This window comes from Oncorhynchus nerka, linkage group LG26 (genome assembly GCF_034236695.1).
Source record: "Oncorhynchus nerka isolate Pitt River linkage group LG26, Oner_Uvic_2.0, whole genome shotgun sequence".
NCBI classification, from domain to species: Eukaryota; Metazoa; Chordata; class Actinopteri; order Salmoniformes; family Salmonidae; genus Oncorhynchus; species Oncorhynchus nerka.
The window spans coordinates 12,677,453-12,965,810 of NC_088421.1; the positions used below are offsets into that span (position 1 = coordinate 12,677,453).

Sequence of the window (288,358 nt, forward strand, 5' to 3'; positions counted from 1 at the left end):
CGGGGTAGGCCGTCATTGTAAACAAGAATTTCTTCTTAACTGACTTGCCTAGTTAAATAAAGGAAAAAACAAAACATGTCACTTCCAATATTTATGACTTCCAAGATCATTTTATGGTGGCCAGGCTGGAGAAACTAGATCTTGACTAGCTGCAGAGACTCTCTCCTGTCCATGAAGGTTTACTACAGTAATGATGCAATGTGCTTGTGTGCATTATTACTCAATTGGAAAGAGTTGTCAGCGATTGAAGCTATTGAAGTGACTGGTTTACTGCTCATTTATTGTGTACTATGACCTGATTAGGCCGTGGATTGATCAAAGACAGTGGCAGACTCTCCCATTCCTCTGCAGCAGCCACCTCCCCAAAGGAAACGACCCAAGCGCAGTAAACAGACAGGACAACAAGCTGTGCTGTCTGCTACACCCCACCGCTTTAAAGCTTTAGCAATTCCATGTTGGAATTGTCCCCAGACACAGTGCATTCCTCAGACACTCTGTCCACATGCGTTGGTCAGGATTCAAGACTGGAGTCTGTTACAACTATAGGACCTGGGCCTGTATTCATAATTTAGCTGACCTAGGAACAGGTCCCCCCTTGTCCATATAAGCAGATGATCTAAAAGACTTAAGTGATCCTAGATAAGCACTCCTACTCTTAGATGCTTTATGAATAGGGGCCCAGGACCCTGCAGAACACTGACTCTCTGACTGCCCAGTGGACACAAAACTGTTTGTTTGTCAGAGACGGTTCAAATGCAACCGATCTTCTTTCATCATCCCACATAATGGAAATGACTCTACAATTGTGGCACAGTTAACCATGTCGTGCAACCTCCATTTTAGTTTTATACAAATGAGTGGTGCAGGCATGATCTATTCATGAAGTCACAAGCAAACAGATGGTGAGAGAGATGATGAAACCATATGGCTGCAACAATGCTCTATGTGAAGTGTTATCTGGTTCATCATACTGACTTCACAATTTACAAAAACAGTGTGGGTTTTGACCGTATCAAGGGCGTTGAGTGAGACGCTAAGCAGATACATTTTGTGCGATTCTAACTGGAACAGACATGGTTTTATGATTGCAATAGTGGAATAAAGGCATATTTAGTTTTTTGGATTCCCGGATCCCAGGGCATAATTTATGTCACAGTGAACAGACGGGTCATAGTACTGCTGCCAGAGCAACAAGCTGCTATGGAAACCGGGGGATTGTGTGTTGTGTGGCTGCTTGTGTCAGAGATCTGCCTTATTGTTCTGCCATCCCCTCTTTAATGACGGCACACTTTCCCTGGAGGTTTTCACATACAACATCTGTCCTGTGCAGGCCCCTCCTCCCCCACCACTGATCCGCCCCCTCTAGGAAAGGTCAGAGAGGGCACCTCTCTCAATAAAGCCTGGCCACACACACCTGCTGAGAGGGTTAGGGGTTGCCGACCAAGGCATGCACACATTACCCACAACACAGCAGGACTCCAGCCTTTTGTCAACCAATGGAAGGCCTGGGGTTTCCCTCTCTCCCAATGTTCAGGAGAAAGTCACACCCTCTCTCTAGTTCCTGAATGTGCCTTTTACAGTGAATGTAAAATCTTATGGATTATCAACCAATGAAGTCATATGTCAATTTGTTCAATCGATCAATCAATTTTATTTTTAAAGCCCTTTTTACATCAGCCGAGGTCACAAAGTGCTATACAGAAACCCAGCCTAAAACCCCAAACAGTAAGCAATGCAGATGTAGAAGCACGGTGGCTAGGAAAAACTACCTAGAAAGGCAGGAACCTAGGAAGAAACCTAGAGAGGAACCTGACTCTTTATTATCGGCTAAGGTTCCAGAAAGGTTCATTCACAACAAAAAAAAACACAGATCAAAACCATGTTCCACAGAGAATGACTGTGCACTGCTGGAAAGATCTGTTGTCGGGCATTAACAGGGTTTATAGCAAGGAATTCACTTTGAAACTTATGATGGTTTCAACCATTCTACATGTAAGAGGATTAATTCTCTTAAAGTACTTTCATCTATCAACTTTGAGAAATTGCTACATTTCAATGGGTATTACAAACTACATTTACAAACCGCAAAGCATCTGATTAATCTCTTGTGGTATGTCCACAATGTTCCACTGAAGTGAAAAATGACCATAGAGAGCACTGATAACCTTGGTTTTATGTAGGCTAACTTCACATTGACTTAAAAAAGCACATTCCCTCTATATTTACAGAACACAGAAAGCCCTGCTGCTGAATCCTCCTGTGATTGGTGGATGTGTGTGTGTGGACAGGGACAGGGAGAGGGAGGGAGCCAGGGGGTGCTCCTTGTGGTGTGCCCTGTGGTGTTCCCCGTGAGGTGCTCTGTGGTGTGCCCTGTGCATGGTGTTCTCTCTGTGCTGTCTGCTGCCTCGGAGGACCCTGAAGGAATCAACCTCATCAATCTGGCCCCACATTCCACAATGACTGACAATGGGACTCCACTCTCTCCATGGCAGATGGCTTGCCTTGGGCTGTCCACGCCAAGCTCCCATTGTTTACCCCTGGGTTTAAAGCTGCTTGCCGGGACCTTCACTCCTCCCACTTCAGCGCCAAAGAAGGGACATTTAAATGTAGAAGATGAAATATAGGAGTTATGTATAGTAACTCTAACTCTAATATAGTCTTCTCTAACAACCCGGTTACATGTTTAGTGATATGACTTACTTTTTTAGATGAGAAATACTTTTTCAAGTGAAGGAAACGATTGACACAACGCAGGGAGTGTTGTTTTGTGTGGTTTGATTGACATTGTGGAATAGGCTGCATTGCATTTCACTGTGTGGAAGAAGCTCATGCTAAGCCTTTGCTCCAACAACCTCACTTACACTCACAACCTGAAAATGGAGGGAAGAGACAGCTCCTCTTTGCTTTGTGTCATGGGAGTCCTCGGACGTGCTCACCAAAGGCATCAGAGATGAACCAGCTTTGAGCAACTCTATTCAGCAATTAGCATAAAGCTGCCCCTCTTAAAGGACGCAGAAGTCCCCCTTCTGAACTCTTGTCAGAGGGTTCACTGTGTTTAACACATCTGTTGTGTCCCATGTCTGTGCAGCCCATGGACAGGTCTGTCTAAAGCACACCCTTTATTCTGCTGTGAAAAGAGCTATATGGGCCCCTGATAGATTGCCTTCATTTCAATGAAAATGGCAGCCCCCAGTGAAAGAGAATAATGGAGAACCACCACTTCAGCCCCCCCCCCCCCCCACACACAGCTTAAGGCCCCAAAGCTCCCTTTAAAACGCTCCTCTTAAACAGTCTGATACGGAGCATAATCACGTAGAGAAAAGAAACCATGTCTGACCAAGTTTTATGTTCTCCCTCTAAAAACTGCCCCTTATTTTGCGTTAACGTGTCAGCAACTTCAAAGACAACCGTTATGGCGTAGGACATGGGTATCTAAACCCAAACTACGCAATAGACAGCGATAACACTAAACAAGAAAAACATGTCAAATGTAAGTGTTAACAAAGCATAAATATATACATTTAATGCCAAAGTTGGTTGTTTGGAGGATGGGGTTTATTTGTAAAACACAATAATCGATAAGTGCCAGTTGCAATCAGTTGCTTCAAGCGGTCCCACCAGGAAAGTAGCCAAACAAAACCAAACCATGAAACAGTCCAGCACTGTAAACTTTTCTTTAAGTTTTTCCCAAACACATCCAATCATGTGGACTACTATTGTCCATGGTTACGCTCAAACATGTTAACAAATATTGCTATTTATATTTCACTACACATCAGATAGAATTAGCTCTAGTCATAATCCCAGCTACAACTTTCAGATTTATTTTCATACGACAAAGAAGACACTAGTTTGACCGTTCATTTGACCATATCTTCATGATGAAATGCCCATTGAGACAAAAGGACTCTCATCATCGTGCCTGGCCATGCAGTCTTGGGTGAACAGGGAGTACAGGAGGGGACTAAGCACGCACCCCTGGGGAGCTCCCGTGTTGAGGATCAGTGTGGCAGATGTGTTGCTACCTACACTCACCACCTGGGGGCGGCCCGTCAGGAAGTCCAGGATCCAGTTGCAGAGGGAGGCGTTTAGTTCCAGGATCCTTAGCTTAGTGTTGAGCTTTGAGGGTACTATGGTGTTGAACGCTGAGCTGTAGTCAATGAATAGCATTCTCACATAAGTGTTCCTTTTGTCCAGGTGGGAAAGGGCCATGTGGAGTACAATAGAGATTGCATCATCTGTGGATCTGTTTGGGCGGTATGCAAATTGAATGGTTCTAGGGTTTCTGGGATAATGGTGTTGATGTGAGCCATTACTAACCTTTCAAAGCACTTTATGGCTATGGACCTGAGCGCTACGGGTTGCCTTTGTGTTCTTGGGCACAGGGACTATGGTGGTCTGCTTGAAACATGTTGGTATTACAGACTCAATCAGGGACATGTTGAAAATGTCAGTGAAGACACCTGCCAATTGGTCAGCACATGCCCGGAGCACACGTTCTGGTAATCTGTCTGGCCCCACAGCCTTGTGTATGTTGACCTGTTTAAAGGTCTTACTCACGTCAGCTACGGAGAGCGTGATCACACAGCTGATGCCCTCATGCATGCCTCAGTGTTGCTTGCCTCGAAGCGAGCATAGAAGTGATTTAGCTTGTCTGGAAGGTTCATGTCACTGGGCAGCTCGCGGCTGTGCTTCTCTTTGTAGTCTGTAATAGTTTGCAAGCCCTGCCACATAAAACGAGCGTTGGAGCCGGTGTAGTATGATTCAATCTTAGCCTTGTATTGACGCTTTGCCTGATGGTTCATCGCAGGGCATAGCAGGATTTCTGGTAAGCTTCCGGGTTATAGTCCTGCACCTTGAAAGCGGTAGCTCTACCCTTTAGCTCACTGCGAATGTTGCCTGTAATCCATGGCTTCTGGTTGGGGTATGTACGTACAGTCACTGTGGGGACGACGTCCTCGATGCACTTATTGATGAAGCCAGTGACTGATGTGGTGTACTCCTCAATGCCATCGGACGAATTATTTATTTATTTTTTTTATTTATTTTTTTATTTATTTCACCTTTATTTAACCAGGTAAGCAAGTTGAGAACAAGTTCTCATTTACAATTGCGACCTGGCCAAGATAAAGCAAAGCAGTTCGACACATACAACGACACAGAGTTACACATGGAGTAAAACAAACATACAGTCAATAATACAGTTAAAAAAAAAAAAAAAAAAAAAAAAAAAAACAAGTCTATATACAATGTGAGCAAATTAGGTGAGAAGGGAGGTAAAGGCAAAAAAGGCCATGGTGGCAAAGTAAATACAATATAGCAAGTAAAACACTGGAATGGTAGTATTGCAATGGAAGAATGTGCAAAGTAGAAATAAAAATAATGGGGTGCAAAGGAGCAAAATAAATAAATAAATTAAATACAGTTAGGAAAGAGGTAGTTGTTTGGGCTAAATTATAGGTGGGCTATGTACAGGTGCAGTAATCTGTAAGATGCTCTAACAGTTGGTGTTTAAAGCTAGTGAGGGAGATAAGTGTTTCCAATTTAAGAAATTTTTGTAGTTCGTTCCAGTCATTGGCAGCAGAGAACTGGAAGGAGAGGCGGCCAAAGAAAGAATTGGTTTTGGGGTGACTAGAGAGATATACCTGCTGGAGCGTGTGCTACAGGTGGGAGATGCTATGGTGACCAGCGAGCTGAGATAAGGGGGACTTTACCTAGCAGGGTCTTGTAGATGACATGGAGCCAGTGGGTTTGGCGACGAGTATGAAGCGAGGGCCAGCCAACGAGAGCGTACAGGTCGCAATGGTGGGTAGTATATGGGGCTTTGGTGACAAAACGGATAGCACTGTGATAGACTGCATCCAATTTGTGAGTAGGGTATTGGAGGCTATTTTGTAAATGACATCGCCAAAGTCGAGGATTGGTAGGATGGTCAATTTTACAAGGGTATGTTTGGCAGCATGAGTGAAGGATGCTTTGTTGCGAAATAGGAAGCCAATTCTAGATTTAACTTTGGATTGAGATGTTTGATATGGGTCTGGAAGGAGAGTTTACAGTCTAACCAGACACCTAAGTATTTGTAGTTGTCCACGTATTCTAAGTCAGAGCCGTCCAGAGTAGTGATGTTGGACAGGCGGGTAGGTGCAGGTAGCGATCGGTTGAAGAGCATGCATTTAGTTTTACTTGTATTTAAGAGCAATTGAGGCCACGGAAGGAGAGTTGTATGGCATTGAAGCTTGCCTGGAGGGTTGTTAACACAGTGTCCAAAGAAGGGCCGGAAGTATACAGAATGGTGTCGTCTGCGTAGAGGTGGATCAGAGACTCACCAGCAGCAAGAGCAACATCATTGATGTATACAGAGAAGAGAGTCGGTCCAAGAATTGAACCCTGTGGCACCCCCATAGAGACTGCCAGAGGTCCGGACAGCAGACCCTCCGATTTGACACACTGAACTCTATCAGAGAAGTAGTTGGTGAACCAGGCGAGGCAATCATTTGAGAAACCAAGGCTGTCGAGTCTGCCGATGAGGATGTGGTGGTTGACAGAGTCGAAAGCCTTGGCCAGATCAATGAATACGGCTGCACAGTAATGTTTTTATCGATGGCGGTTAAGATATCGTTTAGGACCTTGAGCGTGGCTGAGGTGCACCCATGACCAGCTCTGAAACCAGATTGCATAGCAGAGAAGGTATGGTGAGATTCGAAATGGTCGGTAATCTGTTTGTTGACTTGGCTTTCAAGACCTTAGAAAGGCATGGTAGGATAGATATAGGTCTGTAGCAGTTTGGGTCAAGAGTGTCCCCCTTTGAAGAGGGGATGACCGCAGCTGCTTTCCAATCTTTGGGAATCTCAGATGACACGAAAGAGAGGTTGAACAGGCTAGTAATAGGGGTGGCAACAATTTCGGCAGATAATTTTAGAAAGAAAGGGTCCAGATTGTCTAGCCCGGCTGATTTGTAGGGGTCCAGATTTTTCAGCTCTTTCAGAACTTCAGCTGAATGGATTTGGGAGAAGGAGAAATGGGGAAGGCTTGGGCGAGTTGCTGTTGGGGGTGCAGTGCTGTTGACCGGGGTAGGAGTTGCCAGGTGGAAAGCATGGCCAGCCGTAGAAAAATGCTTATTGAAATTCTCAATTATGGTGGATTTATCAGTGGTGACAGTGTTTCCTATCTTCAGTGCAGTGGGCAGCTGGGAGGAGGTGTTCTTATTCTCCATGGACTTTACAGTGTCCCAGAACTTTTTAGAGTTAGTGTTGCAGGAAGCAAATTTCTGCTTGAAAAAGCTAGCCTTGGCTTTTCTAACTGCCTGTGTATAACGGTTTCTAGCTTCCCTGAACAGCTGCATATCACGGGGCTGTTCGATGCTAATGCAGAACGCCATAGGATGTTTTTGTGTTGGTTAAGGGCAGTCAGGTCTGGGGAGAACCAAGGGCTATATCTGTTCCTGGTTCTAATTTTCTTGAATGGGGCATGTTTATTTAACATTGTTAGGAAGGCATTTTTAAAAATATCCAGGCATCCTCTACTGACGGGATGAGATCAATATCCTTCCAGGACACCCGGCCAGGTCGATTAGAAAGGCCTGCTCGCTGAAGTGTTTCAGGGAGCGTTTTACAGTGATGAGTGGAGGTCGTTTGACCGCTGACCCATTACGGATGCAGGCAATGAGGCAGTGATCGCTAAGATCTTGGTTGAAGACAGCAGAGGTGTATTTAGAGGGGAAGTTGGTTAGGATGATATCTATGAGGGTGCCCGTGTTTAAGGCTTTGGGGGTACCTGGTAGGTTCATTGATAATTTGTGTGAGATTGAGGGCATCAAGTTTAGATTGTAGGATGGCTGGGGTGTTAAGCATGTTCCAGTTTAGGTCGCCTAGCAGCACGAGCTCTGAAGATAGATGGGGGCAATCAGTTCACATATGGTGTCCAGAGCACAGCTGGGAGCAGAGGGTGGTCTATAGCAGGCGGCAACGGTGAGAGACTTGTTTTTAGAGAGGTGGATTTTTAAAAGTAGAAGTTCAAATTGTTTGGGTACAGACCTGGATAGTAGGACAGAACTCTGCAGGCTATCTTTGCAGTAGATTGCAACACCGCCCCCTTTAGCAGTTCTATCTTGTCTGAAAATGTTGTAGTTTGGAATTAAAATTTCTGAATTTTTGGTGGTCTTCCTAAGCCAGGATTCAGACACAGCTAGAACATCCGGGTTGGCAGAGTGTGCTAAAGCAGTGAAAAGAACAAACTTAGGGGAGGCTTCTAATGTTAACATGCATGAAACCAAGGCTATTACGGTTACAGAAGTCATCAAAAGAGAGCGCCTGGGGAATAGGAGTGGAGCTAGGCACTGCAGGGCCTGGATTCACCTCTACATCGCCAGAGGAACATAGGAGGAGAAGAATAAGGTACGGCTAAAAGCAATAAGAATTGGTCGTCTAGAACGTCTGGAACAGAGAGTAAAAGGAGGTTTCTGGGGGCGATAAAATAGCATCAAGGTATAATGTACAGACAAAGGTATGGTAGGATGTGAGTACAGTGGAGGTAAACCTAGGTATTGAGTGATGAAGAGAGAGATATTGTCTCTAGAAACATCATTGAAACCAGGAGATGTCATTGCATGTGTGGGTGGTGGAACTAATAAGTTGGATAAGGTATAGTGAGCAGGACTAGAGGCTCTACAGTGAAATAAGCCAATAAACACTAACCAGAACAGCAATGGACAAGACATATTGACATTAAGGAGAGGCATCCTTAGTCGAGTGATCAAAAGGGTCCAGGGAGTGGAGAGGTTGGTTTGGGGGTCACGGCGATTTAGACAGCTAGCCAGGACATCGGTAGCAAGCTAGCATAGGATGGAGGTCTGTTGTTAGCCACCTCTTGCGTTCCGTCAGTAGATTAGTGGAGTTCCGTGTTGTAGAGGGAATTAGTCCAAATCACACAACAACAAAAAATAAAAACAATAGATATAGTTATAGAGGCCCAAGAAGAAACATGTTAATAATAAAAATAAATAAATTGCCCGATTGTCTATTCTGAGAGCATCCGGTAAGACAGCTAACGGTTAGCAGGCCGCAGATGGGCATTCAGGTAACGTCGCGACGGAGGAGCCAGCCGGATCTCCTTCGGGTAGATAACGTCGGCAGTCCAGTTGTGAGGGCCCGGAGGGGCTCCGTGTAGGCAGTAAAACGGGTCCGGATAGGTGACTGCAGCCCAGGAGTGATTGACGGAGCTCAGGAGTGGTTGACGGAGCTCGCTAGCTCCCCGGAGTAATTGATGTTTGCTCCGGAATCGACGAAAGCAGATAGACACACGGATAGCAGCCAGCTAGCTGTGAGATCCGGGAGTGAATGTCCAGAGAGCAGTTGAAATCCAGGGACATGGAGAGAAAAATCGGTCCGGTATGTTCCGTTCCGAGCAGCGCTGGCGTGCGTACAAAACTGGCGATAGATTTTCGAGTTAAAGGATAGCTAATGACCACAAACCGTGGTTAGCTGAATACGAACGAGTTGCCAGTAAAGAAGCTAACTAGCTTCTGATTAGCTTCTGGCTAGCTTCTTGGAGGATTGCAGATTTGATTGCAGATTTGAGGTAAATAATACGTATTTATACATATCAATTGGTGAGGCAGGTTGCAGGAGAGTGTATTGAAGATGAGTTGATGGAAAATAAAAATAAAATGTATGTGAAAAAAGTTGTAAATATATATATATACACGACACGACAAGACGAGGACAAAAGACGTCTGAACTGCTATGCCATCTTGGAAGAAAGATTCCGGAACATATTCCAGTCTTTTACGGTTGCAGGATCATTATGTACAAATAACATGAAAAACCCCCACATAATAGCACAATTAGTTGGGCACCCGTAAAACTGCTGCCATTTCTTTCGGCGCCATTTTGTAGAGAAGAACATGTCAGTGGTAATAGGTCAGTTAGATCGGTTCACAGGATGTTTACCAGAGAATGGCAGAGATGTATTAATGGCGAGGACAGTACCAGGATGGGAACACAATGGACAAAACATCTTTATTTATTTGTATGGGTTAGTGCCATTAATAAACCAACTTAAGTTATGGGTCAAACAACATGAGATAAGGCTTTAGCAAAACAGTAGAACGTTAACATTTATATTCAATTGATTTTAAGGCTCCTACATTCTGTAAGCATGTCTTTGCTAGTCTGGATTAAAGACTAATTCAAAAGAGTGTTTAACTGTGAGCGTTTCTTCTCTTCTTTTGTTGTAGGGTAACCTGAGCGTTCCACTCTTGCTAGAGACAGTGTATACCTACTGCTATCAAAGAGGAAACCCAGGCCGGAATCCTGTCCTGTCTCCCCCCACATCCATTTGTCACAGTTAGCCCTTGTTGTGACATTCACTTGAGCCCGTTACATCAGTTCTCGTAGAATCCATCTTGTCACAGCAACAACACACTGAATAAAGGACCCCCTTCAATAAGACGAGACACCAGTCAATGATCTGCTGATATGGTTACATTTACATTTACATTTAAGTCATTTAGCAGACGCTCTTATCCAGAGCGACTTACAAATTACTTTATTACAGATAGCTTCAGAAAGCATCATTACTGCATATTAGACAATAATAACTTTTGTTCTTCTGAGTGACAATTTCTTCCAGAAAAAAATATTGTCATTCATAATGTTCCCTATACAAACATTAAAAAAGAAGGATATGAGTCATTTGACATAACAAATAAAAACATTTAAACAGAGAGGTCTTTTGATTCTCTCATGTTGTGAAGTCCAATAGTGTACTGGTGTATTGAGGACAAATATAGCTCATCTGTATTGTCTATCTGCTGGAAAGAGCCCCTCTAAATCAAAATGGACAGTTCTGCACCAAGACAATGGGTGCTATTGTTTCCTGCTGAAAGGAGAGCATGTGCTTTGCTTAATGCCGCACTTGCAGCAGCCAACCTCCGGGACAACTTCTACATTCAGTCTTTGATTAAGGAGCACAGTTAGCCATGGATGACTTCCTCCAAGGTGCCTGGAGGTTGTGGGAAAGGCCCAGTGAGCGAGTGTGGCCTCGATTGGGGCTGGCACTGGTCACAGTGAATGGCTCTGCGGAGGTTAACGATATTGGGGGGTGTCCAACAGAACCAATGGATTCAGTGTGGGGAGATTACATGATTACAGTCTCAGTCACAACTTGTCTTGGGGACAAAAGCGATGGTGTGTGTGGGTTACTGTGGTTGCGTGTGTGTTTACTAATGAGGCCTTAGTGGGGGAGCTTTAGCGATCGTTCCCTCCCCACCACATCATCAGGTCATATGAGCACAGATGCTCCATGGTCTCTCACTCTCTCCTTGGTCCCCAGGCAGAGCTGCCTTGAAAAAAATATGCATTGAAGGGAAAATGACAATGTTTGACGGGATATTTTACTTTGACAAACTTAAGCCGATATAGTTAAATGTTCTGTCAAAAAGGAAGAACCAAAATGTGGGGGGATTGACACTTGAAGATACAGAGGTATGAATGCAGTAGGCCTATATCCCAGTGAAGGCAAAGCCTGCTCCCCATGATCCATGCTAGGGTGTTTAGGCTAACCAGGCTTTACAGTCTAGTCCATTCCCAGACTTCTGGGCTGGCCTGAGCCGGGGTGTTTTTGTTCAGTCTGATCTCAGGCACATCTGTGTTGGGCCGTGTGGCTGGCAGGCTGGGCTGTGACTGTGATTAGCATGGCGCCCGTATGGAGCAGTCTGAGGGGTGAGGGGGCCGCTGCCTTGTGAAGGAGATTACTACACGAGCATAGGCAGGGAGGAGCACCTGCTGCTCTTCTACTCTACAGACTAGCCTACCAGAGACACGGGCTCTCAGAAAAACACCCGGCATCTCCATAAAGTAACACTATCTAATCTGTCTTTGGGACTGTTGTCACCCCATGCAATGCTGCAAGTCTGGCTCACATACTATTTCATCACAATATACATGCCATCTAATTACCTGCAAGAAATTCTTAGTTGACAATTGTGCAATGTCATAGTATAACAAACGTATATATTATAACATTGTTGTGATGGTAGTCTGTGGTTATTAGTGTTTATTCTAGAGAAATTATTTGACAAATTTTACTCATTTGACTGACCTGCTCCATGGGATCTTTGCTTATAGGTAATTTGATCCGTTCTGTCCAGTCATATAATGGACCATATAGTTGCACCAGGATCTTAACCGAACCTGGTCCTCATTCATGCTCCCTGAGGGAAATCAAAATGCTTGGAACTTGCAATAATCCTACAGTTTCCCACGGTTACTATGAGGGCTTAGCTGAAGTCTGATTAAACACAGGGGTCAGATATGCAGTATGTTTTCCTAATACCACGTAGGTAATAAGTCGGAACCATAGCCAAATGTAAAAGCACAAAATACAAAAACAATACAACGATTCATAATCGATTTACTACTTTCAATTAATAAAAGGAATATTGCATATAATATGAATCATATATGTTACTTTTATATTTGTCTTTATGTTATTTATAAAGGGTAAACTTAGATAAGCCCCCTGTTGCATTCAGTCAATTTGACAGTTAAACAAAATTGTACATTTACATTTCAGTCATTTAGAAGACACTCTTATCCAGAGAGACTTACAGTTAGATCATTCATCTTAATATAGCTAGGGACAATCACATATCACAGTCATAGTAAGTCCATTTGTCTTCAATAAAGTAGTCATCAGCAAAGTCAGTAAACTTAGACGTGCCCCTGTTGTATTCATTAAAGGCTGACAGTTAAACAAGGCCTTGGATAATCCACTTATTATGAGAGGATCAGCTCTGTTAGACCCTCCACAAGGGGTAGACTGCTGCCTTGTGTGATGGCGACATGGTGGTGCTATTGTTTTCCCTCGATGGAGCTGTGCCAGGAATGAACCTCCCTCAGCAGCAAATAGAGCAGAAGATTCCCTCAGCTGACTAGGATGAACAGTCTGGGGAGCAGAAGGCTGTGAGTGTGTGTCTGTCTCTCTGTGTTTGTGTGTTTTTTTGGTCTTACTATCCTTGCGGGGACCAGAAATCCTCACTGGGATAGTAAAACATGGTCCCCAAGAGGACAAAGGTTATATTAGGCTTAGAGGTTAGGTTTAGGTTTTGGGTTACAATTAGGGTTATCGTTAGAATTGGGATTAGGATTAGGGTTTAGATTTAGGATTAGGTTTAGGGTTATGGAAAAGGGAAAATAGAATTTTGAATGGAAATAAATTGTAGGTCCCCACAAGGATAGTAAAACATATGCTTGTGTATGTGTTTGTGTGTGTGTGTGGGTGTATGTGTGTCGGTGTGTTCACTTGAGTGCAGACGTGTGTGTGGGGGGACACCTCATTATCATTCTGCTCTGCTGATATTCCAGACTGAGAGACAGACTGGCATTTCTGCCGAGCAGGTTGTATCCTCAGCATGTAGCATGTGGCCAGGCCGGCTCTACCCCAATCATACAGACACCCAAGCATGATTGCAGTAAGCCTTTTTAACGTGTGGTCCTTGGTTGTTAAATTATTAATGGACAATGGCTAATCAGTATTGAGCCATATGCATGTCTTGCAGTAAATTATGCATCACAAGATGGCAGTGGAATAAACACAGTTTAGTATAACAACAATCACAAATATGTATGTGATTATGTTGGACTCAATTTGCTAATGGAGGAGCCAAGAAGTGGTATGTGTAATTTATCACAAAAGGAGAAATGGGAGTAACTTGACATAAATTCTATGTGGGTTCCAACAGGAAATGCAGTCTTAGCATCCCATGTCAGTTCAATTACCAGTTAGTCTTTAGTAATTGGCTAGTCCTCTTTGTGTCGTCTCTCACTGGTTTTCACAAGGCAGTAAAGTAGTTTAACAACCTTACAATCACATCTGATTTACATTGTCTGGTGGTAATTCCCATGGCCTCCCATGGTGCTATCCATTAAACCCTGCTCTCTGCTCAGCGTCTCTGCTTTTGTTTACCCTGGCTAAAAGCTAGGACATGATAGAGGGATGCTACTCTCCAGATTGGGCTCCCGAGTGGCGCAGCGGTCTAAGGCACTGCATCTCAGTGCTAGAGGTGTCACTACAGACCCTGATTCCAGGCTGTATCACATCCGGCCGTGATTGGGAGTCCCACAGGGCGGCGCACATTTGGCCCGGCGTTGTCTGGGTTAGAGTTTGGCTGGGGTAGACTGTCATTGTAAATAAGAATTTGTTCTTAACTGACTTGTCTAGTAAAATGAAATAAAAATACCTTTCAAGACACAAGCCAGAAGGTTATCAATCAGGAACTGCTTGATAAACACAAACAATGAAATAATATGAATCTTGACATTTTAGTCATTTAGCAGATGCTCTTATCCATAGTGATTTACAAGTTAGTGCATTCATCACAGTCAAGTACATTTATCCTCGATAAAGTAGTTATCAGCAAAGGCAGTGCTAGTAGGAAAAGGCAAGTGCGAGTGTTGCTGTTTTTTGTATGAAATTAACAATATTATTTTAAAGACTGAGTATAATGAAAAATTAAGTAGACTCCCAAAATGACAAGTGTGTAACTGACACTGTGGAGATGCTTTAAAAGTAGTTGTGAAGCTCTAAATACAGTACAGATGTAGTATAATATCACTGATTGTGGTGATAATTAACCCAGAGAGCCTGGCCCATCCGTCATTGTTCTCTGTGGCGTATTATGAAGGACACAATGATAGAGCTCTGGCAGGGCGAAGGCCCTCGGCATCACACACGTTACAGGCAGGGCCACCTTTGATGTAGACCGTGTCTCCCCTCTGTCTGTTGGGAGCCCCTGGGCCCCTGAGGGTAGGGAAGTTAGGGGCTCACACAGAGTTGGTCATTTCCAAACAGATCATGTATCAGTCCGTTCTGAAGTGTGAGACTCGAGGGCTGATTTAAAAAAAAAACTGTGGTCGGAAGGAGACTGGTAGGAAGACAAGTTACACGGTTCAACGAAGAGAAACTGTTGATGAGGGAAGTCAGGGGAGGGGGGCCTCGGTAGCCCATCAAGTTTCATGGCTAGTCTGAACCGAAACCACCTCAGATAAGTTGTTGATACTAATCCAATGTGTAATTGTTCCCATTTCATTTAACATTTACAATCATTTCCAGAGTGACTTACAGTTAGCGCATTCATCTTAAGGTAGGTAGGTGGGTAGGTGGGTACGTAGGTAGGTGGGTAGGTGGGTAGGTAGGTGGGTAGGTAGGTAGGTGGGTAGGTGGGTGGGTAGGTGGGTGGGTAGGTGGGTGGGTAGGTGGGTAGGTGGGTAGGTAGGTAGGTAGGTGGGTGGGTAGGTAGGTGGGTAGGTGGGTGGGCAGGTAGGTGGGTGGGTAGGTAGGTGGGTAGGTGGGCAGGGTGGGTGGGTAGGTGGGTAGGTGGGTGGGTAGGTAGGTGGGTGGGTAGGTAGGTGGGTGGGCAGGTGGGCAGGTGGGTGGGCAGGCAGGTGGGTGGCAGGCAGGTGGGTAGGTGGGTGGGTAGGTGGGGGCAGGTGGGCAGGTAGGCAGGTGGGCAGGTGGGCAGGCAGGCAGGTGGGCAGGTGGGCAGGCAGGGGCAGGCAGGTGCGCAGGCAGGCAGGCAGGTGGGGTGGGCAGGTGGGTGGGCAGGCAGGCAGGTGGGCAGGCAGGTGGGCAGGTGGGCAGGCAGGCAGGCAGGCAGGTAGGTGGGTAGGTGGGTGGGTAGGTAGGTGGGTAGGTAGGTAGGTAGGTGGGTAGGTAGGTGGGTAGGTGGGTAGGTAGGTAGGTGGGTAGGTGGGTGGGTGGGTAGGTAGGTGGGTAGGTAGGTGGGTGGGTGGGTGGGTGGGTGGGTGGGTGGGTAGGTGGGTGGGTGGGTAGGTGGGTAGGTAGGTGGGTAGGTGAAACAACCAGATATTACAGTCACAGTTAGCAAATGTTTCCTCAATGAAGCAGCTATCAACATAGTCAGTGACTGCAAGAAAGGCAAGGGTGTTAGTGTTTTTATAGATTTCACCCACATAACCCACACCGAACCTCAGCTGAGGCTAACCTCAGCAGTTTCCCATCTGAATCTCTCCCAGGCCAGCTCAGCAGTCAGTCCTGTGAGATTCTCACACATTGGCATGCCTGGTCATTTATACAGTATCAGTTCCCAGAGCTCCATTCTTCCACCATAATACGCAGACAGACTGGGTCCCCAGCCTGCATCTCTTCAGATTGCACATCATACAAAACACAAAGCCCTCCCAGGAACATGGGTGACAATTGAAAACAATCAAAACAAATTCAAAACTTGCCTCTCAGTGTCCGCCCTAGCATCCATAATTAGAACTGTGCAACCAAAGACAGTTGAAGTTCTCACTATTTTCCTATGTCCCTCCCCCATAACCCTATAGTCTTATGAGGGTAGACTAGATCTCTCCCAGTGTAACCTGTCAATCAGCAGTGGTTCCCAGGACAACATGGGGGTAGACAAAGGGGAAGTTATGGGAAGCGTTAGTTAGGTTGAAAGAGTGGAAGTAGGGTAGGGACGGGGGGAGAACAGTGGGAGTCTGAACAGTTATGCAAATGGACTGTGCAGCTCTATAGTTGTGGAAGAGAACACTATGCTCACTCTATATAATATACCGGGGACAGGAATTGTATTTTTATTTAACTAGGCAAGTCAGTTAAGAACAAATTATTATTTACAATGATGGCTTAGGAACAGTGGGTTAACTGCCTTGTTCAGGGGCAGAAAAACTTTTTTTTATCTTGTCAGTTCAGGGATTCAATCTAGCAACATTACAGTTACTGGTCCAACGCTCTAACCACTAGGCTACCTGCCATCTTGGAAGCCAGACTTGCTCTGCGGCTGCTCCGATATTAGGACCAGCTGGGGGTCCTGGGTGGACACAGCTCCTGATTTCACCCCTTGAAAAGATGTAGATACTAACTTCAAAGCATCGATACAGTGCTTTTTATCTTGTTGACGTGTTTTACACAAGCAATCGTAGACCACGCCTATTACAATCACCATACTAAAGAGACAACCTAGGATGGTCATAATATAGTGGGTAGCTGTTGCATGGTTCTGTAACCGCTAACCACTTCAAGAGAATAGCATACAAGTATAATTCACTCTAAGAGCATTCCTTATGGAAGTGACACAGTATGTGTAGTCAGTGTGTGGTTTCAGGTTTTTAAGTTCAATGTCCTCCTGAAGTTTGAGCTTCTGAATATCAGTGTAAAAGCTGTTATTGTAGAGACCCAGGCTGTACATCCTCTTGAAGTGATGAGGGATCTGAACAGTGATGGTGTGAACATGTTTCAGAGACTTGCCTCAGCCTCATACTGGGCCAATCAAGGAGTCTGGACTCGGGTGGTGTTTTCAGGAGGCACAGGTCTGTACCGTGTCACATAGGAGTCTGTACACACAGTGGAGAGCATATGGAGTGGCATTTGTGGCATTTGTGGAAGTGTGGGTGAGCTCTGTGAAGCAGCTTCAATGGTAAACTTGACCCCGCCCTTAAAAGTCTAAATCAAATATTACAGGCGGAGGTGTATCACGTTATTCACTTAGCCTACCACAAAGATGAGAGAGGAGAAGCATTTCCCCACGCTTTTTAAGGATAGGTGATACACACACACCACAGCACACCCTGTCTATTATATAGGGACATAAAACTAAAAGTGAGGTTGCTAAAGTTTGAAGTGAAGGTCTCGAGATCCTCCCTTGTCTCACACACATCACTCTAGCGCAGCCCCCCTCATTCCAGACACTGTCTGCGATCCAGTAACCTTTTCTAAGACCAATTAACGGTTGAAATTCCCCAAAACAAAAATGTATTTTAAAAAAACACACACATTTATGGTTCAATTTGATTTGAATAGACCGGTTTTCATGTTTTTAACAGTTATTTTGATCAATCTCATCCATTTCAACTTCTAATGAAGATGTTTCGGTAATTCATTTCAAGGAAGAGTAATTGACAATTGAGCTAATCTGACATAGCCACTTGCAGGGTCATGGACAGACGTGTGGAGCGACAGGTGCTAAAATAAAAAGGGACTCGCATGACCACTGCATGACCACTGCATGACCACTGCATGCAGGTCAGATGACTGTGCACTCGGGGTGGGGGGTATTTTCTGAGATTGGAGAGCTCATGAAATTAGCTAGATTGATGTGCAATTCGTTACATTAAAAATAAAACAAAAAAACGCAAAGGGACTCAAAATAGAATTACTAAATAATTCATAAAATTACTCAAATCCACCGAGCTGAGAGGGCGCTTTTTCAAAGGAGCGCACAAGGGCAGGTTCTCAGGCACTGGTTGAGCCCTATCTGTGCACGTGCCTGGCCTACTGGTATGACCTAAGATGGCTGCTGTTATTGGAGATTTGGCTACCAGTGCCATAATCTAACTTTGAACTCAGTTTCAATTGCTTCATCTGATTTTACCAGGCAAGTCAGTTAAGAACAAATTCTTATTTACAATGATGGCCGAGGAACTGTGGGTTAACTGCCTGTTCAGGGGCAGAACGACAGATTTGTACCTTGTCAGCTCGGGAATTTGAAATTGCAACCTTTCAGTTACTAGTCCAACGCTCTAACCACTAGGCTACCCTGCCTAGGTACATTCTCAACATGGTATAGAGAAATTGATCAAATGTTGTATTTATAAGGGTAAATATGTGTTTGTATTTTTCAGTTATAGTGGCAAACTATGGGTACTATAATTTGACAAAGAAAGTGCCCAATATAGGGCACAAGTTGAAGTATTTTAATCGAGGTGTCTCTTGAGAAATACAGTCTATCCTCTAGGGCAGGATAATTAAAATCTTACCCTACGAGGTCCAGACTACTGACTACAGACTACTGGTTTTCTGTTCTACCTGATAAGTGTGTCCCAGTTATAAATCAGTCCTTGATTAGGGGGAGAGAATGAAAAAAAGCCGTGGAACTGGCTTCAAGGTCTATATTTGAATTTGAGTGCTCTAGGGGTTTAGTGAAACCTCTACTACATAGACATCTCCTTTAGAAGGGATGCCAGAGTACTGTTGGTGCCTGAGGGCTAATGAATGCAATGACAGTGGGCTACGACAATGTAAAAAAATCTAGCTATCGGAGTCAGATTTACTCTATAGCTAGATTTCGCTCTCTCCATAAATCTATCTCTGTGACATATTTGGTGCCTTTCTCTCAAAACAGTCCTCCTGAATTGTCCAACAATGTTACCATAGAAAAATGGCTGCCTAGGGCCCCAGGGGCCAAATCTGGGGTGGCTCTTTATTTTTTCAGGTTACATACCTCTGTGACAAATTTGGTGTTATTAACACAAAGTTCACGATTGACTCAAATTGTTCAGCTTATATTTAATTCCTCCATATTTACACAGAAATCATAGCAAATTCTGAGGGTTTTGTTGGTAACTACTTGCTTGACAAAGTCCTAACATTTTAGAAGGATCAAATGAAATGCTTTTAAAATGATGATGTTTTTAAGTTGGCACTTTTATGGTTAAAGAGATAGTTCACCCAAATGACAAAATTACACATTTGGTTTCCTTACCCTGTAACCTGTCTATGGACAAGGTATGACAGCAAAATTATATATTGGTTTCCTTACCCTGTGAGCTGACTATGGACAAGATATGACAGCAAAATGACATATTGGTTTCCTTACCCTGTAACCTGTCTATGGACAAGGTATGATAGCAAAATGACATATTGGTTTCCTTACCCTGTAACCTGATTTTGTCATTTCATGTCCAGTAAAAGGCCAGAGCTCATCAGTAAGCGGAGGGCTACTGGTGAGCGCTACTACTCAGGTCTCTCCTTCAAGATCCTGTACTACCTTGTCGGTCCATCTACGCTGGACCGGTTTGGCAGCTTCCTGCAGTGCCTTGATAGACTCTGGGGCGGAGGGCTGTTTTATGGACGAAGCCTGGGCTCGGGAACATGACATTCCTCTCAGACAGTTAGGGGAGCCCACGGCCATGTTCGCCTTGGATGGTAAGTCCTCTCCCCAGGATTCAGCGTGAAACGCTACCTTTAACCCTCACTGTCTCTGGTAATCATAGCGAAACCATTTCTTTTTTGATTTTTCGTTCACCTTTTACACCTGTTGTTTTGGGCCATCCCTGGCTAGTGTGTCATAATCCTTCTATTAATTGGTCTAGTAACTCTATCCTCTCCTGGAACGTCTCTTGTCATGTGAAGTGTTTAATGTCTGCTATTCCACCTGTTTCTTCTGCCCCCTCTTCACAGGAGGAGCCTGGTGATTTGACAGGGGTGCCGGAGGAATATCATGATCTGCGCACGGTCTTCAGTCGGTCCAGAGCCACCTCCCTTCCTCCTCACCGGTGGTATGATTGTAGTATCTCCTTCCGGGTACCACTCCTCCCCGGGGTAGACTATACTCTCTGTCGGCTCCCGAACGTAAGGCTCTCGAAGATTATTTGTCTGTAGCTCTCGACGCCGGTACCGTAGTCCCTTCCTCCTCTCCCGCCGGAGCGGGGTTTTTTTTTGTTAAGAAAAAGGACGGGACCCTGCGCCCCTGCGTGGATTATCGAGGGCTGAATGACATAACGGTTAAGAATCGTTATCCGCTTCCCCTTATGTCTTCAGCCTTCGAGATCCTGCAGGGAGCCAGGTTTTGCACTAAGTTGGACCTTCGTAACGCTTACCATCTCGTGCGCATCAGGGAGGGGGACGAGTGGAAAACGGCGTTTAACACTCCGTTAGGGCACTTTGAATACCGGGTTCTGCCGTTCGGTCTCGCTAACGCTCCAGCTGTCTTTCAGGCATTAGTGAATGATGTACTGAGAGACATGCTGAACAACTTTGTTTTCGTTTACCTTGACGATATCCTGATTTTTTCACCGTCACTCCAGATTCATGTTCAGCACGTTCGACGTGTCCTCCAGCGCCTTTTAGAGAATTGTCTTTATGTGAAGGCTGAGAAGTGCGCTTTTCATGTCTCCTCCGTCACATTTCTCGGGTCTGTTATTTCCGCTGAAGGCATTCAGATGGATCCCGCTAAGGTCCAAGCTGTCAGCGATTGGCCCGTCCCTAAGTCACGTGTCGAGCTGCAGCAGCTTTCTCGGTTTCGCGAATTTCTATCGTCGTTTCATTCGTAATTTCGGTCAGGTGGCAGCTCCTCTCACAGCCCTTACTTCTGTCAAGACGTGCTTTAAGTGGTCCGTTTCCGCCCAGGGAGCTTTTGATCTCCTCAAGAAGCGTTTTACATCCGCTCCTATCCTTGTTACACCTGACGTCTCTAGACAGTTCATTGTCGAGGTTGACGTGTCAGAGGTGGGCGTGGGAGCCATTCTGTCCCAGCGCTCCCATTCTGACGATAAGGTCCACCCTTGCGCGTATTTTTCTCATCGCCTGTCGCCGTCAGAACGTAACTATGATGTGGGAAACCGCGAACTGCTCGCCATCCGCTTAGACCTAGGCGAATGGCGACAGTGGTTGGAGGGGGCGACCATTCCTTTTGTCGTTTGGACTGACCATAAGAACCTTGAGTACATCCGTTCTGCCAAACGACTTAATGCGCGTCAGGCTCGTTGGGCGCTGTTTTTCGCTCGTTTCGAGTTCGTTATTTCTTATCGTCCGGGCTCTAAGAACACCAAGCCTGATGCTTTATCCCGTCTCTTCAGTTCTTCAGTAGCCTCCACCGACCCCGAGGGGATTCTCCCTGAGGGGCGTGTTGTCGGGTTGACTGTCTGGGGAATTGAGAGGCAGGTAAAGCAAGCACTCACTCACACTCCGTCGCCGCGCTTGTCCTAGGAACCTTCTTTTCGTTCCCGTTCCTACTCGTCTGGCCGTTCTTCAGTGGGCTCACTCTGCCAAGTTAGCCGGCCACCCCGGCGTTCGGGGTACGCTTGCTTCTATTCGCCAGCGTTTTTGGTGGCCCACTCAGGAGCGTGACACGCGTCGTTTCGTGGCTGCTTGTTCGGACTGCGCGCAGACTAAGTCCGGTAACTCTCCTCCTGCCGGCCGTCTCAGATCGCTTTCCATTCCCTCTCGACCGTGGTCTCACATCGCCTTAGACTTTATTACCGGTCTGCCTTCGTCAGCGGGGAAGACTGTTATTCTAACGGTTGTCGATAGGTTCTCTAAGGCGGCTCATTTTATTCCCCTCGCTAAGCTTCCTTCTGCTAAAGAGACGGCACAAATCATCATTGAGAATGTTTTCAGAATTCATGGCCTTCCGTCAGACGCCGTTTCGGACAGGGGTCCGCAATTCACGTCTCAATTTTGGAGGGAGTTTTGCCGTTTGATTGGGGCTTCCGTCAGTCTCTCTTCCGGTTTTCACCCCCAGTCTAACGGTCAAGCAGAACGGGCCAATCAGACTATTGGTCGCATCTTACGCAGTCTTTCCTTTCGAAACCCTGCGTCTTGGGCAGAACAGCTCCCCTGGGCAGAATACGCTTCCTTCGTCTGCGACCGGGCTATCTCCTTTTCAGAGTAGCCTCGGGTACCAGCCTCCTCTGTTCTCGTCCCAGCTCGCCGAGTCCAGCGTCCCCTCCGCTCAGGCTTTTGTCCAACGTTGTGAGCGCACCTGGAAGAGGGTCAGGTCTGCACTTTGCCGTTATAGGGCGCAGACTGTGAGAGCCGCTAATAAGCGTAGGACTAAGAGTCCTAGGTATTGTCGCGGTCAGAGAGTATGGCTCTCCACTTGTAACCTTCCCCTTATGACAGCTTCTCGCAAATTGACCCCGCGGTTCATTGGTCCGTTCCGTATTTCTCAGGTCGTTAAATCTGTCGCAGTGCGACTTCTTCTTCCGCGACATCTTCGTCGCGTCCACCCGGTCTTCCATGTCTCCTGTGTCAAGCCTTTTCTTCGCGCCCCCGTTCGTCTCCCCCCCCCGTCCTTGTCGAGGGCGCACCTATCTACAGGGTCCGGAAGATTATGGACATGCGTCCTCGGGGCCGTGGTCATCAGTACCTAGTGGATTGGGAGGGGTACGGTCCTGAGGAAAGGAGTTGGGTTCAATCTCGGGACGTGCTGGACCGTTCGCTGATCGATGATTTCCTCCTTTGCCGCCAGGTTTCCTCCTCGAGTGCGCCAGGAGGCGCTCGTTGAGTGGGGGGGTACTGTCATGTATTGTCATGTTATGTCTTGTCCCTGTGCTTTCTCTTCTCTTCGTTTCCCCCTGCTGGTCGTATTAGGTTACTTTCTCTCTCTCTATCTCTCTCTCTCTCTATCGTTCCGTTCCTGCTCCCAGCTGTTCCTCATTCTCCTAACGACCTCGTTTACTCTCTCACACCTGTCCCCTCTTTTGCCCTCTGATTAAGTCTCTATTTCTCTCTCTGTTTCTGCTTCTGTCCTTGTCGGATTCTTGTTTGCTTTGCCCTTGTCCCGTCCTGTCGTAATCTGCCTCTTCATCAGATGCTGCGTGTGAGCAGGTGTCTCTGTCCTCTACGGCCCGCGCCTACCCGGAGGGACCAGCAGTCTGTTGCCGCTAGCCTTGCTATTCTCCTCTACTACTAGAAGGGGGACTCTCCTGTAAAGATAGAGGATTTATGTTTTCCCTGTTTGGACATTAAAATACTTTTGGGTCGCTTTTGGGTCCTCACTCACCTGCATAACATCCTTACCCTGTGAGCTGACTATGGACAAGATATGACAGCAAAATGACATATTGGTTTCCTTACCCTGTAACCTGTCTATGGACAAGGTATGACAGCAAAATTATATATTGGTTTCCTTACCCTGTAACCTGTCTATGGACAAGGTATGACAGCAAAATTATATATTGGTTTCCTTACCCTGTAACCTGTCTATGGACAAGGTATGACAGCAAAATTATATATTGGTTTCCTTACCCTGTAACCTGTCTATGGACAAGGTATGACAGCAAAATTATATATTGGTTTCCTTACCCTGTAACCTGTCTATGGACAAGGTATGACAGCAAAATGATATATTGGTTTCCTTACCCTGTAACCTGTCTATGGACAAGGTATGACAGCAAAATGATATATTGGTTTCCTTACCCTGTAACCTGTCTATGGACAAGGTATGACAGCAAAATGATATATTGGTTTCCTTACCCTGTGAGCTGACTATGGACAAGGTATGACAGCAAAATTATATATTGGTTTCCTTACCCTGTAACCTGTCTATGGACAAGGTATGATAGCAATCCATATTTTGGTTTTGTTTACTTGGCCACCATTTCTAATGCTAACTTTTTACTCATACTTTATAGTGTGGATCAGAGTACCAAATGCTCCAGGATCGGATCACCCTGGGCCTCCTGAGTGGCGCAGTGGTCTAAGGCACTGCATCGCAATGCTAGCTGTGCCACTAGAGATTCTGGTTCGAGTCCAGGCTTTGCCGCAGCCAGCGGAGACCCATGGCCCAGCGTCGTCCAGGTTAGGGGAGGATTTGGACCATTGCACACTAGCGACCCCTGTGGTGGGGCAGGTGCAGTGCACGCTGACATGGTCACCTGGTGTATGGTGATTTCTCTGACAGATTGGTGCGGCTGGCTTTGGGGTTAAGCAGGCATTGTCTCAAGAAGCAGTGCGGCTTGGCTGAGTTGTGTGGCTCTCGACCTTCGCCTCTCCCGAGCCCGTATGAGAGTTGCAGCGATGGGACAAGACTGTAACTACCAATTGGATACCACGAAAAAGGGGTAAAGATATATGTATAGCGCCCTAAATGGGTCACCGTGTCTGTCCGTGAAGTACTGAATATCATGGTGTTTTGATAAACCACTGTTTCTTACAACAAAGTCTTTCAAGTGGCTTGGAGAGTTGTTGAAAAGCTTCCAAATAGGGCTCCGCGACAGTGAGAATGATCATTAAGTTGTCTAATGTTAGATCATCAATGTAAATACTTTTGATTATCTATTAAATGTTTGAAGACATAAAGCACCCCAGGATTACAACATGGCTGTAATAGATCAGACTGGGAAAACCATCCACCCAAAAAATATGTATATATTTTTTCTTCTAAACTCGACAGTCTAAACACACGTATACAGTAGCTGGCTCTGGTTCCCACATAGGCATGCAGCATTGGGTCATTTGAATGAGAATAGGCCTGATGAGAGCACTGGGCAGTAACGCTTGAGTACTTAATGGAATCCAGTCATCACAGTGACATGTTGCATTATCCTCTGGATCTCCCATTGTGAAGACCCAGCAAGGTAGCTAGTGGCCGGCTGGGGACAAAATGACACTGTACAGGTTGAAGAAAAGCCATTCATTCCAACAGAGACCACTTGTCTTCAGGCCCTGGCTGCCACAGCCAGCACCCACACAGTTCAAATGAATCCTTTCCAACGTTCTCATCACTTATAGTTCCATGAGAATAAAATATAAATTACATTTGTCAATGGGTATTAGAAGTTCTGACGATTACAGAACAATTAAAATTACGGATGCTGTAATAAATCTCTTTATTCTCACTTTTCTCCCTCTTTCTAACTATTTCCAAATATCACAATAATTGTAGCAGTAATGCAGCAGTAACTTCGGGATGAGAGGCTGTTTGGGGTGTAATTGAGTCATCAAAATGTTTTCACTCTGCCCAACATGGGTACCATAGCAATATGTTAGTGTTGCAAGCCGAATGGAAGAGTTTAACCCAGGCCTTTATGGCAGAACAGGATGGAGTCAGTTGAACATGCCTGGACATGTCAGAGTGTAACCTGACCTGGAGCTGTATTCGATTGGTCATCAAATCCACTGTCATAGTACTGTAATCAATTAGATTAGCTGGAAATAAAGCACAAGCCGCCCACAACAACTGCAACTGGCAACCACACATGGCACCCACGGCCAACGCATGCAGAAAATGACTTCCAAAAATCTAGAAATATTCTGGCATGTCCAAAGAATTTAATGTGTAAGTCAAACTTGTTTTAAAACAAAAATAATTCACATCTGCCTAATAGCCTGCATGCAAGTTTAAGTGTTGAACATTGAGAAAGTGGTAGATAGACAGTATATACAAAAGTTCAAATTAGTGGATTTGGCTATTTCAGCCACACCCGTTGCTGACAGGTGTATCAAATCGAGCAGACAGCCATGCAATCTCCATAGACAGACATTGGCAGTAGAATAGCCTTACTGAAGAGCTCAGAGACTTTCAACATGGCACCGTCATAGGATGCCACCTTTCAAACAAGTCAGTTTGTCCAATTTCTGCCCTACTAGAGCTTCCCCGGTCAAATGTAAGTGCTGTTATTGTGAAGTGGAAACATTTGGTCTGTCCTCAGTTGCAACACTCACTATCGAGTTCTAAACTGCCTCTGGAAGCAACATCAGCACAATAACTGTTCATCAGGAGCTACATGAAATGGGTTTCCATGGCCGAGCAGCCTAAGATACCAATGAGCAATACCAAGCGTTGGCTGGGGTGTTGTAAAACTCGCCACCATTGGATTCTGGATCAGTGGAAACACGTTCTCTGGAGTGATGAATCATGCTTCACCATCTGGGTTTGGCAGATCCTAGGAGAACGCTACCTGCCCGAATACATAGGACCAAGTCTAGGACAAAAAGGCTTCTCAACAGTTTTTACCCCCAAGCCATAAGACTTCTGAACACGTAACCAATGGTTACATTGTGTGCCACCCCCAACCCCTCTTTTACGCTGCTGCTACTCTCTGTTTATCTTATATGCATAGTCACTTTAACTATACATCCATGTACATACTACCTCAATTGGCCCGACCAACCAGTGCTCACGCACATTGGCTAACTGGGCTATCTGCATTGTGTCCCACCACCCACCAACCCCTCCTTTTACGCTAATGCTACTCTCTGTTCATCATATATGCATAGTCACTTTAACAATACACACACACGCACGCACGCACGCACGCACGCACACACACACACACACACACACACATACCTTTTTTTCACACTATTGGTTAGAGCCTGCAAGTAAGCATTTCACTATAAGGTCTACACCTGTTGTATTCGGCGCACGTGACAAATAAACTTTGATTTGATTTGAACTGTAATGGTCTGGGGCTGTTTTTCATGGTTCGAGCTAGTCCCCTTAGTTCCAGTGAAGGGAAATCTTAACTCTACAGCATACAATGACATTCTAGATGATTCTGTGCTTCCAACTTTGTGGCAACAGTTTGGGGAAGGCCCTTTCATGTTTCAGCATGACAATGCCTCCGTGCACAAAGCGAGGTCCATATAGAAATGGTTTGTCGAGATCGGTGTGGAAGAACTTGACTGGCCTGCACAGAGTCCTGATCTCAACCCCATCGAACACCTTTGGGAGGAATTGGAACGCCGACTGCGAGCCAGGCCTAATCACTCAACATCAGTGCCAGACCTCACTAATGCTCTTGTAGCTGAATGGAAGCAAGTCCTCGCAGCAATGTTCCAACATCTAGTGGAAAGTCTTCCCAGAAGAGTGGAGGCTGTTATAGCAGCAAAGGGGGGACCAACTCCATATTAATGTCCATGATTTTGGAATGAGATGATCAACGAGCAAGTGTCCGCATACTTTGGTCATATAGTGTATCTTAGACTTATAACTGCAAAAAAGTAAATATGCTGTATTTTTTCTTTTTTTCTATTGTGTTATTGACTGTATGCTTGTTTATTCCCTGTGTTGTTTATTCCAATGAGTCAACACGTCCCAGCATCCCTGTGGAATGCTTTTGACACCTTGTAGAGTCCATGCCCCAACAAATTGAGGCTGTTCTGAGGGCAAAATGTGGTGCAATGCAACATTAGGAAGGTGTTCCTAATGTTTAGTACACTCAGTGTAGTATGCCTATAAAATATGTGACAGCGAATGTTTGTTTCTCTCTCTCAGAGAAGGCCTGTGGGCAGAGAACCAGTAAATGAGAAACGGGCAGCAGGAGAAGCCCCTGCCTCTGCTTATTCTCCCAGCATGGACACACAAGCACTGATAGGATTACAGGTCACACCAGAAGTGAGAGCCAGGGGACTGGTCGGCCCCTCAGAAGTGGGTTTCAATTTCCTTGCCCCCATGCAACATTAGAGGATGCTCTCCGCAGGATCATAAGAGGCAGAATGGCTCACTGCTTGACAGACAAATAAATAGAGCCTGTTTTTCTATATCGGTCCACAATACACAGATAGAGTTTCCATTAAGTTGAATAGAACCGCTCCAAAGAGACATACATGGGTAGATTTCTCTGTAAAGTAGGCCATAAGTCAGGTCTGGGTCTGGGACACTCCCTCTGTGGGATAGTAGTGTTTTCCTGATCACCCAGCAGAGAACAGAAAGACACTCTATCAGCAGGGTGTATGAGCAGGTCTGTGTCAAGAAACAATGAATCAAAGGCAGGAAAATAAGGCTTTTATCACTGCGGCTACTTGCAAAATATGTCGACTAATCCATTTTTCAAAGAGACCGAAAGAGAGAAGAAGACAAGAAGACAGAGGAGTGGTTTGAGAAGGTCTTCCTTTCAGACTCAGAGCTGTGTGATCATTTCTGCTTATTGGTACCATATTCAGGAACAACAGCATGACCGTGACTCAAGGCTTACAGGAGGCTTAAACATTTTCCAGACCTCACAGAGAATCCAGAGGTACAGAGAGCTCATAAAATACTTCAAATAAATACAGCACACAATTCATTCAATAAAAGGCAGGGATGCATTCAATTGTGGTCAACTAGAACACTGGTATAGTTATATTCACACAATTATACTTTCCAAGACATATTCAGTTTTCAGTTCTTTTCGAAGTGTGCAATTCCTTTGACAATAAGTCGAAGTCTATGGCCAAGTCTAAGCATGTGATTGATTGATGATCTCCTCAGAGACCTTGAATTTTTCCACATTTTGTTACGTTACAGCCTTATTCCAAAATTGATTAAATAAATAAAAATCCTCAGCAGTCTACACACAATATCCCATAAAGACAAAGCAAAAACAGGTTGTTAGGATTTTTAGCAAATTTAAAAACAGAAATACCTTATTTACAGAAGTATTCTAACCCTTAGCTATGAGACTTGAAATTGAGCACAGGTGCATCCTGTTTCCATTGATCATCCTTGACATGTTTCTACAACTTGATTGGATTCTATCTGTGGTAAATTCAATTGATTGGACATGATTTGGAAAGACACACCTGTCTATATAACATCCCACAGTTGACAGTGCATGTCAGAGTAAAAAACAAACAATAAGGTCGAAGGAATTGTTCATAGAGTTCCGAGAAAGGATTGTGTCGAGGCACAGATCTTGAGAAGGGTACCTAAAAATGTATGCAGCATTGAAGGTCCCCAAGAACATAGTGGCCTCCATCATTATTAAATGGAAGAAGTTTGGAACCACCAAGACTCTTCCTAGATCTGTCCGCCCAGTCAAACTGAGCAACCGGGGGAGAAGGGCCTTGGTCACGGAGGTGACCAAGAACCCAATGGTCACTCTGACAGAGCTCTAGAGGTCCTCTGTGGAGATGGGAGAACCTTCCAGAAGGACAACCATCTCTGCAGCACACCATCAATCGGGCCTTTATGGTAGAGTGGTCAGACGGAAGCCACTCCTCAGTAAAAGGCACATGACAGCCTGCTTGGAATTTGTCAAAAGGCACCTAAAGACTCTCAGACCATGAGAAACAAGATTTTCTGGTCTGATGAAACCAAGATTTAACTCTTTGGCCTGAATGCTAAGCGTCACGTCTGGAAGAAACCTGGCACCATCCCTACAGTGAAGCATGGTGGTTGTAGCATCATGCTGTGGGGATGATTTTCAGCAGCAGGGACTGGGAGACTAGTCACGATCGAGGGAAATATGAACAGAGCAAAGTACAGAGAGATCCTTAAAAACTTCTTGCGTCGAGCCATCCCGGATCCGGGATCGTGACTACAGCCTCAAGCCCATTACCATAACGCAACGTTAACTATTTATGAAAATCGCAAATGAAATGAAATCAATATGCTAGCTCTCAAGCTTAGCCTTTTGTTAACAACACTGTCATCTCAGATTTTAAAAATATGCTTCTCAACCATAGCAAAACAAGCATTTGTGTAACAGTATTGATAGCTATTGCAGGCTAGCGTAGCATTTAGCATTAGCATTCAGCAGGCAACATTTTCACAAAAACCAGAAAACCATTCAAATAAAATCATTTACCTTTGAAGAACTTCGGATGTTTTCAATGAGGAGACTCTCAGTTAGATAGCAAATGTTCAGTTTTTCCTGAAAGATTATTTGTGCAGGAGAAATCGCTCCGTTTTCTGCGTCATGTTTGGCTACCAAAAAAACCCGAAAATTCAGTCATCATAACGCCAAACTTTTTTCCAAATTAACTCCATAATATCGACTGAAACATGGTAAACGTTGTTTAGAATCAATCCTCAAGGTGTTTTTCACATATCTCTTCATGATATATCATTCGTGGAAGCATCCTCTCTCCTCTCAATCACTGGATGACTGCGTGCAGCTTGTAGATTACGCAGCAATTTCAACAAAGGACACCGGGCGGACAGCTGGTAAATGTAGTCTCTTATGGCCAATCTTCCAATGATATGCCTACAAATACGTCACAATGCTGCAGACACCTTGGAGAACTGATAGAAAGGGCAGGCTCATTCCCGGCGCATTCACAGCCATATAAGGAGACAATGGAAAACAGAGCCTCAAATTCTGCTCATTTCCTGTTTGAAGTTTGATCTTGGTTTCACCTGTAGCATCAGTTCTGGGGCACTCACAGATAATATCTTTGCAGTTTTGGAAACGTCAGAGTTTTGTCTTTCCAAAGCTGTCAATTATATGCATAGTCGAGCATCTTTTTGTGACAAAATATTCAGCTTAAAACGAGCACGTTTTTTTTAATCCAATAATGAAATAGCGCCCCCATAGCTTCAAGAGGTTAAAACCTCTAAAATCTGCTCCAGAGTGCTCAGACTGGGGTGAAGGTTTACCTTCCAACAGGACAATGACCCTAAGCACACAGCTGAGACAATGCAGGAGTGGCTTCGGGACAAGTCTCTGAATGTCCGTGAGTGGCCCAGCCAGAACCCAGACTTGAACCCAAATTAACATCTCTGGAGAGACCTGAAAATAGCTGTGCAGCAACACTCCCCTTCCAACCTGACAGAGCTTGAGAGGATCTGCAGAGAAGAATGGGAGAAACTCCCCAAATACAGGTGTGCCAAGCTTGTAGCGTCATACCCAAGAAGACTCGATGCTGTAATCGCTGCCAAAGTTGCTTCAACATAGTACTGAGTAAAGGGTCTGAATACTTACATAAATGTAATATTTCAGTTTTTTATTTTTATAAATTTGCAAAAATGTCTAAAACCCAGTTTTCGCTTTGTCATTATGGGGTATTGTGTCTAGTTTGATGAGGAATTTAAAAAATAATAATTTTAGAATAAGGCTGTAATGTAACAAAGTGTGGGAAAAGTAAAGGGGTCTGAATACTTTTCGAAGGCACTGTACGTGTCTGTTTATAGTCAAGAGCATCACATTTTGTCAAATGCTGGAGGGGATGAGAAGCGAAGATGTAAATTAAATAAATAGAAAATATATGTGTACAGGATTTTCCCAGAGCGATATGCAACCTCTTTACCATGTACAGATGCTTCCTATGGACGTACAGAGCAAGGTGAAACTGTATGTAGTCAGTCTCAAAAGTGAGTGTGCAATCTTTCAGCACTGAGTCGATGTGTTTTGTAAGTTTCAGTGATGAGAACAAGGCCTTAACAATAAGTGGTCTGACAGAGACATTTTTGTGGCTAGACACAAACAATAAAAAACAACAGTAATATTTCTCAAACTGACCTCATAACTGACAGGAATGCTTAACCTCCCCGTTGTGCATAGATCCTACAGTGAATGAGGAATATAAATAGCACCCTTCTAATCATAACCACCCCACTCAGGCCCCCCAGGCCCTCTCTATTCAGATCCCCAGAGATGTTCAGAGAGAGAGATCAAGCGCTATTGTGTTTATTGGTGGGTCTGTGGGCACTCTTTGGTGGAAGTGGGATACTCTTTACAAAGGGGATTTCAATTCATTGAAATTCAGCGGTAACATCGTTAGAAGGGCTCAGGGTGGGATGGAATGGGGTACTGTATGGTGTGGTGGAGCCGTTTAAGGGGAAAAGAAGGTTTTATGTTTTTCTTGTTGCTGTCAGTGGAGGGAAGACAGGAGCAAAAAGAGGGGGTGGCTGGTATGAAGCTGGTATAGAAGCAGGACGTTCACTGAGTACATTTCACCCGCCATTTTAACAACTGTCATTGTCCCAGGAGTCCAAGGAGCTGTCTGACCAAAGCCTTTAGAGGTGGGACGAATCTCTTGCAGAACCAGGAGAAAGAGCCTGTTGATCCAAGAAGAATGAGGGCCAGGGAGACAACCCCCTCTCCCTGGTTTCTTATACTTGTTTTTTAGCTGCCTTTTTGTGAGCAGTTTTAAAAGATGCACAAAAGGACTTGTCGGCAGGAACAATTTGAAGTGAAAGGATTACTTCTCAGTAACATTTTGTGATTTTTGTTTGATTAAAAGCCCACATTTCAGTTTGTTTTAAAGGGACATTTAAGGAGAAAGGCTTACTGGTTTTTCTCCTCCATCTCACAGTGTGTTCTCTTACTGGTTCTTCTCCTCCATCTCACAGTGTGTTCTCTTACTGGTTCTTCTCCTCAATCTCACAGTGTGTTATCTTACTGGTTCTTCTCCTCAATCTCACAATGTGTTCTCTTACTGGTTCTTCTCCTCCATCTCACAGTGTGTTCTCTTACTGGTTCTTCTCTTCCATCTCACAATGTGTTCTCTTACTGGTTATTCTCCTCCATCTCACAGTGTGTTCTCTTACTGGTTCTTCTCCTCCATCTCACAGTGTGTTCTCTTACTGGTTCTTCTCCTCCATCTCACAGTGTGTTCTCTTACTGGTTCTTCTCCTCCATCTCACAGTGTGTTCTCTTACTGGTTCTTCTCCTCCATCTCACAGTGTGTTCTCTTACTGGTTCTTCTCCTCCATCTCACAGTGTGTTCTCTTACTGGTTCTTCTCCTCCATCTCACAGTGTGTTCTCTTACTGGTTCTTCTCCTCCATCTCACAGTGTGTTCTCTTACTGGTTCTTCTCCTCCATCTCACAATGTGTCCTCTTTTAGCTCAACCAGTCCTTGGGATGTCGGTTAAAAAAGAGGACTAGAAGTATACAGGTTGTATCCATACCAATTTACTCTGGTTTACTTAGCTCAACAATAGAAGGCTTTAGCTAGATGACGGCAAATAAGGATAGTCAGTGTTAGAATATTCTTAATATGACTTCAAAGCTAACCCCTATAACCAAAAGATGATTTCACACGATTCACATGCTTTTTCACATCAAACTGTTTTTTAAATTTAGTAACATGAGATTATAATTTTCATCCAATAGTTTGCTTGGTCCATTGGCCATTATCTGGTCTGAGACTGAGACTGGTGGGAGTGAGTGTGGGTATTCAGACCTGTCACTGCCAGCTGCATGGCAGTCGGTCTGCTGGAACTCATGTCAAGTCTAGGGGTCAGCCACCCCACTGGTTGAGAGACAGAATTTAAATAACAAGGGCTGAGGAATTGCCAACTGTTTAAAGCCCTTACAAGGTCAATGCAGAATAATTGCATTTGCTTGGCTGGCGAACAAGCTGTCCACACTTGGCAGAATTTGAATGAGTTCACAAAGAATTTCAATGAGGAGTCCAACTTTTTTATATCTGAGAGACATTTGTAAGACGTTGAACGTAGCCAAATGTTACAGAATCCACCGGTCCTAAATGGAAGTTTCCAATGGTAGGCCTAATCAATCATTGTAAACTCCTAATCCTGCTCTGTAACCAAACTAAAGAAATGTTTCATTCACAAGGATGTTTGTATAAGTGGTCTAAATATAGTCCAGATGTGTTCAGTTAGGCACCATCTCTTGTAGATTGTGAGGCTCAGATGTTCTTCCCACAAACGGGCCAACTAAAGCCAGATAGGTTTGTTAATTATTCAAGCCTAGTTGAAAAATGCTTACTCTTCACCATCACCAGCTGCAGACAAGGTGCTAACTGAAAACATGAACAATGTCCACCTGCTGCTTTCTTAGAGTAAATATTTCCCTTATCTGTAACTGTCATGGGACTTCCCTGATAAGGAAAACCTTAGGATCTGATGCCATTTTTCTTTTTTCTTTTTCCTTTATTTAACTAGGCAAGTCAGTTAAGAACAAATTCTTATTTTCAATGACGGCCTAGGAACAGTGGGTTAACTGCCTGTTCAGGGTTCAGGGGCAGAACGACAGATTTATAACTTGTCAGCTCGGGGATTTGAACTTGCAACCTTTTTATCCTCCAGATAATAATACTTCTTTATTCAAATGTATATGTCACATGCTCACACAGCATCATATTTGATGTTCTATTTACCAAATTACTATAAAGGCCAACTTATAGTAGATTCAAGAACAAGCAAAGTGCCTATAGAAAATAGCTGTAGGCTAAGCAGAATGTGAAAACTTTGGCGGGCAAGGAATTCAAAAGTAACAAGGGGCTTAAAATAATTTATTTCTCTCACACACACGCGCGCGCGCACACACACACACACGCACACAAACGCCTCATATCGTGGGCGTGTCTACGATTTAGATCTGCCCGGGGGAGAGTCTTTTCTCAGCGTCCCCACAATATAGCGCAATGGCACATTACAGACCGCCCAAGAGGCGTGGCTAGCTTGAAGGATAGGTTATAAAGTTGAGCTAGGACAAAATTGCATTGTATTACAATAATGCAGACGCACGGGACGGCTGTTTGATTTCTTTGTTCTATCTGGAGAGAATTACTATATGGACTTTCAATTTAGGTTATTCTCAGTATACAACTACATATTGTAGTTTTGAAATATATCAACATGTCGAAAAGTTATGGTAAGAAAACGGTTGTTTCTATAACCAGTGGCCTATTCACCTGTCTTATGTTGCTCTTGGTAGTCGCGCAGCATCAAAGAGTTCAGGTAGATGAGGTTCCAAACCAGAGAGAGATGGGGACGCGCTCACTCCAGAGCATGGACACCTTGGCTACGGACGGAGTGAAGGCTGTTCAGCAACAGGTCAACTCGGAGGCGCAGACGAAAAAAGGATTCTCTGCGTATTTTTCCAAGTTGACCCGGGGACGGAGAGAGGCAGACAAGCCTGCAGGGTCCGCTCAGTCAGCGACAGATGCGTCCCCAGCAGAGGACATCAGTGCAGATGACATCTTCATTGCTGTCAAGACCACAAAGAAGTTCCATCAGTCTCGACTGAATCTCCTTCTGGATACCTGGATCTCTAGAAACATGCAGCAGGTAAGCCAACAATACTACATCATTATCAGAAGAATATGGTTCATTTGAAATCTTCCATGGACATAACCTAGAGTAAAACAATCACATATTTCCACTAGGTTTCTTTTAGTAGGCTTAGGCTAGGCAATTTACCACAATGCTTTTACAAAAAACCTAATATTCTCCCATAAAATATGCTTTACAACAAGCCACCAATGAGAGTTAAGTGTTATGGCTGACCCACTCAAACATATTTTCCACTCATGTCAGGTGAAATGGGTGATAACTGTTTGATCCTGAACTGTCCATATTACCCTCTAAGTTGTGTAGAGTTCCTTAGGCTCTGTCACTTTTTATTCTGCCTTGAGTGATGCCCCTGAGAACATAGGGAGCAGTTTCAAGCCTTTGCACCCCCCTCATTTCCCCTCTCTTTCACCCCCTCTTTTGGGAGACCCTGTGAATGCCCTGGTGCAATGCATGTCTCACAGCAGCAGCCCCAGTGCTGTCCCCTTTCCAGGGCTAACAAAGCGTCTTTCTGAGGGGGAAGAAAAGCTTTCCCAGCCCCCTTGTCTCAGCCGACCCCATGGAAACGTGGAGCTGAGTCTGGGTCCAGCAGCCAAGGGATGGGAAAACGAAGCCCCCCCCAGTTAAGGGGATGCTTGGGACAAAGGGGTGCATCTATAGGGAAGTTTGTGCTGGGAGTAGCACGCTGAGTATGAAAATGCAGCCCTGAGAACCAAGCTGTTTTCGACTGGTGCACAAAGGCACTCACAGCCATAGTCAAGAGGAAACAGAGGCTAGTCATAGTGATTTTATCCACTACCCAGAGTTGTCACGCATATTTTTCAAAAGTAAATTAAATTCTCCTCGGGCACAATCACACATTCTTTATCCACCTTCTTTTGATAACTCTTCTCTCCATCCCAAGCCAAACCCCACTCTGTTTGGGGTGTTTTGAAGGTTAGTCATGGCAACACTGTCTCTCTTTGTATGCAGAGGAAGTGGGGTGAGAAAATGGAACTTTGAACACATAAGATGCATCACATGATCAAATACAGTAGCCCATTCAAAAAACTCCTTCCAAAACTCCCTCCATTCCATAATGGTCTGTGGTGAGTTTACTACATCCGATATAGGGGAAAGATACAGGGTAAGTCTATCTGACATCTGTCCTAGCTCCCCCCCCCCCCCCCCCCTTACTTCAGGACAGGTTTATGCTCAGTAAGATGGGCTGTCAATAGAGTTTGGGGAGTAGCAGTTTACATGGACATTGAGAGTGTTGTGCTTACTGTAGTGGATGATGTAAGTCAACTCTCTCTCTCTCTCTCTCTCTCTCTCTCTCTGAGATGGGTTAACTGCAGGGTTTAATCAGGCAGCTGGTGGGATACAGTGCAGGCATAAAGGACAGCCTGGGCCCACAATACAAATGGGAGTTCCTGGAGGAAGCCTGACAGGTGGCCAGAAGTTAGAGAACAAAGGATGGTTCTAATGCCAGTCATAGGAATCAGGTCATTCCCAGCACATATGGACATCTGCACCCAGGCTATATGATAATGCTCAATTGATGAACACCTGTGGAGCTCAGCTGACTGAATCCAGTTGATCATGTCTGTAGCTGGTAGAGATATCATGGCATTCTGCCAGCAGGTGAGGCCTGACGAGAACTGTAAACTGGGCAGATCAGAGCCCTGATTTGTATTTCCAGCACAGGAGATACACTTTTTCTGTTTGCTTAATTCCTTAAGCCAACGGACGTGCTATCAGATAATGTTTACATGTAAATAGAGGGTAGATCCAATCTGTGATTACCATGATAGAATTGTGCCTGTGGCTTACTGTGTCTGGCAGAATAATATATCCGATTTAGTATTATGGTCAGAAGTTTGTTTTTTATTACATCAAATGAAATAAATTATTGGGGGGATGATTTGGTTCAAAGAAAAGTTGGTGTAGTGAAAGGCCCATTTTTTTGTGAGTCATAAGTTAGTGAGTAAGCAAAAGTACTGTGACATAATATGATAAATACCTTTTTTTTTTTTTTTTTTTTTTTTTTACAACTTGTTATTATGCATGGGTTGTTCAAATAGTAAGCCGTTGTTTCCGGTGTTTCAGCAGATTTCCCCCCTGGAACAATGCAGCTTCCCTCGTGAGTGAGCCTCACAACAATGAGAGAACAAACTGTGCAGCAACAGCGTTTTCTGGCTTGTAGTACTCTGGGCTCTGCAGTACATAACTAGCTACAAAACACAGGTTGAAATCTAGCTCTAAACTACACATCAATGGGCATTATAAGGGTATTGACTTTGGTTGTGTCTGGACATAACAGCTGGTAGCCTGGCACTGGCAGTGACATCATAATGGTTTGATATGCATTCCATTTTTAATTGAAATTATACTAATTCGCCAGCACTCCCAAAATGAGCGTCTGTACGTCTGGCAGTTCTGAAGAAGACTTGGCTCCATTGTTGAGTTAATCAAAAAGCCTTTCACAGTATGAAGGAATGAGTCTGAATATCCAGCTGGTCAGAGAGTGGGAAAGTGTCATTGTGTGTCTGTAGGTGGCCTGTTCTCTGTCCTGTACTGTAATCCACACTCCAGTGACTTTAGTGCTGTGCTAAAGGCTAAAGGGAAGGGAGAACGCGACATGGTTGAGTGAGGGGGGCGGAGTACGTGGTTGTTGATGGAGGGAGATGTGTGGAGGGGAGTGCAGTCCGTGCCCTTCCTTCCCGGGGATCTTGAGCCAGCCAGCCAGGCACCATGCTCTGCTCAGACTGGGCTGTGCCAGGCCTTTCTTTGGTGGGGAGGAATGCAGCCCCCCCCCCCCATAAAAAAAACAACGGGTTATTCTCCTCACGGGGCAGGACTTGTTATTTATGAAATTATGGGGGTGAATGAATTAGTATTCCAGTGACTTCTTTAATGTTTCAGTTAAGACAAAAGTCATTTAGCCCTTTGGAGACTTCTCTTTCGTTAACTGCTGCAGCTGTATGCAAATACCAGCAAACATAGTTAGAATTTACCCAGTGGAGGACTTTACCCAGCATGAAAACACCCGGCATTGTTCTATTGAAGAGGTACAGTGTATGGGGTGGTGAGAGAGGGGGTGAACGGGGGATGGGTAGAAGCTTGAAGTGGGGGTGAATGACCACACAGATTTGCATTTACTAATCAGCAATGAGACCCCCCTTCCATCAGCCCCACTCGACCCCTGTCTGTCAGTACCCAGTTCGCGCTGGCAGCTGCCTCAGTGATTAGGCTGGCCATTCAGCGGGACTTAAAGCAAACAGCGCCAGCCTCTGATCCCTTTATCAGTGAAACCACCACCCTTCCTTAAACAAACACAGGCCCAGGGCCTTGCAGCATCCATCGCACAACATCTGCTCCCTGTTTGTTGTGCAAACCAATCAGATAAATCTTTGGCACCGATGGCAGATCGTACTGAACTGTAGAAATGGGAGGGGAGTTATTAGAAAAGTGAATATCTTTGCCTTATCACCCTCTGGCATGAACTTAGCCAGCCCCACTGTTAAGATACAGATCTCAGATGGCTGTTGCTGCTCAACAGTCAGTGGCAGAAAGCAATTAGTGGAAATGTGGGGTTGGTTCAGTTGTCATAAACTGTTGGGAGGTCGCGAGCAGCGAGAAAGGGAAGGAGGGAGTGGGGCTGAGTGCGCGCTGCTACCTGGCGTGTTGGGGCACGCTGCGGAGATAAGGCAGGTGCTGTCTCACAAGAGGGGAAGAGTAAACGGGCAACTGCAGACACACACACACACACACACAAACAGGCAACGGCAGACACACACACACACACACACACAAACAGGCAACGGCAGACACACACACACACACACACACAAACAGGCAACGGCAGACGCAAACAGGCCATGGGGGCCCTTTCATCAGCCCTGTCTGACTGGGGGAGGGCTGCCTAGCACCTGCTAAGCCCTACCCACCATAAAACAACCCCTAATCCCTACCTGCTCTTTTAAGTGTGCCACTGAGGCTGCCTTTTGTTGTCAACTAAACACCAGCCTGCAGCGTTCTAACCTTGACAGCTTTATTCTTTGGCTGCTAAGACCTTACTGTGTGTCACACAGGTGGTGCTGAAATGATCATATCTGAAAGATGGCCATCGATTTCTATTTCTAGTCAACATGTTGGAGCTAGGGAGTGGGTACAGATCCAGAATGGTGTTGGGGGTCAGTGGTGTCGAGATGGTTGCCTCCCTCTTTGTTCTATGTCTGGGATACTTTTGGGGGACCTGCACAGTTGCCATGGAGAGAGGGGAACCTTGCACAAGAGGCCTTTATTAGAGTGGAGCTTGTTTAACTCCATGTGTTCTCCACATGCATATACGACTGCTGATAGATGGTCATCACACTGAATTCGATGTATGGTGAACAAGGACATCTGTAGTTTGGACTCCAGTTGATTCTTGTGCCACCACTTGTTCTGTAAGGGGCTTTGATTTCATGGATTTCCACTCCCACAACGTGATCTGATGTACTTTCCCTCCTTTTCAGATATACATCTTCACAGACGGAGAAGATGAGGAGCTGAAGAAGAAAGTTGGTGAGTTTGGGATTTTTTTAGAAGAATTTTAGTTATTTTATATTTATCTTAACCTGAACAGTAGCTGGAATTAGTTTATCAGTAAACGTCCAGATTTGATAGTGAGAAACCAAGCCCCTATTTTAATCCCCATGGAATGTGTTGCTTTGAGCTCCTGGGGCATGTAGTCTTAGTGGCAGATGACGTTAAGGCTCTAACAGCGCTATAGTTACAATTACTTGCATTAACTAGCTAGTAAGGTACTAGTTTGTAACTCACCATCTCCTCCCTCATTGTTCCTACAGGGAGTCACGCCATCAACACCAACTGTTCAGCAGCACACAGCCGCCAAGCTCTATCCTGCAAGATGGCTGTGGAGTACGACAAGTTCATTGAGTCTGGGAAAAAGTAAGTGTCTATTGAAAGTGATGAATTTACCCAGGCTGTATGTCATTCTAGATTTGATAGTAATTGTAACGCTTTAACAATGTTTTCCCCTCTTAGGTGGTTTTGTCACGTGGATGATGATAACTACGTTAACATGAGGACTCTGGTGAAGCTGCTGTCCCACTACCCCCACACCCAGGACATGTACATTGGCAAGCCCAGCCTGGACCGGCCCATCGAGGCCACAGAGAGGCTAGGAGACAACAAGATGGTAGGTGCACTTAGCCCCCCCTGGCCTATGACAACTTTTCAATTGGTTATTAAAAGTTTGAGATGCTTCAGAAAGGTTGCATAACAACAACTTAACATGCTCGCTGTCTTTTTTCTTCTTCTTCCAGAGACCAGTAAACTTCTGGTTTGCTACTGGGGGAGCCGGCTTCTGTGTGAGTCGAGGCCTGGCTTTGAAGATGAGCCCATGGGCCAGTGGCGGCCATTTTATGAACACCGCAGAGAAGATTCGTCTGCCTGACGACTGCACCATCGGCTACATCATTGAGTCGGTGCTGGGGGTGCCTCTGACCCGCAGTAACTTCTTCCACTCCCATCTGGAGAACCTGCAACAGGTGTCCAGATCTGAACTTCACAAACAGGTGAGATGTGAACGTGTGTCCGTCCGTCGTTTCACTGTGAGAATAGAGTTGAATTATTTATCAGAACTTATTGGGAAGGGTTGCTTATTTCTTTCTCGTATTTGCTTATTCCAGATCACATTGAGTTATGGAATGTTTGAGAACAAGAGGAACATCATCAATATGAAAGGGGCTTTCCCTGTGGAGGAAGACCCATCAAGGTAAGACATTACACTCTGCATGACTACTAATACACAAATGGCGATCCTACTCTACTTGAACTATCTTGACTGTAAAGAGGGGACATCTTTTTTTCTCTGTTAATCTAACCTCATGTCTCTTTCTCTCTCTCCTTGTGTTCCAGGTTTAAGTCTGTGCACTGTTTGCTGTACCCAGACACCCCTTGGTGTCCGCTTCAGGTTGCCTACTAGGTGACCGGCTCCTTTGGTATCCTCGTCCCCGCCGTGCCTCGGTATCTGAAAGGCTGGTGGGGACCCGTGTTTGGTATCGGACTGTGATGTCACTGTATTTTTGTTTCAGTGGCACGCGGACTCTGATAGTTTTACTGGGCTGCTGTGCGGCCCGCCTTGGGACATTTCCTTCCTGTGTGGTGTCTTGGTTCCTTGCCTGGCATAGGGGCAGAGGAGCCAGGCAGGCACTTAGTGGGAAGGAGCTTAAAGCATTATGGCTTTACAGGCAATCAGTGCGTTGTGTTTTAAATGTTGCTTGTAATTGTATTTGCAATTCTTATAGAATGTACTACTTATATATCCAAGCCTTTTGCCAGCTTTACGTGATTCATTTGTTGAATTTCCGTTGAATTGTTTGCTTTATTGTTCAATTTCTTTTAGTTTCTTCTGGGTTTTGGAAGCCATTCAAGGTGACCCTTTTAGGTTCTATAGAAATAATCAGACTGTCAGAATGTCTGAGATTGTGGAGGAAATGGTTTTCATTTTGGGATTTTTGGTTGTGGTTTATTTTTTTTTGTTAATTTCAGAAGACTCCGGACAAAAACAATAATCTGAAGATATTTTGGTGCTTTTTGTTAATGATTTGTCAGTGTTATTACTAATATGATTTGAGCTGGCAGAAGGCAGTTTTCCAAATATGCCGTCAGGTTATAAAATCTGAGGTATATCAGGAATAAGCACTTTTCCCCTTATTGATAGTTTTAAATGAATGAGTTGACAGAATTGACGTCCTTAGGTATGTTTCACAGCTGTGTCAAAACCAACGGATGTAATGACCCCAAAAAGATCAATATCTCTAGATTTTATTGTATTTAATAACATTCCTTGCATTTGATAGAATCAGGGAAAATAATATATAGCAAAGATATTGATTTTTTTTTTCTTTGTTTACAATCAACTGTTGATTTGTTTTGAAGATGGTCTTGTTTAAAAATTGCACAGCTGAGTTTGAAATGAACTTTTGCTTGCTCTTGTGAAGTAGCTAAATGACCTCCAACTCTTCCACTGAGTTTATATTGACCTTCTTTAGATGACCTTCAACACATGTAATACTCTCTGATACGTTTTGCACAAAATGGATTGATGGAGAGCCATGTACACTAGTCTAGCTTATTCCTCAGTGAGTATGCGGGTTGGTTTTGTATTGAGCTTTGCAAGAGCAACACCAGTGTTTACACACACAGAGGTGTTCTTCCTCTGTAAACAACCCATATTGGGTAGGATTGTACATGTTAATTATAAAGCAGTATTTGTGTACTGTGCCTTTTTAGTTGAAATGCTAAATGTGTATATTGAGGATTAGAATGTAAATGATTTTGACGACCTGGACATGTTTTTTACTGCTTGTTGTAACTGCGCTAAAGGGCTGTTATTTATCCTCCAGTGTCTGGATGGTTCTGTTTGCTTCTCAGGGATTTTGATCAAATCCTGATGTTATTACCATAGGAACCCGTGTGGTGCCTGAACATGACGCTTTGAAATAAAGTTGGATAACCGCTGAGAAACAATCTTTGTTTTGTGTTTTTTTTCTATTCCATTCCATTCATAGCATGAGATTACAGATCTCCTTCTACATACAGGAATAAACCATCCTTGTATTTTACAGATGGTGTTTGTGTGTGAACAAAATATCAGCTTATTCAATCGCGTCGTTATTTAGAAGGGATGACATAGGGTGTCATAACTTGCCATGATTTGATATGTAACTGTCAGAGGGCACACCCAGGCATGATGATTCAAAACTATCATTGTGAACTCTGTCATCTCTCACAACCATGCCAAAAAAGGGTGAAATGGTAATGCCCAAATGCTTATGTACTCTGTCTAAAGCTCTGTGCTTGTCTTACTAAAGCATTTAAGGCAAACATCCTCTCCCAGTGAGTCTGAATGTTGGCTGAGGCCCAGGGTGTAAATTATAATGCTAATTGGAAGCACTTAAAAGCCACAACTCCGACTTTATTTATTAGTCTACAACACTGGGTATGGGAAAGGACATTGTTGCAATCGAAAGGATTGCGAGAAAATAAACAAACCGCAGTTCTCCATGTGTCACAATCCTAATTCTACTGAAGTTGTGATCAGATGTGACATTTCTGTGTCTGACAGACCGAGCCACTGCTTTTCTTCAGACATGAGAATTCTATGCCAAGATGGAGGAAATCATTCATCCTACAGTGATGGAAAGCCTTGGGAAAACAGTTTGGCGATGATGAATTGTGGGTAAAGCATTGTGTATCCCATATTGTACCCCTCTTACTGTAAATAAACAGTAGCCCTGCCTGATCTGAAGGATACTAGACCCAACAACGTCCATCACTCAACCAATGCAGTCTCACCTGTAGCAAAGTGCAGAAAAGCTCAGAAGTTTTCATCCCTCTAGGTTTTGAAACGACAGACCAAGGTAATGTTTCTGTAACCCTGTGAGTCAGACCAGACTTTAGAGCCAAAGCTGTAGGAGATGACATTACTCTTCAATTGAGGATTTGTTATTAATATAAAAACCTTTGTTTTTCTAAGTGAAATATCAAACTGCTCTCGGCGCCGAAGAAGACGTGTTATTACGAGGACACATCCGTGACTTACCACTTAATTGTACAGGAGTTTATGTACTTTAGCCATTTTTATGCTGTTCACATGGGTCCAGTGCCAGTCAAGAAACCCTTCCTCTGGGTTAGTCAGGATACAGTTCTACCCAACCAATAGCCGCTGGTTAAATGGATATGGTTACTTGAGTGATGGCTTTAACACGCCTGTGTCATATAATACATTTCACCCTCAGTTCAAACCTCCATAAAGATTGGAGGGTCAGTTATCATTTCATATGTCACTGGAGAGGAGAGAACAGAGAGAGAGAGAGAGAGCTTGATGACAGATGTCTGTTTGAAACTGAGCTTCAGGCACATTAAGGGCCTATAACTTTTCCCACTCCATATCACCAAGCCAAGCTATGATTATGGCTTTGTGGTCTGGTTGTTTTCTCTGGTAATTTGTCTCACATGCTCAGCTTCACTGACGGGTCCTTCATCCCTTCACATGAAATGTTTTCAAAATTGACAAATGACTGTAAATGTAAAGTGGGTGAGTCAAAAGATTAAAATATGCTTTGAGAGATAAGCTACAGTCCCACTGAATGGAAGTCCTGAGTGTATGAGACAGACAACCTTAGACGTGTAGTTACAGACACAACAGCAGGTGACAGATGACAAACAGGAAGACATGTAACTGGTGAGAGGGTTATCAGAGAGCAACAGCAGGATGCTACAACCCTGTAACCTCATCTCTTCTGGTGACTAGACACAATGTTGAAACAGAACCGGGGGGGGGTATGTCTGCCCTCACCCTCGCCGTACTTGTGGCTTTAACCCTGGGCGTCAGTAATCAGGAATAGCTGATGTATCTAGACTCTGTCTGTCTGCTCTGCCACCCTTTTAATGACAGTTCTGAGAACTCCCATGTGGCAGTTGACATGAATTCAGAAGTACTTTAAACACACGGACTTAAAGGTTTTCTATTTGTTTTGACTGGTTCCCCTCCACTTCAGACGCTACAGACTGTCTGAGTTCCGCCTTTTCCCAGACGGTCCATTTAATGGGTGCTTCCTGTCTAAAAAAGCTCCCAACCTACTTGAGAACGTGTAGGCCGATAATAGAGCGAGTAGGATTCCAAACATTACAACTATAACTATATTTAAATCATGAAATCCCCCCCCCAACATGTGCAATGTAAACACCAGAACAACTGGTGCCTTGATAATGAAACATGAAAGCAAACCTGTTAAACACTCCTGAGGTAAGATAGTTGCATTGTGACTCACTCTGACTCATTTGGTGGACACATTCAACAGTTGATCCAACGATCATTTTATCTACAGAGAAGTGTCAGAGATGGCTACAGACGGTGATGATCTGGAACTGTCTGTATCCTGCTGATAAGACACTTTAACACCTCGGAGAATCTATAGCCTCATAGGTGTTACATCTCGCACCTCACTGCTTGCTGTTGGTTCAGATGTGTCAAAGTACACACGAAAAGTCTGTCTTATTAGGGAGGTCTGCCTTGTTTTCATTCAGACCCACTGGGCACACACTGGTTGAGTCAATGCAGTTTCCACATTTCAATTCAATTTTTAAAATATTTGTTTTATTTAACCTTTATTTAACTAGGCAAGTCTGTTAAGAACAAATTCTTATTTACAATGACTGCCTACACCGTCCAAACCCGGACGACGCTGGGACAATTGTGCGCCGCCCTATGGGACTCCCAATCACGGCCGGTTGTGTTACAGCCTCGGAATTACATTCAACCAATGTGGAATAGACGATGAATTGACGTCTGTACCCAGTGGGTATTATCTACATTTATGTGTCAATGAATAAATGACTGTCTGACAATGGAATGGCATTGGGGCAGTGGTGGTGTGGATTAGGAAACTCCTGCAGTGATGTTCATGGTGAATCCTGGCATAAGGCTCAAATCTGGCGAGGTATGGAAGGCGTCGTTGGAACAACTGCCAGGAGACAAACATTCCACAGCGCGCCGGGGATTGCGGAGACGCTGGTGACTCGCACGCCGTCACCGTGGCTTTCCCCTGCAGATCACCCACCCAGCCAGTCTCCAATTAACAGCCCACGGTGTCTGTAGGATTAGGAGTGGCTGGAGTGGCAGGACGGTTCTGTATAGCCCCACTGGGAGGTAGCACTCACAGCAACTAGCTGGGGGCTTAATCCGCTTTCTCAACATTTACTCAAAAGCTGGGAAGGCTGTCTTTACCATAATCCAGGTGTCAACTATCTCTAGAAGTGAAAGCTCGCTTGAAATACAGAGTGGCTATTATTTGTGAAGACAGTGTCCTTGAACAGACTATAGTGAAGATCCAGCCTTAAGAGGAGTGCTGCAGACTCCACCCGGACCGATCCATCTATATACCGTAGCCTCTTGAAAGGTCCATTGGGTAAGATAAGGGACCTTCTACAGTGTCCCACAGCAGGTAAAACAGTTCCTGTGTGTTCAGCCAATAGCTTGATCTCCCCCATCCGTTCCACACCGACTCAGAAAGGCTGTGCCTGTAACTCATGATTATAGAATTATTTGATCTGAGTGCTGGGAAATTAATTCCTGTTGGCACAAGCTGTAATTGAATTATCCATCAACAGACTTATAGTGACAATGATAATGTACTCAAACACTTTCCATGACATTGAATCATTTGAATTATCTGAAAACATCCACTTATTTCAAGACATGAAAGGCTGTCCTGCCTATTCCTCACTCATATACCATCGCTGCCCTAGGCCCAAAGTACTTTCCTACACTTAAAGAAACATACACTGAGCATATATACATTAGGAACATTTCCTCTTTCCATGGCATAGACTGACCAGGTGAATCCAGGTGTAAGCTACAATCCCTTATTGATGTCATTTGTTAAATCCACTTCAATCAGTGTAGATGAAGGGGAGGAGACAGGTTAAAGAAGGATTGTGCCATTCAGAGAGTGAAATTTCAAGACAAAAGATTTAAGTGCCATAGAATGGGGAATGGTAGTAGATACCAAGAACTGCAACGCTGCTGGGTTTTTACCACACTCAACATGTGTATTTCCCGTGTGTGTCATGAATGGTCCACCAACCAAAGGACATCCAGCAAACTTGACACAACTGTGGGAAGCATTGGAGTCAACATGGGCCAGCGTCCGAGGGAGAAACGCTAACTGCATTATACTTGGGGAACAAGGATTAGCTCATGAAGTCAGTACTTTATGCCCTGGGGTTTAACTCTTCCCACTCCAGTGTTCTACAGTGATAACATTGGCACCTGCAGGGCTGTTGAGTGACACTTGGGCTCACACCCTCTGTGTTAACATCATAACAGTAATAGCAGAGGAGATCAGTATTTCAAACCATGCTACTCTCAGATATGCAAATATCACCGTCAGCTCTTGCACCCCAGGTTGTGTCGCGTAAAAGACATGCTAGATGTTGGGGAGATGAAGACTGACCATCTTTACCAGCTGAACACTAGGTTGACACGCCTATAATAATTTGACCCCCATTACAACACATTCTGAAATGTACACAAGGAAGGAGGCCTGTTCTTACTGTATAACACCAAAGAGATCTTCAGCAGAGATACGCAAGAAAGGTTGATTTGATAGTGGAGGCAACAAAATAGAACATTTCCTTTCCACATGTAGGGAAACAGTCCTAACTTAGGGACTCGAGCACACATTGAACTGAAGAAGTCTGGTTTCTTGTGTAAGTGTCTTAGGGGTGTGCGAGACACAAGCTTTTGCATGGAATGCAAATCTGGATGCAAATGAATTCTCTGGACAGACAGCACCTTCCCCAGGCCTCTCCCCCGGCAGACACTCAAGAGAGATATATGACTCCAAGCTACGAGTGTTGACTGAAGCTTGATTACTGCCATGGTTGCCTCATGAGATTTTCAGTTTAAATACAGTATATTACAGCTATTGCGTAATGCTGTTTATTCAAAACCTATACCAAATCCCACTAATACATCTGTGATCTAGGATTACTGTTATAGGTGTGCTACACTTCAAATGGGGCTCAGTTCAATCATTCCATATATTAGGCCTAAGAGCCAACCAGCAACCAACCAGCAACAAGACAATCGTCACCACAGAAGACGACCTGTTCTTTGTAGCGATACAGAAGTCTCCCTGCTTTCTAACACAATAGCTCGTTCTGTAAATGCCATTTCCAGCTATTGTTGCTTCTACAGGTGGATTGTGGCCACATTCACGGCAAGTGTGGCAAACTAATGTGAAAATGTACCTTGTTAAACCAGAGGTGGTGGAAAAACATTGGTTCAAGGCATTCGTTTTGCCCAGGAGGCAAGACGCCCCTCAAAGCCTAGGAATGAAAAGGGATACGGTTTAGATCAATGTTAAAAGTAGGAGAGGAGAGGAGGGGATTTGCTCGAGAAGTTAACTACCCTGCACCAATACCAATGATTGCTTTTGAAATGACTGGGTTTCCACACAGCCAAAGAATAAAAGGTTAGGGAGTGGGTAACAGAGTAGCTCCAGCGATCCCTCATTCCCCCCTCCTGGTGTGTGTGGGATGTGAGTAACACAGACACCCCCCCCCCCCCCCTAGGATACAGCTGCCCCTCTCTTTTGAGTCCAGCCACAAAGGAGGGACAAGCAACACGCCCTGTCTCCTTGACTCCCAGGCCCTCCCATGACTCCAACTACAATGTGCCTGGTAGGACGTCCCTCCAGTCAGATGCCTGGGACCTGCATTCACTGCTCTCTGCCTGGCTCAGTCCCACAGGACACTACTGCACATTGTGTTAAAAAAGGGTGGCTCAGAATACACTGAGACATTCTCTAGAATTAGACTTTTCTAATTCTAGCTAAAAGGGATGACAACTTAGAGAGGCATCTACACTAATAGTCTTCTTCCGTCTGGTCTGTCACGCAGCTGCTCTGAGTCCTAGAGAGATAGCTGGGGTTAGAATCCTCCAGAGGAGAGAGAGCTGTGCTAGTGTAGGAGCATCTGGCTGTGCGCCCAGGCCCGACTCAGGAAGTGTCTGTTGGGGGTCAGAGGGCCCTGGCACCATCTCGCCCGCTCCGCTATTCAGCCCTCCACCTCAATGCATTAGCAATGCATTCCTCCAATCCAACAATGGGGAGTAATTCAATTTCCTCAAGAGTAAGGCTGTGTGAAATTTCATTAGCGCGCTCCTTCTCGCTGAATACATTTCCGGTGCATTTGTGAAAAACTTGGCTGCCTCTTCAGGAGAAACAAGACTATTTAAACACCGTTCTGCTTAGTTTCTTTACTTCTCAGTCAAACTGAAACTTTGAGAAGCAGGGAAGGAAGGAGGTAGATATTCAGACAAGAATATTGAATTAGAAAAGTTTTTTTGTTTAATTCAGCGAATATCGTAAGCATCATAAACCATTTACACGGAAGACCAAATAATATCATCTGATAGGCATTGTTGTCTCCATGCATACTTAATGTATATCCTAAAGGGTTACCAAAAAGTTCACATCTGGTGTGAGATACTAAATGGACCTTCCAAACTGATGACAGTGCAGTGAGTGGCCAGAAGGACAGCTGCTGAGTTTATCTCCTTCTCCAGCTGTTCACTTATCATCATCCTACGATCCAGGAAGAAGTGTTGACCAGTTTTCTTTGTTCATACTATGTTGGAAGAACACATGACAAAACCAATTTGATTTAAAAGGATTTGTTGGACATTTGTCATGTTTGTGAAATTCATGTATCGTAAAGGCTGAGTTCCTAACATTACATTTGGTTGTAAAATGGGATGAACAAAATACTAGGATTAAAGTACTTTGGCAAATGATCTTTCAGGATCGAGGGACCATTCACTCATCCATCCACGTTCCCATCCCTCCAACCCCCCTTAGACTAGACAGGACGCCAGTCTTGGAGAGACAGCAGCTGCCTGACGTTCTGCCCTACAGGAAGGAGACAATGCTGGACGTTTGTCCTGTTTGTGACACTGGCCTCTCGCCTGCCGTCGGCCCAGAGAGGTTACACAGACAACACAGCCTTTCTCCTCCAGTCCTATAGCCGTTCAATCCGCACACTATAGAGAACAATAGCACATCCCAGAAATACATTTGAGCTATATTACTGCCTGAAACAAAGCCTGATGTGTTGAATATCAAAATACTTGTACAACCATCACCTCAGGGTACTATAGCACAGATACATTTACTGAGACACTGTGTAGTTCTGCTGCTACCTAGTGCTACTAGTCACAATGTCAGCCAAGTGGAGCAAACAATCTGTTATCTTTGTTCACCATTGATAGCCTACATTATTTTACAGTGGACGCCTTTGTGCAGCGAAGTAAAAATCTAACTCTCGTATAAATCATGCATTTCTGTCCATTTGAAAACAGTTATGATCAACATTGTCTATTCCTTACTACATGTAAAGACAAGTCAGGGTTCAACAGTTACGGTTGGTTTAATTTCAAAACACTGAGTTCAAGCTCAATAAAACCACAGGTTTAACATGTACAATATTTTAGTAATTGCTTTAAAATAATATAAAAACAAATGAGTAAATCTACAGGGAAATGTTGTCAAAACAAAGCAATGAAAGACAAATGATATCGTATTCACATAAAAGAAACAAACATTTTCTGCTTGCTACACATCGTAATATATGCAATGAACACTAAAAAGAATCAATGGTAAATTACTTTTTTTTGTATGAAGCAAAAAGATTTCATCACAATGACAAAGGAAATGTCAACTTCACCAGCTCATTTAGCAAACATGTTTTAAAGGGACATTGTCAATTAAGGCCCGTTATCTACTTCTCCAGAGTCAGGTGAACTCGTGGATACCATTTTTATGTCTCTGTGTACAGTTTGAAGGAAGTTGCTAACTAGCGTCAGCGCATTTGCTAGTAGATACCACACACTTCCACTCATTCAGCTATCGCTAGTTAGCATTGGCTCGCAGATCTAACTCATACTGGATGCAGAGACGGTGGTCTATTAGACCATCAGACGCTGGGGAAGTAGATAAAGGGCTTAATAGCCAAAATCCTGAAGTATCCCTTTAAAGTCTGTACATTGGTCTAGCATTACAATATTAACAAAGATAATAAGACTACTCTAAAACGGTAAAAATGCATCGTTACTATAATAAATGGTCTTTCACACAGAGAATAAAAGAACAAGACATTTTCAGTTCAAAATGTAGGGCTCATTTTCCTAATTTGGTTGCTCAGGCAACCACAGTGCTGTGAACTGTACAAACAGGCCTACGTGAGACATTTAAAAAGATCCTAGTAAAGGTAAGGTGTTGTGTTTGGTTATTGGCACAGACTGAAGAAAGAACCACACCTCTCATATTGATTACAATGCAGAACGAAGGGGCGCCAAGAGAAGCGTCGGTAGCAACAACGTACAACAATATTTCACTCTACGTTTGAAGGGGCACCATGCTTTAGGAGTCCACAGAGAAGTAGGATGCTCTTGCTGAAAAGGTAAATAGTACAAATGAACCCGTGTCACTACAGCATTTCTTCAATTTACCCATTGTGAAACAACTCCTGCAGTTTCATTTATTTCTCTCCAAAATAGTTCTTTACGCCAAAACACATCTTTGTGACAATGAAATGCTGGCGCATTAAGGATGTCCAGTTCTCTTGGCTGTTGTAACATGCATTATTGTACACTAGAATACATGAATTCTACACCTCTTTAGAAGAAATACATACTAATTCATGTACACAGCCTCCAGACACTGGATGTAACTCGGACTATATCCATAGGGTTCAGCAGAGGAGAACTGTGCGAGGCGGTCAGAGATCTGTTGGGAGGACAGGAGACTGGCAAGCAAACACACCGACCACTGTACGCAGACGAACACCAACACCAGCACAAGATACCTGGCTAACAGAAGAGCACTGCAAATGATCTATTAAATGAGTCTTGTAATGGTGGAGGAAAACTCCTCTTTTGTTTGGTCTCTCAGCAACCTGGAACCAGTCCTCATATGTCTGTTGAAAAAAAAAGAAGCTTGTGCTTCCGTTCGTTTCGCAAGGTTTCCTTTCCTCGTCTGAATAGTCTTCCGTTTGAGAACAAAACCTTCCCATAGAAGTGTGAACATTTTGTTGAGCATATCCTCAATTGACCAAACTCTTCAATGTAATGAGAATTACAGTTCTGATAACAGCGGCCTGTGGTATTGATGAGAAGACAGCGGGTCCCACCGTTCACAGCTCCTCGTCTTCAGTGAGCTTCATCCGTCTTTTCAGTTCACATCATCCGAAAGCAGACGCTGGAATCGAAAATAAACTAGTTTTTCACAGCAAAACTCTCCAGTTCAAAATCCATGTAGCTTCAGTCATTTTCCAGGAATAGTGGCATAATGTATCACTCCCCCTGGGGGAGGGGGACAACAGCCACAAACATGCAGGTCAGGACTAATATAAGAGTTAAGAGATCCCAGTCTTTTCCAGTCATAGACCTACTACTATAAGACATGGTGAAATAAGATAACTGGTCCCACTCACAGTCTGTTTGTACAGACAAATGCAATAACAAGCTGATGGCTACATAGATGAGTAATCAGTAGTCTCTCAGCTTGTTAGACAGTAGTAATGATATGTCAATGTGATCTCGTCAGACACATGGATTGAGAGACCGGATAATACAACTGATGTTAATGCCCTTTCCTCGATCTGGCGTTCTACTGGTCGTGTTGCAAGTCCTCCAGATAACAGGATTACATGAGGAACTGAGATGTTCCACTATTATGAAGAACACTCACACGGAATGCTTGAGAAACACTGGTGTTTGTCTTTCAGACATATCATGGCCATAGTATTGTAGAGGTACATCCAACCTTTGGAGGAACCGTGCATGGATCCCAACTTGCCATGACAGAGGCCTAGTTCTGTAAAAGGGTATGAGGGAACAGCAGTTTCTAGGCCTTTCCACAGCTCTCTGTGTAAGGTATTGCTCAACATCTCCTCCAGCAATGAGAGAGTACAGTACATAGCAACATATTGAACAAAATCACTATCAATAGTTATCAGTGCTAGATATTCCCATAACTGTCTCAGTCCTCACCAAAGCAATGGCAGTTTAGTTTCATTATCTCATCAGGTGTTCTCTCCTTCACAGCACCATAACCAGTGGTTTTTGCAGTGGTTAACACGGAGACCATTTGATTGTGGATATCTCCTTCATACAATATCAAATACAGGGTGACCCCAAAAGTGGCAGACAAATAAGACCAAAATATGCTGTTTGAGCAACATATCCTCACATAAGCCATTATCACTCCGTTCAAGATGATATTTGGTGGACTGAGCAGAGGAGGAGGAAAAGGAGCAGAGATCGTTTATGAAGAGCTGGAGGCCAGTTGCCTCATTAGTCTGTATTGTCCCTGGACCACGAGGTTGGCCCAGCATTGAGGCGAGGCGGTGGTAGCAGGGGAACAAGGGCCACCAACTCAGTCAGTCCACTAGCAGCCCATGAAGCAGATGACAGCGATCCCACGATGCTGGAAATAACCTCCCACTGGCCCTCACCCTGCACTGGCTATCTGCTCTGCTGTGGCCCAGCCCAGACGGGCCATCTGGAAACATCATGAAAGGGCCTACGGAAAACATTGTAATGACGACAGAACTATTTACACGATGCGTCTGCCTTGCGCGTTCTTTCTTTGCTCTGCCATCAAGCACACTTCAAAAGACATATTTTGGCTCAGATGTTTGAAGTTGTTGCTGGGGGAGAGGGCTAGTAAGAGTGAAGAGGAAAGGAGATGGGGACTGTAGCCTGGATGAGGATGGCGATGACGTCACAGAGATGTTGAGGGGCATTGGAGAAGAAGTTCTAGAGGCTAGGTGGTTCCACAGTGGTGTGGTGGGTCACACCCCCGGTGTTGTCTAGAGCTGCGCCGCTGGGTGATGTGGTGGGCGGTGTGGAGTGTGCTGTCGTGAGTGGTGTGCAGAGTCGTGTTCTTGGTGCTGTGGAGGAACGGGGGTGGAGGTACTGGGACCCGGTCCGCTGTTGGCCAGGTACTTGGCCCTCATGCTGGAGGTGTACTGTTAAGAGAAAAGGAAGGCGTAACAAAACAGCATGGCATGACCCGTGTATTCACAGATAAAACATTTTCATCCAATAAAAAACTGTAAAAAAAATGGAAAAGTCATGAAAGGGCCTCAGTAAAACATTGTAATGAAGGCCGTAGTCTTTACATGTTGCCTCTGCCTCAGGGGTGTATATTTGATATTTTCTATGTTTGAAAGTGCAGGTCTTTGCCCTGACATCAAAAAAAAAGCATGACTAATGTAACACGCTGAGAACAACAGGTCACCTTAACAAATCAGTAGAGAGGGTTTGGTTTTGAGGGCTGGAGAATGAACAAGCTCCACACATCACAACACCAACAGAGAAAACATTCAGGGTCCCCCATTTTGACGCTGCAAAACAAATGCATGTGGGATAGAGCACTGGGGTTTTGCCTTGGGGGAATGTCACCCTGGGAGTCATTTGGACAGCCTATTGTGAACACCTAGGATCAGCAGTATGTTCACAATATCTCAGATTCCCCTACCCTCAGATTTGGCTCTGAACAGTGTGTGTGTGAGATCAGAAATGTAACTGCCTGGTGCATAAAATCAAGCTTCAGTCTGCATTTTGGTTGGAAATGGAAATAATTAATTGCATGCTCAGTCTGTGATGTAAACCTGAAATATAGATAATTTTGTCCCTTAACTGCTTTACCTGTATACCATTTGGAATTCTACCACAGAGATAGAGACAGGCTTCACTACAGACTATCTGTAGTATCTACCAATAGTATCTACCTACAGTATCTACAGTATCTACCTACAGTATCTACAGATCTATTTACAGTATCTATCTGCAGAATCTACAGTATCTACCTTATAGTATCTACTTATAGTACGTATAGTATCTACTTATAGTATCTACTTGCGGTACCTGCCCCGGTATCTACTTGCGGTACCTGCCCGCGGTATCTACTTGCGGTACCTGCCCCCGGTATCTACTTGCGGTACCTGCCCCGGTATCTACTTGCGGTACCTGCCCCGGTATCTACTTGCGGTACCTGCCCCGGTATCTACTTGCGGTACCTGCCCCGGTATCTACTTGCGGTACCTGCCCGCGGTATCTACTTGCGGTACCTGCCCCCGGTATCTACTTGCGGTACCTGCCCCCGGTATCTACTTGCGGTACCTGCCCCCGGTATCTACTTGCGGTACCTGCCCCCGGTATCTACTTGCGGTACCTGCCCGCGGTATCTACTTGCGGTACCTGCCCGCGGTATCTACTTGCGGTACCTGCCCGCGGTATCTACTTGCGGTACCTGCCCGCGGTATCTACTTGCGGTACCTGCCCGCGGTATCTACTTGCGGTACCTGCCCGCGGTATCTACTTGCGGTACCTGCCCGCGGTATCTACTTGCGGTACCTGCCCCGGTATCTACTTGCGGTACCTGCCCCGGTATCTACTTGCGGTACCTGCCCGCGGTATCTACTTGCGGTACCTGCCCCGGTATCTACTTGCGGTACCTGCCCGCGGTATCTACTTGCGGTACCTGCCCCGGTATCTACTTGCGGTACCTGCCCCGGTATCTACTTGCGGTACCTGCCCGCGGTATCTACTTGCGGTACCTGCCCGCGGTATCTACTTGCGGTACCTGCCCCGGTATCTACTTGCGGTACCTGCCCGCGGTATCTACTTACGGTACCTGCCCGCGGTATCTACTTACAGTACCTGCCCGCAGTATCTATCTATAGCATCTACAGTATCTATCTATAGTTCTATCTGCAGTATCAACAGTATTTACCTATAGTATCTGAAGTTGAAAAACAAGTTAATGACTCCAACCTAAGTGTATGTAAAATTCCGACTTCAATACGATCGATAGATACAGTATAGATCCATCTACCGTATCCATCTACCGTATCTATGGTATCCATCTACCGTATCTACCGTATCTATGGTATCCATCTACCGTATCTATTGTATCCATCTACCGTATCTATTGTATCCATCTACCGTATCTATTGTATCCATCTACCGTATCTATTGTATCCATCTACCGTATCTATGGTATCCATCTACCGTATCTATGGTATCCATCTACCGTATCTATGGTATCCATCTACCGTATCTACCGTATCTATGGTATCCATCTACCGTATCTACCGTATCTATTGTATCCATCTACCGTATCTATTGTATCCATCTACCGTATCTATTGTATCCATCTACCGTATCTATGGTATCCATCTACCGTATCTACCGTACCTGCCTATGGTATCCATCTACAGTACCTACCGTATCTATTATATCCATCTACCGTATCTATCTATAGTTCCATCTACAGTATCTATTTATCCATCTAGTATCTATTGAAAATCCATCTACCCAACCTAAGTGTATCCATCTCTTCACGATCGTATCTACGGTATCCATCTACCGTATCGATAGTATCCATCTATCCATCTACCGTATCCATCTACCGTATCTATTGTATCCATCTACCGTATCTACTGTATCCATCTACCGTATCTACTGTATCCATCTACCATATCTACTGTATCCATCTACCGTATCTACTGTATCCATCTACCGTATCTACTGTATCAATCTACCGTATCCATCTACCGTATCTACCGTATCTATGGTATCCATCTACCGTATCTATGGTATCCATCTACCGTATCTATTGTATCCATCTACCGTATCTATTGTATCCATCTACCGTATCTATTGTATCCATCTACCGTATCTATTGTATCCATCTACCGTATCTATTGTATCCATCTACCGTATCTATTGTATCCATCTACCGTATCTACCGTATCTATGGTATCCATCTACCGTATCTATTGTATCCATCTACCGTATCTATTGTATCCATCTATCGTATCCATCTACCGTATCTATTGTATCCATCTACCGTATCTATGGTATCCATCTACCGTATCTATGGTATCCATCTACCGTATCTACGGTATCCATCTACCGTATCTACCGTATCTATTGTATCCATCTACCGTATCTATTGTATCCATCTACCGTATCTATTGTATCCATCTACCGTATCTATTGTATCCATCTACTACTGTATCTACTGTATCCATCTACCGTATCTATGGTATCCATCTACCGTATCTATGGTATCCATCTACCGTATCTATTGTATCCATCTACCGTATCTATTGTATCCATCTACCGTATCTATTGTATCCATCTACCGTATCTATTGTATCCATCTATCGTATCTATTGTATCCATCTACCGTATCTACCGTATCTATGGTATCCATCTACCGTATCTATTGTATCCATCTACCGTATCTACCGTATCTATGGTATCCATCTACCGTATCTACCGACCGTATCCATTGCATCTACCATATCAACAATATATATCCATCCATCCCTTTATCCAGTGTATATATAGTATGTATCTACATGGGAAAGTAAGGGCTTATCATACTGTACTTAGAGATAATAAACCACACTAGAATTGGGTTGTCACATCTGTGTACATTACAATGTATTTATTGCAAAGGAAGGAGCAGACACAACCAGGTGCACTTGCAGTACATACTCTGTGAAAGGATGTGACAGGTTTACAGAACTAACAGGACTTATTCCACTTGCCTATAGCTCCTATATAATATACATGCCATTTAGTTTTTATCCAAAGTGACTTGCAGTCATGTGTGCACCCAGGATCATCAGTGTTGCCAGCGCCATGCTCGGCCAACTGGATAGAACCAGACGTTATATCCTGCACACGGTTTTACTGAAAAGTGGCCTTGCCAGATCAACGTGACTTTCAATGGGAGTCTCTTAGACTTAGAGGTAAAGTGAAGTGGAGATCATCCCACTCCACACTCAGTAGCCATTCTACCCTTTATAGTGTTCATCTATGAGCTCTGAAGGCCAGGAGAGAGACGGAGACATAGGTGGAACAACCTGACAGTAGCAGAAAGATGTTCTGGCTCACAGAAGAAGTCAAGACTTCCAAAATGAACCAGTACAAGTCCTGGACCAGGGGTATCTCCTGGCAACAAACTGGATAAAGTTGTTCTCTTCTACAGTAATTGAATTGTTCATTTTTCAAAACCGTCAAACCCTAAAAAAGTCCACTCAGATGTCATCCAGTGTCCACTCCTTTCCAGACCCTCCCTGGTTCCGGTGGAAAGGGGAATGCAACAGTCTGAAGGGCTCAGCAGACTGCAACGCAGTTACGTGAATGTCCTTTTCTGTTGGATGTCGGCTTAAATGTTCATGAAAGAAAGGCCACGATGAGCCTGAAGACAGGACAAGAACGTGGCGTGTACCACCTAAAACAGCTGCAGTGCTGGGGGATAGGAAGGCATGCTGCCCAAGGCCACAGTCAGGGGACACGCGTTAGGTGAGGGGTCACACTAGCAAGACACAGGAGGGCAGTGGGGTGGCAGGTAACTCTGGTTACGGCGTGGGTGGTTGGGGTGGGAGACTTGGTTTGGGGGAACACAGGCCAGTAAGTGAAGGTGGGGGGATGGGGGGGGGGGCATTGTCTGTACCTGTTAGCATAGCGGAGGAGGTTACCAAAACGATCTCTCACTCGCCGAGGGCTTTAACTGCCAGCTGTTGCGGCTGTAACTGTCCATGTCGGCAGTCAAATACAACTGTGTGGGTTTGCAGGAAAGAAAACAACAGCGACAAGACAGTATAGAGAAGATACACAGCGCAGAGTCTAGGCCCAAGCAGACACACGGACACCAAGGAGGGGCTCAGCCTCCAGGACAGGAGGGCGACCGGCCAGGGAGGACCAGGGACCACTGACGGAGGGATTCAGGTTGACTTACAACACACAACCTGTGAAGACTGGTAGCTTGGATCGTCATGTTGACTCTAGCCCTTACTGTGAGCCAAACTCACTTGAATATGTCAAAATAAGAGGCAAAAACAATGCACTTACTACACAGACATCATTTCCAAAGCCAGGCCCCGTTGGCAGACTGTTTACTTTAAAACAAGATCTCATCGGAAGATCTTTCATTATCATCATCATCATTATTATCGTGTCCTACACAACGGCTGCCAAATGACCCAGTCAGTGGAGGTGTTCTGCCAATCAGTGTATAACGTAGACATTGGGACACTTACCGAGGGAGGAGGGGACTCTCTCTCTATCAGTGGGGTGTTCTCACACCGCGGGTTCTGGAAGGCATTGGCATTCTGGGTCCTGTGTAACAGAACAAACACACACACCAAGGTTAAACACAGGCGGAGATGGAACTACAGCTGCAGAACCTGCGCGCACACACACACACACACACACACACACACACACACACACACAGAAACAGGTGCAAACACGTACATGACTTACTGACCCTCAAAATATACTTTCCATGCCACAGAAGCACGTACACCCACATATACAAATAGTTCATGATACCATTTAAACCCCTACAGGCACCACAGACACAGAACCCCACAGAACATCCATGGCTGTACTGTGCTGTACAATCCACCAAAACCAGAAGTACCAACAAATCCCCTCCCCCAGCCCCCATCCTAAGAGGTCCATTCATAAGGCTGTTGGCCTTGGGTTTCAAAGGGCCACAGCTGGAGAGCAACAGCTGCATCGCTCGTGGCCGCCAGAATGTGACCCTCTATGGGAGAGCAGAGCACCGCTCCTCTCGTTCTCTGTGCTAGCACAGCCCTGGGTCACATGGTATCTCACATTCCTCAATCCTCACCACCACAGCCTGCTTTGAACCTTTCAACACTGAGAAAGTGGAGGGGAAGTGCACCCACTGTTCCCCAGTGATTCTCTTTGAGACGAGTGTTCCACGGGACTGGTGTTACTGTACTCACATGTACTCTGTGACAGGGGCGTTGCTGACGGTGTGGGCTGCAGCAGGGATGCTGGTCTCGCTGCCGTAGCTGCTGCCACAGCTGTACAGGCTGGGCATGTGGACGCGGTACAGGTTGTCATGGTTCTGCAGTCTGCCTCCGTGGGCCATGGACTCCTCCTCGCTGTCCGCCTCGTTCCTATAGAGACAGAGAAAGAGAGAGAGACACTGCTGAGTCACAGGTCCACCAGGACACATACGACCAGGGTTGGAGTCAATTCCATTTCAATTCAGGAAGAAAACAGAAATTACAATTAGACTTCACTTTCTCATAGAAAATCATTGAGGAAAAGGCAACAGAAAACATGTCATACCCTAAGAAGGATGCAGCGGCCCCTGCTTGGACCAAATTAGATATTACATGTGACAAACACATATCAGTTAATTACTATAGCTCCTGCCTTGGGCAAATCAGTGTCATTTTGTAAATGTCAGATCTCTATGGAAAGACGCACCATTCACCCAAGTTTAGTCAAAATCGGGCCAGCATTGTCTGAGGTATTGCGTGTGACAAACGTACAAGGACACATCCACAGTCCCATTCTCAATTTCATCATGGGGGACAAAAATTGGAATGACAGTTATTTCCAAACTGAAATGGATTTGACTACAACCCCGCAGAGTGACAAACGGCCACAAGAGGGAGCCCCTCTCCCACTAATGGGGAGAGCAGCAGCGGCACAAAAACAGGCACATTCAGTCACGTTTTGCATTCATCCACGGCCACGTTTCTATTCAATTTCTTCACTGCCCAAGGGGAGACGAAAGAAGTCTTCTCTTTGAAAAAGGGATAGCAGCAAATCCCCACTGAGCTTAAGGAATAAAACCACGCTCCACTAAGATATAAATGTATTCAGTTTCCACACAAATATTACAGATTGATCTGCTACAATACAGATTGGTTCACTTCGCCATTTCTGTTCAAACATGAGCTGTGATCGTGACTACCGCAAGGGAACCACTGAAAGCCCACATTGTCACATTTAAAAAAAAACGAAATACATTTCCCCCTGTAGCACAACGGTCAAGATATAAAACATGGACAACAAAAGACGACTAAAACAGCCCTTGTGGCGCTGCAGTGAATAGCGCTGATGATGATGACACGGTCATGGTGACTTGTCTCCCTCTAGTGTTCAACACACCACCCACAGCGTTCTCCTCCACACAGCTAATTAATGACATCATCCCATTCAGGGCAGCACGCATTCACCCATACAGAACATTACGAAGACAGAGTATGTACTGGGGGGGGCGTAACTAATTTCCAACATTGCCGTGTTCATATATACAACATATCAATGGGATGGCTTATGGCATTAAAAGCAGTAAAGCTTAATGTTGGGTTATTAAGAACTACATGCATCATTACAACAATGAGCTATTACTCAAACAACTATATGTCATTTAGAAGATGCATTCCTATAAAAAAATTAAAAAAACCTTTGCTGTGTAACAGGAACAGCGAGCTGAGATAAAACTGCAGAACATAACATATCCACCAGTATCCTCAGAACTCTGCTAATTACATAGTGGAGTTAAACTGGAGGCGTGGCTTGGGACAGCTAACTCTCATCTCTCTTACAAGGCATTATGATTCATCCTATCCATCTGCTGCTGATAGGGGCACCCAGCGGAGGGAAATCAGATGGATTTCATAAAGTACAACGTCAACCTCCAAAATTACACCACTCCATGCAATGGTTGCAATAGATTTAGGCAAAGCTTTGCACGATTAGGGAGAGGGGGATAACAGGAAGTGATACTTGGGGAAGCAGCTGGGCCCTCCTGGCCAGGTCCCATGGAACACGCTGCCAGTGTTCTACACACTAGCAACGGAAGACTTAAAGCAGCTAACACAGGGGTTTAGTCAGGGGTTTAGAAACTCTTCAGGAAGAAAAATGATTAAATTCTATAATAGTATTGTCTCTGTCTGTCTACAGGCAAATCATTATCATTTGAGTCATTTCCGTGTAATGTAAAATGGGCCTCCGAGGCTACAGTCTGTGGTTCAGGCAAAAGCTCTATTAACTAATGTATGAGTTCTATTGGAAGCAATTCTAAATGGTTTCTCAAACCCTGAAATACCTAAAACATTGTTAATTTTCTGAACCATTTTGCTCATAGATATGGAGCACTAACATAAAAACAGAAATAGCATTGAGGTCCAATTGGACGGACTGTATGTGGTACTGGAGGATAGTAGTGTGTAAGGGAGAAGGGTTCTGACCTCTTGTTGTTCCAGGTGTGAGGTAGGCTGCAGACGATGGAGCTGAACATGAGAGCCGTGACGAAGGAGAAGAACACCAGGTAGATCAGGCCCTCCAGTCCATCATAACACAACCCTGTTATACCCTGGACATAGTCCTGGAACACAACACAGTTAATAACACAACCCTGTTATACCCTGGACATAGTCCTGGAACACAACACAGTTAATAACACAACCCTGTTATACCCTGGACCACAACACAGTTAATAACACAACCCTGTTATACCCTGGACATAATCCTCCAGGGAACACAACACAGTTAGGCTAATCCTAACACAACACAGTTAATAACAACCCTGTTATACCCTGGACATAATCCTGGAACACAACACAGTTAACACAACCCTGTTATACCCTGGACATAATCCTGGAACACAACACAGTTAATAAACACACCCTGGACATAATCCTGGAACACAACACAGTTAATAACACAACCCTGTTATACCCTGGACATAGTCCTGGAACACAACACAGTTAATAACACAACCCTGTTATACCCTGGACATAGTCCTGGAACACAACACCGTTAATAACACAACCCTGTTATACCCTGGACATAATCCTGGAACACAACACAGTTAATAACACAACCCTGTTATACCCTGGACATAATCCTGGAACACAACACAGTTAATGACGTTAGATCATTAGTAGATGTCATCCATCCCATCCATCCATCCATGTACAGTAGGCCTGTACGACAGAACATTGATGCAATTGTGCAAGAGCAAATGAGAAGTTTTGCAATGCCTGGACACAATACCACTAACATGGTCACAGATCTGTCTGCACATAGTATACTCCACTGTCTAGTAGGGCGATACTTAGGTGCCAAGACGATGTATTGGGAACCTCACAATTGTAATCTGTACTGCGATTCGATACTGTGACTTTATTGCGAGGCGATCATTCAAAAACATTGCTGCTGCAGAGGGACAAGATAGAGCCATGGAAAAAGAAGTGCTGAAAACAAATGGGCTTCCTATTTAAAACTATGAAGGACAAATAGTGGCGTTTTGGTGCAGGTACAGACAACTAGCGCACAGATAATACTGTGATACTGTCAAAACTATGCGCTATCTTTTCAAAAATAATACCCCGATATGTAACTGCATGGATCTTTCCTCCCATCACTACTGTCTGGTTCGTTGCCATGTATCTATGACAACTAGTGCACAGATTAGAGGTTCACATCACGTCATAGAAATACAACTAACCTACCAAACAGATGCTACATTTTGCCTGCCTGCTACACAGGGTTACTGTACACAGCGCCCTATCTGACACACATACTGGGGGGAGGGAGGTTAGACATGACTATTTAATGATACATGGCGTGGAGGAGTGAGAAAGCAGACCAAGACGGTGCTTTTCCAGCGCCTTGCTTCAGAGCCAAGCAAATTACAGTCATTATCGAGAGGAAGTAGCTTGACGACATGCGCAATACCCGGGAGTGCTATTCAACATGACCAAAGCAGAGTAAGTTGGGAATAATATTGTCCAGCTTTTAAAGAAAACATTTCATGACGACCGCTTCGGCTTCCTGCATTTGCACTGAGAGACGTCTTGGTTGTTCCCTCTAGGTACAGCATGTTTACATGTGATGTAGAGGCAGGCGCATTACCCCATCCTCCTGGGTCACGCTCAGCACAATGTTTAGAAAGAAATATACGATGCAGAACAAACATCCCTCTCTGTAGAAGAACAAACCACGTCAGCTCTATTCACGTCATGACATTCTATCTGCTACTGAAAGTGGCCTTGGTTTCGGCTGAATGTGAGCTCCTGGGCTACTGCTTGATTGGCTCAGGTTCTCCTGCCCTCCGCTGTGAGGGCTGTGAGTGGTGGGGATGAGAGTGGGAGTGACAGTAGGAACAGTGAGACCCAGGCAGGGTTCTGACAGTGTGACAGTGGGCACCGGCCACATAGGGGTTAACAGAGGAGGACGTGAAGAGTTGTCAGGTAGGGCTGCTACTACAGATCAGAGAGATATGCAGCTCAGCCCAGGGCGGCGGATGCACTGCAGGCAGAGAGGAGCAGGTCTGAATACAGGGTTGAACCAAGAGCAGTGGAGCAGAGTTGAGCTCAGATGAGCGGAGCACAGACGCACGTGCACAGGAGTGTGAACTGTGAACATGGTCCTCTCCATCACACAGGCAGAGGGAAAGCCAACTGCGGGTCACACAACGACTCACTGGACCGTTTAGACACAGCTTGCAAACACATCTGCCAACATCATCGGACTGGACATGCACCAAATGTACCGTACATACTAACAACCACATCCCAGAGAGGGATATGTACACATGTAGACCGTGACCACGCAACACAGAGACCATACGACATCCCCTGTGGAGTAAGGATGTTATCCATGGTCCCCCTGGTGTCCCAGGCAGGAAGGCAGCTCACCATGTGCAGGCTTCGGCAGTCCACCAGGGCAGTGAGCTGATGCAGGCCGATCTCTGTGGTGTTCAGCACCCCCTGGATCTGTTCTAGATTCCCCTGCAAGACACAAACACACAAACACTTTAAAAACAGGGCCAGGTCTACATTTAACACAGCAAATTAGGCCAGACCACTGTCTCAGTGAGCGTGTGTGTGTGTGTGTGTGTGTGTGTGTGTATGAGAGAGATACTGGCAGTACTTAATTTTTCGTGTCCTACTTACACTAGCAAAGAAGGTTGGTATGACGTCAACAAAAGTAGAGAGTCGGCAAAACTTTGAGAAAACTCCCAAACCAGAAGAGAGTCAGCAACCCTGACGCCTCGTGCAGACAGACTCCATGTTTTTAATGGTGCGCACCACATCCCATTGAAATGAAGGTACTTCCTCACAAACCTCAAACTTAGGCTATACCGCCGTCTGTCTGCACGAGGTATAATAACAAACCACGTCCGGATTCTCCTATGGGCTGTAACAGCCGGCAGAGAACAGCGTCTGTCCAGAGGTCTATTTTAAATGACTAATTGGGACATGAGGGCTGATGAGTGTTGATGGAGTTCTACATCTCTGGTAGCCCAATAGAACGTGAAATGTTCCTGTGAACTCAGCATTTTCTCTCTCTTTTTTTGTTGTTGTTGAATTTTTACCCCCTTTTTCTCCCCAATTTCGTGGTGTCCAATTGTTGTAGTAGCTACTATCTTGTCTCATCGCTACAACTCCCGTACGGGCTCGGGAGAGACAAAGGTTGAAAGTCATGCGTCCTCCGATACACAACCCAACCAGGCCGCACTGCTTCTTAACACAGCGCGCATCCAACCCGGAAGCCAGCCGCACCAATGTGTCGGAGGAAACACCGTGCACCTGGCAACCTTGGCTAGCGCGCACTGCGCCCGGCCCGCCACAGGAGTCGCTGGTGCGTGATGAGGCAAGGATATCGCTACTGACCAAACCCTCCCTAACCCGGACGATGCTAGGCCAATTGTGCGTCGCCCCATGGACCTCCCGGTCGCGGCCGGTTACGAGAGAGCCTGGGCGCGAACCCAGAGTCTCTGATGGCACAGCTGGCGCTGCAGTACAGCGCCCTTAACCACCCGGGAGGCCCCAGCATTTTCTCTCTTCACTGTCCCACTGAAGTATGCTCTGTGCACACAGTGGAAAGAGTAGCGCTGGACAATACAACACAGGGCTGTACAGAGGAGGCCAGTGAAAGTAACAGGAGCATAACACAAAGGTGACGTGGCAGCAGACTCTTGTGACCAGGTGCACTCGTCTCCTCTCTCTCTGCCTCTTGGTCCACTGGTTCCATTCAGTGCACCGTGCAACCCGTAGAACTGCTACAATAGTACAGTGTGTCCAGACCAGGGGGAAGGCAGGGTGTGTTTAGCATCAGTACTCTGGCAGGTGGCATTCACAGCAGGAAGTAAAGTGACAGATGTCAGGAGGCTCACCTTAGTTTGGGGGTACTCTCTGGTGGCCGAGCGGAGCAGCTCAGACACGTCGTCCTGCATCTCCACTAAGGCTTTGTGGCTCCCAGACAACTTCTACAACACAAGAGGGGAAACACGACCGCCTGTATCAGACATGGCACTGAGTACTGCACTACTTGTTCAATGTCTTCGTGACAAACCTCCTGACCCTAACACAGAATATATATACATATATATTTTAAACCATGCTAGCAAACTCTAGTCCTTTCTGATGGTCAAATATGTCCCTTTACACTCAACCCAATGTCGGCACATTGACACCTGGTACCTGTGAGATATATTACATATATATCAACCCTTTTTCTTAACAGATGTTGCTGTGATAGCTAGCCTGGGCTTGTGCTGCACTGAGAAGAGGGGGGAATAAAATACTACAGTCCATTAAAAGCAAGTCACGGATAGGGTGTTATGGTAGGGTCTTCAAATCACATTAATACACTGGCAATGGCCTTAGTGGCCGTTTCACAGTTCTACATTTACACCTCCGGGGAAAAGCTGACATTTGGCCTAAAAGATGAAAGGCACAGGGAGTGTGCACTCTGTTCTGTCTTACCCAGCAAGACCACTCCTCTCTAGGTGGACTGGTACAGAGTGTACGTCACAATATGCTTTTTGTGACCCAAAAACAGTCTTGCAGCCTTGACCCGTATTCTTTGAACAAAAAGCTTTTCTGGGAGATATGTTTTGTCAGTAAACATCTACTGTACATCAATGTTTTGCGACACCTTAATTAGTCAATTAAAAGCTACAAAGTCTAAGTGAAAAGATGATATTTTCCCTCTGAAGTAGCTGTGGTTGACTAGTCATACTCCTCTTAATAAGACTCAGGTTCTTGCCAGCAGGCAGAACGTGTTCTAACGATGTCATTTACACCAACTTCACCCGCTGGGTTAAAGCTGCTGCTTTTAAGGCCGAGGCGTTGGTGTGAAATGTTCATCTGAGACGGCAGTCCACAGATGAATCTATAAAGGCCGCATATGATCATCGTCGCCCTTCCTTTCGTCCAATGGGATCATCTCATTGACACGCAGAGGTCATTCGGAGGTCATAGATGAGAGAAGATATGTGCATACTTTATACAGTATGCAAGGTAGCGAGACGCATTAGCTAGATGAGACATCTCACTGTTCAGCCTCAATAGATCAGATAAATTATAACCCGCATCAAAGTTACACGTTAGCCTGATTCACGCATACACTGAAAAAGATATGAATACTAAACATGTTAGAAAACCAACACATCCCTGCTGCCTGTGAGGCCTATATCAAAGCGCTTTGCTAAAATATGATGGCCAGTAAAAGTCTGTTTGAAGTAGCCTACCTGTTGGAATGGGTTGGTTTGGCCCACACTGCATGTCATGTAGTACTGCAAAATGTCTGTGGAAAAACACACACAACAGGCCTGGATCAGATGATGTGAGCAGTACCGCAGACAACCTCAGTCTAGTTAGTTCTAGTAGTACAGTAACACTACTAGAAGGTGAATTGCATTACCACACTCTCACAGAGGACATCATGTTTTCTCCAACCATTTCCCCTGTGAAAGCAGGTCCTCTCATTCACTACCATGGTGACTTACTGGATGGTATTTCTATTCCCTGACCTTGATATCCCATAGCCTTTATATGCCACTGCCTGAAGCAGTGCCCAGCCTACTGAATGTCAGCTGGGAACTCCATAACTTACAGTGATGTGGTATCATCTCAGGTCAGCTTCCCCAGAGACAGACAGACTAAGGATATTTTTGGGGTTGCTTTACTGAAGAGGGTGAATAATGATCTTTGGGAGGGCCTGCAGAGTAATCAATGGCTGCCGATTAGCTGGGGGCTTGTGAGAGGAGAGGAGACTGGGGGCTTGTGAGGAGGGGAGACTGGGGGCTTGTGAGGAGGGGAGACTGGGGGCTTGTGAGGAGGGGAGACTGGGGGCTTGTAAGGAGGGGAGACTGGGGTCTTGTGAGGAGGGGAGACTGGGGTTGCGTCTCTAATTGGCACCCTACCTTACACCCTGGTCAATAGTAGTGCGTTATATAGGGAATAGGGTGCCATTTGGGACAGAACCTGGGTCGATGGTGACAGTTCAGAGCTCCGTAAACAATGCTAATGGGTTAGCTAGCAGCACGGTCAGGCACACTGTACCAGTAGGATTAACAGTATCCTGCTTTAGGGAACTCAATCTGGGACAGTGTGAGAAGGAGACATGTATTCTCACCCACACTGTGTGGGCCACACACTCATGCAATTGAATAAATAATGATATTTGGGAGTTCGTGACTCAAACATAGCGCAGGTTTGAATCAGAGTGGCTCTACTTCTGGTCCCCAGTATTAATCATAGAGAATATCACCAGCACCACCAACATAACACATGGCATCCTATTTCTGATGTGACACTGGTCTGTGACGTTCACTGATTACCACACAGTCAAATGGGTTCCGGATATACTGCACCGCACCCACGCACAGACACACACAGAGTGGTAGAGAGAAGAGCAAGTCTGCTCTGGTTATGGATGGGCCAGTTCACATCTGCTGTAGCTCCTCTAAACTGAGCTCCCCCCCTGTGAGTCTCATAAACAGTGGAATTATGGCACTGACAAGGGAAATTAACTGCTCATTCAATGATATCCTTGGATGGCCATATACAACAGGCTGAATAGAAGACCTCTCATTTACTGCTTGTAATAGTGTTTAAAGCAGCCAGTCAGAGACGACAGACTCATAACTTATCTTTGTGGAAGATTCAATCATTCGGTTCAGGATTTTACTACCACAATGGCAGAGTGATGTAAAAGAGAAACAATGGCCGAAACATTAAGCAGAAAGCGGGAGAATAGAACAGCCTTTCTGTTGGGGCTCGGACAGGGCAGTAAAGATAGACACATTACAGCCAGCGAGGAACAACAGATAACATGAAGAATGGAACCAGAGCTGTTGAAATGATTCCCAGAGACCTCAGTTGCTGCAGAGTGAGGTACAGTGGGGAGAACAAGTATTTGATACACTGCCGATTTTGCAGGTTTTCCCTCTTACAAAGCATGTAGAGGTCTGTAAATGTTATCATAGGTACACTTCAACTGTGAGAGACGGAATCTAAAACAAAAATCCAGAAAATCTACTTGTTCTCCCCACTGTATAGCCTGTAGCGTTCGTTTACCAGGGCAAGATAAACAGGAAATCGTGTGCAGCAATAAAACCAATGGCTTGTCCAGGGCGGCCATTTCTCCTGATGCCGAGTGACAGGTATGAAATAAGGATAGAACGGAATAAAGGTAATGAAAATGGTGACATTTTGCAGATTGAGAACAACAACCTTAGGGGTGGAAGGCAAGGTCATTCTTAGGGGTCACAAACATGTACTGGACACCATGTTGAAGAGAAAGAGACTCTTGCAGAGTCATATCACCAATAGCGTACCCATTTAAAATCAAGGCTTGCAATGCCACAATTGTTCAGCTCGCTTTGAAGTCTAAAACCACCTTACATTCGTTTGCAATCATTTCCAGTTCTGCTTTTAAACACACAGGCATGTTAACACGCAGGAAAAACAGAACACAGTAACACCACTGAATGCCCAGGTCCAGCCTCAAGGCAGTGTGTGAAGATACTGTACTGAACAGAGATGAGGTGATGCACATACAGTTGAAGTCGGAAGTTTACATACACCTTAGCCAAATACATTTAAACTCAGTTTATGACAATTCCTGACATTTAATCCTAGTAAAAATAGGTCTTAGGTCAGTTAGGATCACCACTTTACTTTAAGAATGTGAAATGTCAGAATAATAGTAGAGAGAATTATTTATTTCAGCTTTTATTTCTTTCATCACATTCCCAGTGGGTCAGAAGTTTCCATACACTCAATTAGTATTTGGTACCATTGCCTTTAAATTGTTTAACTCGGGTCAAACTTTTCAGGTAGCCTTCCACAAGCTTCCCACAATAAGTTGGGTGAATTTTGGCCCATTCCTCCTGACGGAGCTGGTGTAACTGAGTTAGGTTTTGTCTGGCTTTGTGACGGCCACTCTAATAGCTTGACTTTGTTGTCCTTAAGCCATTTTGAAAGTATGCTTGGGGTCATTGTCCATTTGGAAGACCCATTTGCAACCAAGCTTTAACATCCTGACTGATGTCTTGAGATATGATGGCTTCAATATATCCACATAATTTTCCTCCCTCATGCCATCTATTTTATGAAGTGCACCAGACCCTCCTGTAGCAAAGCACCCCCACAACATGATGCTGCCACCCCCTGTGCTTCACGGTTGGGATGGTGTTCTTTGGCTTGCAAGCCTCCCCCTTCTTCCTTCAAACATAACGAGGGTCATTATGGCCAAACAGTTCTATTTGTGTTTCATCAGACCAGAGGACATTTCTCCAAAAAGTACAATCTCTGTCCCCATGTGCAGTTGCAAACCGTAGTCTGGGTTTTTCATGGTGGTTTTGAAGCAGTGGCTTCTTCCTTGCCGAGTGGCCTTTTAAGGTTATGTCGATATAGGACTCGTTTTTACTGTGGATATATATATACTTTTTTACCTGTTTCCTCCAGCATCTTCACAAGGTCCTTTGCTGTTGTTCTGGGATTGATTTGCACTTTTCGCCCCAAAGTACATTCATGTCTAGGAGACAGAACGCGTCTCCTTCCTGAGCAGTATGACGGCTGTGTGGTCCCATGGTGTTGAGATTTGCATAATATTGTTTGTACAGATGAACGTGGCACCTTCAGGCATTTGGAAATTACTCATAAGGAAGAACCAGACTTCTGGAGGTCTACAATTTTTTTTCTGAAGTCTTGGCTGATTTCTCTGGATTTCCCATGATGTCAAGCAAAGAGGCACTGAGTTTGAAGGTAGGCCTTGAAATACATCCACAGGTACACCTCCAATTGACTCAAATTATGTCAATTAGCCTATCAGAAGCTTCTAAAGCCATGACATCCTTTTCTGCAATTTTCCAAGCTGTTTAAAGGCACAGTCAACTTAGTGTATGTAAACGTCTGACCCACTGGAATTGTGATACAGTGAATTATAAGTGAAATAATCTGTCTGTAAACAATAGTTGGAAAAATGACTTGTGTCATGCACAAAGTAGATGTCCTAACCGACTTGCCAAAACTATATTTTGTTAACAAGAAATTTGTGGAGTGGTTGAAAATCGAGTTTTAATGACTCCCGACCTAAGTGTATGTAAACTTCCGACTTCAACTGTAGGTCTTAACAACAGTTCCACTAGCCAGGATCTACAGTTAATGTAGGCTTTCCTTACTGGAGCGCCTCCTCTAGTATTCCTAAAGAGAATAGACAGAGAGGCATTCACAATGACAGGGTAGAGAGCTCTATTCTCTCCAGCAATGACTTGACAATGGAGAGGGAAAGCTGGAGTGGTGATTTAGAAAAAGGATGACACTAACTGGGCACTATTGATGGGGGAAAAATATTGTTAAATCGATACAGTTACATAGTGTTATTTCTGACGATATATCGTATCGTTTTGACAATATTGCAATAAAGGTGTTTTTACTTCATAGCTTATTTTGTGAAATATGGAGCCAATTTGTTTTCAGCACTTTTATTTCCATGACTGATCAAAACTTGTTGTTTTCTCGTGGCTCCCTTGTGAGATGTGAGAATCGGAAGGCACCTAAGTATCGTGATTATATCGTCCCTGGCAATTCCCAGCCCTACTGGTGACTGTGTCAAATGATGCAGTACTTTCAACTGTAGTAGGAACAAACACCCACCCACCCACTCTGCCTGCTTCACCATAACATCTCTCCTCACCCCCCTCCTGCACTGGTCTTATCTCAGTCACACACACACACACTACTTCACACACCCCTGGCTCCATCTCTCTCCTCATCATGGGACCAGTTTGGCCAATTACGCCACAGGTCGCATTAGGCACTTAAAATTCAGCGCAGCCAGTCACCCCTGGCTTGTCTGCCCGGCCACAGATGCTCTGGGGGTAATTTATTGAATCCTATTACAGGTTTGAGGAGGTAGCTCATGCACCCCAGCCCTGGTCCATAAATCTGAAAGCAATACATTTCACCGCTGGCCAGAGAAAAGAAAAAGGTTTATCTCTCTCCCCAGGGTGGGATGGGGAATTGATTGAGCATCAAAGTGATTGGGCTTGTCTGGCAAATATTAAAGCACTTTTGGCATTTGTGTCGTTGTTCTGTCATTATTTCTGCACCATATCCCAGCGTGCATGCTATTGAAGAGAATTAATCCAATCATTTGTCAGAGCTATCAAAAACATCCTCCAGATGAGTACCACGACAAAAGAAACACTCGTTTTATCAAACAAACAAACAGACTGTGTTAAAGCCACACTTTTCATTGGTGTTATGCATTTCCCCCTACAACGATTTTCGACAACTGTTGTAGTATTCTGTCAAGTTGAAGAGAGAACGCAATTCATAGTCAGCAGACGGTTCTCCTCCAAAACAAACAGGATATGAAAGCTTACGTGACTGAGAAATCGAACAAAAACCTGCCTTTCGGCGTTCTTACACAAAACAACTTAAAAGTAGAGTTAGATGTGAATCTCACAGAGAGCAGTGTCTGGATTTCACTTTATGATCGATCTCTCAATAAACGTGACAAATCTAAGACACTGACGATTCCTCTTAATGAATCTTCACCTTTATTGAGCACTCCATACTGTTCGGTCATTTGGGTGACGAACATGTCTGGAGCAACGCAGAAGTCACTGGAGGTCTGCAGAGACGGAGTAAAACACAGTCACACGCTGGGAAAAAACAAACAGTCAGAAAGCACAACGGGACATTTCCCAACAACACAGTAGTTAGAATAATGAGAATGTTTAGTCTGCAGGATAATCAGTCTCACTAGAGGATTCCATCAGGAGATAATAAAGATCACATGCATCATCGTGTCACGGAAGGAAGACGAGGCAGGGGGGGGGGGTCATCTCTGAATCATACGCAGGGGAGGGCATTATCCATTTGAAATGGTGTGGGAGGGGGATTTGCATGAAGACAGATCCCACTGGGTCCTAAATATTTGATAAAGGCATGCTGCGCACAATGAACGGCACACTGTACCAGCTATAAATTGTAGTAGCTAGTCTGCCTTGCAATTGTCCCTAGATAAACTTGGCAAGTGTTAACAACCCTAACTTCATGAATCATACTGATAATAGTACCTCATGCCAAACATTCTATTTTGTTCAGTGTCAGCTGGCCCACTGCAGTGATTCAGGTAAAAGGTTGTACAGGTTCTAACTCCCACACTACTTGGACTGAGCTCTGGGTTCCAAGCCTCAACATAGAGATATAGAGCCATGTTCCCATGGAGACACTCACGGCAGACACAGCCAACTCCAGGCCCAGGGAGGCCCAGCTAATAACCAGAGCCAGGATGCCCAGAAGACACACTCTGCGGAAGGAGAGAGAGAGAGAGAGAGCGAGGACAGAGGTTAGAACAGTACTGCCACCCAGAAGAAATATCAGCCCGCACAGAGACGCACGAGATTGAACTTCACTCAAGTTTACTATAGATTCACCCCATTAGTTTACACTAGCAACGTTTCCCTCTACTGTGGGAATTGTGATCGAATCAACATAATTTGTCCCTTTCAAAGCAACATACCAGGGGGAAAAAACGTCTGAGATTTTGTTATAGGCAGAGCGCATCGGAGGAGGATTCTATTGCATTGACAGGCACGGGTGACGGCGAGTAGATGCACTTGTTTTGAGATCAAAGTGAAGAACCGCATGTATCTGCGTGCACATTTTAGGGCTGACCCCATTTAGTAGACTGGTTGATTGTTTGGTCGACCGAGATTTTTTATTTATTTTATTTGTTTACAAGACATCTTTCTGATTGGCACCTGTCTGAGTGGACTAATCCATTGTGGAGGCCGTGTGGATGGCACAGTCCATCACTAAGAAGTGCTACTGAAATTGTATATGGTTATATTACATAACAACAAAGGTGCAACACTAATAAAAATAATATTACTTTATAACAAATGATCTCTCTCCTGAGTTGGATAGAGGTCGCTGTCCGTGGTTCTGAAATGTCAGTACGCTATTGAATTGGTGCTTTTCCTAAACCATGTTGTTATGTGCATAATAACAAAGTAAAGCAACATATGTGGGAGGCAGCAGCAGAGTTTGGAGACGAGAAAACAGCCCTTGCCTTAATTGTCTAAGAAAAGTGAGGAGAGAGGAAACGCCATCTTAATTAGGTCTGTAATCAATAGCCCTAAATGTTATATGGGATCGGCTTTATAAATCATCCATATATATCGAACAGAAATAAGACAGATCCTGCTTCTGTTGCCTGTTTGAGTGGTTGCTTAATAGCCTACTGATTCCGTAAGCACCAAGCCTCACGCAACCACAACAAGTCGGATAAACAATTTCACAAATTGGGCTGTTTTTAATCTACGCTATGCTGTAATAAAGTTTTTACATATTTTTTTTGTTAGAATAGCCTCTGGTATTATTTATCATTTATTTAGTGTTTACACGGTTCCAAATTGTCAGAAAAATTATATTTACAATAATAATAATGAAAAATAATAATAATAACAACCCTCCTTTTTCTTGATCTCATTGTTATTATTACTAGTATGATCATCATTATAATAATAATAAGTAATGTCATTATCATTAGTAGGCTTAGTATGGCAGTATTGTATAACCACCATCGAGCTGTTGGCCTTCCTGTTTGGTCTTAATACCGTAACTCACTGAGGACTAGATTTCAATAGTTATATAGGCTACAGCAGTGTATCAATCATTCAGCTGTTCATGTCATCATATAGCATACGAGTCATTAATGATTTGAAATGCAAATCAAGCATTTTAGTTCAATAAAATAAGGCACTCGGTGCTTGCTCCTTACCTTCTTTTTCTTGATCTCCAGTATTTTCCATAACTACTGAAATTTATTCCACACGCTTGACTACCCCTTTACCTCCTGAGCAACCAGTCAACATTCCGGTTTCAAGTTTATTTGTCACGTCCTCTGCATCCCTTTTGCTGCCATGTGTTACGGTGTTCAGAGTTTGTTATAACTAATTGATTGATGTAATTATGATATGCTATAGGTCAGGCCTTATTGGTCATGTGCATGCGATGCATACATGCGTCACGTTAAGAGCAAGGGTCAAGGGAATGTTTTTCCTAAACAAATAAGGGATTTAGGTAACAGAACTTTTTATTTTGTAAAGTGGCCTCAACACAATACAACAACACTTCCAGTCACCTCCTTGTCTGAAGGACAAGTGGCTAAACAGGTTAATGTCAGGCCCTGCATGTTTTCAAAAGTCTCATGGGATGTAGGCCTGTATCATAGAACAGTTATTTCAATAGTTATTTCCATGCTAAAATGTTATGGGATGCATTTTCTCCTTTGTTTTTTTTTTTACGGTAGGCCACTCAGGTAGAACGACATTATGATCACTTGTCATCTCCCACTTGGCCACTGTTAAAACTAACAAAAAAAAAACTGGGTACAGCCTCAGATCACACACTAAACACACACTGGAATTTTCATAACGTTCAAGTTTGCTCTCAGCAGACAAAAATGTTCTCAATGCCACAAAAAAATTGAGGGAACATTGCCTTGGACTGGGAGTTGCTTAGCCTTAACACCAAACGATGGCTATTACACATTATGACTGATCTAAATACAATGCTGGAGGGTTTAATGTTGAGCTATGAAAAGGGAGACCTTGATTTCAACCCTAAACACCCACAGGGATAATGTTTCCCTCATCTCACAAGGAGAGTTAGGGTTAATTATGTTAGAGGAAGTACCCCTTCATTGGTCCCTGGGCAGGGCTTGAGGATGACCTGGGTCTGATTCACTGAGGATGCGTGAGATGAAAGGACATAGGAGGGATAGGAGAGCAGGACCTGGGGGAACCATAAAGCCCAACACTCTGGAACTGACCAACATGATAATGAGCCTCCCAAACTGACCCCGCTGTATCCACAGTCACAGATCATTAAATTAAATAGAAGGGGAGGGACTGAAGAGGACAGGCAGTGATGAGCCTGTGTCCTTGAAGCCTTTAAAAAAAGGATTTAACATACTTTCCTGCAGAGTTATCAAGAGTTGAGACAGAGGAATTTTCTGAGAGATTAGTTTTAATGCACGTGCCAAATGGACTGTGACTGGCTGACACTTTAGGAAGCGTGAATTCGTCTCACATAATCGCAATGACAAGGCTGTTCAGTGTACAGTCAAAAGTAATTTGCAACGGGCGAACAAAGTGATACTTGAGATAAAACTTCTGACACGTAAGTCAAACGACACCGCTGGTTCTGCTCACACTGCCCTACCCTGTGCTCTGACCTCTTTCTCCCCTCTCTCTCCAGATGAAATCTCGCGTCTTGTTGGGCGGCCGGCCGTCACAACCTGCCCGCTTGACCCTATCCCCTCCTCTCTTCTCCAGACCATTTCCGGAGACCTTTCTCCCTTACCTCACCTCGCTCATCAACTCATCCCTGACCGCTGGCTACGTCCCTTCCGTCTTCAAGAGAGCGAGAGTTGCACCCCTTCTGAAAAAACCTACACTCGATCCCTCCGATGTCAACAACTACAGACCAGTATCCCTTCTTTCTTTTCTCTCCAAAACCCTTGAACGTGCCGTCCTTGGCCAGCTCTCCCGCTATCTCTCTCAGAATGACCTTCTTGATCCAAATCAGTCAGGTTTCAAGACTAGTCATTCAACTAAGACTGCTCTTCTCTGTATCACGGAGGCGCTCCGCACTGCTAAAGCTAACTCTCTCTCCTCTGCTCTCATCCTTCTAGACCTATCGGCTGCCTTCGATACTGTGAACCATCAGATCCTCCTCTCCACCCTCTCCGATTTGGGCATCTCCGGCGCGGCCCACGCTTGGATTGCGTCCTACCTGACAGGTCGCTCCTACCAGGTGGCGTGGCGAGAATCCGTCTCCTCACCACGTGCTCTCACCACTGGAGTCCCCCAGGGCTCTGTTCTAGGCCCTCTCCTATTCTCGCTATACACCAAGTCACTTGGCTCTGTCATAACCTCACATGGTCTCTCCTATCATTGCTATGCAGACGACACACAATTAATCTTCTCCTTTCCCCCTTCTGATGACCAGGTGGCGAATCGCATCTCTGCATGTCTGGCAGACATATCAGTGTGGATGACGGATCACCACCTCAAGCTGAACCTCGGCAAGACGGAGCTGCTCTTCCTCCCGGGGAAGGACTGCCCGTTCCATGATCTCACCATCACGGTTGACAACTCCACTGTGTCCTCCTCCCAGAGCGCTAAGAACCTTGGCGTGATCCTGGACAACACCCTGTCGTTCTCAACTAACATCAAGGCGGTGGCCCGTTCCTGTAGGTTCATGCTCTACAACATCCGCAGAGTACGACCCTGCCTCACACAGGAAGCGGCGCAGGTCCTAATCCAGGCACTTGTCATCTCCCGTCTGGATTACTGCAACTCGCTGTTGGCTGGGCTCCCTGCCTGTGCCATTAAACCCCTACAACTCATCCAGAACGCCGCAGCCCGTCTGGTGTTCAACCTTCCCAAGTTCTCTCACGTCACCCCGCTCCTCCGCTCTCTCCACTGGCTTCCAGTTGAAGCTCGCATCCGCTACAAGACCATGGTGCTTGCCTACGGAGCTGTGAGGGGAACGGCACCTCAGTACCTCCAGGCTCTGATCAGGCCCTACACCCAAACAAGGGCACTGCGTTCATCCACCTCTGGCCTGCTCGCCTCCCTACCACTGAGGAAGTACAGTTCCCGCTCAGCCCAGTCAAAACTGTTCGCTGCTCTGGCCCCCCAATGGTGGAACAAACTCCCTCACGACGCCAGGACAGCGGAGTCAATCACCACCTTCCGGAGACACCTGAAACCCCACCTCTTTAAGGAATAACTAGGATAGGATAAAGTAATCCTTCTCACCCCCCTTAAAAGATTTAGATGCACTATTGTAAAGTGGCTGCTCCACTGGATGTCATAAGGTGAATGCACCAATTTGTAAGTCACTCTGGATAAGAGCGTCTGCTAAATGACTTAAATGTAATGATGTAATGGAGGCTTTCATTTTGTTTAAATAATTCAATAGCATGACAATTGCTATAAATATATGGCCCAGCAGAATATGGTCCCCCTCCCCACAGTTCTTTTTGGTTCACTCCCTCACATGGTAGGACTTACCCAATAAGTGTTCCCTTGGAGTTGCGAATGAGGCCAAACAGCACCAGCAGGCAGATGAGGATGTTGAAAAGCAGCAGGCCTAAGTAGCCCAGCCACCTGAAGTGGAAAACAACAATAACAACAGTCACAAACAACCACAAACACAACAGAACTATAGACCAACTGACTGAAGAAACCCCAACACCTGCTGACAAACGCAGCACAGTACAGCAAGAAGGAGAAGTTTTCTATGACCACTGTACAAATCACATTGGTACTGCTAAAGAAATCAAAAAGATACAAACATGGGGATGGCTTCAAACATACAGCAAACAAGAAGGAGACGTGATTTGAAGTCCACTTCCCCTGCGAGATGCTGAGGGAGGAAGTGTTTGAGATGTCGAGAGGAAGTAGCAGGGAGGGTCGGCTGCTGAATCAGACTGATTAAACTGTAAAGGCCTTTCCACTGTTGACTGCAGTCATCTCTGTTAACGACTTTCACATTCATACAGAGCCAACTGAATATCACTGACTGGCTGGCTGGACGGTCTCACCAGGAGACCAACTATCCAACTGTGAAATGTACTGAGGATATATAAACTTAGGATATCTTACACTGCAGGGTTGTTAACACGAGTTACAGGAGGGAGGACTGTGTTGTGTGTTTCATCCAGTGTCTCCTCCCACTAAAATGGTTCATTTGAAGGGTTTCCCCAGAAAAATATGAGGTCTCTTGTGGTTCATATTAGCCTTTTCTGAGTATCAACTGAGATGACTCTCTCTCTAAAGGGCCTAGCAGTGGAATTCTGCAGCACGACACCAGCATGAACATCAATCTACGAGGAATGACGTACTGTTCATGTAAACTGCTAATCCTGTAGTGCAGGATTCCTCTCAGAGTGGAAGCTGTGTAGTTCTGTTCACACTCCATTAAACCCATGTTGCTGTGAGCTCCTGTATGTAAATGAGGCAGCAGCAAAAGTAGCTAATAATAAAAACTCCCTAATACCCAACTTGAAATACAAGCAATGTATCATACAACATGACAGGAAAACAAACTCCAACTACATTCACCTACAATAGACAAACGATGTACTAAAACAAACAGGCCTCGGTTCTGGTAATGGTTTTGGTGAACAATAGAAATTGTATGTCATGAGATGTCATATATTGAGTCTCCCAGTCTGCCCATCTCTCACCTGTACCAGTCGTAGAGCTCGATGTTGACGGCCAGCTCCTCCAGGGAGATGTCTCTGTTTCCCCAGAAGGGGATCTCCACCATCTGCCTCACCAGCTCGTCCAGCTGGCCCTGCAGCTTCTGGATGATAGACAGATAGTCTGTGTGCTTGGCGTACTGGCCCTCCAGCTGCCCCAGACTGCCATCCACTGTCTGCTTCAGGGAGCCCGTGCCGTCTGATACCTAGGTAGTAGGCACAGGGAGGGACACCTAAAGTCACAAACAACCCATTCCTTATGGGGATAGACAAAATCAATAGTGTTAATTATATTGTATCTATTTGGGGTTAGCAGGGGAATCACTGCTCCTTATAGTGATCAACAGTATGATGACTGTGAATGGTGGGCCCAGCCCATGTTATGGCTGTGACAGTAGAGATTTTGCTGGGGTGTCATTGTTTCAATGGGAGTTCTGAGTATTACCAGTTTCTGCACTCCTGCCACAGTGCGGTTGGCGTGGCGCAAGGAGTACGTCAGCCTGTTCACGCCGTCACAGGTCTCGCCGTTCCCATAGAAACCAACAGCAATGCCGGCGCTGAAGGGAGACAAAGGGGAGGAGAGGAAGCGGTTAGGAGGAGGAAGAGGGGTCGGCACAGCACGGCAGACAGACAGACGTACGGGGTAGGCGTGTGAACCCTGCATCAACCCTGCCAGGGATAGATGCTACTAAACAGGCAGCATTGAGCTACAGCAGAAAGCCTCCCTATAGAGAGTCCATAGCAACCAAGAGGAATGGGTCAGCAATGCCCAGAGCCCCACGCCAGAGCTAACAAAGGCTGCACTGACACAGGAGATCAACCCTTGCCCATTCATGGAGGCCGGAGATTATAGGGGGAGCCGCCCTGGCAATCACAAAGACCTACTGCCTCCCAGCTAGTGCTAGACCAGTGGTTCCCAACCAGGAGTACCAGGAGCCCTGAGGGTACTTGGCCTATCCACAGGGGGTACTTGAGAAGACTCATGAGACCATAGGCCTACTGGTAAAATGCACATGAGGGGGTACTTCAGGGGTACTCCAGGCAGAGAAAAATTCAGATGGTGGTACAGTAACCAAAAAAGGTTGGGAACCACTGCGCTAGAGTGGTTCCCAAGTAGAATCAAATGCATTCGAGGTGGCAACATACAACACTGAATTTCTGATGCACATATCATCTAATTATTTACATAAACATTCTGAATATTAGCTACCTATTAAAAACTGATACCAGTAGGCCTTTAGAAGTCTGAGTTGTCCTTTAGATTAGAATGCGATTAAATTTGGATCAACAGTGAAACTCAAGAAACTCAGTAGGAACTGAAGACCTGGTGAGAGTGGGACTGTTGCTCAATACATGTGGGGGGGGTAATCAATTGAATCAACAATCTAAGGAGGTCTAAGGAGGAGTTGTCACTACTTTTAACCTCTTTCCCCTTTGGGAAACAAATACCTCACCACCAGGGGTCACTACAGCATCTCTCTCTCGCTCTCTCTCTCTGTATTCAATTTGCTTATCAGCATGACGTAAAAATGTACATATTGCCAAAGCTTACTTTGGAGAATTACAATATTAACATAATTAAAATAATAAATATTCTCTCTCCAACTCCCTCCCATTGTGAGCAGTTCAATAGGCGTCACAATCACTGCCTCCCTGCTGACTGAGAGACTGCCGAGCCAGACAGCCAGCCCAAACAATAGCCTGGTGACCATATGGTCACTCTCAGCTGAACACATGCAAACTGGAGGAGCGTTCCGTGTGTACAGCAGCTTGTTGAAGGACAGTCCATTTACAGTTCACACACACCATCAGATGGAGGACAGGCTCCATGCAGAGTCCTTCAGAGCTATAAACTAAAGTAAATAGGCCGATTACATGATGACATCATTATAAGGCAGTTGGAGGAACTGTACAAGCAAGATGGAAGGAGGCCCGGGGGCAGCGTATCAAAGGAGACGTTCTGGTCAAACAGACTGGCTTTTAACATTGTATTGCAGGATTTCAAAGCTTCACTGCCATTATCCTACAGTAGGTTTAAAGCAGGTACGTTCAGTTGTGGTTCTCAGACAGACGCCATATAAGGCAATGGCTACATGGTTTCCTGCAGCCGTAGCAGAGTTCCCATCATTCCTGCAAGTCAGTACATCTGCCAGGATGATCTGTATAGGGAGTGGGTCTGGGGTAAGGCCAAACAAAGGGTCCCTCTGGCATTGATAAACATCTAGCTTGTTCAACACTAATGGAGCCAAGACCAGGCCATTCCAGTAATAACCAAAACTTTGAACATTTCAAAAGAGAAGTTTGAGTGTCATGCATGTAAGGCTGCAGCAATAACTAGGCTACATCAACAGAAACTAGGCTTACTCAACATAATGTCTCAGTTGAAGTGGAGAATCTTCAAGGACAGATGAGGAGAATATCTCTGAACAAAGAGTCAAACTGAATTCTACGATGCAGCCACGGCAAGTGATATCACATTTTGATGCACCATCAATGACTTATGAAATTGCCATGGCAACCACTTTTGAGCAAAGTTAAAGCAGTACAATACGACAATTACCTCAGGGAGGGGAGAAAGAAGCAGAGTCAATCATTATAGACATAAGACAAGTTAAAACCTGGAGAAAGACATCCAATCATCCCCTGCGTAAAATCTATAGACAAGGTGTCGAAAGTGTTCCACAGGGATGCTGGCCCATGTTGATTCCAATGCTTCCCACAGTTGTGTCAAGTTGGCTGGACACAAACCGTTCTTGACACAAACCGGTGCACCTGGCACCAAGTACCATACCCCGTTCAAAGGCACTTAAATATTTTGTCTTGCCCATTCACCTTCAATGGCACACATACACAATCCACGTCTCAATTGTCTCCAGGTTTAAAAATCGTCCTTTAACCTGTTGCCTCCCCTTCGTCTACACTGATTGACGTGGATTTTATAAGTGACATCAATAAGGGATCATAGCTTTCACCTAGTCAGCCTGTCATGGAAAGTGCAGGTGTTCTTAATGTTTTGTACCCTTAGTGTATATTGTGAAGACTAAGCTGATCTAGCCCTCCTATGCGGTCTAGACAGCTTGTGAAAAAAAACAGACTTCAACGAACCACCCTACCAGTAAGATACATAATATCAAATGTTCACCCCCCCCATAAAACCAAGCAGTGAATTTGAAGCTCAGATCTTTCCTTTTTTCCCTTAAAAAAAAAAAAGCAGGTCTGTTTAGGCTTAACTCTTCATGCCTGTGACATAACATCCCCAGTCCTTTACACAAGAGCATCTGATGTCAGAGGGGATTAAATCAAATGTCATGTTGACAAGGGAAACACCTCCTGTTAAAATGAGAGTCAGTCCACTCCTCTTCACCCTGCAGCCAATGAGTGGATGGGATTGGCCATTTCCTGAACTGCTGCTAGCTAGGGCAATCTCTTCCTCTCATACTCTGAGGGATGGAAAGGTGAGCTGGAACTATGGGTTTGTGTTCAGGGCAAACAAAGCACATCTACCTCTGGGGACTGGTAAACTGTGGTGGAAACTTAGAACAGGAAACACAGCCAGAAATTAAATACACAACAACCCCACTAGTTTGTTGGTTTAGTGTTCTGTTCGACCACCCTGATAGTTTAGGAGTTTGTAATGTTTTCTAGACACATCCGGTTTGTGTCGTTCATATTACACCCCCGTGCCGTTTCACAGAAATGTACAGAGCGTTGTTGTTTCTCTCACTGTAAGGTCAGTGATTCAGGACTGACAAAGCACCAAGACAACGTCTTAAGTGCTTTATGTTTAGGTGTCCACAAAGAAAACGCCAGAAATGACATATCAGAGTTCCATCTCCCGGTCATCGACCAGCACAGTGCGTTTACAGCAGGCTGAAGACCAACCAGAAAGATGTTATCCCACACTCAATGTCAAGCCTAAAAACGGATTTACATGAAAGGCACTTCTGCTTCCTAGGCTCTTGCCTGGGATTTCCATCATCTTTAATTATGCAAGCAGCAACAACCTCAAGTTTCACAGCCAAAACGTAACAAAGTGACAGAAGATGGGCATGTGACTGCGAGGACTCCCTCAAATCATGAGCTTTGTGCAAGACTTCAGTAAAACTAAATTGCAGAGATTCTCTCAAGTTTCATGACAGTTGGACCATAAACTTACACCGCCTGTCATTCACGTGGCATTAAACTGAATTTGATATTCCACATGCGGCATTTTTACTCATTGCTCTAATCCCACTTTCCCCACGCTCTCATCACACACACGACGACGACACACAGGGAGAGAGTAATTGTCATGCAGCCCACATGCTCATCAAGTCTCCATGCTTTTGTGAGCCGCTCTGCAGTGATTTCAGCTGAATCCAACAAGATGGCTCTGAGCTGATCCAACTCATGGGGAGTGAAAACAGGATTCAGCGAAGTCCCGTGTTAAAATGGATGTGACAAAAACAGGAAGATTCCACAATTGAGTCAGCAAAAAGCTCATGCTTGGATTTCACAAGCTCTCAAATAAATTAACTCTTTATTGGGGATATGGAAGCGTTTAATGGGCGTCCTCCATTTGTAAGACATTACTCAGTTTTCAGTACGTGTGGGAGTTCTTCGCTCTGCTCTCAGGTTGTTCTTCCCTTTCTCATGACTCCTCTGAGACTGTATGCTAATACAAGTATCTGGCCTAACAGTCAAATCCCAGAGGATTACTTACATAGTATTATTATACATTTTTTATTTTTTTATTTAACCTTTATTTACTTAGGCAAATCAGTTAAGAACAAATTCTTATTTACCATGATGGCCTCTCATCTATACATGAGAGAATAGGCAGACAGATATGAGAGAATAGGCAGACAGATATGAGAGAATAGGCAGACAGATATGAGAGAATAGGCAGACCGATACGGAGTGGAATTTTTTTTTAGGCTGTGTTCTCACACCTCCACAATGCTGAACATAAACTGCACAAAGCAAATGGTTGGATTCTTAAAAAAGGTGTCCATTTATTTGGGTGGATCCATGAAGAACCGAGGCCTCTTTTTCCATGTGGTCAACAGGTGAACAGGAAAACACTGAAAAAGATCAAGAGCAGAAGATATTAGCCCTTTTTAATGTCTATCTGTCGGTCCTTCCTTCTCCTGTCACTTGTCATGAGGCCATTTTGCTCTGCGTTTGTGGCTGCTTTCCTATTTCCGCTTTGATTATCTATGTATGAGCTACAGACAGTGACTGTCCACAGCTTGCTATCTGTGTGTCCATCTGTCTGTCCCTAGATGAGCAGAACGACTTCCATTTCAGCACCTTGAGACTCCTGGCTGGGCCTCTGTGTCGACAATGATGCCATGACCTGAGAAGTACTAAACAAAGAGAGGAAACAGACTAAACTGTTTACTTGTTTGGGTGGTCTGAACCCACAACACAAAGGTCACGTTTTCTAAATTACAACTGAAGGAGCTGTTTCCTCATCCTCCCAAATCTTTATTGGCAGATTATTAAACACACAACACAAAGTGCATGACAGTTAAGATTCTGTTACAAAACCATCTACTACTTTGGTTACTGTTTATCATTAATGGCAGACCGGATTTGTTTTCTCCCCCTCCAAAAAGGCTTCCACACATACAAGGGATGGGCATTTAAAATATTTTCACTATTCGAATAATACATTTAGTATTTACATTTTTTATTTTTTATTTTTTTTAAATATCGGATATCCGAAATACATGTGTTTTTTTGTAAAACTGTTTGCTGCTGTAGCAGGGGGACGGGCAGGGGTCAGTGTGTGAGAGACCACGTTCCCCTTCCTTGTCTACAAGTACAACAACTCCTAGCCCAGAGTGGAACTCAGGACTAAGCTTATAATGTATACCCACCTTGAGAGTTATGTCCCGGCCCACTGTTGGCTTCTCATTTGAAGGGGTGGTGGTGGCATCAAACTATTTGATTGAACACTTTCTTGGGCACTGCTGGGCCATGCACAAGGCAACCTTTCCATCAGAACCATCTACCGATTACGGATAGAGTCCAACGCGGGACACGTACTGCTATAACAGGCACAGTCATTGGCAGAGTACTAATCTCACACGCTTCTCCTATGTAATGCCCTACAATGGAACATTAACGGCGAGCTTCAGATTAAAAAACAGTCTAACTTCCGTCGTTTCTATTCCTTTATGCATTGATTAGAAATGTCCCCACTCACCTGCTAGGCTACATATCTAGCCTCTGACTGTATTGCCGCTTTGACCAAATCCAACTTTATTTGTCACACGTGCCGAATACAACAAGTGTAGACTTTACAATGAAATGCTTACTTACAAGCCCTTAACCAACAGTGCAGTTCAAGACGAAGAAAATATTTACCAAGTAGACTAAAATAAAAAGTAACAATAAGAATAACAAGGCTGTATACACCGGTACCGAGTCAGTGTGCAGGGGTACAGGCTAGTTGAGGTAAACTGTACATGTAGGTGGGGGCGAAGCGACTATGCATAGGTAACAAACAAACAGCGAGTAGCAGTGTACAAAAGGGGGGGGGTCAATGTAAATAGTCCGGTGGCGATTTTATGAATTGATCAGCAGTCTTATGGCTTGGGGGTAGAAGCTGTTGAGGAGCCTTTTGGTCCTAGACTTGGCGCTCCAGTACCGCTTGCCGCGCGGTAGCACAGAAAACAGTCTATGACTTGTGTGACTGGGGTCTCTGACAATTTTATGGGCTTTCCTCTGACACCGAATATTATATAGGTCCTGGATGGCAGGAAGCTTGGCCCCAGTGATGTACTGGGCCATTCGCACTACCCTCTGTAGTGTCATATGGTCAGATGCCGAGCAGTTGCCATAGCAGGCGGTGATGCAACCGCTCAGGATGCTCTCAATGGTGCAGCTGTAGAACCATTTGAGGATCTGGGGACCCATGCCAAATCTTTTCAGTCTCCTGAGGGGGAAAAGGTGTTGTCGTGCCCTCTTCACAACTGTCTTGGTATGTTTGGACCATAATAGTTCGTTGGTGATGTGGACACCAAGCAAACTTAATGATGGTGTTGGAGTTGTGTTTGTACACGCAGTCGTGGGTGAACAGGGAATACAGGAGGGGACTAAGTACACACTCCTGAGGGGCCCCAGTGTTAAGGATCAGCGTGGCAGATGTGTTGTGGCCTACTCTTACCACCTGGGTGCGGCCCGTTAGAAAGTCCAGGATCCAGTTGCAGAGGGAGGTGTTTAGTCCCAGAGTCCTTAGCTTAGTGATGAGCTTCGTGGGCACTATGGTGTTGAATGCTGAGCTGTAGTCAATGAACAACATTTTCACATAGGTGTTCCTTTTGTCCAGGTGAGAAAGGGCAGTGTGGAGTGCGATTGAGATTTTGTCATCTGTGGATCTGTTGGGGCGGTATGCAAATTGGAGTGGGTCTAGGGTGTCCGGGAGGATGTTGTTGATGTGAGCCATGACTAGCCTTTCAAAGCACTTCATGGCTACCGACGTGAGTACCACGGGGCGGTAGTCATTTAGGCAGGTTACCTTCGCTTCCTTGCGCACAGGGACAATGGTTGTTTGCTTGAAACATGTAGGTATTACAGACTCAGTCAGGGAGAGGTTGAAAATGTCAGTGACACTTGACAGTTGATCCGCCCATGCTTTGAGTACATGTCCTGGTAATCCGTCTGGCCCAGCGGCTTTGTGAATGTTGACCTGTTTAAAGGTTTTGTTCACATCGCCTACCGATTTACACGCGTGAAATGTGTGAAGGCTACCAGTGTGTCTTTTTTAATATTAATGTGTCTTTTATATGAAAAAGTTTGTTGTTTTATTAAATTAAGAATGTCACTTCATGGATCATTTTAGTTCATTCAGACTAAGCCTTTTCAATGTTAAAATAGGCCTACACATGTACACTCGCAAATAATCAAATACTAATGTCCATTCGATTAACCGGGCCCATCCCTAGCACTTAACCACATTGATTACACAATAGCATTAAGCACAGAGAGTAGTTCAATTCATGATACCCCTGCTTATTATGGGTTGTGCTCCTTCCCAATTGGGAGAGACCCTCTCATAGCTTGTGAAAGGAGGGTAGGGCGAAGAGAGTTTGATGAATCTCTTCTCTCTACAAGCATAGATGGGAGTCGATAAGACTCCCACAGCCGGGAAGAAATATTTTCAGCTGCCTGGGCTTGCAGAGACTTGCATCATGTGGATGGATTTGTTCTCACAGGAGGAGCAGGGCAGAAGAGGCGGGCAGAGAGACTCCAGAAGTTCACCGTTAAGGCAGCGACAGGTGCAGATGGTCAATACTCACTGGGGTTCAGGGAGGACAGATATCCATCATTCAGATTCAACCAGAGATGCAATTACAGTTCAGGGAGAGGTACCACCTGGGTCACAGCGCCTTGAAAACAGAAGGCTGGGAAGTGCCTATCCCACAGACGGATGGAGGGAGACTGAGGTGAGAAGACAAAAAAACCTATCATCAGTCATAAATACTGGGCTGTGCCCCAGACACTACAGAGTGGCCATTCTGGCCAATAGCTTTGTCTTAAGAGATCACTGACAAAGGGGCTGCATAATCGAAAAGGAAGGTTTTTCTAGGAATTCTAGGTACATTATTTTGACAGACAGCACTGTTCATTCACTTATCTGTCACTCAGAACATGAACCTTTGTGAGACCCAGGGATTCCAAAGCTTGTCTGTGTGACTGTGGTGGACTAGCCTGTTGTTATTCCAGACAGCCGTGTAAATTATTGGTTGGGAGGGACTCCAGAAGGAAGGACTCAGAAACAGACAACAGTTTGGTCTGGTTTCCCACTGTACTAGACACAGAGCTACTCTTTGATAGTGAAAGGGTATATCGTCCTTAGCATTTACCCCAATGTGATACTTTGCCATCCCATTGAAGTATACTGTACAAAAATATAAAACGCAACATTTCAAAGAGTTACAGTTCATAGAAGGAAATTGGTCAATTGAAATAAATCAATAGATTTCACATGACTGGGCAGGGGCGCAGTCATGGGAGCCATGCTCAGCCAATCAGATTGAGTTTTTCCCCACAAAAGGGCTTTATTACAGACATAAATACAGCATGGTACTGACAAATTCTATAAAACGTTGTTGGAGGCGGCTTATGGTAGAGACTTAACACTCAATTCTCTGGCAACAGCTCTGTTGGACATTCCTGCAGTCAGCATGCCAATTGCACACTCCCTCAAAACTTGAGACATCTGTGGCATTGTGTTGCGTGATGAAACTGCACATTTTAGAGTGGCCTTATATTGTCTCCAGCACAAGGTGCACCTGTGTAATGACCATGTTGTTTAAATCAGCTTCTTGATATGATATGGCAAAGGAGAAATGCTCACTAACAGGGATGTACACAAATTTGTGCACAATATTTGAGAGAAATAATCTTTGTGTGTATGGAAAATATCTGGGATCTTGTATTTCTGTACACTTTACATGTTGCATTTACATTTTGTCCAGTATAGTATGCCATCTAGTGTGATTAGTTTGCAGAATTCTTGGGGTAGCCTAATTCCTGAAAATACACCACAATATTATTGTAATTCAAAGGGTTCTAACGCTAAACCACCAGAGTCCTTGAGTATCCCTCTGCCTGCTCTGAGCCAGAGCCCTGCCTGCGCTGAGCCAGCCCCTCTGGGTCTTCTTCTGTGTCCTGAGTTGGCTTCTGAGAGGATGTTGCCATGGAAACTACAGTGGGAGCTCATTTGTCACATGATTTCAGTTTGAATGTGAGAAATCATGTTTTTCCCTAACTTTTTCGTTACTTTCCAATACATTGCTGGAGGACTTCCTGCAGAGTCGAGGCCTCACGGTTATCACGTCTATCCCAGAGAATAGGGGCGTTGGCATGGTGTTTGGTAAGGAACCAACGTTTCAGACAGAGACGCTGAAAACTTGCATGATTCTATGGCAATGCTGACTGCAGTGCAGCGCAGGAACTTGCATATACCAATGATAAAATTAAAGCCTAAATATGGCTGGCCATTAAACCAGTTGTGGTTCAGCCTAGAGCTGTTCAACAGCTGACTTACCTTGTTAAATAAAAGGTTAAATTAAATAAATAAAAATAACAGCTGAGACCCATCACATGTCCACAAAAAAAGGTTTCTGTGTAACACTCTTCACTGTTCATAATCATACAGAAGATAACATTGCACAACAATGCCTCTCCAACTTCCTCGTTCCACTTATTCAGTATTCTGTGGCATCAACTTACTCTCTAAACAGAATCAATATGTCCTCATCTTCATAATAGCGTCTCTCAGTCAGACAACAACCACTTCACCAGCTTTAACCTCTCTCGCACCAGCTTTAACCGCACCAGCTTTAACCTCTCTCGCACCAGCTTTAACCTCTCTCGCACCAGCTTTAACCTCTCTCGCACCAGCTTTAACCTCTCTGGCACCTGGCCAACAGCCAGTGAAATTGCAGAGCGCTAAAATTCTAAATACACCATTCGTAATATTAAACATTCTTGTAAATACATGTGTCTTCCATCATTTAAAAGCTTAACATCTTATTAATCCAGCCGCTGTGTCAGATTTCAAAAAGGCTTTACGTCGAACGCAAACCATGCGATTATCTGAGGAGAGCACCCATCTAACAAAAGTATTACTAGCATTTTCCAACCAAGCATTAGTGTCACAAAAGTCAGAAATAACAATAAAATAAATCACTTACCTTTGAAAATATTCCTCTGGTGGCAATGCCAATTGTCCTAGCTCCACAGTGAATGTTAGTTTTGTTTGATACAATCCATTTTTATAGCCTAACACAAAACATATGTAAACCGCTTGCGTCGTGATTTCCGTCTCATTCAACTTTGGATGAAACATTTGTGGTAAATACACACACTAAACACACGTTTATCCAGTCATGGTTGGTTTCATTGCAATCCTCTGTTTGTTAGTAACACAATCACACTTGATGGCTCTTTTTCCAGGACGCATTGACCGAAACAACCCGATTTGAAGACACCAATCAATGACCTCATTGCGCACCAATGGTAGGAGCGGTCTGTCGTTGATTGACTGTATTTTGGCCCGATGACCACTGATCATCTTGAAATCTAGCTTGGAAGATAGCCAATGAGCTGAGTCAAACGGCAATATGTAATGGTTATACGTTCGAAGACCAGCCTTTGTCGTAAACTCTGGCGTAAAAGAAGTTCATTCGCCATTGCAAATCCTACTTGACGGAGCCACGAGTGTTACGCATAGAAGTACATAGTGAAGTGCATTTTCAGCAATTTTATATATTTAAATTATGGCAAATAAATCAGGAAAAGCTAAAACAAAGTCTAGATATACAGATGTAACGCAAATTATAGAAGAAATTGATAGAGAAAGCGAGACAGAGTTGCTTCAGGAAGATGAATCTTTCAGCGAGGCAAGTTGAAGACATGTTTCTGTACGGAGAGGATGCCATGCTGGACTGGTAAAACCTTATCAAGTTAATGTCGTTGTTTAAAATTAATATAAAATATAATTTATGAGATGTTTTGTTTGCAATATATACAAATATCATCAGTAATGAAATGTGTAAGGTACACATTGGCTATACATTGTGTGTGTGTGTGATATTTTTTACATTTATTTTATAGAAACATGGAATGGAACAGCACTTCACCATAGTGATTATGTTCCCTGTACTCTATATAGTACATCTGTTAATTTTACGTGTTGATACAGGGCTCATACGTTAAAATATTCTTACTGAAACAATTATTTTTCCCACAGTGGTAGCGATTCTGATTATGCGCCACCAATGTCTAGGCGTCCATCCCCCTCTGAAGCTTGTTCATCCAGCAGGACCCCTGCTGTCACTGGCTCCACACCTACCCTGCCATCTAGAGATTTGAAGTCAGTGACAAAGAAGCGGAGGTGGGGAAGACAGAAACCCACAGACAGAGGGCCAGAGGGTCGTTGACACTGTGTTGGAAGATGTGGAACCAATTCCAACAGTTTTTAGACCAAAAAAGCAGCCAGGACCTCAACTAGACAGGACTGCAAAGTACAGCCCCCTTCAACTTTTTCAACTGTTTTTCACCTCGTCAGTTGTTGATTCCCTGGTGGCGAACACCAATAAGTACGGGGCTAAGAAGCAGGCAGGAAAGAAAGAGGCATGGAAGCCCATTTCCATGTCAGACCTTTTCTGCTTTCTTTCACTGGTCATTTACATGGGGCTGGTGAAGTTGAAAACTCTGAGGGACTACTGGAAAACATCAGCTCTCGATCAACTGCCTTTCCCCACCACTGTCATGTCTTCTAAAAGGTTTCTGACTATCTCACGGGCGCTTCACATCAGTGACCCAGAAGTTGATGGGGAGAATGACAAGAAGAGAGGCACCGCAAGGTTTGATAGGCTCTGCAAAATCAAACCTCTCTAACCCAGCATCGTTGAGGCCTGCAAGACCTACTTTCAGCCTGCCCAGAACCTGTTCATCGATGAGAGGATGGTAGCCTCAAAGGCCAGAATCAGCATCAAACAGTACATGCGTAACAAACCAACCAAATCGGGTTACAAACAGTTTGTTTTGGAAGATTCTGTGTGTGCCTACACTTGCAATTTTAAACAGTTTTGCTACCGGTAATGGACTGAGTTATGATTCCGTTATGGAGTTATTGGATTTTCAACTGCTGGGGAAGGGCTACAAACTGTTTGTGGACAACTTCTACACAAGTCCTACCCTGTTTACAGAGCTGAGGAAGCAGGAAGTGTGGGCTTGTGGCACCATTCGGACCAACAGAGAGGGCTTTCCAAAAACAAAGGTGAACAACATGCCTAAGCGGGCTGAGCGGGGTACCATGAGATGGATTTGTGAAGATGGCCTGCTCTTTGTAAAGTGGATGGATCCCAGAGAGGTGGTCATGTGCACAACTATCCACAAGTCCTCCAGTGGCGATCACATCGTCAGGCGTGTGAAGGATGGTAGCGGGGCATGGACCACAAAAAATGTCCCTGTTCCAACTGCTGTGAAGGACTACAACAAGGGCATGGGAGGTAGGATATGATACTACAATGTTCTCCACAAGACCATGAAATGGTACAAGACATTTTTCTATAATTTCATTGACATTGCCGTGGTGAATTCCTTCATCCTGCAGAAGGAAATGGCCAAGAGCTGTGGACAGCCCCCCATCTCACAGCTAGCCTTCAGGGAGCTGCTCATCCAGGAGCTTGCTAGCTACAGCAAGTCCACTGTAGCACCTTCTGTCCCCTCTACCTCTGTCCCTTCTGCTCCAACCAGTGTTGTTCACCTGGCCAGATTAATCTCTGTAGGCATGAATGTGCCTCAGGGCAAAAAGGGCACAGTAGGGAGATGCCGTTGTGCCCTTTGTAACAGGAAATGCCCCATCACCTGCACCACCTGTTCAGTAAGCCTCTGCTTTACACCAAAAAGAGACTGCTATGGGCCATGGCACCAGCAGCACAATATTGTGTAGAGGACTGAGGGTCTTCACAATATTGTAAATAGAACATGTGTAAATAGTTACTCTTGTTATTTTTATTTATAAATACCGTAATTGCTGGACTATTAAGCGCACCTGAATATAAACCGCACCCACTGAATTATAAAAAAATATGTATTTTGTACATAAATAAGCCGCACATGTCTATAAGCCGCAGGTGCCTACCGGTACATTGAAACAAATGAACTTGGGCACTATCTTCCTCCTCCTGTGCACTGAAACCACTGAAGTCATCTCCTTCGGTGTCGGAGTTGAATAGCCTCAGAATTGCTTCATCCGATGTTGGATCGTTTTCATTGTCGCTCTCGTCACTTTCATCCGGAGGCAAATACCCCGCTCAGCTCATGCTGCCCCTTCAACACGCAGCAGCCCAGCCTTTCGAAACCTGTTGATGATAGTGGATTTTTTGACAATGCTCCACGCTGTCAGGACCCACTGGCAGACTTGACCATAAGTTGTTCTTCGCATGCAGCCCGTTTTAGTGAAGGATTTCTCCCCACTTGTCATCCAAGCCTCCCACTGAACAAGGTGCATTTAAGGTGGCGCTCGATTTACACTGATGTCGAGTGGCTGCAAATACTTTGGGCCATCTGCTTTTCTTCCCTCTGAAAGCTTTTCTTGTCTTTTTGCACTAAGTCAGTTCCTCACGCTGCTGTTACCAACGTCTTATCATCGACTCATTAAGGACAAGCTCCCGTGCAGCAGCTCTATTTCCTTTTCCAACAGCCAGATCGATCGCTTTCAACTTCAAAGCTGCATCATATGCATTTCTCCGTGTCTTTGCCATGATGAGGGTGACAAAATTACTACCGTAATCAGAATGATGGGAAGTTTGAGCGCGCTCGATTTACGTCACATTATGTTTTTTGGCGGCATGAATCTTGTGAAAGCGGGAAAAATCCATAAATTAGCTGCGTCATTGTATAAACCGCGAGGTTCAAAAGTGGGAATAAAGTAGCGGCTTATAGTCCGGAAATTACGGTATATATATTTTTTTTAATATATATTTTTGGGGAGTGTGTGTTAGAATAGCATTTATGTATTTTGTATATCGTCCTTTCCTTCAAAATGAATCACTGTACCAATTCGGCCACTTGGGTACATTTGTGTGGGACACCTGGGTGACTTCATGCTCAATGTCATGTAGCTCGCTCATTTTTGAAGTTTTTTTTCTTCTACCAGATCTATTGGTGTTATATTCCCCTACATTCAATTAACATTTCCACAAACTTCAGAATGTTTCCATTCAAATGATACCAAGAATATGCATATCCTTGCCTCTGGGGCTGAGCTACAGGCAGATAGATTAGGGTATGTCTTCAGGAGGAAATTGAGAACAAGGGATGCAGCCATAACAGGTTAACTTGGGTCAAATGTTTCAGGTAGCCTTCCACAAGCTTCTCACCATAAGAAACTTCTGACCCACTGGAATTGTGATACAGTGAATTATAAGTGAAATAATCTGTCTGTAAACAATTGTTGGAAAAATTACTTGTGTCATGCACAAAGTAGATGTCATAACCGACTTGCGAAATCTATAGTTTGTTAACAAGACATTTGTAGAGTGGTTGAAAAATAAGTTAATGACCTAAGTGTGTGTAAACTTCCGACTTCAACTGTAAGTAGTTAGATAACCTAGACTAAGAAAGGAAAGCTAACAGCCTAGATACAAAAAAGTAGCCGTGATTGAGGATTATTTCATTTGAGGCAGACTGCAGAACGTATCTAGTAGAGGGATTTGTGGTGTCAAGCCTTTTAACCCTGTGCACCTCTCATTCTCTGCTTGAATAGATGCTAGATTGTTTAAAAAATGTGAACACCAGACGGGAAGGTAAAAAAAAGCAGCAAGCGCCCAAGTAGCCTACCCTCCAATTGAGAGCTTCAATGAAGTAAGCAGAAGATTAGTTCTAAAAATACCACCATCTCACCACAGTAGTTAGACACTAAACCAGCAGCAGCAGCTTTCAGATGCTACAAGATACCAAACTACATCCCTTCCACTGCAGAAAAATTGTTTGCCTACACAAAAACAAAATCGTTTCTCAAAGGGATTACATTTACGGGTCAAAGTTTAGAAGAATTGTGGGGGTCCTGTCTGTCATCCCCAGACTACAGCATGCAACCCATGGTTTGTGAAGTCCAATGTCAAATGAAGATCTGCTCTTGTATCCTCAGTTCAGAAGGGGAGAGGTATAAACAACAATAAAAGTGGCATCTGACAGTGTGTGTGTCAAATACCTCCTGTGTCCATTATGAGTTTGGAGACAGGTCACAGTTCTGCTCTCCTTAGAGCACAGCCTCCAGCAGAGTAAACTATCCATCAATTCTAGGGGTGTAACGGTTCACCAAACCCACGGTTCGGTACGTGTTGCGGTTTTGGAGTCACGTTTCAGGTTGGTTTCGGTACAGTGGGAAAATTAAATGCTGTTCACAATGTTCAGCATTCACAATGTTCCTGGAATTGTCTGTTGTGACAGAACTGTTATGTTGGGCCTCTCAAGCATCCACTCTGATGCTGCGTTTCGAACTATGTGAGAGGTGGAAATGTACCTGTTGGAGGGCCATTCAAGTGGATTTTTCCCAGTCCTATATACACTGCTCAAAAAAATTAAGGGAACACTTAAACAACACAATGTAACTCCAAGTTAATCACACTTCTGTGAAATCAAACTGTCCACTTAGGAAGCAACACTGATTGACAATACATTTCACATGCTGTTGTGCAAATGGAATAGACAACAGGTGGAAATTATAGGCAATTAGCAAGACACCCCCAATAAAGGAGTGGTTCTGCAGGTGGTGACCACAGACCACTTCTCAGTTCCTATGCTTCCTGGCTGATGTTTTGGTCACTTTTGAATGCTGGCGGTGCTTTCACTCTAGTGGTAGCATGAGACGGAGTCTACAACCCACACAAGTGGCTCAGGTAGTGCAGCTCATCCAGGATGGCACATCAATGCGAGCTGTGGCAAGAAGGTTTTCTGTGTCTGTCAGCGTAGTGTCCAGAGCATGGAGGCGCTACCAGGAGAAAGGCCAGTACATCAGGAGATGTGGAGGAGGCCATAGGAGGGCAACAACCCAGCAGCAGGACCACTACCTCCGCCTTTGTGTAAGGAGGAGCAGGAGGAGCACTGCCAGAGCCCTGCAAAATGACCTCCAGCAGGCCACAAATGTGCATGTGTCTGCTCAAATGGTCAGAAACAGACTCCATGAGGGTGGTATGAGGGCCCAACGTCCACAGGTGGGGGTTGTGCTTACAGCCCAATACCGTGCAGGACGTTTGGCATTTGCCAAACAGGAAGCAGCGCAGGTCCTAATCCAGGCACTTGTCATCTCCCGTCTGGATTACTGCAACTCGCTGTTGGCTGGGCTCCCTGCCTGTGCCATTAAACCCCTACAACTCATCCAGAACGCCGCAGCCCGTCTGGTGTTCAACCTTCCCAAGTTCTCTCACGTCACCCCGCTCCTCCGCTCTCTCCACTGGCTTCCAGTTGAAGCTCGCATCCGCTACAAGACCATGGTGCTTGCCTACGGAGCTGTGAGGGGAACGGCACCTCAGTACCTCCAGGCTCTGATCAGGCCCTACACCCAAACAAGGGCACTGCGTTCATCCACCTCTGGCCTGCTCGCCTCCCTACCACTGAGGAAGTACAGTTCCCGCGCAGCCCAGTCAAAACTGTTCGCTGCTCTGGCCCCCCAATGGTGGAACAAACTCCCTCACGACGCCAGGACAGCGGAGTCAATCACCACCTTCCGGAGACACCTGAAACCCCACCTCTTTCAGGAATACCTAGGATAGGATAAAGTAATCCTTCTCACCCCCCTTAAAAGATTTAGATGCACTATTGTAAAGTGGCTGTTCCACTGGATGTCTTAAGGTGAACGCACCAATTTGTAAGTCGCTCTGGATAAGAGCGTCTGCTAAATGACTTAAATGTAAAATGTAATGTAAATGCCAGAGAACACCAAGATTGGCAAATTCGCCACTGGCGCCCTGTGCTCTTCACAGATGAAAGCAGGTTCACACTGAGCACGTGACAGTCTGGAGACGCCGTGGAGAACGTTCTGCTGCCTGCAACATCCTCCAGCATGACCGGTTTGGTGGTGGGTCAGTCATGGTGTGGGGTGGCATTTATTTTGGGAGCCGCACAGCCCTCCTTGTGCTCGCCAGAGGTAGCCTGACTGCCATTAGGTACCGAGATAGGATCCTCAGACCCCTTGTGAGACCATATGCTGGTGCGGTTGGCCCTGGGTTCTGGCTTTAGTCCAGGTCTGGGAAGAGATCCCTCAAGAGACCATCCACCACCTCATCAGGAGCATGCCCAGGCATTGTAGGGAGGTCATACAGGCACGTGGAGGCCACACACACTACTGAGCCTCATTTAGACTTGTTTTAACCTGTTACTCCTACCCTCTACTTTTTCGAACATTCTGTTAAAAATCGTGCAACATTTCAGCGCCCTGCTACTCATGCCAGGAATATAGTATATGCATATGATTAGTATGTGTGGATAGAAAACACTCAGACGTTTATAAAACTGGTTAAATCACGGATGTGGCTTTACCAGAACGGGAGTTTCATCGAAAAGCGCAGGAAAACCTGATCACTGAAAATGGAAAAATATATTGCTGCGCGACTTGAACCCATTGATAAAGGTGAACCACAATTAATGAGGCTGAGGTTGCAGTACCTACAGCTTCCATACGGTGTCTAGAGTCTTGTCATTTGCCTACGATTTGTTTCTTGGTCAAACAGATACAAGGCAGCACAGTTCTTCAGGTCTAGGACCGGATGTTTTGGTTGAGTTTCTAGCCGGACATTTTTCCAGACGGACATCTATAGAATATACTTCGTCTTGTGATTAATTTGATCGCTTATTAACGTTTACTAATACCTAAAGTTGCATTACAAAAGTATTTCGAAGTGTTTTGTGAAAGTTTATCGTCGACTTTTTGAATTAAAAAAAATGACGTTACGTTATGAAACGCTGTTTTTTTTCGTTGATCACACAGTCTACATATAACGATATCTAGGCTATATATGGACCGATTTAATCGAAAAAAAGACCCAATAGTGATTATGGGACATCTAGGAGTGCCAACAAAGAAGATGGTCAAAGGTAATGAATGTTTTCTATTTTATTGTGCGGTTTGTGTAGCGCCGAATATGCTAATTATTTTGTTTACGTCCCCTGCGGGTCTTTTGTGGTGTTACATGCTATCAGATAATAGCTTCTCATGCTTTCGCCGAAAAGCATTTTAAAAATCTGACTTGTTGCCTGGATTCACAACGAGTGTAGCTTTAATTCAATACCCTGCCTGCATGTGTATTTTAATGAACGTTTGAGTTTTAACTAATACTATTAGCATTTAGCGTAGCGCATTTGCATTTCCAGAGCTCTAGATGGGACGCAAGCGTCCCGAGTAGAAGCAAGAGGTTAAGGACATTACATCAACGTTGGATCAGCCTGTAGTGTGGTTTTCCACTTTAATTTTGAGTGCGACTCCAAATCCAGACCTCCATGGGTTAAGAAAATTTGATTTCCGTTGATCATTTTTGTGTGATTTTGTTGTCAGCACATTCAACTATGTAAAGAAAAAAGTATTTAATAAGAATATTTCATTCATTCAGATCTAGGATGTGTTATTTTAGTGTTCCCTTTATTTTTTTGAGCAGTGTATATAAATTCTGGTTAATCAATCCCACCACTCACCATCATACAAAAATAATTTACTTCTGCACCTCACAAAAGTACAGTTTGATATGCGGCAATTAAAATTAAAATGTTGCAAAAAGATTTATGCAAAGGAACTAGCTGTTTTAACAGAATAGCCTGAAATGTACTCAAGAGACATAGGTCGTGTTTTATGTTGGACTGTAAATATCTTTTATGTATTCATTCGTGTTCACATTATGGACCGAACCTGTACCGAATGGTTCGGTACGAATACATGTACCGTTAAACCCCTAATAAATTCCCTCCGGCAGACTTGGCATGAGGTCTTAAAGCCAGTCACGTATGACACCGTGGGTGGTGTTCACTCATCTCAGAGGAAGACTGCTGGCAATGTGTTAGATAACAAAGGTATCAAGGAGGAGATTAAAAAGGCACAAACTGCTCCATCATGCATGGAACGCGCTTATGTCTGTGCACTACAGGGCCAATCGAGGATGTTAAGGGGTGATGGCGAACACTGCTAATCCTTGCATTGTCATCTGCAGTCCCAGGCTTTACATGTTGAAATTAGAGATGGCCCACCTCATTACAGCTAGGCCTGTATTTTGGGTAGTGAACCAAGGGTCTGTTGAGTGATCACAGTCGTACGTCTTTCCATGTGGGACTCACCTGCAGACGAGCGTGGCGATGATGACACACCAGGCGGTGCAGCAGCAGTCAGCGTTGGGCTGCTCCTCGCTCTTCTTCCGCCGGCAGCACAGCCAGAAGGAGTAGAACAGCAGGAAGAGGAGGTCTAGGGCCAGGCAAGCTAGAGCCACGCCTCCCAGCAGCAGGATGGACTGAGGGGGAACAAGAGGACGATGAGACGTCATCTCACACACATAATGAATAATAGCAACGGAAAGTTTTGCAGTTATTACACACACACACACCTGCTGGGGAAAGCTTTCAGAGAGACTTTGTAAGATGTAGAGATACAGGAGCCAAGCATCCAGGATCCATTTTGTGGTCCTAGAACAATAGTCTAATTTAGACCTTTAAAAAAAAATGTTTTACTGCATAGCTGTTGCCCGTTGGCAATGATATGATATTGGGGGAAAGGGGATACCTAGTCAGTTGCAAAACAATGCATTCAACCTAAATGTGTCTTCCGCATTTATGGCAACCCCTCTGAATCAGAGAGGTGTGGGGGGGGCTGCCTTAAAAAGACGTCCATGTCATAAGAGACCGGTGAGCAGTTGTTGTTGGGGGTTAACTGCCTTGCTCAAGGGCAGAACGGCAGATTTCCCCACAATGCCGGCTTGGGGCTTCAAACCAGTAACCTTTTGGTTACTGGCCCAACACTCTAACCGCTAGGCTATCTTGCACATCCAGTCTGCAAGGAATGAGAAGCTATTAAAGCAGATATACACTCTGACCACCCAGAGGAGTCACATGGCAATGAGATGGTCTCTCTGATTATTAGCTATGCCCTTTGGCTCGTCACAGCTCATTTACACCAGATCACAGTTAATTAAGGGTTATCGTCATAACTTTGAGAATAACGTAGAAGGCAGAGGAGAAAAACCTCAAGTCTCATTAAAACCCCCCATCATGAAAAAGCACAAACACACCACCTTAAGACGCATACTCTGAGAAAGCCTACTGAAACACATAGAAACCATATAATCTTAGTCTCTAACGTCCTCACACATGAATAATCTGTGTTTCCCTGGCCTCATTTTTGAAGTTTCACTTAAAGCCCGTCGTCATAATACAGGGGATGGCCACAATTATTTCAAATCAAGCCCAAATTTCAAACAGGATATATCCATTACGATGAATCATAAAAACAGAAGATACTGTAAAGCATATTATGCTCCCAATCTGTCTGCTGTACAGTACCGTCAGTCTTATGATTCATCGCAATGGATATATCCTGTATGAAATTTGGGCATGGCTTAATATCAAATAACTTGATTTTTGTGGGCCCAGTGAACCCCTGTTTTCATGTGAGCACTTCAAAATGACTGGAATCTTTGGACGCTCACAAGCTGCCATCTTCCCCTTTCCAGAACGGGGTGCTGGAGAGAGTATTGTGTTGGCTCAGGCCAGACCAGAGCTTATGACTTTATAGGAAGTGGGGTAAAGAGAGTCAGGGTTCGTGTGAGGAGACTTACTTCTCCAGCAGAGGGAAAAGAGAAGAATGACTGTCATTCCACTCCAGACAAAGTCTTAAGTGACCAGAGCCCTGGGGTGACTGAGAGGAAGGCCACTGTCATTTGGGCTTAGCACCGCTCACTCGCTCTTTACTGCTGTCAGATGTACATTTCAAGTGATTTGCCCAATGCAATACTGTATATTATTAAAATGCCCAGGTAGCAGTGGTAATTATTTGGCTTCACTACCTCATGGATATCAGGTTGAGAATAAACGTGCATAGGAAATGGTCTTTTGGATTATTGTTCTTCTCCACCTTCTCCTGTTGTTGTAACGCCTTAAATGAGAATGAATCCAGTATTACCGCACCCTCAACAACAGCTGCTCTGAGCTCCTTTGAGATAGGAAATGATTTACAAAATGCAGGACAGCCCAGCTCCTTTGGGCAAATGCTAAATAAGGATCTAATTTTAGGCGCCACCTGGGCTCCAGTCTTCTGTTCATGCGTGCGGACTAGAGGTCGGCCGATTATGATTTTTCAACGCCGATACCGATTATTGGATGGCCAAAAAGGCCGGTACCGATTAATCGGCCAATTTTTATTTTATTTGTAATAATGACAATTACAACAATACTGAATGAACACTTATTTTAACTTAATATAATACATCAATAAAATCAATTTAGCCTCAAGTAAATAATGAAACATGTTCAATTTGGTTTAAATAATGCAAAAACAAAGTGTTGGAGAAGAAAGTAAAAGTGCAATGTGTGCTATGTAAGAAAGCTAAAGTTTCAGTTCCTTGCTCAGAACATGAGAACATATGAAAGCTGGTGGTTCCTTTTAACACGAGTCTTCAATATTCCCAGGTAAGAAGTTTTAGGTTGTAGTTATTATAGGAATTATAGGACTATTTCCCTCTATACCATTTGTATTTCATTAACCTTTGACTATTGGATGTTCTTATAGGCACTTTAGTATTGCCAGTGAAACAGTATAGCTTCCGTCCCTCTCCTCGCTCCTCCCTGGGCTCGAACCAGCAACACAACAGCCACCATCGAAGCAGGGTTACCCATGCAGAGCAAGCGAGTGACGTTTGAAACGCTACTAGTGCGCGCTAACTAGCTAGCCATTTCACTTCGGTTACACCAGCCTCATCTCGGGAGTTGATAGGCTTGAAGTCATAAACAGCGCAATGTTTGACGCTCAACGAAGAGCTGCTGGCAAAATGCACGAAAGTGCTGTTTGAATGAATGTTTACGCGCCTGCTTCTGCCTACCACCGCTCAGTCAGATACTTAGATATTTGTATGCTCAGTCAGATTATATGCAACGCAGGACACCTAGATAATATCTAGAATATCATCAACTAGTGATTATGATTGTTTTTTTATAAGATAAGTTTAATGCTAGCTAGCAACTTATCTTGGCTTACTGCATTCGCGTAACAGACAGTCTCCTTGTGGAGTGCAACGAGAGAGAGGCAGGTCGTTATTGCGTTGGACTAGTTAACTGTAAGGTTGCAAGATTGGATCCCCCGAGCTGACAAGGTGAAAATCTGTCATTCTGCCCCTGAACGAGGCAGTTAACCCACCGTTCCTAGGCCGTCATTGAAAATAAGAATGTGTTCTTAACTGACTTGCCTAGTTAAATAAATATATATATAAAAAATTGGCGCTCAAAAATACCGATTTCCGACGGTTATGAAAACTTGATCGGTCGACCTCGAGTGCGGACAGTGAAAAGCGAACAAAAAAACAAAGCATTCTCCCTAAAATGGAACAGTAGATAAAAGGAAATGAAGGCTCTCGAAGTAAATCCATTAAGACTTCTTGACTTTAATTATATTCAGATGCATTTACTTATCGAGCCCATCTCAGACAAAAGGTCATTAATTCTTGCACAGGAAAAACAAAATAGACTTTATACTGCCAACTGTATGCCAAGTAAAGATTGCTTGGAAAACAAATAATTCACATTCCTTAAATGAAAGAGGATATAGGCAGAAGTTGGTAACTATCTGTTTTTATAAACTGGGTGGTTTGAGCCCTGAATGCTGATTGGCTGACAACTGATTGGCAGGTACTCTGCGTTGTGTCGTGCTTAAAGAACAGCCATTAGCCGTGGTATATTGGTCATATACCACACCCCCCTGTGCCTTGTTGCTTAAATGAACAAATTATTTTGGTTGGTGTTAAATGAGTGTCTGGTAACTGTTAATTATCTATCCAGCTGCCTTGTCACTTTATCCATACGTAGATGTACAGATCTATCTCAATTACATCGTACCCCTACACATTCATCCAGTGTATACGGCCAAGTTTTTCTATAATATTTCTTTTTTCTTTCTCTGCATTGTTGACAAGGACCTGTACGTAAGCATTTAAACTTTGTTAACAAAGCATGTGACAAATAAAGTTAGATTTGATCATTGTAACCAACTGGGTAGAGCCCGTTATGAGCTTTATAAAGCATGATTCAATCATTAAGACATTATTTGGAGTTATTATTTGGAGTGTGCTATATATCTCTCACACATAGCCTCATTTCAGAACAGGGAAAAGAGAACAAGGGTCTATGTGGAAACTGCCAACTGGCTTAAAAGTAAGGCAAAAGTGAACAGGAAACAGAATGCTGCAACTGAGCAGGAATGCAGCTAAAACAAGCCAATCTGGGAGCACGGCCCGTATCAATGAGGATATGCCTGCTCCCCTGATTTAGCCTAATGTCCAAAGAATAGCAAGAGCTTGTCTTCTCTATTGGCAGTGTAGCCTTCTCAACTTGGAGTGTAAAATCATATCAGCAAGACAATTTATGTAGTAGTAGGACACTTTATTCACCTACGGGTAAAGTGGATCAAAATGATAAGAAAGTGGGTTCAATACTGACAAAGTCCTAGAGTCCTAAAGTCCTAGCAAGGTAGATGTCATATGGTCTGGGATCAGATCTTACGATATAGAGCATTGATGTGAAAGGGCACCCATCTGCTGAACCTTGGAAGTCTTAGGGTGAATGTGAGTGAGTACTTTTACCATTTGTACATCGTTACAACACATAGTATGACATTTGTAATGTCTTTATTCTTTTGGAACTTCGGTGAGTGTAATGTTTACTGTTCATTTTAATAGTTTATTTCACTTTTGTATATGATCTACTTCACTTGCTATGGCAATGTTAACATATGTTTCCCGTGCCAATGAAGCCCCTTGAATTGAATTGAGAGAGAAAGAAAAAGAAAGAAAGAGAGAGAAAGAGGTGAAGAGAGCTCGAGCAAACAAAAATGCGAGTTTAGGCTAAATACACTGCTCAAAAAAATTAAGGGAACACTAAAATAACACATCCTAGATCTGAATGAATGAAATATTCTTATTAAATACTTTTTTCTTTACATAGTTGAATGTGCTGACAACAAAATCACACAAAAATGATCAACGGAAATCAAATTTATCAAACCATGGAGGTCTGGATTTGGAGTCATACTCAAAATTAAAGTGGAAAACCATACTACAGGATGATCCAACTTTGATGTAATGTCCTTAAAACAAGTCAAAATGAGGCTCAGTAGTGTGTGTGGCCTCCACGTGCCTGTATGACCTCCCTACAATGCCTGGGCATGCTCCTGATGAGGTGGTCTCCTGAGGGATCTCCTCCCAGTCCTGGACTAAAGCATCCGCCAAACTCATGGACAGTCTGTGGTACAACGTGGCGTTGGTGGATGGAGTGAGACATGATGTCCCAGATGTGCTCAATTGGATTCAGGTCTGGGGAACAGGCGGGCCAGTCCATTGCATCAAAGCATCAATCCTCTTGCAGGAACTGCTGACACACTCCAGCCACATGAGGTCTAGCATGATCTTGCATTAGGAGGAACCCAGGGCCAACCGCACCAGCATATGGTCTCACAAGGGGTCTGAGGATCTCATCTCGGTACCTAATGGCAGTCAGGCTACCTCTGGCGAGCACATGGAGGGCTGTGCAGCCCCCCAAAGAAATGCCACCCCACACCATGACTGACCCACCACCAAACCGGTCATACTGGAGGATGTTGCAGGCAGCAGAACGTTCTCCAGACTCGGTCACGTCTGTCACATGTGCTCAGTGTGAACCTGCTTTCATCTGTGAAGAGCACAGGGCGCCAGTGGCGAATTTGCCAATCTTGGTGTTCTCTGGCAAATGCCAAACATCCTGCACGGTGTTGGGCTGTAAGCACAACCCCCACCTGTGGACGCCGGGCCCTCATACCACCCTCATGGAGTCTGTTTCTGGCCGTTTGAGCAGACACATGCACATTTGTGGCCTGCTGGAGGTCTTTTTACAGGGCTCTGGCAGTGCTCCTCCTGCTCCTCCTTGCACAAAGGCGGAGGTAGCGGTCTTGCGGCTGGGTTGTTTCCCTCCTACAGCCTCCTCCACGTCTCCTGGTGTACTGGCCTGTCTCCTGGTAGCGCCTCCATGCTCTGGACACTACGCTGACACAGCAAACCTTCTTGCCACAGGTCGCATTGATGTCCCATCCTGGATGAGATGCACTACCTGAGCCACTTGTGTGGGTTGTAGACTCCGTCTCATGCTACCACTAGAGTGAAAGCACCGCCAGCATTCAAAAGTGACCAAAACATCAGCCAGGAAGCATAGGAACTGAGAAGTGGTCTGTGGTCACCACCTGCAGAACCACTCCTTTATTGGGGGTGTCTTGCTAATTGCCTATAATTTCCACCTGTTGTCTATTCCATTTGCACAACAGCATGTGAAATTTATTGTCAATGAGTGTTGCTTCCTAAGTGGACAGTTTGATTTCACAGAAGTGTGATTGACTTGGAGTTAGTGTGTTGTTTAAGTGTTCCCTTTATTTTTTTTAGCAGTGTATGATCAAACAGAAACAGCATAACACCTATTATCAAATGCATCTCACGGCCTGATGACATGTTAAGTATTGTGCTAGAGAAACGGGTCTATTGCTGAGTACTGTAGGTCCAGCACCAGTCCCATACTTCAGCCTGCAGCACATAGGGAGAGGGCAGGCACTTCATATGTAGTTCACACAGGCCTCTCGCTCATGTTTGTATTCCTGTGGGGGAATACAGGTTCATTGTAATTACACAGATTTCGATCCAGACAGTTTCTCCTCCCCTAGTAGTCGGATATATTAAACAGGAAAATACCGGCACCCTGGTTCTCTAAACAGATGCATTTTTCAATAAGATCAGCCTAACGGGCTGCCCCTGGGATTTTGGTGAATAGAGGCCTCTCCATTGAAGCGCTTTATTGAGACGGTTTCCCCACCCTGGAGAAACAAAATCTGAACTCAAATTACAGTATCTCACTGAGCTCCATCTCCTGGGCAGCCATCTGTGTTACCTAGTGATATTATACCACTACTTCATGGATACACAGCCCAAACATGTTCAAATACTACATATGCTGAAATGCAAGTTGAGAAAATTCATACCGTGAGTGGTTAAATAAATGGAAAATAGTCAGTCACTGTCTGATTAAGTGAAGTTCAAAGGGTCTGGAGAGGAGCCGTACCATCCTGTGAACAGGATGCTGGCATTGTTTCAACCCCTTCTCATCTTCCCAGCTTCTGATCCAAGATGATGGGAATTCAATGCTGACTAATAATGACCTTCAATTTAAAAGTCATTCTCTACCTTTTAGTCATGATTTCTTTCATTTTCACTCCCCATTGTCAAGAAAAGGAAATGGTCCTTGTTTTATGTTGCGATTCAAGTTTCAGGGATGGGAGTTCTGTTTTTCACATACCAAAAAAGCAAATCGTGGTCCATATGTGTTCAATTAAAGGGCACTTAAGTATGGCTTTGAATTAGACACATTGCCATGAAAGAATAGCAGACCAAAATCACAAGACAAGGGAAGAGAGAAAATAACACGTGCTGACTCAACTGTCCACTTTGTCCATTACAATCAGGTTTCACTTCCAGGTCAAATTCCCCACATCTAAAATGAACTGCTTGATGAACATATGCAGACGGATGCAGTGACAAACAGCCTGTTTCCTGTAACAGCTAGGAGTCTTGTGTCACACCAGGTGAACAAGCTGACATAACAGATTATCACCCTGTTGCCCTTCTTCACTTCCTGTGCATGACGGCACATCATTAGATGACACTACATAAAGACAAAGTAAATGGATAAATACAATTTTATTTTTGGCTAACACTCCACCACACCAGGTACATAAAAATTGGTTCTCTCATACATCGATCTCACTGTGCTATTGGCAGTGTGGATGTCAACATACTTGCCCTAACCAAAGTAGCCTACTTTAAAAAAAAAAAGGCATTTCTGGCCAAGTATGGCCTAAATCTAAAGAATATATATTTTCCCATTCCTCAGGTTAGCCTGGGCTCTCTCCTGGTTCTCTAACCAAGGTAGGAGGCTGAAACCATGCTGGCCCTGTCTACTTTCCTCACCCCAGTCTGCCCACACCCAAACAAACCGAGCTCCAGTCCCACTCCCGTGAGGGGGTAAAACAAATCCTGGCTTTTGTCGTACCCTGTCGACAGACTGGCAATTTTTTCTCATTTTGAAATCCACTTCAACACTAAATTCTTAGCACTTGCTGTTAAAAAGAGAAAAATGGGAAAAAGGTCACTGATTAGCACATCAAGGACAGAGTGGATTTTACTTCAGTGAGGGTTGAGTGAAACCCTCAAGTAAATGAGCTGAGAATATCCATTAATTCTGACCTTGTGAACAAGAGCCATGCTGCAGAGTGCAGGAGGATGGTTCTCCCCTCCCCAATCTTCAGCTGTGCAGCTTGCTTGCACTGGGCTGCTGCACTCACTCATCTTCTACTACACACTCATTGGCGTAACCTCTAAATCTATGGTATTGGAACTTGGTGGTGGGCAATAGCGAGGGCAGTTCGTTCATGCAAATGACCTTAGGGTAAATCCATATAAATTAAATCACTTTTGACAGCATCTCTTTTGATTCAAAACTAAACATTCCATACATGTTTGCCCATGGAAGAAGTGGTCAGAAAGTGACTTTTTGGACCTGAAGGCCAACACATCCAGGAGATCGAGGTACTCAATGTTTTGCATACCCCACCATATCATGAGATCATGTCTTCATCACTGGAAAATATAAATACTTCAGTTCGATATTGTTTAAAAGCTTACAAAACAGGTTTGTCAAACTTTTCTAAATTCTAGATGTTATTTGTTGTTGAATATATATTTTTTAACCACCAATGGACCTATCCCTTCACACCACTGCAACACCTTTGACATTTTAAGTGAATTGTAATTTTAACTTCAAATTAGTGCCACAAAGATTGCCGTCGGTCCACCCAATGTGCAATGTCAACTTAAATGATCATGCCTATTGTAGTATCTATACGATTTCCTACGGAGGATATGTACATACACACATTAATATATAAATACATAAGTTTACATACACTTAGGTCAGAGTCATTAAAACTTGTTTTTCAACCACTCCACAAATGTCTTGTTAACAAACTATAGTTTTGGCAAGTCGGTTAGGACATTTACTTTGTGCATGACACAAGTCATTTTTCCAACAATTGTTTACAGACAGATTATTTCACTGTATCACAATTCCAGTAGGTCAGAAGTTTACATACACTAAGTTGACTGTGCCTTTAAACAGCTTGGAAAATTCCAGAAAATTATGTTATGGCTTTAGAAGCTTCTGATAGGCTAATTGACATAATTCGAGTCATTTGGAGTGGTACCTGTGCATGTATTTCAAGGCCTACCTTCAAACTCAGTGCCTTGTTGCTTGACATCATGGGGGTAAATATCTAAAGAAATCAGCCAAGACCTCAGAATTGTTTTTGTAGACCTCCACAAGTCTGGTTCATCCTTGGGAGCAATTTCCAATTTCAGGCATTTGGAAATACTTATTTTCCACCATAATTTGCAAATAAATTCATTAAAAATCCTACAATGTGATCTTCTGGATTTTTTCCCCTCATTTTGTCTGTCATAGTTGAAGTGTACCTATGATGAAAATTATAGGCCTCTCTCGTCTTTTTAAGTGGGAGAACATGCACAATTGGTGGCTGACTAAATATTTTTTTGCCCCACTGTATGTAGTTATCAGATCACTGCTTATCAAAACATTTAGCAATAATGCTTTCACTTATAGACTCAGCAAAAAAAGACATGTCCCTTTTTCAGGACCCGGTCTTTCAAAGATAATTTGTAAAAATCTAAATAACTTCACAGATCTTCATTGAAAGGGTTTAACTTCTTTGGGGTAGGTGGCAGTATTTTCACGTCCGGATGAAAAGCATGCACAGAGTAAATGGCCTGCTACAAAGCCATAAAAGCTAGAATATGCATATTATTAGATTTGGATAGAAAACACAAGTTTCTAAAACTGTTTTAATGATGTCTGTGAGTATAACAGAACTCATATGACAGGCAAAAACCTGAGAAAAAAATCCAACCAGGAAGTGGGAAATCTGAGGTTGGTCTATTTTCAACTCCGCTCCTATTGAAGATACAGTGGGATATTGGTATGTTGCACTTCTTAAGGCTTCCACTAGACGTCAACAGTCTTTAGAACCTTGTCTGATGCTTCTACTGTGAAGTGGGGCCGAAGGAGAAGGGAATGAGTAAGATCTGCCATGAGCGGACCATGCGCGTTCATTGCACTTCTGAAGACAATGGAATTCCCCGGTTGGAACATGATTTAAGATTTATGTTAAAAACATCCTAAAGATTGATTCAATATATCGTTTGACATGTTTCTACTGACTGTTACGGAACTTTGACATTTCGTCTGCTTTTAGTGAACACGCTTCGTGACTTTGGATTTGTTTACAAAATGCGCTAACAAAAGTAACTATTTGGACATTACCGAACAAAACGAAAATTTCTTGTGGAAGTGGGAGTCCTGGGAGTGCATTCCGACGAAGATCAGCAAAGGTAAGTGAAGATTTATGATGCTATTTATGAATTTTGTTGACTGCATAATATGGTGGATATATTGGTGTCTTGATTGGGCTCTGAGCGCCGACTCTTTTTTGCATTTTCCGTAAAGCTTTTTTGAAATCTGACACTGTGGTTGCATTAAGGAGAAGTGCATCTAAAATTCCATGCATAACAGTTGTATCTTTTAGCAATGTTTAATATGAGTATTCCTGTAAATTGATGTGGCTCTCTGCAAAATCAAAGGATGGTTTGGAACTTCTGAACGTAAGGGGCAAATGTACTCAGATTTTTGGATATAAATATGAACTTTACCGAACAAAACGTACATGTATTGTGTAACATGAAGTCCTATGAGTGTCATTTGATGAAGATCATCAAAGGTTAGTGATTCATTTTTATCTATATTTCTGCTTTTTGTGAATCCTCTCTTTGGCTGGAAAAATGGCTGTGTTATTCTGTGAATAGGCACTCACCTAACATAATCGTTTGGTTTGCTTTCGTCGTAAAGCCTTTTTGAAATCGGACACTGTGGCTGGATTTACAACAAGTGTATCTTTAAAATGGTGTAAAATACATGTATATTTGAGGAATTTTAATTATGGGATTTCTGTCGTTTTGAATTTGGCACCTTGCAGTTTCACTGGCTGTTGAAGAGGTGGGACGCTACCGTCTCACCTACCTTAGAGAGGTTAAAACCACTTAAGCTTAGGGCTTACTTTTTTTTCCCGAACATTCTGTTAAAAATCGCGCAACATTTCAGCACCCTGCTACTCATGCCAGGAATATAGTATATGCATATGATTAGTATGTGTGGATAGAAAACACTCAGACGTTTATAAAACTGGTTAAATCACGGCTGTGACTATAACAGAACGTGCGTTTCATCGAGAAGTGCAGGAAAATCTGATTACTGAAAATGGAAAAATATATCCATGCGCGACTTCAACCGATTGATAAAGGTGAACCACAATAAATGCGGCCGAGGTTGCAGTACCTACAGCTTCCACACTATGTCAACAGTCTTGTCATTTGCCTAGTCTTTGTTTCTTGGTCAAACGAACAAGAGACAGGCTTTTTCTTCAGGTCTCCGACCGGATATTTTGGTTGAGATTTACCCGGACATTATTTCCAGACGTACCCCAAAAGAATATACTTCGTCTCGTGATTAATTTGATCGCTTATTAACGTTTACTAATACCTAAAGTTGCATTACAAAAGTATTTCGAAGTGTTTTGTGAAAGTTTATCGTCAACTTTTTTAATTTTAAAAAATGACGTTACAAGACGCTATTTTTTTCCGTTTATCACACAGTCTTCATAGATCGATATCTAGGCTATATATGGACCGATTTAATCGGGAAAAAAAGACCCAATAGTGATTATGGGACATTTAGGAGTGCCAACAAAGAAGATCGTCAAAGGTAATGAATGTTTTAGATTTTATTTGTGCGGTTTGTGTAGCGCCGACTATGCTAATTATTTTGTTTACGTCCCCTGCGGGTCTTTTGTGGTGTTACATGCTATCAGATAATAGCTTCTCATGCTTTCGCCGAAAAGCATTTTAAAAATCTGACTTGTTGCCTGGATTCACAACGAGTGTAGCTTTAATTCAATACCCTGCATGTGTATTTTAATGAACGTTTGAGTTTTAACTAGTACTATTAGCATTTAGCGTAGCGCATTTACATTTCCAGATGTCTAGATGGGACGCCTGCGTGTCAGGTAGGAGCAAGAGGTGCAGCTGGTGGCCACATCAGATACGGCCTGTTACTTTTGATTTTGACCCCCCCTTTGTTCAGGGACCCGTTAATCATTTTCTGTTAGTCACATGTCTGTGGAACCTGTTCAGTTTATGTCTCCAGTTGTTGAATCCCGTTATGTTCATACAAATATTTACATATGTTAAAACCTCTTAGAACTACTCATCCCGGATCCGGTATATTTGTCATCAGCAACCGCTGAATAGCATAGCGCAACAGTCAAAAAAATACTACTAGAAAATCATATTCATGAAATCACAAGTGAAATATAGCGAAACACAGCTTAGCCTTTTGTTAATCACCTGTCGTCTCAGATTTTGAAATTATGCTTTACAGCGAAAGCAATACAAGTGTTTGTGTAAGTTTATCGATAGCCTAGCATAGCATTATGTACACTTAGCATCAGGAAGCTTGGTCACGAAATCAGAAAAGCAATCAAATTAACCATTTACCTTTGATGATCTTCGGATGTTTTGACTCACGAGACTCCCAGTTAGACAGCAAATGTTCCTTTTGTTCCATAAAGATATTTTTTTATATCCAAATACCTCCGTTAGTTTGGTGCGTTATGCCCAGGAATCCACCGGAAATAGCAGTCACGACAACGCAGACAAAAATTCCAAATTATATCCATAATGTCGACAGAAACATGGCAAACGTTTTTTATAATCAATTCTAAAGGTGTTTTTCAAATATCTATTGGATAATATATCAACCGGGACAGTTGGCTTTTCACTAGGACCGGGAGGAACAATGGCCGCCTCTCTCTTTTGCGCAAAAATCACTCAGAGCCCCCACCTGACCACTTACGTAATGTGGTCGTTCACACTCATTCTTCAAAATAAAGGCCTGAAACTATGTCTAAAGGCTGTAGATACCTTAGGGAAGCCATAGAAAAAGGAATCTGGTTGCTATCCCTTTCAATGGTCAATAGGGATGCATAGGAACACAGAGGTTTCAAAATAAGAGTCACTTCCTGATTGGATTTTTCTCAGGCTTTCGCCTGCAATATCAGTTCTGTTATACTCACAGACAAACATTTTACAGTTTTGGAAACTTTAGAGTGTTTTCTATCCTAAGCTGTCAATTATATGCATATTCTAGCATCTGGTCCAGAGAAATAGGCTGTTTACTTTGGGAACGTTATTTTTCCAAACATAAAAATAGTGCCCCTTAGCTTCATTAAATTTGCTGAAAATAAAACACAGTTGACAGTGAGAAGTCTTTTTTTGCTGAGTTTATGTATAAAAAGACTGATTTGGCATTGTTGTCTTGTTGCTTATGGGGGTTTTTATGTCACAGGAAACCTAAAGTTAATTGACCACTGCTCCATGTCAGCCAGAACCAACCCATTAAGCTGCACCACAATTGAGTGCATTACAATGTACTCTCACAAGCTTTTCGGATTTTAACATGTGTTCGAATTTGCACCGTACACCTTAGATCAGTGTTTCCCCAACTCTGGTTCACGAGTAACCCCCACATCACACATTTTTGTTGTAGCCCCTGACAACAACACCTGACAGGCAACCACTGATGCAGGTCAAATGTGATGGTTTTACAATGGACAGGTCATGGATTATATAACGGAGAGGTCATGGATTCTATGGAGACATTGTCTAGGGTTAGGAAGAAGCTAATCACATTGTCATTGTTTTCATGTCTTTGTAGACTTGATGAAAGTAACACCATGTCACTCTTTCCTGTAATACTTGTTACTGTCATTGTGCATACTTTGTAATCTTATTTTCAGGGAAGGTAGACAACAGGTAGACTTAGTGTGTAAATCTTATGCGGAAGTGAGAAAATTGCTGATTGGGGTTTCATTTCTTCTCAGGCACACCCAGGTACATTATGGTTCTCCCCCCCAAAAAAACAAAGCCTGGGTTGCTCCAAACATTTACGACCCAAAACAGACTTTCCGGATGGACCTGGTAAGGCTGTGCTGAAAAGACGGGAGGACAAGACAGCGGTGTACAAGGACCCGCTCTCCAATGTTCAACTTCCAACACGACCACCCAAGAACATATCTAGTGTTCCAAGACCAGACAAGGCCCAGATTGTAGCTGATTCTGACTCCTGCTCTTACTTATAAATATTACTCAACAAATTAAGAAATACCAGGTTGGAGAGGACCCGTCACATTTTTGTATTGACAAAACAATAACAAGTCAAAATAATGATATATCCCTACCCCGTCCGTGTCTGTTGGCTTTTCTGCATATAACATTTTCTAATACAGATCCTATTATTTCAACGCACAAATCCATTCAAGCGAAGTCCGATGTGTTCTCAAACCTTTCCCGAAATAGTCACATAATGCCACAAACCCTGCTGCTGCAGTCATTCAATGGCAGTGGCATATGTTCTTCAAAGAGAGAACGCTGTAATGGGAGAAATAATGTAGCCTAAGCTACCGAAAACAGACCGTTTACAAGATTAAACCAAGACAGGAGCGTTTGACTCTTATTAAGGAGATGGAGTCCAGACAGGCTTCTTTAGGAAACTTTCTGAATGGACATATAGGCCTATAGAGAGAATCAGCGTACTCACAACCCCGTAAAAGCACCTGTCAATCAAAGCCACTAGCGTATGTCAGATACAAGAGCAAGTATTTCTCCTTTACTTAAAACGTATTAAAAAACCCAGGCCTACCTTTACTTTCTGGAAAGCAGAGTATAAGATAATGAATTGGCAATTAGCGTATGAAAGGGGACATCTATACTATAGTATGAAGATTAAAATTGACCATCATTAAAATAGAAACGAATACATGCAACATGTCCATAGCCTATTTATCAGCGATGCTGATTATCGAGGGGGAGAGTGTTGGAAAGAGTTTTTAAATACTGTGAGGAACTACTATAAATTTGAATGGATGTAAAAAATGTATTTAAAAAACAAAACGGACTTCGTTGACTTACTGTGAGGTGAAGAAAAACAGAAGCCCAGCTGGCCACTTTCCTACATTTTACATTTGCGAGAAGCAAGCCAGGTACTTCTATACGTGCTCCGTCAACATTAACAGGACAGAGAAACCAGACACATGCTCATATGGAGCATGTAAAATATGTTAGGAAATAAACCAAAAGTTGTTTCTCACAAGCGAAGGAGGTTTTGAAATCTGCAAACAACTTTTCCACTCCGAGAATGAGAGCAGTAAATTAATGATTAAATAAATTAACATAAATTAATGGTAAATTGCCTGTTTTACAAACGGTGGGTTACACAGACATTCATAAAATAGTTAATTGCAGGCCGACACCGTATAGCCTAGGCTACTATTCTACTTTGCGAGAGCGGCATTTTAAAAAAATGTTCCGCGGCATATCGGCCAGGACCGGTGCTGACCACCGTTGATTAGTCTATAAATTAAGAAAATATTCCATATCAAACTATACTATGCCAAGTTGGAGAGGATTGGTGCATTCATTGTCCATTTGACACAACATTAGGCACATGTCGTGGGGACCAGATGTTGGAGCAGCCTTATGGGCAGTCAGTAGCAGGCAGCAAGATCAAGTGCAAAATAGTGTCCAGCTTAGTAACAGTGAAAGGTAATTCCCAGTGAATGACAAAATCCAATGAAAATGTACATAACCTACTAAAAGGTATTTACAAAATGAACAGACTTAAAATACAGGTTTGAATATGAATCAAAAACCTAAGCCTCAAATCAGGCCTACCCTGCCAAACCAACTATAGCAGGTTGGGGTATACCAGACTATGGACAGCCGCCCCATACAGAGCACATAGCAGAGCTACACCATAACTGAAGCTCACAGGTGAAACAGGTACCTTTATACCTATGGCCCCTCCCTATGAACCATACCATTAACCCAAATATGGCATATTAAATCATGTAACAGACATCCTCATTATACCTACATTAACATATTCTGTCTAAATAATATGCGGGAATACTTTCCATTAATGAATACACAATTCATAACAATAGTTCTGCAGGCCAACAGGAGGCAAAACATATTACTTATGGAGCTGCGCTCCCATTATGCACAGAGAAAACCGACAAGACATGGAGTTCCGAGACACGCACAACCTCAAAACACAGGACGCATTACAATATGGAAATAAACAAACATTGCATCCACTGGGAGGATTGCAAAATGGTAAATTACTGCAGTTAAATATGAAACTGAAATGAGACAATGCAACTCGACCAAACATTTCCGCGACACATAATTATTAGCCTTGCGCACAGTAAATACCATGACACTGGCAAAAGAGGAAGCAACAGTATATACATTTAGAAGAAATGAATTACTAGATATACGTGGAAACATGAACACCCTAAACAATTTATAAGGGGAAATAAATGATGCTCGTTCGTGACGAGATCAACTAAATCAGCTTCCTCAGAGCCAGAACAACCTTGTTGACTGCTGTCAAATAAGGAGTGAATAGTCAGACACATCCAAACGTTTTTTTAAAAGATCGATTTATATAATTACTAGCAAGCAATGAAAACATGTTTTGTTTAAAAGAAAGTCCACACATCAAAGATGATTTTTACTAGTGCCATAGCCTATAGCGCTCTACACCCCCGCACATCTAACAATCTGCTGCAGCACATAAGAACATTTAGGCAGAGGAGATGTATACTGAACAAATATAAATGCAACAATTTCAAAGATTTTACTGAATTACAGTACATATAAAGAAATCAGTCATTTAAAATTAGGCCCTAATCTATGGATTTCACATGACTGGGAATACAGATCTGTTGGTCAGATACCAAGAAAAAAAAAGGTGGGTGCTTGGATCAGAAAACCAGTCAGTACCTGGTGTGACCACCATTTGCCTCATGCAGCACGACACATCTCCTTTCACATAGAGTTGACCAGGCTGTTGATTGTGACCTGTGGAATGCTGTCCCAATCCTCTTCAACAGCTGTTGCTATTGAAGTTGCTGGATATTGGCGGGAACTGGAACACAATGTCATACACGTCGATCCAGAGTAGAGGTCGACCGATTAATCGTAATGGCCGATTAATTAGGGCCGATTTAAAGTTTTCATAACAATCGGAAATCGGTATTTTTGGGTGCCGATTTTTAAATATATATATATTTTTAAATACCTTTATTTAACTAGGCAAGTCAGTTAAGAAAACATTCTTATTTTCAATGACGGCCTAGGAACGGTGGGTTAACTGCCTTGTTCAGGGGCAGAACGACAGATTTTCACCTTGTCAGCTCGGGGGATCTTGCAACCTTACAGTTAACTAGTCCAACGCAATAACGACCTGCCTCTCTCTCATTGCACTCCACAAGGAGACTGCCTGTTACGTGAATGCAGTAAACCAAGGTAGGTTGCTAGCTAGCATTAAACTTATCTTATAAAAAACAAACAATCATAATCACTAGGTGATGATATTACTAGATATTATCTAGGGTGTCCTGCGTTGCATATAATCTGACTGAGCATACAAATATCTAAGTATCTGACTGAGCGGTGGTAGGCAGAAGCAGGCGCGTAAACATTCATTCAAACAGCACTTTCGTGCGTTTTGCCAGCAGCTCTTCGTGGTGCGTCAAGCATTGCGCTGTTTATGACTTCAAGCCTATCAACTCCCGAGATGAGGCTGGTGTAACCGAAGTGAAATGGCTAGCTAGTTAGCGTGCGCTAACTAGAGGGACAGAAGCTATACTGTTACACTGGCAATACTAAAGTGCCTATAAGAACATCCAATAGTCCAAGGTTAATGAAATACAAACTGTATATAGGGAAATAGTCCTATAATTCCTATAATAACTACAGCCTAAAACTTCTTACCTGGGAATATTGAAAACTCATGTTAAAAGGAACCACCAGCTTTCATATGTTCTCATGTTCTGAGCAAGGAACTGAAACTTTAGCTTTCTTACATAGCACATATTGCACTTTTACTTTCTTCTCCAACACTTTGTTTTTGCATTATTTACTTGAGGCTAAATTGATTTTATTATTATATTAAGTTAAAATAAGTGTTCATTCAGTATTGTTGTAATTGTCATTATTAGAAATAAAATAAAAATCGGCCGATTAATCGGTATCGGCTTTTTTTTTTTTGGGTTGGGTCATCCAATAATCGGTATCGGCGTTGTAAAATCATAGTCGGTCGACCTCTAATCCAGAGCATAGCAATGGGTGACATATCAGGTGAGTATGCAGGCCAAAACTGGGGACATTTTCAGCTTTCAGGAATTGTCGAAAGGATCTGTTCACATGAGACCGTGCATTATCATGCTGAAACATGAGGTGATGGCGGCAGATGAATGGCACGACAATGGGCCTCAGGATCCCATCAAGGTGCACCTGTGTAATGATCATGCTGTTTAATCAGCTTCTTGATATGCCACACCTGTCAGGTCGATGGATGATCTTGGCAAAGGAGAAATGCTCACTAACAGGGATGTAAAACAAATTTGTGGACAGAATGAGAGAAATAAGCTTTTTGTGCATATGAAGAATTGAACAGGTGCCCATTGTGCTTCGGAAAATAAAGGGCCACTAAAATGTGCAGTTGTGTCACATAACACAATGCCACACGTCTCAAGTTTCGAGGGAAGGTGCAATTGGCATGCTGACTACAGGAATGTCCACCAGAGCTGTTGACAGAGAATTTAATGTTTATTTCTCTACCATAAGCTACCTCCAACATTGTTTTAGAGAATTTGGCCATATGTCCAACCGGCTTCACAACCACACATCCAACCGGCCTCACAACCGCAGACCACGTGTAACCACGACAGCCCAGGACCTCCACATCCAGCTTCTTCCCCTGCGGGATCATCTGAGACCAGCCACCCAAACAGCTGATGAAACTGAGGAGTGTTTCTGTCTTTAATAAAGTCCCTTTGTGGGGAAAAACGTATTCTGATTGATTGGCCACCCATGGCTACGCTGCTGCCTAGTCATGTGAAATCCATAGATTAGGGCCAAATGTATTTATTTCAATTGACTGATTTTCTTATATGAACTGTAACTCAGTAAAAATGTTGACATTTACATTTATATTGTTGTTCAGTATAGATTTTCCAAAGCTGGTATAAGCAGGTCCAACTCCGTGCAGCAAAGACACTTGCCTTCAGCGGTATACCACCAGTTCCCAGAGGTCCTCAGTCCCATCTCAGCTGCTGGTTGAATATCTGCCTGAGCCACTGCCTGCTCCGTCTCACCCTCCCCTTTCTCTGTCATCCTCAATCTGTTGAAGCTCTTCGTCTGTGTATGCAACTTCAAATAAATAAGGCTCGCCTGCAAATTCAAACATTTCCTCATATTTTCTAGTCAGACGTGTTGGTAGCATAGTAAAAAAAAAAAAAAAAATTATCTTGCTCGGTAGATTAGCGACCAGCAGCTAGCTAGCAGCTCTGCATTTACAGTGGACACGTTGTTGTGGACTGGCTAGTGTGTTTATGAAACACACCCCTTAACTTATAGGTGTGCAGTAGTCACTGAGGTATAGGCAGAAGCGAGAGGAACAAGGAAGTAAACGCATGCACGCCAATATGTGCATGCTAGAAATTATAACTCGTGTTAAAAATATATATTATAAAGTTGTGGATAAAGTTCAGTATGACAAAATGTCATGTGTACAACATCTAAAGACCTGCATCAGGATACTGAGAGCTTTGGCGTTTGTAGGATGTATTTGGAGCATCAGTTCATGTTTTCTGGATGCCTTGTAACTCAAGAATAAGGCTCGGGAAGTTGTTGGTGGGATAAGTTTCTCAAAACCAAGTGAAATTGCAAATAAATCTGTCTGGAACCTTCATTAACATGCCATTTACATAAAAAAATACAGATTATAGTTCTAAATAGTGAAATTCTTCTTTAAGATGAACTTTAAGTCACTCTGGATAAGAGCTAAGTAACTAAAACGTAAAAATCGGGCAGCCAGATGACCTTGGGGATCACAACCTCAGGTCAAATGTCATACATCCAGCTCTTAATGACCTATTGATGCCGGGCTCTGTCTCCTGAGGAACAGAGTTACAGTATGACAAGAATGCAAATAATGCCTAACAGACTAATCATCAGCGAACACATGGCACATTACAGACATGACTGAGTCTCATTCACACTGACATGGCCCACAGCTTGCTTTGGTTAGGACAGTCATCTCAAGAAATTTGAGAAATAACTTCTGTAGGTCGGGGATAGTAAATTCAATTCCATCAGCATGACTTATTCTGGGGTTATCTTGAGACGTGTAGGCTGGATGAAGTGTTTGGTCAGCAGGCCCACGGCCCAGTATTAAGTCTGATAACTGACAGGTTATCTTGGTCCTAGAAGCTGTGAATGAGCAGCTCTGGCAATCTCTCTTCTCCCTGAGCACTCAACAGACAGTCACACACAGTGCCAGGAGACACAGCCTTTTTTTTGAGCCTGTTGTGACAACTGTCGTTGTGATACCCACAGCAGCTGACAGGGAAGGGGAAGCCATCTGTTAATCTCATCCTCCTCCATACACTTTGGAAGCAGACAAGCTCATTTTGGAAATCCCCATTTTAGCTAACTTAAAATGTCCATAGTTTGTTTGCTGTTGCACAGGCCAAAGCCATAACGGCCACACAGTAAATGGGCATTATGCTCCCCCTCACACACACACTTAATTAGGAGAACCAGACCTAGATGAATAGTTATGATTATGCTGCAATTTATGAAATATGGGATCCCTGTTATAACTCGGTTTAAAGACCACTGTCTTTAATCCATCTCCACCCATCCCTCGAATCCATACATGTCATGTCTTGTCAGAAGTTAACAGTGGCTGTTTCTGCAATGGGAAATCAACCTGACAACAGTTTGAGAAATATAGCCTGCAAAAGTAGTTGTCAGTCACCCCTCCAGTCTCAGTAGGGACTAGGTCTATGTACTGTATCACGCCTAGGGAACCACAGTTAATAAGGAGTCTTGAGTACTCTTGCAAAGGCTCTGCACCAAACAAGTTTAATAGGCCTTGTCAATGCACCGGGGTATATATAACATTGCATTGGTCTGTGCTGATGCCTGCCCCATTTGTTCAACTCCCCAAAATCCTCAATCAATTGCATCATCCCAGAATAGTATCATACATCAAACAGCAACCCACTGGCAACTCCTTTGTTTACAAACGTATAATGTTTGACAGACATTTATTGCTTCTGATTCACAAGACACACATACACAGTTCAAGTAAGTGTATGTCATAAAGTTACCTGTTGATATGACGAGTCCTCCGGGCGAAAATCGCTGCTCGTCTGTTCGAATTGAAGGTTGAAATGAGGGAGTCGGTGTAGCAGGTTGACCCACCACGGCGGTGAGTAGTTGACAACCGCTGCCATGGTATGAGGGCTGTGGACGCTTTAGGGAAACTGATCTGTGTGGTCAGTCAAAAATGAAATAATGGACTGAGCCCGCGTCATAAAGTTATTGTTAGCAAGCGGTCCAGCAAAACCAAAGAGATTCCTATGTCCGAAAGCAGAACGTCAGACCTAATGCATTGTGGTCCAACGTTAAACTGTACCTGAGATATCGGTTGTCACTTCTTCCCTACGGTACTAACAAACGGGTAGCTAACTATATCCATTGTCATATAACACTACCATGTTCACTTCTGTCGTGTGTAATACTAAACTGTGTCAAAAAATCCGAAGGAGGTATAGGCTACCCAGTTAACGTTAACTTCACGAACACCCCCACGCAGATGACAGTCCATCCACCTTATTGTAGTTGCCTGTCCGTCTGGTTAACTACTGTACAGATGACGTAACGTTATTTTGCTAACGGGATAGCTTCCCAACTCAACATGCAAGTAACCGTAGCTAGCTAGCCGGCTAACTATTGTTGTTGAGCAATTCTACAGAACATGCGTAGCTAAAACATTTGATTTGATTCTCAATAATTCATTCTAGATTATAAATCGACTGTCCTTTCCTCGTTATCAGTCATAGCCAGTTGATTGTTACTCGTGTTCCAATGTATCAAGTTAGCAGCAGGCTAGTTGGCTTGCTAACTAGCTTAGCGAATATATCCGTGCTCCGTCCGTGGTTGCTCCAGTTCCATTTGCGCCCTTTGTCTTTTCTTAAATTTTCCTAAATGCTTTGATTGTGACCAAGTCTTTTGCTGTATTGCAAAGTAGTTTAAAGTGGACAATTCCCGTTCATTCACTAAAGATAAACAACAATTCGGTGAACTGTTCAGGGGACTACGACGCTGCAACCTCGACACCATCCGATGCAGATTGCAGTCCCGCTCGCACCCACAACAACCCCACTCCTCACGCAGCGCCGCTATCTTGTTGCAAATTATTTGTGTGTAGTGGCCTCTGGTGGCGAGATGGTGAAGCTACACACACCCAGGCATATTTTGAGTATGAGCGAGTTATCAAGTCGACCTGCTGAGTAAAGGGATAAATGAACAAACTATTGGGCTCTATCCAGGAAATCATTATGACACATACTGTACAATATCAACATTTTTGTAATTATCAATTTAGGGTCCTGCTAATTATTTGACTGTTTTTTTCACTCCTTCGGGATCTATTGGAGGAGACAAATCACCCTTCAAACTTTTAGACCATCTGAACCCAAAATAGACTTGTAGACCATCTGAACCCAATGTAATCATATACACATTTCTATATCAATATCCAATAAATAGATTTGGTGCACTGGTCCTCAAAGAGATGTTCTTTGATTTATTTGGCTAGAGTTTTTTTCAAATCAAGTTGTGGTTAGGCAAAGGTGGAAAAAGTACTCGATTGTCATACTTGAGTAAAGCTACCTTAATATAACATGACTCAAGTAAAAGTGAAAGTAACCCATTAAAATACTACTTGAGTAAAAGTACAAAATAAAAGTAAATGCTATAGATCAAATTACGTATATTTAGCAAACCAGATGGCACAATTTCCTTTTTATTATTATTTTTGACAGCCAGGGGCACACTCCAACACTGAGACATCATTTACAAAGGAAGCATTTACGTTTAGTGAGTCCACCAGATCAGAGGCAGTAGGGATGACCAGGGACTTTCTCTTGATAAGTATGTGAATTTGACCTTTCTCCTGTACTGCTAAGCATTCAAATTTTAACTAGTACTTTTGGATGCCAGGGACATTGTATGGAGTAAAAAGTACAACATTTTCTTTAGGAATGTAGTGAAGTAAAAATAGTCAACAATATAAATAGTACAGTAAAGTACATATATCCCCAAAAACTACTTAAGTAGTACTCTAAAGTATTTTTACTTAAGTACTTTACACCACTGCGGTTAGGCCATGTCATAATTGCTCGGTTTCCAAAATTGGACTGAGAATGGGAATGCAATTATATTCCAGGGCAGAGGCATATTTGAGGTGTTTCAAGCCTTTGTGGGGGAGGGCCCATATACAATAACACTTGTTCACCTATGCTCCTATGTTCTGGATTCCTAATATCTAGTTTGCAGTAATCCATATCTTGTCGAGTGCCTACAATAATGTTTGGACATATACAGTACTGCTGCATAAGGTCTGAAATCTGGCAAAAGTCCAAAGTTTACTACAACTTTAAGAAATAGGAAATTATTCGAGTTTTTTTCTTCAGGAAATCACATGGAGGTGCTGTCGTGCTCACATGACAATCTGAACTATGGCAGGCGAGCTCAATGAAGGTAATTTGCTAAATACATGTTATGTTCCACATCTTTATATGTTGGATTTAACAATATGTTTTCGACTTTTTGTAAACGTTCTACGTGGCGACAGGCGAAATAATGTTCTTTTTTCGGGGGGCCGTTATGTTTGTTCATTGAATTCAGACTAAGAGAACGCGATGTGAAGTGTTCAGAGCTAAATAGTGCAGCCTACGATTCGTGATGTAACTATAAAACCTGTCAATTTAAGATAAACAGTAATATAGTAGGTTTACTGCGAATTGTAAAATGCAGGCTACTCATCTGAGCATTAGATTACAAATTTAGCAAGGGTGTTTAGTTTATTAGGATCCCCATTAGCTACTGCACATGCAGCAACTACTCTTCCTGGGGTCCACGTAAAACTTACAAATGCATAACAGTACAGAACAGTAATAGCCAAGAACATATTGGTGTAATTAAGGGTGATTTGACAGAAACTCGTTTTTTATACAGTAGGGTAGGCTGCTGTACCGTTGCATTGGTCTGCTCATTGTCATGTTTTCACCTGGTTTGGATGTTAATGTCCCATAGAATTACAATCTAGATTATATTTATATGACCTGTCCAACTCACGTATTCAACGTTCCATAGCATAGGACTAGCCTGGTTGTCTTTTATTTAGCTATTATATTCCACTACCCTGTCATTTGCCTAAGAGACTTTAGGCACTCTTCATATGAACATTCTATCATTAAAATTTGATCCTGATTCGATAACCCTCACAGCTATCATCCAATCACAATATTTATGCAAATTAGACTAATAGAAAAACATTCATTTAATTCATACATTTAATTAGAAACATTCTAACATGAGGTATTCTGACTTAATACATGTCATTGTAAACATAACATTGGGTGTGGGGAGAGCAGAGGATTCCCGTCTTGCTTCTTCTTATTATTTTTACCAGCCTCTTGGCAAATGACAGGAGTGGAAAGTTAGTTGGTACCCAGACTACCATAGGAAAGTTGTCGATAGTTATTTTTTTTCCTTATGAAAATTACATATCATGGAAATGAGGGATACAAAGTATATTGAAAGCAGGTGGTTCCTGAGTTATTATTTTGGCTACCCATCCCACAGAGCATGATTGGCCACTGAATGGTTTGATGGGCATGAAAACGATGTAAACCATATGCCATGGTTGTCTGTCACCAGATCTCAACCCAATTGAACACCTATGGGAGATTCTGGAGTGGTGCCTTAGACATTGTTTTGTATTCAGGACATAACGTTTGTTTCTTTGCCACATTCTTTGCAGTTATACTTTAGTGCCTTATTGTAAATAGGATGCAAGTTTTTGAATATTTTTTTTTCAGTACAGGCTTCCTTCTTTTAACTCTCATTTAAGGTCAGTATTGTCAAGTAACTACATTACTGTTGATCCATCCTCAGTTTTGTCCTATCACAGACATTAAACTCTGTAACTGTTTTAAAATCACCATTGGCTTCATTGTGAAATCCCTGAGCAGTTTTCTTCCTCCCTGGCAACTGAGTTAGGAAGGACACCTGTGTCTTTGTAGTGACTGGGTGTATTGACACACCATCGAAAGTGTATTTAATAACTTCACCATGCTCAAAGGGATATTAAATGTCTGCTTTTTTTACCCATCTACCAATAGGTGCCCTTCTTTGAGAAACATTGGGAAACCTCCCTGGTCTTTGTGGTGGAATCTGTGTTTGAAATTAAGTACTCGACTGAGGGACCTTACAGAGTGTGTGGGGTACAGAGATGAGGTAGTCATTCAAAACTCATGTTAAACACTATCATTGCACACAGAGTAAATCCATGCAACTTATTATGTAACTTGTTTAGAAAATCTTTACTCCTGAACCTATTTAGGCTTGCATTAACAGGGGTTGAATGCTTATTCACTCAAGACATTTCAGCTTTTCATTTTTAACCAGTAAACATTTCTAAAAACAAAATTACAATTTGACGTTATGGGGTACTGTGTGTGTGTGGACCAGTGACACAACATCTCAATTTAATACATTTTAAATTAAGGCTGTAACACAACAAAATTCACTGTAGATCCAAGTTGGCTAGACTTTAAATATAAAGATTATCTGGCTACTCACTAGCAGGTGGGCTGGTGCTTGAGATTGTTTATGAGATCTGTGTTCAAGATGCACTATGCAGAAATCACTCAGCCATTTCCTGGTTACTAAAATTTGAATAGTTTGCCTAATTTCAGTTTGTGACAAAACAAGCAAATATAGTGGAGAGCATCATTGTACCATCTAACCACTGTGAAATATATTTTCCATAAGAAAAATATTGTATTTTCAGCTGTTTGAAGCTGATGTACAAAACTTAAAGTAAAAAACGCAAAAATGAAACTAAAGTACAGGAAGCATAGAAATAGCGCAAATAAAATAGATCTACCGCTTCTTAGACTTGCTTTTCATGAATGACAGATCTATAATGCACATTTCTATGTGAACATGCTGGTTTGCCCAAAAAGTTACATTTTACACCTTTATTTTTCTATAATGCCCGTTACGAGAAGTTGGTCATTATTAGTGGATGTGCATGGTTCTGGTAAAAATTATAACAAAAATTGCATTTTCGTAGACTGATTTGAAAGCCAGATCAGTGATTTTGCAAAAATGCAGGTTAATCTATTTTGATAAAAATAATTATATTATTAGTGGCTCCTATGTTGAAGGCTTATTTTTTAGCCTAGGTATAATTGTATAAGCCCAGAATTCAGCCCTACCTGCACCTTAGAGACTGCCACTTTAATTATGTTTACATACTGTTTTACCCACTTCATATGTATATACTGTATTCTAGTCAAGGCTCATCTTATATAACTACTGCTGTACACACCTTTTCTATTCATATACTGTCCATAGTTTCACACCATTATATAAATATACACTGAGTATACCAAACATTAGGAACACCTTCTGGCCCATGTTGATGCTGACCTATGTTGACTCCAATGCTTCCCACAGTTGTGTCAAGTTGACTGGATGTCCTTTGGGTGGTGGACCATTCTTGATACACACGGAAACTGTTGAGCGTGAAAAACCCAGCAGCGTTGCAGTTCTTGACACAAACTGGTGTGCCTGACACCTACTACCATACCCTGTTCAAAGGCACTTAAATAGTTTGTCTTGCTCATTCACCCTCTGAATGGTACACATACACAATCCATGTCTCAAGGCTTAAAACTCCTTCTTTAACCTGTCTCCTCTCCTTCATCTACACTGATTTGAAGTGGATTTAACAAGTGACATCATTAAGGGATCATAGCTTTCACATGGATTCACCTGGTCACCTGGATTCACCTGGTCAGTCTGTAATGGATAGAGCAGGTGTTCTTCATGTTTTGTACAATGTGTAAAACATCTATATATATATATATAGTCGGACTCTGACATTGCTCATTCTGATATTTCCTTTGGAGTGTGTGTGTTTCTGTATTGTTAGGTTTTACTGCACTGTTGGAGCTAGAAACAAGCATTTCGTTGCACCTGCGATAACATTTGCAAAATATGTGTACGCGACCAATACATTTGATTTTGTGTAGGTTAAATGAAATCGATGTTGCCATGATGTTTAACCACAAGTCATGCAATTAATAAGAATGTCTTTATCCACATAAATCCATGCCTAATGGTTTGTACACCTCCTCTGTCAGGATCAGTGCCCCCATACTACAGGGAGGTGTATGAGGCCATCCGGAGTAAGATAGAGGAACGAGTGCAGGTGGAGGTCTTCCAGAGGTTGCTCAGCAGAACAGATCTCCCCAGTGCTGTGCAGGGCCAGGTGAACACAATGTTTTCTTTACTTGTTGTCACATCTATGATTTAAAATGGCCGCCAAATGTGGAAAGGGAGTTCTGGCTACTTGTGTTTTTTTTTTGGGGCTCAAGTTTTTGTTGTTATGAAACAGAAGCACAGGCTGGTTTGTTATGTATTAGACCTATGGGTTTTCTATCCTCTTCCCTTCTTGGAACTCCAAGAAAAGTGAACAAGACATTCTGCAGAATAGGAAGTAGACACTAAACAGAAAAGTCTTGAAAAACATATAGCGCTCTTTGATACAAACCATTCAACTCTATTCAAAGACCCTCTCAAGCCTATATTTGTTTTACCACTAAGTACTAAGGGGGAAATTACAATACTAGTTCCAACACCAGTTATTAGAAAGGGCGGTTTCTGCTAACTATCTCCTTGCTGCCATTTAATTAGTGGTATTTGCTTCAGTAAAGCTTACTGAAAAGTGATGGTATTTGAGGGGATGGCGTTTAAAAGTTGTGTTATTCAAGAGCACATGGGACATGAAAAATACAACGTGTTACACGTTAGCCATGGAAACGCTTCATTGATGTATTTCAGCTGAGACCACATGGTTCAGTTTGATGTTTCTTACTGTATTATATCATTACTAAAGTGTGTTCTGCATTTTCTCGTCAACCACTGCTGAATTTATACCTTGGATCGAGCAATGACCTGTTAAGAGAGTCCTGTAATGTCCTTGTCTTTTTCAGATTGCTGAGCATGTTGACTACACTGATGGATTCTTAAGCAAGTTGTCCCTATATAAAGCACTGGCGTTGATCGCCCTTGCTCAGCAAGGAAAGCAACCAAGCCCGAAACTCTTAGAGAACTGCATACAAGGTAAGCCTTTTAACGAGTTGTTTTCAAGGGAGGACATAGCAGTAAATGTGTAGCTTAATGAGTAGCTTGGCTGTTTAGTATCTAAGGTCAAAAACCTTTGTGACCCCTATGAACAGCTTGTGTGAGAAAGTTCAGTTCACTATATATTTCTTGTGTGAAGTTGAATATGCATGTGACAAGCTAAAGTACACAAAAGAAGCAAGTGTGCTGTGCTAAAAAGCTGGTCCTAGTTTTATCATAGTGTGTTGTATTTGTTGGCCGGTTTCCTCTAACCTCTGGGCATTGCGTCCGGGAATACACCAGCTCCCTTCCCATGTCTCTGTAAAAGACCTTTCCCTGCCATTTTTTATTCCTCTGGAACAGCTCTGTGAAAATCATAATGAAAGTTACAGGAATAACTCTTCCCTCTCTCTTAAGTACACTTGTATTTCTTGATTGTATTCTGCGGCTAGGTTTTTGAGTGTTACAGTGTACTTAAGTTGGAGAGGAGTCGTCGTCTTTTGTTTTTCAGAGGTAGCCATTACTCCGAACACAGCCCTGAGTTAGAGCTCTGTTCCAAAGCTCATATGATTATTTAGGGCCCTCTGTGTTATTTCAAGTGCTGCCAATATGGCAGCTGACCGCTTTCTGTGAAATTGATGTCACGTTTTCTCTGCTGAGCTATGGTAGAGCTGGTTTCCTGGTTGTTGTAGGAGGACTATTAACTCTGCTCATATCTCTGTGGAATGTCAAGGAGGGTTACATTCAGGATCACATGAATCACACCATCATAATTGTTTGAAAGACTTAAGAGACATTTGAGTTTAGGGAGAGTCATGTGTGCTTTCTAATGGTGTCAAGTCTAGTTTCCTCAATATTACGAAAGGTGTACCGCAGGCGTTGGTATTGGGACCTGTGCTCTTTACTATGTATATATAGTGCCGTGAAAAATTATTTTTACCCCTAATTTTCTTTACTTTTGCATATTTTTGATACTGAATGTTATCAGATCTTCAACCAAATCCTAATATTAGATAAAGGGAACCTGAGTGAACAAATAACACAACAATTACATACTTATTACGTTTATTTCATAAATAAAGTTATGCCACACCCAATGCCCCTGTGTGAAAAAGTATCTGCCCCCCTTACACTCAATAACTGGTTGTGCCACCTTTTAACTGCAATGACTCCAACCAAACACTTCGTGTAGTTTTTTATCAGTCTCACGTCACTGTGGAAGAATTTTGGACCACTCTTTCATGAAGAACTGTTGTAACTCAGCAACATTTGTGGGTTTTCAAGCATGAACTGCTTGTTTCAAGTCCTGCCACAACATCTCAATTAGGATGAGGTCTGGACTTTGACTAGGCCATTCCAAAACTTAAAATGTATTGCTTTTTAGCCATGTAGACTTAATTGTGTGTTTTGGATCATTGTCTTGATGCATTACCCAGCTGTGCTTCAGCTTCAGCATGCAGACGGATGGCCTAACATTCTCCTGTAGAATAAACTGATACAGAGCAGAATTCATGGTTCCTTCTATTAAGGGATGTCGTACAGGTCCTGAGGTAGCAAAGCATCCATACTCAGGCATGTTGTCCAAAAAGTTACACTTTTGAATCAATCATAGAACATTCTTCCAAGAGTCTTGATGATTATCCAGGTGTCTCCGGGGGCTTTTTGGCAAACTTGGATAACATATGCTGACGAAAACCAAACACTGCATTCCAGAGTAAGAACCTCATGACAACGGTTAAGCATGGTGGTGGTAGTGTGGTAGTGTGATGGTTTGGGGATGTTTTTCTGCCTCAGGCGATGTGAGATACTGATCAACAACAACAGGAAGTGTTTGGTTGCAGTCATTGCAGCTAAAGGTGGCACAACTAGATATTGAGTGTAAGGGGCAATTCATTTTTTCACGCAGGGGAATTGGGTGTTGCATAATTGTGTGAATTAAATTAATAAAATAAGTATAACTTTTTTTGTTATTTGTAAACTCAGGTTCCCTTTATCTAATATTAGGTTTTGGTTGAAGATCTGATAACATTCAGTATAAAAAAATATGCCACAAATTGAGAAAATCTGAAAGGGGGCAAATACTTTTACCAGACTGCAGCAAGCCACTACTCTTAAACCGTTGGATGCTATCTACCGTAGCGCGTTTCACTGACAGATTTAATACTCATCACTGCATCGTGTATCAGAAGGTTGGCTGGACCTCACGAAAATCCTGTAGATTACTTTATTACTCCTTGTTTACAAAGCTCTGCTCCACAAGATTCCAACATACCTCACTTCCCTGTAGAAATATTTCAATATGAGATACCGATCCCGTTCCGAGGTTTTCTTAACTCTTGAGGTCCCGGTTGTCTCCATAAAGTTTGGTAAATTCGCCTTTAGTTTTAACGCACCACAGTTCTGGAATACCTTACAAACAATTTCCACCTGGATTCCCTGGTGCCGATAGGGCAGTTTAAAACTCTGTTGGTAAATGAGTTCACGCAAGTGTGTCCTCAGGCACCATTGCAAATGAGACACTGTTCTCAATTGGGCTCCCTTGATTAAATAAAAGTAGCCAAGAAAATGTGAGTGGGAGATTTCAAGTGTCTGAGGGATCAGAGGGCAACTAAGGTGAAATGTCAAATGTACTCTGGAACATGCTTGCTTTTCCCACACAACTTGGATGTGTGTAGGATTTTTTTTTATATATTCAAACCTGCACTACAGGAAATCATAAATGATGTCTATTAGTTCAATAGAGCTGGATGTGTACACTTTGTCTGTGAGCATAGATGTGCTGATTGCCTTCTAGAGAAATGAGTAGATGAGAGCATTGGTTATTCGTGTTTGATTTGACAGAGTTCCCTAAGCCCCAACTTGGTGAGTTCAAGGACCTCCAGACTCTGAGGATGCAGCCAACTCAGGAGAGCCCCCTCACGGTGTCCCAGACCCTGGGCAAGCTGCTTGCCAGGGAGACAGTCCAGGTGGAGCTAATTCCTGAAAAGAAGGGTCTGTTCCTCAAACACGTGGAGTACCAGATCACCAGCCAGGTGAAGGCTGCATTTAATTACATATGAGAGTAACATAAATGGCCTTTGTTAGAAGAACAGTCAAGGAAGTTATTAATAGAAAAGGTCAAGCACATACTTTACTATGTATTTACCTTGTTACTTCAAATAGGTCACATTTGTGCATTACAAGCAACATATTTTTGTTTCCCTCTGGCTATGTTCCTGGCTCCTCAATTATTTCTGCATTTTTGGCTTGGTGAAACGAGGGGCTTTAATGCTTGTTGGTAAGGGTCCATCTAAGAATGAATGTATACATACAGTACATTGCATCGTTTACACTGCCTAAGCTGAACAGAGCTGGCGTGGTTTCTGTGCAGTGAGCATTCCCAAACAGTATGAACTAAAGCCAACCCATGACAAACACATCCATTGTCAATATATTTGTTGAATTCACAACCCAAAGCATTATGTTATTTTGCACATCTCTGTTATTCACAGATAATATTTGTTTGAACTTTTTCAGCATTTTAAGATCTCTGTTTACCGGCGGTACACTGATTTCGATGTCTTCCACGAGCTCTTGCTGCAGAGGTTTGCCTACAGAATGGTGCCTGCACTGCCGCCTAAGAGAATGCTGAAAGGAGGTAAATGGAGGATGCCAGTCAGAACGTTTGATTATTAGGAGGAGAGTGAGGCTTTGATCTGTAAATAAGTGTTCCACTCTGCATCAGAGCTGGGGGTCCTGCTGCTCCAAAGAAACTCCAATTCTATTAATCCAACTTCACCTGTGTTCCCACAGCAGACATGAACTCTGTCTTCATATTACCATTATTAGATACCATTGTTATTACTTTATTCAGGGTTGGGCGGATAACTTGAAAAATGTCATCCGTTACTGATTACAGTTACATGATAAATAATAATTTGAATTACTCCAAATAAGTAACCTAATCCAATTACATTTTTGATTACTTTTTGCATTACTTTCACTTCTAGCATCCAGACATATTTGCAAACGCTTAAAACTGTTGATTTAATGTAGTATTCTTTAATTTAGTAACATGATTATTTCCAAATGGGGTGAGAGCATAGCTTAAAGATCCTATAATTCATGTTATATTCTATGTGTAAGAGCATAGTCACAGGGCTCCATACTGACATTTTCACTTCTTGGCACCAGCCCATGATTTGGTTGCACCACAATTGCTGTGGGGTCACGCAATAGAAAACAATGGTAGCTTTATCGTCTTATAAAGCAATTCAGCGTTGTTTTATTCAGAGGTGTACTAGACTACTAACACGGTATGATTCAAGAAATACACGGTTTATTCTAACATCATGTTCAAGTACAACTGCATGATTCCAGCTATTTTGATTTGCAACCTAAACTGGTGATTTTCAAGGATTTGGGGTTTGGCAACGAGGCAATTGTTATTATTTTACTATGAAAATAGGGTTACAGAATTGTTTTTAAAAAATTGTTCAATAGATATTCATTTGTCTACATCTTTTTGGGCACTAATTCACATTTTGAGGCTAGTTTATTTGGGACTAATTCACCAGCTGAGGAAGTGATTAGCTAGATCACTAACTCAAAATATAGCATATTATTGATAGGTAGCCGTGAAATGTATATCTAACAGTACATTTAATCTATATGCCTATACACCCACCTTGAATGCCCGACGTGAGTGCCCTTTGTTGAATATTAAATACAATTCAGACCAGAAAGCTTAGACCCTTTTTCTTTTAAACAGTATCAACATTGGTGCCATTCAATAGTGTTTTTCCCATGATTAGGCCTACATTTTGAAATATTGTGCAATCAGAAAGCATTTCATAAAGGAAAGAGCGTTTGAAACTGCACTGCTTCAAAGCAGCAAGCAGGAACTCTGTAGTCCAGATGATTTTCATTGACCAGTGAGCCAGGTGTAAATGTTTTGGAAGCCTTACCAATTCATTCAACCACATAAGAAGCCATCCACCCTTGATGGGCGATCAGCAGAATAATAGAATCTCTGAGAGCATGTGAGAAGTGCTGATGGTACGCTAAATGACAGCAATGTTGACAAAGTTGTATCAAGATGAAGTATATCAAATCAAATCAATAGATAGATGAATAGATAGATGAAGTAATCCCGTCAAGCAATTAGCTGTTTTTAAGAATGTAAGTAATCCGATTATACTTTTTAAAAACTAATCCAGGTTGATTAGTTACTTCAAGAGCCAACCCTGACTGTATTACATAAAACGGTATGATATCGTCTGTTTTACGGAAGCAGAACAACTGAATATGCTGGCTCTTTAACTGACCTCTGTCTGTCTACAGTCCTGACCTCCATGTCTGAGAGGGACTTTATAGAGGGAAGGCGGCGTGCTCTGGGCCGGTTCATCAACCTAGTGGCACGACACCCCTTCTTCTCTGAGGACGAACTGGTCAAGACCTTTCTCACCTTCAACGGCTCGGTACGTCTCTGCTACTGAAAAGACCACCTTGGTTCATCTCTGCTAGTTGTCTATGCCACGTTCACATTGGGCTTGCCATGGATAATGACCGTACTGCTCACACAACTTTACTCTCTCTCTCTTACTCTCAGGATGTTCAAGTGAAAATGCGTGATGCTTGCAAGAAAATGGGAGATGAATTCATGACTAATACAATGGCGACTCTGGCAAAGGTTTGTATTGTTTCTATTATGAAATAGTGCATCAAATGACTATTTGAAATCCTACTGAGACACAGCAGTGTGAGTCTTGGTACATCTGTGCTGTAGGATTATCTCCCAGCTGATATCCAGGCCCAGTTTTCATCAAGCAGAGAACTGATCAGGAATATCCACAACAGCTTTCACAAGCTGCGGGACCGGGCAGAAAAGATGGCAGAGCGCTCCAAGGAAAACGCCACTGATTTGCTAATGTTTGGAAGGGAGCTCAGGTACAGAACTCAGCATTTAAGGGCATAAAGCTCTCTTTCTCTATCGCCCCTCTCTACGCAAGTGTTTTGGCCCAAGGAAATGTATTATGCTAGCTACCCCACCCATACAACAGTTTTGGGGAAGAAAATGTTGGCAATTGTAAAGGATTTGTTTTCCTTTTCCGGGTTTCACTTCAAATCGTTTTTGTCAGCCAAGACACCGTACTGGTCCAGCTTCTCTAGTTATGCTTTCTGTTGCAGTACACTGGGCTCAGATGGTTCACCCATTCCCTCTCTGGCTTCATCCCAAAGCACCTGGGGCATTCTCCGTCAGTCTCTGAAAGGCCTTTCCGTGGAGTTTGCTCTGCTAGCCGACAAAGGTGCTCAGCAGGTACAATCCAACTCACTGTATACGTACCACCTGTTCTACAGTGCTATTGCCAAACTACCTGCGTGCAAAACAATTAATTCATTGATATCTTAAGGGGAGGAGAGAAGAGGACGATGTTGTGGAAAAGCTGAATCTATTCTTGGATTTGCTGCAATCATACAGAGTGAGTTTGAGAAATGTAAAAAATGCAGTTACTGAAGAACTCTGTATCATGTTAATGCAATGTTAGCAGTATTATTACAAATGTACCACACAGGTATAACAGCAACTTCATTTAGAGTGTTAGCAATACATCTTTGACCCATGTGGCTCAGTTGGTAGAGCATGGTGCTTGCAACGCCAGGGTCGTGGGTTCGATTCCCACGGGGGAACAGTACGAAAAAGTATGTACTCACTACTTACTGTAAGCCGCGCTGGACAAGAGTGTCTGTTAAATGACTATAATGTAAAAACAAAAAATAGGGTAGTTATTTAGTAATTTCTTACCCAGTGTGTGTGTGTTGTTGTATCCCATAGGATCTGTGTGAGCGGCATGAGAAGGGAGTATTGCACGAGCACCAGAGAGCGCTGCAGAAGTACGGTATGATGAGGAGGCAGATGATGAGTGCCACAGTGCAGCCCAAAGAGCAGGTGTCAGTGGAGCAACTGGAGTCTCGTATTGTGCAGGTTCTCTTTCTCATTCATTCTACCTCCTTCTCTATCTCTCTCTCTCTCACTCACTCACTCGGTGTGCTTGAAAACGCTCTTCCTTCCTCGTTTACTCAGGGTTGTCACATGTCAAATCAACACTGTTGACATTATATAATCTTCATTATCCTGACATCACAGGCCAACCCACCCTCCCTCCTTCGGAGAGACTGTCCTCTCTGACATTGAGAGGAAGGAGGGAACAGCATTTTCCTATATGCCATCATTGGGGAGTTGATTGATACCCTGGTATAAGGATTGATGTCCTTGAATATCCTACCACATTTCTCATACTAAACCATTTTAGGACGATATTGCATTTGACATTTGGGCATTTCAGCCCTTAGAATGGATCTCATATGTCATGTTTTTCAACACTGACTTCTACAGACAAGGCCATGACAGCATAGTCTTATGATCAATGAGGCTGTTCCTCTTGATAACCATCATATGGTTGTGGTTTGTGAAGTAATGGTTTGTATCCTCCCCCAACAGCAGGAGAACGCCATTCAGACCATGGAACTGCGGAACTACTTCTCCCTGTTCTGCCTTCACCAGGAGACTCAGCTCATCTTCACATACCTGCCCATCACCTCTCACATCCTGGGAGCCTTCGTCAACTCACAGGTCCAAGGTCACCAAGAGGTGAGACTCACCTGGAAATATACAGTGTCAGGCATGGATTTCTAAGGATTGAGTTGAAGTAGTGGAGCACACAGTTTGTGTGTGTGTTTGTGTGTGTGTGTGTGTGTGTGTGTGTGTGTGTGTGTGTGTGTTGATTCTAATCTTTAATAGATACACAATTATAAGATGATCGTCTTGGAATGTTGGTCAGAGGATGCTTTCACTGTAACAGACTACTTTGTTTGTTCGATAACTAGATGGGTGCAGTGTGGAATGATCTCCAGCAGAAGCTTGGGTGTCTCTTCGGTGTCGATGAAATGCAATCCCCTCCTCTTACACCCAAGTAGACACCCATGTCCCCTTCTCTCTCAACGAGCGATGAATATGCTGCTTTGCAAGCCAAGAGACAGTCAAAGTCTCAGAAGGGACTGATGGTGAACTGTTTTCATAAAACCTTGAAAGACACTACAAACTGTGCCTTAAGTATCAATCAGTGGTGAGTAAATGTAGTTTACTCACTTTTTTCTTTGTGGGACAGTTTATCCATCTTTTGCTGAAAAATGCATTGAAGTTTAGGGAGCATTACTTTTTTCTCTGCTACCCAGCTATCAGTTTACCCACTTTTTTTTTTTTACCACTATATCACTGATTTCAATGAATGGATGTGGTCTGCACCTCGAGATATATTATACTGTACGTGCATCCTCACTAGGGATGTCAGTGGTTGATCAGTCATAGGAGCTCATTGGGAAGTGGAAGAGTGCTTTGAAGAATGTGTATTGCTGCCTTGCTGTATGAGGAGAGGAAAATATTGATTTCATAATTGATATATAGGGAACATTTTGTTGAAAAGCTGGACCTTTCTGTGTTATTTTGTAGCTCACTGCCTTTACCATATGAGGGACTTCTTACCTACACTTCTTGGAGGATAATTTGCCTATGTTGAGGTATAATGTAGTGTCTTATTGCAGGCAGACAAATTTAAGAATGTAAGAATCCACTAATTAAGCTGATTAAGCTGAAGATGTTGCCACACAGAGACGATCGGTTTCCTTTCCGCAGCCAGGTGGTGGCAATATAACCTTTTGTGTTTAAAATGACTAGCGTAAATGTTTAGAACGATTCTAATCAGGGCAAAGCCTCATTTCTGATAAAGACAGGCAAACCAATATATATTAAAGTAAATGTAGTAGCAGCATGCTATTCAATGATTTGTTGGGAAGTACAACATAAGTATTAATCATCCTACTGACCACACTTGTGCAACTGGGCTTGCTCGCTTGTTGTGTTGATATTCATGCAAAGGACTTCAGATTCCTAGCTTCAATCGAATCTTAGTTGCAGTACTGTGAAAAGCTACTTCAGTTTCTACGCAAGAGCCGAGCAAGCTATCAAGAGGAAGTTTGATCAAATGTAAATCATTTATGATTTATGGCTGATATAACACTCCACCTGACCAATGGTGAACATACCAAAGAAACATGCTACAATGCCACACAGTCATTAGTGCAATTATGAAGTAATTATCCTGTAATATTTTATTTCAGGTAGAAATTAAATGTGCTCTGTGTTAATGCTTCTGACATTGAATTGAGCTGCAATGGTGGTTCAGTGTTGACTTAATGTAGATTTGAAGAAAACTATATTTAATATTTTTCTGTGTATGTAATATTCTGATTGATCTTTTTCAATAATATACCCAATGATTTGTCCTCTTATTCAACAGTATACATTGATTCCATGTCTAAAGCATAAGATTATGTTGGTAAAGTTTCTCATTATTTGATCTGATGAAGAATTCCGTTTTCCACTCACAATTTTGAAGGTTTTACGTAACCTGTTCTTGCAAAATTCACCCTCTTGCAGGATGTGCAAATTGCATGTTTTTTTTTTTACATGTAATTAAAGTACATGAATGAGGCTGTGTAACAAAATGTTGTCTCCCAATTAGAACGGAGTTATATTAAAGAGCTCTGGGGCAATACGTTTTGTTATTCAATGCATTATTTTTTGTCCTCTGTGGAACTGTTAATTGGTTCCTCACAAGTTCTTATTATTGTGTCAACATAAGATATTGTCATAACCTTGTTTTTTGGGAAGTCTTAAATAATAAGAGGAACAAATGCTTTATCTGATCTTTGAGAAAGAACATTGGAACTAGGTGAAGGATGTGGATACAGGACCATTAACTATTGTAGTTATGTTGAATCTCACTTAAATAAAAAGTATCAGATACCCACCCATCTCATTATTATTATTTAGCTCCCGAGTGGCGCAGAGGTCTAAGGCACTGCATCTCAGTGCAAGAGGCGTCACTGTAGTATATGGTTCGAATCCAGGCTGTATCACATCCGGCCATGATTGGGAGTCCCACAGGGCGGTGCACAGTTGGCCCAGCGTCGTCCGGGTTTGGTCATCATTGTAAATAAGAATTTATTTGTAACTGACTTGCCTAGTTAAATAAAGGTTAAATTAAACTGATACTAAATTGAATTCAACAGGATGTCGAACAACCAACATCATTGTCATTCCAGTTTACCACCTGTTTGATAAAGTAACAAAGAGATGCTTTACTAAAGAGCACACTGCATTCGCACATACTTTAATGTAATATAAACACAATAGTGGAATACGATACATATGTCAGCAACATTTAAACATCCAGTATTTTGTTTTGGCTCAGTGGGAATTATTATTACTGATTCACAGGCATATGGTCACTGGCAACAAAGTGTTTGTAAATTTACAAAGACCTGGGGATTTCTTGGCACTGAATATGAACAAGGGTAGCTGGAATCAGTAGGAATTCTGCAGTATTTCTCCAGGGATGTTTTAGGTAGACAACATGTGGGAATGCTCTTTGATACAGTATGAATGAGTCCGAGGCCAGTAGTCGGTCTTAAAGCCTTTCTACCTCCTCCAACTTGTGTTCGATGATCAAGTCATGACCCTGAAATTTGAAGTAGCCCAAGAACTTCTTCTTTTGAAGCATCAGTGGAAACCACAGAATATCGTCAACCCACATCTGACTGAAGGGTATCTTGTCCGAGTCGAACCACTGCGGCCGCATCTCTATAAGAGAAAAGGTATAGGTTAGTGAACTTCGTCAGACAACAGTCTAAGAAATGTCCATAAAAAGGCACGTAGTATAGGGTCAGCAGTCTCTTCCAGGAAAACTATGGGGTCTATGATTATATCCTGTTGGGCTATGAGTTTATCCTGGTCTCCAAACCTGGCCCTACATAGAATGCATGAGATTGAGAATGAATACCATCCGACTCTGTTGGCTCCCCGTTGTAGTTGTCAGCTCGGAAAACATGCACATCAAGCAGCTCTGTTTCTCCGATGAATTCAAATTTGATATTTCCAATCTTATCAAGTGCATCCACTGTGAGGCCACATTCCTCCTGCAGTTCTCTGGAGAAAAAAACAACAAAAAAACATTTGCAAGTAGAGAGAAAGTAGCAGGAAAGTGTGTAGGCTTCAGATAACAGGCAATCAGACCATGCCTACTGTAACATCACAATATGACATTTATGGGGGTATGTAGTATCAGATGCTGCCCGGTGCTGGAATATGTTAGCAAATTGTTCAACCAAATAGTAGGAAAACCTTTCAAGGCATCTACCGAGGACTGCAACCAATCTCACCGCCTGGCAGCCTCTTCAATAGTCTCCCCAGGTTGGACTTTGCCACCAAACCCATTCCACTTCCCTGCTCCGAACCCTCTCTTCTTCATGCCCAGCAGCACCCGTCCAGGCTGCACCACCAGCACCAGGGTCAGCAGCTTGTTGGTCAACATTGTACCTGTAATATACATAATCAGGGTGTAATAATCAGTAGACCACAATCCATGGATGACTTCACTCTCTTGGTTGCATCGAAGCTACAGTATCTCTAGAAATGATACATTTCAGATTATTCAGCAGCATTCTGTAAAGTTATTTTCTGCCAAAACACTTTTGTACGAGTTCTGGTACGCAAGAAGACTTTACAACAGTGCACAGCAGCAAACTAAAGTAGCCTTTTATTGCATTCTTCAAGTAGACTAGAAGTAAAAATCCATGCAAGTAACTTGCCTTTATAGCAACTTTTAGGTTGTCAATCTAGTCCTTTAAATGGTTTTCGTAGATTAGAGTTATCCAGAATAAATAACGAATTTCTCCAATCCCGCGTTGACTGTGGCAATGCCTGCCATGTGATCGTATTCAATGTGTCTGGCACTGCCATGTGGTCGTATTCAATGTGTCGGGCACTGACCTGTAGCATTCGATATTGATAAAAACAACATAGGATAAAGTTGGTCGTTTTAGTTAAAGATCTGTGAAAATGTGTTACCCTCAAATATTGTCGACTGGAAACAAAAGTATAATGCCACATCATATCAAAACAATTCCATAACTGGTGATATCAGTTGCTGTAGTATTACGGTAACATCTTTAATTACGCATCCTCATATAATGTAACACGTTTGAAAAAAATAATTGCCACGCGTTATAACTTCTCCAAAATAAATCGATCTGCGCAGATTATGTGCATCATTGACGTCCTCGGACACATGAATTAGATGCGTTCAATTTAGCTCGCGCGGCGCGCCGGGTTGGGGAATCACGCGTAATTCTAATGTCGCCCTGCAGGACTCCCGGGAGAGCTAAATCGCCGGGTCGGCTGTCTTTGACTAAATCGAGCGTGTCCAACAAACTCATGTGATCAGGAAGTGCAACTACAAAATCGAACGAAATGCTGTTTGCCAGCAGCATTAGCACATCGTTGCCATTACATTTAGCTAAATAATGTGGTACTCAGTGTTACAAAAATCATATCTACATACCTCTGTATATCTCCTAAAAAAGGCTGCGCATAATCTAAAAGGAAAGAGTACTGCTGATCAGCGCTGGATAGTTCGGCAGCTTTAATGACCCCTTTGTGAAGGCTGCCCATGTGCACAACTACCGGTGTAGAAGCGCCTTCAAACTGCTGGAGATTGATGAGAAATACACACTTTTAAAACCCGGTTTCAACGCAATAGATTGTGGTGCTGCACCGGGTGCTTGGAGTCAGATCGCTGTTCACAGGGTCAACTCAACTGCGAGTGAGTGAGTACGTCTTGTATTTACCCAACTGGCAGATTAACACATGACATACTGTTATAATTAACCTACCAGCCAGGCCAATATATATATCTTCCTGCGTCTGACATTCTTTTGACTACCATGTTTATTTGTATTTATTTATCTAACCTTTATTTGATCAGGGAGTCATACTGAGACCAAGGTGTCTTTTACAGATGAGCCCTGAATTACATAAACTATAGAAAATACGCACAATAGAAATAAAATAAACACAAGCAGAAAGAACAACATGGTCCTAAAAAACAAACACATTCACCAGTAATACGGTCCTCAATCAGTTTTCTGAATGGACCTAGAGGCACCAGAACATCACATTCATCAGTAATACGGTCCTCAATCAGCTTTCTGAATGGACCTAGATGCACCAGAACATCACATTTAAGAACATTTTGAAGATTGTTCCACAAATAAGGTGCAAGAAGGGTAAATCCGCTTTTAGTTAGCTTTTAGTTAATTTCCAGAGTTAACCATCCCTGAGACTGGGTGTGCTAACTCATATGTCTAAAGTTTAGTCAAGATGTTAGGTACAGTGGGACTTTTTGTAAAAGGGCTTTATAAATGAAAACATAGCAATGGGACATCAAAGAGGGCCAACCAACTTTCTGGTAGAGAATGCAGTGATGACTACTACAATTGTCGCCCGTAATAAAGCATAGTACGCTATGATAAGTTGTATCTAATGGCTTTAATGAAGTGGCAGCTGCGTTCATATAGATGATGTCGCCATAGTCTAGGACTGATAGGAACGTCAACTGAAGAATCTGCTTTCTACTATTTAGCGAGAGGCAGGACCCATTTCTATAGAAGAAGCTTCTTACTAACTCATCAATATGCTTTTTAATGACAGTTTTCATCTATCCCTGTAAGCAGGGACACGATCAATATGAAAACCATCCAAAGGACGCATGCTTAAATCATCAGTTATTTTTATGCGCTCTGCCAGCTAGCCTACATAGTCAACAACGCAGCCTCTGCCAGCTAGCCTACTTCAGCAGTACTGTATCATTTTAATCATTTTAGTCAATAAGATTCTTGCTACGTAAGCTTAACTTTCTGAACACTCGAGACGTGTAGTCCACTTGTCATTCCAATCTCATTTGCATTAGCGTAGCCTCTTGTGTAGCCTGTCAACTATGTGTCTGTCTATCCCTGTTCTCTCCTCTCTGCACAGACCATACAAACGCTCCACACCGCGTGGCCGTGGCCACCCTAATCTGGTGGTCCCAGTGCGCACGACCCACGTGGAGTTCCAGGTCTCTGGTAGCCTCTGGAACTGCCGATCTGCGGCCAACAAGGCAGAGTTCATCTCAGCCTATGCCTCCCTCCAGTCCCTCGACTTCTTGGCACTGACGGAAACATGGATCACCACAGACAACACTGCTACTCCTACTGCTCTCTCTTCGTCTGCCCACGTGTTCTCGCACACCCCGAGAGCTTCTGGTCAGCGGGGTGGTGGCACCGGGATCCTCATCTCTCCCAAGTGGTCATTCTCTCTTTCTCCCCTTACCCGTCTGTCTATCGCCTCCTTTGAATTCCATGCTGTCACAGTTACCAGCCCTTTCAAGCTTAACATCCTTATCGCCCTCCAGGTTCCCTCGTAGAGTTCATCAATGAGCTTGATGCCTTGATAAGCTCCTTTCCTGAGGACGGCTCACCTCTCACAGTTCTGGGCGACTTTAACCTCCCCACGTCTACCTTTGACTCATTCCTCTCTGCCTCCTTCTTTCCACTCTCCTCTTTTGACCTCACCCTCTCACCTTCCCCCCCTACTCACAAGGCAGGCAATACGCTCGACCTCATCTTTACTAGATGCTGTTCTTCCACTAACCTCATTGCAACTCCCCTCCAAGTCTCCGACCACTACCTTGTATCCTTTTCCCTCTCGCTCTCATCCAACACTTCCCACACTGCCCCTACTCGGATGGTATCGCGCCGTCCCAACCTTCGCTCTCTCTCCCCCGCTACTCTCTCCTCTTCCATCCTATCATCTCTTCCCTCTGCTCAAACCTTCTCCAACCTATCTCCTGATTCTGCCTCCTCAACCCTCCTCTCCTCCCTTTCTGCATCCTTTGACTCTCTATGTCCCCTATCCTCTAGGCCGGCTCGGTCCTCCCCTCCCGCTCCGTGGCTTGACGACTCATTGCGAGCTCACAGAACAGGGCTCCGGGCAGCCGAGCGGAAATGGAGGAAAACTCGCCTCCCTGCGGACCTGACATCCTTTCACTCCCTCCTCTCTACATTTTCCTCTTCTCTCTCTGCTGCTAAAGCCACTTTCTACCACTCTAAATTCCAAGCATCTGCCTCTAACCCTAGGAAGCTCTTTGCAACCTTCTCCTCCCTCCTGAATCCTCCTCCCCTCCCCCCCTCCTCCTCTCTGCAGATGACTTCGTCAACCATTTTGAAAAGAAGGTCGACGACATCCGATCCTCGTTTGCTAAGTCAAACGACACCGCTGGTTCTGCTCACACTGCCCTACCCTGTGCTCTGACCTCTTTCTCCCCTCTCTCTCCAGATGAAATCTCGCGTCTTGTGACGGTCGGCCGCCCAACAACCTGCCCGCTTGACCCTATCCCCTCCTCTCTTCTCCAGACCATTTCCGGAGACCTTTCTCCCTTACCTCACCTCGCTCATCAACTCATCCCTGACCGCTGGCTACGTCCCTTCCGTCTTCAAGAGAGCGAGAGTTGCACCCCTTCTGAAAAAACCTACACTCGATCCCTCCGATGTCAACAACTACAGACCAGTATCCCTTCTTTCTTTTCTCTCCAAAACTCTTGAACGTGCCGTCCTTGGCCAGCTCTCCCGCTATCTCTCTCAGAATGACCTTCTTGATCCAAATCAGTCAGGTTTCAAGACTAGTCATTCAACTGAGACTGCTCTTCTCTGTATCACGGAGGCGCTCCGCACTGCTAAAGCTAACTCTCTCTCCTCTGCTCTCATCCTTCTAGACCAATCGGCTGCCTTCGATACTGTGAACCATCAGATCCTCCTCTCCACCCTCTCCGAGTTGGGCGTCTCCGGCGCGGCCCACGCTTGGATTGCGTCCTACCTGACAGGTCGCTCCTACCAGGTGGCGTGGCGAGAATCCGTCTCCACACCACGTGCTCTCACCACTGGTGTCCCCCAGGGCTCTGTTCTAGGCCCTCTCCTATTCTCGTTATACACCAAGTCACTTGGCTCTGTCATAACCTCACATGGTCTCTCCTATCATTGCTATGCAGACGACACACAATTAATCTTCTCCTTTCCCCCTTCTGATGACCAGGTGGCGAATCGCATCTCTGCATGTCTGGCAGACATATCAGTGTGGATGACGGATCACCACCTCAAGCTGAACCTCGGCAAGACGGAGCTGCTCTTCCTCCCGGGAAGGACTGCCCGTTCCATGATCTCGCCATCACGGTTGACAACTCCATTGTGTCCTCCTCCCAGAGCGCTAAGAACCTTGGCGTGATCCTGGACAACACCCTGTCGTTCTCAACTAACATCAAGGCGGTGGCCCGTTCCTGTAGGTTCATGCTCTACAACATCCGCAGAGTACGACCCTGCCTCACACAGGAAGCGGCGCAGGTCCTAATCCAGGCACTTGTCATCTCCCGTCTGGATTACTGCAACTCGCTGTTGGCTGGGCTCCCTGCCTGTGCCATTAAACCCCTACAACTCATCCAGAACGCCGCAGCCCGTCTGGTGTTCAACCTTCCCAAGTTCTCTCACGTCACCCCGCTCCTCCGCTCTCTCCACTGGCTTCCAGTTGAAGCTCGCATCCGCTACAAGACCATGGTGCTTGCCTACGGAGCTGTGAGGGGAACGGCACCTCAGTACCTCCAGGCTCTGATCAGGCCCTACACCCAAACAAGGGCACTGCGTTCATCCACCTCTGGCCTGCTCGCCTCCCTACCACTGAGGAAGTACAGTTCCCGCTCAGCCCAGTCAAAACTGTTCGCTGCTCTGGCCCCCCAATGGTGGAACAAACTCCCTCACGACGCCAGGACAGCGGAGTCAATCACCACCTTCCGGAGACACCTGAAACCCCACCTCTTTAAGGAATACCTAGGATAGGATAAAGTAATCCCTCTCACCCCCCCCCTTAAAAGATTTAGATGCACTACTGTTCCACTGGATGTCATAAGGTGAATGCACCAATTTGTAAGTCGCTCTGGATAAGAGCGTCTGCTAAATGACTTAAATGTAAATGTTAAATGTAGAGAACAACATGTACTTAGTTTTACCTGCATTCAGTAGGCTACTAATTTGAGGGCAATAAAGTTTTTCTGCAATACAATGAAGGCAGACTGTTACCTCAGATAGAGCCTCGTCACCCGTGGGGGCAATAGGATACAAAACAGTATCATCGGTGTACAAGTGCAGGTAAAATCTTTTTTTACAGTCTATTGTTAATGTAATCAGTAAAAAGTACAGGACCCAGAATCGACCCTTGCTGAACACCTTTCTTAATATCCAGGAAACCTGATTTAACACCATCAGTAGATACACATTAAGTTCTATGTGTCAAGTCATTTTTAAACCAGTTACATTCAGCCTGGTCTAAGACCACTTGATGAAAGCCTCTGAATTAGCAGTGAATTATCAACAGTATCAAAAGGTCAATGAAGAGGGCAGCTCAATGTTGCCTTTTATCCATACAGTTAACCACATCATTTATAACTAGGGATGCAGCAGAGATCGTGCTACGACCTGGTCTAAAACCAGACTGATGTACATTTAGAATACATGTCAAAGATAAGAAAGTTCTTAGCTGAGAATTAATCAAGGATTCTAATATTTTAGCGAGGCAAGAAAGTTTAGAAATAAGATGATAATTATTTAGGTCACAAGGGTCACCACCTTAGTGAAGAGGGAGTACATGGGCCTTCTTCCAAACCCTGGGGATAGTACCAGATATAATTGTCAGGTTAAACATATGGGTTAATGATTCAGCTATCAGGGGGGCAGAGAGCTGCAGCAGAAAATGGATCAAGCATATCAGCCCAATCTTAAGGCATCTAGCACATCACAGATAGTACATTTTTAAAATGAAAACAAAGATTCACCAGGGGTGCGTTCGTAAATTCACTCTGGTTTGCCAGAGAGAGCTCAGTGCGCTCTGGGCGTTCATAAATTCAGAGCATTTTCAGATTGTCCGTTTGTAAATTCAGAGCGTTTCGCTCTCGGAGCATTCAGAGTGCACACCGGACGCTCTGGCTGAGGAGTAGTGTTGATCCGAGCGTTCTGACCTTACAGCGGCAGTCAAGCGCCCAAGCTCACTGGCTAAAGTTAGCTAGCAGGCTAGCTACTTCCAGGCATAAATGAGAGAACACCTCACTCTGACCATTTTTCTCGCCCTAGCAGAGCTGGTTAGGCTGTTTTTAAGGTATTCAGAGAGTTGGAAACTGTAACTGTCCTGCTGGCATCAATTTTAAATACAACTTTTTGCTGAGGTTTACTGACACCGGCCATATTTAACGGGTGTTGAGCATTCCAAAATTCATCAGTTATTCTGCACTCTGGCACACTCAGGTGAGAGTGCTCTAAAATCAGAGTAGATCCAACTCGGGGTCAGGAATACAGGATATGGTGGCTAAATCAGAGTAGAACATGTCATTTAAAAACCCTTGAGGAGAAAATGTTTTCAAATGTCTCTTCTTAATTAAACAAGGATTAGTATTTTGCTGTTTTGTATCTCTAATACATACTTTGGGACAATGATCACAAAGATATAAGCAAATACTAAAATATATATTTTTTGGGGGTTATTAGTAAGAATTAAATTAATCAATGAAGAGTTTTTCACATTTATTTTTGTGGGTTTTGAGATCAGTTGAGTCAGATTCAAATCAATGTATATGCTCTTAAATTGATTTGAGGCCGGGGATAGCCAATGCAGATTAAAATCCCCTAAAATGACCAACTCCGAGGACAAAAAAAGGTGTTAAACACTCAGATATAGCACCAATAGCATCTGCCATGGCAGCTTGGGGGCTGTAAATCCCAGCAACAAATAAGTGTGTATTCTGGTTTATGTGTACTTCTACAACCAGGAGCTAACATTTATGGGGAATATAAATATTTAAAGATTGGGACACCATGAAAATAGATTTGACATATATGGGCACTCCTCCCCCTTTTTGTAATCTGTCACATTATAATAATTTACTTCAATGTCTTTATCAGATACAGAACCATTTAACCATGTTTCCTAGAGAACCAGAATGTCAGGACACGAGTCCTGCACCCAAATGTTAATTGTGTCCATTTTTTAAACCATACTTTGCACATTTAGGCGCATTAGCCCAAGACCCCTACGGGATTTAAAGTCAGAGGGCATATTCAGCTCAGTCCCATAAGAGATAACAGGCATATGGTCATCTGCAGCTATTTGTTGAGTGAGCTGAGACTTTGCCAAGGTCTCTGGCCCACCCACGTGAGAGCAGAGTAGACAGCATTTGACAGACCACTCTCAAGTCGCTGGATACAGTGGCTGGGGCGGGAACTGGGAGAGCAGTGTTGGCAGAGCTCAGTCCACCCTGATGAAGCTCCCGCCAAAGGAGGCGGCTGCCAATGCTCTATTCTGGGTGTGCACAGGAGCCCTTGCTGTGGCTCCTGTTGCAGGGCTGGAGCTGCTATGGGGGGCAGGAGTGTCCCAGGGATGGGAGTAGGGAGTGTAACCAAAACTAGCCTGGGAGGGAGGTTGTGGGGGAATTGAGGAGGGTGGTATGGAGGACAGTGTGGCTGATTATGTGAATGATACATGGTGTGGACTGCATCATGTGGTGCACTACCCTCAACAGTGTTTTGCTAGACCCTAGGGTAGTGGTCGGTGCAGTGTAGAGCTGGGCTGAGTTGAGGTGGGCCAGGTCTGGTAGAGCTGAGCTGTAATGGGCCAGGTCTGGTTGAGCTGTGCTGTGATGGGTCTGGTTGAGCTGGGCTGAGGTGGGCCAGGTCTGGTAGAGCTGTGCTGTGATGGGCCAGGTCTGGTTGAGCTGTGCTGAGGTGGGCCTGGTCTGGTTGAGCTGTGCTGAGGTGGGCCTGGTCTGGTTGAGCTGTGCTGTGATGGGTCTGGTTGAGCTGTGCTGAGGTGGGCCTGGTCTGGTTGAGCTGTGCTGAGGTGGGCCTGGTCTGGTTGAGCTGTGCTGAGGTGGGCCTGGTCTGGTTGAGCTGTGCTGTGATGGGTCTGGTTGAGCTGTGCTGAGGTGGGCCTGGTCTGGTACCATGGGAGGGAGATTGTAAGGGGAATTGAAGAGGGTGGTGTGGAGGGCAGTGTGGCCGGCGATGCTCCAAACTCTGCATGGGGCCTCTTTGACTGCGCACGGCTTGGGCATAGCTCAGTGCATCTGTATTTAGTTCCTTGGTAGAGGGTGGTGTGGGGGGGCAGTGTTGCTGGATGTTCTCCAATCTCTGTGTGGCGCCACCAGATGCAGGCCTAAAGGAGCGTCTGATTTGTCTCAGGTAGTTGGTGCCTGTTCTTTTGCTCATGTGAGGTGGACTGGCCACCCAGAGCAACATCATTTAACATCCTGGCAAAGGTGGGGACTGTCTCTTTGTGGATTGTCATAAAGACAGTCCAGGCTGATGGTGGGTCAGGTGTATGTTGGGCCTTAGCACACAGTCCTGAGAGAGGCTGGCATTTACGTTCTGGATGGTGGCAGGGTGGAAATCTCTCCTCTGGAGCAGGGTAGATATTACTATGTTCGCGAAGGGGAAGATGGTGGAGGCCCTTTATATCACTCCCCTTAGTGATGTGGCCACTTTTTAAAAATTTTTTTTTTTTTATTTCACCTTTATTTAACCAGGTAGGCTAGTTGAGAACAAGTTCTCATTTGCAACTGCGACCTGGCCAAGATAAAGCATAGCAGTGTGAACAGACAACACAGAGTTACACATGGAGTAAACAATTAACAAGTCAATAACACAGTAGAAAAAAAAGGGGGAGTCTATATACAATGTGTGCAAAAGGCATGAGGAGGTAGGCGAATAATACAATTTTGCAGATTAACACTGGAGTGATAAATGATTAGATGGTCATGTACAGGTAGAGATATTGGTGTGCAAAAGAGCAGAAAAGTAAATAAATAAAAAACAGTATAAAAACAGTATGGGAATGAGGTAGGTGAAAATGGGTGGGCTATTTACCAATAGACTATGTACAGCTGCAGCGATCGGTTAGCTGCTCGGATAGCTGATGTTTGAAGTTGGTGAGGGAGATAAAAGTCTCCAACTTCAGCGATTTTTGCAGTTCGCCACTCGCTCCTATTGGACACAAGTCATTGGTCCCTGTGTGAATGATGATATGGCTGGTGGAGACAAGCTGGGCCACAGTCAACATCTCCAAAGCTCCCTCTGTTGTGGGGCACCATAACTTTGACACATTTTTATTTGGGAAAAGTCTATTCTCTAATAAAAACTTTCCATTTGAGTCCATCATTAATATAATGTCTGGTTTTTCGTCCGGTCTATGAAGGATGGCAGGAGTGATTGGAGAATTACAGGCTGTGAGTTGGGGATGGAGTGGTCAGTTGGGTCAGTGCATTGGTTGGTTGGTTGGTTGGTGTGTTCTGATTTAGCTGTTGTCCTGGTTTTTGTGGGACTCTTTGTAGAGTGGATGGTTACGGCTGAGAAATTCCTGCCTTAGCTCATGTAGCTCCTTCTGCAGGTCGTGTATGTGGCCAGTGTTGACTGTGCTGGACAGTTCCTCTCTAAGTCTACACACTTCTATCCCGAAAGCCTGGTTTTCTTCCTCAACATTATTCAATGCACACTGCGGCTCCCAAACCTCATCCCTATGCTGAAGCACCAGGCTGATCTCCTCCTCTAGAAGATGCTGTGGTACAGCAGGTGTCACGTGTGAGAGAGGCATGCTCAGGGTTGTGTCTGCTGCAGGCGAGGGAGGAAGAGCGACACTGGGGACTACATTCTAGGGCACAGAGGGAGTGGAGGCTGCTGTAGGTAGTGAGAGTGGAGAGGTTTTAAGTTCAGCAACAAGACGTTTTATTTGGTCAAAGTAGTGGACAAATTGATCCAAACTGGCCTCCGAACCTTGAACCTTCTCAGCGCTGTTCTAATAAATATGAATGTTACTTTTGGGGGTGGAATCAATGTACAGTTTTAAGTTCATTGTTGGTCTTGTGGAGAGCTCTGTGCCAAGCATAAGGATCATCTGTAGAACATCGGTGTGCCATCAGTGAAATGTATTGTCAAGGCTTGACAGTGTTATCCAATGTTCTTTTAGCACAAGAAGCTGTGAAAATGAGTTATGACTGCAGTTCTACACTTCATGACCTCTTGCATGTTTTGTTACTTCCAGATGGAGAATTCCCCTGTGGCACTGTGGTTGGAATTGACCTTCTGCATATAGCACCTCTAGATGGAGCTCACTTCCTGTCCAATCATGACATCACCGACCCAGTCACACATGCCAAGCTGCTTGAACTTCTCCCTGGTGCCCAGGCTCATGTCATCATGAGTGATAGGGCACCCAATGCCAGTGGTTTCAAGGAGATGGACCATGAAAAACTCATCACAATGTCATTGTCATTGATTGACTTGGCTGAGAAGGTGTTGCAGACCGGTGGCTCTCTGATTTGTAAGTATTGGGACGGGGCATTGGCGCACCAGCTTCAGCAGAAGCTTTCAGCTGTGTTCCGTGACGTCAGGACAGTCAAACCAAAAGCCAGCCGAAAGGAGTCGTCCGAGTTGTTTTTCCTTGCCCGGTCTTAAAGAGAAAATAAAATAGTCTGACTGTATATTTTCATGTGTGTCGTAAGCTTTGTTCACCTGTAATGAAAGGCTTTAGGTGCTCAAGCACTTGAGTAGCCCCTCCATTTCTCCTTCCTGAATGTACTTTTTGTAAAAAAAAATCTATAGTGTTCTATGATATCTTTACCCAACTCATTAAAATCGATGGATATTCTACAATGATTTACATTATTCAACATCTACAATTCTTGAAACCTTCCCTAAAATATTTTAAACATACTTTGTAAGTCCATACCACATCTGTAAAATCCAACAAGAAATGTGGATCAAGCATGCATTATTCCTTTCTCTATTGAGCTGAAATATTTAGCCTACCAGAAGATGGCGCCCTTGAGGTATCAATAAACTGTGCATTTGCAGGCCAATAATTTCTCCGTATGGGCTGTTTTCATCTTTACCGAGAGACAAGGTGATATCAACAGCTATGGGCCAGAATGTGTTGTATGTATCAAGCCCTTATCATCAGAGCCACCGTGTTCCTCAAGTAAATTTCTGTGCACGTCAGAACTATTTATTTTTTCCTTTGTCAGGCATGTTTGAAGTATTACAAAGTACATTTGGTATTTGTTTGATAATAAGTATTCCAGTTTTCCATTTGTAATGCTTCTAATCTGTTTTGCCAGCCATGTAGTAACATGTAATCATTCTCTCATTTAGGGCTTATAAAGGGAAAACAGGCTGGATGAAAGAGCCACGGACAGCATGACGAATGAAATGGCTGATGCCACTGAAGCCGCGCATTATAAATAGTGTTGGTCTTCGCTCTCAGAGATGTGCTGTGGGGATCTGATGGGGATGTGCTGTGGGGATCTGATGGGGATGTGCTCTCAGAGATGTGCTGTGGGGATCTGATGGGGATGTGCTCTCAGAGATGTGCTGTGGGGATCTGATGGGGATGTGCTCTCAGAGATGTGCTGTGGGGATCTGATGGGGATGTGCTCTCAGAGATGTGCTGTGGGGATCTGATGGGGATGTGCTCTCAGAGATGTGCTGTGGGGATCTGATGGGGATGTGCTCTCAGAGATGTGCTGTGGGGATCTGATGGGGATGTGCTGTGGGGATCTGATGGGGATGTGCTGTGGGGATCTGATGGGGATGTGCTGTGGGGATCTGATGGGGATGTGCTCTCAGAGATGTGCTGTGGGGATCTGATGGGGATGTGCTGTGGGGATCTGATGGGGATGTGCTCTCAGAGATGTGCTGTGGGGATCTGACGGGGATGTGCTGTGGGGATCTGATGGGGATGTGCTCTCAGAGATGTGCTGTGGGGATCTGATGGGGATGTGCTCTCAGAGATGTGCTGTGGGGATCTGATGGGGATGTGCTCTCAGAGATGTGCTGTGGGGATCTGACGGGGATGTGCTCTCAGAGATGTGCTGTGGGGATCTGACGGGGATGTGCTCTTCAATACATCATCAGGCTGGCATTTCAATGCTCTGCTTGAAATGATGTGATTTAGAATTATTTTTGTCAAGTGGACTGCCACTGGTTGAGATTTCCCTCAGGGGGCGGCAGGTAGCCTAGTGGTTATAGTGTTGGAATAATAACCGAAAGGTTGCGAGGTTGAATCCCAGAGCTGACAAGGTACAAATCTGTCATTCTGCCCCTGAACAAGGCAGAATGACAACCCACTGTTCCTAGGCCCTTGTTGAAAATAAGAATTGGTTCTTAACTGGCTTGTCTAGTTAAATCAAATAAAAATATACAGAGCGAAATACCACGGGATGAAGGCCTACGGTAGTGTTGATTTGGCACCTTTTACTTTGCCTGTTTTCTTCCTGTAATTATATGCCTCTCAGGGTTTGAAAGTACTCTGCTGATTTTATTAGGAACAAAGAAACAAATGTATCAGAACTGTGCAATGGACTGAGAACACAATTAAATGTGATGGGGCCAGGAGAAACAGATACAAATGTCCCTTAAAATGGAGAATATGATGAAAAGAACCTCACCATAAAGATCCACATGGAAGATTTCATATATTTGATACCATACATTGGTGGAGGGGCCCTGTCTCCATGATGCTATTATAAACCTTCATACAATTAGCCAGTGAGCTGTGACTTTCAAGCCATGGATACCTCCCTGTTATCTCCTCAGTTGTATGTGATCCGCAGCTAGATTGTAAAGGGTTCATTGTTGGCATATTGAGTTCCACATGACTTGTGTTACACAGCACAAAGAATGAATAGTAATGTGGACATCAGCCTGCATAAAAATATTAGGTATGTGCGCGACAAATCAACCTCGTTTTAAACATCGTCTTCATGGTATCGACCACTGAACTCGACCTTGAACTATGTTTTTCAAAAGCCTTGACTTTTCACAAATCATTGATGACCAAAGACACAAATAATGTCCAGTTAAATGCCTTAGAACAGACTGAATGAGCAAGGCATTTCTATTCAATACTCCTTCAACCTCACTGCCATAAATGAGACTAGCACCGGCTATACAAGTTCCACCATAGAGTGGTTTGAAGCCAGTCACCTTTTACCATCAAGCATTTTGTGTAGGTAGGAGGGGGACATAATAGATTACGTTGTACACTGTGTGAGCTGATATGCTGTCCAGATTTCTTTCCACCTCCGTGGTAACCTCCAAGTTCAATTTGTTATTGCTGCTAACGCAGAGGTCATTGTGGTACGATTAACCACAGCACGTGTGAAGGTTTCACCTGCTCCAGCAGGAAAGTGTGCAAGGAACTTCTGAAGTAAACTAGACATGTTTAGAGGCGAAAGGTTGAAAGGCCTAACACAATCATAAATAAATACATTGTTTTGGCATTCCATGTTCCAATATTGGTGCATTGCCTTGGTAAGAAGATCCAGAGCTTCCTCATAGTCTCCGTGTAGTTTAGGCTACCTTGTATCTAGTCATTTGCTTTTCCATTCTTGTCTTTGAAAAGTCCTCAATTTCCAGCTTCAGGGACATGTTGCGTATCACCAGTTTCTGTAATGTAGTGTAAATCCACAATACAGGTGGTTGTGAAGTGCCTGGAGTTTTACCAGAGCCCTGATAGACCGCTTTACCTGTGGCTCATAGCGATGTTTTTTTTTATACCAACTATAAGACATTAATGGGGAATGATTTCAAATTCATAAATAAGGCACGAGGGGGTGTGGTATATGGCCAATATACCATGGCTAAGGGCTGTTCTTGATAAAAGATAGAACTGTCCATCTCAATCTCTTCATTCAAAGACTCAATCATGGACACTCTTCCGGACAGTTGTGGCTGCTTTGTGTGATGTATTGTTGTCTCTACCTTCTTGCCCTTTGTGCTGTTGTCTGTGCCCAATAATGTTTGTACCATGTTTTGTGCTGCTACCATGTTGTGTTGCTACCATGCTGTGTTGCTGCCTTGCTATGTTGTTGTCTTTAGGTCTCTATTTATGTAGTGTTGTCTCTTGTCGTGATGTGTGTTTTGTCCTATTTTTTTTATGTTTAATCCCAGCCCCCGTCCCCGCAGGAGGCCTTCTGGTTGGCCGTCATTGTAAATAAGAATTTGTTCTTAACTGAATTGCCTAGTTAAATAAAAACATTTATAAAATGATGCACGATGCATCGCGGTGTGTTTGGACACAACCCTTAGCCGGGGTATATTGGCCATATATCACAAACCCCCGAGGTGCCTTATTGCTATTATAAACTGGTTACCAACGTAATTAGAGCAGTATAAATACATGTTTTGTCATATATATATGGTCTGATATACTGTTGAAGTCGGAAGTTCACACACTTATGTCAGAGTCATTAACACTCGTTTTTCAACCACTTCACAAATTTCTACTTTGTGTATGACACAAGTCTTTTTTCCAACAATTGTTTACAGACAGATTATTTCACTTGTAATTCACTGTATCACAATTCCAGTGGGTCAGAAGTTTACATACACAAAGTTGACAGTGCCTTTAAATAGCTTGGAAAATTCCAGAAAATTATGTCATGGCTTTAGAAGCTTCTGATAGGCTAATTGACATAATTTTAGCCAAGTGGAGGTGTACCTGGGGATGTATTTCAAGGCCTACCTTCAAACTCAGTGCCTCTTTGCTTGACAGCATGGGAAAAACAAAAGAAATCAGCCAAGACCTCAGAAAACCAATTGTAGACCACCACAAGTCTGGTTCATCCTTGGGAGCAATTTCCAAATGCCTGAAGGTACAACATTCATCTGTACAAACAATAGTACGCAAGTATAAACACCATGGGACCATGCAGCCGTCACACCGCTCAAGAAGGAGACACGTTGTCTCCTAGAGATGAACGTACTTTGGTGCGAAAAGTGCAAATCAATCCCAGAACAACCGCAAAGGACCTTGTGAAGATGCTGGAGGAAACAGGTGCAAAAGTATCTATATCCACAGTAAAAAAAAAAAATCCTATATCGACATAACCCGAAAGGCCGCTCAGCAAGGAAGAAGCCACTGCTCCAAAACCGCCATAAAAAAGCCAGACTACAGTTTTCAACTGCACATGGGGACAATGATCATACTTTTTGGAGAGATGTCCTCTGGTCTGATGAAACAAATATAGAACTGTTTGGCCAAAATTACCATTGTTATGTTTGGAGGAAAAGGGGTGGGGGCTTTCAAGTTGAAGAACACCTAGTGCACTTCACAAAATAGATGGCATCATGAGGAGGAAAATTATGTGGATATATTGAAGCAACATCTCAAGACATCAGTCAGGAAGTTATAGCTTGGTCGCTAATGGGTCTTCCAAATGGACATTGACCCCAAGCATACTTCCAAAGTTGTGGCAAAATGGCTTTAGTACAACAAAGTCAAGGTATTGGAATGGCCATCACACAGCCATGACCTCAATCCTATAGAAAATTTGTGGGCAGAACTGAAAAAGCATGTGCGAGCAAGGAGGCCTACAAACCTGACTCAGTTACACCAGCTCTGTCAGGAGGAATGGGCCAAAATTCACCCAACTTATTGTGGGAAGGCTACCCGGAATGTTTGACACAAGTTAAACAATTTAAAGGCAATGGTACCAAATACTAATTGAGTGTATGTAAACTTCTGACCCACTGGGAATGTGATGAAATAAATAAAAGCTGAAATAAATCCTTCTCTCTGCTATTATTCTGACATTTCACATTCTTAAAATAAAGTGGTGATCCTAACTGACCTGAAACAGGGATTTCTTCTCGGCTTAAATGTCAGGAATTGTGAAAAACTGAGTTGAAATGTATTTGGCTAAGGCGTATGTAAACATCTGACTTCATCTGTACCACAGCTGTCAGCCAATCAGCATTCAGAGCTCAAATCTCCCAGTTTATAAATGGGCATGAATATGAATTTTTCAAGTAGACCTTTGACCGTATCTTTCAATTGGGGTTTTTCATGCTAAATTGTTGAAACAAAACATCTTTCTTTTAGCATAGTGCCTAACAGTGTTTTAACTGAATAAAAGCTCTCAACGGTTTAATTTTATTGAATTAATCAACTGCTCTCAGGCTTAGGCTGAATATACTCTACATGAATAAATGCCCTTCAAATTACCACTGAGTTAATATCCTTGTTGAAATCTGATTAAAATCTCAAATTGAGTTTTTAGAACTCCGATTATCCCATGAAATCGAATTTTTAAACCTAATAATGACTTGATTTGCATGTATTTATGGCACCAATGAAACAGATAGATCATGTTAATGTATGAATTAAATCTGCTTATTTGGTTTCCTTTAGGCAACCTGTGACTTTCTTTAGGAGTGATGACTGAGTATACTTTGTTGAACACATTTCTGGCTGAAATGACGTTAATAAAGAAGATACCTTCTTGAATCCCAATTGTTTGTCTGTTGATGGAGAAAAATGTGAAAAGCCCCTTTTGATTTCTGCTCATTACTTGTTGATCCTCCAATTCGTTTGGTACTCAGATCACATTTGAATATTATTCCCTAAACACTGTGTGCTGCTGACACATATTTAGATGCAATCCTACAATTCCTTTGCACTTGTTACTGCTGTTGCTGAAAGGGCTAGGCATAACGCCTTGCGGGTTAATTTACCTTTGTGGAGACAGCTGGTGGCTTGTATGTAAATAGTAGCCAATTAAGCTTAAAAAATAAAAAATAATCATTTTGGAGGGACTATGAATTCCTTCAAATTCAATTATGGAAATGAGATCACCTCTTTAGTCATCTGGCTTGTGAACAAACTTCCACAGCTTTAGAGGAACTGTTTGAAGTTAACTTTCTAATGTGTTTCCTTTCTTTCAGGCAGCACTAGGGATTTCCAATAAACTTTCTCATGGATTGTGGTGGAAATGTATTCCCACAGGGATTGTTAATAGATGTGGCTACCTGGCTCTGTCAGCAATGAGTTAATTTGCTTTTATGCTAAAAGCCTGCATCCGGGAGATTAGGAGCCTCTCTTTTAGTGGTTAAATTCAGGAAGTGGCTTGGGCCTGAATGTAAAGTGATGTTGTCTGCAGTCATTTGAGTTCAGAGTTGGATGACACATGATACATTGGTGCTTGTCAAGTTAGGATTCGGTCATTAGAGAAGGACTAAGAAATTTGCCAACCGAGCATTGCATGCAGATCCTGACACTTGGCTATTATTTGTTAATGGATTACCTTTGCTTAACAAAGTGTGAAACTTGTGATGTGAACACAGTAAAAACAAAAGTACATTTCCAGGAAAACGTATGTATTTTCTGGTCACCTCATCTTACTCTGACACAGCAGAAAAACACACTTTGGAGCATTGATTCACAGTGCTCACATCTGTATGGCATCAAAGAATGCGTAAGATCAAATGTGACTGCATTAGAACAACACAGTTGACTCAATAATCAGTTCACTGCATCAGGATGCTGCATTCACTTCTTGGAAGAAGAAATGGATGAAGTGAAACGACATTACCAACACACACCCCCTAGCTTGTTGAATAGACTTTTAGGCCATTATCCACTTATCCAATTTTATAAGCAAGCACATATTATGGTTGACTGGCCAAGCATTCATAACTGCGCTGATAGTTAAATGAACTTGAAATTGACATTTTACACATTTAGCAGATGCTCTTATCCAGAAATCTCTTGATGTATATTTGTCTTTCTTTGTGTTATCATTGACACTTACAGTTCATAGTTTTGATGGTTCAGCTACACCAATTGGCATAGAGACGCTGAGAGACTTGTCTGCAAACATCTAGGTGCAAGCCCTCCTGAAGAATGCGGGAGGGTACAATGAGGCATGCAATTGAATATGCATACCCGTTCAGGCATTAGGTTGCCAACATACAACAGTAGGTGCTTAAGTAGCTCTCTCTACACCATGAAGTCTTGAAATCAGGCAAAAGGCTTCAGACAGGTGTCCAGACTTCACTCTTCAATTAGACATTTCTCTTTCTGGCGTAAATGTTCAAAATTACACCCGTCCGGGAGTACTCAGGGGTTAGCTCTCCTCATCAGCTGTCTCCCAGGCTAGTCTAAGGCAGATCAATTGAATTCCATCTTGGAGAGAGGGAGGAGATAAAGAGATGGAGGGCAGCTTCTCCTTTAATTCAGGTCGTATCTGAAACCCCAGATATGTTCTTACTGTATAAAGTACCTATACGCCACATGGACTTCCATATAGTCCCCATTAGAAGTTTCTATTTTAATTGCATGACAGTTTGACAGAGCTATTAGGATCCTTTGCCATGGACCAATTATTCCTTTCATTTAATTAACTTGTCAAGGGACAGGTGTATAACTGGTTTCTAGGGTTGCAGGGCTGGATCGCAGGCCTGTGGACAGTGTAAATGAGAAGTTACTGCTGGAATAGAGCGTGTGGTGAGACAGATGGTGCAAGGGCTAGTTCTGGGGCATCTTGCTTCGTTACCTGTCAGACGGGAAATGATTTGGATCCCACTACAAGGAAAACATGGGTGTTGATGATTTATTCACAAAAACGGACCAAGTACATTTATTATCTGCACTTTCTAACTATCTCCTACAAATTAGCCCATGACATGTCATTTGAACATGATATAAAACAGACCACTCAGGGCAAGCACTAAAATATTTGAACAAATATATTTATTCTAACCCTGACAGATTTATAAGTAAGTGTACAGTTGAAAATATTCCTGTTTAAAATTCACTGATGATGGTTAAGGGAACTAGTTTTTTTCCCCAAAGAATATTATTCACAAATCACTGAAGCGTACAAATGTTCATCCCCTTCATACCTTCATGCCAAGTCTTAATTGCTATAAATGATCCCTGCATATCAAATCCAACCCCTTTTGAAGAGAAATTCCCTCACTTTGCTTCTCTGGTTATAGCTGGATGCCCTCCTGGATTACTTAGGAGCTCACAGTGTAAACTATGGAGTCTTTTGGACTACATGTAGCCATTCATCTCTCTAAAGATGCTGAAGGCAGAGTTTGACACACAGCACTACAGTAAGTTCCTGAGTCAGTATAGAGAAGTGTATGTTGTAACAGCCTCCCCTGTGTTTATGGAGGGGTGTTGGTTGCTAAACTGTTCTGACTGGCTGTCTAGAGAACCAGAGAGCTCCCACGGTGCTCTGCTGGTCATTCCTGTTGACTCACCTTCGGTGATAGTTCTCTGGCTAGCAGTAGGAGACGAGGCTTTTTGGTAAGACATCTAACATTTCTCTCAGAAGGGAAAGCAGCGGGAGGTCTACAAATGAAGGGGGGAAACGACTCTTCTTGCTGTTACACAACAGCTTTGAATTATACATGTGACCTGTTTTAAATGACACTTTTTGGTCTTGTTTAGCTGTGATTTTTTTTTAAAGATTTGCATTTCTGAGGTACAGCACTTCACTTGAATCAGATTTGAATATTCATGTGGAATGACCGATTTTTCTTCAGAATCAGAATGTGTCAGAATGTGCCAACACCATAGGGTATGCAGTACCAGTTTGTCATCACAAACTGCATATGGCTCAATATGAAGAAGTAAAAAAAAACAAGTTGCACATCGCTACTTTATTCACCTGATGTTTAACCAAATGGAGCATTTAATTAAGCTTAATCTGTCTTTTTGCATTGCCTCTGCAAAGAGGAAAAGGGGGAACTGCAAATTACTACGTAATCTTGATGTATATTTGCCGTAAAATAAATAAAACATGCAGAGAAATTCAATTTCAAACCCGTTTTATCCTCGGGAAAATAATCAACTGGTATTTAATAAGATATTCTGAATGTGTTTATATACAGAGTGGCATAAACATGATTTGCTCAGGGATGTTTCTTGTTTTGTCTAATTGCCACAGGAACTTACAAAAAAAGGCATTCGGTTTGGCTTTGAAGTTCGCTTGCTAACAATCTAAGGCATGGTCTTAATGTTTATGAAATCTTTGAAAACTTTTTCATCCCATAAAAAACATATCTGCTCCACAGCATCGAGCACCATACTGCAGCATCCAGCACCATACTGCAGCATCCAGCTCCATACTGCACCATACTGCAGCATCCAGCTCCATACTGCAGCATCCAGCACCATACTGCAGCATACAGCACCATACTACAGCATCCAGCTCCATACTGCACCATACTGCAGCATCCAGCTCCATACTGCACCATACTGCAGCATCCAGCACCATACTGCAGCATCCAGCACCATACTGCAGCATACAGCACCATACTGCAGCATCCAGCACCATACTGCAGCATACAGCACCATACTACAGCATCCAGCACCATACTGCAGCATACAGCACCATACTGCAGCATCCAGCACCATACTGCAGCATACAGCACCATACTACAGCATACAGCACCATACTGCAGCATCCATCACCATACTGCAGCATCCAGCACCATACTGCAGCATCCAGCACCATACTGCAGCATCCATCACCATACTGCAGCATACAGCACCATACTGCAGCATCCAGCACCATACTGCAGCATACAGCACCATACTGCAGCATCCAGCACCATACTGCAGCATACAGCACCATACTGCAGCATACAGCACCATACTGCAGCATCCAGCACCATACTGCAGCATACAGCACCATACTGCAGCATACAGCACCATACTGCAGCATCCTGCACCATACTGCAGCATCCAGCACCATACTGCAGCATACAGCACCATACTACAGCATCCAGCTCCATACTGCAGCATCCAGCTCCATACTGCAGCATCCAGCACCATACTGCAGCATACAGCACCATACTACAGCATCCAGCACCATACTGCAGCATACAGCACCATACTGCAGCATCCTGCACCATACTGCAGCATCCAGCACCATACTGCAGCATACAGCACCATACTACAGCATCCAGCTCCATACTGCAGCATCCAGCTCCATACTGCAGCATCCAGCACCATACTGCAGCATCCAGCTCCATACTGCACCATACTGCAGCATCCAGCACCATACTGCAGCATCCAGCACCATACTGCAGCATCCAGCTCCATACTGCACCATACTGCAGCATCCAGCACCATACTGCAGCATCCAGCACCATACTGCAGCATCCAGCACCATACTGCACCATACTGCAGCATCCAGCACCATACTGCAGCATCCAGCACCATATATTTTCGAATGAATTTGTTTATTGCTGCCAATCATATAGTGAGAAGAAGGGGTTTAAAATGACAGGATAAATAGACACGGTCTTTTCATCTTTTCAATGGAAATTTGCTAATTAGCCTTTCCATTCCAGCCATGCAGAGTTCATAGCTTTGAAGATAGTTGACGTTGAATTGTTATCTCGTGGCACTGGGAGTATAGAAATCAAGAGGCCACTGTAGGTGTAACATGTAATTGACGCCTTCAAAGCAACTCTTTCATTTACACAGCTCTGAGTGTTCAATCCAACATCTATTTCTATTTATTCTATCACATTCTTCCATTAGGGTTAAATGAACTATTATTCTCAGCTTAAACGTTAAGAATAATTACTAATTACATTGAACTTTAAAGTTTAAGACATGTAATCGATTGTCAAGAGAAATGAAGGGGCTGCCAAACACTCAGAAATGCCAGGAATGAGCTGGATGAGAATCAAACCAGAGTCTCTCACTCAAGGGAATCACCCTGAAGCCCTTACTGAGGAATCCAGATATCCCGCCTAAAGGCACAATCTGTCATTTCAACAGGTTGATCCTGCTGGTATATATATCATTAAGTTGCCATTGAACAGTGGGAAATCTTGCAGATTGTGCCTTTAAATCACAGGTGATAGTCAATGACAACTGGTAAGTCAAATGACCTTGCCTTTGCTTCGCACATGAGAGTTATAAAGTTGTGAACATTATTTACATTCAGGGCATTAACCATATTGCTGCATTATTTATGAGGCAAGTCATTCATCAATGCGCATGGATATGAACCTATGGATGATATAGAGTGATGTAAATCTGAGGTATAACGAACAAGAGGACAATATAGGAATATGGTGGAATCATATTACACGGGCTCCGATGCCCGCCGCATGTGGCAGGGGCTACAGCTAATACGGGTTACAAACGAAGACCCAACTGTGATCTGCCCAACGATGCCTCACTACCAGACGAACACTGTGCATGTTATGCATGCTTTGACAACGACAACATCGTGCTGGGTGTGAGGGCCGTCACCGACCCAGAGGGTTGGGTGATCTCGCTCTCCGAGGCCGATGTGTGAAAGGTCTTTAACCAGGTCAACAGCCGCAAGGCCGAGGGGCCCGACGGTACTCCAGGGTGCGATCTCAGAGCATCCAGAACAGCTGGCAGGCATATTCACGGTCATTTTCAACCTCTCCTTGTCCCAGACTGTAATCCCCACATGTTTAAAGATGACCGCCATCATTCCCGTGCCCATGAACTCTAAGGCTTCACGCTACAATGACTACTGCCCTGTAGCACTCACTTCTGTAATCAGGAAGTGCTTTGAGAGGCTGTTTATGGCACACATTAACTCCACCATCACAAACATCCTAGACCCACTCCAATTTGCATCCTGCCCCAACAGATCCATAGATGACGCAATCTCAATTGCTCTTCACACTGCCCTCACCCACATGGATAAGAGGAATACCTATGTGAGAATGCTGGTCATTGACTACAGCTCTGCGTTCAACACCTCTCCAAGCTCATTACCAAGCTTAGGACCTAGGGTCTGAACACCTCCCTCTGCAACTGGATCCTAGACTTCCTGATGGGCCGCCCCCAGGTGGTGAGGGTAGGCAACATCACCTCCACCATACTAACTCGCAACTCAGGGGCCCTACAGGGCGGTGTGCTTAGTCCCCTCCTGTACCTCCTGTACTGCCTGTTCACTCAGGACTGATTGGCCAAGCAAGACTCCAACACCATATTCAAGTTTGCTGATGACACGACGGTGGTAGGCCTGATCACTGGAGATGATGAGTCAGCCTATAGGGAGGAGGTCAGTGATCTGGCAGTGTGGTGCCAGAACAACAACCTCTCCTTCAATGTCAGTAAGACCAATTATCTGACAGTGGACTTCATCGATGGGGCCACAGTGGAGCAGGTTGAGAGCTTCAAGTTCCTCAGTGTCCAAATCACTAGACTTAAAATGGTCCAAATGCGTGCGCAGTCATGAAGAAGGTGCAACAGCGCCTGTTCCTCCTCAGGAGGTTGGAAAAGTTTGGCTTTGGCTCTCAAATTCTCAAGAAGTTCTACAGCTGTACCTTTGATAGTATTTGGCTGCAACACTTCCTGATATGGCAATAGCACCGCCCTCGATTGCACGGCACTACAGAGGGTGGTGCAGACAGCCCAGTACATCACGGGGGCCGTGCTCCCTGCCATCCAGGACATCTATATCAGGCAGTGTGGCAGGAAGGCCCAGGAAATCATTAAAGACTCTAACCACCAAGCCATAGACTCTTCTCTATGCTTCCGCACGGCAAACGGTACCGGTGCATCAAGTCTGACACCAACAGGCTCCTGAACAGCTTCTATCCCCAAGCAGTAAGACTGATAAATAGCTAACAAAATAGCTACACAGACTATCTGAGTTAACCTTGTATCCTTTTTTTTAACCTTTTACCTTTGCACTGTCTCTATGCACACTCACAGGGCCCTACCCACTCACAGGGCCCTACCCACTCACAGGGCTCTACCCACTCACAGGGCCTTACCCACTCACAGGGCCCTACCCACTCACAGGGCCCTACCCACTCACAGGGCCCTACCCACTCACAGGGCCCAACCCACTCACAGGGCTCTACCCACTCACAGGGCCCTACCCACTCACAGGGCCTTACCCACTCACAGGGCCCTATACAAACACACACTCACTCCATCATCTGCACACTAACACATACATTAAACTGACTCTACACACACACACACACACATATCCTGTTGGCTAGTCACCGTTCCCCTATACATATCTACCTCCATCACTCCAGTATCCCTGCACATTGTAAATATGGTAGTAGAACTGACCCTGTATGCTTATCTACTTACTTATTGTGTTCTTTATATTTCTTCTTATTGCTCATGTTTTTTTTCTAGTATTACATTGTTATTGATTATTGCGTTTTGGCGTTCGCAAGAAAGGCATTTCAATGTACTTGTCCATGTGACATTAAAACTTGAAACTAATGTTGTTAGTTATGTCACTATTAGTCTGAGTCAAGGGGTAACAATTAGTATGAATGTTCTGATGCCAGAAAGCCATCGCTTGGTTTTCCTCCATTGTGAGAGGTGTCGTTAGGTCGACTTTTTGATTAGACAAAGGTTTTGGCTCCAGCGACTGACATTGAGATCGTTCCGTACTTCTCTCCATCTGGAAGGATGATCAAAGACAATCTGTTGTTCGGACTTCAATTAGACCCCACAGACTTGTTACACTCTGTGCTGTGCAATGCACACTGCTAACTGGTGGTGAGACTAAAAAGCTCAACTGTAATTCTACTGCTGTGAAACAACAAGTGAAAGCCTCTACAGGCAATGAGTACCGCTGGGAATGGTGTTTGATATTCCCCTTCATTAAAGAGAAGTTTGCTGAGTCCTCGAGGGGGGAAAAGCTGCCAATACTTTCCACACAATAAATGGTTCCGACAAGCTGCCTCAAACTCTGGTGAAAAGCTCCCTAACTCTTTGGATCCAGCACCATGTCTCTCAAAGACACATGTGATGAAGAAAGTGGGCTTGGAGAATCTCTCGTTTCAGCAGTATTCTCAAAGACTGGGTTCTGAGATAGCTCTGTATTTTTAGTAATTTTCTTTAATGCTGTCCTCATGTCCCAAAAGCCTTTGTTATTCTAAATCTTTACAGCTGTAATTGAATGGTATTCCCTTAATGAATTTTAGCTAAAGGAAAAACATTTGTCAAAAATACTTGACAGAAATAAATAATTGTTAATGCATTATTTTTCATTAAATAAACCAGTTATTATTTTGGTCTATTCTTTTTAAGTTAATGTGCAAGGTATCTCTACGATAGCCTGTTTCAATTCTGCCCTTCTCGGAACTTAATTATCTACTATATACTCTCTTTATCTTGACACAATTATCCAAATGATGTGGCAAATTTAGATACAATAACCGTGTAATGTACATAGTTTGAACAGTTCTGGCTCAAAGATATGGCATGTCAATGTATTTAAAATGATCCTACTGAGGTGAATTCACTTAACTGGACTTTGCATATTGTACTCTTGAGAGTCTTCACAAAATGGTCTCCAAATTATGCAAAGAACACAACCATTCTTCTCTATTCTTATTCTATTCTTGCATTTGCTGTCTGCAGCAGTTTGTGGTTCCTCCTTTACCAGCCAGGGGTGCCATGGTAACAACAGCTGAGCTGACAGTCAGATGACTTGGGAAAGATTGCACCTTCTAATGTAAAAGACCCAGGCTCTACTGGCCAAGTCATCATAATACATTCAGTTCCACAGAATATATGCCTGTTAATTATACAAGACCATCTTCATTGAATAAAAAACTATTTGCATGGTTACGATGGCAAACACACAACGTTAGGAGCAAAGCAACATTAAACACACAAGAACATTATGTGAGCATGAATGTCTAGAGACCTCAACACATTTACGATGAAACAACAGCAAGAGAGAGAGGGCCGGAAAACAGTTTTTGATACAAGCAAAGTATGTCAAATTTATAAGTTAAGTGTTATGTTTTTAAGATGAATGCTGAATAGATATAGACATATAGTGTTGTTATGTAGATGGGTTTACAGTGGCTTTTTCTCACCCAGCCACACACTATACCCCATAATGAAAAAGTAAAAATAATAATAATGATTGTAACATTTTTGTCAAATTTCTAAAACAAGTTTGTCAAATCTACAGTTCAAAAGTTTGGGGTCACTTAGAAATGTCCTTGTTTTTGAAAGAAAAGCAATTTTTTTGTCCATTAAAATAACATCAAATTGATCAGAAACACAGTGTAGACATTGTTAATGTTGTAAAAGACTATTGTAGCTGGAAACGACAGATTATCTCTATAGGTGTACAGATGGCCCATTATCAGCAACCATCACTCCTGTATTCCAATGGCACGTTGTGTTAGCTAATCCAAGTTTGTAATTTTAAAAGGCTAACTGATCATTAGAAAACCCTTTTGCAATTATGTTAGCTGAAAACTGTAGTTCTGATTAAAGAAGCAATAAAACAGACCTTCTAGAGAGCATCAGCATTTGTGGATTCGATTAGAAACAAAATGGCTAGAAACAAAGACCTTTCTTCTGAAACTCGTCAGTTTATTCTTGTTCTGAGAAATTAAGGCTATTCCATGTGAGAAATTGCCAAGAAACTGAAGATCTCGTACAACGCTGTGTACCGCTCCCTTCACAGAACAGCGCAAACGGGCTCTAACCAGCATAGAAAGAAGAGTGGGAGGTCCCGGTGCACAACTGAGCAAGAGGACAAATACATTAGAGTGTCTAGTTTGAGAAACAGACACCTCACAGGTCCTCAACTGGCAGCTTCATTAAATAGTACCTGCAAAACACAAGTCTCAACGTCAACAGTGAAGAGGCGACTGCCTTCTATGCAGAGTTGCAAAGAAAAAGCCATATCTCAGACTGGCCAATAAAAACAAAAGATTAAGATGGGCAAAAGAACACAGACACTGGACAGAGGAACTTAGGTTAACCGAGTCGCCTCTTCACTGTTGACGTTGAGACTTGTGTTTGTGGGTACGATTTAATGAAGCTGCCAGTTGAGGACTTGTGAGGCGTCTGTTTCTCAAACTAGACACTCTAGTGTACTTGTCCTTATTGCAAACAGGAAGAATATTTTGGAATATTTTTAATCTGCACTGGCTTCCTTCTTTTCACTCTGTAATTTAGGTCAGTATTGTCTAGGTCCAAAGGGCTCCTTAACAGCTTCTACCCACAAGCCATAAGACTGTGAACAATTAATCAAATGCCCACCCAGACTATTTACATTGACCCCCCCCCCCCCTACAAACTACAGCGACTAACCTGTACCCCCGCACATTGACTCGGTACCCCTGTATATACACTTGAAGTCGGAAGTTTATATACACCTTAGCCAAATACATTTAAACTCAGTTTTTCACAATTCTTGACATTTAATCCTAGTATAAATTCCCTGTTTTAGGTCAGTTAGGATCTGCACTTTATTTTAAGAATGTGAAATATCAGAATAATAGTAGAGAGAATAATTTATTTCATATTTAATTTATTTCATCACATTCCCTGGCATCAGAAATGTACATACACTCAATTAGTATTTGGTAGCATTGCCTTTAAATTGTTTCACTTGGGTCAAACATGGCAGGTAGCCTTCCACAAGCTTCCGACAATAAGTTGGGGGAATTTTGGCCCATTCCTCCTGACAGAGCTGGTGTAACTGATTCAGGTTTGTAGGCCTCCTTGCTCGCACATGCTTTTTCAGTTCTGCCCACAATTGTTCTATAGGATTGAGGTCAAGTCAGGGCTGTGTGATGGCAACTCCAATACCTTGACTTTGTTGTCCTTAAGCCATTTTGCCACAACTTTGGAAGTATGCTTGGGGTCATTGTCCATTTGGAAGACCCATTTGCGACCAAGCTTTAACTTCTTGACTGATGTCTTGAGATGTTGCTTAAATATATCCACATAATTTTCCTCCCTCATGAAGCTATCTATTTTGTGAAGTGCACCAGTCCCTCCTGCATCAAAGCAAACCCACAACATGATGCTGCCACCCCCGTGCTTCACAGTTGGGATGGTATTCTTCAGCTAGAAAGCCTCCCCCATTTTCCTCCAAACATAACGATGGTCATTCTGGCTGTTATGTTCTGTTATTCACTGATGTCCCCTTTAAGAATGGAGCACCCTTGGTCATGCACAGTGTTGTTCTATGTTATTCTGGTACTAGCTTGTTTTAGTAAATGTGAAGCTCCAGTTCAATCTCTTGTATTCAGTCTTTCTTATTATATAAATAAGTAATAAGAGCTAAGACACTACAATGGCGACAAGTATGATTACCTGCAGTGTGCATCACGAATGCAGATGGACCTCGTAGGAAGAGAGGAAGATTTTGACCCTGTAAGAGGGGAAGATTTTGACCCTGTAGCATAACAGCTAGCAAGCAGTGACGACGAGGGGAGAGCTGACGAGAAAGAATCGGCAGATCAAAGACCCGTGGAGCCGGAGGTAAAGAGAATGGCTAGCATTGGGGAAATAGATGTGTTTGATGACACGCAAGAAAACTGGGAAACTTACATTGAACGACTGGAACAGTATTTCATTGCAAACGACATTGCTGATAACAAGAGAGTACCAGCGATGTTGACTTTAATTGGTCCAATAACGTACAGTTTGCTAAGAGATCTGACTGCCCCTCTGAAGCCCTCCAATAAAACATTCACAGAGATTGTGGAGATATTGCAAAATCACCTATCACCTAAACCACTCCTCATCGCGGAACGTTTTCGTTTCCACAAGAGAGATCAGAATGAGGGGGAGGGGGTTAGTACATATGTAGCAGTGTTGAAGAAACTGTCGGAACATTGCCAGTTGGGTGAGAACCTAAATGACACATTAAGGGATAGATTTGTTTGTGGACTGAAACATGAACACATTCAAAAATGTTTGCTCACAGAATCAGATCTCACGTTTGCAAAGGCTGTTGAAATTGCTGTGGCTATGGAAATCGCGACTAAAGATGCATTTGAGTTGCAAAGTAAAAGAAATACTGACCTATCACAAACTTCCCTGCACAAGTTTTCACGCAGCCGACAGCGCCCCCGTGTGGTCGATTTGGAAAAAAAACAGGTGTGACCGAGATGGTCACAGAGCAGAGGACTGCCATTTCAAAGACGAAATTTGTCACACATGCAGTAGAAGGGGGCACATTCAAAATTCAGTCACAACAAGAAAACTGAGAAAATTAAAGGGTCTGTGAAGGCACTAGCAGAGAACAGTGGCAGTGATTCAGATGAACGATTAATTGGTACAATGGAGTTAAACACAGTGACTTCTCCCAGCAGTAGCATAATATGGGTGACACCAGATATCGAAGGCCAACCCCTCAAAATGGAGCTGGACACAGGATCTGCAGTGTCTATAATTTCCACTACTGTCTACAATGAGCACTTCAAGGCTATCAAGCTGAAGAACACAAATGTGTTACTGAAGACCTACTCAGGAGAGAGATTGAACCCAATGGGGGTGTTGCAGGTCAGAGTGCGTTATGGGGTGCAAACACAGCAGTTACAGCTGTATGTGGTGCCTGGAACTGCCCCCCCCATTATTTGGCAGGGAATGGCTTTCAAAAATAAAGCTGAACTGGTGTGACTTGAAAATGCTCCACACGTTCCAGTCCAAAGAGAAAGGTACAGACCAAACACTGGAACACTTGCAGAAGAAATACAATACAGTTTTCAGTGATCAGATGGGAACAGTAAAAGGCTTCACAGCAAAACGTGTACTAAGAGATGACGCAACCCCTAAATTCTGCAAAGCCAGATCTGTTCCATACTCCTTGAGACCAAAGTTGGAAGCGGAAATCGATCGCTTGCAGGATACAGGGATCCTGACTAAAGTGGACAGAAGCGAATGACCCATAGTTCCTATTGTGAAGAAAGACGGGTCTGTGCAGGGACTTCAAAGTAACTGTGAATTCAATGTTGCATGTGGACCAATACCCCCTGCCACGTCTGGATGACATCTTTGCTGCACTAGCTGGTGGGAAACACTTCAGTAAAATCGAACTGAAACAAGCTTACCTGCAGCTACCGGTTTAAGAGAGCTCCAAACAGTACCTGACAATAAACACACATACAGGTATAATCGCCTGGTGATTGGCATTGCATCAGCCCCAGCCATTTGACAACGAATTATTGACCAGATTTTGCAAGGAATCCCAGGAACCCAGTATATCCTGGATGACATGAACATAACAGGACGCACCGACAAAGAGCACCTGGCTAACCTGGAAGAGGTCCTGAAAAGACTGAAAGAGTATTGTCTACAGGCAAACTTACAGAAGTGTGAGTTTTTCAAAGAAAATTAAAAAAATTGTCTTCTGTGGACATGAAATCGACTGCAATGGATTGCACAAAACATAGGACAAAATTGAGGCAGTGGTACAGGCACCACGACCACAAAATATCACAGAAGTGAGATCTTTTACGGGACTGATCAATTACTACAGAAGATTCCTCCCAAACCTTTCAGCAGTACTCCAGCCTCTAAATCAGCTCCTGGAGAAGAATAGGACATGGCGGTGGACAGAACAGTGTGAAAATGCATTTCTTGAGGCAAAACGACTCATCACATCTGAACAGGTCCTGATGCATTACGACCCTGACCTGCCAGTGAAGTTGGCTTGTGATGCGTCCCCTTATGGCTTTAGGGGCTGTCCTTTCACACACACTGAAAGGCACACAGAGAGGCCAGTTGAGAGGCCAGTTGCATTTGCGTCACAAACATTGAATGATGCAAAATAGAATAATTGACTCACAAATAGACAAAGAAGCACTGGCACTAGTGTGGGGCGTCAAGAAATTCCACACATACCTATATGGCAAGCGTTTCACACTGGTTACAGATCACCAGCCGTTGCTTTCCATTTTCAGTCCAAAGAAAGGCATTCTGGCAATGACAGCAGCCAGGTTACATCGATACGCCTTGTTTCTTGCCAGTCATATGTATGACATTGAGTTTAAGCCGTCGTCCCTCCACACAAATGCAGATGGATTATCCAGACTGCTGTGTACAAGTGAAAGACAAAGGAGTGTGGATGCAGTGGACATTTTCCATACCTCTCAGGTCGAGGCACTACCGGTCACAAGCACAGTTATCAAACAGGAGACAAGGAAAGATGTGACCTTGTCAAAAGTGGACACCTACATCATGTCAGGATGGCCAGCTACTGGCAGAAAGGAGCTGACTCCGTATTTCCAGCGGAGAAACGAAATTACAACGTACCAAGGATGTTTGATGTGGGGAATGAGAGTCATGATACCCCAGAAATGCCAACATCAGGTTTTGCAGCAACTACATGAAGGTCATGTTGGAATTGTCAAAATGAAGCTGCTCGCAAGGAGCCACTTCTGGTGGCCAGGTCTGGATCAACAGATAGAAAATATGGTGAAGAACTGTAGTGGATGTTTGAAAACCCTTCACATGCCTGCTCCTGTCCCAGTCCACCCATGGGAATGGCTCGCAGAGCCATGGCAGAGAATTCATGTGGACTACGCTGGTCCCTTTGAAAAGCACATGTTTCTGGTTATAGTTGATGCCCATTCCAAATGGCCAGAGGTGTTTTGCACTGACTCCTCCACCTCAGCTCAGACGATAGAGTGTCTCAGAACAATGTTTGCACGCTCTGGATTGCCGCTGCAGCTGGTAAGTGACAACGCGCAAGCTTTTGTAAGTGACGAGTTTACAAGATTCATGTCAGTAAATGGAATCAAACACTCAACCTCAGCTCCGTACCACCCTGCCACCAATGGGCTGGCAGAGTGCTATGTGCAAACCCTAAAGCAAGGACTGTGCAGCAAAATGAGACGAAGGGACTTTGCAAACAAAACTGGCCAAGTTACTGGCCTCCTACCGAAACACCCCACATACCACGACAAATGAAAGCCCAGCCGCACTGATGTTCGGGAGGCCTCTCCGCACACAGCTGGACATCATGAAGCCAAACAGGTGTAATGAAGTGCTGAACAAACTAGCCAAGATGCTCTCCGGTGGCCGGGAGCGCCATCTCCAAACAGGACAGGAAGTGATGGTGCGAGACTACAGAAGAGGAGGGAAATGGACAAGAGGGACCGTACATACACAAACGGGACCCAGAACTTACCACGTTCAAGTGAGCCCAGACATAATGTGGCGGCGTCACATTAACCAAATGCATTCCACGGAAAACAGCACAACAATCAAGAGAGAACAGCCACAGAGAGCTCCTGAGAGTGACACACAGGGAACTGTAGAGGACGTTGGGGCAGTAAAGAGACCCCAGGCTGAAAGAAGGGAACGTGTTGATGAAGGTGCTGCTATAGCAGAAGCTATAATGGAACAAGCACACACTGAGGATGTTCAGGAGCCTCCAGAGAATCCTGGCCAAACAGTTATATTTTTGTTTCAGCAGACCAGAGGACATTTCTCCAACAAGTACGATCTTTGTCCCCATGTGCAGCTGAATACCATAGTCTAGTTTTTTTATGGTGGTTTTGGAGCAGTGGCTTCTTCCTTGCTGAGCGGCCTTTCAGGTTAAGTCGATATAGGACTTATTTTACCGTAGATATCGATACTTTTGTACCTGTTTCCTCCAACATCTTCACAAGGTCCTTTGCTGTTCTTCTGGGATTGGTTAGCAGTTTTCGCACCAAAGTATGTTCATCTCTAGGAGACAGAATGTGTCTCCTTCCTGAGCGGTATGACGGCTGCCTGGTCCCATTATACTTGTGTACTATTGTTTGTACAGATGAACATGGTACGTTCAAGTGTTTGGAAATTACTCCCAAGGATGAACCAGAGTTGTAATGGTCTACAATTCTTTTTGTGAGGTCTTGGCTGATTTCTTTTGATTTTCCCATGATGTCAAGCAAAGAGACACTGAGTTTGAATTGACTAAAATTAGGTAAATTAGGATATCAGAAACTTCTAAAGCCATGACATAATTTTCTGGAATTTTCCAAGCTGTTTAAAGGCACAGTCAACTTACTGTATGTAAACTTCTGACCCACTGGAATTGTGATACAGTGAATTATATGTGAAATAATCTGTCTGTAAACAATTGTTGGAAAAATGACTTGTGTCATGCACAAAGTAGATGTCCTAACCGACTTGCCAAAACTATAGTTTGTTAACAAGAAATGTGTGGAGTGGTTGAAAAACGAGTCTTAATGACTCCAACCTAAGTGTATATAAACTTCCGACTTCAACTGTAGCCTCGTTATTGTTATTTTACTGTGTTACTTTTTATTTAATGTTTTACTTTAGTTTATTTAGTAAATATTTTCTTAACTCTATTTCTTGAACTGCATTGTTGGTTAAGGGCTTATAATAAGTAAGCACTTCACGGTAAGGTCTACAGCTGTTTTATTTGGCACATGTGACAAATTTGATTTGATTTGATTTACTGTGGAGTAACTACATTGTTGTTGATTCCTCTTCAGGCTTCTCCTACCACAGCCATTAAAGTTTGTAACTGTTTTAAAGTCACCATTGGCCTCTTGTTGAAATCCCTGAGTGGTTTCCTTCCTCTGCGGCAACTGTGTTAGGAACGACACCTGTATCTTTGTAGTGACTGGGTGGATTAATACACACCCTCCAAAGTGTAACTAATAACTTCACCATGCTCAAAGGCATATTCAATGTCTGCTTTTTTAAAAACCCATCTACTAATAGGTGCCCTTTGTGAGGCATTGGAAAACATCCCTGGTCTTTGTGGTTGAAATTCACTGCTTGACTGAGGGACCTTACAGATAATTGTATGTGTGGGGTACGGAGATGATGTAGTCATTAAACAATCATGTTAAACACTGTTATTGCACAAATAGTGAGTCCATGCAACTTATTATGTGACTTGTTTAGGCTTTCCATAACAAAGGGGTTGAAGATTTATTGACTCAAGACATTTCATCTTTTCATTTTAAATAAATTTGTAAAAATGTGTACAAACATAATTCCACTGAGATTATGGGGTATTGTGTGTAGACCAGTGACATAAAATCTCAATTGAATCCATTTTAAATTCAGGCAGTAACACAAAATGTGGGAGAAGTTCATGGGTCTGAATACTTTCTGAAGGCACTGTAGTTATCAGAGGACTAGTCATGGCTGTTGATGTAGTTTCTGACACGGCACAGGGAGTTTTGTAGAGATGAATAATGCATGCTGTTGTCTCTTGATAGGCCGAGCTTGACAAGAGTTGAGCAAGTAATTCAAAGGCTCTCTCTCCGTCGATGCATGAAAGTAGAAGATAATTAGTCTGGCAAAAACGTGATAAAGTTAAACAAGGAGACAGGAATTCTCATTGAAAAATCCCCAAAATATTCCATAAGAGACAATATTGACACATCTTGCTTTTTCACCAGGCCTAGACTTTGAAGTGGTTCAGTCTGCAAGTCCAGGGGATCAATAAAGTAGGTACCCATGTCAAAGGTAGCTATTTTAATGATGAGAACGTCTCTTAGTAATTATTCTATTTTGCTCCAGAGGATCCTCCCTTGTATGGACGAGGAGTCATTAGGGTTGCCGCTGTAAAGAGAAGATTGAAGGTCTATTAGGTTCTCTACTTTGCAATCTGCTGCATTTTTCTGTTACACGTTCTGAGACATTTTGCTTCATACTTTCATTGACTCTATTATTGTAGTTACCCTTGAAACTGCCATTGTAATGTAGTTGCCACTGTGAATCGTCTGGCCCAACAACATCAGGCATTGTGAGTTCAAGAAGAATAAGAAATGCTTAAAACGTTTTGTATTTAATTGTTTCATATTTTTATGAGATTTGTTTCTCATAAATGCCTACAATAAATTGCTGATGGGCATTATGTAGCTCTAACTGATGCCAATGCAAAAGTGATACTGTAAAACGGAAGCTTTTGAGTACACAACTGGCAAAGCCACAAAGAGCCAGCCTGCAGTGCAGTCTGAAGCTGGGGTCAGAGGGCAAGCCCCAGAGAGATGATCCAAATGAAGTGAGTTAATCAAAGTGCCAAGTTGCAGACAGAACGTCCATATTATCGATGATCCATAAATAAGAGGCATATATTTTACATTTTGACAGGGCACCCCTGTTTTCACAGGGTAGTTTCCACTATTAGGCTATGGTGTTATTGTTTAAGAAGTAGTTCACTTTTTAACAACTTGATGTTAGATGGTCCCTCACCCTGAAGGTAGTCTATGTATAACGTATACGCCGGGAAGCAAGTGAGTTAATAATGAAAGGATAAACAAGAACAAACATAAGAAGTGTACTGGACATGAGAGAGAACAATACCAACTAATGGCAACTGAGGGCTAAATAAAGGGGGAGTAATCAAGGAAAAAAATTATGAGAAGGTGTGCGTAGTGATGGGAGCAGGTGTGCACAATGATTGTTGCCAGGTGTGCGCAATGTGGGTTGCCAGGACTGGTGGTTAGTAGACCGGTGGCATCGAGCGCCTGAGGGAGGGAGCAGGAGTAATTGTAATCCATGGTTCAGTTTTCTTTATACGGCCATTACAAACTTGAGCTAACTTTAGCCAGCATTAACTAACAATCAATGGAAGTGATGGGAGGCTTGTGAGCATGTTGTTGTTTGTTTATGGCCAAATCAACTTTAATTAAGTAACATCAAACCAAATATGGAGTTCATTTCAGGTGATTTGAGCATTTTTCTTTTCTAAACATGCTCATATTTCCCCATCACTTCCATCACAGATTTTTAGCTGTGGCTAAAGTGAACTGAACTTGGTGATGGCTGTTTAAAGATAACTGAACCATGGATGACAGTTTCTCCTGGTCCATAGACTACTTTCAGGGTAAGGAACCGTCTAACATAAAATGGTAAAATAGTGAACTAGTCCTTTAACAGGCTCTGGTAATTTGGTTGTTCATTTTTTTCTCTCTTAGTAGAAAATGATTGTAGCTAAAGCTCAAGATTGAATGGGCAACGAGACTAAGACAAATGAAGAACTGTGTATGTCCCTCAGTAACCTCTTGATTAGCTATATTGGCTCTACACTGTACAGAACTGGACACTTTGTTTGAGCTGAATTATGGAGCTGGACTCAAGGGTCTGTTTTACGTGATAACATGGAGGCAATTATATTCCTTTTGCTTTAAGTTATTGATTTGACTTTAAACCGCCTATTATTGATATCTAAGGGATCAGGAGAGAGCCAAAGCACTTTATCGTGATCTATTAATACATCGTGGAGGGGAGAAAAGTAGATACAAAAGTATAGCGGTTTTCCTCAAACGATAACCGCTGGGCCTTTGTTCATATTAGGCCTCAGTTATGAATATACATTTTATACAATCAAAAATAAAAAGCCTCCAGTTTTGGTTGCCAATATTGTGAGTTATTGATTAATATTTCATTTTCTTATCAGGCACTACACCTGCTCTGTTAGGTAGATACACATGGAGAATAATTGATGGTGGTGCTTATTTACCATGACATACATCTGTGTCAGTTGGTATGTGCTTCCATATACAGTAGAGTCTGTGCGTGTCATACTGTACATTAGTAATTATGTCAATAGGCTGAGTTTCTGTCACACCTACTCCCGTTCCATCTTTCTGGCGCGTGCCATCGCCGGTCTACTAACCACTGGTCCTGGCAACCCACATTACGCACACCTGGCAACCATCATTATGCACACCTGTTCCCCATCGTTATGCACACCTGGACTTCATCATTGTTTTTTATTTTATTTTTACCCCTTTTTTCTCCCCAATTTCGTGGTATCCAATTGTTGTAGTAGCTACTATGTTGTCTCATCGCTACAACTCCCGTACGGGCTCGGGAGAGACGAAGGTTGAAAGTCATGCGTCCTCCGATACACAACCCAACCTAGCCGCACTGCTTCTTAACACAGCGCGCATCCAACCCGGAAGCCAGCCGCACCAATGTGTCAGAGGGTACACCGTGCACCTGGCAACCTTGGTTAGCGCTCACTGCGCCCGGCCCGCCACAGGAGTCGCTGGTGCGCGATGAGATAAGGATTTCCCCACCGGCCAAGCCCTCCCTAACCCGGACAACGCTAGGCCAATTGTGCGTCGCCCCACGGACCTCCCGGTCGCGGCCGGTTACGACAGAGCCTGGGCGCGAACCCAGGGACTCTGATGGCACAGCTGGCGCTGCAGCCCTTAACCACTGCGCCACCCGGGAGGCCTTGGACTTCATCATTACCTTGATTACTTGTTCCCCTTTATTTAGCCATCAGTTTTCCATCAGTATTGCTTTTGTTCACGTTCAGTACGTGTCTCCTGGTTTTGTTTATCTGCTTATACTCACTATTAAACTCACCTGCGTCCTGACTCCTGGTGTATATGTTACAGTTTCCTTATTATCTTGTTTTAGCAACAAGCCAGTCATTGAGCATCTCTCTGTGTGTGTCTTCTAAGACAGTGTACTGCTCTTCCTTCTTGTCAGGGTGTCGGAATTATTCCAAGTCATTCAAGATTTATTCCAGGCAAAGATGTTAGTTCAGACTTATTGATTTATGCTTACATAGAGGTATTGGCTTTCTCAGACAAGAAGCACAGCAAATATGTCTGCACGGCATGGCTGCATCAGTGTTTATTGAAACCATGATTCTACATATTCATCCAAACATGGCCCATCCTGCTGAGGGTGGTTTCTCATTCTGGTCTCTAGAACCGGATAGTTAGCATTGCAAAATCTATTCCAAATTCCTGTTTGCTGAATCAAAAATGCACCAATGGTACTCAGTTGTTAGTGACACACACACACATACACAAAGACCCAAGATATGGATTTTTATGACACAATGATCCTGTCTGTGCTCTTTATTGTACTGTGCACATGTGTTTAGTTACACAGAAACATTGCAATTGCAAGTCATCTACAGAACTGAAATGAAATGTCAGTGTTAATCAGTATAATCTTGGGTAATGATGGAGATACATTTGTAGAATAGCTGGTGCTGAATGTGAATTTAACGTCCAATAACTGATGCCGAGATTGAGTCAAATGCACTTCCAAAGCATTGAGAGTTATCCTGTGTTTTCTGCATTTGTTTTTAAATGCCTTGTCAGGGATGATATTATGAGGTTAGTTTGATGGATGTTTTGTTGTGATTCAGTGGCAGAAAATGAAGTGGCATTATCCATGACAAAAATTTAAATGAGCTCAGTCTATATTGTCGCACAGGATGTGCAATCACAGTGGGAAATTGATGAATAACGAATCATCAGGATACTGGTTGAAAATAGACAGTCAAACACAAACAAATCCCTTCTGCTTGGATGACTTGCATATAGCTGGATATAGCTACTTTTCTATACTCTGTGACATGGCTGAAAACCGTCTTGATTTGCATGTAAACATGTATAAAGGATATTTCACTTTGTGAATTGTAAGCTTTACTTCCCCATTGTTGTAAAATACCCATGTTTCTGAGAAGAGTATGCAGTAAATGTGAGAAGTGTTTGTTAGCCTTCACATTGAATTTGGTCAGATGCAGCATGTGGCATGGGGGTTCATTTTCACTTCCTTCACTCAATCTGGACACATTTCCCTTCTGTCAATATGTATCCATCTGATTTTCCTGAGGATGAAGTGATGTTTAACTGTGTGAATTGCATGCGCTTCGCAACACACTCGCTTTGTTCTTCTGTAACTGTAGCCCTGTGAGTCAATGCCTAAGGGTGTGTGAAAAAAAGAAATATCAATATTCTTGAAACAATTGTCAATATCTGATTTTGAACATAACGCGTGAATGAATGTGATGTCAGATTTGAAAGGAAACGATGAGTGAATAATGTTCTGTTGCTGTGAATATAAATACAGCAGGTTGTTTATAGTGAATGCCTGCATCACCCTGCGTATGTATCATCCAGGAACTACATCTCAGGCTCCACAGCCATGCACTTTGTTCGGGCTCAGAGGACCAAGTGGGCCAACAAGCACTGCATTCTTCACCCTCTGAAAGTAAAGGTTGTGGTCACCTTTGTCCTAAAATAAAGTACACAGACAGTAGTTGACCTAAAAGCAGATACTTATTACAGCGATGGCACACAAGAGAGTGGTTGAAATAAACAATGGCCTGCAGGCACTGATGATGGTGATGACGATGATGCTTAGTCTGTAGAATGCAAAAAGGAAACAGGGACGGAATATTTTATTCCAAAAATGGTTTTATTTTATTTGAATGTGTTGGGTGTTATGAACGTGCCACCAACCATGCTTCCTCAAACCAAATGAAACTTGGGCAGATTTACAGGCCCTCTTTATTGCCGACGCCGAATTCTAATTATGTCTAACAGTCAACGACACTAGTGTCATCTAGGTGCTACGGGGCTTTCACAGTCAGTAATTAAGAGAGAAGCATTTCTACACACCTTCACCTCTAACAGAACCCTGTGATTAAATATAAATATGGCTTCGAGAAGGTCCATGTCCTGGGTACTTTCAAATGCAACAAACAACAGTCTTTCGAGTGCCAGTGTTAAAAAATATGATGAAGAAAAAACAGCAGCCAGTGTCTCTGTCAACAACAGCTAATTACAAACATGCGTTTCAGAAGTGTTATGCACTAACAATCATCAGTGGAACCCAATGTTGCCAAGGTAGTATATATATGGTGCAATCTTGAACATCCTGCTATTGTTCTCGCTAAGCCTAGGAGCTGGTTATTGCAGACTCCACACCACTGATACGAAGGGTGAACAAGTTGCCCATGTTTACAATTTGTACTCGGCTTTCTGTGTTGTATGAATCATGCTCAAATCATTGTTGAAATGTGCAGGGTGCTGTGACTAGCTTGTATGCTGGATGTACCAACCAGACTTGGGGAACAGATTGGTGAGCAGGTCTAAAGCGGATTAGAGTTAATTACAGGGACGTTCCTGCTTGTCATATCCTTGGATCCTCTCACTATTTCCATACTAATGCTGAGGCATTGACTGAGAGGGGGCTGAGGGTGATACAGTACCTCCAATGGATCGCAGTTATAGTCGAATGTGAAACATGGAACTCTCAAATACGTTTGTAATATTCTCATTTACTCCATTTACTATGTGAAATTGCATGCTTATTGTAAAACTGTTCTCATTTAGTGTTGTAGCATAACTTGATGAGTTGGGTTGCAGCTGTATTTGTTTCTTATTTTGTTCGAGAGTTGGATTGAGAACCACAGGCTTAAAGTTTCATACACATTTTGAGTTTTGACACACCTTCACTTTTCACTTAAGGAGTAAATACAGAGTTAATACCGAGGCGGTTGTAACTAAATGTAGGATCAAAATAGAAAAGTCCCATTGAGGGAGTCTGAAACAAAAATGGAGATAGACACCTCTGAAGATCGCCGCAGAAAGAACTGACATGATACTATTATCATGTTCCAACACCACAGAGTAGTCAATTAGTGGTGTTTTGTATAGAATGAACACGTTGATTTTAAGTTGCCTCCCCATAATGTGGAATATAATTCCACATAACAAACTGCCCTTTCCTCATAACAAGGCCTGAGTGGGACTTGGCTCTCTGTTTACTTTAATTGTCAACCAATTTCACAGATTTAATTTCATCATTTTTCAGACTCCACTCCTCTGGTGCTTTCGGGTTTAATTTCCCTGCAATGAAACCCTGTTATTGAAGTCCAATTGGCTCTGAATGAAAGACAAAAATGAAAAACAATGTGATCCATTGGACACTCAATACTCTCCTGCCAATGCCATCTCCTTCCCTGTGCTTGCTTTCTTGGTGTTAATTGGATACTGTTGTTCATGTTGGCATGGATATAGGAATTCATTGCCAAAGGGAGCTAGTATTAGTAATCATATAGTCTGATACACCTCACCTTTTCTTGTTTCGTTTATTCTCAGTGGAGGAACTCTGCACACATTAGCTGGCTTAATCCACAAAAGCGCCTCCAATATACTTGCATGAATTGAAATGATGACTGACTTATTACACAGTCTTCAAGCTAAAGCCATTTTTTGTTTGACACACAACACTGTGACTAATAGATCCGAGAGTGCAGTATGACGCATACATACTGTACATTTACTGAAGAAAAAAAAACTTCCTGGGGGAATTGTTCCCTTAATTGTCAGGCAATTAATGAGCTGACCGAAACAATGTGTCCTACAGCAGTTTGCGCTGCTTTTGTTCCTAAATTAGGACCACATTAATTTATGTCTCAACTCAAATGTAACATGTCCTTTGGAAGATAAACATTTTCCCTAAAGTTTATAGCTGATGGTACGTTGTTGCCTGTTTTCTTATGGTGTGATGTAACCCGTAATAAATGACATATTGTTTATGAGATATTGCGTCAGACAGGGACAGATTCTTCTTTTCAGATAAAGAGGAATGCAGACATAAGATTACAAAAGTGAAAGAATGGTGTTCCTAGAACATTATGATAAATGTTTGTTATATTGTCAACTTTATGAAGGAACACTAAATACTGTATGTTCCAGATGCTCTGCCATTGTTTTAAGAGGATGTGATTATGTGGTTTTAAAATGAAAAACACCAATCTTAATGAAAATGTCTCACCTCTACAGTATATTTTGGTCATAAACTGTAGTTTTCATCTTCATCAGTTCCCCCATTACTTTGGCTGTGCAAGCTACTCCTACTCTGAGAAAAGAAAATATCCAAGATCCTCTTTGAGAGTAGTTGGAGACACTTTGACCTCAATTTTAAAGTCTATATTCCTTTATGCTTTAGGATATCACACAGAATAAACTAGACCACTGGTGGCCTGACATTTAGGTTACTGGGGAACTTTCTCATCTAACATTTGACTGTCTATTCTAGGATGAATTAATGTCTTGAGGGGTGGGGGGTGGGGGGTTGGGGTGGCGGGTGAGTACACAGAGAGAAACAAAACATATTTAATATATAACTGTCTGAATAATTGTGAGGATAAAATTGGTGAGGTTTTGTCAGGGTAGTATCCTAGCCCCTTTACGAAAGCCTAGTTCTCCCTGTGGCTGGTAAGAGCAAAAGGGCTGCATACCCTTCTGGGAACAATCCGTCTCTCGGTCTAGGTGAGGAAACAGTACTTTCCCATCCAAGACAATCACAGTTGTGCAGTGAGGTGCAAGGCAATTGAAAGTGACATGGCAAACTTGAAAACGATTATGATTCAGTTGTCGGGATTGACATCATCTCATACAGTGTCCATTATGCCAGCCCCTTATGTCATTTAGACTAACATGAACCAAATCCAAAATGTTAATTGTGAAGTCTTTAATTGAGACTGAGCATCGATGAAGATGACCAACCAATAAAAAGAGCTTTGTATGCACCTGTGCTACCTTCTAAAAAGACCAAACAAAAAGTGTCAAAAAGGTGGAATGAGGAGTTTGCACTGAACTACAATGTACCAAAGCTATTATTCATTTAAACTGGGTCTCTACCCTTTGAATATGGTGACCTATTCTTTAACGAAATGAAAAACAAGTTCAAAAAAGGTCACATTCACAAATAGGGGGTGGAAAATAGTCAGGAATATATACATCTCTTCTATATTCATCATGCTTACTGCACCCTTTGATTTTCTATTCAATATATGCATGCGCACAGGCATATATTCAGTCGGATATTTCCCACTTCAAATTGAAGTTAAGCATTTCTGCATCAAATTATATCAACGTTACTCATTTTTCAAATGTTATTTCTCAGAATTTTGCAGCTCTAGTTTTCAATGCACTATGCATGACTTTTAATAGGCACAGCTCATGCAGAACATTCATATATGAAGTTTGAAGTTGCTTTGATTGACCCTTCCCCAGAGAATCTAAGAAAATCGGAAAAACTCTACTAACATCTACTAAAACATTTCCAAATACTCATGTGCGTCGTAGCCAAAATACTTCATTTTACGACGGGCATTATGGTGCACTGCCATCTGCCATGTCTCCTTTCAAGTCACAAGATATTTTGACATGGTTGGATTAATTTCAATAACTTTATTTTCACTAATGTAAGTATCAATATACTATTATTGAAGATTGTCCTTGTGTTATAAGGTTGCCTGTCATTTAGTTGAAATACGTTTTCCTTCAATGTTTTACAAACTTCTACTTGTTATTTTTTTGTAAAAACAATATCACATATGTTCTGGCCACAGACATCTTAGTCCTGGCTATTTGATGCCAACACTAACAGAATCTGTTTAAGTTTATAATTGATCTTAAAGACCAATATTAGCAGCAAATTGATATTTGCTAAGATCCCTCTAAGTATCTACTCAATTAACGACAAAGCTTAAAGTCTCAGTTCAGTCAAAAACGTGATTTCCTGTATTCTATATACATTTGCACACTATTAGGTTGGAATTATAATGTGAAACTTATGATAATGCTCTTTTTGGTGTGAGAGCTGTTTGGAAAGACCGCCTGAAACTTCAGCCTGTTTTGGTGGGATGGAGTTTGTCTGCCTGGTGACATCACCGAGCGATAAATTAGTTAATACACCAATAAGAAAGAGTTCCTAACCACTCTGCATATAACAGCTAGTTTTCAGTTTCCCACTCAGACCACTCCCATACAGTCCTAGCTAAATTATTGCTTGATAAATTGCTATTTTTGTTTATTTTTGACAATTTTAATAGAAAATAATCACCTTAAGGTACTTAATCGTTACCCAGAAATGATTTGATATTCAGATGAAAACAGCTGCTTTGGACATTTAATAACCTGAGACAACTCTTAATTATTTGTCAGGATTTCAAGGTGAATCTCAAGTTGTATTTTCTGTATATTGGCTGTGAAACTCAGTTGTATACATGTCTGTTCCAATAAGACTCCTATTAATTAGTTAGGAAAAGTCAGGTAAGTCTTTTTCTCTAAATGTGATTAATATCTGTCAACAAAAAGCATTTAGAAACATACCTGTAAACTTATGTGATTGGAATTTTGTGTATATTGAGAAGGTATTGCCATCCTTTTCTACAGCATGAGTGAAAATGAAGAGTTGCAATGCAAAACCACACAAAGGTCATACTTCATAAAACACATTTAAGTCACGTGACTTGACATTCTACCCTGCTACATCTGGCATAGAATCTAGCATGAGGATGCCTCGTCACACAATTTATAACTGATGTCACATGCCTGGCAAAGCTGCCCGGTGACTGACAGAGCTAACAGAGAGAGCCACTGGTCAATACTGTGAAAGTACTGCTCTCCAGGCTGGGCTTGTCTGAGGTGTAATCCCTCTGTCAGTGGAAGTGTATCCATTGAATTGCATATATTATATTTGTGCTCCACTGCCGCCAGTGTGCACAGGGCTTAAGGGTTCTTACTCGCACTACCATTTATATCTTCTGACAACCGCCCACCACCGGCACAGCCCACATCTTTCCCATGCCTCTTCCTACGTGGTGTGGCTCCCATTCCAATCAGATGGGCTTATGCTAATACACCTCGGAAGCAACCAGACACCACTGACTTCTGTTTGTATATATTTTCTCTGTCGTTCCTCTTCTGAGCATGTACACAGAGACATGAAAGGGAAGCCACAAACTGTGGAATAAAAAAACAAAGTAGCACTTGAAATGTACATGTGGATGGAACACAGTGGACATTTCTAAGTCGGGGCTCCCGAGTGGCGCAGCGGTCCAAGGCACTGCATCTCAGTGCTAGAGGCGTCTCTATAGACCTTGGTTTGATTCCAGGCTGAATCAAACATCCGGCCGTGATTGGGAATCCCATAGGGCGGCGCACAATTGGCCCAGTGTCGTCCGGTTTAGGGTTTGGACTGAGTAGGCCATCATTGTAAATAAGAATTTGTTCTTAACTTCACCTTTATTTAACCAGGTAGGCTAGTTGAGAACAAGTTATAATTTACAACTGCGACCTGGCCAAGATAAAGCAAAGCAGTGCGACACAAACAACAACACAGAGTTACACATGGAATAAACAAACAAACCGTCAATAATACAATAGAGAAAAAATCTATATACAGTGTGTGCAAATGAGGTAAGAAGATAAGGAAGGTAGGCAATAAATAGGCCATAGTGGCAAAATAATTAAAATGTAGCAATTAAACACTGGCGTGATAGATGTGCAAAAGATGACTGTTACGGATACAGTTATCCTGTGTGTGTGTGTATCCTGTGTGTGTGTTTCTTTTCTCTCCTTCTCCCCTCACAGGTGAAAATCATCACTCCCCAATCAGTCAACAATCAATCATCAATCAGAAGACACACCTCCTCCTATTTCCTACCCTATCACAGTTCCTTCCCCATGGTTTAAAAACCCCATCATTTGTTTGTTCTAGAGCAATCTCTCGCTCAATCTCTAGCTCAATCTCTAGCTCAATCTCTCTGTAAATGCCATGTCTGTAGGTCTCTGTGTTTCACTCTCGCTTTGTGTCTTAACCTCTCTTTTGTTTAAGCACCTCCCTAGCACTTTGTCATCACCTGTGAGTATTGTTTTTGCTTATGGTGTTTGTTTGTTGCTGGTGGGAAAAGGGGGAAACAAGACAAGTCGCCCATGGGCATACACTACCCGTAGGTGAACTTTGTTAAATACACTAGTTAGAACTGGGCGGACCACCCACTGTATTTTTGGTTAGTTAGTTAGCTGTTGTTAAAGTAGGCTAGTCTAGCTTAGGGGTGTTTTTGAATACTTATTGTTTCTTTTCTTGGGTCCAGCTCAGCCCCTTTTCCTGCTCCCCCCATTACCGTGTGTTTATAAATAAACCTGGAGTTTGACGGTAGATTTCTGTTGTCGTGGTTATTTCGTTCACACTTTTACTTTGTCACAATAATAATTTGCATGAGTTATGTTACGGGTCTCATTACCATCCCCCTAGACTGTCGGGCCAAAAGGGATTCGTAACACTGACTGTGCAAGTAGAGATACTGGGCTGCAAAGGAGCATAAATAAATAACAGTATGGAGATGAGGTAGTTGGATGGGCTATTTACAGATGGGCTATGTACAGGTGCAGTGATCCGTGAGCTGCTCTGACAGTTAGTGAGGGAGATATGGGTCTCCAGCGTCAGTGATTTTTGCAATTAGTTCCAGTCATTGGCAGCAGAGAACTGGAAGGAAAGGCGGCCAAAGGAGGAATTGGCTTTGGGGATGACCAGTGAAATATACCTGCAGGAGCTCGTGCTATGGGTGGGTGCTGCTATGGTGACCAGTGAGCTGAGATAAGGCGGGGCTTTACCTAGCGAAGACTTATAGATGTCCTGGAGCTAGTGGGTTTGGCGACGAATATGTAGTGATGGCCAGCCAATGAGAGCATAGAGGTCGCAGTGGTGGGTAGCATATGGGGCTTTGGTGACAAAACGGATGGCACTGTAATAGACTGCATCCAATTTGCTGAGTCTGCGTAAAAATGAAATCAAATTCAATTTTATTTGTCACATACACATGGTTAGCAGATGTTAATGCGAGTGTAGCGAAATGCTTGTGCTTCTAGTTCTGACCATGCAGTAATATCTAACAAGTAATCTAACCTAACAATTTCACGACAACTACCATATACACACAAGTGTAAAGGAGTGAATAAGAATATGTACATAAAAATATATGAATGAGTGATGGCCGAACGGCATAGGCAAGATGCAGTAGATGGTATAGAGTACAGTATATACATATGAGATGAGTAATGTAGGGCATGTAAACATTATATAAAGTGGCATTGTTTAAAGTGGCTAGTGATACATTTATTACATCAAGTTTTCCATTATTAAAGTGGCTGGAGTTGAGTCAGTATGTTGGCAGCAACCACTCAATGTTAGTGATGGCTGTTTAACAGTCTGATGGCCTTGAGATAGAAGCTGTTTTTCAGTCTCTCGGTCCCTGCTTTGATGCACCTGTACTGACCTCGCCTTCTGGATGATAGCGGGATGAACAGGCAGTGGCTCGGGTGGTTGTTGTCCTTGATGATCTTTTTGGCCTTCCTGTGACATTGGGTGGTGTAGGTGTCCTGGAGGGCAGGTAGTTTGCCCCCGGTGATGCGTGCAGACATCACTACCCTCTTGAGAGCCTTGCGGTTGTGGGCGGAGCAGTTGCCGTACCAAGCACGGATGCATCCCGACAGGATGCTCTCGATTGTGCATCTGTAAAAGTTTGAGTGTTTTTGGTGACAAGCCGAAATTCTTCAGCCTCCTGAGTTTGAAGAGGCGCTGCTGCGCCTTCTTCACCACGCTGTCTGTGTGGGTGGACCATTTAAGTTTGTCCGTGATGTGTACGCCGAGGAACTTAAAATTTTCCACCTTCTCCACTACTGTCCCGTTGATGTGACTAGGGGGGTGCTCCCTCTGCTGTTTCCTGAAGTCCACGATCATCTCCTTTGTTTTGTTATTTCCACCTGTCTAAAGGTTCAATAAAGGTTAAATAAAAATAAATACAAGTTTTCTCAGTATGAAAATGCATCTTGTATTTCATGAAACATATTTCTTAAAAATATATTTAGAAAATTGTACACTGTATTTGATTATTATAACTTTAGCTGAATATAGTTTGATAATGCAGCAACTATTGCCCAATCAATGTCAATTCCAAATGGTCCAGTACTAACTAGGTGTAAAAAGAGGTTTAGTACCTAGAAGGTGTTAAGAAACAGTGTGTTAGCACAATAATATAGGCTGTTGGCCTGGTGTATAATGTTCCCACCTTGCATGTTATTGTTGTTGGCAGGATAATGCATTAACAAGTATGTTGTGCTGTGCCTGTGAGAAAGCTACAGAATAGAAAATAGATGCTATGCCTCAAAGAAGGATGTACAGAAGCCAGAATGTTAATATGGATGTATTTTAACACCACCAATCCCCTCTGTTACAAGGCTATTGAACCATCTGTAAAATTGCAAAGTGCTGTCTATGCCTTTCTCCCAGGGTTGGAGATATTGTCATGTTCCTGGAAACATTAAGGAAATGTGTTTTACAGAATAATAATGTGTTACAGAGAAATTAGTTCTGTATTTGTCCATTCTTTTGTACAGGTTGACAAGAGAGCTGTTGTGGTCGGGGAACATGTTGTTACTGAGAGAGGTCACCACTTAGTACTTGTTGTTACTGAGAGAGGTAAACACTTAGTACATGTTGTTACTGAGAGAGGTCACCACTTAGTACATGTTGTTACTGAGAGAGGTCAACACTTAGTACATGTTGTTACTGAGAGAGGTCAACACTTAGTACATGTTGTTACTGAGAGAGGTCACCACTTAGCACACGTTGTTACTGAGAGAGTTAAACACGTAGTACATGTTGTTACTGAGAGAGGTCAACACTTAGTGCATGTTGTTACTGAGAGAGGTCAACACTTAGTACACGTTACTGAGAGAGGTCAACACTTAGTACATATTGTCACTGAGAGAGGTCAGCACTTAGTACATATTGTTACTGAGAGAGGTCAACACTTAGTACATGTTGTTAGTGAGAGAGGTCAACACTTAGTACATGTTACTGAGAGAGGTCAACACTTAGTACATGTTGTTACTGAGAGAGGTCAACACTTAGTACACGTTACTGAGAGAGGTCAACACTTAGTACATATTGCCACTGAGAGAGGTCAGCACTTAGTACATATTGTTACTGAGAGAGGTCAACACTTAGTACATATTGTCACTGAGAGAGGTCAACACTTAGTACATGTTGTTACTGAGAGAGGTCAACACTTAGTACATATTGTCACTGAGAGAGGTCAACACTTAGTACATATTGTCACTGAGAGAGGTCAACACTTAGTACATATTGTCACTGAGAGAGATCAACACTTAGTACATATTGTCACTGAGAGAGGTCAACACTTAGTACACGTTACTGGGAGAGGTCAACACTTAGTACATATTGTCACTGAGAGAGGTCAACACTTAGTACATGGCTCCCTTTGTTCTTATGCCAGAGTGACATCCTGGCGGATGGAGGACATGAGGATGTCAGTTAAGGATTCATCCCCACATCTGCTCCCTATAAACATAATAATGTATTCAGTTATAAAACTCATTTCATAAACCACTAATACTTTCTCAATGTCTTTCCATTGCTTAAAAGCTCATCATGTTCTTCTGGTGGCAAATATTTCCCATACATATTGCATTGAGCACTTAAGCTCTTCAAGAGGAGGTTGTCTGTCATATTGCTGCAATGCTTGATGGGTTTTAATTTACCACTCCTGTCCTGAAGTATGACGCATGACAGACAAATGCGTTATATAATCATTATTCTGACACCAAAATTCAGATTGATCCTTTCTTTCCACCTCTCTAAAATACAAATATGAACATTTGTTATTCACAACTCAAAACCAATGTTCAAGGCCTGCTTTGTGGAGACCTGGGAAAAGTAACAGTGATTTGAGTAGATCTTATTTAAGCAAAAGCAGCCCCATTGTCATACTATTATGATGTGTCAGTGTCCTGATGACAGAAAACTGTCATGATGTATAATACATAGACACTTGGTGCAACTTAAACTGAAATGACATGAGAATCAGCTACATGCAGACACCCATAGAAATCTTCAGAATTGTGTCAAATTATTCTCCGTTGCTGCAGACTCCACAATAAAACACATTGAAATGCAATGCAAAAAAACAATGGTAATCAGGTAGAATTGTTGATTGATAGAGAACCCTGGGATGTAAATGACTCTGCTCTTGATTGCTGTGTTCACGCAGAATAGACTTCCTGAGCTGCTAAAGTCATAGGAGTAATTTCAGGGCCCTAGCTGCAGGTGCCATGAAAAAAGGGCGACAGAGGGCTCAGGAGTCACATCTCTTCAAGTTTAAATTCAATGATGGAAGTGAGTTCACATGAGACTTTCCTCCCATGAAATAAGTTATTTCTTCGGCAGGCAATTGTTCTCAAGTCTTGATAAAAGGGTCTTGTATACTGTGTAATAATTTCCCTGTCACTCACAATGACAAAGCTGTAGTGGAAGGACAGCCAATACAAGTCCTTTAATTAGAAGATACAAAAGCATCCAAACCATTTCCAAACCATTTCAAACGGATTATTCTTGACATTAAAAGCAGATCTCAATGCTTGCCCTACAATGCTTGTACGTTGGGCTTTCATCCTACTATTAGGAAGGAAATGAGAGATGTCCTCCGGATCCTGTTTTGTTGTCCACTCTGTGTTGTTGTATTTTAAACAAAAATGCAGTTTGAAATGTCCCTAGGAGACGTGTGAACACTCCCTCCCCTTTGACTGGTGGAAAGGGTGACCTTGCTTAGGTGAGTTAACCCACTGGGCACACACTGGTTGAATCAATGTTGTTTCCATGTCATTTCAATGAAATTACGTTGAACCAACGTGGAATAGATGTTGAAATGACGTCTGTGCCCATTGGGAAAGTTTCTTAATATTTGTATAGGCACTAGGACTTTATGTCTCACCAAAAAAACAAAACTCATATGTAATGTCTACAACATGCAGGGTTGATTATTGTGTAATCAAATATGCTGGTTAATTTTGTGAGGACTACAGATGTATTTTGTTCATCAAATGCCCCAAAAAAGACAGCAATGCTTTCTGAGTTCCAAGCACAGCTGTAAAACAAGGTGTCCTCGTGCCAGCTGCTGTAACGCTGTTTGAATGGTGACAGCAAGTTGCAGATGCTGGGACATTATCATTTTTCAATTGACTGTGCTCTCAGCGAATTGCTCAAGTATTAAAAGCCCCTCTGTTCACCGTCCCCAGGGAACTCAGCCAGGTGGCATTCGATGGAACCAGGTAACAACATTCATCTCATGTGCACAATGGTGAGACCAACAGTTGAGAATGTTGTCATTGCTTAAGACTGTGCAAAGTCAACACAAAGGTTACCAGACAACATGACAACCAGAACATTTCAATAATATACGTCAATTTTGAATCAGTGGATCAATTCCGTTGTTCATGCGGCTGAAAGTTGTCCTGCTTTAAGTTACACTGTATCTATTCTTGAAGACTATAACTTACGAGCGCTGTGTGGCCGAAGAACTGAGACTATTTCGCTTTAGTTGAGATACTGCAGAGGGACGGGACCTGAGCCCCTTTGGAGCCCGTCTGTGTTCAACTGAGAATAATGTGAACATCTGTTACAACCTCCAAGCTGCTTTAAGGGCTTGAAATATTGGTGGGTGGAGTGTTCAACATGCAGGGCTGTCATGAAGGATACATTTGTGGAAGTACAACACTGATTCTTTATGCAATTTCAGAGGCAGGTTTTGCATCTCAGATGAGGTAGGCAGGAAAACGTTTTCTTTGTTTGTTCTACTCACTTATCTGCTGGATTGACTTGCACCTCAACCGGCAATGTTGTTTCCCACCTTATATTTGCCACACACACCAATTTGACGAACACAACCTGTCGGTTTCTGAAGGAATTGCGCTGCATGTTTCCCTTACTTCAATCAACGGGCCATGTTACGGTATACCGTCATATCAACCTGTCGGTTTGTGAAGGAATTCCGCTGCATGTTTCCCTTACTTCAATCAACGGGCCATGTTACGGTATACCGTCATATCAACAAAAGGGATGTGAATGTACAACTCTGCCTATTGAGACAGGAAAACAACACTTTTACCTGATTGAAGTAGCCAGAACAGATCTGCTAAACTCCCAATTGGAACCCCGTGGGCAGTCTGGGCTCATTTAACTTTAGACAGCAGCTTCTCGTCTAATGTATGAGGATGTACCACCCTCCCGTTAACCTCCATCTTTCTGTTACCTTTCATTTAGATAGGAAAACAGATTGACCTAATTGAACCTCTAGGCTCCAGTCAGTACCAATCAATTAATTGTTTAATGGGCAAACAGAGATCACTGATACCTTAATGGTAAAAATAGAGGGCCAATTCTCTCTGTTAGCAAATAGCAAATTTAACAGTGGCAGCAAAATTAGCATTCAGACGGTTTCTTCCAATGTCTGTTGTCTGGAATTTGTAGTCGAGTAGAGAGAAGTCGAGAGCAGGACACAATTTACAGCAGGTTTTGTTTTGAGTGTGGGCTTGGGAGCAAATTGCTTTTTTAAACTGCAGATCATGTACAAGCTCTGAGTTTTTTTTTAGCTGTTAACTGGATTTTCACAGATAATATGAGGTGAGGTGGACTGCTCGGCCCCACTGTGAAATGTGTTCCACCGTGGGAGGAGCCTTTGGCTGACAGCGGGAGCCTTGAGCTTTGACTGAATTCAACTGTGGAATTGCAATAAACCACAATATCCTGTAATCCCAGCAGAAGTAATTACAGTAAAACAACAGTGACTTTGAGCACAAAGTATAGACCAACCTCACTTCACCAACTTCAAAAAAGGAAGATTAATCATGGCCCTTTTTTTATTTGCTTGTGTACTGCAAAGATTCATCACCAGGACACATGTTGTTGAATGTTGTCTTGTGAAGGATGAGGCAGGAGCATTGCAGGTGAAGCGGTTGCATGCAGGCTTCCTGAAGGCCCACTGGATTGCCTTGTCCCTCAACTAAATGCAGCATTGTGTTCTGATGATTCATGGTTCAGTACCAGGCATCTTCCCAACATTGGGAGCCAGTTTATGCCACTCAGATTGATCTCCTCCCCTCTCCAAACCTCTTATCTGCTTCAACAACAAGTGGAGTGATAGACACAACGTTTCATCACCACAGTAACAAATGCTAGTGTCAAAGGCTTCTCCAGAAGTCATTTATTTATTCAAAGGAATTATGGTGATCTAATTGTATTTGACAGTGGGTTGTTTTCCAGTATGAAGCTAGGTAAACTATTGTATGAGTCGTTGTATGAATAACGACATACGGAGAAACTCTGCTAACATCATACAAAATGAAAATGGTAAAAATACAATTTTAGATACAAAGTTTCCACACCGTATGTTTATACACAATTTGTTGACCAAACCAAATGTTCTTATCATATGTTAGGACTAACAGGTCCCAAATGTTCACAGCAAGATTACACAAAGTTGTTTTGCTTTTACAGAGGGTTGTATATCGTATAAACAGGGAGAGTCATTTGGGAATTAAAGGCTGTATTGTGAACATTTAAGATGAGGTAAGGGGTGAGTCGAAGGTGCGACATTGTGGGGAATAGACATTGTTTTACTGGGGAACATTTTGTGAATACTAATGTAGTGTCTCTAACTCAAATTGTCTTCCTTTATAATCAGGAAGACTGACAACAGGAAACTCAAGCTCCAGAGGACCGGGGAAAAAAATCTATTAACACAATATGCTGTTTTGCTTGTTAAAATAATGGAAAAGCTTTAGGGGGAGGCTGACCTGGGTAGGTGCATTGTTCTCCTCGCTGTCGCTTGAGTTAATTGTAAATTTGAACCCCTTAAATCCTTATGGAAGTTTGTGCAGTTTGACAAGCTTCACTCAGATATGAACTCCAAACTCCCATAAATGATTCCTCTGGATAATCCTAATTGAACATGTATTGGCCAGGCAGCTTATGTTGTTTTGACTCTTATTAATAGACCATCAAAGGCTATTTTGAAGGGTGTCAGGGAAGCAAGAATTGACAATGGAGATAAACACAGTCCAGGAGATCTCTTTTTCCTCTGTGGAGCCCAGTAATGCAGGACCTGTCACTAAAGCTGCCCTAATTGGGCCCTGGCTGTGGACATGATGGGGGTTTGTGACTGTTACTAGGGCATCTGGTAGTTTTCACATCTTTCCTTATTAAGCAATTCACTGGTCATATGCTGGAGGCAAGATCTGAACGCTTGGGAGTTCGATTTATGTCGTTGTTTTACGCAGCTAAAGCACAATTTCAACAGTACACCTGAATCAATCATTACTGTGTGTGCCAGTGAAATGTATGGTTTAGTGTCAAAGACATACTATAACAGACACATATTCTGGCAAAACCAGTTGTAGACAGGGAAACAAGGGTGAATGAAAATTAAATGATGCACCCTGTTGATCGGTTTCCATGGTAGAGTTTTCTCATCATCACACCAAAATATAATGGCTGATGCCACCCAGGTGGTGAGCTATAGAGGTGTCAACTTTCTGAAAATAGCCAAAAGAGAGAACACGACATCTTGTGAAAACGATGGAATGTATGCATATTAAAGACTGGTGTAAATGAAAGCGAGAAATGTGTGAGTTGGATCCTGTGTGCCCAGTACTTGTGACGGGCTGTTCACAGGGCATCCCGGGGGAGGCTTGCAGGGAGGCATCACCAGGCAACGTTATCCTTATCCTCTCAGTAGACCTCGTCGGACAGCAGATAGCGGCAGCCTCCAGGGAGGTCCGCTCACTCCGCTTTACGGACGACCATCCTACAGACAGATTCTGTCAGACACGTCCTTCTACCAGAACATCCCGACTTTTAAACGGCTCCCTTACTTTATTACGTCCCCGCGTGGTTTGAGGGACAGTTGCTATGAATCAAAGTTTCAAAAAGTTATTTGTCTCGTTAGTGAAACGCTTTCAGGATTGAGGTAATTATGATGCTGAGTGATCATTTACAAAGTGTCTGTTAGCAGAAAAGACAGCAGGAGCACTCGTGGGAGTTCAGTGAGTGATGGGTTTATTTGTGCATAAAAGCCAACCGTACCCAAACAAAATCATATTTGAATCAATAATGAACATTTTAATTGAAGTACATTTCAAGATGCCCAAAGACAGGGATTTGGACAAACACAAAAGGTATTTACCCAGCTTATTTGATAGAAGACTCAGGTAGGGCGTCCGCTACTTCCTGTATGATGCATTTTGTCTATCTCCACTTGTACACTGTCCATATCAAAGTGTCTGTCAGGATGTCGCTCTCCTCAAAAGATACAAAGTAGGAAAATGCATCTGTAAATGTTAGATTATAGCCTGACTCTACATCCAGTATAGGTTTAAAGACTCCTTCACATTGGCCATCAACCACAAAGTGATTGAAATGTGCCTCAGAGGACGTAACAACGCATTCTGAAATTGAGCAGCAGTATGACTTGGCATGTGAAGACGTATTGTAGGCCCAGAGATAGATCTGAATCACTCTCAAGGCTAAGTAACTTTGTTATCTGATGCCAATCAGATGATCGCTAATAGGCAATTGTGCCAAAACCAATTAGGTTCAAGTGAATCTGTCTGTCAAGAACTCCCCACATAAAAATTGGAAGAACTCTTTGGAGACACCCGTCAGGACTGCAGAGTTAATTAAACCTTGCAATCAGAGGTCAATGAAATAAGAGTTGAGCGTTGCACCTCCCAAGACAGCTGTTAACAAAGCAGTTTGTGCTGATTAGTCCAGTGCAAAGTGCTGATGTGACAGTTGAAACTCTGGACCTCATCACAAAGTTTGAAATCTCAACCTCAATGAGGCGGCCAGTGGTGGATTTTTACCTGTGCTCGGTTTTGTTCTGTGCTCCATTGATTGGACTAGGCTACTCTATCAAGTTGAAAAAGAACTTAAAAAACACCTACTTATCAAGTGTTCAGAGCTCCATGGGTCCCTCTCTGCATGTGGGGTTGATTTTGGCCCTGGCTTTATCCCTGACAATACCGTTCACAGCTGAATCTTTCCTCTGCACAACAGTATCACTTGCTTTGTGTTGGATGTTACAATTACTATACCAGGGTGAGCTCTGCAATGTTTCAAATACAATTCTAATGAAATACACTCCTTACCTACTAGTCTTCCACAAAAGCTCAGAATTTTGATTCAGGCAGAGTACCCCATTGAAGGCATTCATTGTCTCCAGGCCTGCCCATAGGTTGAGTTCATTATTTGTTTCTGAATTACCAAAGAGATAGTCATGCTACACTGCCAACACTGTTTCCATTTTACTGACACCCTTGTCAAAAAAATCCAGGAACATTTTGGAATTGCATCACACCAGCATACTATATTTTATATCTGATCCATAGCATTGTACTTTTTCTGCAGAGCTCTACTCTAACCTTAAGAAGCTGGGTTACCTGAAAAACTGAGTATTGCAGTTAAGCCATGCTATTAAACCCCATTGGCATATCAATTGAGTGTTAATGCTCCTGGTATTACCCAGGACTACTGAGGGCAATATGCATACTGTATAGAAAGGACATAAACCTATCAGAAGAGTCCAGGGAATTTGACCTCTGGGCTCAGAATTGAATTTGTAATCTATTTTCTAATATTTTAATAATAAAATCAAACTGGATAATCCTCAAAGGGAATTGTTTATCCATCACTCTTGTATGTGATGATTATACATCTGACTATAAGGAATGTTATAATGACTTTACTGTATGTACAGTGGGGCAAAAAAAGTATTTAGTCAGCCACCAATTGTGCATGTTCTCCCACTTAAAAAGATGAGAGAGGCCTGTAATTTTCATCATAGGTACACTTCAACTATGACAGACAAAATGAGAAGAAAAAATCCAGAAAATCACATTGTAGGATTTTTAATGAATTTATTTGCAAATTATGGTGGAAAATAAATATTTGGTCAATAACAAAAGTTTATCTCAATACTTTGTTATAAACCCTTTGTTGGCAATGACAGAGGTCAAACGTTTACTGTAAGTCTTCACAAGGTTTTCACACACTGTTGCTGGTATTTTGGCCCATTCCTCCATGCAGATCTCCTCTAGAGCAGTGATGTTTTGGGGCTGTTGCTGGGCAACACGGACTTTCAACTCCCTCCAAAGATTTTCTATGGGGTTGAGATCTGGAGACTGGCTAGGCCACTCCAGGACCTTGAAATGCTTCTTACGAAGCCACTCCTTCGTTGCCCGGGCGGTGTGTTTGGGATCATTGTCATGCTGAAAGACCCAGCCACGTTTTATCTTCAATGCCCGGTACGGGTTGCCACGTAAGGATCTGCAGACGTCGAGAAGGGAAATCTGCCATTACCATCAATATTACTTGCTACCGTACAATCATTGGACAATAAATTAGATGAGGTATGATCACGAATATCCTACCAACGGGACATCAAAAACTGTAATATCTTATGTTTCACCAAATCGTGGCTGAATGACGACATGGAACACATTCAGCTGGCGGGATATATCTATATATAGATAGAACAACACAGAACTGTCTGGCGTCCCCCAGGGCTCTGTTCTAGGCCCTCTCCTATTCTCGCTATACACCAAGTCACTTGGCTCTGTCATAACCTCACATGGTCTCTCCTATCATTGCTATGCAGACGACACACAATTAATCTTCTCCTTTCCCCCTTCTGATGACCAGGTGGCGAATCGCATCTCTGCATGTCTGGCAGACATATCAGTGTGGATGACGGATCACCACCTCAAGCTGAACCTCGGCAAGACGGAGCTGCTCTTCCTCCCGGGGAAGGACTGCCCGTTCCATGATCTCGCCATCACGGTTGACAACTCCATTGTGTCCTCCTCCCAGAGCGCTAAGAACCTTGGCGTGATCCTGGACAACACCCTGTCGTTCTCAACTAACATCAAGGCGGTGGCCCGTTCTTGTAGGTTCATGCTCTACAACATCCGCAGAGTACGACCCTGCCTCACACAGGAAGCAGCGCAGGTCCTAATCCAGGCACTTGTCATCTCCCGTCTGGATTACTGCAACTCGCTGTTGGCTGGGCTCCCTGCCTGTGCCATTAAACCCCTACAACTCATCCAGAACGCCGCAGCCCGTCTGGTGTTCAACCTTCCCAAGTTCTCTCACGTCACCCCGCTCCTCCGCTCTCTCCACTGGCTTCCAGTTGAAGCTCGCATCCGCTACAAGACCATGGTGCTTGCCTACGGAGCTGTGAGGGGAACGGCACCTCAGTACCTCCAGGCTCTGATCAGGCCCTACACCCAAACAAGGGCACTGCGTTCATCCACCTCTGGCCTGCTCGCCTCCCTACCACTGAGGAAGTACAGTTCCCGCGCAGCCCAGTCAAAACTGTTCGCTGCTCTGGCCCCCCAATGGTGGAACAAACTCCCTCACGACGCCAGGACAGCGGAGTCAATCACCACCTTCCGGAGACACCTGAAACCCCACCTCTTTCAGGAATACCTAGGATAGGATAAAGTAATCCTTCTCACCCCCCTTAAAAGATTTAGATGCACTATTGTAAAGTGGCTGTTCCACTGGATGTCTTAAGGTGAACGCACCAATTTGTAAGTCGCTCTGGATAAGAGCGTCTGCTAAATGACTTAAATGTAAATGTTAAATGTAGAACAAGATGGGGGGGGGGGGGGGGCTGTGTATATTTGTAAGCAACAGCTGGTGCACGAAATCTAAGATTTTGCTCTCCTGAAGTAGATTATCTCATGATAAACCGTAGACCACACTATTTGCCAAGAGAGTTCTCTTTTTTTCGTGGCTGTTTATTTACCACCAGACTGGTGCTGGCACTAAGACTGCACTCAGTCAGCTGTATGAGGAAATAGGCAAACAGGAAACCGCTCACCCAGAGGTGACACTCCTAGTGGATGGAGACTTTAGTGCAGGGAAACATAAATCAGTTTTACATCATTTCTATCAGCATGTTAAATGCACAACCAGAGTGAAAAAAATTCTAGATCACCTTAACTCCACAAAGCTCTCCCTGGCCCTCCATTTGGCAAATCGGACCCTAATTCTATCCCCCTGATACCTGTTTACAAGCAAAAATTAGTAGGAGGTAGGAGCAGGAGTAGTAGGAGGCATCAGTGCCTATAAAAAAGTGATCAGATGAAGCAGATGCTAAACTACAGGACTGTTTTGCTATCACAGACTGGAATATGTTCCGGGATTCTTCCGATGGCATTGAGGAGTACACCACATCAGTCCCCATAGTGACTGTTCGTACATACCCCAACCAGAAGCCATGGATTACAGGCCACATTTTCACTGAGCTAAAAGGTAGAACTGATCCTTTCAAGGTGTGGGACTCAAACCCGGAAGCTTATAAGAAATCCTGCTTTGCCCTCTGACGAACCATCAAACAGCAAAGCACCAGTACAGGGCTAAGATTGAATCGTACTACACCGACGCTCGTCAGATGTGGCCGGGCCTGCAGACTACAAATGGAAGCACAGCCACAAGCTGCCCAGTGACACGAGCCTACCAGACGAGCTAAATCACTTCTATGCTCGCTTCGAGGCAAGCAACACTGAGGCATGCATGAGAGCATCAGCTGTTCCGGACAACTGTGTGATCACGCTCTCCGTAGCCGAAGTGGGTAAGACCTTTAAACAGGTCAACATTCACAAGGCCGCTGGGCCATACGGATTACCAGGACATGTGCTCCGGGCATGTGCTGACCAACTGGCAGGTGTTTTCACTGACATTTTCAGCATGTCCCTTATTGAGTGTGTAATACCAACATGCTTCAAGCAGACCACCATAGTCCCTGTGCCCAAGAACACTAAGGTAACCTCCCTAAATGACTACATACCCGTAGAACTCAAGTCTGTAGCCATGAAGTGCTTTGAAAGGCTGGACATTAACACCATTAATCAAGAAATCCTAGACCCACTCTGATTTGTCTTTCTCTCTCTCTCGACTCCTTGCTGTCCCCAGTCCACCTGGTCGTGCTGCTGCTCCAGTTCCAACTGTTCTGCCTGCGGCTATGGAACCCTGACCTGTTCACCGGACATGCTACCATGTCCCAGACCTGCTGTCTTCAACTCTCTAGAGACAGCAGGAGCGGTAGAGATACTCTGAAAAGCCATTATTTGATTATTATTATTATTATTATTTGACCCTGCTGGTCATCTATGAACATTTGAACATCTTGGCCATGTTCTGTTATAATCTCCACACAGAACAGCCAGAAGAGGACTGGCCACCCCTCATAGCCTGGTTCCTCTCTAGATTTCTTCCTAAGTTCCACCTTTCTAGGGAGTTTTTCCTAGCCATCGTGCTTCTACACCTGTATTGCTTGCTGTTTGGGATTTAAGCTGGTTTTCTGTACAGCACTTGGTGACATCAGCTGATGTAAGAAGGGCTTTATGAATACATTTGATACAACGATGAGACAGCCTATAGGGAGGAGGTCAGAGACCTGGCCGCGTGGTGCCAGAATAACAATATATCCCTCAACGTAATCAAGACAAAGGAGATGATTGTGGACTATAGGAAAAGGAGGTTTGAGCACGCCCACATTCTCATCGATGGGTCTATAGTGGAGCAGGTTGAGAGCTTCAAGTTCCTTGGGGTCCACATCACCAACAAACTAGAATGGTCCAAACACACCAAGACAGTCATGAAGAGTGCACGACAAAACAGATCCTCAAAAGGTTCTACAGCTGCAACACCGAGAGCATTGCTGGTTGCATCACTGCCTGGTACGGAAACTGCTCAGCCTCCTATCGCAAGGCACTACAAAGGGTAGTGCGTACAGCCTATTACATCACTGGGGCTAAGCTCCCTGCCATCCAGGACCTCTACACCAGGCGGTGTCAGAGGAAGGCCCTAAAAATGGTCAAATACCTCCGCCACCCCAGTCATAGACTGTTCTCTCTGCTGCCGCATGGCAAGCGGTACCGGAGCGCCAAGTCTAGGACCAAAAGGCCTCTCAACAGCTTTTACCCCCAAGCCATAAGACTCCTGAACAGGTAATCAAATGGCTACCTGGAATATTTGCATTGACCCCCCCCCCCCCCCCCCCCCAAACCCCTCTTTTACGCTGTTGCTACTCTCTGTTTATCATATAGGCATAGTCACTTTAACTATACCTACATGTACATATTATCTCAATTAGCCAAACTAACCGGTGCCCCCACACATTGACTCTGTACCGGTACCACCTGTATATAGCCTCGCTACTGTTATTTTCACTGGCATTTTACAGTTTAAATTTTTTTTTTATTTTTTTTAATTTCTTTACTTATCTATTGTTTACCTAATACCTATTTTTTACTTAACAATTGCACTGTTGGTTGGGGCTTGTAAGTAAGCATGTCACTGTAAGGTCTACACCTGTTGTATTCAGCGCACGTGACGAATAAACTTTGATTTGATTTGATTTTCCAATGCCTTGCTAAGAAGGGCACCTATTGTTATATGGGTAAAAAAAACAAAAAGAAACAGACATTGAATACCACTTTGAGCATGGTGAAGTTATTAAATTACATTTTGGATGGTGTATCAATACACCCAGTCACTGCAACAAAACAGGCGTCCTTCCTAACTTAGTTGTTCGAGAGGAAGGAAACCACTCAGGAGTTTCACCACGAGGCCAACCGTGACAGTTAGAGTTTAATGTCTGAGATAGGAGATCTGAGGATGGATCCGAGACAAAAATCTGGTTCAGTATGCTTTCCAACAGACACTGGGAGACAAATTCACCTTTCAGCAGGACAATAACTTAAAACACATGCCCAAATATACATTGGAGATGCTTACTAAGACGACGTTGAATGTTCCTGGATGGAGTAGTTACAATTCTGACTTAAATCAGCTTGAAAATCTATGGCAAGACTTAAAAATGGCTGTCTAGCAATGATCAACTTGACAGAGCTTGAAGAACTTTTTAAAGAATAAGGTGCAAATATTGTTCAATCCAGGTGTGCAAAGCTCTTACAGACTTATCCAGAAAGACTCACAGCTGTAATCACTGCCAAAGGTGATTTTAACATGTAATGACTCAGGGGTGTGAATACTGATATTTCTGTATTTAATTTTCAATACATTTGCAAACATTTCTAAAAACATGTTTTCACTTTGTCATTGTGGGGTATTGTGTGGAGATTGGCGCTACATTCTTTTTTTATGTAATCCACTTTGAATTCAGCCTGTAACACAACAAAATGTGGAATAAATCAAGGGGTATGAATAGTTTCTGAAGGCACTTATGTGGCCCATAGAACAAATCCTTTGAGAGTGCTGGTTAGATTCCTTTGCACCGCCTACTACTAGCCACAGCAGAGCTATACAAAACTTTGAGGTAAATTAAGACATGGTGCTTCATAGTCCCCATGAAGATCATTACAAAGCTCCTGCAGATTATGCTTAGTATCCAGCTCCCACAAGGCCTTGCTTTTCACTTATCAGCAGGCGGACTATTATTCTACGGATAATGATAGGGAGGGAAGGTGTCCTTACACACTTTGAGGCAAAACAAAGACGAATGAGGAAGAAACAACAGCGATAAGCACTTCCTTTACCACTGGGACACATTGTTTAAAACATATGGGATTTTAAGATTGAGCAGTACTTTCACTGGATACAAGTATAGATGTATTAAGTTTGAGGCACGCAGTTGGAGCGTGGATGAGGAGAATGGAGAGTACAAAGCAAAGGCCTTGAAGATACTGTATGTTCATGTATCTGACTGTTGTGACACTAAGGAAGAAAGGCCATTCGTCTGTAAGCTGCGACACCAGACACACACAGCCTTGTTTTTCAGACTGGGTTAAGCCACAAGTCCAGGCAAATAATGCTACAGTTCAGTCATCTATCTACTTATTGCTTGTGATTAGTTAGTTTTTTGTTACTAACTCTCATTGCATGATTGCAACACCGTGTCCCCATTCACAACAAGGACTACAAAGCAATTCCCAGAGTATAGCGAGGCTCTGGCACGCAACAATAATTAGCCATAACGATTGTTTTTCTCACTAACTTATTCATGATCTTTCACATTTGGTAGGCACTGTGAGGCGACCGCTGTGTATGCTCCTTTACAAAGCTAAGTCTCTTATTAATAACATAGGTGATGGACTACAACGCGTTAATGAGCACGACTGTCAGGTTAAATTTCTAGGGTATAAGATATACAGTATATTATTTTATTTATATAAAAACATGTATTTATATATATATCTTCAATTGATTGTTGGGAGAACTTTATTCCCTCAACAGACATTTGAAAAGCAAGACTGGTTGTTAGTTCCTATACACCGACAGAGAGTTTCATTGAACCCCAAAGGAGAGAGGAAACAATTACTGATAAATCTAACCAAATGCCAGAGAGATATTCCAACCTATACTATAAATAGGTATCTGAAGCCTGTGGCCCCATATGATGCATGATGCCTGCCAGCTCCTAAGATGTTCATTGATCTACTACCATCCACAATTTCCACTGACACTGTCAAGCCAAGAGCTCTATTGGCATTATACTAGAGGGAAAATTGTAAAAATGTTATTCTACACATTCTATCAAAACATATCTGAATCCCTGCAGGGCAGGGCTATTCAAATCTGGCTTCAGCCAGTTCCATTGCTGGATTTAATTATAGCCCTATAATCAGGGACTAATTTAAACCTGGGACTCCAGTTGAATGCAATTAACCAGTTAGAATAGAGAACCAGCAGTACTCCGGCCCTCCAGGCTGGGATTTGAATACCCCTGCCATAGGCTGTCCGGATGTCCTCAGACCTTGACTCTTGGTTCCCCCCTTACTACTACTGTCACTTTATATCTTTTTTTAAAAGATGCTTTGTTTATGTTATGCTAAGTGTTATCTGTACTAACATATATATTAGACACATACAGAAATAAGATATGATTTGGTTGTGAGCATTTTCTATTAAATACAGCCCTGACAAGAAACTGTTTTACTTTAGATTAGATTGAAGACCCAGGTACAAGCCACCTATGCTCCCTCCATACAGGTAAAAGATAAGATGATATACTCTGACAGGACCACTCGGCTGTTCTTGGCTCTACAGCACCCCAGCCCAGTCTCTGTAGGAATGCATATTGCTGTAGGACTTAAAGACAGGTTGTTTTCTAGAAGGGATGTCAAGGGAAGGGAAGGCAAGCCAAGCCAAGCTCTGCTGAAAGTTGATTGGAGAAGGTTCAGTGAGGTCTCTGCCTCTGCTCTAGCCACTGATCTCACGAGTTTATCTGTCATAAGCCGCACCTAATTGCTGGATTGCTCCTTCACCCTCAAATCACGCCACTAAGTGAATCCACATTAATCCGCTTTACAGGTTTAGCAATTTAGATATTGCTCCAAATGCTCCCAATTTCAAACCAGCAGAAGGCGGCAGCATTTTTCATATATTATTCCAGTGCACATTGTAATAGTATTTGCAATATGTTTTAGATTAGCATGAAATGCCGGACATTAAAATGTATTCAAAGGGATTGGGTTAAATGTGAAAGACACATTTCGGTTGAATGCATTCAGTTGTGCAACCGACTTGGTATCCCCCTTTGCCTTCCTTTCCCCATGAACACTGCTCTGTTGACACTTGTCTGTTTCAGAGATCATCACATGGATAGGAAACTGGGATCTAACCCCGAGAGGTCTATTACTCAAAAGCAATTGGTGTAGCTCCTGTGTGACTGAGTCAGGCTTGTCTCATTGTCATCATTTTGCATTGATCTGATGTACAGTTGAAGTCGGAAGTTTACATACACTAAGTCATTAAAACAGTTTTTCAACCATTCCACAAATTTCTTGTTAAAACCTGTTAGAGATAGGGGGCAGTATTTCCCCTTTGGATGAATTGCGTGCACATAGTGAACTGCATCAAAATCTGTCCTAAATTGCTAATATATGCATATTATTATTAATATTGGATAGAAAACACTCCGAAGTTTCTAAAACCGTTTGAAATATGTCTGTGAGTATAACAGAACTCACTGGGCAGGCAATCTTCCAAACTAGTTTTGAAATCCTGAAAGTTGGGGCAACTTTGATGTCATCGCCCCCTCCCTTCCCAACAAGTTATGGATCTGGAAACACTTCTTATGTCTTCCACTAGATGTCCTCATTCAGTGGAAAGTGTAAAGGAGCATTTTCTGTGAACTTTGACCTAATGGGAAGGAAAGTAGTAAGTGTCGCAAAAGATTTCCATGTGCTTGAGGCGCGTTTGCGTTTGAGTGCTTCGGCTGTTCCAATCAGCCCCGGTTGGAATGCTATTCGATCTGTATGATTATAACATCCTGAAGATTGATTCTGCACTTAGTTTGACCAGTTTCGTCGACCTGTAATATGTAATTTGGAAGTTTTGATGCAAAGTTATCCTGGACCAGAAGTCATTTTTTGGGCATTTGAGCTGAAAGTGGTAGCAAATGCTGCTACTTGGACACTAGAATTGAACATTATGAAACAAAACGATTTATTGTTGAACTAGGACTCCTTGCAATACATTGTTGAACTAGGACTCCTTGCAATACATTCTGATGGAAGATCATCAAAGGTAAGGGAATATTTACGTTGTAATTTTGTATTTCTGTTGACTCCAACATAGCGGAGAAATATTGTTACGTCTCAGATTATTGCAATGTTAGGCTTTTTCCGTAACGTTAAAAAGAAATGTGACACAGCGGTTGCATTAAGAACCAGTGTATCTTTTTAATTATATGTAGAACATGTATCTTTAGTCAAAGTTTATGATGAGTATTTCTGTTATCTGGCGTAGCTTTCTATAATTCCTCCGGATATTTTGGAGAATTTTCTGAACATGGCGTCAATGTAAACCGAGATTTATGGATATAAAATGCATATTATCGAACAAAACCAATGGACTGTGTAACATGTCATATGACTGTCATCTGATGAAGATTTTCAAGAGGTTAGTGATTGGATATTATTTTTTTAATCCTGCTTTTGTCATTTTATATTTTGTTGGACAAAATGGCTAAATTTTTTCTTTGTTTTGGTGGTGGTCTAACATAAATATATGCTGTGTTTTCGCCGTAAAACATTTTAAAGATCTGACACGCTGGGTAGATGAACAAGGTGTTTATCTTTCATTTGAGGTATTGGACTTGTTAATGTGTGGAGGTTAAATATTTCATTCCCTGCGCCACCGTTTCAGCTGAACGGGGGGGGGGGGGGGGTGGAGTTCCTGTAGGGGAACCCATAGCCTTAAGAAGTTTTAAGTCGGTTAGGACATCTACTTTGTACATGACACAAGTCATGTTTCCTACAATTGTTAACAAACAGATTATTTCACTTATATTTCACTGTATCACAATTCCAGTGGGTCAGACGTTTACATACACTAAGTTGACTGTGCCTTTAAACAGCTTGGAAAATTCCAGAAAATTATGTAATGGCTTTAGAAGCTTCTGATAGGCTAATTGACATCATTTGAGTCAATTGGAGGTGTACCTGTGGATGTATTTCAAGGCCTAACTACAAACTTAGTGCCTCTTTGCTTGACATCATGGGAAAATCAAAAGAAATCAGCCAAGACCTCAAGAAAAACAATTGCAGCCGTCCACAAATCTGGTTCATCCTTGGGAGCAATTTCCAAACGCCTGAAGCTCCCATGTTCATCTGTACAAACAATAGTACGCAGGTATAAACCCCATGGAACCACGCAGCTGTAATACCACTCAGGAAGGATACGCGGTCTGTCTCCTAGAGGTGAACGTACTTTGGTACAAAAAGTGCAAATCAATCCCAGAACAACAGCAAAGGAACTTGTGAAGATGCTGGAGGAAACAGGTACAAAAGTATCTATAGCCACAGTAAAACGAGTCCTATACTGACATAACCTGAAAGGCCGCTCAGCAAGGAAGAAGCCACTGCTCCAAAACCGCCATAAAAAAAGACAGACTACAGTTTGCAACTGCACATGGGGACAAAGATCGGCAGCATCATGTTGTGGGGGTGCTTTGCTGCAGGAGGGACTGGTGTACTTCACAAAATAGATGGCATCATGAGGGAGGAAAATTATGTGGATATATTGAAGCAACATCTCAAGACATCAGTTAAAGCTTGGTCGCAAATGGGTCTTCCAAGTGGACAATGACCCCAAGCATACTTCCAAGGTTGTGGCAAAATGGCTTAAGGACAACAAAGTCAAGGTACTGGAGTAGCCATCACAACGCCCTGACCTCAATCCTATAAAAAATGTGTGGACAGAACTGAAAAAGCGTGTGCGAGCAAGGAGGCCTAGGAATAAATGTCCGGCATTGTGAAAAACTGAGTTTAAATGTATTTGGCTAAGGTGTTTGTACACTTCCGACTTCAACTGTGTATATATATATATATATATTCCCACATTTTCTAACCTAGACATTTTTAAATTGTGACTATCAGAACCATATAAATGTTTTACCTATCAGTTTTTTCTTGGTATGGGGAACATTTAGTTCTTGTTAAGAACAACAGACATTCTAAACTTGACTCGGTCAAGGGAGCTGAAACAACAAATCCACTGTGAACTTATAACTTTCAGTGCTGTTAAATTTGAATTATTAAATGAATTTACAATGTACTCTCTATTAGTAATACAACTTGAGCACGGGCGCCTGACTTTGTCTAAAAGTGGGGTTGCAAAAGCTTTTGGGGGGGGGGCGCGTCTTGACTTTTTTGGCACCTTTGTTTGAAGTGCTGTCACCATGACATTTTTTCAAATGAACTTGTCTCAGCATTATAAATATTTGACGCAAAGTGGGTAGAAATGGTTTATTTGTTACTTACCAAGCCAAGCAGAGAGACCCGGCGATAGGATAAAGTGAAAGCAGTTGAAATCGGTGAGGTGGCACAATTCATTGGAATTATATTGAGTTCTGCTTATATCATGCTATACCACAATAAACATAATGTTAAAATGCCGAAACTCTGAGACAATTGAGTGCTTTTGAAATGACAGGTTGGCGCAAAATCAGTATCCCATCTTGGCTGCGCTGTATCAGCACAATGGACAGCGCCCTACACTCTAAAGCAGTGGTCACCAACCGGTCTATCACGATTGAGCAACTCAAGTGTACCTAAAAGGCCTACCACTGGCCATTCAGTTAGCTCAGATCACCATATCTGCACAATTTCCTCGAGCCATAGACTGTAAAATTAAGCCTTGAATGCATAGCAAAGTTGATACTGTGAGATTTCATAACTTTTTAAACCATGACTACAGAGAGACTCAACGAATATAGCAAAGAGCTACTGGTTTTACGTGTAAGTTCATGTTTATGTTCATTCAGCACAGTCAAGGGCTTTATAAGCCATAAAATGTGCATTCTCCCTACTTCCTTCCACACGCTACCACCAGATTTGCAGCGGCAATGAATGAGCATAGCAAAGTTTTCCAATAAGCTCCATTGTTATTATTAGTCATGTGTATTTTTTTTATAGCAATGAATATTTAACTTTCTCTGGTCATAGGAGTAACATGAATTGGTACATGAGGCAGAAATAATGCAGTGCGACTCAAGTTTCACCATCAACTGGAAGACTGTGTCCCCTTTTCTCAGCGGAGAGAGGAGGGACGGTGAGTGAGGTGAGAGGCAACCTCATCACTGCTCCCTCCCTCCCCTTTAGTCTGGCCATCAGTCCAGTAAAAAAAGTATTATGCTCACTTTGCTGGGCCTCACAAGTAATACAACTAATTATCTATTACCAGTGTCACACCCTGATCTGATTCACCTGTCCTCTGTTATTGTCACCACCCCCTCCAGATGTCACTTGTTTTCCCCAGTGTATTTATCCCTGTGTTTCCTGTCTCTCTGTGCCAGCTTGTCTTGTATGTTCCAAGTCAACCAGTGTTTTTCCCGTACTCCTGCCTTTGCTACTCTTTTTTTCTAGTCCTCCCGGGTTTGACCCTGTTCTGGACTCTGTACCCGCCTGTCTGACCATTCTGCCTGCCTTGACCACGAGCCTTTCTGCTACTCTGCATGTCCTGAACTCTGATCTGGTTTTGACCTTTTGCCTGTCCACGACTATTCTCTTGCCTACCCCTTTTGGATTATTAAACATTGTAAGACTCCAACCATCTGCCTCCGGTGTCTGCATCTGGGTCTCGCCTTGTGTCATGATACATATTGTGACGACCCTCCCACTTTGTCTGCCGAATTCTTTCTCTTTGCTCTCGCTATGGCTAATGTCAGTGGGCGGAGCCAGGAGGGTCGTCAGCGAAATGGGTCACCCCTGGGCTCGGGTGTGTCCCGGGATAAATACACCTCTTCCCCATTTATTGAGGAGACTCATTCCATGCAGACACACTGATTAGATTTTGGTTGTGGCAGTTTTAGGGCTGTTTTGTTTGTTTGCTTTGGCACCTTTCAACACCCCTCATGATCACATTTATGCACGCAAACACTCACCTACACTACTGATTACTGACTACACACACCATTGTTAATTGTATTTAGTTTACTACAGTTAAAATAAATATATTTTGTTATTCTTTATCTCCACGTAGATTCCCTTTTTGTTACAAACTTTGAGCCGGTTTGTGACAATATACCTAATTAAAACATATATTATTTCAAAATGGTCTTAGAAGAACAACATTGGCAGGGCAATTCAAGCATTTCCTTTTCTAGTGATAATTTATTGGTCCTATAAACATGACACTGAAAACAAATATATTTAAAATAAAATTATAAAAATGTATTTTGTAGTTCATCTCATTATACATGTCACGTTCTGACCCTAGTTCTTGTGTTATTTGTTTGTTTTAGTTGGTCAGGACGTGAGTTGGGTGGGCATTCTATGTTTTGTGTTTATAGGTTGGTTTTCTGTGTTCGGCCTAGTATGGTTCTCAATCAGAGGCAGGTGTCATTAGTTGTCTCTGATTGAGAATCATACTTAGGTAGCCTGGGTTCCACTGTTGTTTTGTGGGTGATTGTTTCCGTGTCTGTTTGTCGCCACACGGTACTGTTTCGGTTTGTTCACGTTTATTGTTTTTGTTTTCATAGTGTTAAGTTTATGTTTTTTAAATTGACAACCATGGACACTTACCACGCCGCATCTTGGTCCGATCCTTGCTACACCTCCTCTTCAGACGAAGAGGAGGAAAACCTTTACAATACAACCTTTTCTGAGTCTTGTTTTTTGTCATACTTTTTTGTCATTACTTATGTACACATATTTAGATAAAGAACCAAAAGCACACTATCAGATTAAGCCAAAATTACTAAAGCATACTTTTAATTTTCCCTAATATTTCCTATATATTGGCGCATTATGGTAATGATAATCATGTTTCAGAGATGACAATGCATGTTTTGGTAATGAGTGTTTCACAGTTTGCCCTTTTAGGGAAAAAAAGGTGCTATCTAGAACCTGAAAGTTTTTTTGGGGCTGTCCCCCATAAAGAACAATTTGAAGAACCCTTCTGGGTTCCAGGTAGAACCAATTCCACAGAGGGTTCTCCAAGGAACCCTCAGCCAAAGAACCATTTTGGAACCCTTTTTTTCTAAGATTGTGTACACAGCTCTATTAGAGATTCAGTAACCAAATGCATCATCAAACTGTCCTTTGTTAATCCCAAATGATTTCCATAACACTAAAAATTACTGATCTTAGAGCAATTGACTAAATACCCATTATGATTGCTTAAGTATAAGCACTGTAATTATGTGCATGTATTTTCTAAAGTCAAAAGTGACTTTACAGGTAATATTGATGAGTTAGGACATGGATATGTGTGGTTGTAAGGTATTTTAGATGTATTTTTAGATTGAATGGGATCCTATGGGAAAATGGCATAACATGATATGCCTGCAGTATAAAGTATTTAAATATGTGGGATATGGACCAAAAATTGTCTTGAGATATCAAACAGCATTATAGGTAAGTGCTAAACCAGGTACACATGTCAAAATGGGGGATATCCTCCTTTAAGTGGCTGGTTGCTCTTTGCTGAACCAGATTGTGGCTTTAAGTAGGTTTATACACCCATATTTCTTGACAACCCCTACTTAATCAAATAAAGGGCATAAGTAAAAAATGTAACGTACAAGCACTGCACACCCATTGACTATACATTAGAATTAGCTCATTATCATTACCGAAATGGACCTACAAATGATGTGGTAATGAAACGTGTATTTCGGTAATGAGAGGCCCTTAACTCAATTTGCAAGTACTAGGAGACAGCTATTATGAATCAGTAAACAATTGACCACATCACTAAAGACCATTCATGCCTCTATGTTGGTAAATTAATGATTCTGAAAGTTTTTCCCAATTTGAGCTTCTTTGTCATTTCAATAATGAGAAGGTCAAGTGTCATAAAGGGGGTGTTTGAGAATAAGATGTTCCTTCTGAAGGTATAAAAGTGGACATTAAATGAACCTGTGCTCATCCAAGGACTGCTCCTCTAGATGATACATCATGGGTGAATAAAACCTGGATGTTTTTGTTTATAGTAACACTTTTTCAAGATGCTGTAAAAATGATGTTTTTACACAATACATATTCTAGTTTAATGCTAACTTCAACTGGTATACAATTTTTATGATTGCTAAACAAACTACAGCAACATATTTTGTGTTTTATTTCAAAAAGTTAGGTTTTTCTAAAGTAACATTTGATAAAATAACCTGAGAATTTGGGGTGAAAATGTACAAAATTCAGGTGAAAATACTAAATGTATTTCAAATTAAACATGTGCTATAAACAAGGCCTCTTAGTCTTCAGAATGATAGCTGATTGTTGCAGATACGTCATGGTTTTCTAACTCAATTTGCTACTGCCATGGTAAAACTGGTTTCATGAGAATCATCCTCCCAGTAGCTTTCCATAGCCCCCCTACACACAAACACACACACTCCTAGCGTGCTCTGTCCATGGTGCTGAAACAGCACAGGTAAGATACAGATATCACGCAACACTGTCACTCAATAATTTTAACTTTATTGCTATTTTTATATAGGGACAAAACTAAAACCAAGATGGCACAAGTTTCAACTTTCAACCTTTTGACCCCTCATGGATCCGGGCTAGCAAGCAGAGCTGTTTATCCTGTGCTTTTTCATTTGGTGCATAGGTGCATGCAGACAGAGCTTGACTACACTGTAACTGCGAAGTGGTCATGGCGCTCACATATGGGGCTCAGCTAGGACTGTTACTTTTGTAACTAAATGGAGACAAAGATCGTACTTTTTGAAGAAATGTCTTCTGGGCTGATTAAACAAAAATAGACTGTTTGGCCATAATGGCCATTGTTATGTTTGGAGGAAAAAGCGGGAGGCTTGCAAGCCGAAGAACACCATCCCAACCGTGAAGCACGGGGGTGGCAGAATCATGTTGTGGGGGTGCTTTGCTGCAGGAGGGACTGGTGCACTTCACAAAATAGATGGCATCGTGAGGGAGGAAAATTATGTGGATATATTGATGCAACATCTCAAGACATCAGTCAGGAAGTTAAAGCTTGGTGGCAAATGGGTCTTCCAAATGGACAATGACCCCAAGCATACTTCCAAAGTTGTGGCAAAATGGCTTAAGGACAACAAAGTCATGGTATTGGAGTTGCCATCACACAGCCCTGACCTCAATTTCATAGAAAATTTGTGGGCAAAACTGAAAAAGCGTGTGCGAGCAAGGAGGCCTACAAACCTGACTCAGTTACACCAGCTCTGTCAGGAGGAATGGGCCAAATTCATCCAAATTATTGTGGGAAGCTTGTGGAAGGCTACCCGAAATGTTTGACCCAAGTTAAACAATTTAAAGGCATTGGTACCAAATACTAATTGAGTGTATGTAAACCTCTGACTCACTGGGAATATGATGAAAGAAATAAAAGTTTATATAAATCATTCTCTTTACTATTATGCTGACATTTCACATTCTTAAAATAAAGTGGTGATCCTAACTGACCTAAGACAGGGGATTGTTCTCGGCTTAAATGTCAGGAATTGTGAAAAACTGAGTTTAAATGTATTTGGCTAAGGTGTATGTAAATTTCCGACTTCAACCGTATATAAAATGGACATTGAGTATCAATTTGAATACAGACTAGCTCAAAACATTGCTAATCTATGGAAAAAAGTGGGGTGCAAAAACATACGTTTGCACCCTATTTTGAAAGTGGGGGTGCAGCTGCCCCATTCCCTCCATTGCTCAGGCGCCTATGAACTTGAGCATAACAAGTTGCTCTATCAACCTGAAGACAGCTGCCGCGGTCATCCCCCTCTTCAAAGGGGGTGACACTCTAGACCCAAACTGTTACAGACCTATTTATATCCTGCCCTGCATTTCTAAAGTCTTCGAATGCCAAGTTAAAACTTCTTATGGCTGCAGGGACCGTATTGAGTAGCTTGGATGAAAGGTGCCCAGAGGTGCCCAGAGTAAACGGCCTGCTCCTCAGTCCCAGTTACTAATATATGCATAGTATTATTAGTATTGGATAGAAACCCCTCTGAAGTTTCTAAAACTGTTTGAATGATGTCTGTGAGTATAACAGAACTCATATGGCAGGCAAAAACCTGAGAAGAAATCCAAACAGGAAGTGGGAAATCTGAGGTTGGTCGATTTTCAACCCAGCCCCTATTGAATACAGTGGGATATTGGTTATGTTGCACTTCCTAAGGCTTCCACTAGATGTCAACCGTGTTTAGAAACTTGAATGAAGCTTCTACTGTGATGTGGGGCCGGATGAGAGTTCTTTCAGTCAGTGGTCTGGCAGAGAGCCAGGTCCTTAGTCACACGCATGTATTGTGTAACTATGAGTGTCATCTGATGAAGATCATCAAAGGTTAATGATTAATTTGATCTCTATTTGTGCTTTTTGTGACTCCTCTCTTTGGCTGGAAAAATGGCTGGGTGTTTTTCTGTGAGTTGGTGGTGACTTAACATAATCGTTTGTGGTGCTTTCACTGTAAAGTCTATTTGAAATCGGACACTGTGGTGGGATTAACAACAATATTACCTTTAAAACGGTATAAGATACATGTATGTTTGAGGAATTTTAATTATGAGATTTCTGTTGTTTTTAATTTGGCGCCCTGCACTTTCACTGGCTGTTGTCATATCGATCCCGTTAGCAGGATTGCAGCCCTAAGAAATTTTAACGAACAGGTCACTGACCATTTCGAATCCCACCGTACCTTCTCTGCTGTGCAATCTGGTTTCCGACCTGGGCACGGGTGCACCTCAGCCACGCTCAATGTACTAAACAATATCATAACCACCATTGATAAAAGACTACTGTGCAGACGTCTTCATCGACCTGGCCAAGGCTTTCGACTCTGTCAATCACCGTATTCTTATCGGCAGACTCAACAGCCTTGGTTTCTCAAATGACTGCCTTGCTTGGTTCACCAACTACTTATCAGATAGAGTTCAGGGTGTTAAATCAGAGGGCCTGTTGTCCGGACCTCTGGCAGTCTCTATGGGGGTACCACAGGGTTCAATTCTCAGGCCGACTCTTTTCTCTGTATGTATCAATGATATCGCTCTTACTACGAGTGATTCCTTGATCCACCTCTACGCAGACGACACCATTCTGTATACATCTGGCCCTTCTTTGGACACTGTTAACAAACCTCCAAACGAGCTTCAATGCCATACCACACTCCTTCCGTGGCCTCCAACTGCTCTTAAACGCTAGTAAAACTAAATGCATGCTCTTCAACCGATCGCTGCCTGCACCCGCCTGCCCGACTAGCATCATTACTCGTTTCTGGACGTTTCTGACTTAGAATATGTGGACAACTACAAATACCTAGGTGTCTGGCTAGACTGTAAACTCTCCTTCCAGACTCATATTAAACATCTCCAATCCAAAATTAAATCTAGAATCGGCTTCCTATTTCACAACAAAGCCTCCTTCACTCACGCTGCCAAACACCCTCGTAAATTGACTATCCTACTGATCCTCGACTTCGGCGATGTCATTTACAAAATAGCCTCCAACACTCTACTCAGCAACTGGGTGTAGTTTACCACAGCTCCATCCGTTTTGTCACCAAAGCCCCATATACTACCCACCACTGCGACCTGTATGCTCTCGTCAGCTGGCCCTCGCTACATATTCGTCGCCAGACCCACTGGCTCCAGGTCATCTATAAGTCTCTGCTAGGTAAAGCTCTGCGTTATCTCAGCTCACTGTTCACTATAACAACACCCACCTGTAGGACGCACTCCAGCAGGTATATTTCACTGGTCATCCCCAAAGCCAACACCTCTTTTGACCGCCTTTCCTTTCAGTTCTCTGCTGCCAATGACTGGAACGAATTGCAAAAATCGCTGAAGTTGAAGACATATCTCCCTCACTAACTTTAAGCATCAGCTATCTGTGCAGTTTACCGATCGCTGTAGCTGTACACAGCCCGTCTGTAAATAGTCCATGTGTCACGACTTCAGCAGAAGTTGGTCCCTCTCCTTGTTCGGGTGGCGTTCGGTGGCGTTTTCTTGACTGATCTTTCTCTGTCACAAGGAAACACCATGATCCTGGTCGTGCCGTCTCCTTTGCCCGGTCTCCCTATGGCCCTACAGACTACGGAGGCCCTGTTCACCCACGTCTTCCGGCACTACGGGGTGTCTGAGGATATAGTTTCTGATCGGGGTCCCCAGTTCACGTCCAGGATTTGAAGGACATTTATGGAACGTCTGGGGGTCTCGTTCAGAATCACCTCAGGTTTTCACCCCGAGAGTAACGGGCAAGTGGAGAGAGTTAACCAGGATGTGGGTAGGTTTCTGCGGTCTTATTGCCAGGACCAGCCGGGGGGAGTGGGTGGCTTTCATCCCCTGGGCAGAGATGGCCCAGAACTCACTCCGCCACTAACCTATCTCCTTTCCAATGCGTACTAGGTTATCAGCCGGTTCTGGCACCATGGCATCAGCCAGATCGAGGCTCCTGCAGTGGATGAATAGTTTCGGCGCTCGGAGGAGACATGGGACACTTCCCATGTGCACCTGGAACGGGCCATCAGGCGCCAGAAAGCGAGCTCCGACCGCCACAGCAGTGAGGCCCCGGTGTTCGCCCCGGGGGACCGGGTCTGGCTCTCGACCCGATACCTGCCCCTCCGTCTGCCCTGCCGGAAGCTGGGTCCGCGGTTTGTGGGGCCATTCAAAGTCCTGAGGAGACTGAACAAGGTTTATTATAGATTACAGCTCCCCTGATTACCGTATTAACCCCTCGTTCCATGTGTCTCTCCTCAGGCCGGTGGTGGCTGGTCCGCTCCAGGAATCTGATAGGTTCCTCCGCACCCTCTGGACATCAAGGGAGCCCGGGCGTGGGACCTTCAGTACCTCATGGAGTGGGAGGGGTATGGTCCGGAGGAGAGATGCTGGGTGCCGGTGGAAAACATTTTGGACCCTTCGTTACTGCGGGAGTTTCACCGTCTCCACCCAGATTGTCCTGCGCCTCGTCCTCCAGGTCGTCCCCGAGGACGGTGTCGGCGCGCTGCTGGAGCCGCACGTCAAGGGAGGGTACTGTCACGACTTCCTCTGAAGTTGATCCCTCTCCTTGTTCGGGCGACATTCGGTGGTCGATGTCACCGGTTTTCTAGTCACCACCAATCCATGTTTCACTTTCGATTTGTTTTGTCTTCATTACACACACCTGGTTCCATTCCATAATCATTGTTCCCTATTTAACCCTCTGGTTTCCCCCTTGGTTTTGTGCGTATTTGTTATTGTCAAGTTGTCTCGTTTTGTGACCTGTGTTATTTGTCTCCTTTATGGAATATTGTTTTTGAGTAAAGTAATGGTTATTACTCATCTCTGTGTCCTGCGCCTGACTCCGCCTTACCCGCATCACCTAGACATATGACACCATCCAACTACCTACCTCATCCCCATATTGTTTTATTTACTTTTTTTTCTCTTTTGCACACCAGTATTTCCAGTCTGTCTACTTGCACATCATCATCTGCACATCTGTCTCTCCAGTGTTTACTTATAAATTGTAATTACTTCACTACTATGGCCTATTTATTGCCTTACCTCCTTACGCCATTTGCACATTCTGTATACAGACTTTTCTATTGTGTTATTGACTGTACGTTTATTTATTCCATGTGTAACTCTGTGTTGTTGTTTGTGTGACACTGCTTTGCTTTATCTTGGCCAGGTCGCAGTTGTAAATGAGAACTTGTTCTCAACTGGCCGACCTGGTTAAATAAAGGTGAAATAAAAAAACAGGCAGTGGTGGTGAAACAATCAGAATCAACACACAGTTGCTCTGAGGCAGCTGCCTTATTAAGAGTTTGACATTGTAATTGTGCTTTATTGATCTCAGACGATGATTATTCGAAACATCCTGCACTGTCATCAATATGAGAAGACAGAGTTGTGTTCCATTGATTTTTACATTTAGTTTTGAAATATCTATACTGAACAAACATATAAATGCAACATGCAACAATTTCAAAGATTTTACTGAGTTACAGTTCATATAAGGAAATCAGTCAATTTAAATCAATTAGGCCCTAATCCATGGAATTGACATGACTGGGCAGGGGTGCAGCCATGGGTGGGCAAAGGTCCATCCACTTTGGAGCTAGGCCCACACACTGGGGAGCCAGGCCCACACACTGGGGAGCCAGGCCCAGCCAATCAGAATACGTTTTTCCCCACAAAAGGGCTTTATTACAGACAGAAATAGTTAACTTTCATAGCAGCCACTTTGTATTCCTTCTCGCATCTATGCACTCTCCTCCTCACCTGTGTCTTTCGCTTGTGGACTTCAATGCACAACACATCAGCTGTATGTGACCAGGTGAAAAAAACATTCCAAGCCAAACCATATCATAACCGCGACACACAGCCTCCTTTGTTGTCACCATATTAGCTAAACTAACGTCATAGTCAACATAGCTGTTTACAATTGAGTGGTTAATTGCCAAGAAATGTCAGTTCCTCTTTGTATATTTACTTATAATTGACTGATATTATTTCCCCATGACCTGTTTGCACTCACTAAATTAAATAGCAATAAAGGAAATGGGTTAAGAAGTTGATTGCACAGCCTCTTCAGTCATGATTTCTGTACTGACATGATAACCAGCAGAGATGATTGAGGGGGACGACCTTCACAAGTGCTTATCCAGGGCCTTACATTAATGGGTGCCCAGGGCAACCGACTGTAATATTCAAATTGACTATCCCTACATCCCAGTTCCAGTTTCCAGTTCCATGGCAAATAGAAAACAACTAAGAGACAACTAGTTTAAGGCTAGTTTGTGCTAGTGGAATTGTGCCATTAGTGGTCTGGCCTCGTGAATCTGCTTACTTCCAGGCTCCACACAACTATGTTTATCGGAAATCTTACTGCCTTGCGGATATAAAAAAGGCTGTTGGTCAATAGGTGTAGTTTGCTGATTGGGGGAAAACAGAACTTGATTTTCAAATGAATGCTTATCCAGGAGGCTTGGATGGAGATTCCCACTAGCCAGTGTAAGTAATGAACTAGTAGTTAGCTAATAGTTTATTAAAAAAACTAGCTTAGAAAATTCAGTGAAGATGTTGACCAACTTCAGTGGTGAAAGTTATCAGTACAAAAAGTAGGATTTAAATGATCATAATATACACTTTTTGTTTATATATAATTCTTCATTGGTGAATTACCTTTTGTACAGTACATAGTCAACAACTGTGTGGAAATATACCCCTGTTGTTTGGATGTTTGTCGTGTGTGGTTCTTGAATCAACTGTGTGTTGATAGCTGTGAGTAAGAAAGTATTAAAGTGCTTGCCCCTGGACAGACAGAGGATCTCAAAGAAAGGTTCTCTACAGCCAACTTCAGAGCAAAGTCACATAGCTAACCTTGTGAGGCAAGCTCTAATGTGGGAACGTTTGCAAGAGCAGAGCAGTGTTCCACTATTTCATTAGACCTAATGATTTCCATTAATTGTGCTTAAGGATTGCGAAATTACCTGCCGGAGAGCAGATTTCTCAATTTTCACCTTTTCACAAATAGTGTTTGGAGGACCTAATTTCCCCTGGTAGAACAGAACCAGACAGAATTCGTATGATGGTCCTGTGATGATAATCAAATCTCAAATTAACCAAAAGTGTGAAATTCGAGCTAATTAAATATGCTGTTATCTTTATCTATACTTCATTTGATCGCAGCAATAATAATAATGTAATTTTAACCCTGGCAATAGTATAACAATCCATTTGGATGCTGTGTAAATGACTCATTTAATACTATATGAAAATGTAAGATGCTAAACAATGACTCATGAGTCACGACCAATTTCCTTATCTTACAATATTAAAGGAAGACATCCTCATGCTCTCTCCCACTACACACTGCCATACAGTGTCTTCAGAAAGTATTCATACCCTTTGACTGATTCCAAATGTTGTGTTACAGCCTCAATACAAATTGTATCCAATAGATTGTTTTTGTCACCCATCTACACACAATACCCCATAATGACAAAGTGAAAACGTGTTTTTAGAAATGATTGCAAATGTATTGAAAATAAAATACTCATATGTCATTTACATAAGTATTCACAGCTGCGAGTCAATACTTTGTAGAAGTACCTCTGGCAGCTATTACAGCTGTGAGTCTTTCTGGGTAAGTCTCTAAGCGCTTTCCACACCTGGATTGTACAATATTTGTCCATTATTCTTTTCAAAATTCTTCAAGCTCTGTCAAATTGGTTGTTGATCATTGCTAGACAATTTTCAGATCATCAGCGTTTTGTATGCGGTTTGTATGCGTGGAGGCCTGGAGATGCTAAACATGTTCACGTATATTAGCGGTCAATTACAGTGAGACCGGCAGTCTTTTGCATGACAGTAACCAGCAGTCAACATTTCATGACCGCCGCAGCCCTAGCTCAATGTTCCAAATATCTAATGCACGGCATTGGCACATATTGCGTTTCTTACCCCAACAGTATAGATTTCACAGCCAAATCCAGTGGTAGAAGTAGATACAGTCATTTGCCAAAAAGTGTAGAATTATCTATGACAGATCTGTCATGATCTTTTAATCCTAGGGAAATTATTCAGAGGGTTTACTTCTTTAGCACCAGTCTGTCATTGTACATGAGCTGGAAGGCATTTCTGGCAGTGTTCCAGGTGAGAACGACTGGGTATTCTCACTAGACATCAATATACAGAGCAGAGGAGATTTTCCTGTGCGGTTTGCAGGTGGAAAAATAAATGTAGTCTGGGTAAAAGGCCATAACTTTGGATAAAGCTCAGGGCCCAGCCAAAGCCTCTAAAGAGACACATTACACAGACCAGTACACCCCCAACACATCAGTCAATTTCCCCCTCTTTGATTAATACAACAATTATCCCCTCCATTTTTGGCTCCAAGGTGACTTTAGTTGTCAATCCTGTTTATTCAGGAGTAAAATTCCATCATGGAAACACTATCTCCCTTCCCCACTTTGTCTGCTCACATGGTTCCATATTTCCAAGTGAGTTTTCTTCTAAATAAGCCCAGTTTGCACGTCACACAAACTGTACTTCAAATCGCACAGAAGCAAAAGAAAAGACAGAAACAAAAGTAAAAGCTAACCCAGCCAAACCAGAAGTAGCACTACACATGATATTTATTGAGATGTGGGCCTTTACGATCCCCTACTGGACCATTTGAGCCTCAATGTTTATTTCCCTCTACTGTCAAGGCAATTGTAATATGCTTGGAAAGTGAAGATTTCACAAACTGCAATAATGTTAACAAAACTAGAGTCACCTTGTCAGTTTGAGACAACATTCATTTGCAAGCAATTATAAATAATTGTTTCACCCCACAGATGTTTTTCGTACTGTTAACAACCACTCCTACACTCTTTTGCTAGCTACAGTAGCACTGTGGTGTCATACTGTCAACAACAACAAAAATGTAGCCATTACATTTAGCGATTGCGACGCACGCACCTTTCATGCATATTCACTTTCCATGTCTACTGAAGAATAGGACTAAAAACAACAACTTATTTGCTACCACAAAGGACTTTTGCTATAGCATACCCATTGCCGGAAATGGGAGAGGACTGTAGCTCTTGACCTTAACTTAAGTTCCAGTGTTTACAACAACACACAAAATGGTGTAATTATCAGCAGACTGTCCACATTAATAAAGCATATGTGGCTTGTATTCCCAGTCCGCTTTACAGCCTTTGCTTTTGTTCTGCCAAGTATGCAGGTCAGAGGGACACAGCCATTAAGAATTGTCTGCAGCATTTGTTGCTTCTATGCTGTGTGATGTGCCCCAGTAGGTGCAGTATGGTTGATTGTTTAGCTTCACTTCAACATCTTCAGAATATTGTGTGACTAGAGAAACAGACCAGGCATCTTTTCCTGCATCCGGTGGAACTTTAGCCTTTACCAAGGTTTTAACAATGCATTGTTCCTAGTGTATAATTTCCAGAAAAACAACACAAGAGAAAATGCTGTTGGCTAGTGGATGTCTCTACCTGTATGGACTTGAACCATGTACAGTACATTAACGGCTATATATTATGTACAATCAAATGTACGTTGTACATAGACCTATAATGATGTACTGCGAGATTCTGGAAACTAGCATTAGCACAATCACTGGAAGTCTACAAGTACGGTAGCATACTCTAGTGTACCTGTAGACATCCAGTCATTGAGCTAACTCTAGTTAGCATTGGCTCTCGAATCTACCTAGAACTTCCTTCATACTGCACGTAGGGACATACAAATGGTATCCATGAGTTCATCTGACTCTTGGTAAGTAGAAAATGTCTACTACTGGGTAAGTAGTATTTTCCAGAATCTCACAGTATTCCTTTAAGCAATACATGTTTTCACCATTGTTGGTCCCAAATTTGAGGATTCTGTCAAGGTCTGTTCTTCCAGGGGAAATTAGGTCCTCCAAACACTATTTGTGAAAAGGTCAAATGTTGGAATCTGCTCTCTGAATTCATGGTCTTTGAGTAAAGACTATTTGCATCTCTTCCTTGAACAATGTTTTTCCACCAATTTTCTCACTGGGTGAGCTTTTCTGATGGAAATCCCTCAGTGTGGATTGCATCCATGAGAGGCAGTGTAACATTGGGTCTCTGCTAGACTCTGCTTTGATCAGTGTTTGTCAGATCCACTGAGTTAAAGGTGGCCTGGAGTGTGCACCTGCAACCTGTCTGGAGAGATTGTTCTACAATGTCAATGTTCATCAACCCAGGCCCCTTTAAATCAGCATGACCCCCCGAGCTCTGTGTGACTCGCTCTCTACAGGGGATTGGTCCGCAACTCATTTAGATGCATTCTATCACATTTGTATAGATATATGTTTTCCAACTCTCCTATAACACACCAGCTGAATAATGATATTGCTTGTTTTTTTTACTCCTCTTTGCACATCAAGAGCATCACGGTACTGCAGGTAACCCACTGTCTCTAAACTGAGAAGAGAACTCAGTAGTTATCATGCGTCACCTAGGAAGTTGCAGGAAATTGGTACGTTTGACTCATCCCTTTGTCAGTTTATTGTGGAAGATACTGTATGACAGAGACACTTTATGGCTTCATTATTACGGTGAAACTACTCTTGTCAGTACAATGTAACAAGCATTGTTCAAATCAGAATGTTAGATAATGTATTTGATGATACTCTCAGCTACACATTCTAGAGTAGTCATTGGAAACAGAAATTGTGAGTAAAACAACATCCTGTCTGGTGAAGCAATAAGGGCTTTTTATGTGCCTTGCTGTTGAAAGCATAAACTGTCTGGCCAAGGTCTAGCTGTTTATTGAGGTCAGCGGTTTAACTTCAAATGGGCTCAACTGCTAGAGCAGAGATCTCTCAGGGATACAATACAGTTCAACACATTGATCCATGTCTTTGGTAGAACAGTCATAAAAGTCACAAATAAAAAATAAAAATCAGAAAATGTTAGAAAAGGATCTGGGAAGAAATAGTGTTGAATTGAGGTAATGGCTGGAGGATTATATTGTTTGTGTATACAGTTGGGAGTCGGAAGATTACACACACCTTAGCCAAATACATTTCAACTTAATTTAATCAGAGAAAAATGTCTTAGGTCAGTTAGGATCACCACTTTATTTTAAGAATATGAAATGTCAGAATAATAGTAGAGGGAATGATTTATTCTAATTTTTATTTCTTTCATCACATTCCCAGTGGGTCAGAAGTTTACATACACTCAATTAGTATTTGGTAGCATTGCCTTTAAATTGTTTAACTTGGTTCAAACGTTTCGGTAGCCTTCCACAAGTTTCCCACAATAAGTTGATGTAACTGAGTCAGGTTTGTAGGCCAGGTTTGTAGGCCTCCTTGCTCGCACACACTTTTTCAGTTCTGCCCACACATTTTCTATAGGATTGAGGTCATGGCGTTGTGATGGCCACTCCAATACTTGACTTTGTTGTCCTTAAGCCATTTTGCCACAACTTTGGAAGTATGCTTGGAGTCATTGTCCATTTGCAACCAAGATTTTACTTCCTGACTGATGTCTTGAGATGTTGCTTCAATATATCCACGTAATTTTCCTCCCTCACGATGCCATCTATTTTGTGAAGTGCACCAGTCCCTCCTGCAGCAAAGCATCCCCACAACATGATTCTGCCACCACCATGCTTCACAGTTGGGATGGTATTCTTCGCCTTGCAAGCATCCCCCTTTTCCCTCCAAACATAACGATGGTCATTATGGCCAAAAAGTTAAATTTTTGTTTCATCAGACCAGAGGACATTTCTCCAAAAAGTATGATCTTTGTCCCCATGTGCAGTTGCAAACCGTAGTCTGGCTTTTTATGGTGGTTTTGGATCAGTGGCTTTTCCTTGCTGAGAGGACTTTCAGGTTATGTCGATACAGGACTTGTTTTACTGTGGATATAGACACTTTTGTACCTGTTTCCTCCAGCATCTTCACAAGGTTCTTTGCGGTTATTCTGGGATTGATTTGTACTTTTCGCACCAAAGTACGTTAATCTCTAGGAGACAGAACGTGTCTCCTTCCTGAGCGATATGACGGCTGCATGGTCCCATGGTGTTTATACTTGCGTACTATTATTTGTACAGATGAACGTGGCACCTTCAGGCGTTTGGAAATTGCGCCCAAGGTTGAACCAGACTTGTGGAGGTCTACAGAGTTCTTGGCTGATTTCTTTGGATTTTCCCATGATGTCAAGCAAAGAGCCACTGAGTGTGAAGGTAGGTCTTGAAATACATCCACAGGTATACCTACAATTGATGTCAATTAGCCTATCAGAAGCTTCTAAAGCCATGACATAATTTTCGGGAATTTTTCAAGCTGTTTAAAGGCACAGTCAACTTAGTGTATGTACATTTCTGACCCACTGGCATTGCGATACAGTTAATTATAAGTGAAATAATCTGTCTGTAAACAATTGTTGGAAAAATTACTCGTGTCATGCACAAAGTAGATGTCCTCACCGACTTACCAAAACTATAATTTGTTCACAAGAAATTTGTGCAGTGGTTGTGCAGTGGTTTTAATGACTCCAACCTAAGTGTATATAAACTTCCGACTTCAACTGTATATTTGTTGTTCATGGTACTGTATTGACATTAGTAAAGAAGTAAGTCAAATGTTGACATTGAATAATAACAGAAATCATGCTGGTTTTGTGGAAATTACTCACACCAGTAGATATTTCTACTTTCTAGGATGATAGATAACTGGCTATTCATTAACATTACGATGTAATTTGTCTTATAAAAGTGTAATTTAAAAGCTTAGTCAGACATTTAGCTGGCCTGACTTGATGGCACCTCATTACATCTTGAAAGCTGTGAAAAAAAACATTCTGTGAAAGAGCTCGGTTCTTTGAAAAGCATATTATTTTCTAGGTATCACCTCTCAGCGAGCCAACATCAAAATGATATCTAGATCAAAGTAGTTAGTGTGAAAGCAGCTAACCGTGAATAAATATCTGTCTTGGGAACTGATCATCCGAAGATGAGCTGGCAAATTGCTGTCTTAACCATAATAAAGTGCTCAGTTTATGTAACGGTTTAGCACCGACTTCAGATGACCTTTCCCCCTAAAAATGATTCAGCATCTAAATTGCAGTGACCCTGGTGTGAATTAGTGATGGGCATTCCGAGTCTTTTTGGTGAGATGGATCTTTTGGCTCCGTTCAACTAAAAGAGACGTTAATGTGCCTCCCAAACAGCTCTTTATTCAATAGTGCTTAAAAATGAACAGAAGACCATGAAAAATGTCACATTCCTAATGTAAAACCTAAAATGAGTTCAAATACATTTTGCGGCAGGTAGCCTAGCAGTTAAGAGCATTGGGCCAGTAACCAAAAGTCGCTGGTTCGAAGACCCGATCTGGCAAGGTGGAAAAGTCATCCATTCTGCAGGGGGCATTGGCAGTTAACCCCGAACATCAACTACTCCCTGGGCACCGATGACTTCGATTAAGGCAGCCCCCTGCACTTCTCTGATTCAGACCGTTTGGGTTAAATGTGGAAGACACATTTCAGTTGAAAACATTCAGTTGTGCAACTGACTAGGTATCCTCTTTCCCTTTTAAACCTCACAAAATGAATAGATTGCCTGCAAAAAATATGAGGATCTCTCCTCACTACCTATTGTTAATGGAGTGAGGAATTACCATCTTCAGAGTATGTTTTTATAACCTATCTACAGATAATGGTTGTCTAAAAAAACGGTAGTAGCAGTATGCAAAAAATTGCTCTTTCACCGAAGCGATTCGCTTCCCGACTTTCACCAAAAAGAGTAGGTCGTTCACAAACGACCCAGACCCATCGCGAGTGTGAATGAATGCATCTCACCACTCACCTCTCCCTCACAGTTCCACTCTATTCTCCATTCTGGTTGGATGAGGAGTACGCTTGACTGAGATGAAGTCAAATGGAAGTCGTAGATACAGTGTATGTGCCCCCTCAACCCTAACCATTTCATTTCCTCCCGCTCTCAGCTCATTATAAACCACTCCACTGTCATTTATATCCTCTTCTTGTCACCTGAAAGGGTGACAAAATATGTTGGATTTTCCTGTACATTATGGATGACACAGTTAGACTTGAATCATATTCCCTCAATCACAGGTCCATGAATTGACAGTTCAAACAGTGTGATCCCTCTGCATGACATATTGTAGAGAGCCTTATATCATGCATCATAGTTTTCTTCTCTCAAGTATGACTGAGCTGTAAATTGGCTATCAGTCCTCCCACCCCATCACACAACCATATCATACAATTCCACATTTTCAAATACAGATATTCCACATTGCATCTTTACTACATGAATCCTCTTGCCAAATGCAGTAAACATCCCCAGGTTGTAATCTTGATGTTGTGGTCTGAACCTTGTGGTCTGTTGTGGTCTGAGCTAAAGTAACAGTTCTCTAACGTCAAAATGGCAAAGCACATTGCATTTTCTGCTGCTTTAATGTAGCTTTGCGACATACAGTACAATGGACATAAACAACCAATAACTGTAATGTCAACAAGCGTAATGGAGTTGTTAAATGCTTATAAATATATAAATAGATGTTTGCCTTTGATTTATTCCATTAATTGTATTGAGCGAATCCATACGACTTTACATTATATGTAGTGGACGTAAAAGGACGGTTTCAGAGATAGCCAGGGTCCTTAAGGAGTCTTAACTGTAAAGCTAGTTCTGAATACTTAATAGGGAGCATAGTAAATATTGGTTTGTAGGAACAGTCTTACTTTATTGACACACAAAAAGCTAAATTTCACATGCATTATGTATAGAGGGAATAAATGAAAGCATTGCACCGTAAGTCAGCCTTGCGCTCAGTCGGGTCAGTGACCCCAGAGACCTGCTACTGCCGACAGAACCAAGCAGCAGACAGTCATAGCCCGCTGGCTGTGTTTGCTTTTGGCTCTTAACTCATGTGAAATTGATGCGAAGTGGACATTGATCCGTGTTGAAATGGGACGCCAGATACAAATGATAAAATCACTTCTTATCCTATGCGACACACCCGTCTGTGTCCCCAGCGCCGTGTCCAGAGCGCGTACGGCAGCTCAGACATCCTTATTGAAGGCGCGTACCACAGAGTGAAGGGTCCCCAAATAAGTGCTCTCCACTGGGCTTCATGGGGCTAAGGTAAGCTAAGCATGGAGGTGAAGGTGGTTAGCTGTGTGCACTCACTGGTCTGATTCTCCCTCCCCTCAAGGGATCTCTGGCATGAGCAGAGATGTTCATCCCTGTCACTACTCCACGCAGGCACCTTTGGCCCCACATGGCAGACTGGTCTCATAGACTAGACATAACATAGTAAATGTAAATCCAGGACACTCAAATTAGAAAGAAGGGTGGTCGGTCGGGGTGGATGGGTAGGACCATAACGTGAACGTCTAGCAACCCAAAGGTTGTGTGTTCGAATCTCATCACATACAACTTTAGCTTTTTAGCTAATTAGCAACTACTTAGTGTGTTAGCTAACCATTCCTCTAACCCTAACCTTTCAAGTTAACGCCTAACCTTAACCCTAACCTTAACCCCTAGCCTAGTTAACGTTATCCAGCTAGTTAACATTAGTGTTAGCCACCCAGCTAACTTTAGCCACAACAAATTGGAATTCGTACATTTCATACTTTCTGCAAACATATCATACGAAATGGATGATGGGACATCCACAAATGAATACATACCATATAATGCTAAATGGAGTGTCTCTGATTTACATACAGAATAATACAAAATGCTCTGAGACTACATTGCACATGGACAAGCAAACAGCTGTAGAGACAAACATACAGCTCACATTCAGTTTTTTGTCCTTATTTGACCTGAGATGTTTTTTTCCTTTTATGCCATAAAACTCCCCGAAAAGAGTGGTATCATGTGTATGGAATTGACATTCAATTCCATTGTAGCTATATTTGATCTATTCACTATTGACCAATAATCCAATAAAACATGTTCTGTCATCCATATTCCTACCCAGTACCCTGTACCATTCCAAGAACAGGTATATTTTCTTGATCGTTTGTCCATTGTAGTGTACACTTTTATCTGAAATGTGGCGTTGCTGAAAAGAGCCAGGCCATTATGTTTATGCTCACATGGGGAGGAGGACGTCATGCAAGAGACCACAACAACTGGTCTTAAACGACACATCACGCCCTGCCAACATGTACTGTAGAATCATTAACAGAGGTTATCACTGTGTATGGCCGAGCTCTCCGATGGATCCTCCATTGCCCGAGAGCAATGATGCGGCTTGCTTGAAAGTGAGCGTTTATGTGTTGAGCCCTGTATCAGCAGGCAGTAGATGATAATCTCGCCGAGTCGACACTGAAAAGGATAATCAACACGCTTATAGCTATCATGAGAGAGGACGATATAATGGGAAGGGGAGGTAGAGCCTCTTTAATTATTAACACGCTGGCTCTGGTCTCCTCTGTGTGGGCAGCATTAACCTGCTGCTGGGCCATTCACAGATGGAGAGGCAGAGTAGGGGACTGCCATGCCTCTAATGGCCTCTGCAGAGTGGCAGCGGGCACTCTGGCCACAGAGAAAACCCATTTTCATGATCATTATTATAGCAGTACTTTCTGGATGTAAATGGTCAATTCAAGCATAGAGAGATTTACCAATCTGTCCATCTATAAACTGGACATTGCATCTCCCCTCTTGTTACAAAAGCACGACTCTTTGTTTTTCGAAGATGTTAAAAATGAGGAGGATCTGGCTCTATCCCGTTTTCTCATTTGACCTAATGCCTCTTTTATTGCATTTTGTAGCACTTTGCAGTGGCACTCCTCACATAGGTCTTATTGAATACCGTTGTGGACCAAGAATATTCACATTAAAAACCTTTAAAAACCAAACCTCTGAGGTAAATGAATGAATAACCGAGCTGAAAAGTAGAAGAATATATTGCCTATGACTGTATCTACTCCAAATACCTCTACATCCTACCATCACTGTTGAAGTGTGGCATATTTTGCTATTGTGTGGAAACTTAACAATATGATTTATCACCTCCGTTCACTACTTGGTGTATGCTTGGCAGATACCAATTGAACAGAGTGTCTCAAGATAGTAGCAGATGCTGAGAACAATAATCGAGTTGCTTTTGCCAGTTGCACTGCAATGACCTGGTAATGTTACAGACAAAATGTTAGAAGACAAATACTGTTATAACACGGCATACAATTCTGAATAGGTTATATTTATGGGGAAACACCACTTCTGTTAGAGCATTTATGGCTGGCTGAATAGAGGTTCCTCTTGTACAGTTGACACAACACAAAGGTCTAACATAATTGTACACGATGGAGGGCTTTTATAATCAAGTGAGAGCATGAAAAGGCAAAACAACTGTTTCCATATATTAAAGAAACGCATAAAAGTGCTTCTTAAAATAACAGACAGGATGTAGCACGTGTATTTACCCTGTGTAATTGAATGAATGAGGGATGATTTTTTTTTAAATCCAAGAAGAAAGCAAAAGTGCTGCTCTTTTTGAATATATAGTCCTAATGATCTTATCCCTGCATGCAGTGCTTCCCACTGACCCATTATATGGTGAAGAATAATTAGACTTTTTGTGATTTCAGCAACAAGTTCTAAGATTGCAAAGGTAAGCTATACAGTACCTGGTGGTACCTGACTTAAGAGTAAGTGAGCACATAACTTTCTGACGTCACTACACATTAGGGGCCGAGCCATGGGCTCTACACTAGTCCTATAGGGCAGCAGCAAAAGAGGCTGCCTGGAGGAGTTATAGAAAGACAGGCTCATTGTAATGGCTGGAATGGAAACAATGGAATGGAGTCAAACATGTTGTTTCCATGTGTTTAGTACCATTCCATTGATCCTATAGCTTCTCCCACCAGCCTCCTCTCGGCAGCAGGTGGTCTCTCCTCTCCCCAGAGATGAATTAGTCTGGACATGGGGATGGCAGTGGTCTATCACATGCTCAGAGCAGCAGCAGCAGTAGATAGCGTGGCCCTGTCTGCATGTCTCTGTCTATCGGTCAGCATATTGACATAAATAACAGTCAGGCGGTCCTTTCTTGCAAATGGTAGCAAGGAGAACACAATGAAAATCCCCAAAGTAAGAAACAAGGCGAAGAAGAGAAACATGAAACCCCCAGCGACAGCTCAATTATCTACACATCAATCAGCAGGGATGGGATTGGTTGGTAGACCGACGGATGTGGAGGGAGGTTTTGTGTTGGATCAATGGCCCAGCAGACAGTTTACAGACAATCAACTCTACCATCAACACCAATTCCACTTCCCAGTGTTCTGCGTGTGTAATGTTGTGTTACTTAACATGCCGCTGAGTGCAATGTCAAGTCTTATGGCCTTCCAGACGCAGTGCCCTATCACGACAAAATAACACATTTACAAAAGGAGCCCCCTTATTGTTATTCATTCAGCTCTGTTCAAAAGGCAATGATTTCCCCCATAATAACCCCATGTCAAAATGACTGACCAAAATGTCCAATCAATTATCTTGTCCTTGCTTTCTTTTTCCACAAAATCTTATATTTAACCTTTTCAAAATGTACTGTACATGATGTGAATAGTAATAACTGTCACTGGTTCACCAAATCATTGCCATATTATTCTATATGTTTCTTTGTAACACATCATATTGATGCATACTTCCAGACAGTGTGTGGGGCACATAAATAGAATGATTCCATTTCTATGGTGTGGGGTTCCATATTCATTGTAGAATTTAGTTGACCTCCGCAATGGAAGGTGCTTACCGGGAACAGTGCTCTAATTATTTGAATACTGGTACACAACTATTCAAATATCATTACCAATTCACAGTTGTGATTAGGTCCCTTCATTCAGACTGAACCACAATTGGTCTAGCTACATTTCACCACGATTACAGATCAGTTCATAGACATTAAAACCAGTAGATACGTGGATGATGTCAGCGCTATGGGAAAACTCCCGATTGGCGCATGAAGCCAGAAGTATTTGAATTTGAAGTATGCCAAATTGCTGAATGGGGCTGAATGGCACCAAAAAAATTGCTAAGGATCATGGTGAAAGTGGCTGTAACTAGCAAAAGATCATGGTCGATGTAGTCATTTTCATATTGCCTGAGAGAGTCAACTGGGAGAACAAGAGCACCTCCTCCCAGCTGCCCACTGCACTGAGGCTAGGTAACACGGTCTCCACCGATAAATCCATGATTATCGAAAACTTCAATAAGCACTTCTCAACGGCTGGTCATGCCTTCCGCCTGGCTACTCCAACCTCGGCCAACAGCTCCGCCCCCCCCGCAGCTCCTCGCCCAAGCCTCTCCAGGTTCTCCTTTACCCAAATCCAGATAGCAGATGTTCTGAAAGAGCTGCAAAACCTGGACCCGTACAAATCAGCCGGGCTTGACAATCTGGACCCTCTATTTCTGAAACTATCTGCCGCCATTGTCGCAACCCCTATTACCAGCCTGTTCAACCTCTCTTTCATATCGTCTGAGATCCCCAAGGATTGGAAAGCTGCCGCAGTCATCCCCCTCTTCAAAGGGGGAGACACCCTGGACCCAAACTGCTATAGACCTATATCCATCCTGCCCTGCCTATCTAAGGTCTTCGAAAGCCAAGTCAACAAACAGGTCACTGACCATCTCGAATCCCACCGTAACTTCTCCGCTGTGCAATCTGGTTTCCGAGCCGGTCACGGGTGCACCTCAGCCACACTCAAGGTACTAAACGATATCATAACCGCCATCGATAAAAGACAGTACTGTGCAGCCGTCTTCATCGACCTCGCCAAGGCTTTCGACTCTGTCAATCACCATATTCTTATCGGCAGACTCAATAGCCTCGGTTTTTCAGATGACTGCCTTGCCTGGTTCACCAATTACTTTGCAGACAGAGTTCAGTGTGTCAAATCGGAGGGCATGCTGTCCGGTCCTCTGGCAGTCTCTATGCGGGTGCCACAGGGTTCAATTCTCGGGCCGACTCTTTTCTCTGTGTATATCAATGATGTTGCTCTTGCTGCGGGCGATTCCCCGATCCACCTCTACGCAGACGACACCATTCTATATACTTTCGGCCCGTCATTGGACACTGTGCTATCTAACCTCCAAACGAGCTTCAATGCCATACAGCACTCCTTCCGTGGCCTCCAACTGCTCTTAAACGCGAGTAAAACCAAATGCATGCTTTTCAACCGATCGCTGCCTGCACCCGCATGCCCGACTAGCATCACCACCCTGGATGGTTCCGACCTTGAATATGTGGACATCTATAAGTACCTAGGTGTCTGGCTAGACTGCAAACTCTCCTTCCAGACTCACATCAAACATCTCCAATCGAAAATCAAATCAAGAGTCGGCTTTCTATTCCGCAACAAAGCCTCCTTCACTCACGCCGCCAAGCTTACCCTAGTAAAACTGACTATCCTACCGATCCTCGACTTCGGCGATGTCATCTACAAAATGGCTTCCAACACTCTACTCAGCAAACTGGATGCAGTCTATCACAGTGCCATCCGTTTTGTCACCAAAGCACCTTATACCACCCACCACTGCGACTTGTATGCTCTAGTCGGCTGGCCCTCGCTACATATTCGTCGCCAGACCCACTGGCTCCAGGTCATCTACAAGTCCATGCTAGGTAAAGCTCCGCCTTATCTCAGTTCACTGGTCACGATGGCAACACCCATCCATAGCACGCGCTCCAGCAGGTGTATCTCACTGATCATCCCTAAAGCCAACACCTCATTTGGCCGCCTTTCGTTCCAGTACTCTGCTGCCTGTGACTGGAACGAACTGCAAAAATCGCTGAAGTTGGAGACTTTTATCTCCCTCACCAACTTCAAACATCAGCTATCCGAGCAGCTAACCGATCGCTGCAGCTGTACATAGTCTATTGGTAAATAGCCCACCCATTTTCACCTACCTCATTCCCATACTGTTTTTATACTGTTTTTTATTTATTTACTTTTCTGCTCTTTTGCACACCAATATCTCTACCTGTACATGACCATCTGATCATTTATCACTCCAGTGTTAATCTGCAAAATTGTATTATTCGCCTACCTCCTCATGCCTTTTGCACACATTGTATATAGACTGCCCATTTTTTTCTACTGTGTTATTGACTTGTTAATTGTTTACTCCATGTGTAACTCTGTGTTGTCTGTTCACACTGCTATGCTTTATCTTGGCCAGGTCGCAGTTGCAAATGAGAACTTGTTCTCAACTAGCCTACCTGGTTAAATAAAGGTGAAATAAAAAAAATAAAAAAATAAAAGTAGTCTGCCGGCCCATGATTGGTTTGTGTCAGCACGTGGTCCTGTGTGACAACAAATGTAGTAGTCAGAATGGATCACTATTTAACTAAATATCTTGATTTGTAGTGAAGTTAATTTATATATTGTTTGTCTGTTCTGGCGATCGAAATTTGCATAGGCTTTCTAGGGCAGACCAGGGCTTTTGGCACAGCCGTGTTGCTACCAGCAGAGCTTGAGACTTGACAAACCTCCTGGCTGGACACTGGGGGCCTGGATCAGTTATATCAGATCAGGTTAAAAAGAAATGAACCTAAAAATAGTTTGGTTGTTGGGGCTTGGTTCATTGAAGTCTTCAGTTACAGTACTGCATGTCTAGGAACAGAGATTTCACATCAGCCTCCAATGTTCACCCCAGTGTGTCAAGTCGCTCCCTTTTGTACATCACAGAATAGACACGAGTGCTTTTAAGCATGAGTAATTTGCAGTGAGCAGCATTTTATCATGGTCTCTGTTTGCTGTGACCTCGGGCGGCTCTACCTCTGTCATCACAATTGTCTTTCCGTTCATGACTATTTCTGATACGGAGAGCTCAATTTTAATTTCAAATTGAACAAATATCCCATGTCTCTATGCATTAGTCACCATGGATGCATCGGTTCTGACTTATTATTAGTCAACCGTACTCATGCAGGAAGATCCTTCTGTCTACAGTGGTTAGGAGAGGAAGTGTTTAGGAGATGGCACCATTATTATTCACAACCAGCACAGCCGTTATCAAAAGCCCATCTCAGCCAATTTGAAGTCCCCAAGATGTTTCCTGCCTCCTTCATCAAAGGATAAATGGCAGGCTGCTGTGGCTCGTGCTGATGATGAAGAGCAATACAAGGGTTGAGCGAAGCGACACTGGAAAGAAGGGTACAAAGGCTAAACTGGAAGGCCTGAAGAGAAGGCCTGAAGGAGAGAATGCAAGAAATTACTGCAACTCAAGTTGCGTTTGTGTTGATGATGGGGGTGACTTAAACTCTGTAAACTTTGATTACATTTGCACCCCATAGTCCTGTAAATTGTTGCATGATTTTTTTCAGTAGGATATTTAGCTGTACCCCATGTGTTTTTATCTCTGTTATAAATCGTAGTGACCTTACTTAAAAAGTCAGGTTTAATCAATTGTTCTAGTAAATATTGGTCTAAACGAAGGATTAGAGGAGCAGCAATGAGTACACCTTTTGAGATAAATGCCCCCTTAAAGATGAGACCACTCTGCCTGCCACATGGGCAAAGTTTTCCCTATCAAGTTCTTACAGTTAACATTCAAGGTGTCCTGTTTGGAATGTTGCTCTGCACTCTGCACATAATCAAGAACAGCAGGTGGTGATGGAAATACGTATCTCAACATCAGTAGCAATCATCTCCGTTGACACGTCCTAATCAGTCATCAGGCTAAATGGTGCTAATAAATGCTTACCGGAATCAGGAAGAACCATGATTACTCATGCTGTAAGGTCTTGGGGAGATATTAATGGTTCACACATTTGTTGTTTGTACCTTGATTTTAAGGTCACGGTTCAGTTTCTATCTCTGTTGAAGTTGTTTCACTTTTAAAGATAATAACTACATACCTGTATGATATGCTAAAGAGACACAAATGGCTTGCTCTTGCCATCTGTATACTGCTTTCAAGAAAGAATCAAGTGTATTGTTGGTCCATGTCTTCATGCACCTCTAAACCAGTGGAGGCTCCTCAGAGGAGGACGGGGAGGACCATCCTCCTCAGTGAATTTCATAAAAATAAATTAAACATTTAATAAGTTATCCTTTTTAGATACAATTATACTAAATATACTCACGTCCCAAAATAGTTTTGCAATGAAGATCTACAGTAGCCTCAACAGCACTCTGTAGGGTAGCACCATGGTGTAGCCGGAGGACAGCTAGTTTCTATACTTCTCTGGGTACATTGACTTCAATAAAAAAGCTAGGAGAATCATGGTTCTCACCCCCTTCCATAGACTTACACAGTAATTATGTCAACTTCATAGCTCGCATCCGCTACAAGACCATGGTGCTTGCCTACGGAGCTGTGAGGGGAACGGCACCTCAGTACCTCCAGGCTCTGACCAGGCCCTACACCCAAACAAGGGCACTGCGTTCATCCACCTCTGGCCTGCTCGCCTCCCTACCACTGAGGAAGTACAGTTCCCGCTCAGCCCAGTCAAAACTGTTCGCTGCTCTGGCCCCCCAATGGTGGAACAAACTCCCTCACGACGCCAGGACAGCGGAGTCAATCACCACCTTCCGGAGACACCTGAAACCCCACCTCTTTAAGGAATACCTAGGATAGGATAAAGTAATCCTTCTCACCCCCCTTAAAAGATTTAGATGCAGTATTGTAAAGTGGCTGTTCCACTGGATGTCATAAGGTGAATGCACCAATTTGTAAGTCGCTCTGGATAAGAGCGTCTGCTAAATGACTTAAATGTAAATGTAATAGTGATGTCCTCCAATCAGAGCTCTTGCAGCATGAACTGACATGCTGTCCATTCAATCAAAGGATCAGAGAATTTTTTTATTTTTTTAAATTTCATCTTTATTTAACCAGGTAGGCAAGTTGAGAACAAGTTCTCATTTACAACTGCGACCTGGCCAAGATAGAGCAAAGCAGTTTGACACATATCACAACACAGAGTTACACATGGAGTAAAATACAGTCAATAATACAGTAGAAAAATAAGTCTATATACAATGTGAGCAAATGAGGTGAGATAAGGGAGGTAAAGGCAATAAATAGGCAATGGTGGCGAAGTAAATACAATTTAGCAATTAAAACACTGGAATGGTAGATTTGACAGTAGATGAGTGTGCAAAGTAGAAGTACTGGGGTGCAGAGGAGCAAAATAAATAAATAAATACAGTAGGGGAAGAGGTAGTTGTTTGGGCTATTTATAGATGGGCTATGTACAGGTGCAGTGATCTGTGAGCTGCTCTGACAGCTGGTGCTTAAAGCTAGTGAGGGAGATAAGTGTTTCCAGTTTCAGAGTTTTTTGTAGTTCGTTCCAGTCATTGGCAGCAGAGAACTGGAAGGAGAGGCGGCCAAAGGAGGAATTGGCTTTGGGGGTGACAAGTGAGATATACCTGTTGGAATGCGTGCTACGGGTGGGTGCAGCTATGGTGACCAGCGAGCAGAGATAAGGCGGGACTTTACCTAGCAGGGTCTTGTAGATGACCTGGAGCCAGTGGGTTTGGTGACGAGTATGAAGTGAGGGCCAGCCAACGAGAGCATACAGGTCGCAGTGGTGGGTAGTATATGGGGCTTTGGTGACAAAACGGATGGTAATGTGATAGACTGCATCCAATTTGTTGAGTAGGGTGTTGGAGGCTATTTTGTAAATGACATCGCCAAAGTTCAGGATCGGTAAGAGGGTTAGTTTTACGAGGGTATGTTTGGTAGCATGAGTGAAGGTTGCTTTGTTGCGAAATAGGAAGCCAATTCTAGATTTAACTTAGGATTGTAGATGTTTTATGTGAGTCTGGAAGGAGAGTTTAGAGTCTAACCACACACCTAGGTATTTGTAGTTGTCCACATATTCTAAGTCAGAACCGTCCAGAGTAGTGATGCTGGACGGGCGGGCAGGTGCAGGCAGCGATCGGTTGAAGAGCATGCATTTAGTTTTACTTGTATTTAAGAGCAGTTGGAGGCCACGGAAGGAGAGTTGTATGGCATTTAAGCTCGTCTGGAGGGTTGTTAACAGTATACAGAATGGTGTCGTCTGCGTAGAGGTGGATCAGAGACTCACCAGCAGCAAGAGCGACATCATTGATATATACAGAGAAGAGAGTCGGCCCAAGATTTGAACCCTGTATCACCCCCATTAGAGACTGCCAGAGGCCCGGACAACAAGCCCTCAGATTTGACACACTGAACTCTGTCAGAGAAGTCGTTGGTGAACCAGGTGAGGCAATCATTTGAGAAACCAAGGCTGTTGAGTCTGCCGATGAGGATGTGGTGATTGACAGAGTCGAAAGCCTTGGCCCGCTCAATGAATACGGCTGCACAGTAATGTTTCTTATCGATAGCGGTTAAGATATTGTTTAGAACCTTGAGCGTGGCTGAGGTGCACCCATGACCAGCTCTGAAACCAGATTGCATAGCGGAGAAGTTACGGTGGGATTCGAAATGGTCGGTGATCTGTTTGTTAACTTGGCTTTCGAAGACTTAAGAAAAGCAGGGTAGGATAGATATAGGTCTGTAGCAGTTTGGGTCAAGAGTGTCCCCCCTTTGAAGAGGGGGATGACCGCAGCTGCTTTCCAATTTTTGGGAATCTCAGATGACACGAAAGAGAAGTTGAACAGGCTAGTAATAGGGGTTGCAACAATTTCGGCAGATAATTTTTTAGAAAGAAAGGGTCCAGATTGTCTAGCCCGGCTGATATGTGGGGGTCCAGATTTTGCAGCTCTTTCAGAACATCAGCTGACTGGATTTGGGAGAAGGAGAAATGGGGCAGGCTTGGGCGAGTTGCTGTGGGGGGGTGCAGTGCTGTGGACCGGGGTAGGTGTGACCAGGTGGAAAGCATGGCCAGTCGTAGAAAAATTCTTATTGAAATGGTCAATTATAGTGGATTTATCGGTGGTGACAGAGTTTCCTATCCTCAGTGCAGTGGGCAGCTGGGAGGAGGTGGAGAATAAATGTAGTACTGAAATCATAAACTACAGCTAGCTAGCACATGTGGTGAGTAATTGACTCAAAGAGAGAAAGACAACAATGGAACTCCTCCAAGTCAAGTTAAGCTTACGTATATATTCAACCACAAGGGTGTACTAATGAGCTATGCGAGATTGATTTTTTAAAATCATAATAGAGGACTACTGAAATTATATTATTTCAATGTAGATAAGGGAAGGGCAGGTTGAAATAAAAACATGACAGCCAGAAAAGCCAGTGTAAGAATACAATGGATTTGCATATGAATGGAGTGGAAATGAGCTGACTTTGTGATCTGTAAGGTAAGTAACTTTAATGTCTCAAGCAGATCACACGTGTTCTTTGCCATTTCCGGAGCGTAGCAATGTTTAAGACATGGATTTCATGTTGTAATGTTAACAAGGTACCCAAAAGTAGTTTGAATTCATGTTAATTTTTATTAGCTAAACAAAACTTGTTTAACAACATCACCATTTTCAGCCTTTCTTGCATAGCGATGATGAAAAGAATGTCATTTAGGCTGTAATGATCTCCAAAATTCTAATCATTAGGTCATCACACCGTTGATATAGCAACGAACGCTAAGAATTTATTGAATCCCAGTGTAACTGCTAAACTGCTTGCTGCTGACTGTTTACTGTACTGCATGATTGTAGCGTGTTTACTAATGCATTAGTTCTAGTAGCTATGTTGACTATGACGTTAATATGGTGACAACGATGTAGGCTGTGTTTAGCGGTTATGATATGAAGGTTTGGCCTGGAAAGGTTTTTTCGCCTGGTCACAGAACGCTGATGTGGTGTGCACTGAAGTTCACAAGCGAAGGGAAAAGGTAAGAGGAGGAGAGCACGTAGATGCGTGAAGTAATTATACAATGATCAAAGGGATCAATCATGCTGTTTGTATGTGGCTGTTATGAAAGTGAACTGTGTTTGCCTGTGATCAGGGGTGTATGGCTGATTCTGTTGAAAAATGTTTATTAAATGGAAGCAAGCTGAACCAAAAGTTGATAAACATACCTGAATTTGTCCAATAAAACTCTTGTTTGCAACTGTTGGACTAATGATTACACCCTAGATTAGCTAGATGCAGCCAAGAGAGTGCAAGGCGGGATTGAATGTGTCAATGTCTGTTACCTTGATTACTAAAACGTTGTAAACTTTCATTCATAGGCTAGGTTGTAGCAACCTCATGATGGGTATAGGGAAAATTTGAGTATCATGTATTAGCCTAAACCTATCGATGTTTCATTGAGCTGGGTGAATGGAATATGAAGTACAGTCATTCAATATGCTGTAATAGAAATAAGGCCAGGCAAAAAAATAAATAAATCACCCTCCCTCATCTTAATAAACGGCACCGACCGCCACTGCTCTACACACTCCACAGCATATAGTAGGGCAGAGTTACATTCATCTCCCTATGAATCCAGATATCTAAGAAAGTGTTTCAGAGTGTTTTCTAGTAGTGATTCACTGATTGGACATTGATAAACAAGACAACCATGATCTATAGACAAGATAGTCCATTATTATTGGTGAGTTCCTCACTAAACGGTAAACCATTCATTCTTCTGCACAGTGTTGGAATGGCAGGAGCCATGATGAAATGCCCTGGAATTCTGCTTATCCCGCGAGGAAGAGGCTGTTGTCATATGTGTTTGAATTTCATTGATGATTGCACAGAGCAGCTCTCTGGATCTGGCCTTGGAGCACAGCCATGTGCTGGTGATGTACAGCCAATTCAGACTGGCCGTCTGCTCCAAGGCTCTGGGGGCTACATGCACCTGTGTCTCTGTGAAAAGGTCTGGAGCCCATTCAAATGACATGTTGTGGGATGACCGGAGGGTAGTGTTTTCCTGCTTTTGAGGTCTGTAGTGCTGTGGCAAGGTGTGGTTTGGAAATGTAGACACACGTTACTATGAGACATTATTCCTAATATTGATTCATATAAGATACTGTATGTAGCCACTTAACCATACTGTATACAGTATACAAAAAAAATTGTGATCTATAAAGAGGGGGTACAAACCATAATGCAACCTGTGTCTAGCTGTATTGATGTCACTGAACATAATGGACTGAGTGGCATTTCAATATCCTAAAAACCCTTGTAGTGTTAAGTACTATTTAACAATCTACATTTGATAAACCTGACTTAATTTAATATTATATTCAAACCATGTGAAATCAAGTATTATGTGTTTAGCTGTCTAAGATTTTAAAAAAATACTGTATTTGATTTGGTTCAACCATGATTTGATTTGAAATGGTTATGAGAAGCGAATGCAAAAAACAAGTGTTATTTAATATCTTCGTAAAATATATGAAATCCCATACAACGCATAACGTTTAAAGGGGAATTTCACCCTGGAGGAATCATGGCTTGTTTTCATCATGTCCGAGGCATTTCTAGGTCAGTGAGATGTGTTTCACACATAATTGTCCAGGAGGAAGGCAGGTCTGGGCTTCACGCACTGAATGATACAGCCTATGATGGCTCCCGGTGTATTAATGAGGGGGGGATCTGTCTGAAAATAAATGTGGTCCTGCTTTATGTTATAGGCTATGTTATACTGATCGCACTATACATTTTTGTGCATGTAGATATGCATGTAGATATGGTTGTCCTTGTTTGATAGAGCCATATCAGTGGCGGTGCTTCGACGGGGCGGTGCTTCGTGCTCTGGCCCCGGCCCTCCCCAAGGCAGGCTTTTTTGAAAGAGAGGCGAACAACACAATCCTTTGCGGCTAAACTGAAAGAACTGACCAGACCGCAATGGCTTCAAGTGATTCCTTTCATCCCCACGAATTCAACAATGGAGCATTTTTTGATGTTCTATTAGCTACATGCACCAAGAGTGCAGATGACAAATACTGTATCTAGCTAAGTAAGTTATTTTACCTGCAAGCCACATAGCTAGCTAACTTTAATTGATCTGCTGTTACAGTGGGGGGGGGGATTATTTTTCTGTTTGCTAACTTGGGTAGCTAGTCTAGCTAACTAAACAACTACAGGCAGCCATATCTATGACTAAAAATAGAAGAGGTTTTATAATTGGGTATCTATTGTATCTCGATTGTAAAACCTCTTCTCTTTTTAGTCGTAGATATGGCTACTAAACAACAAGCTACAATGTTACAACCAGTCACCTAAAGCTAGGGTTTACCAGCAAACATCAGCACAAGACTGGAGTTCGCTCGCTAGTTAGCCTGGTGCTTGCTAACTTGGTACAGTGCCATGCGAAAGTATTTGGCCCCCTTGAACTTTGCGACCTTTTGCCACATTTCAGGCTTCAAACATTAAGATATAAAACTGTATTTTTTTGTGAAGAATCAACAACAAGTGGGACACAATCATGAAGTGGAACGACATTTATTGGATATTTCAAACTTTTTTAACAAATCAAAAACTGAAAAATTGGGCGTGCTAAATTATTCAGCCCCTTTACTTTCAGTGCAGCAAACTCTCTCCAGAAGTTCAGTGAGGATCTCTGAATGATCCAATGTTGACCTAAATGACTAATGATGATAAATACAATCCACCTGTGTGTAATCAAGTCTCCGTATAAATGCACCTGCACTGTGATAGTCTCAGATGTCCGTTAAAAGCGCAGAGAGCATCATGAAGAACAAGGAACACACCAGGCAGGTCCGAGATACTGTTGTGAAGAAGTTTAAAGCCGGATTTGGATACAAAAAGAGTTCCCAAGCTTTAAACATCCCAAGGAGCACTGTGCAAGCGATAATATTGAAATGGAAGGAGTATCAGACCACTGCAAATCTACCAAGACCTGGCCGTCCTTCTAAACGTTCAGCTCATACTAGGAGAAGACTGATCAGAGATGCAGCCAAGAGGCCCATGATCACTCTGGATGAACTGCAGAGATCTACAGCTGAGGTGGGAGACTCTGTCCATAGGACAACAATCAGTCGTATATTGCACAAATCTGGCCTTTATGGAAGAGTGGCAAGAAGAAAGCCATTTCTTAAAGCTATCCATAAAAAGTGTAGTTTAAAGGTTGCCACAAGCCACCTGGGAGACACACCAAACATGTGGAAGAAGGTGCTCTGGTCAGATGAAACCAAAATTGAACTTTTTGGCAACAATGCAAAACGTTATGTTTGGCGTAAAAGCAACACAGCTCATCACCCTGAACACACCATCCCCACTGTCAAACATGGTGGTGGCAGCATCATGGTTTGGGCCTGCTTTTCTTCAGCAGGGACAGGGAAGATGGTTAAAATTGATGGGAAGATGGATGGAGCCAAATACAGGACCATTCTAGAAGAAAACCTGATGGAGTCTGCAAAAGACCTGAGACTGGGACGGAGATTTGTCTTCCAACAAGACAATGATCCAAAACATAAAGCAAAATCTACAATGGAATGGTTCAAAAATAAACATATCCAGGTGTTAGAATGGCCAAGTCAAAGTCCAGACCTGAATCCAATCGAGAATCTGTGGAAAGAACTGAAAACTGCTGTTCACAAATGCTCTCCATCCAACCTCACTGAGCTCGAGCTGTTTTGCAAGGAGGAATGGGAAAAAATGTCAGTCTCTCGATGTGCAAAACTGATAGAGACATACCCCAAGCGACTTACAGCTGTAATCGCAGCAAAAGGTGGCGCTACAAAGTATTAACTTAAGGGGGCTGAATAATTTTGCACGCCCAATTTTTCAGTTTTTGATTTGTTAAAAAAGTTAGAAATATCCAATAAATGTCGTTCCACTTCATGATTGTGCCCCACTTGTTGTTGATTCTTCACAAAAAAATACAGTTTTATATCTTTATGTTTGAAGCCTGAAATGTGGCAAAAGGTCGCAAAGTTCAAGGGGGCCGAATACTTTCGCAAGGCACTGCATTTGTAACTTCTTAGCAAATGTGTAACATCAGTAACTGTAAATAATTTTACCTGCTAGCTATGTAACATAATTGACGAGGGTTGACATTGGTCATTATTATGACCATGGATTGTCGTGGAAATTTCCTGTATTACCGTATCATGGGAGAGCAAACCACACACAAGTCAGAGTTATCATAAAGTCCGAACTTTAATTATATATGAGCTTCACCATAGCCCTGTGACTCTCAGATCAATTCAGTGTCTATAAATTAATTCTCTGAGAGTGTCAACATAATGGCAACTGAGATCCTTTATAGCAAAGATCCACCCCCTAGTCGACATGACAAACCAGAGGTCTTAGGAAAACTGCACAAAGGAAGACTTTACTTCAGAGAGGAGTATCCCATAGCCAGACAGAATTAGCTATAAATTATTGTTCAGTTTGCTCTCCTAAAACGAGGTTCTACTTCTCATTCTTGGTACAACATAGTACCAAAACATTACCTCATCCAATGGCATATATCAATTGTCAATTCTAGATACTCCCATCAAAAATACAACCCCTCCTGGACAAGCTTACGGAGAGGAGTGACTGGCACACAGACATTGTGGAGCCAACTAACCGGTTCCCCATTAATCACACCATCCCTTCACATGGTTTAGGAATAGTTACAGACACATTCACAGATAAGACTAACCCGACCTCTCCCCTCTCTGGGCCCCAAGTAACTTTCCCCGCATAAGCATACTTATGAACATTGATAAAACATCTTATTTATCAATGTTACCTAAAGAATTCTGATTCCGTCACAACATTTCCCTCTCAGGGACATTGTCCCTTCTGGAGAATCAGAACATTAATTACATACTCAATATTTAAAATAAAATAAAAAATAAAATCCCTTCAATGTCAAATACCTTAGCTTATGTGTACACTTTCTCCCTTCTGAAACTAAGTTTACAACCTTTATTCTACAAGACAAACTTGCACATGTTTAATAACACAGAATAATCCATTTGAGGAAAATAGAAACATAACATAGAAATGCTCCCTAAGTTTCATGAGAACCAGTATCTAAACACAGGCCTCATCACAACATATAGGACAGGCATCCCTCTAAGTCCTTATGCTCAGAGATGTAGTCAGGAATAGAGAATAGGTCAGGGAAATCATTCATATTCCAAATCATAATTAACAACCCAACTATTTATCCAAACAAAATTTAGAATTACATTCCTCAGCGATTCAAATTGGTCTTATCACTCAAAGTAAAAAAACTCAATTCAACACACATCAATATTAGCCGAATTTACATTCATATTAACATTCAGTATAATTATCCCATAATTCTACTATTAACTTTCTAATCATGATTTTAATACAGATCAGTATCTCAATGCATTCTTAATCTAAATTACTATAATTTTACATGGTGTAGACCTCTACAATCAACCTGATACCACAAAAGTCTAAACAATTTTATTGGCACAGTTGACCAGTTGACCTCTCAGGCATTGATTCTTCTGGCGTCATTTTCGTTCTTCTTCATATAGCTTTAGAGTTCAAAGTGGATGGGCCATGATAATGTCCCAATTTCAATGTCTCATCTTTACCACTCATTATGTCTTGTCCATTTGTCAACCAATATACCAGCATCATAAGAAAAGGTTAGAACAGATCTCTCTCTATGCTCACTCCATGTGGACTCTCCTCTCACACTCCTGAGAGAAGCATGAAAGAAAAGCAGTTGATAGCTTAGATCGGATACTGTACACCGATTTCTGGCTTGGTTCCTTTCTCCTGGTAGAAGTGGTTCGGAAGGGCCTTCTTCAACGCCTTTGTCACTCTTCTTCAGCCAGTTAGAGGGGGTTTTGAGGTACACACACTATTCGGTCCAATTATCTCTTCCATGCATTAAGATACCGTCTGATGTCACTTTTCACGATATCCTCGAAAGAACAGATCAGAACAATAGTTTAGTTCAGTTCATTAACTACATGATAAATTATTACTTTTACCAATTATTCTTAATACACATATCTAAACATATTTCAAAGAGAATATCAACACATTCTATTGAAACTATTCTTTCAAATTGGCTTATACTCCCCATCTCACTGTCAACTCCATCGTAGAGCCAAGGATCAAGAAGTTAGACCTATACCCCTCGGGAATAGAACAAAACAAACACAACAATCCAATATAATACACTCCTTCACATATCACTCAAGGTGTATAAACTTAAATTCAAAACCTCAAAAAACTGAATACTCCCCCATTTTTTTTTTACACATATCTCTCCATGAGAGTAATGTAAAAATCCAAACTACTACTGGAAAAAAATAATAATAATTCAAATAACCTAATCACATTAAAATCACTAAACTGAAAAAACCCCACAAAGAAAAATGATTTAACCCATATGGTCATAGGAAAATAGACTTAAAGCAGCATACCCTTAGTTAAAAGCACTGCCCTCTCCTTCTTCACATTGGTCCAAATTACAAATAGGAACTATAAACTCAAACATATTTATCAATTACACAAATTATCTTGAAATCAGTATTACAAATTACCATAAATCCATTATCCAAATGGCTTTCCAATGCGGGTGATCAAGCCACAACAGAAGGTCATTATAGAGGTCATAGGTCATACAAAACCTTTCAAATTAGTTTTTTTTACTATATTAGACAAATTGCAAACAATAGTCAAATAGTTCCTACATGTTGTATCGCGGGTTCCCAGAACATTCCTTTATCAAAACAATTAACGTGTTTAATTAAAACTCCATGTGCGTGCGTGCCCCTTTAAGATACCTTTGCATTAAAACAAATGGAAAACTCACCAAACCCAAAGGAAATAAAAAACAAATCAAACATAGTATTTTAAAAACACCAACAAATAGTCATAACAAATGTTTTATGTGTGTGTATTTGCAAACCTTAAGGTAAAAACATAAACTTCCAGGCCCTTTTCAATTTGGTAGTTTATGGCCTCAATCTCACTCACTCTCCCCAAGATTATAGTCCCAGGAAACATTTCAAAGAGAGACAATGACACACCCATTTTCCCAGAAAAAACACAAAACACTTCGTTAGCATTCATTATACTAAATCGATTCAGAAACTCAAAAGTGAACTATAAACCACACCTAATGATAATTCCTCTTTACCTCAAATCATTAATCATAAGTTTTAATCAACATCAATGTATATGTATGCTTAATTGAACATGTTACCTTTAGATACAATTATCCTGATATCATTACTATCTAAATGTAATATTTTTTCCTCTGTCGCAAATGTAGTACATTTCCCAGCGTAAGGAATCAGTCATTTAATCCCAGGCATTTAATAGAAATGTAAATGTGTTCTCCCATGGCTCCTTCAACTTACATATTTAGATAACTTCCATCCGTCCCAGGAAGAAAGAATCCTACTCAAACACATCAGATAATACAATGTTTAATTAAGTTAAATCAACACCTAAAATAAACAATAAACAGTAAACGAATAAACAAACCCCTTTAATCAGCAATCTAATCATTTCAAGCTGTTGATATAAATTTAGTAACAACTATCCTGATATTTAACAAATCTAAATTCTTCCAAAGGTTGGCTCTGTCTCATCAGCATAAAAATCAAAACAAACTTTTTTCCACTCACATCCACAATGTTTTCATTCCCTAAAGATCAATACTGTTCAGCACATACATTAATGATCTTCCTTCTGTCTGTACAGGGTCTGAAGTTCCAATGTATGCAGATGACACAGTGATAAATTAATGCGAATAACAAACAAACTACACAATAACTCACTACTATAATGGTTCAGATGAATTGCTCAGAGACTAATGTTTACATCTCAATAAAATAAAACACAATCAGCATGTTTCTCAAAAAACAACAACTGATGCCCCTGAGACAGATGTCTATATATCAGGGGAAAAGCTTAAATAACCAAATTGAACCATGCTAATTTCCCAAAACATATGAAATTGTTTTGACTATAGAGGTAACAAAAATATAATTAAAATCTATGATACTCCCCCACTTAACATACTACCTTACTAGTTTGGCCCAAGCTTGCTTTTCAACATTAATATCCATTCAGTCTTCTGCCAACAGGCTCTCAAACTTGATAGGAAACCCAATAGCTATAGAAAGCATCAGCTCCTGAGTTGGAAAAAAATCTTATTGCAAACAGCATAAGAAATGACAGTATAGTTCCTTTATAGAAAAGTACCTTAAGTCAATCTGCTTTCAGTGTGAGAGTTTCCCATGTATGGAATACCCTGCCATTAGACACACACAACTGTGATTAATGATGCACTGTCCCTGTACAAATAACAACTACTCAAACTGCAATCAACTTTAATGACCTGACATTGTTCCGCATAATGGAAACAGATTATGATGTTAGACTACATGAACTTTCCTGCTCAAATTCACTGGTGTTACCTAAACAATCAAACCAAGAATCAATAACCATCAGAATACATTATCACAATGTTTCTTTACTCACTCACACCTTTTTTTTCCCCAGTGGGCAAAAAAATATAACCCCTCTCATTTCAACGTTTTTCCTTACCTCTATCGTAAGATTTAAAACCAAACTTTACAACTTTCTCTTCTCTTTCCTCTTCACACTTATGAAATGTCCAAGAAAAATAACACACACAGCGCCAAAATTACAACATGTGTCAGTCAATCTATAAAAATGAAAAACATTTCGCTATTATCTCTCCGCTACTATTTAGAATTTCTTTAATTTAGGTAACGGTCTCCTCTATTGATACAGTAATTTAAATACGACTCAATTCTCAATACATTATTCCAGCAGATAATTTAGTGAACAGACATCGTCTTGCGTCAAAATTCACTTTGCTATTATTTTATAGTTAAATTAATTAGTCTATCAATTTAACCTAAACAATCTATTAAAAAGTCCTCCTAGGGATGATGCAGAATGTAGTTCCAGTGCAGGAACATCAATCAGCGGAAATTTCAGAGCGCCACCTATAGTTTTCGATAAAACTCAAACTTTCATTAAAACACACATGCAAGGTACTGAATTAAAGCTACACTCGTTGTGAATCTAGCCACCAAGTCAGATTTGTAAAATGCTTTTCGGCGAAAGCATGAGAAGCTATTATCTGATAGCATGCACCCCCCAAAATACCAGAACGTCACCGAAACAACAGATTTTGCGGTAGCCGGCGCTACACAAAACACAGAAATAAAATATAAAACATTCATTACCTTTGACGAGCTTCTCTGTTGGCACTCCTATATGTCCCATAAACATCACAATTGGGTCTTTTTCCCGATTAAATCCGTCATTGTATACCCAAAATGTCATTTTCTGAAGGACGGTCTGATCCAGGAAAAATCCCCTTTACAAGACGCAACGTCACTTTTTAAAATTACAAAAGTTGCCTATAAACTTTTACAAATCACTTCAAACTACTTTTCTAAACCAACTTTAGGTATTAATAAACGTTAATAATCTATCAAATTGATCACGGGGCGATCTGTATTCGATAGCAGCAAGTCTTGAAATCATCGTCCATGTTTTCACTTTCACAACATCCTGTGGTGCGCCCAAAGAAAGGAAGTGCCTATACGTCATCTAACCAAGGATAAAGCAGACATGAAATGCCAGTACTGGCGACATCGTGTGGAAGCTGTAGGCGTTGACAGGGGAACCTCATTTATTTCCTGTGGCCTTAGACAATACATTGATACAGAGTGTTTTCTATACACACATACTTATCATATGCATATACTATATTCCTGGCATGAGTAGCAGGACATTGAAATGTTGCGCGATTTTTTACAAAAAGCTGCGAAAATTCGCATCATCCCTAACAGGTTTTAAATGTATATCTTACACAAACACTAGCGACCATAACTTTCCAGGCAAAACATACAAATAGTTGAATTTACAATCAAAAACTCCGATTTTAGTTAGTGCATTGGCTGGGAACCGAACCCGGCCTCCAGCTTGGAAGGCAGCTATGCTCAGCACTATACCACCCATGCTATGTGAATGACTAAGATTCTCCGCAAATAAACCCACTTTACAATTGTCTGTATTCGTCAAATCAAGACACGTCTCTATCGGCAATTCCCAGAAAAATAGACCTAGTTTTAAAGGTCCAAGCGTTACTCCGGCTATGATTCTCATATGCCAAATGAATAGATTAGCAATCAATGAATAAAATCGACATTTATTGACTAGGAAACAGATCTTGCACCTTTTAATAAAGCAGATTATGTTTACTTATGCAACGTATTTCAATTACTTTACTACATCACGCAATGATAATTCGTTTGATGGAAACTTTAGGCTTTGTACGACATTATAAATTACGTCGAGATTCCCTCGAATTCTCTCTAACTTTATGGAAAACAGTTTATTCAATAAATCCTGCAACTTCTCTCATACTGGGAAGAAAAATATAAAACATTGTCAGACCTTAAGGGCAGTTTTATTTCAAATGTTGTACCCAGACGGAAATAATCCAATAAGCATTTTATAGTTACATCGTTAGGGTAAGATAACCAAAAGTGGACACACTCTAATCAGTTTCTAGAGCTCAATTTCCCAGATATTGTAGACTAGTTTAGTAGTGCTTAAACCCTCATCTTTATCAAATTATCCATTAAAGATACCAACTCAAAACCTACGCACGTCTACTAATGGGCGGTTTAAATTGTATCTAATTATATTCTCAGCATTACTTTATCAAATCTATAGTAATTGATTATACACACATACAATTTATCATAATTTCAAATATTCACAGAATCCATATAAAATGTAGGAAAATCTTAGGTACTCACACAGAACTTTAAGGATCAACACAACAGGATCGGTCAGATGTTCACACAGAACTGGTCAGACGTTCACACAGAACATCAGAACATACTTGAAAAGTTACCCACACAGAGTCAACCTACCCCGCTCACACAGAACGCTCCTACAAATATTACCTAGTGATCCCATAACAAAATACGCACACAGAGTAACCCAGGGCATACCTGGCTAACACATTTCAAATAATTGGAATTCACCACTTCTGAGGGTCACTTAGACAATCACACAGACACATAGAATGAGGTCCTTCTTCCAATAGGGCTTCACCAAGTACCATGTTTCACACAGAACACAGGGCCCCTCACCCCCACAGACCGCACCAATCCCCACTGTGATCAATTCAGTGTCAGGACAGCTCTTGGTAACCCGCAACCGGACAGTGGCAGAGCATCTTTGAGTCCACAAACTCTCACAAAGGAATTCACACTCAGAGTATACGTAACAGAGGCATATTTAAAAAAAACTTGACTTCAAATGTGTGTGGTTCGCTCACATCCTTTAAAAAAAACTCAGTTTGAGATGTGGTATCCACTCGGCTCACTTCCTCTCAGATCAAAGGTTGGTCCATCTGCTTCGTTCCCGAAGTGTGGTTTCCCTAATATCCCAAGTTTGAGGGATCCCTCGTCCACGATGTATTTACCTAGATCATCAGGAACGGTCACCGAGTGAAGATTCACATCCCTTCTTCGTCGCCAAATGTCGTGGAAATGTCCTGTATTACCAAATCATGAGAGTGCAAATCACACACGTCAGAGTTATTATAAAGTCCCATCTTTAATTATATATGAGCTTCACCATAGCCCTCTGACTCTCAGATCAATTCAGTGTCTATAAATTAATTCTCTGAGAGTGTCAACATAATGGCAACTGAGATCCTTTGTAGCAAAGATCCACCCCCTAGTCGACATGACAAACCAGAGGTCTTAGGAAAACTGCACAAAGGAAGACTTTACTTCAGAGAGGAGTATCCCATAGCCAGACAGAATTAGCTATAAATTATTGTTCAGTTTGCTCTCTTAAAACGAGGTTCTACTTCTCGTTCTTGGTACAACATAGTACCAAAACATTACCTCATCCAATGGCATATATCAATTGTCAATTCTAGATACTCCCATCAAAAATACAACCCCTCCTGGACAAGCTTACGGAGAGGAGTGACTGGCACACAGACAACCCCTTCACATGGTTTAGGAATAGTTACAGACACATTCACAGACAAACCTGACTTCTCCCCTCTCTGGGCCCCAAGTAACTTTCCCCACATAAGCATACTTATGAACATTGATAAAACATCTTATTTATCAATGTTACCTAAAGAATTCTGATTCTGCCACAACAGGATGCATTTCAGTCCCACAAAATTATAGGCATGATGCAAGATAGGATTCTAAATAGATGTAAATAACAAGTATTGGCTATCCAGCTAGCTAGCTACGTTTACCAGCCAACGGTGAGGAGAAAAAATAATACAACAATTGACTGTTGTAAATCTCAAAACCTGAAGCTGGTTTTACTATAGAAATATATGCCTAAGCATGCCTGATAGACATGGCTGTAGCTAGATACTGTCTGCCTATCTACCTAGGAACATTTATACAGTTTGGTAACTGCAAAGGTTGAGGGTTATGCCGTATTTCTTTCTATTAGGCTAGATATGGTTCTAAATGTAATCTCTGTACATTATGTTCATCTATTTTACCCTAATGGTGATGCTATGCTGGCACAGTCCAATTGTCTTTCAAACTGTACAATAGAGTATAATGTATTATATATTTTTGTATTATATACAACACCGTGTGGTGCCTGGGCTTCTTCCTGGAGTGGATTCTAGATGAACAGAATCATAATTTTTATGCCATTGTAGCAGAACTGTATCCATCTCGATGGATTGGACATTATGCTGGATTTCAAGCAGAAAATGACTCAATAGGAGCTGAATGGCAGTTAGATCATGACAATGTCATGGAAATACTACACAGGGACACTCAAAGTCAAAATTAAATAGATCACTGTTTATTATCGGTGCGCTGGAGAGGTTCCAACAAACTTGATGCACTATAGTGAACGTCTATCAAAAGCTCTAATGGGGCAGTCACATTTTGTTCCCTTATACACTGGTTACAGATAGGTTACATAGGCATAGTTCATAAGGTTGGGTCCGACATGTGTCTGTCACCGTCTCCTATCTTAACTTAAATAACTTATTCTGCCAAATAGTCTAAAGGAGGTGGTCATGACCCAATTCTGATATTTATTTTCTATTAATCAGTCTTTTGACCAATCACATCAAATCTTTTTCAAAACTGATGTGATTGGTCAAAAGACCAATTAGGGAAAATAAGATATGAATTGGGCTGCCTGTGTAAACACATCCGTAGTCCTTTATCCAGCTTTGGTTCACTGGCAATGGTGTTTGGCACGGTGGGCTGTGGAAGCTGAGAGACTGTGCTGGTGGCGAATAGCCTTGTCCTGTATGCGGTGTACGGACAGCTAAATAAGACTGCCAGAAGTGGTGCAGGGCTCATAGACCTTAACCACCAACTGTTTGGACTTCTTGCAGAAGATTTTCTGGTACTGCGCACGTCTTCTAGAAACACATGGTTGTGGTGTTACCATTTTACTTTTTGTGGAAGGGAGATAGGGCAACACGCCTTTGTTGGTAAATATGTCAACCGATTGGGACCTAGGTGTTTAGAGACAGGCTAGTGTATTGTTTAGTGACAATGAGGTACATTGGGAGCTGCTTTTGAGATTGAGCTACTCTTATTTGCTAAAGTTAGCTAGCTTACATTAGCTAACATTAGTCAAAGATAGAATGAACAAACATGTTTACTCTGCTGAGGGTACCAGTCAAGTAGTGACTACCACAGCATAGGCAATGGATTGACACTTGGTATTCAAAGCATAGCTAGCTAGCTATCATTTTCAGAGTTCAATACAGGACTGTAACGTTAGCTAGCTAACTTACCTAGTCCAGCTAGGCTAGCATGCTAGGTAACATTATGTTACCTCTAATCGAGAATCTTCCATTTTGTTGAGAAGGGGGGAAAACGATGCTATGGCATAACTTGTCAGTTGTCATCAAAATGGATTCGCCATCAGGACAGCCTGAAAGTCCCTCTGATAATCTTTGTTCACCTTAAGCATAATTCTGAGCTGAAAGCTATTGGCAGAATCATGGTAAATCTCTGGTAGGTAGAACGGTGGAAAATAACTACTTTTTGTGCTTTTCACCACACGGGTGAAAAGATCTTGCATAGAGAAGTTCTGAGATTACTATGTGTTGGTCGTTCGAAAAGTAAACAATGCCATCATCCAAGTTTGTTGGCACGCCCCATCTACCTAGCAGGGCAATATCTGCATTCGCTATAAAGGCAGGACTTTGTGGTTCACTATGATCAGCAGAATACACAGGAAGTCGAAACTTCCCAATTCTACCAGTGAAATTAAAATGCACTTATTCTAGCTTGTGGTTTGGATAATTCTGATTTTTATGACAAAAACATAATGTTTAAAGGGGTATTTCACCCTGGCCCTGCCACAGAATATAGTCATTACTATATTAATAACATTCTGTTTTTATCATAAACATTATCCAAACCACAAGCTAGAACTCTCACATTGTCATTTCACTGGTAGAATCGGGAAGTTTCGACTCCGTGTATTCGTCTACTCGTAGTGAACAACAAAGTCCGGCATTCATAGTGAATGTTGATACCACCCATTAGGTAGAGAAGGCGCGCCCACAAACTTGACTAATGGCATCGTTTAGTGTGAACGACGAACACACAGTTACTGTATCTCAAAACTTCGGAAGGCACATTTTTTTTGAAAGCGTTTGTTTTTCACTAATGTTTGTCATCATGGCCGTGTGGTGTTCTAAGTGCAAAAATGTGTTACCTTTCACCATTCTACCTACCAGAGATTCCCCCCGATTCTGCTAGTGGCTTGCAGCTATCAGGAATGATGCAGTGACCAAAGATTATGAGAATGATTTTCAGGCTGAACTGATGGGGAATCCATTGACAACAGCCGAGAAGTGATGCGACACCATTGATTATTTTCCCTCACATCAAAACCTAAGATTCTCAATTAGAGGTAACCTAATGTTAGCTAGCTTGCTAGCCTAGCTGGACTAACTGGGTAAGTTAGCTAGCTAGCTAACGTTACAGTCCTCCTGTATTGAACTCCAAAAGCCATCAGCTAAATCATAAAGGTATGTTTTGGTATACACACTGTCAATCAATTTCGCTTATGCCATGGTAGTCACAGCTAGACTGCTAGCTACATTCAGCAGAGTAAACATGTTTTTGTTTGTTCGTTCTATCTTTTACTGACATTAGCTAACGTAACTAGCAAATGTTACCCTTACTTGATATCTCAGTTTGGTAGCCATCTATTCCATCCTTGTCTGGAGAGCCCTCCATTACTAAAAATGTAATTGTCAATATAGCTAACTCACTCTGTGTTTTGGTAGCAATGATAAGTGTATAATTAATCTATGGTAGGTTAGTTGGTTCTCAGCCAGTCTCAACTGGCTACCGATCTTGTCGCCAATTTAGTGATGCTAGTTAGCTAGCAATATTGTAATGCCCATGTTAAGTATGCTTAGCTAGCCTAGCCTAGTCTAATAGAGATCAATACAATTAATGAGGTGGTTAAATTGTGTATTGTTCTGTATTTTGGTGTAAGTCTGCACAAGGTGAAGGTAAATTGTCTGACGTCTAAGATAGCTCAATTAAGCAGGGTTTAAACATGAATTGGGTAGTGTTTGTATGGTTTGTGTTATGGGGTTAGAGGTAGCCTGAGTAGAGAGAGCCTGAGGACCACAGAGTACCTTCCAGACCATGTAATCAATTTAGTCAACCCCTCTTCTCTTTTTACCTTTGCGTTTTGTAAAACTCAGGTCATCTGGAGTCATCTTCTTCTTCTATGGTATAATGGCATTCGCAACAATTAGATGTCGATTCCGCCACCTACTGTGCGAGTGGATAATAAGGATCAGAAAAAGGAAAACATTTGGGTAAAAGTAAATCAAATATAATGCAAGCGACCAAAAAATATCAACCAGATTTTCTGTAAAATCTCATTCTAATCAGGGCCCAACACAGGTTCAGAAACCTCCTGTGTAGGTGGGACATTTCCCAGCGACAAAAGTCCTTGTAGTGCTTCTGCCGTGAAGTCTTGGAGCCCCAAAAACTTATCGGCTGCAGATATGATATCCAGCTTATCGGACTTCTTAGACACTTGTGCTGTACAATTAATCACTGTGGTTATAAATGTTACAAAATCCACCTTCTTCACAATGGGTGTATCCAGATCACCTGATTGGCTTAAAACATTAGCAACTGTTTGCAATGCATCCACTGCTATATCTTCAACATTATTGCCTCTTGCCTCTTCGACTCTCTTTACCGCCTCCAATTAGTAGATCCGCTGTGCAGCCCTGATCCTTTACACCTCGACCTCCTTTACCCTAACAGGGCACTCAAGGAAGTCTGGAGTATGATCCCCACCACAGTTGCAACATTTTCAATTCACAGATTCTTCAATATCATACTTCTGTCTGCAAACATTTGACACGTGACCATATCCTTTACAATTTTATCCAAGCTTCACATATTCAGGTAGAGTCTCCTCACACAATAATATCGACAGGATTTTCTCCTTCCATCCATTTACCATACGGGTCAGGCGACGTGCACTGACCACTCCTGGGATTTTCTGACTAAGGTACTCATCTGTGACCGACCACCTTGATTCGGTCTTATGTAGCAAAATTTGAAATAGTGTTTTTGCATTGGATAAAAGCAGAGACACAGAGCTACACAATTCTATTTCATACACCTCATTTGAGTAACAATGGGAAAGTAATTCTGCTTTGAAAGTTGATCAAATTGTAACCTCACTTTTGAGAAAATGGCCTTTGAATGTTTTGGTACCTATTGGAGAGATCTTCGTCTGCACCCATTCAGCATTGTTCACACCCTCTTAAGCTTTAGCTCCACCAATCTCTTTAAGGGTTGATATGAGCTTTCTGTCCTAAAAACATCAGTCAAGCACCCAAGCTAACTGGCTAACAGTTGTCACAGTGACATTCTATTAAAATGGACACTTGCATAGTGGAGTCTTTTGTTAAGACATGTAGCTAGCTAAACAATGAATCATAATCACAATTCATGACATTACTACCCTGCATGACATTACTACCCTGCATGAATCTGCGTCAATGTTTGCTAACTAACATTAGGCTATAACAAGCAAAGCAAATGGCTCTGAGATACGAATAATAAGATCCGCTTCTAGCCACCTTGATTGAATCCACCTTTCACACTGCTTTCTTCATAGTCCTCGATATTACAAATGGATTTCCCAAATGAATCTCCTTTTTCCAAAAATGCAGTCGAATAAGAAATGCATTATTGGACCGGTCCTTGCAACTTTTGCTCATTTTGTTCCATTCTTTGATTTTATTATTTTCCATTCCTTATCACACACTTCACTTGTCTCACTTTCGGATTCAAGCACAGTCACAATTTCCTCCTTGTCCTTCTACTATCTCGATTCATTCCACAGTGCCCTGCTGAAAAATACCACAAAGCGTTTTGGGTACACAAGCACAGGCAGCACAATTCTGATCTTTTTTTTCACTAATTGGTCTTTTGACCAATCAGATCAGTTCTGAAAAATATCTGATGTGATTAAGACCAATTAGTGGAAAACATATTAGAATTGGGCTGCCTCTGTAAACGCAGCCAGTGAGGCTCAGCATACAACCATGTAGAACACACAGGAGGCTGCTGACGTGAGGACAGTTCATAATAATGGCCAGAACGTAACAGATGGATGGATTGATATCATTCCACTCCAGTCATTACCACAAGGCCGTCCACAAACCTCCTGTGGTAGAACAGGGGTCTCCAACCCTGTTCCTGGTTAGCTACCCTTCTGTAGGTTTATTCGCTTCAAACCCAGTTGTAACTAACCTGGTTCCGCTTATCAACCAGCTAATTATAATAGTCAGGTGTGTTAGATTAGGGTTGGAGTGAAAACCTACGGGACGGCAGCTCTCCAGGAACAGGGTTGGAGAGCCCTGATTTAGAACCACCATAAAATAAATATGGATATTTTCTATCAATCTTTTTTCTGCCCTGATGGATTCACAGAATATATTTATATAAGCTGTACTGGGCTCTGTAGCATCAAACAGATGCTAGACATTCAGATATCCAAAGAATGTTTGTTTATTTGTCTAATTCTAAAATACAGGGGAGTGTTCACTATGTAATGCTAACTCAAGAGAACTGGCTATTCAACAAGAATGTTATATGGTAAAAGTGACATACAAATAAAATAGTATGAACAGTGTAGTTCAGTGTGTCTCTGGTGTAGAGAGACACAAGTGCAGAGAACTGTAGCTACAGCTTGTTGCACCAGATAATGTGATTTACCCAAAGATTTTTGACGACATCATGTCTATTTCAAGTCTTCTCTCATTGATCGAGACAGGTGGGTGTCCACCCCAAACTGCTCCATGTCATGATGACAGAGACCTGTCTCGATCAATGAGTGAGAAGACGAAATAGGCAAGATGGTGGCACACATATTGTTGGATTACTTTATGGAGCAATTGTTTTTAATTTTTATAATAACAGAGCATTTTCTAAATTCAAACGGACTCCCTGCAACTGGACACGGACATTTTATGCGACTTGTTTCCCCAAATCGAGGATGAAGACAGCATCGCCAAGGTTGGTCGAAAGATTCTCTGTGCTACACAAAACAGCACCTATCATATAAGTCCCAGTAATGAGAACTGGTGATCAGCATATGGGAGAACTGGTCATGAGGAAATTGCCATTCCAAAGAAACATACAGTAAGTTCATGGAATACTTGTAAAGCTGTGGGAGTAGTGTTGTCGATGACCTAACTGCCATTCAGCTTCTCATGAGTCATCTGCTTGAAATCCAGCATAATGTCTAATCCCTCCAGAGGGATACAGTTCTGCTACAATGACACACACATCCAAAATAAATTCTCTTTCTGTATTTAGGATTCACTCCAGGAAGAAACCCAGACACCACATGTTTTTTTCTGTTAGACAAAAAACAAAACAAATTCAACTCTATTGTACGGTTTGAACAACAGTTGAACCAGCATAACATTAGGGTAGACTAGCTGAACACGCATACATGTGTACAGGCACATATATAATCATATCTAACCTAATAGAAAGAAATATGGCATAACCCTCAACCTTTGACAGTGCCCAGACCGTACAAATGAGAGTAGATAGGTAGGAAGATAGTATCTACCTACAGCCATGTCTATCAGGCATGCTTAGGCAAGCATTTTTATAGTAAAACCAGCTTCGGGTTTTGAGATTTACAACAGTAAATTGTTGTATTATTGTTTTTCCTTACTGTTTCCTAGTAAACTTAGCTAGCTTGCTAGATAGGCAATACTTGTTATTTACATCTGCTTGGAATCCTATCTTGCATCATGCCTATAATTTTGTGAGATTGAAATGCATCCACGGTCATTACACAGCTAGCTAGTAAAATTATTTACAGTTGCTGATGTTACACGTTTGCGAAGCCGTTACAAATGCGAGGCATGGCGCATAAAAAGTGAGCAGGCGCCAGGTTAATTAGCTAGCCAGATCCAGTCATGTGCTAATGTTGGCTGGTAAACCCACCTTTATGTAGCCTGGCGAAAGTAAACACAGCACAGGACACAAACTATTTTGGGGTTGTTTATTCTGTCAAAGCTTAAATTTAAAATAGTATAATGTAAGAGGGAAATCACTGCAAGTAACCATAAAGTAAAGTTAAGTCCAAATCACAACCAAGGGAAATAAATAAAGTGCATAAAAACAATCTGAGTACAAAAAGTACAAAGTGAAATGCATAAACGGTAGTGGCTCTGCTTTCTATAGAAAAACACAAGAAGATACAGAGACCACAATGTTCAGTTAGAATATACTTTCTAACATTTCAAATGTCTGGGTACATGTTCATAAACAAAATGACATTGTGCATGAAAAACAAAATACATTTTGTCATAAAACATTTTGAAAACACAATGTCCAGGTGATACCCTAATACCACATGGGACAGTAGATCCTCATCTCACCCATACTGCACTGGGAGAAATGTCATATGAACAGATAAGTTACAATTCAAAAATGAAACAAAATACAGCACACTGAAGCTTTACACGAAACAGAATGTAATTATGGTAATTACTCACACTTCAAATAATGTTATCATCAACTCCACCACGTGGTTCTGAGAACACTGGTATTCAGCGAGCAAGAAGCTAACACCCTCATGTCGATCTGAAAGTATCAACAGGCTAACATGACCATCTGGCATAAATATTACAAAACAAACTCTTAGAGTTAGAGTAACCCACCTAAAGTAACGTTGGACCCACAAAATATTTCAACAGCTCTCCAGCGTAATTGCTTGCTCTCACTCTCACACACTGTGCATGCGCAATCCCATAACTGCTTGCACATTTATCAATCTCTTAAAGGAACAGTGCCACCTAGTGGATATAAATGAATACAGCTACGCGCTTTTAGGTGGCTGGTTGTAACGTTGTAGCTTGCTGTTTAGTAGCTAGCCATATCTATGACTAAAAAGAGAAGAGATCTCCGATTGTAAAACCTCTTCTCTTTTTAGTCATAGATATGGCTTCCGGTAATTGTTAGCTAAAATAATTACATTCTCCCCCACTGTAACACAGTAGTATGTTAGCCAGCGATACACAATATGGGTTGCAGTAGATAAACTAAAATTAGCTAGGTGGCTTGCAGGAAAAATAACTTACTTACTGTAGCTAGGCACCATATTTGTCATCTGCCCTAATGGTGGTGGCATCGTCTGTAGCTGAGATTCTAACCTGCCCTGCATTCTAACGCGCAAAGCCCTGACCTGCCTGCCTCCTGGGCAAGTATGTGTGAAACACATCTCACTGTCCTAGAAATGCCTCAGAAATGATGAAAACAAGCCCAGATTCCCCCAGGGTGAAATTCCCCTTTAATATAGTAATGACTATATGCTGTGGCAGAGTCAGGGTGAAATTTCCCTTTAAGTTACAAGGAAATACTGACATTAACATAGCATCCACAATCTAGACATACAGATCCTAAGGGTAACTTACCAGACAAAGCATGAACTAATCAGAACTAGTCATGCCATGGGCCTTGCAAGAGAAGCATTTCATACAACCTTATTCCATGGGCAGGATACAGGAGAAGAAGCAAAACAAATACATTTAATCCCATTTCAAACATTTGAAGGTGTGACCCCTTTAAACCAAAGCCAACCACCATTGACCAATCAAACTATACCAAGTTACAGTAACCTGATCACCATCACCATCCACAGGATGTCTCAGCATCTAAAGCAGGGGTGTCAAACTCAAATACCCAGTGGGCCAAAATGTAAAACCTGAACAAAGTCACGGGCCAACATTGAACAAATTAACCTTTTAATATGGACCCAAACAAGTTTTGCTTTAACATTGAATATGGAACAAGCACCGCTTATTACCATACAATATATAATTTAATAGTGGAGACATGCAAAAGCGAATTTCAAATGAAAAAACACATCAATGGCATTCATTTATTAAATAAATAAAATTTAAATAAAAATTGTATGCCTCTTTTCTATTTGCAGCCTTCTGATTTAAATACCAAAATAAACTTCTTCCACTGGCTAATAATTTTACAAATAAAATGATAATAAATCAATCAACCATTCAAGCCCATGCCTTGTAGCAAGAAAAAGTGCATAAAGAAAACATTAATTATTGCACACTGGTCTAATCTGATGTGCCCAAGCCAGATACCTGGCATCTCTTCTTGGATGCTAGTTCATCAATGTCTGGGCTCAAGCTCTGAGCTGAAGAAATCCTCAGTATCGAGCGAAGATGTTCATCAGTCAGACGTCTCCTGTGAGTTGTTTTGGTCATCTTCATCGAGGAGAAAAGTTGCTCGCATAGATAAGTGCTGCCGAACATGGAGAGCATCTGAGCAGCTTGGGTGCGGAGCTGAGGCATTGTGTCAGGGATGAACCGTGGAAACTGTGCGGCGCCCACAGCATCATACTTTGACTTCAGCGTGTCGTTGCACTGGAGTTCAATCAGCTCCATTTGGATGTTGGTTGGTGCATTTTCCACATCAACTGCGAAGGGATTACTAAGCAGTTCAAACTTGCATTTCTGGGCATCGAAGTCGGCAAATCGCCGGCTAAACTCAGCGGTGAGAACACTGAGTTTTTCAGCAAACTGTGCGCATGGGAACACGGTAGAGATCTGCGCTTTTATGGATTGGCAGCAGGGAAAATGGCAAGGGTTTCCTTGCAGCATCTGATTCTCCCACAGGCACAGTTTAGTTTTGAAGGCCCTCACTGCAGCGTACATGTCTGTGATGATGCGCCCCCGCCCCTGAAGCTGCAGGTTCAGCGCATCGAGATGGCTCGAGATGTCACAGAGAAAGGCCAGCTCACACAGGAACTTTTGCTCCCGGAGCTCTGCTGTATCCTTCCCTTTGGTTTCCAGGAATTGACATATTTCCTCACGCAGCTCGAAACATCTGTTCAGTACTTTTCCTCTGCTTAGCCATCTCACCTCTGTGTGATACGGCACGTCTGCGTATTCCGAACCACACTCCTCCAGAAAAGATTTAAACTGGCGGTGATTTAGACCTTTGGCTCTTATAAAGTTAACTACCTGTGTTACTGTGGTCATAACATGTTCCATCTTTAGGGCTTTGGCACACAGTGCTTCCTGATGTATGATGCAGTGGTAAACAGTTAGCTCACCTGCACAGTTCTCTTCCCGCAACTTCTCCCGAACCACGCTGGCGCACCATCTGTCGTTAATCCAACAAGTTTATCCCACGGCAGCTTTATTTCAGTTACACATTTGGAAACCTCCTCAAAGATTTCCTTTCCTGTGGTTGTGCCATGCATTTATTTGAATCCTAATAGCTCCTCCGTAACACACAGATTTGAGTCCACTCCACGGATGAAGACTGACAGCTGAGCAGTATCAGATGCGTCGCAGCTCTCATCCACAGCGAGGGAGAACGCAACAAAATCTTTTCCCTTTTCCATCAGCTGGTCATACAGATTGGTGGCAAGATCACATGTGCGATCAGCTACTGTGTTCCTGCTCAGGCTCACGTTTGAAAATGCTTGTTTTTTCTCTGGGCATACGAGGTCACAAACCTTCATCATGCACTTTTTCATGAACTCTCCCTCATTAAAGGGCCGGGCTGATTTTGCAATCTCTGCTGCCACTATATAACTAGCCTTTACAGCAGCCTCGCTTTGTGATGTGTTTTTTTAAAACATATTCTGTTGTGAAACCAAACTTCTTTTCATCTCCTCTACTTTCTGGCTCCTTTGAGTCATGTCCAGGTCCTTGTATTTGTCATGGTGTTTCGTTTCATAGTGTCGTCTAATGTTGTACTCCTTACTTACAGCCACGTTGACTCCACAAACAAGACAAACAGGTTTGTCTTTTACATATGTAAACAGATATTCTGCCTCCCACTTGTCCAGAAAGCTCCTGTTTTCTGCCTTTCTTTTCGCCATTTTTGGGAAGGGTTAGCTCGCTGACAGTTGTAGCGTCTATGTTGCTATGACTACTGTCACAGAGGAGAGAGAGTTTCTGGGTCCTGTCCTGATTGGCGCGCGAAAACAGCAGAGCATTATGGGATTCGTAGTATTAGTGGTGAATGCGCTGTATAATACCGGCGGGCCAGCTCTAGTAGTAATTTGGTATTGTCTCGCGGGCCAAATATAATTATTTGGCCCACGGGCCAGAGTTTGACACCCATGATCTAAAGGCTTGTGTGGGTCATGAGACCTAATGCAGATAAGGCAGAACTCCTAAAGACAATCAAATACCTTTGCATAGAGTAGTTTGGAGTACCACAGAGATCATACGGTACAAGTTTCAGATATATATCAAACATGAATGTGATAGCATCACCAACACATATTCCAATAGCCAGTCCTCTGGATACTGTAGAGAGAGAGATACATTTTGGCCCCTTGACGGGGAAGGGCTGACTGGTACTTGGGCATTGTCTTCTGTGTTTTATTGAGCCATGAGGTCAGGGCTCTGTGCAGGCCTGTCAAGTTCTTCCGCAACAATCTCGACAAATAATTTCTGTATGGACCTCGCTTTGTGCCTGGGGGCATTGGCATGCTGAAACAGGAAGGGCCTTCCCCAAACGGTTGCCACAAAGTTGGAAGGACAGAATTGTCTACAATTCCTTTCACTGAAACTAAGGGGCCTAGTCCGAACGATTAAAAACAGCTCCAGACCGCTATTCTTCCTCCACTAAACATTACAGTTGGCTCTATGCATTAGGGCAGTCACCTGGTATCCACCAAACCCAGATTAGTCTGTCGGGAATACCAGGTTGTGAAGCATGATTCATCATTCCAGAGAATGTGTTTCCACTGCTCCAGACACCAAGCTTTACACCACTCCAGTCGACGCTTAGGCTTGTGTGCGGCTGCTCGGGCCATGGAAACCCATTTAATTAAAACGCCTGACAAATAGTTATTGTGCTGATGTTGCTTCCAGAGCCAGTTTGGAATTCAGTAGTGACTGTTGCAACCGAGGACAGACGATTTTTACGTGATACGCGCTTCAGCCCTCGGGCGGTCCCGTTCTGTGAGCTTGTGTGGCCTACTACTTTGCAGCTGTTGCTCCTAGACGTTTCCCCTTCACAATAATAGCATTTACAGTTGACTGGGGCAGCATCCAATGACGGTGCCATGTTGAAAGTCACTGAGCTCTTCAGTAAGGCTATTCTACTGCCGATGTTTGTCTATGGAGATTGTTTGTCTGAGGCGATTGCATGGCTGTCACGTATACTCCTTCTCCGGCCTCTAGGTCATCAGGCTGCTGATCATCTGTCACCATTACTCGCACACCTGCACCTCATGACACTCACCTGGACTCCATCACCTCCTTAATTATCTTCCCTATATCTGTCCCTCCCCTTGGTTCTTTCCTCAGGTGTTATTGACTCTGTTTCATGTCGGTGCGTTGTTTGTGTTTCGTGTTTATTTATTAAAACACTTTCTCCCTGTACCTACTTCCCGACTCTCAGCACAATTGTTACAATGGCTGTGTTTTCGATATTAAAAAACTGTCAGCAACCGGTGTGGTTGAAATAGCCAAATTAACCAATTTGAAGAGGTGTCCACATACTTTTGTGCATATAATGTATCATGTTTAAGAGTCAAGAGATGGTAGACTTAACTCCCAGATCAATTAAGATTCAATTATGACAAAAAATACACTTTCCTCTAAGGATAGACAAGCTTATCTGGAACATAAATTAGTGTTTGAACAGTTGTCGACTGAAGAAGGAAGTTAAACACATGATAATTGATTTTCATTTGAAGTTCTTTTTCCACTTATGACTCCCCATATTTTTCGTGGCAGTCATCATAGGGATAGTCCTAAACTAACTGTTAAATGGGTGAAAACACTTCAGTGAGTGTGTGCCACACAATCTCTCTCCTCCGTATTTGGTTTGGCAGTGTGCAAAAACATCAGTCAATTGGGACATTTTACATATGGTGATACAAGATGTATTTTAGAGTGCTTCCAAAGCCATTTTCATTAACCAAGTCACCCCAGCCCTTACATCTTAATTTCTGAGCCTACTGCATTATTATAGGCTTTTGAGTTCTTCTATTTGGTCTGAAAAAACATTGCAATTTGTCACCCTGTTACTGTCTCTTGCTTTGCACATTCATTCCACATCAGCTCTGTAAATGCTTGAGGGCTGCTCCTACAATAGATAACTACAGACTTAAGACTTCCACGCTTGTGGCAAACTGTTCAATTTTTAAGCCCATCACTTCTGATTGAGACAATGCTGCAGCTCCCTCAGTCTAATTGACGTATTGGTGAGCAATGACTTACAGTGGAGAGTTTTGCAGACAGGTTCCTGAAGGGAATATCAAGGAAAACTAATCAATATCGATAGCAACTGCCTAAATTAGAGGAGAAGACTGTAGTGGCTCCCTGCTTAACAGTCTGGAGGCATCAGGCTCTGTGAGTTGGTAGGTAGCAGTGGGATTTTTAATAAAAAGGGAATAAGCAGTGCTTGCAAACCTTGTCGAGTAAAGTTATTAATTGGGTATGAACAATGCCAAACTGCCATGTATAGTGTTGTGGGGCACTGGCAATTTAAACAGGGCCCAGCCATTTCCCCTGGCAGAAATCCCTGTCTACACTGTTTTAATGCTCTACAGTATTTATCCAGTCTATTGTCAGTCTGAACATACTGACTCTGGTTAACACCCATTGCTGGTACAAATATTTGCTGGTACATTAAATGGAACAGTCAGATGATACTGCACCTCGATTCTGTGAATTAGTACTATGAATAGCCAAACCTGGAGCTTAACATCTCTTTTGAGAGCTCAATATTATGGTGAGTGCAGTCTGGATTGCAGCAATTAGAAGGCTTATTTCAGCTGCTCATTATGTAAGGCCAGGATGTTTCTGATAGCCTTGTTAACTGTTGTCAGAGTCCATCTTTGATCCACCTCATATCCCATCCTATTCATTTGGAACACTGTTTGAATTCTGAAGCCTCTCCCGTCTTCAGCATTTCAAAGTGTGTGCACTTCACTGCAAGTCCATCCCTAGAGTGAACGTGGTCTTCCACAAAGAAGCCATTCCGGTTGTTAGTCATTTGGGATTCTCGGTTGAATTCACACACAGGACTTGGTGTTTTGCAGGCAGACATGCTGGCTGTGTTAGTGTGTTGGTGTTGGCTGTGTTTTGTTTCCTCCCTGGCAGGCAGGGTGCCTCCCCACAGTTGACCCATTAATCTTCCTGAGGGTGGTAATGATCTCTGTCTAGCTCCCCTCACAGCCTCGCTCTCACACTCAATACTTCCTGTTTGATGTTCAAATAATTAGAGGGGGACTCATCCTAAAGTTCATGAGTCTTGTTAGAGTCATCATAATGAGGGAATGGGGACCAATGCAGATCAGGTCTTTGAAAGCTGCCTTCTTATACAATCAGTCCCACAATAAGGCCTCAAATCTCAGACAATTTTACTTTATTGAGGTGAAGAGAATGAGAACCACCAAAAATGAGTGGGGTTGAGATGTTGCGCGCTGCAGTCGAGTCTAATGTCGGGGTTTACAATTGAGATCTGTCCAGAATTAATGCTTCTGTGCTTGAGGGTTTATCGTTTCTGTAACTGCTCAAACGGTCACTGCTCAAAAAGCTGGGCTAACGATGGTGAGACGTCCTACCAACTTTTTACTGCGAGGCAGAAGGCACTCAATTCAGCTGAATACTTGAACATACAACTTGCTTCCCAGCTTACAACAAATGTCCCCACAACGTTCCCCTAACACTCAGAAAACTGGACACAGTTCTTGTAACATTGCCATGAAACGTGTCCACAATATTAACCTCTTATAATCTGAGTACATGGCAACCACATTCGGTGTATGTTTGGTGTGGCATTGATTGAATATTCTCCTAACCCTCAGAAAACTGGACACGTGAATGTTCTTGCAATGTCCCATGAAACATGTTTAGAACATACATGTAAGGATATTCTGATTATGTTCTGTTTAACTTTAAGGGAACGTTCTAACTCTAATGCCAAAACATGCTAAATTGGTTCTCACACATAGAATGAAAAACTGGACACTCAAACATCAGGGGAACATTACAGGTATCATTACAAAAACATTCTCTTTACCTAGAATTATTAGATGGGACTTTTTCTGCACTCAGCCAACCTTAATATATTTGAAAAAATTTACAAAGACCAAATACCAAAAGACTAGGTTTTATGTCACCATTAATATTAGTCTACGTTGTCACAACTACATCTTGCTCTGAGCAATAGTGCAGATACCATTATGTTTTTATATGTGGAGGCAGAGAGCAGTGGAGCCCAGGAGAGGTAATTGAGGCTAAATCTCAACACCCTCATAAACATGAGGCCTTATTAAGCCCCGTCTTCAGACAAGAAAACAATTTCACACTTTTCCTTTGGGTTACTCAACAATATTATGGCTCAGGACAACGGTTTGCACAATCAAAATGGCTTAGCCATGTGTACTACTTATCATTGCTTCCATAAGAAGATGTGTTTTTTTGTATGACTAAAGATGTGTTTCTGTTTTCTAGTGGTATTTTCCCTGTAGCAGCCATGGAGAGAACAGTATCAGAGGTAGGCTGCTACAAAAGCATGGTTTTGTTTGGGACATTATCACCAGATGTGTAATTTTGTAAGTAATTATGGTACATGATCAGTTCCCTTTTAGACTAAGAGGTAGACAGGACCCCACAACGCCATATTGATTTTGCATGGGACATATTTGCTGGCTGAATTAATGTGCAGCGTTGCCTTCCTGACTTATGACCTTTTTGTTTTATCTTTTTAATTGCCCGTCAAGGGAGGGATGACAGTTATAGACACAGGGAAAATTGAAATCTATTATTCCCTGGTCTCACACAAATTGTTCACAAGGTCTGAGCTGCAGAATGGTTCACTGTAAATCTTTATTATAGCAGTACTACGGGCAACTCACAGAGTTAGCCACAGCGTAAGCCACACCTCTTTTATTAGTGCAGAGTAAATGTCCAGTGTGTAACCGTGACTGTTAATACTACCATATTCTGTATTACTTAACTTTAGTGAGAGTTTTGAATGGACGAATGGAGGCATCTAATGATAATCATATTTGCAAAAGTTCTACAGCTGCACCTCCGAGAGCATCCTGACCAATTGCATCACCGCCTGGTATGGCAACTGCTCGGCATTTGACCGCAAGGCGCTACAGAGGATAGTGCTTACGGACCAGTACATCACTGGGGACAAGCTTCCTGCAATCCAGTACCTATATAATAGGCGGTGTCAGAGGAAAGACCAAAAAATTGTCAGAGACTCCAGTCACCCAAGCCATAGACTGTTTTCTCTGCTACCGCACAGCACGCGGTACCGGAGCACGAAGTCTAGCACCAAAAAGCTCTTCAACAGCTTCTACACCCAAGCCTTAAGACTGCTGAACAATTAATCAAATGGCCATCGGACTATTACATTGACCCCCCCCCATTTGTTTTGTACACTGCTGCTACTCGCTGTTTATAATTATTTCTGTACAGCACTTTGAGATATCAGCTGATGTACGAAGGGCTATATAAATAAATTTGATTCGATTTGATTTGATATTATCAATGCATAGTCACCTCACCCCTACCTACATGTACAATTTACCTCAACTAACCTGTATACCCGCACACTGACTCGGTACCGGTACCCCCTGTATATAGCCTCGTTATTGTTATGTTATTGTGTTACTTTTTATTATTTTTAATTTTTTACTTTAGTTTATTTGGTAAATATTTTCTTAACTCTTCTTGAACTGCACTTTTGGTTAAGGGCTTGTAAGTAAGCATTTCACGGTAAGGTCTACACTTGTTGTATTCGGCGCATGTGACATTTACATTTTGATTTGGTTTGATCACAATACCTTGTATTGATTACCAGGGGCGTATTGCACCCATTATTTTAGAAGGGGCACGAAGTAGGTGAGGATGGAGGGGTGGTCAAATCAAAGTTTTCTGGCCGCGCACATAGTTTTGCAGATGTAATCGCAGGTGCAGCGAAAAGCTCATGTTTCTAGCTCCAACATTGCAGCAATATCTAGCAATACATTAACAATACACACATAATCCAAAAGTTAAACAAGAAAAAATAACAAGATATGAAGACATATCAGAACAAGAAATATCAGAAAGAGCAATATCAGAGTCTGGAATATAAATAAACATATACAGTGCCAGTCAAAAGTTTGGACACACCTACGCATTGCGGGGTTTTTCTTTATTTTTACTATTTTCTACATTGTAGAATAGTAGTGAAGACATCAAACTATGATTGTCTCAAACTTTCAAAGGACTGTTGTTTCTCTTTGCTTATTTGAGTTGTTCTTGCCATAATATGGACTTGGTCTTTTACCAAATAGGGCTATCTTCTGTATACCACCCCTAACTTGTCACAACACAACTGATTGTCTCAAACACATTAAAAAGAAAGAAATTCCACAAATTAACTTTTAACAAGGCACGCAACGGGTGGCTACTTTGAAGAATTTCAAATGTAAAATATATTGTGATTTGTTTAACACTTTTTTGGTTACTACATGATTCCATACGTGTTATTTCATAGTTTGGACACACCTATCCGCAATGAGTAGGTGTGTTCAAACTTTTGACTGGTACTGTATATATGTGTGAATGTTGTGTATAGACAGAATTGACAGTATATTAATAGAAAACGTGTGTACAGCAGTAGTTATATAGGATGAGCCTTGACTAGAATACAGTATATACATATAAAGTGACCAGTCTGTCACTTTATATTATTAAAATGACCAGTGTTCAATGACTCTATGTACAAAAGGCAGCAGTCTCTAAGGTACAGGGTATACTGGGTGGTATACTGGGTGGTAGTCTGACTGTCATCTTTATTCCGATGTACTGAATCCCCCCAATGACTTTATCTTGGAGCTCTTGAACTTGGTACTTAAAATTAACTATTTCAGGTATGAAGACAAATTCTAACTATAAACCAAAGGCACAGCAATTGGCACAGCAGTAGCCCCAAAATACACAAACCTTGTCGTTGGAGAAGGGGAGGGAGTTTATGTTAAAAATAAAGACTATAACCCTTTTGGAAGCGTGACATTGATGACAATTTTATTTTGGGGTTCATATAAAGACAATCTTGATGACTTTGTGTGTTATCTGAACAACACAACGACTTTCTATAAATTTACTGTTTGTTCTAAATGTTCCATTGTCATACTGTCTGGCAAAGTTTTTATCCCTTGCGTGCGACAGTAGTTAGCTAACTTACAATCACTTCAAACTGTCAGAAGGTGGGTGTAGCTGGTGCATGAAGTCGGGCGCAGGAGAGCAGAATGAGTGAGCAACTTACTTTACTCAAAATAAAGGCACAAGGTAAACATACACTTGACCAACAATAAACGGTAATCAATTACGCACAGGTGTAAACAGCACCCGTCAAAAACCAGCCATAACGTATCGAATGAACATAGAAACAATCACGCACAAAAACATGGGGGAAACAGAGGGTTAAATACATGTACATGTAATTGGGGAATGAAACCAGGTGTGTAGAAAACAAATGGAAAATGAAAGGTGGATTGGCGATGGCTAGAAGACCGGCGATGTGCGGCTCCAGCAGTGCGCCAACACCGGCGTTGGGGATGACCCGGAGGGCAAGGCAGGGCGGTCCGGATGGAGACGGTGGAACTCCCGCAGCATCGACGGGTCTAACACGTCCTCCACCGGCACCCAGCATCTCTCCTCCGGACTGTACCCCTCCCACGCCATGAGGTACTGAAGGCCCCTCGCCCGATGCCTCAAATCCAGTATAGATCGAACTGCATACGCTGGGTCCCCCTCAATGTCCAGAGGGGGCGGAGGAACCTCTCGTACCTCAGGCTCCTGGAGTGGACCAGCCACCACCAGCCTGAGGAGAGACACATGGATCGAGGGGTTAATACGGTAATCGGGGGGAAGCTGTAATCTGTAACAAACCTTGTTCAGTCTCCTCGTGACTTTGAATGGCCCCACAAACCGCGGGCCCAGCTTCCGGCAGGGCAGGCGGAGGTGCAGGTTTTGAGCCAGGGCCTCACTGCGGTGGCGATCTGCGCTGGTTTTCTGGCATCTCACAGCCTGCTGAAGGTGCACATGAGCGGTGTCCCATGTCTCCGCAAGAGCCTCGATTTGGCTCGAGTTCTGGGCCATCTCTGCCCAGGGCACGAACGCCGCCCACTCCCCCGGCCGGTCCTGGCAATAGGACCGCAGAAACCTACCCACATCCTGGTTCACTCTCGCCACATGCCCGTTACTCTCGGGGTGAAAACCCGAGGTAAGGCTTACCGAGACCCCCAGACGTTCCATGAATGCCCTCCAGACCCTTGGCGTGAACTGGGGACCTCGATCAGATACTATGTCCTCAGGCACCCCGTAGTGCCAGAAGACGTGTGTAAACAGGGCCTCCACAGTCTGTAGGGCAATAGGGAGACTGGGCAAAGGAAGGAGACGGCAGGACTTAGAAAACCAATCCACAACCACCAGGATCGTGGTGTTACCCTGTGAGGGAGGAAGATCCATTAGGAAATCCACCTCTGGGCAAGTGCCTAGGGGCCTTGCACTGGGCGCACACCGAGCAGGAGGAAACATAAACCCCCACATCCTTAGCCAAAGTGTACAACTAGTACTTCCCACTAAGACAGTGGCCGGTGCACGGATGATCAGAGGAGGGTGACGTGTGGGCCCAATAGATCAAACGGTCACGGACAGCAGACGGAACGTACAGACGCCCAGCTGGACATTGGAGGGGAGTGGGCTCTGTACGTAACGCCCGCTCGATATCCGCGTCCAGCTCCCACACTACCGGTGCTACCAGGCAAGAGGCCGGGAGTATGGGGGTGTGATCCATGGGCTGCTCCTCTGTGTCATACATCCGGGACAGTGCGTCTGCCTTCGCGTTCTGGGAACCTGGTCTGTAGGATAGGGTGAGAACAAAACGGGTAAAGAACATGTCCCACCTTGCCTGGCAAGGGTTCAGTCTCCTCGCCTCCCGGATGTACTCCAGATTGCGGTGGTCAGTCCAGATGAGAAAAGGGTGTTTAGCCCCCTCAAGCCAATGTCTCCACCCCTTCAAGGCCTTGACGACAGCCAACAGCTCCCAGTCCCCCACGTCATAGTTTCGCTCCGCTGGACTGAGCTTCTTCGAAAAGAAGGCACAGGGGCGGAGCTTCGGTGACGTACCCGAGCGCTGAGAGAGCACGGCTCCTATCCAGCCTCGGATGCGTCCACCTCCACTATGAACGCCAAACAGGGATCCGGATGAGCCAGCACAGAGCCTTCAGCTGACCAAGAGCCCTGTCCGCCTCAGCTGACCACTGCAAACGCATCAGTCCCCCTTCAGCAGTGAGGTAATAGGAGCCGCTACCTGACCAAAGCCCTGGATAAACCTCCGGTAGTAGTTGGCAAACCCTACAAACCACTGCACTTCCTTTACCGTGGTGGGAGTCGGCCAAATACGCACGGCTGAAATGTCCACCCGTGAAGTGGAAATGCGGTACCTTAGGAAGGACGTACAGGTCATGCTCCAACAGTCGACCAAGCACCCTGCGCACCAGGGACACATGCTCGGCGCGTGTCACGGAGTATATCAGGATGTCATCAGTATACACCACTACACCCTGCCCTTGCAGGTCCCTGAAAATCTCGTCTACAAAGGCCTGGAAGACTGATGGAGCATACATCAACCCGTACGGCATGACGAGGTACTCATAGTGCCCTGAGGTTGTACTGAAAGCCGTCTTCCACTCGTCTCCCTCCCGGATACGCACCAGGTTATAAGCGCTCCTGAGATCCAATTTGGTGAAGAAGCGCGTCCCGTGCATTGACTCGCACTGGCTATGAGAGGTAGCGGGTAACTGTACCTAACAGTGATCTGGTTGACACCTCAATAGTCAATACACGGACGGAGACCTCCATCCTTCTTCTTCACAAAAAAATAAACTTGAGCCGCAGGTGAAGTGGAGGGCCGAATGTTCCCCTGCCCCAGGGATTCGGAGACATATGTTTCCATAGCCGCCATCTCCTCCTGTGACAGGGGATACACATGACTCCTGGGAAGTGCTGCGTCTACCAGGAGATTTATCGCACAGTTGCGCCTGAATCTACGAGTGCCTTATGCTGGGAATGCGGGGAAAACTAATATTAATATAAAATTCATATACAAAAACATGTGTGCAACAGAGGGCTCTGGGTGAACCTGGTGCCGACTCACCTGGGGTGACACGAGAGTACCCTGCCTGCTGCCTCGATTCACAGAGGAACCTCCCCAGCAGACCGGTAGTGTGCCCTCTGTGGCCACAAATGAGGCATGGACCGGCCCCTCCTCCGGTTGCCCGGTGCAGCACCTCCCAGCTCCATGGGCATAGGAGCGGTGGTGCTGGGGGATGGAATCGACAGACCCCGATCTGGACGTCCGCGGGTAGCCAGCAAGTTAGCCAACCGGATGCACAGGTCCACCAGCTGGTCAAAGGATAGAATGGTGTCCCTGCAGGCCAACTCCCGACGGACGTCGTCGTGCAAACTATAAAGGTGGTGATCGATCAGTGCCCTGTTGCTCCATCCCTTGCAGTGGCCAGGGTCCGGAAGTCCAAAGCGAACTCTTGTGCGCTCCTCGTCCCCTGCCTAAGGTGGACGAGACGTTCACCTGCCGCTCTACCCTCAGGCGGGTGGTTGAAAACTGCCCGGAAGCAGCGGGTGAAATCCTCAAATTGGTCCAACACCGCTTCTCCTTCCCCCCCATATGGCGTTGGTCCACTCCAGGGATTTCCCTGAGAGACAGGAGACGAGGGCGGACACACTCTTGTGGCCCGAAGGAGCCGGGTGGACGGTTGCCAGGTAGAGCTCCAGCTGGAGTAGGAACCCCTGACCTCCCGCAGCCGACCCATCATACTCCCTCGGAAGAGGGAGCCGAATCCCACTGGGACTGGGTGATGGAGGGGTGAGTAGTGGTGCCCTTGGTGGTGCTGGTGGAGGCGCTGGAGGAACTCCTCTTCTCTCCCAGCGATCCATAGTCTGCAGGACGTGATCAAAAGTCAAAAAGTTCCGTTACAGTCCGTAGAAACATGTCAAACGAAGTATAGATTCAATCTTTAGGATGTTTTTAACATAAATCTTCAATAATGTTCCACCTGGAGAATTCCTTTGTCTGTAGAATTGCAATGGAACTCACATGAACGAGCATGGCCAGCTCGTGGCTCTCTTCCAGACCTCTGACTCATTCCACTCTCATTCCCCCCTCCTTCACAGTAGAAGCCTTAAACAAGGTTCTAAAGACTGTTGACATCTAGTGGAAGCCTTAGGAAGTGCAACATGACCAATATCCCACTGTATCTTCAATAGGGAATGAGTTGAAAAACGACCAAATCCAGATTTCCCACTTCCTGGTTGGATTTTTTGTCAGGTTTTTGCCTGCCATATGAGTTCTGTTATACTCACAGACATCATTCAAACAGTTTTAGAAACTTCAGAGTGTTTTCCATCCAAATAATATATATATATATAATAATATGCATATATTAGCTACTGGGACTGAGTAGCAGGCAGTTTACTCTGGGCACCTCTGGGCACCGTATTCATCCAAGCTACTCAATACTGCCCCCAGCCATAATAAGTTTTAAGGAATAGGCACTGGCTGGAATGTGGTTTTAACCAATCAGCATTCAGGATTGGACACATTCGTTGTATAAAGTGGTAATAAAAATATTAGTGAAGCAACAATTATTACAATATACATACAAATACATATACAAATACACAGTTCAGCAGAATACATTTGATAAATAGCATTTAGGTATCATGATAACATATGAAATTTGAGAAATGTTTGGTGCATTTAGTTACTTCCTATTGCACAGTAACGCCTACAAAAATAGATGTTCTATCAATCCAAAACATCTCTCGTTGTGAGAGCATTTTAGGGAGGTTACCGCCTCTAAGAGATGGGATCTGTTCCAGGCTCACAAAGCGCAAAGAAGAAGCTGGGCTGTGTTTGACTTCTAAATAGTGTTTTGCCATAGCATATTCAATATTGCCAGTGCGGATCGCTATTTTATGTTCGGGTTCTTTTATTTTTAAACATATTTTTGTTTGGCCCACATAAGCTTTACCACATGGTCACGTGAGCATTTACACAACATTGGCAGAGTTACAATTGATGAAATGCCTCTGTTAGAGCTTTCGGCCTGTAAGATGGTGTGTAAAATATTTACAGTTTACCGTGTTGTTACATTGAGCACTTCTTCCACACCTATACGTCCCTTGTAACCAGTTTGAATGGTCAGACTTTTGGAAAGAATGAACCAGTGTGTCCCTGATCGTGCGTGCCCATCTATATGAGAAAAGAGGGGGATTATCTGCCAGAGGCTGGAGAGTTTGTTTGTAGAAAAGGCCAGTGTTTTAAGATAGCACTTTTAATATTGTTCAAGCAATGATTGATGTCTGTTACCAAAGCACAGCCGTGGCGTGCTGTCCTTTTAGGGCTTCTGAGTTAGAAGTGACGGTCTGGGCATGTCCCGAGCCCAGATGTGGGCACACTATATAATTGGACTAGAATTTCCTCTAAATAGCAGTTGAAGTGGAGGACAGTATTCGTCTCTGTTGGTTTCTGATAGATGTTAGTTTGTATTTTGTTTAGCATCATCCCTGAATATTTTCAGATCCAGCCAGTACGGCAATGGAACATTTAGAACGAATGACTGGATCGCGTCCATAGATACAGAACAAAAATACCTAATGACTGGTTTGCGTCTGTGGCAACCGAACCAATAGAACGAATGGTCAGCTGGCTTGGGCAGCAACTCTAGATTTGTGTTTGGGTCTATATCCTGTGGAGGGATGAAATAAGTGTGTATAAATTCATCAAAATAAAGTTTTTATTGAAAATATGTAAATCATTATTTGAATATGTTGGTCAAGCATATAGAAGTGATAATTTCCCTTTATAATCTGTGATTGTCTGGAGTCAGCTGCCACATGGGTCTTGTGTCTGAGCCGTTGAATTGCGACTCCACTTTGTCTCTGCACTGTCATTGTGCCTCTTTGATTGCCTTACGGTCATACCTGGTCTGTTTAAACACGTCTATATTCCCAGTCACCTTGCAATGGTTAAATGCGGTGGTTCATGTTTTATGTTTTGCGCAAATGCTGACATCTATCCATGGTTTTTGAGTCGTATAAGTTCTAATCATCACAGTAGGAACAAAATCCTCTATGCACTTCCTGATGAATCCATCTCACCGAGTCAGTGTATACACTATTGTCAGAGGCAACCCAGAAAATGTCCCAGTCCACGTGATAAAAACAGTCTTGCAGCATAGATTCCGATTGGTCAGATCAACATTGAACATTCCTTACCACGAATGCTTCCTGCTTAAGTTTCTGTCTATAGGCATTGAGGAGCAGGATGGAGGCGTGGTCTGATTTCCCCAAGGGAGGGCGGGGGAGGGCCTTGTAGCGCTCTCGGAAAGGAAAGTAACAATGATTAAGTGTCTTCTCTCCGCATGCAGCACAGGAGACGTGTTGATAGAGTTTCGGGAGCATTTTCCTCAGATTTCCTACATTAAAGTACCCAGCTACAATGAATGGGTATGCGTTAGGATATGCGGTTCTCAGTGGAGATCCTTGAGAGCCGTCGCAATGTAGGCTTGAGGGGAATATACACAGCAGTGACAATACCCAACTAAAATTCTCTCTGGAGGTAATACGGTCGCCAATAGATGGTGAGGTATTCCAGATTGGGAGAAGAAAAGGACTTGAGTTCCTGTTCATTACCACAATCACACCATGCGTTGTTAATCATGAGACATACTTCTCCACCTCTTTTTTCCCAGAGAGTTCTTTCTTCATGTCTGCATTCTTTCCACTGGCTTTATGGACGGGGGCAATATATCCAGAGAGAACCATGATTCCGTAAAACAGAGTATGTTACAGTCTCTTGTGTCTCTCTGAAAGGAGATCCTTGCCCTGAGCTCGTCTACTTTGTTGTCTAGGGACTGAATGTTAGCGAGTAATATACTTGGAAGCGGTGGATGGTTTGTTCGTTGTCTGAGTCTGAATTGGACCCCACTTCTCTGGCGTCAACGTTTTGGTGTTGCACCCGGGATAAAAATACTGCAAAGTTGTCTAGGAGCTAGAAACAAGACGACCATGTCTGTCGGTGCCATTTTGTTGGCCCTGAGGGGGCTGTGGAATTTTAAATGTTTTCAAATCCATGAAACATATTTTTCTGCAATCTAGAGTCATAATCATTATGCCTGATTCTATGTCTATTTTAAAATATGTATATTTTTCTGCATAGGGTATCTAAGCATACCTCTTTACCTGTTCAATTGTACTTCTAATGAATGATGCACATTCATTCTTTAAGAACTTTTACGACGCTACTGTTGATTACTGTATATTGGAAGGGGGAGGTGTTTATAGGTATCATTATAGCTCATTGGAAAATTATAATAATCAATAGTTTCAATCCCATAAAACTTGGATTTGGGTGATCTGCAGTATTTGAATACGCTAAAACTAGCCTCCAACACAAATAACTATCTTCTACACTGTTGCACGTCGCTCTGGATAAGAGCGTCTGCTAAATGACTTAAATGTAAATGTAAATGTATTAATGAGGCCTGAAAGATATGGACAAACAGCTGTCCCTGATGACAGTTAGTCAAAGATCAGCCCTCACATCACAAATAGGGGCAAGACATCAGAGAAGCTGACAGCTCCAGTACTATCTGTTATCCCTCCCACAACAGCAATCAATTAGATGCCCAGACAGGACCTGGGAAAATGCTGCTTCTTTCGCTTTGTGGAACTAATACGAATATTATGTCAATGGAGAAATGGGGCATTCAGACAATAGGCTATGAACCTGTTGATATCATGGAATCAGTATGTGTTGAGTCAACATCCAATGATGTATGATGCTGCCCTTACTGTGTATGGACAACGTACAACACAGATTTGCTTCCTGGTCAAAGCAGAGGAACTGGAATGGGAATGATAACTTATCTTTAAATAGACTACAGTCTTAGAAAAAAGGGTTCCAAAGGGATCTTCAGTTGTCCCAATAGAATAACCTTTTTTAGTTCCAGGTAGAACCCTTTTGGTTCCATATAGAACCCTCTGGGGAAAGGGAACCCTACATGAAACCCACTAGGGTTCTACTTGGAACCAAAAGGGTTCTTCAAAGGGTTATCCTATATGGAGTGTACTTGAAGGTGACTGGGGGCAAAATGGGGTTTCATTTGCAAGTGTCATACAGAGTGTTTATGTTCCAATAACTGTCCAACTGTTGAGCTCAAAGTGAAAGGGATTTGGGGCTAGATAGTTGATATGCCTGCCTTAGTATACACATGGAGTGCTCCAGAGAGAATTGAGACTGCCAAATGGCTTGAATAGGGCCCAGTACTTGGGGATTACTAATGATTTGCAAATGAAAATACAATTTAAGGTTGGTTTTCATGTCATCCTGTGGATTCATTCTTGAATCCCTTTGCTTTTTACTTCTCCTCGTGTTGTTTTTGATGACCTTTTTGTCCCCTGCCTCATAGATTAAAGGTTTAATCAAAATCATAGTTTGCATTTCATATTCATCTAATTCATACCCTCTCTACACAAGAGCACACCTATTGATATCAACTGTGAAATTGATTGAATGCTGCTGTCATTGTTGGTTCTGATTGAAAGTGAATGTCACCCACTGCTAGCTATTCCTATAAATAATAAACATAAAAATATATTATAACTAAAACTGTGTTCGTCGCTCTGGCTTCTGTAACTCTACAGCTAACAGCTAGGAGTGCATTGGTAGACTACAGCAACAATGCAACACATCAAAGAAGTGGAAATATTACTCCCTACACGTAAAATAACCAGTACACCGAGACACATTCTAGGCCTTTTCTACAGACGTGATAGTCATGCCTTCAGAACGTACCACCTCTCTCTCAAAATTACCATTTTGCCTTGACAATCATTAGAAAGGTGAGATGTAAAGTTAAGCTAAGGTATGTATAAATCCCCAGTGGATTAATGGATGACTCTATTCACTTAATTGCAAGCCAACACACATATATAAGCTACTTTGAATTATTTCAACCCCATACAGTATGAAGGACATACCCCTTATTTGAATATTACTTACGTTCAACCTTGAGATCCGATTATCAGAGTGGAAGTATATCATTTTCACATTGCCCCTATAATTAGTCTGCTGTGGAATATTCTTTAAATGATGCTTCTTTACCTGGCTGATGGAATAGTGCATCCCGCATAATGCTGCTATTGTAAATCAAATCAAATCAAATCAAATTTATTTATATAGCCCTTCGTACATCAGCTGATATCTCAAAGTGCTGTACAGAAACCCAGCCTAAAACCCCAAACAGCAAACAATGCAGGTGTAAAAGCACGGTGGCTAGGAAAAACTCCCTAGAAAGGCCAAAACCTAGGAAGAAACCTAGAGAGGAACCAGGCTATGTGGGGTGGCCAGTCCTCTTCTGGCTGTGCCGGGTAGAGATTATAACAGAACATGACCAAGATGTTCAAATGTTCATAAATGACCAGCATGGTCGAATAATAATAAGGCAGAACAGTTGAAACTGGAGCAGCAGCACAGTCAGGTGGACTGGGGACAGCAAGGAGTCATCATGTCAGGTAGTCCTGGGGCACGGTCCTAGGGCTCAGGTCCTCCGAGAGAGAGAAAGAAAGAGAGAATTAGAGAGAGCATATGTGGGGTGGCCAGTCCTCTTCTGGCTGTGCCGGGTGGAGATTATAACAGAACGTGGCCAAGATGTTCAAATGTTCATAAATGACCAGCATGGTTGAATAATAGTAAGGCAGAACAGTTGAAACTGGAGCAGCAGCATGGCCAGGTGGACTGGGGACAGCAAGGAGTCATCATGTCAGGTAGTCCTGGGACATGGTCCTAGGGCCCAGGCCAGTTGAAACTGGAGCAGCAGCATGGCCAGGTGGACTGGGGACAGCAAGGAGTCATCATGTCAGGTAGTCCTGGGGCATGGTCCTAGGGCTCAGGTCCTCCGAGAGAGAGAAAGAAAGAGAGAAGGAGAGAATTAGAGAACGCACACTTAGATTCACACAGGACACCGAATAGGACAGGAGAAGTACTCCAGATATAACAAACTGACCCTAGCCCCCCGACACATAAACTAATGCAGCATAAATACTGGAGGCTGAGACAGGCTCTTGTAACAAGACATTCACAATGGATAATCCTTTGTAAACTTTTAAATGTAAACTTGTCATTTTCCACAAAGAGCCTAAACATAGCCTTTTGTCATGGGAGGATATTTCTGTTTTAAATGTGTAGGAACCACCTGTTTGATACAAGCCCACCATTTTATGCCAGAACGCTCACCATACATAGGGATTCTCATTAGAGAAGTGAGGAATGAGAAATCTCAAAAGTGACTAGACAGCACCCTTTGCAGGACATTGTTGTGGAACATTGATTTTCCAAGTACCGAACAGGCCCCGTCGTACTTAGCTTTCAAAGAAAAGTATATGCACGGTTGTACAGCACAGCTGCTGGCCATGTTGTGAGTGCAGCTCCTCACAACAGTGGATCTGTGATATTCCCCAGATAGTGGCAGGCTTGTTTCAAGGCAATTACTGCACACACCACATCTGCCCACCAACAGTCAACGAAGCCTTATCTCATCAAGCCCTTTCTCTCTACACCAAATCCGACATAAATGTAGCCCTGGTCTTAAAGTCTGACACGTGGTTGTTGACAGTAGTTGATGTAGTTCCTGTCTCTGTTTTTCACTGAAAAATATAACATTTCTTTGTTTGTTTTTGACTGCAAACATGTCTGGATTCTGACATAAAAGTGCAGGAAAACAAAACACAACAAAACAATGCAATTATTTGTTGTTGTTTTGTTGTGTTTGATTTTCCTGCACTTTTATGTTGATGATGTTGTTACATCAAGGAGTTCTGTTAGTGAGGCAGATAGTCGTATGCCTCCTGACAATTTATCCAACTACTCTTCATTTGCCTTAGTGTTAAGCATATGTCAGCTGTCCAATTGGGCCTGTGGCTAAGAATCCTTGCAAGGGCCTCTTTTCATTTATTCCAATGTATATTGATGTTAAGAACATCTTAATAAATCCACAATGTACCATGTAAGCATATGAGGAGTTAATCTGACAACAAAAACGTGGGGAGTCAAAGGCTATATAAAAGTTCACTAAGTGCAGAGTTGTGTGTTTACAGTGACAGAGCAGAATGGTAGAATGGTATATTTAGGGAAAGGATAGGAGTATTGTAGTCAGCAACGTATTACTTAAGCAATAAGGCCCGGGGGGATGTGGTATATTTAAGCAATAAGGCCGGGGGTGTGGTATATTTAAGCAATAAGGCCCGGGGGGTGTGGTATATTTAAGCAATAAGGCCCGGGGGATGTGGTATATTTAAGCAATAAGGCCCGGGGGGGTGTGGTATATTTAAGCAATAAGGCCCGGGGGGGTGTGGTATATTTAAGCAATAAGGCCCGGGGGGATGTGGTATATTTAAGCAATAAGGCCCGGGGGGGTGTGGTATATTTAAGCAATAAGGCCAGGGGGGGTGTGGTTTATGGACAATAAACCACGGTTAAGGGCTGTTCATAAGCACGACGCAAAGCGTGCTAGGACACAACCCTTAGCCGTTCTCTCACGTCACCCCGCTCCTCTGCTCTCTCCACTGGCTTCCAGTTGAAGCTCGCATCCGCTACAAGACCATGGTGCTTGCCTACGGAGCTGTGAGGGGAACGGCACCTCAGTACCTCCAGGCTCTGATCAGGCCCTACACCCAAACAAGGGCACTGCGTTCATCCACCTCTGGCCTGCTCGCCTCCCTACCACTGAGGAAGTACAGTTCCCGCTCAGCCCAGTCAAAACTGTTCGCTGCTCTGGCCCCCCAATGGTGGAACAAACTCCCTCACGACGCCAGGACAGCGGAGTCAATCACCACCTTCCGGAGACACCTGAAACCCCACCTCTTTAAGGAATACCTAGGATAGGATAAAGTAATCCTTCTCCCCCCTTAAAAGACCTAGATGCACTATTGTAAAGTGGCTGTTCCACTGGATGTCATAAGGTGAAAGCACCAATTTGTAAGTCGCTCTGGATAAGAGCGTCTGCTAAATGACTTAAATGTAAATGTAAATGTATATTGGCCATATATCACAAACCCCTGAGATGCCTTATTGCTATTATAAACTGGTTACCAACGTAATTAGAGCAGTATAAATACATGTTTTGTCAATATACCATGGCTAAAGGTTGTATACAGGCAATCCGCACTAAGTTGTACCTAAGAAAAGCCCTTGGCAGTGTTATATTTGCCATATACCACACCCCCTCTGGCCTTATTGGCCTTATTGCTTAATTATATACCGGATAGTTTGGGCACGATGGCCATTATAAACTGGGGGATTTGAGCCCTGAATGCTGATTGGCTGACAGCTGTGGTGACCATATGCCACGGATATGACAAAACATTTATTTTTACTGCTCTAATTTTTACTGCTCTAGGTCAGTAACCAGTTTATAATAGCAATATAAGACACCTTGGGGGTCTGTCGTATATGGCCATATATCACGGCTAAGGGCTGTATCCAGGTACTCCAAGTTGCATCGTGCATAAAACAGCCCTTAGCCGTGGTATATTGGCCATATACCACAAAACTCCAAGGTGCCTTATTGTTATTATAGTATAAACTGGTTACCAACATAAATAGAATAGTAAACAAGTATTTTTACATCATACCTGTGGTATAATGTCTGCTATGCACACGGGTAAAATGCCTATTTCAGCCAATCAGCATCCGGGGCCCAAACTATTCGGTATATAATTAAGCAATAAGGCACGGGGGTATATCTAACTTGTTCCGTCAACCCTAACAACTCTGCATATTTCACTAACCTTTTCAAACGCAGCGGCGACTGCATATTTACAGATAGGAATATAAACAAAATTGTGATAATATGGGTTTACTTCAAGGCAATTTACCACGAGACATAATGTTTTATTATAAACTGTTCGATCCCTGAATGCTGTTTGGCTGAAAGCAGTGGCATATCAGACCGTATACCATGAATATGACAGGTGCCTTGATGCAATTATAAACTAGTCAACAACGTAATTAGAACAGTAAACAAGCAATTTTGTGTCATATCCGTGATATACGGTCTGGCTTTCAGCCAATCAGCATTCAGGGATCGAACAGTTTATAATAATATACATGATACAGTATGTCTCATGTGGTAAGTTGCCTTGAAGTAAACCCATATTATTACAATTTTGTTTATATTCCTATCTGTAAACATAACAGTCGCCGCTGCGTTTGAAAAAGTTAGTGAATTATGCAGAGTTGTTAGGGTTGACTGAACAAGTTAGATTAGCTACTGGGGAAAACTCTTGAAATGCCGCAAGCCGAAGGAGGTCATTGAAGAATTTGCAAACCCTGGTGTAAGACTGATGATCCTCTGTCCTGAGTGCAGCCACTGTGAAGTAGTCTGACAGTGCATTAATATCTACATGGGTCAGATCTGTTCTCACAAGTGCCCAGGAGCACAGTGGTAGGTGATGATGAGGCAGAGGGTAGAGCGGCTGGCCCAAACATTCAGTGGTAGAGGTTAGCTATAACAAATATTTAATAGCCAAGAAGTAATGATTGCTCCATCAACACTTTGAAGCACTTAGCTTGTTATTCCCTAGACAGAGCAGATTTGCCCTAAGAGCCACATCCTTGTTTTTTGAACTCTGAATGACCCCAAAATGACTGGCCACCAGAAGTGAGTTGTGTCTGTCTCTAAGGTAACTGGCTAAAATAGCAAACACAAAATAATATCAATGAGCAGTGGGGAAAAACGGTTATTATGTAGGTGTTGGAACTGGTTGCCAAGTATAAACAGACATCTATTTGATTCCTGTATGTTGTCTCCCTAAAGAGGGGAAACTCTTGTTCCTTTTAACCACAGACAATATGTGAGTATCTACCTTCTTATTCAGGGAAAGAAAGGAAGCATGCCATTCTACAATGCAGCATCCTACGAAGATGTGAGGGAAATCCCAAAGAGCTGTTTCATCCTTTGTATTCATCCCATTTTCTTGCACAGTGTATACTAGGTGATATTAGAGTGCTTTATGTCAGTCAACCTCTACAGGTAAAAGGAATCTGCTGCAGCAGATGGCCACAGAGAAACACTGGTATTTTTACAAGGCAAAACCTGCACTCTGAGAAGGAGGTGCATCAGGCTTAAATTTGTCTACACTACTTGTCAAAAGTTTTAGAACACCTACTCATTCAAGGGGTTTTCTTCATTTGGACTATTTTCTACAATGTAGAAATAATAGTGAAGACATCAAAACTGTGAAATAACACATGTGGAATCATGTAGTAACCAAAGTGTGCAAAGCTGTCATCCAGGCAATGGGTGGCTATTTGAAGAATCTCAAATATAAAATATATTTTGATTTGTTTAACACTTTTTTGGCTACTACATGATTCCATATGTGTTATTTCATAGTTTTGATGTCTTCACTATTATTCTACAAGGTAGAAAATAGTACAAATAAAGAAAAACCCTTGAATGAGTAGGTGTACTAAAACCTTTGACTGGTAGTGTAGATGTGACACGTCACACATGTAAGGAAACAAATGAGTCATTTAGTCATTTGGGAGAAATGTCTCTTTCAAACTACTCTATCCGGTGACAAATAAAGCTACGTTAGTTATGTGACAATTAACATACTGTAGGCAAATGTTCTATTCATGTGCCTCCGATCCTCCTTATCATTCCTACCCCAAAGCAGTTCTATTGCCAGACTCTGATGTCGCATTTCCATATAAAAATTAAGGGGAGAACTGAGAGGAAGAGCAACAGTATTTATCGCTATGGAGAGGCAGCTTTATGGTAACATTTATTTGCACAGAGGGAGCTGTGTCACTTAAGAGGATACACCCATCTCAAAGATGAGAGTTTTAAGCAGTGAAGTGCGCAGTATTCTCATTTCCTGAGTGACTCAAACTGCTCTCTTTGTTGACAAGCTCTCTCCATTTTGCTTCTTATTATATGCTGATGGTGTGAGCAGATTTCAGCAGCTAATAGAAATGAGAGAATAGAGAATCAGGGTTGACGTAAAGTAGGCACTGTAGACTAAATAGGGAAATGTAGAGATGTCCCTCAACTGTACATAAAATCCTGGAGATGGCCCAGGCAGTCATTAGTCTTTATTGTGTGTTGCAATTTCAGCATGGATTGCAATCAACTCAAACCCCAGAGTCTCTTCCTCTTTGCTTGAATCTTATTCACACCACAACAAGTGTATTTACTATGTAAATAGCAACAAAATGTATTCAAATTGGTTTGATATGTTAATTCACGCTTTCGTTCTATACAGTACCATAGATATCTCAATTGGATACCTACCCCAAGTCACAGTGAATTGCATTCCTCATTGCACAAATACAGTATATTATTCAATAGGAAGCCATTTCTGATCTGCAGGATGCTTCAGAGATAGCTAGCTGCCATACAAACCAAAGATCTGTCTGTTCTAAGATGGCAAAGTCATCCTCCATTTCCCTTTGCTTAATAAGGAAGAAAATATTGTGACCAACAATAAAGATGGTGATTTGCCAAGACAATGACATTGCTAGCATTGTTGAATGCATACGTTGTCATGATAGCCATATTATGTATGATTTCCTGGTCCCAAACAGTGGTACTCAAACTAATTACATTTTGACTACTGGTCTCACGGCAATTCATATTGTTCTGTATGTAAATCCGTGACACTCCATTTGTAGGATATGTTTTGTTACATACATTTTGAACGGAATAGCAGCTATACAATATCATACATATTAGAGGACGTATGGTATCATGCCTCTTACCCGGTCATACAAAAGCATAATGAATTGGATGATGTAACTTATCATACGTCTTGAAGGATTTAACAACGAAGGAGAATTACGGAGAGAATTTACTTCAGTGGTTAGGTGAACTAACGACAAAGGTTAGGATCATTTATGTGGAAAGTTAAGGGAACTAAAACAACAAAGATTAGGGGAATTGACTTGAATTGGGTTAAGTTTAGATTAAGGGTTAAATAAAATGTTAAACATGTCCCTGACGAGACTCTAACACACAACCTTTGGATTGTTAGATGGTCGCAGATTACGCTCAACCATCCTCCCTGATCAATCTCCCTACTTTTGTTTCTTTCTAAAGTAACTACATCATTAGTAGGTATAATACATCTTGGAGGTGCTCAGAAATACGTATAGTATGTTTCGTATGGCTCTGAGGCTAGGCTGGTTTAGCCAACATACATTCAGAGTGAATTAATAGTTATCTCTATCCTCCTCAAAAAGGTATCATTTCTTCCAATCACTACACTGTCTGCGTTGCAATCAGTGACAGCTTCTGGACACTCAGTCAGTGTGTCTGATTGTTGAACGGATTTGAAGAGTAGATTTTGGGATGTGCATCAGAGAGGCTTCAGCCCAGGAAGGAAAGAACAAGTGCCTCAGAAATCACAAATGAACTCATGTAGGGTCCAAATCAAGTCTATGATTGCAGTGTTTGATATATTATCACTTACACACCACAACAATAAAAGGTCTGTAGTAGTTGTTCCAGGAGGGTGCTCAATAACCCATTGGTTTAAGCCAAAAATACAATTATGATTATCACAACAGAGAATGAGAACATTTGCCTTCGGCTTTTATTTTTTGACAATGTTTCTGTTTATGGCATTAAGCACCATATCAGACTCCTAATTGCAGGTGTATTGATTGATAGTCGATAGAGAGGTTGTCTTGATCGTGGAGAGATTCTGCATTGAGGAAGTGTTTTCAACCTGCCTGCTAGACAGTAGATTGAATAGTTTCCTTGCTATGTTTACCCACGTGTCAGCCATTGCGACTTTTTCTTCCTGGGGACAGTCCTTTACATTCATAGCACTTTAACTGCGAACACTTGCATTTACTGTAATCACTAGCGTTGTAAGTGGGTCAGATATTATACAATGTAATGTAATTTCCTGATTTCCTAAAGAGAAGTTTCGTTTTTGTGTAGTAGCCTACAGTACATGATCTGTGCATATCTGCGGGCAATGTTGTTAAAACATGAGTGTACTGACCTGAGTTATCCCTAATATACTGTACTATTTAATGTCTTTTTTTTTAAAGGAAAAGCATTTAATCTATCATAAGTATTTGCAGGGGAGCCCTCACCCCTGCATTGAGTTGTAAGCAAATGAATAAAGCTACAAAGGGGACATAATTAAAGCCTAAAAGCTGTTTATCTTCCACAAGAATGGCGCCATTGATTTCTTCCCTCAGCTTCGTCTGATCTATGATCAGAAGAGTCTTTGTTTGGTGAAAAAAAAAATTCGGCCGAGATGTGGAGAGGAGACAGGCGTGCTCATTATCACCAGAAGCAAAAGTTCCTGGAACAGAAAGTCATGTGACCTACGTGGGAACTCTTCTTATTTTCTCCTGTCTGCAATGTGAAGGCTCTTTGATTTGCTCACTCTCTATTTGCTCACTCTCTATATCTTAATGAGCAATACGGTTTAATCCTGCTCTAACATATGGTGCGCTCAGCGATTCCCCTTCTTTCTACCTGCCACTTGTGTTGACTGGCGGTCCCTGTGACCTGCCTTTGCACAGCGCTCATTTGACGGTTGGCTCACTCGCTCTCTCTGCTTGTCATTGGGGCTTCACTCTGGTTGCAGTGCCTTGAATTAATGAGCAGGTCCTGGCTCCTTTTGCAACATCCATCAACATCCATCCTCTTTAACTAGAGTGGAGGGATTCAACCCAACAAGATCGAGACACTCATACATCACAGGCCAAGAAGCCCCTTTGGTAATAATAACCTAATAGACTTGCTCATGGATAGAAACCTTTGCATTAGGCAGCAAATGCATCGAGATTGACTGATTTACTTTTAGGACGATTATGTTTTTTGCATCATAGAAAGTGGAAGGGATTTTCAGATGCTTTTAGACTTGATCTTGACTTAAGCACTTCCAATCAAATTAGCTATAAGCAAATCTATGAAGTGCAAACATCAAATCACACAGTGGAATTTGATATTTTCGAAAAGCTTTTTAAGTGAGGCTGTATAGCTAGCTATACTGTATGTAATCTTCTGAATATCATCACATCCTTCATCTGTTAGCCTTTCTTCTTCTCTTGAGAGGTTTATATGGACACGACCTAGTAATTATACCATCCATTTGAGCTTTGAGCTTTGCCAGTGGAGATCTCATTTGGAAGCGCACTGTAGATCCTGTATACTCTGTACTTGATCACCCATATCCTATTAAACATTAGATACATCTCTGAAGAGTGGAGAGGAACTTTTGGTGTTTTCTCTCTTTTTCCACTTTTCATAACTTCTCCTCTCTGAGCCTTAGTCACGCTCTGTCTACAGCTGATTAATGCTCTCTCCACCATGTCCAGGGGAAACTCGTTGGCTTCCATCTCTTAACTTTGGTGGGGGATGACGGAGAGGCTGGCTGGGAGAAAATAACCATATCTCCCCTAGTGGGGAAGGATTTGACGAGACAAAACGTTTGTTTTAGCCCATTGCAGCCTTAATACAATTTATATATTCCAATTAGTTTTTTCCCATTAAAATAACATTGTGAATTCGAATGAATGATGATCAGACCGGCCTATGATGTACAGACATTGTACAGCCTAGTTGGCATATCCCCACTTTGAGACTCACAATCAAAAGAAGTGACTCAGCTCTGCACCACCATCTCTTTACTATTTGACAATGGATAATCTGAGGGTTGTAAATGCTTAAGAGATTTTAAAACAAGTTTGACAGTGTACAGTAGTGCACACACAGTGCTTCTCCTCACACAACTAGCTGTCGACACATAATAGTAGTTAATTAATAAGACATTTAGTGCTTAGAGACATAGGCCACATAATTTAAATTACCGTTTGAAAGTTTTGCCAGTAAAACCTCATTCTTTTCCCTTGATATGGTATGGTGGAAGGAAGGCATGTGCTGACTAATTATTTAATGTGTGAAGTTGCACTTTATCAATGATTCATTTAGCATAAGGTTAAAAGCAGTAAACACAATGAACAGACATCTGAATTGGCCATATAGGAACATCTTAGACCAAACTATTTATTTAGACTTCCTGGTTAAATGCTGAAATATCTGTACATATACTACTACTAGCAATGTACATTTCATACTGTAAATTACTGCAAAAAAAGACTCAGTTTACTGAATTAACATGGGCGAACCCTAAGGTTGGGTATGTGCTCTCTCCCTGACAGTGCACTTTCAAATCTGATAGTCCTTTAAAAAACTGGAGTCTGGCTAGATTAAAGGCAGCATGAAGCTGATGCTTGGATGCTTTTGAAGAGGGCCTAGTTTATCTTATTTTCCATAAAGCCCTAAAGCAATGGTTCCATACTTATCAGTTCTTTCCAGCATAATCTCTGATGACACTATCTTGGATGAAGATTGATATTGACAGGGGCTTGACAGGGGATTTACAGAGGAGTAAAATGTAGTCTATTAACTGTGTCACACTGAGGAAATATGTTAACTACTCGTAAGTGTTATTTTTCAAATTCATTCAAAGCCTCCAACAACAAAATGCTTATCAAGTCAACATAATTAGCCCTTGACTGAGCAATCAAAGAACACCTTGATGTTAGACTCAGATATCAAATTGCCAACTATTAGGAGCAGGTCGAAGCACCGGAATGATACTTTCCAATAATGACCTTCTTATGAAAACATTTACAGTGCCTTCAGAAAGTATTCATACCCCTTGACTTATTTCACATTTTGTTGTGTTACAGCCTGAATTTAACATTGATTACATTAATTATTTTTGTAACCCATCTATACACAATACCCCATAATGACAAAGTGAAAACATATTTTGCACATTTATTGAAATTTAAATACATACATTTCTCATTTACATAAGTATTCACACCCGGGTCAATACTTTGTAGAAGCACCTTTGGCAGCAATTACAGCTGTGACTCTTTGTAGGTACGTTTCTAAGAGCTTTCCACACCTGGATTGTGCAACATTTGCCTTTTGTTATTTAAATAATTATTCAAGCTCTCTCAAATTGGTTGTTGATAATTGCTAGACAAACATTTTCAGGTCTTGCAATAGATTTTCAAGTAGATTTAATTCAAAACTGTAACTCGGCCTCGCATGAACATTCACTGTAGGTCTTTCACTGTAATAGCTACTGTAAATTGGACAGTGCAGTTAGATTAACAAGAATTTAAGCTTTCTGCCAATATCAGATATGTCCTGGGGAATGTTCTTGTTACTTACAACCTCATGCTAATCGCATTAGCCTACGTTAGCTCAACCATCCGTGTGGAAGGGACACCTATCCTGAAGAAGTAATAAACAAATTAGGCACATTTGGGCAGTCTTGATACAACATTTTGAATAGAAATGCTGGGCTTGACAATCTGGACCCTCTATTTCTGAA

The 288,358-nt window shown here is 42.7% G+C and overlaps 4 protein-coding genes, 1 non-coding gene and 1 pseudogene across 9 annotated transcripts; 4 read left to right on the plus strand and 2 right to left on the minus strand.

The window, feature by feature from the left end:
- The first annotated feature begins 34,643 nt into the window (after positions 1-34,643).
- Positions 34,644-42,738, plus strand: LOC115110309 (beta-1,3-N-acetylglucosaminyltransferase lunatic fringe-like). The gene is made up of 7 exons (XM_029635850.2): positions 34,644-35,214; positions 39,717-39,765; positions 40,050-40,152; positions 40,249-40,402; positions 40,530-40,781; positions 40,896-40,981; positions 41,125-42,738. The coding sequence occupies exons 1-7, from the start codon at positions 34,783-34,785 to the stop codon at positions 41,189-41,191; spliced, it is 1,143 nt and encodes a 380-aa protein (XP_029491710.1). The 5' UTR covers positions 34,644-34,782; the 3' UTR covers positions 41,192-42,738.
- Positions 42,739-50,186: 7,448 nt separating this feature from the next.
- On the minus strand, positions 50,187-121,470 carry LOC115104166 (protein tweety homolog 3-like). Of its 2 annotated transcripts, XM_029625415.2 has the most exons (15): positions 120,423-121,470; positions 99,062-99,231; positions 79,677-79,788; positions 79,217-79,437; positions 78,039-78,134; positions 73,186-73,258; positions 72,502-72,577; positions 67,182-67,237; positions 65,823-65,915; positions 64,342-64,434; positions 61,888-62,024; positions 59,620-59,796; positions 58,903-58,981; positions 58,317-58,421; positions 53,724-53,808 (listed from the first exon to the last, which is right to left on the minus strand). In XM_029625415.2, exons 1-14 carry the CDS (start codon positions 120,546-120,548, stop codon positions 58,338-58,340), a joined length of 1,593 nt encoding a protein of 530 aa, XP_029481275.1. In that variant the 5' UTR covers positions 120,549-121,470; the 3' UTR covers positions 53,724-53,808; positions 58,317-58,337. The 2 variants fall into 2 exon arrangements, with proteins under 2 accessions (XP_029481274.1, XP_029481275.1); XM_029625414.2 differs by lacking the exon at positions 58,317-58,421 and having other exon boundaries at positions 50,187-53,808; positions 120,423-121,468.
- A 1,292-nt stretch (positions 121,471-122,762) lies between these two features.
- Positions 122,763-137,366, plus strand: LOC115104167 (sorting nexin-8-like). Of its 2 annotated transcripts, none has more exons than XM_029625416.2 (13): positions 122,763-122,859; positions 126,537-126,664; positions 127,389-127,518; positions 130,360-130,550; positions 131,035-131,155; positions 132,841-132,977; positions 133,109-133,189; positions 133,286-133,446; positions 133,687-133,816; positions 133,911-133,979; positions 134,333-134,482; positions 134,999-135,148; positions 135,385-137,366. In XM_029625416.2, exons 1-13 carry the CDS (start codon positions 122,838-122,840, stop codon positions 135,472-135,474), a joined length of 1,560 nt encoding a protein of 519 aa, XP_029481276.1. In that variant the 5' UTR covers positions 122,763-122,837; the 3' UTR covers positions 135,475-137,366. The 2 variants fall into 2 exon arrangements, with proteins under 2 accessions (XP_029481276.1, XP_029481277.1); XM_029625417.2 differs by having other exon boundaries at positions 131,044-131,155.
- trnaa-ugc (transfer RNA alanine (anticodon UGC)) lies at positions 134,115-134,189 on the plus strand. The gene has a single exon. It is a non-coding gene; the product is annotated as a tRNA-Ala (tRNA).
- A 342-nt stretch (positions 137,367-137,708) lies between the features above and the next one.
- LOC115104169 (nudix (nucleoside diphosphate linked moiety X)-type motif 1) lies at positions 137,709-140,045 on the minus strand. 3 transcript variants are annotated; one of them, XM_029625420.2, is made up of 4 exons: positions 139,959-140,045; positions 138,778-138,934; positions 138,399-138,544; positions 137,709-138,199 (listed from the first exon to the last, which is right to left on the minus strand). In XM_029625420.2, the coding sequence occupies exons 2-4, from the start codon at positions 138,927-138,929 to the stop codon at positions 138,027-138,029; spliced, it is 471 nt and encodes a 156-aa protein (XP_029481280.1). In that variant the 5' UTR covers positions 138,930-138,934; positions 139,959-140,045; the 3' UTR covers positions 137,709-138,026. The 3 variants fall into 3 exon arrangements, with proteins under 3 accessions (XP_029481280.1, XP_029481279.1, XP_064866180.1); XM_029625419.2 differs by lacking the exon at positions 139,959-140,045 and adding an exon at positions 139,207-139,532; XM_065010108.1 differs by lacking the exon at positions 139,959-140,045 and having other exon boundaries at positions 138,778-138,962.
- On the plus strand, positions 139,832-155,806 carry LOC115104168 (rRNA methyltransferase 2, mitochondrial-like; annotated as a pseudogene).
- The last annotated feature ends 132,552 nt before the right edge of the window (positions 155,807-288,358 follow it).

Coding starts and splice junctions, on each gene's coding strand:
- LOC115110309 (XM_029635850.2), top strand. CDS start 34,783: ATGTCGAAAAGTTATGGTAAGAAAACGGTTGTTTCTATAACCAGTGGC. Junction 40,153..40,248: donor TTCATTGAGTCTGGGAAAAA/GTAAGTGTCTAT, acceptor TTCCCCTCTTAG/GTGGTTTTGTCACGTGGATG. Junction 40,982..41,124: donor GTGGAGGAAGACCCATCAAG/GTAAGACATTAC, acceptor CTTGTGTTCCAG/GTTTAAGTCTGTGCACTGTT.
- LOC115104166 (XM_029625414.2), bottom strand. CDS start 120,548: ATGGCAGCGGTTGTCAACTACTCACCGCCGTGGTGGGTCAACCTGCTA. Junction 67,238..72,501: donor GTATGGAGTGCTCAATAAAG/GTGAAGATTCAT, acceptor GTTTTTCCACAG/ACATTTTGCAGTACTACATG. Junction 64,435..65,822: donor GAGAGTACCCCCAAACTAAG/GTGAGCCTCCTG, acceptor TGTGTCTTGCAG/GGGAATCTAGAACAGATCCA.
- LOC115104167 (XM_029625416.2), top strand. CDS start 122,838: ATGGCAGGCGAGCTCAATGAAG. Junction 122,860..126,536: donor GGCAGGCGAGCTCAATGAAG/GTAATTTGCTAA, acceptor CTCCTCTGTCAG/GATCAGTGCCCCCATACTAC. Junction 132,978..133,108: donor TTCTCACCTTCAACGGCTCG/GTACGTCTCTGC, acceptor TCTTACTCTCAG/GATGTTCAAGTGAAAATGCG.
- LOC115104169 (XM_065010108.1), bottom strand. CDS start 138,947: ATGTATATTACAGGTACAATGTTGACCAACAAGCTGCTGACCCTGGTG. Junction 138,545..138,777: donor ATTGAAGAGGCTGCCAGGCG/GTGAGATTGGTT, acceptor TTTTTTCTCCAG/AGAACTGCAGGAGGAATGTG. Junction 138,200..138,398: donor GGAGCCAACAGAGTCGGATG/GTATTCATTCTC, acceptor TTTCTCTTATAG/AGATGCGGCCGCAGTGGTTC.